The following is a 243,793-nucleotide window of genomic DNA, read 5'->3' on the forward strand; positions in this document are numbered from 1 at the left end:
ATAGTCAACTTTGAGCATGGAAATATCTTTTAAGTTCCTCTCACCTCTTCTTGACGATAACCAAAGATCCTCCCATATGAATGGGGGTCTCCTGGCAGTCTAGAGAAGAAGATAACATGTAAGTCAAAACAGAACATGCATGAGCAACAATATTGCAAACTCAAGTACACATCTTTACCCCCACCCGCCCATGCCCTTCTTTATTTAAATGATCGTTGCGAATATTTTGTACATTCACGTAAATTCTTTTCAAACTTGCAAGAAGAAACGACAAAGCAAAAGAAGAGAATCAGTTGAATAAGAACAAGCAAGAACTATGACTATAGAGTCATAGTTATTAAAGTATATGTTGTGCACTCACTGGCTTAGAGGTGTTAAACTGTTTTTTTTCAATTAGCACATTAGGCTAATCTTTTTTTATTATTAATTTCTAAGCATACCAAACATTGAACATGAAAAGTGCTATTGAAGCTTGCAGGCTTACTTACTTTCCCTTCACGAACGCAATGTAAAAGCTGCTGGAGTAGAAGTTGAAGAATGATACTAGATAGTACTTAAATATTAAGCTATCTTCATATTCCGTTTCAGTACGATGTAACTCTGCAAATAAGAGAGAAGATTTAATTACTGGCATGTTTGTAAGGTAAGGACAACAAGTATGCATTTTATGTAATGCACAGCCTGTTGCGACAATGGCTGTTTGTCGTCGTACGTGAACATAGTAAATAGTATTCTTACGACACACCGGATATTCTGAGCAAAGATCGTATTACAACAGTGTGTGATTCAACAATAAGTATTTAAAAATACCTTGGCCAAAAAATACTACAATGTTCAGAGGGAACATTCTTTTTCAATGAGCACGAAAAATGTAATACACCACAGTTGTCATATCAATATTTGTTCTTCAACTGCGTATACGTACCCAGTTTGGTTAGCAAGACAACGATTCGCTGATAGAACTACGAAAAATAGGAGAACAACAAGGATAAATGTGAGTTGCTTGATACAAACTTAACAAATTAAACCTTCCATGCCTTGGTATATGAGCTTGTGCACAATTTACATCATATGAAGGCATTAGCTTTTTCCGCGAATTTTCGTGATTTTTTGCTCTGCCTCCGCGATTTACACTTCTCCATTTGCGTATATTTCTAACAACAGAGTTACTGTATCATTTGATCCGTCGTTCGCATGTTTTTCATTACCAAAGGCATATCGAACCTGCAGGGGGACAAAAACTATTATCCTAACACACTATATCATACGAAAATTGGAGCCTATATGGCAATTTTTCCCGTTGATTTTCGTAAAGTTCCAAACATTATTGCAATTATATTTCCTTAAGTTTCCCATGATTTTCAAATATTTTAGTTTTATGATTTAAAGAATTAAGTTGTGTTATAACGACAGGCTAGTAATGTGGATTCAGTGATCACAAACTTTGTTTCTACTTTTTTAATAAATTAAAAATTCTTCATAATAAAAGGCATCAAAATGTTGTCTTATAACCTTTAATTTCGCAAAGCTTCCGGGGCTTCGACACCTGGACCCCAAACGGGGCGTTCCCCTCCATGGATCCCACCAGTGGCCCAAAGACGCGCCCGTGGACCCCACCCGTAACTGTGTCTCGCTGCGCGCTCTGACTGACGCCTTCCACGTTAGTAAAGTATCACCCACAAAGTTCAGTTTTTTACCCCAGGCTCATCCCTGCCTATATGTTTTCATATAAAATTTGAGAAAAAAAGCAATGAGCTTCTTGGCTTTTCTAGCTTTAAATGAGTTTTATGGATCAACCATCTATACAGTTCTGACAACTAGGATCCTAATACTGAATTGTTGAATGATTTGGTAGTTATATGTTTGCATCGCCAATTCCATTCTGGGAATCCCACGAAGAACTAGCAAACATATTTTCTGTCCTTTTCAATCACAAGATTAACAAATTTCGCGACACCTTCCCTGCCATTACTACCATCGGTCCTGTTCGTGGTTGCTGTTTGCATTAACAGCTCTAACCTGGTCCCTTCAAAACATCAAAAACTACAGAAATCCATAACATTATTTTTATGTCACCATCCATTATATGTGATCTCAATCCAATCCCAACTGTACTTACTTGAAATACCGTGCAAGTACATTTATTCCATGCAGAGCCAACGACAATATTCACACTAAATCATACTAAACATTACTTGAGACTGGAATACTACCATCATTGATGAAATATGCACTTGTTCGTCCTCTACTCAAGAAATATAATCTTGATACTGAAACTGAAAATTTATCTACCAGCTTCTAATCTCACTTTTCCGCCTAAGCAATCGGAGAGTGTTGTTTTAGCACCATTTGTTTTAACACCATTATCTTAATTTCTCCAACACTGCACGTTTGATACTTATACCAATTTGCCCACTGTGAAAACCAATGCCACGGATATTTTGGACTTGTCCGCTGAATTTGACACAGTCGATCGTCGTATTCTATTAAACAGAATAATTAACCTTCAAAAGTAGCAAAGTAGCACATACTAAAGTGTAAAAAATGGCAAAGGTCTTGTGATCGAAGGAGGTAAATGTCAAACTTGGCGAAACTTGTGAACGAACAAAAATGACCTAAAATCTGTGGAGAAGTTTTTTAAAGTTTCAAGTCAAGAATGTTCCGGTAGCTAAAGTTGCTTTTGACTTCTATGTAAATTCCAAACGATAAATTAGCTGAATGTGTTGTATTGTGCAAATATATGTTGATCATCGTTATCGCCGTCGTCGTCGTCATCATCATCTTATTATTATTATTATTACTAATATCTAAACATCCGAACACGGGTGACTACCAATGCACGGGAGACCTATGGCCTCGTGCATCGCTTGGGTTCATATCCCCGTTCGTGCAGGATCCCACCACGATAAACGCACCGTAGTTCGTTGAGTAACCATGCTCTTTTATACAAAAGAAAAAATAAATATCAATTTCATTTCAGACTGTTAGTCAAAGTTCAAAAGGAAAATAATCAACAATATTTTTTTTCGAAAAGGTCCTCCGTATTTCTTTACTTTTATTGTAGTTAGAAAACTTAAAACAATTTAAATGCATCAGTTAAATAACAAAAATGCCAGAATTACGCTATGTTATACAATGAAGCCAGAAGGATCTGACGCAAGACATATACTACACTTAAAGTTGTCATAGCAACATGAACCGACCCATTCATGTCACCAGAATGCACTGGCATAACGGTCTCTGACGTGTACTATTACTTTTATGTATTACTTACTACACCACAATGTATGTACTAAGCTACAGTTAATGTTGAACTATGTCGTTAACCAAATGTGATTAATTCCAACAAGAGAGTTCTCAAGCAAACAGTTAAATTTTGTACATTAATGGCTTTAACCTGCACGCAAATATATGTGAACCATGACATAATATGTTTACTTTCTTGAAAATGACGTTTACTGTTCCTTAAAACGTGCATTTCTTGAATACATTTGCTACTCTTTTCCCGATAATTGTGGATATCGTTGCTGTAACGCTAGGGGTTCTTGCATTGGCGTGTTTTCGATATTGGCGTGTATGTCTTTCGTTTGTTCAATCCATTGGACCGTTGCTCTCAGGACAATTGAAGATTGCCTTTGCGGATTTCAAACCTGTAATCTGATACTAACGTCATTGCGCCTATTTTCGTTTCAATGGCTGCTTAACGCCACAATTATTAATAACATTAACACTGTTTTCGATGGCAGCATTGCTAAATGAGGTTATTGTTGTTACTCGCAGCCCACGGTGAGTACACTTCAGGTTGAAAGTTTGCTTTCTCAGACATTTTGGGCATCATTTTGTTAAGTGCGTGTTTACACCAATGGGTTTGTGCAGATACCAAACTTCATCTGATTCGTTTGCTTTGACTTACCTTAGGCAGGTAACTGGAATTAAGCTTGCCGAACTAGGTACTTAATTTTGCAATTTACATTCATCCGCCGGTGAGTTTACCGTGCATTATATCCAAAAATGGTAAATGCGCTGTCAGCTGACGACAACCAGTCAGTTTTGAGAAGTATTAACGAGTATGAATGAAAATCTATTAATCGAATTCCTCCTATATGTATCGAAGAGCCTATACGTTTTCATAAAATGGCAGAATTGCTCTTATACCTTGAATCAGAAACGGGGAGCGAAAGAAAGATAAGCAAAATCATTTTCCTAACTGATAAGTGTTAGTGTGTTATTAACTTACCTCTTGGAGAATTAATATCGCAACAATGGAGAGAATAGAAGCAGTGATTGTAGTTATGAGTGAAGTGTTCGCGCCTTCATTCTTGGCATCCTTGTCAAGGGTCAAGGCTACGTTCACGGAGATGCGGTAAAGGATAATCGCAACAACTGCTATCAGCGACAGCATGATCTACGAAAAGAAAGACACAATTTATAAGTGATTTATTCGTTGATTATATTTTGTTGCAGATTAATTGATTGATTGATCAACATAACTAGTTGACTTACCAAGAACAATATCATAATGAAGGAAATGATGTATCTACGAAATCGCACCCAATAATGCACGTAAGGCTCTTCCGCCTACAATCACCATGAATTCCAACACCAATTTCGGTTTTCAGAGAAGACATCGACGAAGATCGGGGGATAAAAAAGAGAGATTAATTAAGATTTGTTAGGATATATAATATATATCCATATATAGGATATATATATATACATATATAGGATATATAAACACATATATACATACATGTATTAATATATATATGTATATATATATATATATATATACGTATATTTATATATATATACGTATATTTAAATATATAAGTCATAAAATTCTATTCGAAAGAAGGTAACACTTTAAATTACGTTTGGATGAGGATAGATTATTAATGCAATGCAATGCAGTTGGTACGGAATTCCATTAGGAAATAGCAGAGTATTTGACAAAATGTTGACTACTTGCAAGAGAATAATGGGGAACGGAAAGTAAACTTGCATTGCGGGTATTGTAAGCATGAAAACAATTATTTGATAAAAAAATTAGAAGGAGCTACTTGGAAGATTGTCGTGAAAAAAAGTTAAATACAAAGATTAAGGTGTAGTACTTGACTAATTCAAATATGGTTAAGAGTTTACTGTCACAGAAGAGGCTGTACGAGTGACTATTGTAAGGAACATCATAAATTGCACGCAACAATTTCTTTTGTAGAATATAGAGCTTATCAATATGACTAGGGTACGTATAACCCAACACAATACAACAGTACGATAAAATAGGCAAGATAAGAATATTGTATGTTCAACCATCTTGAATTCCAAAATGGCTGCTTGGCATTCAGAACTAACATGTGATGCAAGTACTTCTCTAGATTTACAGTTATCCTGATGTAACTTCCCACCTGTACTACAATTCACATTTTGGAATTCAAGATGGTTGAACATGTTACCAACAAAGGGGCCCAGCATTAATATCACTGAGCCTAGTGAAATACTTGACGATAAAAACATGGCAATGTTTTATTTTGTTTTATTTTTATAATGTTGTTGATCTAATTGGATTCCTGAACTCTGAAAACATGGGTTTGTGAAAGTGAAAATAGTTCCAAATGGCGGCCATTTTGAATTTCAGTATGGCTTCCTCAGCACAATGTCCCAGTGTTAATGTTGTTATTCTTATTGGATTCCTTGACCCTAAAAACATGGGTATAGACACCAGAATTATAACTCTATGTGCCTTAGAAGCTTAGTTATAGGTAAAAATAGTTCCGAATTGGCGGCCATTTTGAATTTCAAAATGGCCGCTGCAGCGCAATGATCCAATGGTTATGTCTTTGTTCTAACTGGATTCCTTGACCAAGAAAACATGGGTATTAACACCAGAATTATAACTCTATGAGCCTTAGACGCCGAGATATGAGTGAAAATAGTTCCAAATGGCGGCCATTTTGGAAAATGGCGGATATGCAGAGTCGATCCCAACATTTTCAATGGTAACATGCAAAATATTGTTCGGACGGGTCTCCTGAACAAAATGATACCACTCGTAGAGAGTCTTGGGGGGGGGGTGCTTGGTGGGTCCTGCTAGCCCATAGACTAAGCGGGCCCCCTTTTGGTTGGGCCCCCGGCTCAGCAAGGTCCGAACCAATAGGAGTTACGGTACTGGATAATACATAAGTATAACCTTTCCGTTACAGATATATAATTTTCGAACTGTGTAGCATGTAGAGAAAAGTCGCAAAACCAATGATTTCACCAAGTGTCGTTCACAATTAGATAAGGACAAAATCAAGTGGAAACATATACCCCGGTAACTGGACTTATCCTTGTCGTTTCGATGCTTCTCTCCAACTGTGGTCGACAGTTTTCCTAATTTATAGGATACAAGAAGGAAAAAAAGGAAAGATACATAAAAGTGAGGAAGTTTTTTTCTTGACAGCTTTTTAATATCCGTTTTCATTATACCTATGAAATATACAAGTTGTGACCAACGAATATGTTTACAACAACATGAAACATTCACTTTTACCAAAATCTTCAGAGTGAATTGTCCACGACTATAGGACCATTTTCTAGCTTTATATTCAAGTACTGAATAAAAGACTACACTGTGAATGCTTTAAACCTACAATGCAACTTAAGTAAAGGGTATACAGACACCGAAAATATGAATTCGCCATATTATGGCCTATGAAGTTATATCCACTTAAATCAGCTCTTGTTCGTAACATACCTCGGTCTCTTCATATCCAATAGCATCCCATTCACACGCAGTGGTTTTTTCATGCCGTTTCCAAAACTCACAGAAAACTGTAGCTGCATTTATAACAGAAATAATGGAAAGCGCAGATTCTTTTTTTTTAGGGTCTACAACCTCTCCCTCTAAGATTGCTAAATGAAAAACTTAAACCGCTTTAACAAGAATGGAAAATGAATTAATGTTTCGTCGTTGGGATACATGTTATGGTATGAAGCTTAATTTGTTAAATTAACGTAATATATTAACATATTGACGTTTTATAACGTTATATATTTATGACTCCTCTGAAGACGGTGAAGTTCATGTTCTGTTGCTGCAATAGCTGATTCGGCAGTGTACGAACATATTCCTCACTTTCTGTTGTTTTTAACCACCTCCTAAACGACTGAATTTTCTATAAACGTTTTTTTTTGTGCGTGTATGGGGGGAGGAGAGGAGAGGAGGTTCCGCCATGACGGGAAGTTGTGTCTCGCAGACCCTTAGAACCAGAGGTCAAAAGTTGAAATAAGTAAAAAGTGATCTTTTTGCTGTGACTTTTCAAGGAGAAATATTGAATCGACGTGCAACCTTCACAAGTATATTGGAATTGCGTTTTCTATATAAAAAAGTATGGCTCGTCCTTGTTTTCTGCAACTAGATTTCTTACAGCGCGGTGGTATACAATTAATGATAAAAAGAACAAGAGAGTGTTCACGCACGTATTGAATTTGGGGGATTTCTTTGCAGTATTTAGATATGCAACTCCATGGGTTGCCTTCTTTATTAATTTCTCAATCGTGACAAAAGAAAACTAGTTTCATTTCTGTCATTTATCACATATTAGAGAGTAACCAAAATGGTAATCATATTATACTGCCAAAGAACATGAATACATTTTAGAAAATTTAAAAGAAGGGAGTGAACGTACGCTGAGACTTACCCCATAGGGACATGAAACTTGCAAAAAATATTGTTGCACCATTATCAAACAGGTAGGTTAACTAAAAGTTGAAAGAACATGTGAACGGAGGAGTAAAAAAGAAAAAGTTCATGGCAGATAGTATAAACTGTGGCAGCATAACATTATACGATAATGGATATAAAGTCCTAAAACATTGAATTTCTCTTTTTCTACATTTTAGATCTGGGTTTCGTTGTTTTTCATAACGTTCTTTATAATTTGCATATGTTCACTATGAATTTAACTTAGCCAAAAAGTAACTGAAATTTTTGTTGACGAACACACATGTGGCTGCGTAAATTGGATACTTAGCTATATCCGAAGTGAAGTGTAAGCCAATCGGTGTTAGCTGATCTTAGATCTTTGTGATAGGAATTGAATACTAATATGTATCCTTGTATCCTATTTGGCAATTATTCTTTTGTTAGTTCATCTCATTCTCGCTTGTACTGTTATTTAATGCAAATAGGGGGTTTGTTTTACATCAACACAAGTTGAAAACTTCACAGATAAGTTTCGAAGGTACCGTTTACCTTTGCATACATACACCTCGATGAAAGATGCGAATAGTCACAATCTTGATCGCAGCTGGGGCACATGATTATGCTCCCAGTACCGTTTCTGTCGCAAATTTCGTTTCTATGTATAAAGAGTGGAAACACTAGAACGTCCTTCTTTTTTATAATAACCGATGAGTACCACATTAAATAAAATTTCACCCCCCAAAAATAAAAATAAATTAATAAATGAGAGAATAGTGACATCCATATTGGGCTTAATGGTGGGGTAATGTAATCGACACGTAATTTCTGAAACGGACAATTATTGAGCCAAGTAGTGTCAGGACTCTTTATTCCTTATATGGCTGATTTATTTGTAACACTAATAGGAAACATACGCTGTACTGTAAGAAGTTATACGGGGGGATGGGAATCTCAAAAGACTAACATTTATACGTAGATGTAATGACTGTAATTAAACTGAAAAGTGTGTTAGCTACGTATTGCTGTTTTGCCAGTCTTTGGCTTTAGCGAAGCAGATTGTATGGTTTTTGTGCATATTCCTATTAATCGTTGTGCAGGAGATGCTAACATTCCTAATGAAGTCATTCCTAGATCATGTTCTACGTTCGTGAGGATCTCCTTAATTTCATACCATTATCATACCATTATTTTAATGTGAGTGAAATGATCCATTTTCTGAAACTGCTTAAGAAATTGTCGATGAATTTTATATCAAATTAACCGTACCAGCAATTTTCCACTTAACTTTCAGATTTCCGCAAACTTTGAAAAAATCGACTATTACTCATATAGTTGTACAGTTGAAATAAGTCGATCCAACTTTCTACTATGGAGGACCTGTCAGCTGGTGACTGCTAAGTTGTTCCCTTTGTTATGACCTCTGGAAATATTTGTGCTACAGGGAGCCTTAACATGTCTCTGGACTCGCTATGCTGGCTTCCTACTTTTTGTTTTTCGTTGAAATCGTTTCCCCGAAATGAGAATATGATCCATAAGAACATTACCTTCTGTAATTCCCATAAAAATTTAACTTCCTCTTATTTTGGGTACTCTTTTTTAAATGCGTGTCCTGCATCAAGAACTATGAATATCTGCATTTGATAGCTTGTAAGCATCTTCATCTACCACCATGCGTGAATTGGGTTCTGGCTTTACAGCTTTATCGAGCTGTCTTGAATCAATACATTAGAATTAAAAAATATCTCTCTAACAGTTTTGTTATGCCTCTCAACTACAGTACAACCTGCTACTTATACTTGTACTCCTCCGCAGGTTCTACTTATTAACTAAATGTTATTCTTAAAATGCATAACGAATTTGTCTTCAAGGTTTTGTTGTTGTTGGTTTCATCTGTCTGAACAAATACAACGTAAAGAAGAGTCTTTGCTAGAACCCGTGTGCTTTGAGACGTTAGATTACTCGAGATCGTAAAGGTGTTAACATTTGGCCTGTTTGCCGACAAGATTTTTATTAGGGTTAATTATTATGACGGGGATAATTCAGACAACATGTAATGATACGTTATTGTTAACTCTCTGAAGAGAAATATTTGACCCGCCACTGCTGTTGACATTCCAAAGTGTTACTCTGCAATACTAGGCTACTACTGACCCACGTGTGTTATGCATCTCTATCATGTACTAAACTGAAAGGTTTCTTGCGTTAACCATATCTTTCCTGTACTACTGAATGGGTGTGCCTATATGCTTTGTTCATATAGCATGGTGGGCTCATAATTGACGCACTTAAGGATTGGATTGACGATGTCTGTCAACATAAAATAAAAATCACTCAACTGCATGCATTTTTCATCAGAAATGTAATGATCTCAAAATATTTATTGTTCTGTGCCTACGCAACGTACAATTGAGAAGAATTTTACCCTTAAAATGTCTGCTGTGTTAAGTTCTTTCATACCCCTAAATTGACACATTCGTCGATAAGCTAACTGTAGTGTAGGCATAAGTCATACATCCATTGACTTTGGATGCTGTTTGCTATGCTCTGAACCTCTAAGCTCAGACAGGTCAGGTCCCAGAGAGTAGTGTTATCATATTGAGATTAATGTTGGATATTTCTTGGGTGTAAGATTTCCAAATGCCCAAAAAACATGCAAACCTGGGGGAGGGTCTTTAAAGCTTTTGGTGAGCAAATAGCTGAAATAAATTCAAACTCATGAAAAATGTAATTCTGCTTGACTGCAAAAAGTTTAGGTTGCGTGCTGTATCGTTGCTAGTAATAATTGAAGGTGTGTCAATTACGGGGGTGCGTCAATTATGAAGCCTTTACTATACATGTTGTGCTACTATAAAGGGTGCGTGCTCCTGAAACTTAGAGTGCGCGTTATCCATATTGATGGCCTACGTCTACCATTGGAAGTGTGCATGTATTAATCATCTCACATCAGCAAGCTGTTACTGTTGATCCTCGCTCGACATATTTGAGTATTTTACAATATAATTATCAGGTAATAACATTGTTAATCCATTTATGACAAAGACAAAGCAATGCTTACACTTTGATATTGTATTCAAGAGTTATACAAGCCAAGAGGAAGGTGACTACTCCAAAGATGGCTGCGAAGGTCAGCATAATCGTGTAGTACCCCAACCAGGAGAAGTACAAAGCTACCCTCTCTCCAAAATAATTCCTACATCATGAAAAAGGAGGAGATAATGAAAAAACTTAACTTAATATGAAAGGTAAACCAAGAAAGAGTTCAGGATCTTTATTAAATGGTGGGAGGGGTGGCTGGCTGAAATGGTGCATCATAGATCAATTATTATTCGTATTTATAGATCAGGACTTTAACTCTTGTTGTGCAATGTATGGATAAACATTTGGCTATTTTAAAATTACCCTCTGATAGCATTGATATGACCGTTACCGGGTACCCATTGTTTTGAGAGAGAAAAAAAGGGCCGATTAATAATATCAGGGTATACCGTATGAAATTAAATGTATCACGACTGCAATGAGTTCACATTGGGACGCATTCCAAGTTCGAAGTGTAAATTGGAAAATATCATACATTTGGAAGTACGCATGTTTGATATCACAATTGGTCGCTTCTGGTTCACCTATAGTACAAAACGTATCGACTTCGGATATTGTTACTTTAAGAAGGAACGAAGGAATTGAAGGCAAACATCATACGGATGTTTAGCATATTTATCTCTGTTACCATTTCGGAAAGAAGAATGTCAAAACAGCTTTGAGAGAGTGACTTTGAATTTATAGGCATGCAGGTGATTGGTGAACTAAGCAACATGACCATTCACTTTTCCTTACCGCGAATAGGGAAGAAATCACACTTACCTGACTAAGTGCAAAGGCTGTTTTTTGTAGAAATTGTTAGGTCTGGCCCAGTCTTCATAGAGGACCTGTATATAGGAATTTGCAAAGAGAATGACAACACATTGACGTTAATGGGCTTGAATAAGGTACCTCTGGTCCCCCATTACCAAGACAAACTGGTAATAATATTATATTATAATTGCAGTTGGTATATATGGGTAATTGATACTATACCGAAACCATACTCTAACCACACTGTGGTGGTAATTAATGTTACACAGCTGCAATTGCGTTGTTTGTATCCGGTGATACTATTGTCGACCGTTAAATGACCCATAAGTTATAACCATAGTTTTATCTTTACTATATAAAATGATACGATTTTTTTTCGGACTTGCTTTAAACCAGCTAGAGTTACGATGATGATCCAGAAAAGTTGAACTTTTCTGATTTTCTTCGTTTTACTTCACTGCCATTGGCTCCTCCCTATATACATCTGCTCCTGACCCCCCCCCCCCCCACACACACACACACATTTAAGATGACTAACTTGGTCGACAAACTAGTTTTTCAGAATGCTATTTCCATATTAAAACAGTAGAATTGGTTACCTAAGATTTCACATGAAAATGTCTCTGTGCAAGAGGAGTAATGAAACTATGTTTGACACTTTGGTAAAGCAGGATAATAAAAAACTGTTAAATTAATAGTAAATCTTGCTCGCTTGAACCTAATTATGTTCGTATACTTAAGACATAGGAGTTAGGGACTCGTTAATAATATATATAGTTGCACCATTTACTTTTATTTTTCTACGAATAAGACAATTTTTGAAACATCAAGTGGACCTGACAACATATTCATGATACAGGATAGAACGCAACCATTGCACTCAGTGATAAAACATTATCTAGTTCTAATACGTAGTAATTTACTTCGCCTGTGACGTTGTAAGTTACTCAATCATCAGTTGTTCCGGAATAAAATATATCACTGTGAAAGATTCAATAACTTGATTCAACGTCCAGCCAAATCTTGAACCACTGATAAATTAGTCTACATGTGCATTCGTCTTTTAAGGTTTCACATTCGTCAAATATGGAATGGCGTGCACGAGACGAGTTTAGTATTGTCTCAAGCTAAATGCTAACGCTTTAAGGCCTTTGAAATGCGACTCGAATAAACTATATTGTTAAATTGCTACATCAAGTCCAGAACAAAAACTTGAAACCTGTTCAAACGGATTAATATCAAACGGAATAATACATTCATAGCAGATTCTATCAGACCTACAGCCCGGTTGTAATTGCAATGCTCATTGTCAGTTGTTATTTTTGAGGATGAATTGAGTTAATGTTGTTATATTGGGTACCTCACTAACTTGATCCAGCTCAATCATCGTATGGTGGCCATTAACTACAGATAGCTTCAAGGGGTTCCCCTTTTTTCTTGGGGGGATCTAGCTCAAGTTTTTCTTAGGGGAAGGGGACCATTGTAAGGCCCCGTTCAAACACCCACCATCCTCATAATGTATGTGCATTTATGCAGATGGGTATCAGTTATTCCGAAGTTTGAAAGGATATTCACTGTTAGTTGAGAAACGAAGTCTGCACATCTTCTTCCTGACGCTAGATATGGCTTTGTGAATGTAAATAATTTACCAGATAAACCTTCCTTTAGTCCAGGCAGTGGATCACAGCAGTCTGTAATGCCGGTGGTTGGTTGTCATAAGCTTTACTTTCCTACTATTTTGTTGTTGTTGATTTGTCCTTGAAATTTGATGTACATCTGTAATGTTTGCTTAGTTTTCAATATGTTCTCTGTATCAAGAATGACATCAATATGAAACTTGTTTGTCAGAATATTATGCTCCTAGGTAGATAAATTATGAGTTCTTATAAAGCAAAACTAAGACCTTTCCAGCTCAATCGCCATGTTGACATCAATGACAATGATGCTGCCAGATATACTGATGAAATTTCACAAATTTTCGAAAACACTCATGTCTTTGCCATACAAACTAGTAAGATGACCTGGTTCTTACCATGCATGGAAGCAGTCAATTCCCAAAAACATTTCAGGAAATCAATATTAGCCATCAGAAAAACCCTTTTCACTTTTCACATTGGAATCGTACAGGGATTTTGACATCAAATGATATTCTTCGACTTTCGAAATTAAGGTGCGTTTTGGAGAAATGCTTCTAAGTGTGATTCATTTTCTTCCAATGAGCTGAATGTGAAAAGTACATTTGAATGAGGCAGTGAAATAAACGTGCTTACCTGTCGGTCGTTTCGAGCGTAATAAGGTTTATCTACTTTCCAATCTCCATCATGAAGAGGGTAAGCTGGCACTTTTTTATTGTCTAGGATGTTAACTTTGTTTAAGAGGAGAAAATATTCAACGATATGACTTAGTAAAAAAGCACCATGGAGTCTGTTGATAAGACTCAGTGTGAATGTCACAAATGTAACCAATTAAAATAAGGGTTTCCCGTGGCAATTAAATAGTTGCTAATTGCATAAATAATCAATACATCTGTTATCTTTATAAAGAAAGGGACCGGTATCACATCCCTTGATAAAAACTAAAACTATATCAACTGCTCATTCTCATCAGACTCACTGTCATTTACAGACGGAGAAATTTTCTACGTATACGAATGCTTGTTATCCCAGTAATCAAACGTCCTTGTAAAAGAGAAGAAATTGAAAGGCCACAAATAGGTTCGCCGCTAGCAAAACAAACAGAATCAGTTTTGGCTACGAGATATGCAATAAACGACAAACTCGTGGAAGTCTCAAAAGAAGTGATTAACGGAAAGAATTTGTCAGTTTAAAACTATTAACCAGCGAAAGGTTGAACGAACATTTGGTACGTTATGAAGAAATAGTAAACTCCCAATTGAATATCGGCATAGTCTGTAAAATATTACTTTGTAAAATAAGGAGAATAACCCAGAACCGCTTCAATGTGGGTTTTATCATTAACTGTAACCTACTGTAAGCAAAGCGACACTTTACGGTATATCCCTTGCAAAATTATCATTATCATGATAAAAGGCACAATGCAAGGCTGCAAGGATTTCAACTGTTCCAAACGATGGAAGCATATTCTCAGCCAATATGAATGGAAACAGTTTACCAGTCTAACCATTGAGGCCATTCAGTACTATTACTGCAGCAATTACTGAGTATGAGTTCGCATGAGCAGAAATATAGCCTATAATGATAGCCTATAATGATCTTGACGATTATACGGTTCTATGGTACCCATACACTGCAGATGTGATATGAAAGAAGCTATATTTGATTTCGACCTAGTCAATTGCAGATGAGCCGGTCAGTCGGGCTACAAACTAAATGGCAGGCGGGCTGTATAGCTTCACTCACATCTTGCTTAGTGATCGGAGTGAACGTTGTGTATATATAAGATTGACATATTGATTATGCATACATTCATCACCATAATCTATTGCCTGTTGTTTATGCACTTAGCAAATGCTTCGAAGCAATCCGAGCAAACACTCCTACTGCTGCGGTAACCGCGAAGAGAAGAATGTTTGCCACTCATGTCATTCCTGAGACGATTGCTAGCGATAATGGTACAGTATTTGTTTTCCGCGAAGTATACACTAACATTGTGACCAATTAATACATAGGTCGTATAGCCTACAGAAAGCACCAATACATTCGGGTAGCATGGGAATCATTAAACAACATTTCAGTTAGTGGAAATTGCATGGTGTTACAAAAAATAATGATATTAATCTTGAGATAAAAATTCAACATTTTCCAATATTGTAAAGAATCAACCCATAATCAACCACTGGAAAAAGCCCCAATCTTGGTCAAAAGTTTGACAGAAAAGGATGACATAGAGTTAATTTCTAGCTTCTAGGGAACAAGCTTTAGAACCTGGTCTGAGCAAATAAGCGTATATTGGAATTGCATCTTAAAAGGTCATAGAAACCATCAATGTTTGTAAACTCTCCTATTAACTGAGTTCTCTCAAACTGTAATTCTCTCGAAATTGGAGATGCTCAGGTACTGACGGTGCAGACAATTTTTACCAGCGAGTTCAATTTGTTCCGTGGTTCATGATACAATGACTACGTAATTGAATGACCGTAACGCAGTTATCTTGTTTAGTTTACAAAGCCGTGTTTCTGACAATATGTAGTGTGTTCTGGGAAGCATATCTTCAGATAAAGCTAAGTAGTGACAAACAATCAGTTCAAAATGACTAGGGAAGAAATATCAAGTTTCATAATACATGTAGTTAGTTCCCCTAACTACATATCGCTCACTGTAATAGTCTTTAAAAACACATTGGTATTCGGCTACATTCAAACTTACCATTTTGGTCACGAGTCTGTTAGAATGGAAGTTCACAAACCAAACAATGCTAGTTAAGATGAGTAGAAAACCGTCAAGAAATGTAAACACATAGTTTGAAAAAGCAACTTCAAGGAAGTTTCTGATTTTTAATGACACAATAAAGTTCCAGATTTAACTTTAGTAACTTTTCATTCAGTTAACCATGATTACTGTAACAGAGATGTTAATATTATGGCACAATGAAAATAAAAATAAGTACTCACAATATTTCTTCCCGCTTGGATCGTATTGCGGATGTTCTTCAAAATTTCATTAACCTGTAATTATGGTAAGTCACGGAGGAAAGATTGCAGCTTACTGATAAGCAATAACGACAAGGAATGTAAACAATTTGTTTAACAAGAGCAAAGCATTTTCAAGATATTTAACGGCACAACTGTTCGAATCTATTCAACGACATTCTTACAGAATTTTCAGGAAATAACTGGAGAAAATACTAGCAACTTGTGACGATAAAGCAATTGACAGCACACTAGGACAAGGTCTTTCAATATCATAGATCTTTATACCACATCGAAAGAGATTTAATAGCATAGATATTGTCAATAACCAAATAATTCTTAGAATCACCCAATTTCATCCCAAAGTCTAAATTGCTTGGACCAAAGACTGGTTAATTTTTTTGACTGCAGAACAGTGCAAAACAGCTTTAAAAAAGGCCGATTTGACAAAACTTGAGAAATGCTGATTTTTTGTACCTAGTGTTTGTTTATAAACTGCTTTTGAATTATTATGTAAACTGCATGGTTTCAATCATCATCCTCTTATCTGTACATGTTTTAAGTTGTATGTTTGTACGCTAAGTGTTTAGAATGCTCCTATGCGACTTTCATACTATCAGCTCTGTTCTTTCAAACAGTTTCCTTGAATTTTTTAACTCTAATACTATCAACAACTTTTTTGTTGTAAGAGCTTTTCTTCGTGTAAACGTATTTTGAAGTCTTTAATGGTAATTCTCTAGATGAAGACTCAGTTCGATGTTAAGAATGCTTTTTATGATTTCACATCTGTAATCTTAGAGTTATTACATCTACATACACATGCGTCTTATGTGTAAGGAATTAAACAAAGTACTCAAGCATCAAGAGATCCATAAAGTTATTTTTCAGTACAGGTGATAATACCACCCTCCTTTAAGCTTGATAATGCTAACCAATTTCATAAATTGGAAACGATCAAATGGTTCCCAAATACTATGATATTAATGACTTTCAGAACCTAACAAATGAATAACTCAGCTTAATTCATCTCAATAGCTGTAGCCGATATAATAAATTGCACGACATATCCGGTTATCCCCAGCAACTGAACCACACTTATTGGTAATATGGCATTGAAACATGGTTTGACGGTGACATCTCCCCTTTTTTACAATTGGAATATGTTTGTTATGTTGATTTTTATCTTAAAAAAACAAGGGTGGTGGGTTTATCGAGGTGATTTTCACTTTCATATACTTTCATATATTTCTCACTTAAATGATAATATCGGAAGTATCTTTTGAGGTATGTGTACCTTGTTAAACCACAATGCTATTGTTGGGGTTGACTATTGAGCTGCATTTTCTTTGAAGTATTATGCCGGAGTAGTTATTTAGGTACCATACCACAATTAGAGTAGTGTACGTCCGCGTGAAAGGTTAACCTTTGGAAAATAGTTCTAAAGTGACCTACTCTAGTGGCTTTTGGCATACTTTGAATCATAATCATTATACATTTTGATACATGGATGTTGAAGTGGATGAACAAACTGATGGTGGTCTAAAAATCTGGAGGATTGAAGAAGATTAAAGGCATTATAGAAAATCCTGGGTGAAACATAGAGATAGCCACGAGAGACCTGGCAGATGGGTTGCAGAGCACCATGCTAACTTTGAGCTCTTGTAGCGCAAAATCTGAACCTTCATGGTGGCAAAAATCGAATGTTCTGTGATAGTTCAAGCCCTCAGATATCATATGGTGGGTAGGACATTTCAGTTGAAAACGTCAATCTATGCATAAGCAGCCTTGAAAAGTGACGAAATTTAGTGTGTAAGTTAATGGAGCACTTACTTGTGGCAGAACAACTTTGATGGGGGGGGGGGGGTTAATATCGACCTCGTGGATAATGCCTCATCTGACGTTATTTAATATTGTCTTGTCCTATGGTTTCATGCCTTCCACTACCAAACCAACTCTAGGTTGTGCTACTAGTGCTTCCCTTATATAATATCTTGATAACATTGTGACTAATAGTAGCACATTGGCATTGTGGACCGAAATGTAACGGTCGCATCATTTGCATATCTCGAAGACCAGTAGTACTTCTTTCGAAGCTATTCCAAAGCAAATCAGGCGACTTTCATGACTTGTATTTCTGTCACAAGATTAAAATAAGGCATAAGCTACTTTTGTCAGAGTATTCAATAGGATATAAAATACATCATTTCCTTCTGTATAGTCGCAAGAAAATGGAAATAGCAAGTTTGAATGAGAGTGACAACTCTCTCAAACACAAAACTAGGCAATACAAAAAGTTTCTGAGTTCTCGGTAAGACGCAAATAAGTTAATTTATACAACTTATCGCAACAAAGTAATCATAGTAATCGTATTGCTAAACAATACCTTACTTAAAGGATTTATTTACTGAGCAAAGCAGAATGATAATGAAATCCCCCCAAAAAAAATTAATGCAAGTTCTCCAGAGAAAAAACATTCACAGACCGCAGGTGGTTCGTAAGGATTTCAGTTACTTCGCTAGTGCATTCAATCACGTCCTTGTAAGTCTCAGGGTGTCGGCATACTTTGTTGATTGTAAAATGACCTATCGAGAGTAATTCGTCGAGCAATTTAAATTGGTCTTACTTTATCTTCCTTCTCATCGTTGTACTGTGTGGTCCACTACAAACAAGTCGCTAAACCGATACGTCATTCTCCAGAAAAAGCTTTTGTTATGTGTGTGCTGCTGGCCCACGTGATCACCCTAACAACTTAATTCATTTTTTTTTCAAATTTAGTGACATGTTAGTGACACTTTATTCACATCGTTTCCGAACTAATGCTTTACCAAATTCTTTTGTTAGCTTCTTTGTTCACTACCATCACATCAGAAACTCAATTCGTCCTCGTTCTGTACATGCAGTTACCAAGTTTTCTATATACAGCCTTCGTTGTCGTGCTGGTATGATTTGGAATAATCTTTACAGTTACTTTTGATCGATCCAACACGTCTTTAGTAGGGCATTTGCTAATAGACCTTTTTAGCTTATATTGACTTTCATCTACATTTTTCTTCTTGGGGGAGGGGAAGGTACTCAGTGATGCGATGTATCAGCAGTATTTCGTATTTTTGTTGGAATGTTTTTCTTCCTGCAACGTATGTTTACTTTACTTGAATTTTTCCTCGGGAAATGTGCTCATGCCAAGCCCACAAGGGTTTTAAGCATACTTCCTCTTCATAACACTTGTTTCTAGTGATTACACTGTACGTCCTTTACTTTGCATTGCTGAACTATAATGAATCAAATATAAGTCATTAAATATCTTACTTTTTTACTTTTTATCGGTATTTTCTCGCAAATTTTACTGTGAGTTTTCTTAAAGTCGATAACATCCTGAAACATTTCAAACTTTTACTAAACGATTAGCTAATGAATAACACTTATAAATTATTCCTTTCATAGTAACGATTTTAATACAAAAGGGTTAAAATATATTAAAATCGGCACTTACAATCATGCTTAGGACTTTATCTGTACAGCGATCATTCTCCAAAATTTGATGAGCCTGTTAGTATGAAAAGACATAAATGGAGCATGCAAGTAACTGATAAAGCAGGAAGCCGACAAGATATGAAATACATGATTTCAAATAGCAAAGGAGTTTCCTAATTTCTAATGACACAATGAAGTTTGGAACATCCCGAATCATCTTAGATATTTTTCTTTAATTAAACATGATTTCTGTACATAGTAAAACCATTTAACTATGGCACTCAACAATATTACAGGAAATGAAACTTATCCGGGTAGCCGATTTCACCTGAAACATTTCAGTCGTTTACTGAACGATTACCTATAGGGTATAATACTTATAAATTGCTTGTTTCATTTTAACAACTGTAAATGAAAAAAAATGTAAAATATAAATTAAAATAAGCCCTTACAATCTTGATTAGGATATCATCAGTGATTTTCCCACCCTCCAAACTGGCATGAACCTGTTAGATGAAAAGCCATAAAAGAAACATGGAAGTTAATGATAAACACGAAACCGACAAGAGATAAAAAATACACGACTTCAAAAAGCAAAGGAGTTTCCTAATTTTTATGACAGAATGAAGTTCGGAATATCCCGAATCATCTTCGTTAACTTTCTTTCAATTAAACAGGATTACTGTACAGAGTAAAACCATTTTACTATGGCACTCAACAATTTTACAGGAAATGAAACTTATCCGGGTAGCCGATTTCACCTGAAACATTTACGTCGTTTAATGAACAATTACCTCAGATACCATACTTATACATTATGTATTTAGTTTATTTTATTTATTTATTTGTTTTGCCACAAAATTACAGAGTGGAGGGAAGTCTTCCGTAAAGCTTAAATGCTTAACTATGTGGAAGATTCCCTGAAGAAAGAAAGGAAAAAAGAAAAAAAATATTTATGTGTATAAATACATATACATAAGTATAAGTACAATTTAAATGTTCAACATATATATAGTAATTACATACAGGTATAGTTTGGTTTTAGTCAGTAACTAGCTATTATTTCCTTACAAAACCACTTCTTAAAGGATGTGACTGACATTTTACTCTTTAAATCGTTCGTTAGAAGATTCCATGTTTTTGTTGCACGGTTTTGTAGGCTTAAAGTTCCAATGGTGGTATTGTAGAGATTATAGTAGGCATGATTAGCATGCCCCGTGTTATGATTATGTACATCTCTGTTACTGGCTTGAAAACTAGTCAAAGGCAGCTGGTAGTAATCCATTCCAGGTCTTGTAGGCAAATAATGCAAGCTTAACTTTAATGAGATCGTGCAATTTTAGTAAGTTGAGTTTCTTAAATAGGGGACTGGTGTGCTCACGTGTGGCTGAGTGTGTTATGTGGCGAATGTCTGCCTTTTGGAGTATTATAAGTTTGTTAAGGTTGGTGTTGTATGTACCAGACCAAATAATGGAACAATAAGTGAGATGCGGGACAATCAGGGTCTGGTATAGTGTTCTGAGTATGTTTTCCGATAGATAGTATTTCAACTTAGATAATATGCCAACATTCCGTGCAATTATACTGCATATAGTTGAAATATGGTTGCGCCAGCTAAGTTAACAATCAATATTTACACCTAAAAAGTTAGTAGTATAAACTTGCTTAATTATTTTATTGTAACAATTGTAAATGTAGAAAAGGTGAAATATACATTAAAATAAGCACTTACAATCCTGCTTAGGTCGTCATATGTGAAGTGGTTTCTCTCTAAACTTTCAAGATCCTGTTAGTATGAAAAGTCATAAAATAAACATAGAAAATGGTAAGCAGAAAACTGTTAAAAAATGTAAACGGTTGGTAATAAAAGCAACTTTAAGGAAATCTCTTAATGTTTAACGGCCTAAAATAAGTTCCGAGTATCTCAAGCCATCTTCGTTAACCTTTTTGTCTTCAATTAAACAGGATTTGCTAATGAAGAATATTTATATATATTATTCCTTTCATTTTGAAGGGGGGGGGGGGGTAGTTGGGTTGGATGGTATATTGATGGCGGGATAAAGACGTTTACTCCGAAAATTGTCTGAAATGTATTCGATTTTAGTTTAAATAGGAGAAGTATTTGTCGTTTTCAGGACTTCAGACAGTTTCCCCGATTTATAAACCTCACGTCTCAAGTGCAAAGTCGAAGCGTTTGCCAGCCGTCTTCGACTAAAGCTGCCTCATCTAACTCAACATCCAGATCTCGTACACGTTTCCAGCTTGTAGGCTCATTTACTATGGCACACAACAGAATGACAGGAATGAATTCTATCTGAGATATCGATTACACTTGAAACATTTCAGTATTTTACTGAACGATTAGCTAAATGAATAAAACTTTTAAATTATTCCTTTCATTGTAAAGTTTTTCATGCAAAAGGGTAAAAATAGATTAAAATAAGCACTTACAATCCTGCGTAAGTCTCCATCCGTACAGCGTTTATTGTCCAAAATTTGATGAAGCTGTTAGTATGAAAAGTCATAAAATAAACAAGCAAGTAAAAGATAAGCAGGAAACCGACAAGAAATGTAAACAGTTAATTTAAAAAAGCAGATTTCAGGCATTTTCTCACTTTTAATGACAGGTTAAAGTTCAGAGTATCTCGATTTATCTTTGATAACTGCACGATTACCTAAGGTATAATATACTTATGAATTATTTTTTCATTTAAACAACTGTAAATGCAAAAATGTAAAATATACATTAAAATAAACCCTTACAATCTTGCTTAGGTTGTCATAGGTGAAGTGTTTTTCTCCAAACTTCCATGAACTTGTTAGTTTTAAAAGTCATGCAAGTAAATGGTAAGCAGAAACTGTTAAGAAATGTAAGCCGTTAAAAAAAGCAACTTTAAGGAATCTCGTAATGTCTAACGGCCTAATAAAGTTCCAAGTGTATCTCGAGTCACCTTTGTTAACTTTTTATTCCATTAAACAGGATTTGCTAATGAATAACACTTATACATTATTCCTTCATTTTGGTGTGGTGGGGTGGGGGAGGGGGAGGTTATACTGATGGCGGGCTGAAAATGTATGCCCCTCGAAGTGTCTGAAAGTTATTTGTTTTGAGTTGAAAAAGGAAAAGCGTTTGTCGTTTTCAGGGCTTCAGACAGTTATCCCGTTTTATTAACCTCACGTCTCAAGTGAAGACTATAGCGTTTGCCAACCGTCAGCCGATACGCATAGCTGATACAGCAACTACTTTTCACGTCCCGCAACTGTGCATCAGTAATTACAACTTTGTGTTCGTATCACGGTAACATGTGTTACAAGTGGCACCAGTAGTTACTGTACTAGCTATGAGTATCTGTGGATATGAAATGAAATATATCTGGGTAGTCGATTACTCTTGAAACATGACAGTATTTTTTTTAACTGAACGATTAGCTAATGAATAATTCCTTTCGTTGTAAAATCATTAAATGCAAAAGTGGTAAACATTTGATGTTTATAGTAACTCACAGTCTTAATTTGTTCTTTGTCTAAAATTTCATGAACCTGTAAGTATACAAAAGTCATCACTGTCACATGTGTTACAAGACATGAACAATAGTTACTGTACCAGCTATGAGTATCGAGTGCATCCGTCATCGACTTAAGCTGCCTCTTCTACCTCAACATTCAGATCTCGTACACGTTTCCAGCTTGTAGGCTCATTTACTACGGCACTCAACAAAATGACAGGAATGAATTCTATTTGGAAAGTCGATTACGTCTGAACATTTCAATCTTTTACTGAACGATTAGCTAAATAAATAATACTTATAACTTATTCCTTTTGTAACGATTTTAAATGCCAAAGAGTAAAAATAGATTAAAATAAGCACTTACAATCCTGCGCAGGTCTTTATCTTTATGGGGTGTATTCTTCATAATTAGACAAACCTGTTAGTATGAAAAGTCATAAAAAACAAGCAAGTAAAAGATAAGCAGGAAACCGACAAGAGATGTAAACAGTTAGTTTGAAAAAGCAGATTTCAAGCATTTTCTCACTTTTAATGACAGGTGGAAGTTCAGAGTATCTCGATTTATCTTTGATAACTTTCTTTCAATTAAAGATAATTAGCATACAGAGTAAACCTAATTTCTTATGTCACCCGAACACATAACAGGAATAAAATTTATCTAAGTAGTCAATTTTACCTGACACATTTCAATCTTTTACTGAACGATAAGCTAATGAACAACACTTAAATCATGCGTAGTACTTTATCGGTAATATGTTTTATCTTGAAAATTTAATGAAACTGTTAGTATAAAAAACATTAGAAGAAAAATGCCAGAAGAGAATAAACAGAAAACGGAATTAAAATGTAAACAGTTTAATTGAAAAGCAACATTAAGTATTTTCGTGAATTTTCATGACACAAAAAGGTAAAAATAAGATAGTAATAAATACTTACAGTCGTACTTTGGTCTTCATCGGTATAGCCCTCATTCTCCAAAATTTCACAATTTACATTTTTTAAATTTAAAATATGCATTAGAATAAGCACTTACAATACTGCTTAGACCGCCATACGTGAAGCGTTTATTCTCCAAACTTTCACGAACCTGTGAGATGAAAAGTCATATCACAAACATGCAAGTAATGATAAGCAGTAAACCGACAAGAAGTTTAACACATGGTTTGAAAAAGCAACACAATTTCCTGCTTTTTCATGAAAAACTGAAAATATGATTACTGTAGAGAGGAAAACCATCTTACTATTGCACTAAACAGCATGGCGGGACAGCCGATATATAGCTGGTACAGCAACTACTGTTCATGTCCCTTAACTATGCATCAGTCACAACTACTTTGTGTTCGCAACACGGGTAACATGTGTTACAAGTGGCACCAGTAGTTACTGTACTAGCGATGAGTATCGGGTGGACAGGAATTGAAATATATCTGGGTAGTCGATTACACTTGAAAAATGCCAGTATTTAACTGAACGATTAGCTAATGAATAACACTTATAAATTATTTCTATCATTGCAACAATTTGAAATGGTAAAAGAGTAAAAAGAAGATTAAAATAAGCACTTAAAATCTTGCCTAAGACTTTAAAGGGTAATATGTTTTATCGTAAGCGTTTGACTAACCTGTTAGAATGAAGAGTCATAAAGGAAACAGTGCGAGTAAATAATAAACAGGAGGCGGACAGAAATGTAAACAGTTAGATTGAAAAAGCAACTTTAAGGAATTTAATGATTTTTTTTTTATGACACAAAAGGGTGTAAATTTGATTGTAATAAACACTAATAGTCGTACTTTGGTCTTCATCGGTATAGCGCTCATTCTCCAAATTTCCCAATTAAAATTTTTAAATTTTAAAATATGCATTTAAAAAAGCACTTACAATAATACTGCTTATGCCGTCATTTTTGAGGAGTTTCTTGTCCAAACTTTCATGAACCTGTGAGATGAAAAGTCATGTTTGAAACATGCAAGTAATAATAAGCAGTAAACCAACAAGAAGTTTAAACACACGGTTTGAGAAACAAACACAATTTCTTGCTTTTTAATGACAAAATGAAAATATGATTACTGTACAGAGTACAACTATCCTACTATTGCATTCAACAACATGACGGGACAGCCGATACTCATAGCTGTTACAGCAACTGCTATTCATGTCCCTTAACCACGCAACAGTCACAACTACTTTGTGTTCGTAACACGGTAACATGTGTTACAAGTGGCATCAGTAGTTACTGTACTAGCGATGAGTATCGGGTGGACAGGAGATGAGATCTATCTGGGTAGTAGATTACACTTGAAAAATGAAATTATGTAACTGAACGATTAGCTAATGAATAATACTCATACATTATTCCTTTCATTGTTACAACCTAAAATGCAAAAATTGTAGAAATTTGATGTTAATAAGCACTCACAGTGGTAATTTTTTCGTTGTCTAAAATTTCCTGAAACTGTATACAAAAGTCATCATAAAAAAAAAAACGTGCACAAATATAGCAGGAAACCGACAGAGAATGTAAACACATGATTTGATAATGAAAAGGAATTTCCTGATTTTCAATGACACGATGAAAATATGATTACTGTACAGAGGAAAACTATTTTATTATTGCACTCAACAACATGACGGGAATCGAGATCTATCTGGGTAGTCCATTACACCTAAAACATGGCAGTATTTTACTGAACGATTAGCCTAATGAATAATCCTTTTGAATAATTCCTTTCATTGTGACTATTTCAAATAACAAAATGGTAATTATCTGATGTTAATAAGAACTCACAGTCGTAAGATCTAGATCGATGAAATCATCGTTCTCTAAAATTCCATGTACCTGTTTGTATACAAAGTCATAAGAAAAAAACGTACAATAATAGAGCAGAAAACAGACAGAGAATGTAAACACATGATTTGATAATGAAAAGAAAGTTCGTGATTTTCAATGACACGATGAAAATATGATTACTGTACAGAGGTAACTATTTATTATTGCAATCAACAACATGACGGAAAATGAGATCTACCTGGGTAGTCAATTACACCTGAAACATGGCAGTATTTAACTGAACGATTAGCTAATGAATACGGTAATTCCTTTCATTTTGACAATTTCAAAAACAAAAAAAGTAAACATTTGATGTTATTAAAAACTCACAGTCGTAAGATCTTCATCGATCAAAGGATCGTTGTCTAAAATTTCATGAACCTGTAAGTATACAAAAGTTATCAGGAAAACAAAGTGCAAGATTAGCAGAAAACCGACAGGGAATGTAAACACTTGATTTGAAAATGCAAAAGAATTTCCTGATTTTCAATGACACGATGAGTTTCCGATTATCCCAGGCTAAAGATGAAGGCTCCGCGAAGTGTCTGATATGTATTCGTGTTTTAAAGTAAAGTGGAAAAGCGTTTCCAGACAGTTACCCCATTTTAATAAAATCACGTCTCAAGTGAAAACTCGAAGTGTTTGCAAACCGTCATCGACTAAAGCTGCTTCATCTACCTCAACATACAGATCTATGATCTATGATGAGCAGGAAACCGACAAGAAATGTAAACAGTTAGCTTGAAATAGCAAATTTAAGGAATTTGCTGATTTTCAATTACACGATGAAGTTTCGAGTATCTCAATTTTATCTTTGATAACATTTTCAATTAAAGATAATTCCTGTACAGAGCAAAACTTATTTTTTATGGCACCCGAACACATGACAGGAATGAAATATATCTAAGAAGTCGATTTTACCTGAAACATTTCAAGCTATTACTAAACGATAAGCTAAGGTGTAATACTTATAAATTATTCCTTTCATTGTAACGATTTTAAATGCAAAAGGGTTAAAATAGACTAAAATAGGCACTTACAATCCTGCGTAGGTCTTCATCTGAACAGCGTTTTTTCTTCATAATTTCACGAACCTGTTAGTACAAATAGTTATAAAAGAAACAAGCATGTATAAATGATAAGCATGAAAACGAACAAAAATGTAAAAAGTTAGTTTGAAAAAGCAGATTTAAGGAATTTGCTGATCTTCAATGACACAATGAGGTTCCAAACATCTCGATTTATCTTCATTAACTTTCTTTTATTTAAAAAATAATTAATAATAATTTTAAGGAATTTCATGATTTGTTTTATGTTACAAAGGGGTAAAAATTGGATAGTAATAAATACTCACAATCGTACTAATTTAGTCTTCATTGGTATAGCGCTCATTCTCCATAATTTCACAATTTACATTTTTAAAGTTTAAAATATGCATTAAAATAAGCACTTACAATATTTTTAACGCAGTCATATCTGAGAAGTTTTTCCTCGAAGTTTTCTGTAACCTGTCAGATAAAAAGTCACATCAGGAACATGCAAGTAATGATAAGCAGTAAACCGACAAAAAGTCTAAACACATGGTTATTACATGGTTACTGTTGCACTCAACAACATGAAAGGACAGCCGATACCCATGGCTGGTACAGCAACTACTGTTCATGTCCCTCAACCGTGCATCAGTAGGTATTACTACGTGTTCGTAACACGGTAACATGTGTTACAAGTGGCACAAGTAGTTACTGTACTAGGTATGAGTATCTGTGGACATGAAATGAAATATATCTGGGTAGTCGATTACACCTGAAACATTGCAGTATTTTACTGAACGATTAGCTAATGAATGATTCCTTTCATTGTAACATCATTAAATGCGAAAATGGTAAACATTTGATGTTTATAGTAACTCACAGTGGTAATTTGTTCTTTGTCTAAAATTTCATGAACCTGTAAGTATACAAAAGTCATCAGGAAAAAAAAAACGTGCAAGCTTAGCAGAAAACCGACAGAAAATGTAACACTTGATTTGAAAATGCAAAAGAATTTCCTGATTTTCAATGCTTCGATGAGTTTCCTATTATCCCGGGCTCCGCGAAGTGTCTGAAATGTATTTCTTTTTAAAGTAAAGAGGAGAAGCGTCTCCAGACAGTTACCCCATTTTAATAAAATCACGTCTCAAGTGAAAACTCGAAGTGTTTGCCAACCGTCATCGACTAAAGCTGCTTCATGTACCTCAACATACAGATCTATGATCTATGATGAGCAGGAAACCGACAAGAAATGTAAACAGTTAGTTTGAAAAAGCAGATGTTTTGAATTTGCTGATTTTCAATTACACGATGAGGTTCCGAGTATCTCGATTTTATCTTTGATAACTTTTTTTTTCAATTAAAAATAATTCCTGTACAGAGCAAAACTAATTTTCTATGGCACCCGAACACATGACAGGAATGAAATATATCTAAGTAGTCGATTTTACCTGAAACATTTCACGCTATTACAAAACGATAAGCTAAGGTGTAGGTGTAATACTTATAAATTATTCTTTCATTGTAGCGATTTTAAAATAGGACTTACAATCCTGCGTAGGTCTTCATCTGTACAGAGTTTTTTCTCCATAATTTGATGAACCTGTTAGTACAAATAGTCATAAAAGAAACACACATGTGTAATAGATAAGCAGGAAACCGACAAGAAATGTAAAAGTTAGTTTAAAAAGCAAATTAAAGGAATTTGCTGATCTTCAATGACACGATTAGATTTCGAATATCTCGATTTATTTTTAATAACCTTCTTGCAATTAAAGATAATTATTGTACAGGGTAAAACTAATTTTCTATGTCAGCCGAACCCATGACAGGAATGAATTTTATCTAAGTAGTCGATTTTACCTGAAACATTTCAAGTCATTACTGAACGATAAGCGTAGGTGTAACACGTATAACTTATTCCTTTCATTGTAACAACTTTAAATGCAAAAGGGTTAAAATAGACTAAAATAAGCACTTACACTCCTGCGTAGATCTTCAACTGTACAGCTTTTTTGCTTCATAATTTGATGAACCTGATAGTACAAATAGTCATAAAAGAAACATGCATGTACATGATAAGCAGGAAACCGACAAGAAATTTAAACAGTTAGTTTGTAAAAGCAAATTGAAGGAATTTGCTGATTTTCAATTACACGATGAGGTTCCAAATATCTCGATTGTATCTTTAATATCTTTCTTTCAATTAAAGATAATTCCTGTACAGAGCAAAACTAATTTTCTATGTCACCCGAACACATGACAGAAATGAAATATATCTAAGGAGTCGATTTTACCTGAAACATTTCACCCATTTAATAAACTATAAGCTTAGGTGTAGGTGTAACACTTATAAATTATTCCTTTCATTATAACGGTTTTAAATTCAAAAGGGTTAAAATAGACTAAAATAAGCACTTACAATCTTGCGTAGGTCTGCATCTGTACAGCGCTTTTTCTTCATGATTTGATGAACCTGTAAGTACAAATAGTCATAAAATAAACATGCATGTACATGATAAGCAGGAAACCGACAAGAAATTTAAACACTAAGTTGAAAAAGCAGATTTTAGGAATTTGCGGTTTCAATGACACGAGGTTCCGAATATGAGGTTCCGAATATCTCGATTGTATCTTTGAAAACCCTTCTTTCAATTTAAGATAATTATTGTACAGAGTAAAACTAATTTCCTAAGTCATCCGAAAATATAACAGGAATGAAATCTATCTAACTAGTCGATTTTACCTGAAACATTTTTATATTTTACTTTAAGATAAGCTAAGGTATAACATAAATTATTACTTTCAGTGTAACAATTTTATATCCAAACGGGTAAAAAGAAGTCCAAAATAAGCACTTAAAATTCTGCGAAGGAGTTTATCAGTAATGTGTTTTGTCTTCAAAATTTGATGAACCCATCAGTATCAAAAGTCACAACTTGTAAGATACAATGCGACTAAAGTATATACAGCAAAACAATGGACAAGGAAATGTAAACAGTTACTTTGAAAAGTAATTTTGAGGAATTTCATGATTTGTTTATGTCACAAAAGGGTAAAATTTAGATAGTAATAAATACTCACAGTCCTACTTTGGTCTTCGTCGGTATATAGCGTTTATTCTCCAAAATTCACAATTTACATATTCGAAGTTTAAAATATGCATTTAAGTAAGCACTTACAACACTGCGTACGCCGTCATATTCATTCTCTGAACTTCCAGGAAACTGTTAGATGAAAAGTCATATCAGAAACATGTAAGTAATGATAAGCTGTAAACCGACAAAAAGTTTAAACACATGGTTTGAAAAAAAAACACAATTTCTTGCTTTTTCATGACAAAATGAAGATATGATTACTGTACGGAGGCCAACTATCTTACTATTACACTCAAGATCATGACAGAAAATGAGCTCTAACCGGGTAGTCGATTGCACCTGAAACAGGCCAGTATTTTATTGAACGTTTAGGTAATGAATAATAACTATGAATAGTTCCTTCATTGTAACGATTTTTAAATAAATTGAAATAGTATTGATATTATTAAGAACTCACAGTCGTAATTTGATCGTTGTCTAAAATTTCATGAACCTGTTTGTATACAAAATTCATCAGAAAAAAAAACGTGCAAGGTTAGCTGTAAACATATGATTTGAAAAAGCCAAGGAATGTCCTGCTTTGCAGTGTAACGATGAAATTCAGATGATCCCGATTCATCTTCGTTAACTTTTCTTTCAATTAAATATGATTACTGTACAGAGTCAAAACTAATTTACTATGGCACTCAACAATATTAGAGGAATTTTACCTGAAACATTGCACATTTAGCTAACGTATAATTCGTATGAATTGTTCCTTTCATTGTTACAGGTTAAAGTTCGAATAAAGGTTTACAAGTTTGATTGCGATATATACTCACAATCCTACTCCGTGTAGCATTTGAGAAGTACTCTTCCTTGCATTTCTCACTTATCTCAGTAAAGCTGTAGCAAATATAAACCAGAACCAACGATAGAAAGCTTAGGAAATGAACTGAAAACATAAATTGATCAAAGTCAGGCTTTACTAACGAAGCTTGAGTTCACCGAGTAGTCAATGCACTTCGACTAAATGTAATCAGGTATTCAAAATGGCGTTAGTTAAGGTAAACAGAGGTTCAACATGCATGTCCGGTTATTGTTTCCAGGAAGGTATATAAGCACAATACAAGTGTTGGCAATTCTCCTGAAAGACAACAAATGACCATATAAGGAAGAGACTCGCATTTCGGAAGTTAAACATGTGACATTCTAAGACTGTGAGTTGTTTCCAGATAGCCTACTTGGAAATCTTCCGGAAACAATAATGAGTAAAGTCCACCATTAATATAAATAAAAGCGTATTAGTATTAAAATCCCAATAAGATCAGTTATGGTAGTCAGTTAGAGATAGTTTGTCTTGAAGTTAGAGAGACTTGGCTTGTTACAATTTGTTTAAGTCTCAGAAAAGTTGTTAAAGCTATGTGTATTTAAAGGTGAAAAATTCCTGGGTCTATCGTAAACCTCGTAATTTCTCGCTCCGTTCTTGTCTGAGTGTGCCTCGCACTGCACCCTCGTATTCCAAATATAAACAAATATTCCTTTCGGAGATTCGAGACGTAACAGAAGAGTAGTTTTACGGGCTCAATTTTACAAGTAACTAAAATAACTACATTGACTAACGATGAATGTATAGTTTAACTTACCTTTGCTGGATTTCCATATATTGCGCTAGACGCGCTTACTTTATATATTTTATGTTTTATAAAAAAGTTTTACAGCTAATTAAAAAACATAACGTGTATTACATTTCTAAAACCTATATATATATATATATATATATATATATATATATATATATATATATATATATATATATATATATATATTTATATATATATATATATATTTATATGTATATATATTTATATATATATATTTATATATATATATATATATATATATATATATCGAGTTCCCGCCAGTTCAATCCACTCACAATATTAATCAGACTAATTAATCCTGTCCGGCTTAAATCAATAATGTTTATCTTTTGTTTAATTTACCGATATCAACCAGCCCCTGACCTTTATCACTCTTATATATATAGATATAGACATAGACATAAATATATACATATATATAGATATAGACATAGATATAGATATAGATATATATATATACCAGACGATGCATTATCATACTGAAGAAGATGTAGTACATGCGTGGGTGCGTGCTTTGTGTGTTAATGGAAGTGATAAAGGTCAGGGGCTGGTTGATTAAATTAAACAAAAGATAAACCTTATTGATTTAAGCCAGACAGGAGCCAGACAGGATTAATTAGTCTGAATCAATTTTGTGAGTGGATTGAACTGGCTGAACTCAATTTCGTCGTCATCATACTTACAGTTTTTCTTTCTCCATTTCAAAAGCAAAATTATCATATTTGCTCTTTGGCTGGACGATGTCTTTGTTGAATGCAAATGGGTCTGGAATTTTTCTCCTAATCCAACTCGAGATAAGCGATGGCTGGGATAAACCAAATAAATAGTATTTATCACAATTAACGCATTAAAAGAGCATCGCAAAAAAATGTGTTATATGCATGGAGTCCGAGTTACAACAGACACTTTGCAAGTAGGACGAACGTTTACATGTCAATAGCCGTAACCTTTAGGAGGGAACAATCGCAACTCGTTCGCGAGTGGCTGCAATGTGAACACAAAATGAATGAGCAAAAGCCCAACGATATATATGGGTGCGTGTGTGTTGGTGTTGGTTTGTTGTGCTTTTACTGCGCTACGGCTATGTACCTCTTACTGTAATACCGTAGACTGTAGCTTTTGATTTTCACATTGTTCTAGTGGAATGTTTAAGTGTATATGCACTGTTTATATTACGTGATATTTAAAAAGGAAACAGACAACACCGTGTTCTGCAATTGCTCAAATGGATTTTAAGTAAATAATAGCCATAGGATGTTCTGGAAAGTGAAAACTCGGAAATATCTGTAGACATATGCTTAATTAAACAAATAATCGAAAACTTATTCACCACAAAAGAAAAGAAAAAGGAAGAAAAAACTTTATTTGGCCCTCATGATTGTTGACAGCAACTTGGACGGTTGTCCTGTGTTAGTTTGAAACGGCCATCTTTAAAATGCATAGCTGGTGGTTTTTCGACATCCTCTAATCCGTTCAAATTTATGTTACATTGAATATTCATATTGGTACCTTTACATCGATGCGTGCATGGCACATTGTATTATTTTCTTTTCGGACTCGGTAAAACTTGATCAAACTTAGCACTTTTGGACAAGGAATTTGCTCTTTTCGCAAAAATTCCTAAGCGCTCACGGTACTGCAGGTCACCCGGTGACGTACATGTGCGGAGTCCGTTGAGGAAAAATTTCGATCAAGCTATTCACTTCAGCACTAACACTACGCCAATAAGACACTCTGTCGTACTGTTAAAATCAAAATGGCAACGATTTGTGTAGTAGGAGGTTGCAAAACACTTTTGAAACCGAAATTTAAGTTTCTTTACGTTTCCCAGTCATCAAATCGACGATAAAGGTCGCAGGCCTTGGATTAATTTGGAAGTAGCACCCGCAAAGACTTTCTCGCTCCCGGGGTTTCCCACCGTCCATGGCAAGCCACATGTGTAATGATTCTATAAACCGAGTTTATCGCCGTTAAACTCTGTTTTTTGATCGATAAACTCACTTTATCGAATGGATAACCGTGTTTATCGATAAACTCACTTTATCACTCGATAAACAGAGTTTATCGAATTGGATCTATGTTTCTTGATCGAAAAGGATAGTTGCTCAAGAAAATCTGATAAATTGAGTTACTGATCGACTCGAGAAACTTAGATTGTCGATTTAGAGACATCGCTTTTTTAGCAACTCTGTTTTTTTCGCTGGATAAACTCAGTTTATCGCGAAAACACGGTTATCCAGTCGATAAACTCATTTTATCGATCGAAAAACGGAGTTTAACCGCGATAAACTAGGTGTATCGAATTATTGCACACGTGGCTTGCCATAACCGTCTGCAGACGTTTATATATGCTCAGCGCAGTTCGACACAAACACGTATTATAGGCAGTATTGTCTACGCAGAGGCCCTCTCAAGGTAAAGTCTCCCTAATGTTGATATATTCCTAAACTCATTAGCCGCGATTTCCCCGTTATTCTAATGTGCATCTTCAATTTTTTATCTTCAGCCGTGATTTACCTCATAGGTGCAGGAAAAAAATATCATATTTTAAAAGAGTACACTGTACAATAGGCCCTCTGTGTGACTTAGTTCTCTTTAGCAGAACCAATGACACGACACTACGCACGGAGCTAACTTTAATTTGTGATGCACACTAACACATACTGACGATATGTATTGTAGGCATGTTTATGTTGTACTGCGACGGTAAGTTTTCTCAATTGTTTACTTTTCAAACTCTCTTATGGAATATGAAATTTATCTATCTATTTTACCGTGGTGTTCCGTTCGCTTTGTGTATCTGCTTTTGTGGAGTTGTGACCTTCTGAAAGCCATACATTATGGCAGCGAGACTGAGACATACCCATAGCTTTATATTTCGTGGATTCGATTAATATTGCATCCACTAACTGGAAACTAACTGCAAACTGATTAATTGCAACAACAAATGAATGAATACCCGAGATGTCGACATATTTCACAAGGTAGGCATTTCAATTGTGGCAAGACCTCGATATCGTACGGCACAGTATTTATACTGGCCTATAATAGCAGCAAATCTTACAAAATATGACTAGACCTTTAGGCAGTTTTTTTTACCATAATCTACTTTTAGTTGAAGTATTGCTACCCAAAATGAGTGAACAAATGTGTGAACAATTCTAACAAGCATTTCTTTCTCTAGTAGCTGCATGTTTATTGGAATAGCGAAGTTAATAAATGGTTCACTTTCTTACGAGAAGTACATGGAACGTCCATTGTTATTGTTTCGCGTTCGCGGTAGACGTCGCAGAATTACGTCACCTAGTGACCCGTACGTTGATGAGATTTTAAGCATCACGTTTCTGGTCAGTGCGAATCTGCTAACTTTGACATCAAATTTCTCTAAATTACTGTCTCTTTCGACTAACGGGTAACTACAGTATTGTTTTTGTACTAAAATGCTTGTATATGAGCCCAAAAAAAGGTTTTTTTTTGGGGGGGGGGGCTGGTTGTCTCCAGTTATGCATTTTAAAGGGACATTCCATTGACTGACCGTAACTGTGAAACTTATATGGCAACAAATAATATTCCACACTGTTAGTTGATGATTTGACTGTCGCCAATTTAGGAAGTTGATATAATTAGTTTTGTGTCAGTAGCAGACATTTATACGTACTTGCCATATACGAAATAACATAATTTTCACTTCGGCAATCCTCGTTAAAGATACGTTATCCATTTGACAAATAGTACATAACGTCCAAAACATAAGCGTGAAATTGTGTGCCATGGTTCTGATTAACTTCAACCACAGAAAATCGAGCAAGTTCAAATGGAGAACTGTCTCAAATTTACAAAACAAAATCTAGCCAGCGACACTAATAGGCAATCCAATTTTCGCAGGAATCCTCTACCTCAAGTACAGGATTCCTCCGAAAATTGTGTTGTATGGCCTTTGATTATTGACGCTACTTTATAGGTCTCATGAACATTGACATTTATATCAACACATGCATGTTATTAACATGCAAACGTTAAGTTCTATTTCCAACATTTGTTTAACAGATTGAGAAACTTGCTAATTTGACATGTATACAACTCCCCCTACTCCCTCCCTCCCTCCCCCTCCTCCCTCCCCTCCCCTCCCCTCCCCCTCCCCTCCCCTCCCCTCCCCTCCCCCTCCCCCTCCAAAAAAAAACAGATTTTATTTACCTTTCAGTCTATACACTGACAATAATGATATGATAGCACGTGCCGATACATACAACCATCGAGTTTGAACTTCGACTATTTTACCTCTTCGCCTCATATATGATACTTATATTGTTATATTTACTTCAATATTCAGCTGAATCTACCAATGCTTGCATAAATTAGTGAAAACCTTTTACTAACATATGACATACATTGTGAGAGTTTGAAAAGGACACAAACAACCAATACTCGCATGGGCGGCGATCATGGGGGGGGGGGGGACGGGGGACACCCCCAATATTTTAGGTGGGGGATATAGTATCTAATATCCCCCCAATATTTGGTGGCATCGTTTTTTTTTTGTGGCTATAAGAGCATATTTTTTTTATGATATCGCTAATAATTTCAAAAATATGCTTAGATGCAACTTACATGACATGTAAGTTGACATGCAGCAGTTCTCACTTTATTACATTTATCCACAGTTGTTAAATTTTGGAAGGAAATCAAATTTGCCGCAGTCAATAATTGTTTTCTGGGAGAGGACCCAGACCCATCGTATACAAAAGGCTACTTGGATTATTTGTCCCCTGATTTGTTTTTCTGCAGACGCCCATGTGTTTCCCCCAACTTAAATTTTTAAGCCATGAGATCTCAAATTTAAGGAGGTTTTGGAGCATTATTGGGTCTAGGAAGTGTTATTTCCGGCGATCTGGGAGGTATATTTGCCCAAAAAAATTCTTGTACGCCACGATAATGGTAGATAGTATCAGAGAACAGATACGCGTCCCCACCATTATCCAAGACTGATCTGCGCCAATGAGACGGACCACATCCGTAATGAAATTTGGTATATATACAAAATATCACGAAGCGCGCGAACAATTTTGGGGATGCAGTTGCTACGCGCCTGCACCCAAGCAAATGTCCCCCCGGCCCCCCATATTTGAAACAAATCGCCGCCCCCTGAATACTCGTAAATATCATAACATCTCTTACCTCATTCCACAATGTCGGTTTACGTTTTTTCTGTTTATGTAGCCAACTCATGGGCATTTTTATTTTCATCAGTTCTGCATGACGAGCAAGAGTTTTCCAGGGAGCATGGATCTTTATGAAGACCACTTTACCGTCCTTTTGTGTAAGAGACAAAGAAACCACGTGAACTGATTATTCCTATACGGATAGTAGTGGATTGTCAAACACAATGACATGATCTACCTCAAGTTGTCTTAGGAATGTTCACGAAACGCACCGCATGCAGGGTTGATATGAGCATTAATTACAGGGATGCCAAATGATGGCAGATCCCACCGAACGGTCCCTACACAACCCCTTAACTCAGAATGCTCCGTATTTCATAATACTAGACCACAGGTTTGCATTGTTCTGGGGCCCAGGCTAGTCAATGCCACTATCGATAGCGTTTTGACATATAGTCATTCTTTCTTTCTTTCGTAGCCTTACATTCAGGGACGTAGCCAAGAGGGGGGGGGGGGGTGGGTGGGGAGCAGTACGGGTAACTGCTTCCCCCATTTCAGTGTCAAAAATATGTTAAAAACTGTCTTTTTTTCCATGGTATTATACATACATACCTATACATATACATACACACACATACATACATAACAAACGTTGCAAGAAATCCTGAGTAGAAATATTACCTTTGTTTGACCCCCTATCTGTTACCCGGATGACATCGAGACAGGAAAAAGAAAGATACGCATAAAAGACTGATTAAGGTATATAGCGGGGGAAAGAGCCATATGATGGCAAAATGGGTTAGGGTAACACATTGTACAACTTTAGTATGACGTATAAAATTAAAAAACATATGAAGTTAATATATTATTATAAATACGAAATAAGATATCTTTAAGGGATGCTACGTATCATGGTTAACAATAGGCGTTAGTGTTTGTTTTCATTACTTTTTTTAAGATTTCCTTTCAAATAATCCCACACCCGCAACATCAAATATATATATATATATATATATATATATATATATATATATATATATATATATATATATATATACGTACATACATACATACATACATACATACATACCTACATCTCCAATAACCATAATTATATGGCGTGATTGGGCGTACAGGGTTGCCACATCAGTAACATAGAGATCAACTTTCTTTTCGGTCATTAAGGGGGTCAGGGGCAGGAGTAGGGTAAGAGACGGTTTTACTTTCATTGCTATATGTACACGTGCAACTTTGTATACATGTGTCGCCTTCTCACCTATAATGCAAACGAATGGTCGGCTTCTTTTTGAAACGGTGAGAATTTTTTCCACTTACCTGCACCTCTGTTTCAAGTCCCTTGCCCTCGATAATCTTACAGTAATGTACCACTTTTGGCAGAGTTTCATAGTTTACATCGTTTTCCAATGGAAAAGCCACGACGTAATCAATTTTTTTGGTTCCACAACTGCATCTTATACTCTTGGCATTGCACTGAAAAGTATTAAAAACAATCACTTCAATTATACATACACGTAGTAACGCTTAGCCTGTATACGACTCGAATACTGATATAGTTTATTATAGTTTGGATGAATACATTGCTCAAGTATAACATCTTGTTGATTAGTCTTTAATTAAGTGACTTCACTTTGTCTTGAGCTGTAAATGATGTAACAGATAGTACATTAATTAACAATTGTTCAGTTTATCAAGTTGGCAATATTTGCATATGAAAATTGGAACAGATATGTTTTCCAAGTTGGATTCTGCAGGATGTTACTTTTCTGTTCAATGAAGTATTTATTACTTCTGCTATTTGCAGCAGTACGTTATACATTTAAACTGAGGAAAGCTTTAGTTTTTCTTGCCCCCATGCCCGCTCCCATCAACCCCCGTGCACAACCCAAATGCATACCATAACATGTTGACTATCTGGCCATAACACTCCTCATCAAATCATGACTGAAACAGGAATTGAGATTCGTAATTCCAAATGGCATGCCATTGTTCTGCCTCTATACTAATAATCTATCATAAACGCAAATCAAGCTATAGAGTAAAGACAACAAGACTCATCCTTTAATTTATGCACGGTCGGTTTTTTGTTCAAATTCATGTTTAACTGTGGTGTCAATACTTATTACTGAGAAGTGGTTCATTTATTGAGATTAGATAGTTACTCTTAATACTTGCTGGGTTTCTTTTAATATTCATGTTGAATGCATTTATTAGACAAAACTTTAAGTGCAGTACTAATATAGTTCTCCGAATATCAATATTGAACCAAATATAGCCAGTTGTGGCTTCATTGCGTCAAGTGTTTTTATTTTCAGTTCAAACTAAAAGGGAAGAAAAAGAAGAAGAATCAGTTGACCAATCCTCTCATATTTCTCACAACTTACCTTTCTGCTTTCCGGGTCACCCATGTTAATGTCTGTGGACAAAACATCAGACTTCAGTTTTAGTTTGTACAACCTCAGTACGGACATAAAATTAAATTTCATGTTTATTTTCTGTCTGCATGGTTTGAGACTTTGCACAAGGTCTTTCAGTGACTGCCTAGATGCTGTTATATCTAATTGGGATCTCACTTTACACATCCCTGTTCAAACTATAGGCAGCACCTCCGTTAGGGTGATCCAACGCTTGCGATACTTTAACCGTGAAATCTTCTGTCCTGTCATAAAACAGCTTTTCTTTGTAACGAGAAAAGGAACATGCGCTGTCAAGACCAGGGGTAAGCTAAACAAGAATTTGCTCTCTCCTCTCAGCATCCCCCTTTCACTCTCTTTAGTTGTGACATCATATTGTAATGTCTAATACAGGCAAATCCACACACTTTGAGGGAGGGGAGCGGTTGATGTTGATGATGTTCCTGAAAGCCGTATTTTAATGTCGAGTCGGAACAATGACATTTCGCCCATCTCAGTGAATTAAAGGCGTCTATTGAAAAATGGGTTCGTTTTAATCAAATGCTCACGAAGAGAGCTTGAAACCGCTGTTCCCACTTCCTCCGAACCTACTTATCAGGGTTACTTTGATACCAGTATACCAATACCAGTGGTACCGCCTCTTTGCTACACCAATCCCCAGCTCATAGAATGTGCAGGCTACCACATGACATCGAAGCAGGCCCGTATATATATAGGCTGGTGTACATGAGACGTCACACATGTAGACTACTTTGCCTCACCTCCGTCACCAACATGTGTGCACAAACTTCACAAGTTATAAGAAAAGATGATTGTGGCCCTCTTTATCAATTGCGAGTTATATGCAAGCTCATGATATCCCATGATGTTGTCCTGGCTATTACGAAATTATTTTGGAAATTCAAATGCATGATTTACTCATTTTGACGCAGAGTGGTGGATAAGTATTAACCTCAATTTACAGATATGTTAAAATTGTGTGCAGGCACAATGTTTCAGACCTTACACAGTTATCTCCATGATTATTGTGGAATGAATATTTCCATTGTATACATAGCTTTTTAGAATTTACAGAAATTCGTTTCCGCATGAGCGTTGTCTAGTCTTGCACAGCTATTGTCGGAAGTAAATGCATTCCTAAATTATTAAGACCAAAACTAGAGAAAATTTTCAGACAAATGGTAGAAATCTCCAGATAAAACAAATTAAAAAAAGTTTTAAATTTCGAAATGAGACTTTAGAATTTGAAGATAAATTTTTTTTGATATGGAATTTTTGATGCAAAACATTGCAATTTTGAGAGAAAAACAAAGTCTTGAGATAAAACTTCACAATTGCGAGATAATTTTGGAATAAAAAAATTGACACTTTTGATTTTGGAGACAAAACTACGAACTTTTGAGATGAAAATGGTTTGTGGTACATCTTCACAGTTTCGAGATTAAAAATCAAAATGAAAACGAAATTCTGAGGGAAAGGTAAAGATTTTCAGATGAAAAAGTTGCACTTTAAAACTATAGTCGTGTTTCCAATATCCATGCTGGGCCACCGTATCATATAATACAAAGTTATAAATTCTTCTGGGAAATGGCCTTAAACACAGGGGCATAGCTATAGACGTCTGTTTTCAGGGGACCTGATGCATTTCTATGGGGGCAGGCATTAACCTATTTTTTATGATATGTATAGGGTTTTTATACCTATCTCAGATGATTTGATTTGATTTGATTTATTTGATTTTCCACTGGATATATACATGTGGAGGGAAGTCCTCTAAAAAGCCAATTCAGGCTTAACAAGGTAAAGGACTCCCAAGAAAGAAAGAAAGAAAGAAAGAAAGAAAGAAAGAAAGAAAGAAAGAAAGAAAGAAAGAAAGAAAGAAAGAAAGAAAGAAAGAAAGAAAGAAAGAAAGAAAGAAAGAAAGAAAGAAAGAAAGAAAGAAAGAAAGAAAGAAAGAAAGAAAGAAAGAAAGAAAGAAAGAAAGAAAGAAAGAAAGAAAGAAAGAAAGAAAGAAAGAAAGAAAGAAAGAAAGAAAGAAAGAAAGAAAGAAGGGGAAAAAAAACCCAAAAAAAGCATATATACATAAATGAAAATATAACTAGTGTCTTAATAAAGAATAATTAATAACATACAATATAAACGATGTATCAATACTGAGAAATTACTTCTTTTTTTAGTGCTTTTCTAAATGTTTCTTTAGATGGTTTAGATTTTATAGTAGCAGTTAGATCATTCCATGTCCTCATAGCACGATTCTTTAAACTTAACGTACCAAATGTTGTATTACATAAGTTGTGGTGTGCTTGACCGGCACTTCTAGTGCGGTGACTATGTATGGCGCTGTTAATAGTAAATAAGTCATGAAAGGCTGCAGGAAGTAAGCCATTCCAAGCCTTTAATTTTGATAAAATTGTAATTATTTTCGTATTCATAGCATTCACTCAATAAAGAGTAATTCCATCCCATCCGACAAACAAGGCGATCATAAATCTACCCGAGAGCCTAGATCAGGGTTGTCCAACCTACGGCCCGCGGGCCACAGTCCGGCCCGCCGCAGGGTTGCGTCCGGCCCGCCAGAGATGCTCTACGGTGCGAAATTTAGTGAGCAGATTTATTGATAACAATTTGAAGCTATATAATCAATCATTCGAACCTTCTGGGTCAAAAAACTGCGTACAGGTCTCAGCGTAAGGGGCGGGGGCGGCTGGACTTTATTCATCTGTTTTATCAGGAAAGAAAATAAATCAGTGCGCACCGCGCGCAGTGCTCACATTTTGTTGCCTTGGGCTTCGCGCAAAAAAATGAAAAATCGTAGGGTTCATGCGGCCCCTCCTTCATCATAATCATTCCATGTGGCCCTCCTCTGCAAATGGTTGGACAACCCTGGCCTAGATGTATCATGTTCCTGAAAACTATCTGCCTATATGAACGTCATGCTTTTCTCCTAAAACCGAGCATTCCCGACAATCGTCTCTCTGAGTGGACGGGAAATTATTTTGGGTTCCTATACCCCCCCCCCCCCTCCTTCAGCCACACAACCACAGGCACCCCATATTGTAACTTGAGCCTATACACTCAATGAGTGTTAACAAGGGCTTTCAACCGGGCCCGAGAAAACTTGTGCGTTAGATCCATGTTACTAAAATGTGCTTAGGCGCTATGGCCCTCAGTTAGACTCCACGTCAATTACAATGCCCCCTCCCCCCTTACTACCCTTCCTCCACAAATCGACGACATATATCTGAACAGAGATTGCCCAAATGCACATTTTAATGTTTACTTACATAAATCTACAAAGCTTAAATCCAGAGCTAGAACTAGCAGAAGACATACTTACTGACATCACTGTAATCAGGATTATATGCCGCATTATACATGCTCATTGTGAGGTGGTCAAATATTCGAGCTGACATGAACCGCTACTAAAGTCAGAAGACCACTGCAGAAACATCATGGAGCGACAAATATATATCTATATATATGTATATCATGGAGATATACATCATGGAGCGACAAACATAGATACGTATGGCATAAGAGATTACAAACTTGTACAAAGATAAAGTATCTATATAAAAACAAATCTAAATATAGGATTGCACAAAGTACATCGACAATGTCGCTTGCATCGTCCCCCATATGCATATGTGGTAGGAAATCAGGCAATGATCAACTACAAACAAATTTCAACAAGCATTTACTGTTAGTCTAAACGTACAGCTATATTCACACTATCATTGTAGAAATAGTCAATGTCACGGAGTCATTTAGAGGATCAACGACCACAGGGAAGAACCATGAAAAGCTACCAGCATGCCAAAATATGGGACCAATAGCGATGACCTTTAAAGGTCAAGAATGATGGAAAGCCCCAAAATGAGTATTAAAGCAAAATTTGCGTTTGGTCGCCGATTTCCACCTTTTTGACATGTCCATCGATTTTTTGTTTACATATATCTATCTCAAAACAGCAATCTAAGATATTTAGCCAAGTTTTTCCCTACCAACATCGTTCATTGGGTGAGCAAGTAAGGACTTCTACAGATAATGAGAAAAGTGTCTTCCGACAATTTCCTACAGCACCCCCAACCCCACTTGTTTGAATTTAGCCAATCAGTGAGTAGCTAACATGTTGCCCCCAAGATTGCCGGAAATGACACTTCCCAGGCCATGTAAGTTGCATCTATACATTCTCAATTTTTAGGTATCATGGTTTAGAAATTAACAGTTGAAAAAAATGTAAATTAGAAAATTTTTAATCGGTAAAATCACTTTGTAGGGGAAATATAGAATTTTACGTAACTATATAAACTCTGCTGTATTCATTGTTTTACACAGGTAATTGAAGATATAGAAGCAGGTTAGGGCATTCTGATGGTAGCCGTAACCTACAAATGCTGAGGGGAAGCCATATGGGGAATGTAGGTGTAAATTAATTGTTAGGTTTGTGTTATCATTATTTGTTTTACATGCAATAAAGGACCTATTGGGGATGGGTGGCAAATGAGCTGAGTGGGTGGGCCGTTTAGGAACTATACTTCAATATTCTTAATTAAAACATCGTAGCACTGATCTTGTATGTGGGCTATACTGAAACTTATAGACTAATATTAAACATATAGACGTAATAAGTATATGTATGAACAGTAGTTTCGCATTAGCCTGCTACACTGTTCAAATAGGTTAAATCTTAGGAGCTCGGTTATTCTAACCAAACTTGTGAAAATCAAAACAACGCACGGTCATCGCATCCGTGATCGTACATATACATGATGAGCGGTTAAAGCAAAGTTTGTGTTCCTTTTGAACGCCATTCCTACAATACGTGCCTAGAATCTTGAGGTAACACACTACTGACTATAAAATCAGAAGAAACGATATGAACGTTTCGCTGAAATATAGCGTATATATACCATCCAGGCGTTCACATTATCGTAGGCCTATACTATCATTTAGGAAGTAGAAATCTAACGGGGACAGTTCCCCCTGCCGCCCCCCCCCCCCCGCCCGCAAGCTACGGCTCTGTACTTGGCATCAGTTAGCTTAATCACAAATAAAATATTTTGTGAACATACGTACATAACTACTAAACTAGAACTTGAGGTATAATGAGTAACATGGTTATAACAACAACATGACTAGCAGCTTAGCACCCAGGCACACAGTCTCAGCCCTGTTAAATGTAGACAACAGAGGCATGCCAATGTATGCATGGGTATATGATTGGAACAGTACCGTAGTACATGCCTTGTAAAGCTAAGGAAGTTTTATGAGTACGTTCAGCTTTACTACTGATTGTCATCATGTTACTTTATCTCTATGTATGTTCTGCCGCATTGCTCGTAATGCACATCTGAATCGCTAAAAGTCAAGTCCTGTAGATTTCAATGACTCTATGTATGTATGTATTCAGGAACTCGCGAAGAAGCATTATTGGCTTATCAAAGTCGCAAGCTGACCGAAGTCAGTCTCTTACATTCATATTTAACGTCCATGATTATGAATTGTCAACAACTCTGTAACTGGACGACACAGGCGCGGCGGAACGGAAAAATTATTGGGGGGGCTAATGTGTGGAGACTATCTAAGCGGAGCGCCACCATCGGTTGGCGCGGAGCGTACAAGAAAATTTTGGGTTTTTTTCAAACCCCCAGATGGCCGGAAACGGCACTTTCTGAGTGTTTTATGCTGAGAATACCTAGCCCTAAAATATGGGTCTTAAGCCTGCAATTTCTCAGATTGCACGTAAAAGTCTGTAAAAACATTGTAATTTGTATATTCGATGGTTTTGTAAGAGAGTAGCTATTACTCGTAGTGTACTCGCAAAGATGTTTTTGAGTGTAGTAAGGGCAGTGGCGGAGCTAGAGTATTGGTCAGGGAGGGCAAGAATGTTCTGTAGGGGCGCTTTCGACACTATCTAAGCGGAGCGCCACCACAGGTTGGCGCGGAGCGTACAGAAAATTTTTGAGTAAAGATACTCCCTAGATTGCAGGAAATGACCCTTTCCGGGGCCTTGCTAATTTGCAGATAAACGGAGAATAAATAGGTGTCGTCGCCATTTTGTCGGAAAATTACACCCACAGAATATGACAAATGTCAATAGGTATATGAGAGCACAATAAAATAGTCAAAAATCGCGAATAAGTAAAAAGTAGTGAAAAGCTGAAAAGGGCGCCAGCAGTCCATTTGAGTCCGTCAGGGGGGGGGGGGGGCATCCGCCCCCTGACTGTATATATGGACGCTCCGCCACTAAGTAAGGAGATGTTGGAGAACTGGCTGAAATGAGGCAAGTCATTGGCCTAAGACGAAGTTGTGTTACGCTTACCGGTACTCACACTCACTGCTTCCACTTTTCACGGGGTGTGAAGACGCGGTTGGGGTGACAATGTGGTCTATAGCCAGGGGAAGGGCCGAGGGTCCCCCAGCAATTACTAAAATTATTACACCTATAGAGTATACGTGTGCATCGGACAGATCGACAAGTATGCATTGAAAAATGGGCAGATGCACGTTTCGGAGCCTTGGTAAATATTGGGGGGGCTTATCATGCATTTGCCCCCTCAACTTTTTTATTGGGGGGGCAAGCCCCCCCGGTTCCGCCGCCACTGGGACGACATACATTACTCTTGGAGTGACTCGAACCGAGACCTTATGATTGGAAGGTACCTGCGTTAACCACTGAGCTAACACTCCCTAAACTCTAAACAAGAAGATTAACGGCGCTATACGTTACCGTTGATATCTGTGGCAGTTCTCGTGTCAATGTTTGCCCATGTCGAGCTTATGGAACGTCCGCATCGGCTTTTTGCGAAATGGAGAATGGCTACGCGTATGGTTGCCATAATGTTTTACTGTACTTTTAAACTGCTGCTTACTCACATACCATGTAACAATAGGCAGCTAGCGTCGAAAAAAGAAACGCATTTGCTTAGGAATGCCAGTTAAATTCCTGAGATGGAATTGTTTGGATACTAAAAGGAATGAAAACTTGGTCACAACCATTCTTCCGCCACCCCTGCAATTGCACTAGGTATGGGCGTCCGAAAGGGGTGGGGGCCTTTCCCCCTGGAAATCATAGCAGTAAAAGAAAAAGAAATATCTTAAAAAAGTACAGCTTCCGGCGGGGGCCCCACTGGGGATTTCAAATACGTTCCAGTGAAATTGAATTCCTCTCTGAAATGTATTTTTGTGTTTCAAAATCACTATCAGAAAACAATAACTATTTGAAAAGTGAACATGTCTCAGCTGGAGTTCCCGGGCTACCAGGGCTTAGAACAGTGGCGTTCGCAAAGGCGCGAGCGGGGCTCTGCCAAGGGACCACTCCCCCCATCTCCTATCGTCATTAGGGGTAAATGGTTCAGTCGGGGTATTTCGGCATTCAACAGGGGAAATTTTTTCTAACTCTACACAAAGTAACACAACCTTTTCTTTAGAGGTACTTAATTTATAGCCCAAATATGCCTCAAAACGAACCATTCCCCCCCCCCCTCCCACCCCACCCCATGTCAGAGAAGTTCAGGAGTTAGACTTAACAGAAGATTTTATAATAGTTTCAAACACCCCTTCCTGCTCCTCCTCTCAGATAAACTAAATTTTCAAGCTTAACCTTATGATATAGTGTTTCGGGCGCTCTACCCGAATAGGGCACATATCCCTTCCCTCCTTGAATCGTTAAACCACAAAAAAAGTGAACCAACTGATGGAAATTTGATTTTTCACTATTAAGTTTTTCTGTGTTATCCCGGAGTGCACTTGCTGGGGGATGTATAACTCAGTTTTGAAATGTTTCCAGTATTCTACCTCCCGTAACAATCGACTACTGGAAACTGTCCAAAGTTCTTCAAACGCGTTTAATATAGGTAAGGGGGAGGGGTTCACCGTAAAAGCTGTATGATAGTATACGGTTACCCCTGCATGGACACTCTCTTCCCCTCTCTCTCTGTATTGTATGGCACACGTAATCTTCCTCTTCCTTTTTGGGAGGGTTGGGGTGGGTTTGAACGAACTTAAACAAAACGGATCAGCAGAGAAACAGAATCGTTCATTATGCTGTTTAAAAACTGCAACCTGTTACCAATATAATTTTCAACGAAAGAGGTTCTCTTGAAATATCACAGTATAGGCCTACACCAGTTTGTCATGCCACTGAACAACAGATGTGTCATCATACTGGTTGGAATATGTACTGGCTGCCATTTTACTGTGCATCCATATAACAGCATTATGATTTGTGTATTCTATATATGTATATGTGGCTGTTAATTTAGGTAAATGATTTTTGGAGGTATTACACATGAACTATTTGAGACTATCGTTCCCTGACACTCTTGTGTTAGTATGTGTTAGTATGTGTTAGTATGAATTAAATAGCAAATTCTACCCGTTTGCACGTTTATCACATATGAGATCTATTGTAGGCTTGTATAAGTAAGTCTTAATTCCCCTGTTGACCCTTCAACCAGCGTCGAACGGTCACATGCATGCCCTGTACAGAGTATATAGGGGTTATATAAAAGGGATTACTTTATCCTGTAGGATGTTTTTACCAAAAGGGAGGATATTCAATGCTCTATGTTATCTCACACTAAATTAAAGTATCCCCTCGAAAACAAAGTACTCAGGGGGATTTTTTTTTGGGGTGGGGGGGGTGGTTTACACTGCCACGCTGGTTTTACGATAAGTCGATGATAGAGCTTTGCATAAACGGGTTTGTGCAGTGGCATAGGAAGGTACTTTTGAGTGGGGGGGGGCTGAAGACTGATGGCCGGCCTGGGGGATTTTTTGGCATATTCAGGTGGCCTCAGATGCAATTTGGTGCAATGTAGCACACTTCAACACCCACTCCATTTTGTAAATAATTTTGCATTTTCACCTGGCGTTTTGGTGCAATTTGGTGCTCCAAATGAGATTTTTTTCTCATTTGTAATTGAAAAAGGGGTTTTCTGACTGGCGAAGCGGGGGCGGAATGATACTTCCGAATGATACTTCCGCCCCTCCATATTTTTCACTGGGGGGGGGGGCTGGCGCCCCCATCCCCCGGTTCCTACGCCCTTGGGTTTGTGTGAGTGTGTGTGTGTGCATGGGTGCAAATGTCATGTGGATATGAGAACTATTTCAACATGAATTTAAATTCCCAAGTTCACGTTTCTCGTGCAATTGAATGCCCATCCTATCTGATATATAGCGAGGTTCGGTATCGTAACTTAGAGAAAATAGCTTCGAATGAAACCTTCTATTTCTGCAGAAGGTTGATCTTACTTTACCAAAGGAGCACAGAGCATGGCCCGAATTAATAATCGAGAGAGGCAAGGCAACTCTGTAAGGACAAGTTAGAAATTGCCCTGGGATTCTATAAAATAGCTCGACATCATGATTATTTTCAAAAATTTCAATGCACACCTATAAGCGAGAGAAAACACGTACATATGCCTACATGACAGACGAACGATCCGCTAGATCGCTTCCGGTAGCTGTTTAATAGTTGTTTTCAGGCAAAATATTGCTGAAACTGAAACATACTGAGCCCCTTCCAAGATAAATATTGATCTACCTATACGCAACCTACAGTGATGTGTTATAGAGACCACATTTCACAGAGGCAGGCACATCAGCTTTTATGCCTCTTGCAATGGATAGCTAAGCATTAGCTCAGCTGAAAGCTTTCAGCTGAGCTATATAGCGAGTATCTATCAGATACCCGTTATCGACTTATGATTATTAAGCTGGTAACAATGCTCATGTTTTGTAAACAAAACAGATTATCGCTTTACTGCGAAGATAAAATAGTAAACGATCCACAGAAAAGGGTTAAACAACAATCGGTTTCCGTTATCAATTTAATATGTGTTAATCACAAAGTTGTTTGGCATGATGCTCTGTTCATATTCCTTTATAATTAAATTGTTTTGCCTATACTATTGTTCAAGCGTATAAGTTTCTACCAGCTGTTGTATTCCTAGATAGTGGTTTCAATGTTCCATAGTTGTTTAACTGTTTAATAAATATAGAATCTGCGGTTACGAAAAGTTGTTCAACCTTCTTCTACTTTGATTGTGTTTTGTTCGAGGGAATTTGTTTTATGACAGTATAGTGCAGGTTATAATGAAACATGTCAAAATACAGGGTAACCTTCGTGGTTTCATAATTGCAATGGGGAAGGATTTCTTTGCCATGATCTTTTGTAGTGATTTGTTCTCATTTATTGTTTGTTTATTGTACACAGTAAATGAGAACATTTGATACAAGATTTATTGTAGTAATTTCGGTTTAACTAACCTTGGCACGACGTCGAGTCCCACAACATTAGTCACATTGGCAGATATTGCACAACGTTGGTAGTTATCAAACGTCCGTTTTGTTTGATCAAACTGGAAATTTTCAGATGACTGATGTTTTCCAAGAATAGCGCCAAGTGTACCAATTGGAGATGTTCACCATTTTGCAAGGTTTGATAATTTCGTGAAAATCGTATTTTTAGAATTGTTGATTTTTTTTCTGTTTCACACGAATAGAATTGTCCTCGACAAAACGTTAACCTTGATATTTTCACAGATTTAAGCATGTGTATTTCAAGGTTCAAGTCGTTAGGTCGATGCAAGTTACGTAACATTCCGTCCGTATACAGTGATAACTTACAGTGATAGCGGCATACTCCATCTACAGTCAATATCACTCCGCCCAATTTGTCTCTTTCAGTTAAGGAGTGTCAAAAAAGCAACATGATTTCGTTTACTGCTTGCGGGCATGTCAAACACACGAATGGAAGATCACGTGATGATAACATTTACCCAACTTCACATAGCTATAGGCCTTCATAGAGAAGTATAGGAAATGTGCAGTTGCGTAGCAAGAGGGGTGGGGCGGTGCGAGGAGGGGGGGGAGTGTCCTCACATATCTTTTCAGGGACGAAACGGGGACGAAAAACAATTCGCAAAAGAAATACAAATAATAGCCACGATAGAAAGTAACCTGATACTGGATAGGGTATAGGCCCCTACTTATTTCTTTTAGTAATGTGTGTAAGCACGTGATCTGCTTCTCAGCAAGTTTTCTTCGTCAGCCAGGATACTAAACTACTAAACGTAGAACGAGAATCCTCTAACCGCGTAACTTTGATCCATTGCTTGACAGATTTGAGTCCAGGTCCAGCTAACAAGGTATCACGTTTCATTAATGTCTGCATTTTGTAGCAACACGAACAAAACGTCACTTGCAAGCAACAGAAAGTTAACTTTTTTTCAGGTGGCCGCACGCGGTTTGGGGCCAATCTTCAATGGCTTTAACGGAGCTGATGCGGTGGTATCTGTGGTGGTAAATTGGCAAACGTCTTTTCCCCGACAAAAAAAATCAGATCACTTATTTCAAACGAGATACAGATTACTGTATATTGTTGCGCGTCGGCCAAACGAGGACGCCTTCAGGGGCGTAGCGAAGGGGTTTTTGTTGGGGGGGTGTGGAGAATTTGATTTGCCGACGGATCTGGAAGTGGTGACTGAAATGGGGGAGGGGTCTAAGGGGAGGGGGTGTCCCCCTCCCTGGGTGTCCCCCTCCCCTTTTGAAAATTTTTTGTTTTGAAACGTCCTTAGATGCAATCTGCTGTAAATTTTAAGTCAAATTTGATTTGCCGACGGATCTGGAAGTGGTGATTGAAATGGGGGAGAGGTCTAAGGGGAGGGGTGTCCCCCTCCCCTTTGGAAAATTCTTAGTTTGAAACTCCTTAGATGCAATCTGGTGCATATTTTAAGTCAAATTTGATTTGCCGACGGATCTGGAAGTGGTGACTGACCCCCCTCACCCCCCTCACCCCCGCTCGCTACGCCCCTGGACGCCTTGCAACAATTCTGCCTACAGTAGATGACGTGATTGGCGGAACTCGGAGCATGTAGCTGTCAAAAAGACATATAACTCGGAAGAGTATTTGCTTAATTAGCCTATATATGTATTGAATATTGGAACGATTTTCTCAGAACAGTTTCATTTTTTGTTTTGGTTGATAAAACAAAGAAAATCTTAACAAACAGGGTTTACAGACATTTTAATATGTAAGTGTGGTCCTGTCACATGACCAAGCTGATGCATTAACGTTAGAGTAAGATAGGCTACAGTGTAAAGAACACATGCCTTGCAACCACTTACAGCTGTTACAGGTATACTGTTTATGTATGTGTGTGGCTACTTATGAAGAGATGGTTCTTCTACTCAATTATAAATTAACATATAACATGTATGTATCAAGGATGACATAAAACTAACGTGTACTTTCTGAATTATTGAGTGACGTCAATACATAGCATACGCCTTACACACTCATACACACGCGCGAGCGCATGCACATACGCATTTATTAACCATCGCATACATTCCGTTATACCTACACTGAGTGAAATTGTTATTATTTACTGTTTGGGGCTGTAAATCATAAGCAACTCTATCAGACATTTTAATAATAGAGGTTGTGTTTCTTCATTCCTTAAAATGACCATCAATTCAAACTTTCCCATTCATGGTAACTGAAGCAATTCCATGTATTTATTAATAATTATTCCAGGAATTTACACAAAGAGGAGTCCCAGGGGTCGTTCAAGACACTTCCCATTGGAGTGGGTGTCTGGGTGTTCTCCCCCCCCCCCCTAAAAAAAGTTAAGCGTCACTTGGTGCTTTCTGATGCGTATTTAATTTGGACTATAAATTAGGTCTCTAAGTCGGTCTATTGAGTTGTGGTAGTAACTACTTTTCAATAATTGTGCGACGTTTAAGAGGAAGGGATCGAGAGATACGGACCTGTGAATCAATACAATTAACATTGGTACAAAAGTACCACAAACCTGTGTGAACGTGAAATTGAAAGCTATACATAAATCCTTTATAAGTGACTAGTCTGAAAAGCCAATCCTTACTGTTCATGGCATTAACCTTTTCTATAAAGGTCGGTGACGGAATCAGGATTTCTCGCATGAAGGGGCGCGGTCGATACTAAAATACTACCTGAATAGCGGTGCATTAGAGAACAAACGTTTTAAAGAATAAAACAAAATTGAAACAGTTTTTTTTATAATTTTTTATAAAGATTTCCCTAGCAAGAGGCGTGCGAAATTGTTCCTACTTCGTAATACCGTTCCGTATCTTGAGAAAAATAGTATTTGCAGTTAATTCTTAGAACCCAAAAATGTTCGGAGTTTGACTGCGTCCTCTCCATGCCTTTAAGTGTGTCATGATTTGGCCATTTCTTAGCTAGTACATGCCCATGTACTTTTACATACATATTAGACACTTATATAGCGCTGCTACATCGAGATCGTAGCGCTTTACAATCTTAGCCTTGGTCATTGGTAACTTGGCACACCTACACACCAAAGTGCGCGCAATTCAATCAATCTCTCCTGGGGCACCACAGTGCACCACAACCACGTGTCCCCGGGGACTTCCCATAGGGAGCAGCCACAAACCGGAGCACGCAACTATATTTACAAGTTACCTCGCAAGTCCCCATTTATACACCTGGGTGAAGTGCCTTGCCCAAGGACACAACGCAATGATCTGACCAGGGCTCGAACCTGTAATCCTTAGATCACCAGTCCACTGCCACCAGTCCACTTTTGATGATGTACATGTCACATGCTGGTCTGTTTATGAGGTTTGGTCACGACAGTTCAATGTGCAAGTGAAGAGTTCTCCCGAGGTTTGATGAAATCATTAGTTTCAGTACTGAGACAACAGTAATGTTGGCCTTCATATTATGCATGTGGTCTGCGAGGTTCTTTCAACTACCGTGTACTTGTTTACTACTGTGGACTTGTTTACCAAATATACTTTACCTATGAAATGTCCACAACGGTTTTCAGACTTGGTCACCTCATATGACCACCACAGTCCTATGGTTCTTACAATCGATATGTGTGATCTACACAGCAAATATGGTGTCCCAGTGCTGCACTTTCCAAGTTATATTTACAACGTTGTTAGACTTAAACTTCTGTTGACCTTTGACCCCCACCGATTTCAATATGGTTCTTGTACTCACTAAGTTGGATCTATATATACCAAAGTATGAGGTTTATCCAGGCGTAATAGCTTGGCGCAGTTACTGCTTACAAATTATTCAGACTTTGATCTACACAAAAAATACAAAATAAACTAAGATAAACCCACACTTTTACAAGCCAATGTACAACATACATGGACACACACAGGTACACCCACATTATTAGTCCTCACAGGCTCACACCTTCTACAAGAAATCACCCCAAAAATGAAAACAATTGAAATATTCCTTTCTGATATCTTTATTATTATATCCACCATTATGAATAACATAGAAAACAAATACCATATTAAAGACATGCAGGGATTACAAGATAACACTGACCAATAGAGGGCGCACTTTAAAAGTCTGCCCAGTATATGCGTCGTGTTGTCCAATTAGCCAATAAAAAATGAAATAAATGAAGTAACTTTACCAACAATCAGAAATTATTTCATCCTGTGAAAAAACTGACACACCAACGTTACAAGTAACAACTTGTGGACCTTCCACTGAAATGATATTAATTTAATTAATTCATTAATTCATTCATTAATTTAATGGCAGTGTCTCAATATTGCTGAAAACTATTGTGAATCAAGAGAACAGGACCATGTCCGTAAGTATAATTGCTATATTAGAGATATTACAATGTGTCACTAGCAATGACTATACATGACTTGCTGCTGGATCACACTGGCTCTCTGAGAGGCCACAATCATACGTAAAAGTGGTTGTCCAATTACACAACCTCTATTCACCTTATAACCATTATAACAAAGTTTACTTTCAGTATGAAAACAAGATGTGACCCTGTTTGCACTGTTGCACACTAGTTGTTACCCCCTCTCTCTATTAGGGTTCTCTATAAAGGAACCCTACTCTCTATTTCTCAACAGCGCCAATAAACAAATATCACATGACTGTTGGAAATGGCCAGCAATTGGTCAATGATGTTAATACAAAATCAATGTGAAGTACAACACTTGTACCATAAAGTTACATGACAAAAAACCCCAAATTTATTGAGATGATATGAAGATAAATTTTACCACCAGAAGAAAGGAATTTTTTGGACATTTCACTGTATTCCACGTAATCGACGATCGCGGTCAATCCCCGCCTGTCCTCAACTGGTCCTTATTACGATACTTGGTAAGAAAATAAAAGGAATATGAAATTTTATTTCTAGGTTTAACGCACAAACGAGACCTCTTCTTCACGAATCTGACTACAACCCTACAGTTTTATTGTAACGATAATAGAAATAGGATTAAATGTACAAGAATCGATCACAACCCCCAGACTCCACCCATATCATGTAAAAGAAATGACATTCTGGATGAAGTATTTAAAGATCTATCAAATGTGGGTTTCAAACCCCTTAATAGAAGTAAAAAGATTCTACCAACCCCTAGTCGAGTTAACGGTTAAAGTTTTAATAGGTCGTTTAACCAACAGGGTTCTAATTCTATGAACTAATTACATACGTACATATATGTGCCCGTGCTATTTCTGAATGTCTGTACAAAATTGATTTCAACATTGTGAATACACGTTAATAGTTAATAAGAAAAAGAGGTTACATTTATGTTAATAGATTTTACGAATATCAAACGAGGCTCCAGCAATCCATTCTTGTTTACAATCCTGTTAGGAACGAATTTGAAAAGCTGTAAGAAAAATCACCCTACTATTTGTGACAAAATCAAAAGTGTTATTAGCAACTCCTGTGGTTCTACCATGTGAAGTATGGAAGCGGTTGGTTGCCATTTCAGGTTTAATAAATACACACAACAGCGATGTTTCATAAAGTGGGTGGGTTGTATGTTGGATACCCATTCTGGGGGTAGTCAGCGACTTAAAAAGCATGACTTTATGTCAACATCTTTTCTCTTTATTTAGTTTTCCATCGAAAAAGATTCATGATGTAAAAACTAATCAAAGTGTGTTCCACTTCCAGCCGACCACAGAAAACGATTCAAAATGGCCTAAGAAGCCTAGGTGGCAACTTTTCGTCTAGATATTTTCCAAATGGCACCAACTTATCATATTGTTGATGGTTCTCGATACACGGAAATGCAGGCAATTGAAGTGTATCTGCTAGTTAACGAATAATGTCTGCAAATACCTATGACTTATCAATGCTTTCAAAATTGTAACCATATATCAACAGATTTAATCCAGTGTTTTTTTTTGTGATTTGATGCGAGGCTATTTAAAGATTCAACCTGCTGCTTCCAGTCAAGACCAGAAACTTGGTTTGAACCAAGAGCTTTGATATCTTACAAGAGTCCTGAGAAAAATGAATTTTTCGATTTCTTTTGTTCGTTTCATTCATATAACAATTTTTCATTTTTTCTTTTTTTTCTCCACCAAAAAAACAAAAACAACGCCTGTATCTTTCTGTTAACAATTACTGTTACACTCCTAACAGGAATATGATTTCAGCATGCAATACAGGTATATACAGATAAACACAATGTCATGCAAGGGAAAATAAAGAAATATGAAAAGAGATGTTGTTCTTATTTAAAGATAGACAACAGAAACTGGGAACAATTTCACTTTTGTTGATCTTATGCTTGAGATTAATCACACTTTTGTTTATAAATATTACGAACAAATCAACAGTTTGTAAAACTGATTGTATGAATCAAAGAATTTGTTATAATGACCATTCATGTGCAGTAACAAATTTGGCCAGAAAATCTGTGTTTTCTGCCAGTGATTCTAAGAACCAACTGAAAAACGAAACTAATTAATTTATACATCGACTTCCACCAAAACGACAATTCAACAATTTCGAAGAGAACCGTTAAAAGATGGTTCAGCTTTAAAAAACAAAATATTACAAATTTTTTTTAAAAGTGTATTTGTGAGGTGTTAAAAAGCAAATTTCCACAGGTTTAGATATTTAAATTTTTATTTTAAACAAACTCAGCATATATTTAAAAACTGCATTGCAAGGTTCTCGGATAAATGTGGTTGATCACCTTGGTAACATGGGGTGGTTGATGAAAACGAAAAAAAAAGAAAGAAACAACTACTTTGTGTGTTTGGAAAAGGAAGCACAGATTGTCGGTAAGTGAATTTACCTACCCTGTTACAAAAAAAATAGTGTGAAGAGTTGCACGCAGTATTGACATAAACAGCAGAAAGACCTCGTAATAATCAAAGACCGTTTGCCCCGTGGTTCACGTTTATAAAAATGGTAATTTCATTTCAAAATTGGCTGTTTATATTTTTGGAAAACTTTCAAACAGAAAGGAAAATCCTCACAAGATTTTGAATTATGGAGAATATTTACTGAGGGTGTGATGACTATAAAAATTTAAAAATTAGCATTTTTTTTTTTTTAAATCTCTGAGAATTTTGACCGAGGTTGTGTGATGACTATAAAAATTAGCGGAGTCTTGTTTCTTTTTTTTCGGTAGTTACTGCCATGTCAACGAAAACAAAACATGCGGTTGCCAAGAACGCAGAAATATTTGACACAAGTATATAGAAAAAAATACTTGCTTCATTTTAATTTCAATCATATGACAAATTTTCCTTGTCGTCAGTTTATAGAGCTACAATAATACTAAGGATGACAAACCTTGATACTACTGAGGGCAAAAAATGTCTTTGAATGAAGCAAAAAAGGTGGAGATATTTTCAACTTCCTATCATAAAATCATTTTCTTTTAGTTTGCTTGAAAGTGACAAGTTTCTGGGTGTAGTCACATGACCATGCTGAACCAATCAGGAAAAGGACCCAGTCACGACATGACATACAACTCCTTTTAACTGACAACGTCATCGAATACACGAAGGAGGAGAGTTGATCCGTTTTTTGCTGTAGTCAAGGCCCAAAAAATATATAAAATAGAAAAACACAAAAACTGAAGACAAAACGACAAAAACAGAACTAATGAAACTAGAGGAAAGAAATCAAAATATCAACACTGCCACCAAGCCATTCTTGCATAAATTGTCCTCACATAATTAGGCCGCTGTGTGTACCTCGAATCAGTATGTGACTTGTGGTACACATCTAGACCTACTTAACCCTTCTGACCACCCCTTCCTGTGATAATTATGCCCCCCCCTTCTAACTCCCCCTCCCTCCATCCTAAACATTCATCCGTGGAATCAAATGCATTTCTATTCCTACAGATATCATGACACCGACTGGTCAGCCCTTGTGTATAGTCACGACCACACCTTGCAGTGTTGGGTCCTAGACGTCCGCACTGGCTGCTGCCTCTTGTTCCTTGGCCTTCAAGAGAGTTGCTTCGTGGAGGGCCTGCTGGGCTAGATAGTTCTCCCGTCTAATCTGGTCACGGACAAAGTCGGGCACGTCTGGGATCATGTACGCCAGGGCCATCTTGATCAGGAAGATCACGTGCTGTTGACAGAAAAAAAACGATTATCTCGTCACTTGCCCACGTAGACTGTCACGTGACACACGGTTACAAACAGCATAGTGTGACACATACTGCGTCCACAGTTGAGCAGAGAAGATGCTTAAACTTAAGAAATTGACCGAAATGATCATCATCTGGCCAGTGAAAGCCTCTATTGGATATATCTAATATAATATATCTAATATAATATATCTAATATAATATATCTAATACAATATATCTAATACAATATATCTAATAAAATATATCTAATAAAATATATCTAATATAATATATCTAATACAATATATCTAATACAATATATCTAATACAATATATCTAATATAATATATCTAATAAAATATATCTAATATAATATATCTAATATAATATATCTAATACAATATATCTAATATGATATATCTAATATAATATATCTAATAAAATATATCTAATACAATATATCTTATACAATATATCTAATACAATATATCTTATACAATATATCTAATATAATATATCTAATATAATATATCTAATACAATATATCTAATATAATATATCTAATACAATATATCTTATACAATATATCTAATACAATATATCTTATACAATATATCTAATATAATATATCTAATATAATAAATCTAATATAACATATCTAATATAATATACGATAGGTGATATAAAATATATTCCTCCATCCCTCCCTCTGTCCGTAATATATAGAGGTTACCTCAATCTGTATATCAAATGTCCACGTATAGAATGTATGCTGGACGCAACTTTGGTATGAAAAAATTACATCTATATAAAGATATAACTATATATATGTATATTGATATCATGGAATATATCATCTGGATACAACCAAGTCTTTATAGGAACCATGCACGATATTTAAAACTAAATTATACCATTGATCGTACAGATGACGTTTCTACATTCAAATTATAGGAGATCGTGAACAAGGACCCTTCTTCAAGAACCAAAGCGGAGCTAATTACCTCGTACAGGAGAACAAAGACAAGCTTCATGGTCAAGATTATCCAGTTGTCTCTTGTGGGCTCGTAGGGGGGATTGGGTCCGGTGTAAAATCCTCGGTATCTACACGGGAAATAAAAAAAAACGTGTAAATTATGTGAAAATGATTGATCCTCTTTTATGAATTGTATATCATTAATTAATACTGGAATATATAGGAATTAAAATTGAATTGAAAAGTCTACTTTTCCTACACATTTACCAAGCACATAACTTTAAAATTTAAAAAAACCAAATCAAACAATAAAAACCAAACCCCCCCCCCCCCAGAAAAGCCAAAAGGCTTGTGATTCCTTGGCTTATAACTGTCTATGCAATCACCTGATTACAAGGGCCACTGAGAATGTATCTTAAAGTCACAAACCAGTACAACGGAAAAGAATTCAAGATAACTTGACAATTGCTTAGATATAATTACACTTTTAAAAGTTGATGGTAGTAGGGTCACATTTTAGTGAAAGTGAGTGGTGAACATTTTACTTGAAATTTGGCAATATTTTCCCAAAGCCCCAAATATTGAATGTGGAAGCCTCCCGAGCCCATGTAAGATATTGAATTGCAGAAGAATGTCCCACTCACAACCCCTCCTCCACACAAGTTTATAGGAACACAATTGTGACCCTGTGCAACCTTATGGAGGAAGGTACAACATCTGTCTGGCGTTTATACTCCAACTCGCCGTCTGCGCTCTAGCACCCAATCATTGCTTTCTATGCACCCTGTGTTCCACTAAATCTTATGGCGAGCGATCTTTCCAGTACTCCTCAACCCTCCTTTTGGAATAAACTCCCACTCAACATAAATAATGTGGTGTCTGTGGAGATGTTCAAACTGTTTTGAAGACACACCTGTTTTCATTGTTATAATTGTTTGTTTACTCTTATTGTATATTGTGTACATATCTTTCACTTTCTTTTGTACAGCGCGGCGAGACTTTATTGAAAGTTGGGCTATATTGAATGTTGCGCTATATAAGAACTGTTTATTATTATTATTATTATTATGACCCTCAAAACAACTACTATCAAGCTACAGTAGTGAACATTATAGAACAACAATCACCAACAACAGGTTTCATCTATTTCCAAGTTGAGTAAGTTTTTAACAAGGAATTTTTTTACATTTTGACCACTACAGACCTTTGACCTCAGCTATTGAAAATATCAACTGAGAATCCATCCAGAGGACACCTACAAACCAAGTTTGAGATTCATCAAAGCTGGACTTTTGATTAAGCCTGCTTTCAAGGTGTTCAGGCTTTGACCACTTTTGTCCTTTGACCTCTTTTGTCCTTTTGACAACTTGCACTTTTGACCTCATTTGTCCTTTGACCTGAGTTATCAAACCTAATAGACAGCTTATACACATCAAGGGACACCACTTTGAGGCTCAGGAAGGCTGTTCTTGCTGGGTAAGCTTCCCTACAAGAAATGAACATTTCTACCACTCCTGACCTCAAATGACCTTTGACCTCCACAACAAACCATCCCATGCTAAGTATGAGATTCAACAAAGTTATTATTATCGAGTTCATAAGTTCCTTAAGTTATCCGGGTTTTTTCACTATTGACGACCTCATATAACCTTTGACCTCCAACAGGAAATTTGGGAGAAGTAGCAATTATCACTGCCCACCAAATAGATGAGTTAGCTCGCTTGTAAGTGTTTCATGTCTTGTCCACTGTTGACCCCAAATGACCTTTGACTTCCAAAAAACAATACCAGCCGAGAATTCAATACCGGCATCTCTCTAGTAAATATTAAGTTTCATGCCTGCTACGCAGTGAGTTACCATGTTTACAAGGTGACACTACACACATATGCCATCACAGTCGCATTTATTTCCCTTTGCCTATGGCTATGAATGGAAATAAAAACATTAGAAATAGTTTCTTTATCAGGGATTGAACATGAGTAACAACAATAGAGTTCCCAACCTCTGGTGTATTGGAATACCCGGGCTCTAAGTTTTCTACAGCGGTAGGCTGGAAATCGGGATATATCTGAAAACACAAACATTACCAAGGGTTCTAAAGATCTAAGAGTTTAACTAAAGTGAAACAGCACCTAACCACCACCCCTCAACCCCCCCCCCCATCATGCCATATGCGTCACCTCACCTGCACTCTGTTGCATTGATATCTGAATCGACTGGTGCGGAATCCTTTTCGAAATTCGATGTATTGAACACCGACAGAGAGAATTCCATGTATCCTGCTAACCCTCCTTCACCATATCTGTGCTTGTAAACTGCTTGCGGAATGAACTCGGAAGTGAAAGCAAGGACCAAGGCCTAGAATGGGGAGAGAATGAATAAACATGAAATATGATATTAAATATTCAAATGACTACAAAGAGTTAATAACTTAATCCAGAAACAAAATTTCTTTGCCGGAAGCAATCAGTCCCCAACGAGCGAGTTAATGAGCTCAGAGAGCAGTTTTTGTAGCCCTGCCCCCAAAATTTGGTCAAATGTATGAAATTTCCGGAAACTGCTTGAGACCTACCCCTCTGGTATAAATATTTGAATAATGCAAAAGAAGGCTTCGCTGGCCATCATGACACGGTAAGTTTAATCTCACAACATTTATTTTTCGTAATAAAACAGTAAAAAAAATTATTTTTGTCGTACTTTCTGATAAATCTCCATTGCCTTTTTTCATGGCTCCAAAAAGTGCCTTTAAATGAATAAACATGAATCACGATATTGAATATTCATGTCACTTAGGAAGAGTGAATGGCTGAATGCAGAATCAAAATGTCTTTCCCGGAAGTCTACCGTTTGGGGACTCAAATTTCTTATCTTTGACGTTTGGATATAGCGAGTCACATTTTTGCCTTTTCATGAGATTTTCTTAAAATCACATTCTGCATTGACTAGACTCCGCGTGTCAGTGACAACTCTCACATACGAGTCATCATTGCCGGAAATCTTGCATCATTGCATATTGCATTGCATCTTGCATCATTGCATAAAGCCTGCTTTTCATCACTTACATTGACCGGGGAAAGAAGGTATCGTACTTACATTGGTTAGGACCGACAAGTTGCCAATCGCCAGGAGTATAGCATACCATGCTCCTGTGAAAAAGTTAAGAGGATGGAAGATGTCACAAGGTGAAAGGGGTGTAAATAGGTCCAACAGTTCCCTCTCCCTACACTCTCCGTGCATTTGGTATTTGGAGGGCACACTTTACTAATCATTGTCAGGTCAAATTTGTTTGGGATAAGAGCGAAAGAAGAATCTGCCCTTTATACAAACGGATAAGCAACGACTTTGAATCCTGTGATCTGTGAAGAATACGTTGAAAAATAATTTGGATGTTTCTCTGGTCGATCGCGTTACCGACGTGGAAGAGAAAAAAATATACGACGATGTGGTCGTAAGACACCCTTCTCATTTATACAGGTTCACTGATGCCTAAATATCTGATCTAAAGTTTCCTTTGCTAGTGACTACTGGAGCAGAGAAGCCTTAACCATTATGGAATTATTATCATAGTTTATGTAACTGGTGACCTCCGGGTGACCTGGGAACTAAGTAAAACCGCTCACCGATATCCTGAGCTCTGGCAGCGTACGGTCTGCGAAGCTGTGAGATGAACTTAAAGGCATCCAACCGGATCTCGATGAGATTGTTCAGGAGAGCGAAGAAAGGAGCCAATGGGAATGCGGCAACAAAGATGGTCGTGAAACCGAACTGAACGACTAGACAAAAGGATGAAATCGGAGAGAGAGCATGAAGCGGTGAATTGATTTCATTTGAAATATGTCTAGAGATACAACATCTTCCTTGAAAGTATATTCATATTAAGTAATACATGTTGTCTTGATATGTGTGATATGAGTGTATGTGTCCTGTCAGTCAGTCAGTCAGGTAGTGAGTTTGTTTGTCTGTCTGTCTTTCTCATATTTGAAGTTCCAATAGTTGTGGATTCACAGAAGACTCTGATGCCCTGTTTACTTGTCAGTTAGATATCTCTATATGCTGCACCAAACACAAACATTTCTACCCGTACCAGAGCTACAACGGGCTTGCATTTCCAACATGGTTGTAGAAACACTAACTACATGTTTTAAATTGTCATTCTGAAAATGATACAACGGGCAACAATCTTGTCGCAACTTTGGTGAGTAAGATCTGAGCGGATACTTCTTGACTTGAAATGTAAATTGCAAAGGTTTATTGTAAGTGCAGGATTGAATAGATCTCTTACTGCCTGTTTGGTTTGGTGGGTAATGCATTGAGGGGGATGGCTGCTGTTGAAGGGGGGGGGGTGCATTAATGTAGGTAATATATTAATAATTATAATAATAATAATAATTTACCCATCTCCAGGTACTCCTTGAATAGCCCTCGTGGTCCCAGGTCAGCCAGGTCCAGGTCTTTCTCCCATTGTTCGTACCTCCCCTTACTCTTCTTGGCCTCCTGACGCCCTCGGTAGGATCGGATGCAGTTCAGGATGACCCTGCAGAAAGAAATTATTACGGCCATTGTCTTTATTTCGGAAATATTAAAACATGTTATGTTAACCTTCCAAGCCTCGGCTTGGAATGTCAATCCCATCCCATCCATTCCCCTTCCTCCTCCAAAACAGATCCATCCCACTCCCCCTCCCCCCTCCTTCAAACACACACAGCCCCCCTTCACAGCTTCCACAGCCCCATTCACTGCTGTGTCTGGTTATCAGGTAAAAGTCTATTAAAGTTTCACACAAAACACCACCAAGTAAACTTAAAGCACTTATATGAAAACATCTTTAAATTCATATAATATCAGTTCTAACTGCAATCTGCATCTATCATTTGCATATATGCTACAAATCATATTTTATTTGATAAGATACATTGTGATAGAAGTAGGACCAATGTGTTTTAGCCTCTCTTTTGCCCCTTTTTTGGGGGGAGGGAGGTGGGGTGGGTTGCTCAGAGTTACATACTTCTTTTTAAATCTGAGAATATATTATACCTTTCATAAAGATGTTGAAAAGTGAATCAAATTATAGAAAATCAAATTCTAACTTCTAATAAATATAGTTTATGATTAGAATAAAATCACTCACGGGGTGCCAAGTTCCATGAAGTTATTGAAGAACTGTTTGCCGCACATAGTGATGGCGATGTTGATGAACAGTTCTTGCATGCAACCGGAAGCATCGCACTGCACAGAGAAATAACAGTTACGTCTCAGAATTTCAGGTTTTAATGGTAATAATATAATATTTGCTTTTTATATAGCGCTTTATACCAGCGATAGGTCTCAAAGCGCTTTACAGACGTTTATATTACCCCTGGTCAATGATAACCTGTCCCAGAGACAATCCCTCCAGTCGGCAGCAGTTATATACTGCGCCCAATGACAAGTTACCTCACAGGTACCCATTTAACCCCTGGATGGAGAGAGGCAAGTGAGATAAAGCATCTTGCCCAAGGACACAACGTAGTGAACTAGGCAGGAATCGAACCAGCAATCTTTGGATCATGAGTCCAACGCCTTAGCCAATTGGCCACCACGCTCTCACGTTTTACTTGCAGCATAAAATATGTTTGTTAAACTACACATTAAGGACCAGCTTACAACAAGACCAACTGCCTCCTGAAGACTGGAGGGGGGAGGGGGCGGACAAAACTTGAAAACTTCTTGTTTGTCCAAAGGTTTCTGCACACTAGAAAAACAACTCAATGAAGTTTCAAAGAGATCTGGAGTGCTCAGCAAAAAATAATTCTACCCATAGAGGGGGGGGGGGGGGATATCTAAGGCATATCATAAACATAATCCAAAAGAGTGTTGTCATCAAGCAAGGAAGCAGGGAGAAGCAAACTAAAATTATGATCGTTACTTTAATACCTACGTGACGTAGGTGTTTAAGATGAACAGATCCCAACTGAAAAGCAGTACTTTTATCATCGTCAAATCAAATATGATAAAGTAAAACAAAGTAGTAAGAGATATCAAATTCCTAGAGGCAAATTTTGAGTAAGGCCACCCCTAAAAATGGAAGAGAGTTTTTTTTCTCTCTCTTAGCCATGTGGGGCAAGATCCTGACGAGATGGGGAGTGAGGGGGTTACAGCCCGGGGGCCCAGGGTCAGGTAAGGAACCTGGCAAAAAATATGACATGAAAGGAAATTGATTTACATCTACAAACTGTAATTCAATAAGTAGAAAGAGGAAGGGTCAGAAGGGACACGGCCTATTTGGAATATCTGTCTTACCACACAACATGTCCGTCTGGGGGGGGGGGGAGATAAGATATTCCTACCAAGTTGTTTAGGTTCCTAATTCTCACCAAGAATTACTCAACAGCAGATCGAATCGAATCCGACTAAAGACACCTCCCGGATATTTTTTCACAGAATCTCATATAATTCTTTCGGAAATTTTGTTTTCATTACCTACCCTGAGACATTTTCATACAAGTGTATAAATCACATGCGAATGGAAATGAGTCGGGGGGGGGGAGGGGTTGGGTGATTATATATATTTGGGAGACTTCAACATGGCATGCTCTTGTTAACAGTTCCTCTCACCTCCTCCTGGCGAAGACCAAAGATCTTTCCGTAGTCACTTGGGTTACCGGGCAGTCTGAGCAAAAAGAAAAACAACAAGAAGGGGGGGGGGGAGAAAAGGTAAGTTTATTTAATATCTACAGTACTTTTAAGCCCACATTCTGTACATTGCAAAGATTTTAATAGAAACTTCTCAAAATGACAGACAAAATGAATACATTGTGAAATGGTTTGTAAAAACAATGCTGTTTCTGCAATGACCATGATTCACCTTCACCAAGAACAAAACCCTGCAAAGTTAGATGAAACAACTTGTGTAACATGTACTGTAGATGGGCAGACAAAACCACCCCCCACCTGCCCCCCCCCCAAAAAAAACAGGCCTTAAGGAGACCAAATCTTCCCTTAACTGTGCCCTAAATTGATCAAAGGTGTTTCTTTTGAGTTCCACACGGTAGAACTGCGGTAGTCAGTTACGGCCGCTATCCTCTCTCTATACATATGGCAGCTATGCGTACAATGCTAAAAGACACAATAGAAAACATCACAGAAAGAAACTTTTGCTATTCGAACCAATTTTACAACTAAAAGTCACATGTTTCTCACATGTCCCTGAAACATGTGCAAAGTATGTGCAAAGTATATGCAAAATATGTGCAAAACTCTGTGGGTTTGGCACCTGTGACAAAGTGTGAATGTGTGTTTTGTACCTGTGGCAAAAACCAGAGATCATCCAAGATACAAGATTTTACACAAGTGGTAGCAAAACTTGGATAATTCTCTGTATCAAGAATGACTATGTCACTTTTAGACATTGGGATTTCTTGCCACAGGTTGCCACAAGTTGCCACCATTTGCTGTGTCAACCCTGTGTTATAGGGTTACCACACGATACCCTTTGAAAACAAAACCTGTGGTTATTTTGTGACAAACACTTGAATATTCTGGCTCATCATGTGCACTGCATGTCAGAAACACACATTTTGAAATAAAAGATATCATTTTCGGTTTCCAGGGAGATAAATCACAGTTTTCTAACCTCATGAATTTGGGACCTGTGATAACCGGGTATTTTTCTATTGGCTTCTCTGTAAAGGGTGGGTTATATGCACAGGAGAAAAGATAGTAAGCGATACACGTGAAAAACAGGCAAGGAGCCTCAAAAACCATTTAACGGAAGAAAGAAAGAAAAAACTCACTTTCCCTTCAAGAATGCAATGTAGAAACTAGTGGAGTAGTAGTTCACAAACGCAAAGAGATACATCTTGAAGGTGAAACTGTCTTCGTACTCGGTCTCCGTACGATGCAACTCTGAAAGAGAAAGATGACAAGATTGGCTCAAAATCAAAATAAAATAAAACTGTTAGCAAACTGCTTATCCACTAGAGAGCCTGTGTAGGAGAATGTGTAAAAGTAAGTTGACATTTCAATCCTAGCAGGATCTTCTTCAGAGGCTAAATGACAAGTAACAGTGACAGAAGGGACAAAAACACGCACAGAATACAGACAGGTTAATGAGCATGGTGAACACAAAGAGATAGATGTAAGGGGATTAGTAGACAAGGGGATGGAGAAATTGGTTCAACTTAATGTTGTCTGCACCTCCATTGCCAATTTGTTAACGATGAAAGTGGTCACTCTAGTTCTAAATGATGGTCCCTTTTCTGACCTTCAAGATGCCATCAAATATTACCCCAAAAAACCTGAAAATTTGCATGTATGTTGACATACTTAGGGTTACCATACATCTGGGGATCAGGGGATCTGGGAAACAGGGGATCCCCATACATCTGGGGATCATCTGGGGATGTTGAAATACTTAGGGTTACCAAACATCTGGATTCCATGGATCATATTCTTGTTGTTTCTAACCTTACATAAATTTTGTTCAAAATATCCAGGATTTTTAGGTAGTTCAAAACAAACTGAACATTTTTATAAATATTTAAATATATAACCATTCCACCAACCATAGATATATAACCATACCACCAACCATTAATATAGAAACATACCAACCATAAATATATAACCGTACCACCAACCATATTGAGAGCAGGCATTACCGCTTCGGAGACAATACGCTCATTTTGCATATTATATAAAATCGTTTTGATCACAAATAACTTACCAAGATTGGTGAGCCAGACAGCGATTCGCTCATAAAGCTGCAAAGGACAGAACAGAAAAAAAAAATAATATTGCATCAAAGCTCCTGGAATGAGTCTCTCCTTTGTAAACTGATGTACATCATCAATGTCCTGCCCCTTCCCCCCCCCCCAGCACCTGTTTAGTCATACAGTATAACTTCTAAACTGAGGAAAGAGCATATTTCTACCATGAAAATTACTTGAGACTATAAAAGATTCCAATCCTTGATAAACTTTGTTGACAACTGTTCTTGTGAAAGAAATCTTCCTTTCTTAACCCACATAACAGAATCAGCCTCTGATATCCAACAAAGGTCCCTATTATGTACCAGTTCTACAACCACAGACTATTAATATTTAACGTAATGTCCCCAAATATACAAATGCGGTTAGAATTGCAACCACCATGAAAAGCACAGAAATATTCCGATGCGGTTCAAACTGGAACCACCTTAAATAGTACTGAAATGTATCGATGCAGTTTGAACTACAACCACCATAAATAGTACCGAAATGTACTAATGCAGTTTAAACCGCAACCACTTTAGCTAGTACTGGAAGTGAATTGTATTTGGAATATGATGACTTGACTAGATCAGTTACTTCTGATTTGAAGTGACTCGTTTCAAGTCTATCCTTCAGTACTTGATATCGAGGGGAATTTAAAGCCTAGATCGGTTACTTCTGATTTGAAGTGACTCGTTTCAAGTCTATCCTTCAGTACTTGATATCGAGGGGGGGTTTTAAAGCCTAGATCGGTTACTTCTGATTTGAAGTGACTCGTTTCAAGTCTATCCTTCAGTACTTGATATCGAGGGGAATTTAAAGCCTAGATCCGTTACTTCTGATTTGAAGTGACTCGTTCCAAGTCTATCCTTCAGTACTTGATATCTAGGGGAGTTTAAAGCCTAGATCGGTAACTTCTGATTTGAAGTGACTCGTTTCAAGTCTATCCTTCAGTACTTGATATCGAGGGGAGTTTTAAAGCCTAGATCCGTTACTTCTGATTTGAAGTGACTCGTTTCAAGTCTATCCTTCAGTACTTGATATCGAGGGGGGTTTTATAGCCTAGATCCGTTACTTCTGATATGAAGTGACTCGTTTCAAGTCTATCCTTCAGTACTTGATATCGAGGGGAGTTTATAGCCTAGATCCGTTACTTCTGATTTGAAGTGACTCGTTTCAAGTCTATCCTTCAGTACTTGATATCGTGGGGAGTTTATAGCCTAGATCCGTTACTTCTGATTTGAAGTGACTCGTTTCAAGTCTATCCTTCAGTACTTGATATCGTGGGGAGTTTATAGCCTAGATCCGTTACTTCTGATTTGAAGTGACTCGTTTCAAGTCTATCCTTCAATACTTGATATCGTGAGGAGTTTATAGCCTAGATCCGTTACTTCTGATTTGAAGTGACTCGTTTCAAGTCTATCCTTCAGTACTTGATATCGAGGGGAGTTTAAAGCCTAGATCCGTTACTTCTGATTTGAAGTGACTCGTTTCAAGTCTATCCTTCAGTACTTGATATCGAGGGGAGTTTATAGCCTAGATCCGTTACTTCTGATTTGAAGTGACTCCTTTCAAGTCTATCCTTCAGTACTTGATATCGTGGGGAGTTTATAGCCTAGATCCGTTACTTCTGATTTGAAGTGACTCGTTTCAAGTCTATCCTTCAGTACTTGATGTCGTGGGGAGTTTATAGCCTAGATCCGTTACTTCTGATATGAAGTGACTCGTTTCAAGTCTATCCTTCAGTACTTGATATCGAGGGGAGTTTAAAGCCTAGATCCGTTACTTCTGATATGAAGTGACTCGTTTCAAGTCTATCCTTCAGTACTTGATATCGTGGGGAGTTTATAGCCTAGATCCGTTACTTCTGATATGAAGTGACTCGTTTCAAGTCTATCCTTCAGTACTTGATATCGTGGGGAGTTTAAAGCCTAGATTTGTTACTTCTGATATGAAGTGACTCGTTTGACGTCTATCCTTCAGTACTTGATATTGAGGGGAGTTTATAGCCTAGATCCGTTACTTCTGATTTGAAGTGACTCGTTTCAATTTCTATCCTTCAGTACTTGATATTGAGGGAATTTTAAAGCCTAGATCCGTTACTTCTGATTTGAAGTGACTCGTTTCAAGTCTATCCTTCAGTACTTGATATCTAGGGGAGTTTAAAGCCTAGATCGGTAACTTCTGATTTGAAGTGACTCGTTTGACGTCTATCCTTCAGTACTTGATATCAAGGGGAGTTTTAAAGCCTAGATCCGTTACTTCTGATTTAAAGTGACTCGTTTCAAGTCTATCCTTCAGTACTTGATATCGAGGGGGGTTTTAAAGCCTAGTTCCGTTACTTCTGATATGAAGTGACTCGTTTCAAGTCTATCCTTCAGTACTTGATATCGTGGGGAGTTTATAGCCTAGATCCGTTACTTCTGATTTGAAGTGACTCGTTTCAAGTCTATCCTTCAGTACTTGATATCGAGGGGAGTTTAAAGCCTAGATTTGTTACTTCTGATATGAAGTGACTCGTTTGACGTCTATCCTTCAGTACTTGATATTGAGGGAATTTAAAGCCTAGATCCGTTACTTCTGATTTGAAGTGACTCGTTTCAAGTCTATCCTTCAGTACTTGATATCTAGGGGAGTTTAAAGCCTAGATCGGTAACTTCTGATTTGAAGTGACTCGTTTGACGTCTATCCTTCAGTACTTGATATCAAGGGGAGTTTTAAAGCCTAGATCCGTTACTTCTGATTTAAAGTGACTCGTTTCAAGTCTATCCTTCAGTACTTGATATCGAGGGGGGTTTTAAAGCCTAGATCCGTTACTTCTGATATGAAGTGACTCGTTTCAAGTCTATCCTTCAGTACTTGATATCGTGGGGAGTTTATAGCCTAGATCCGTTACTTCTGATTTGAAGTGACTCGTTTCAAGTCTATCTTCAGTACTTGATATTGAGGGGAGTTTAAAGCCTAGATTTGTTACTTCTGATATGAAGTGACTCGTTTCAAGTCTATCCTTCAGTACTTGATATCCAGGGGGGTTTTAAAGCCTAGATCGGTTACTTCTGATTTGAAGTGACTCGTTTCAAGTCTATCCTTCAGTACTTGATATCCAGGGGGGTTTTAAAGCCTAGATCGGTTACTTCTGATATGAAGTGACTCGTTTCAAGTCTATCCTTCAGTACTTGATATCGAGGGGAGTTCAAAGCCTAGATCCATTACTTCTGATTTGAAGTGACTCGTTTCAAGTCTATCCTTCAGTACTTGATATCGAGGGGAGTTTAAAGCCTAGATCAGCTACTTCTGATTTGAAGTGACTCGTTTCAAGTCTGTTGGTTGGTACTTGATATCGAGATATCAAGTTAAAAGCCTAGATCCGTTACTTACGTTCTGGAGGATCATGATGATGATGATAGAGATTAAGGAGGCCGTGCAAGATGTTACGATGGACGACATTGAACTGACAAACTCACTGTCTGTTCGGGCCAAGGCGACTTTGATAGCGATACGGTAAATGATGACGGCTACGACCGCGGCCACCACTAGGAGAATCTACCCATGGAGAAGAAGAAACACAAGCTTGTGATGAAATCTGATGACTAGAATATATTTCATATTTTCCCCAATTCCTTTTTCATTTCATATTCTTCTCTCTACTGTTTTCATAAGTTTAAAGAGTAAAATTCCAGTGCTCATAATAACCCACAATATTGGAGGGATATCTTTGGTCTTAAAAATTTGTCAAAACTTTTTCGGAGTGTTAACCAGAGGTTGTTGCTAAACCCAAATAATTATCAGCCAGTCTGAACCATTTCAGTGCTAATACCAGTCTAAATACTGTACTCTCATTTCATGCTTCAAAGCACTCGCACGGACAGTATGACCAGTTCCTACAAACCATTATCCAATAGGAAATAGGTAGATTCATACTCTCAATACAAGTGCTTTAAAGCATGATAAATATACCACATATCATGAATATTCAACTGCTTTGAAGCATGATAAATATACCACATATCATGAATATTCAACTGCTTTGAAGCATGATAAATATACCACATACCATGAATATTCAACTGCTTTGAAGCATGATAAATATACCACATATCATGAATATTCAACTGCTTTGAAGCATGATAAATATACCATGTATCATGAATATTCAACTGCTTTGAAGCGTAATAAATATACCACACATTCATGAATATTCAAGAAGCTAAGCCAATCTTAATCCCTTACAATCTCCTTTCTACCACCTCATCCCATCCAATTCTTTCAACAAACCCACTAGATTATTTCTTTCACAAAACTTCCGAGAATGATACCTATTCCCCCTTTAGTTATCTTTAATTCAGAAGTTGCATTTCTAATTCACAATCTGCTTGCCAAACAATATGCATGTAATGAAAGTGTCTCCCCAATCCCCCCCCCCCCCATCCACCCCTGAAACACAAAACTTCCATGATCAAATGTCATTATGATCTAAACAATGCATTTAGTAAACTCACTACTTTAAATCTTAATTATCTCATACACAGAGGTGTGAAATTCTCATTAGGCATGCAGCATATGCATATTTTTCAATCTACCAGCTTAGGTATTAATATTCCAAGAGCTAATCATAAGAGACTAGCCAATCAACAGTGAGAATTATGACTGAACATAACGATTGAAATGCTACCGAATCTCAAATTGTCAAATCAGAACATTTTCGAATCCATGCAAGTCCGTGCAGATTTAAGGAGGTTTAGGACTCAACTACTCCAGAATGGTAGCACAACTCTACATGCTTTGATCTCTTCCACACCTCTGTATTATGTTGACTGGTCTGAAAGAGGCTTGCTGTCTGACAAAATTTTTGGGGAAAAAGATATTAATACTCAACTACTTTGTTTTTCCTGAAATAACTGACATATTCTGTACATACAACTTCAGCTTTTTTGACCAAATCTTGTGCACTTTTAAGCATGAATATTAGGGTCAAATTATAATGCTCAAATTAGGCATTGTCGGGGGTAAATCTGTTATCGAATTGTCTGAGCATGTATTCCAAAGTTTAATGTCAGCCAGAAAACTTAGTAAACTAAAATATATGGAAGGAAAGATCTGTTGAAAACAGCAAACCCCTTTCAAACGTCAGACAAAGCTTTAATAATAACAATAATCATAATAATATAAAATTTATCAAATGTAACAATTTAAACTTTTAATATATCTGAACAAGAATAAATATGAAAAGGGCTAGGCTTTTTGCACTCACCAAGCAAAGCCTCTGAGCCCTCGAGGAAAAAAATTATAATAATGCATAACGTGCCGTAAAAAAAACGTGCAATGCGGGTTATAGGTGTTAGTATTACAAAAAGAGCCCATGATATCAAAATAATCATGCTAGAAATATATATATGCCAAAGAAAATGCATGGAAGGATGCCTACTAGGAATTAGATATACTTATTCCTCTGTGTAGATTTACATCTCATCCTGTTCCATTGTCTATACAGTATACCTTGCCAATTTGTATGAATGTAATATTTGACTTTATTTTATTTTTAATTTTTTTAAATCTTATTTATATATATATTTTTTTGGCCAATTCATATATATATTTTTTTTGCCAATTCACCTGAACAAAGAAATATCTTTTTTGGGGGGGTTCACTTCACAACTAATACATCAGAGAGGTGTTGTTGCCATAGAAATAAGGCAAGACAGATTCAAACTCGGAGAAAGCTTTCACAGTTTGCCCAAAAGGGCTTCACATACTGTAGCTCTGGTACCGAGTAAAATTGAGTAAGAGAGCTAATGTGAGCTATCTTTTCTAGAGTTATTGTGTTATTCCGAACTTTAAATATGAATTTTCACGCAAATAACCTTAATAACAACAATTTGATCACAAACACAGCAAAAGAATATTACATACATATCAAATTTTTGGGGGGTCACTTTTGTTTACTTAAAAAATTAATACATCAGAGCCTTTTGTTGCCACAGAAACACAACATAGATCCAAACTTTGAGAAAGGTTGCTATCGTAAAATCTCCATTTTTGTTCAACAGGAGCAAATTTTTTATATATACATGTATTATTTTCAAATATATTTTAATATTTGTGGGTGTGAATGTGTTTATACTGATACACCACAACAACACTAAATGACTAAAAGTATATAAACTAAATGAATCTGGGTTGAAAACGGCCAGTTGGGACAATTTCCAAATGCTCATACCTCTCAAAACTGTCCTCCCATATCGTTCTTCAAAGCACTCGTACTGACAGTACGAACAGTTCCGAACATTTATCTGATAGAATCATGAATATTCGTACTGCTCGTACTGACAGTACGAGTGCTCTGAAGCTGGGACATGACAGTACAGTATAGTGCAAAGAATTGTCCCAACTGGATGGTCGAGAGATATGTCTTACCATGAACGTAATGAAGACAAAGGAATTGATATATCTAGCGAAACGAACCCGATACGGTGCGTGGGGTTCATCTTCCTACGGGTGAGTACAGAGTGCAGCAGGAGGGAAGAAAATAGAGAGGAAAAAGGGAAGACCATCCACAGAGGAAGGAGAATGCGAGAAGGAGAGGAGGGTTAGTAAGACAAAGGAAGACAATAGAGGTTAGATATAGAAGACAAAAGAATAAATAAGAAGAGTTAATTAGCTGTCAGTGAAGAAAAGAATGAAGTGGGTGAGTCGGGGGTTAGGAGGCGGAACAGAAGGGAGAGGGGAGTACATGAGAGTGGCGAGAGGGGTGCGAAGAAGAGGATTTAATAACAATTTCTACCAAACGTCCTGGTTTTGACGTTTTTGAAGCCAGTTCTGGTATATAAATCTAAACACAATAACCGAGCACTGTTGCAAAATGCAAGCGAAGTCAAATATTCAAATAATTTTCGGTTAGAGGTTCGACAATGTGGTTTACATTGTCTACTCGGATGGTTTCTTACGGTACAAGGACTGCGACGGAAACACAACAGCTCATACCAAATTTGAACAACAACAATTTGAAAATGGAGGACAACAGAACAGTGAATGAAACTTGTATGGGAGTTCAGTGAGAATTCTGAAAAGCTTTTTTTGGCAAGCTCGTCTCAACTTTAGTAAGGTTGAGATAATAAAACTAAAAAAAAAAAGCCCCCAAAACAAGTGAGGTTTTAACAAACCTTTCAGGATCATTTTAATTTTGCGATTCGCGGGCAAAGATTTAGCCGCGACAAGATTTCGTTTAGGGACATACGGGTCAAATTTTCCTAGCAGAAATGTGTCAGTTTTTAACAGTGAAAAGAGAAATATTGTCATAGCTCGACATTAATCAATTCCTTTGTGCTTTCAATAAGAAAGTAAATATTTTTCAGCAGAAAAAAAGAAATATTCAAGAAACCAGGGCGGCAGATAGAAAGAAAGACCGTTGTTGTTAGAGGAAAATAAGAAGCAGTAGAGAGAGAGTGTACAAACAGAAACCATTTCGGTGCTAGTAAAAGAGTAAAAAAACCAAAGTACGAATATATTCAGATAAAAAACCCAACGGCAGAGTCGGTTACAAAATGGCGCAGCCCATATCTGCCCTACGAAACACCACCTATCGGTTCCTCCGACCCTTACCATGAACAGAATAGATGCGATTGAGGCTGCTAATCTTGGGAATTTGTTTCGCAGTGCCATGTACGGTTCGGTCAACTGATCATAGGTCGGGAGGTGGAAAAGTTTGACAATTTGACAAATATACATACATGATAAATGATTCGTTTTTTAATGACGAAAAAGGAAAAAGGGTAAAAAAAATTGAAGTGGTATAAGCGGTTACATTAAAAAGCATGCAAAATAATAATATGAGCAATATACATATCTATACAATGATATGAAACACTTCAACACACAGGGCCGGCTTACAAGGAAAGTTTGTTTCTAACACCAGACTATTCTGCAAAACTCTTGGGAAACAATATGTTTGAAATTACCCCAATGTGTTTGACATTACCCCAATGTGTTTGACATTACCTTAGGAGATTAGCAAGTCTTTTTCATATAGAATCATTGATAAAAAATCTACGATCCATACAAAATTTGAGAAACCATGGAAATTGTCCATAGCATCATTATATCATTTATCCCTCCCTAGGCTTGCAAAATATTCTGGAAAAACGAGAGAAACATTTCCTTGATGACATTTAACGATGAGCGGCTGAGATTGGATGAGTCCATGCCAGTGCGAGCGCACGTAGCACTGCACGGATCCAACCGGAAGATTTGATAGGGTGAGTAGTATACAGGTCGTTAGCGAATTAAAACAAAGGGTGAGCGTTAGTGACTGGTGCGAGTATGCAAATCACCACCCCACGACAGCGTTCTAACTTTTCATCTGTTACCTCCGATGAGCCTTACCATGAACAAAATTGTTACAACCGCCATTGCCAACCGAGGAAACCTTGTTACAAAACTGATATAAGGTTCTGCCAGCTGTATACCAAGGGGTGAATCAACGAGAAAAAATCACCGGGTAAAGAAAGGAATAAAATGTTTGAGTTTTTTTGTTAAGCACAGGTTAATTCCAACATGCTGAATTAATGTACCATGAGTTCTCCTGTGCCAGTTATTCCTAGAGAATTTTACATCAAAAGTCTTTACCCCTTCTATCATCATCAACAATTACTTTAACATTTTTTTACCTGAAAACTATGTACAACCTCATGATTTCAATACCATTCAAACTTCAATGAAATGGCCAGTTTAAATAATTTCATACATAAAAGTGTGTGCAATGCACAACATACATCATGAAAGGTCATTATTTCTGACCTAACTTTATTCAGTCTGGATAACTAAACTTCGTACAACGGCCTAGGAAAAACTGAACGATTATTTTTGCGTAAGAACCACAAGATGAACATGATAACTTTGGAATTAAAAGAAAGCAGCGTTATAAAATCATCCTCCCTAACTGCACGATTGCAAAATTGACACTATAATATAACTAATTGATAGATGTAATAGCAATAGAGTCGCATAAACAAGTGATTTTTTCAAAAGTGAAAGGACTCCGATGAGTCTAAAAGTTTTCACAGAGCGGGTAGACAGTGACCCATGTCGGGCGATGACTCATCAAGACTCATTATGATTCTCGTTAGGTTAAGCGTCCGTTGCAACTTACACCCACGTTTCAAGTCGATATATACTTCCGTGGATTTGGTGTTCAGAGGTATACAACGATGCTACAACATTTATATACCAACCTGCAAACTATTTGGCATCTTTTAATCTATGGAAGCTCATTGACATAAAACTACCATCAAAATGCTAGTCCAATTCCAACATAGTTACAGAATTTGAAAGAACACAAGTCATCTGCTACTCAAGTTGCCATTGAACATAAAAAAATATATAAAAAAATAAAAATAAAAATGTTACAAAGTGCAAACATGGACGCATGCTTATTCATTCATTGGCAATTTTCCATGCATCCAATAGCTTGTTAAGATTTTTTTTTTGTTTTTTCTTTTACGTTAGAACTCGATCAGTTATTCTACTGGTCCCGGCCATTGAGAGGAGCCAGATTAGTAGTCTGTTAACAGGTTTAGGCCTGTTTCTCATTCCCATGATGCATCTGTGGTTTTCCCATGATGCATCTGTGGTTTTACCATGAACACTAATGTCATAATCGATGCAATCAACCGGGGAAATTTTCTTCGCAAGTTCATGTACGGCTCTTCCAACTTTGAGTGAAACGAAATCGGGTTTTTCGGATTAATTACTTGAATTACTTTATAATCACCTCCTCCTCTTCGTACTGTTTCACATTCAAGACACAAAAGAGACGAGGGTCTATTGCTCTGCTTTCGTATTGTGAAAGCTATTTTCCCAACAAAGTTATTAGTTATATTTCAAGCTTGATATCCATGACGGTGAAATGTGGTCAAGTTGACAATTGAAGAACTGTTGTAAGTTAATATTAATAGCCACTGACTAACACTGCACAGCCACACGTCTGTGTGGATGCTAGCCTGCATCTATGCTACCACTGTTAATGTTTCAAAAGCTACTGATGTGACCAGAAATAAGTTAACTTTCGATGAGAATAACCACATTTATTTTCTTCCCTTCCATTATGTAAAACTCATTAGTATTAATTCCTTTTGAAGCTCATCCAGGTTTTCTGTGACAAAATTTCACACATTTTCTTTCAAAAAAACCTCTAAAAAAGTTCAAAAGCATTTTCATTTAGGTTGCATTCCAAGTGAAGTGCTTGAAAATAGCCAAATAAAAATAACAATGAGGTTTATGAATCATCAAGCTACGATCAAGACATACCAGACAGACATGACAAACATTGCCCACAAACCAAAAAGCACAAACTCTATTCACTGCTTGACTTGGCCAGTCAGAGGTACTTGAGGGTGCGGTGGAAAGGGAGGTGGGGGGAGGGGGAGAAGGAAGGGGCAAAAATGGTGGCTGTGTTGAAATTGTTACTGTTAATGTGAGAGTGGGATCATGATCATGACAAGAATCAGCCCATTAACCATAGGTTGCATTTTTCAGCTCTCTTGACCTCAACTTTAAACTGAAACTTTATCTCTCCTGCAATCTGACTGGGATCAGTGAGTTTAGTTTGGAAGAGTTGATTTGTTCACTCACACCTTGCCTTGAACTCCCTATCATTTTAGCCAGAACTACTTGTAAGAGATTGCTATTGTTTGATACTACCGTATAACTACACACACAACATGTACAGTGCGCGTAGAACCATCTCCATTATAGCTATTAATCTGCTGCAGGTTTTAGTTACACATATTTTGACGTGATGAGATTGTGGAGGTTCTAGATACTCTTTTTAGTTTAGGATTTTTTATAAATATTTTTGATATGAATTCTTTTCTCCTTCCCAAACATAGTTTTTAACTAATGCGGAATATTGATACATTTGCACCGTGCAAATCTCTAAAACATTCGCATCATCAAGTTTATTTGTTACACTACTATTGTAACCGTATAGTATGCCGACGAATAGGTGCACTGCACTGAAAACTGATAGTGACTTGGCTACCAGCTGTGTGATGAGTTGCGTTACCGATGGATAGGCAGCTCAACTAAAGTGCGAAAAGATGGGACCCATCACTCGGCTAACCAACTGGAAGAAACCTGCCGTTTGGCACCAAAAAAACGGCAGGTTTTTGGAATGCAACCTACAGCTAATGCATGATGGAGGTGTCAGCTGATCAAGTTTTCAAATAGTTTTGAGTCGAAATTGCTTGAAAATTGAGAAAATCCACTTTGTCATAAAACTTGTTTGTACTTAACGTCAACTTTTCAACTTTTCATGTCAACTTTTTATGTCAACTTCTTATGTCAACTTTTTATGTGACTTTTTATGTGACTTTTCATTTCCACTTTTCAATCCTTCGTTATCTTGAAACTGCAGGCTCGTTAGTAACGGATTTTAAATAATTTTTTTTTCTTTCTCTTATTGTTTTATGAACTCTACAGGTCACTCTATTATTGTCTCACCATATCACAGCAAATGCTAGACCAGAAGAGCATGTAATGGGATTATAAGGCAAGGGGTAGGTGAGGTGCTGGGGGGGGAGGGGTAAGTTGGAGGTATTAGGTGAAGGTGTAGCTGTGTTTTTTGGGTTTGTTGTTCAATTTGTGAACTTTATGAAAAGCAGTGCACATGGACAAGTAATCAGAACACAGATGAAACATAAAAACAAGACAAGACAAAACAAACAAAACAAAAACAAAAACAACATTACATGCAAGCAAAGAAAATTTGTAATAAGAAAACAGGATTTTTTTAATCTGCATATTTTTTAAATTGTAATGAAAGAAGATATCATTGCATAAAATCATAATTCTGACAAATATATATACACGTGCTCAAAATTTTATTGACAGGGAAGCGTTTCTATAATCCAGACAATATTCCTAACGATGATCTATTCACTAAAACAATGAGTCAATTCATTGTAATAGCATGAATGTCATTAAATCCTCGTTTTCATTTCTATGAATCTCATTTTATAATTAACTTCTGAGTCGAGAAAGGAAAGGTTGGTCACAGAAGTAACGTTTTCCAGGAAAGGATCATTTTCTTTTAGTGGCCTTTTGCCTCTTTTCTGGTTTTTTTCTTTCTTTTTTTGTAGATAGAAAAACTTGGGCTTTATTCAAAAAAACTATTCATTTAGGGTAAAAAAAAAAAACTTTTCATACCTTTTCCTGCATTACTATGTTAGATTGTATTACTCACACACATGCCGTCCAGTAAGCAAATAAACATGGCTACTCATTAGCTAGCCTATCCAACCAGACCTTAATTGCATTTCTCGGACACATAAAACATTTGCACTAAACACTGCTCATAGCAATAACGTGCCTCAGTCTGGCATGGGGAATTTCACACGGCCTAACCAACGTTAATGATTTCACATTTGTTTTTTGAACACATGTCGCCAAACGAACTTGTGTCCTCAGCAAGAAACATAGTCATAGAGTAAAGAAATATAACTAAAATTCACCCAGAAAACATAGCCAAACTATCTCACTATGTCCATATATTTCTGCTACAAACAAGTTAGCTTAAACAAGGCAGACATCAAATCCATCGAGTCTTATCGAATAGCTTATTAGAGTTTGGACAAAGCGATCTCATTCATAGCCACATAGATTTCACAAACATGTCCACATAACAGCAAGCTTAGACAAAGCTATCTCATAGAAAACATGTCCACCAAAACCCCCAGCATAGACAACATACACCTTTCTTATCCATGAAGAGTTTAAACCCATGTCCACTTAACAGCTAGCTTAGACAAAGAGACCTCATTCCCATTCAAACAAGTTCAAGTAGCAATTCATTCTCGTTCATAGAAATTCATTAAAATGTCCACCAAACCCCAGCATAGACAACATACACCTTTCTTATCAATGAAGATTTAAAACCATGTCCACTTAACAGCTAGCTTAGACAAAGAGATTTCATAGAAAACATGTCCACCAAACCCCAGCATAACAACATACACCTTTCTTATCCAAACTATGTCCACTTAACAGCTAGCTTAGGCAAAGAGAATTCCCTCTCTTCCACAAAGATTCATGAACATATGCTCATATAACAGCTAGCGTGGACAAAAGGACTCATTCTCAATGATTCAGATTCAGAATAACAAAAATACATCCCCTTAACAAGCTAGCTTTATGGACTTAGTAACCTCAGTCTTATCCACACAGAGCTCGGCAATACGTCCAACTTGACTACTACTTTAAACAGAGAGACCAAACTGATCCACATAGATATATGTCCACTTCAAAGCTAGTTTAGACAAAGCAACTTCAATCTCAACCAGTTTCATGAACACGTCCACCCAAATAGCTCGCTTAAAACAAAGCAACCTCATTCTCTTCCAAACAGATTAATGAACACGTCCACCCAAATAGCTCGCTTAAAGCAAAGCAACCTCATTCTTATCAACAGATACATGAACACGTCCACCCAAATAGCTCGCTTAAACAAAGTGGTTTCATTCATATCCACACATATTCGTGAACATGTCCACCCAAATAGCTTGCTTAAAACAAAGCGACCTCATTCCTATCCACACAGATAACAAGTCCAATCAACAGCTACCTTAAGAGACCTCATTCCCTATGTCATGAAAACGTCAACTTTAAAGCTACACACCTCATTTTCATCCACATGGCTTCATGACTGTATTCGATCGGCAGCTAGCAAAGACAAACAGACTTCACACACTGACACACACACATGTTTGTATTACATTCAGACCGAGGACCCCATTGTATTTTCCATTGTTCAAATCCACGTACCCTAACCTTTAACAATACCCCATACAATAGAAATTCTTCCGAGGACGTGGTGATTCTTTAGAAATCACAACGGAGGACCTGGAATTCTTTTGTTCAAGTCCTCGGTCAGATAGAAAAACAAACGCACATGTTTGTATTACATTCAGACCAAGGATCCCATTGTATTTTCCATTGTTCAAATCCACGTACCCTAACCTTAACAATACCCCATACAATAGAATTCTTCCGAGGATGTGGTGATTCTTTAGAAATCACAACCGAGAACCTGGAATTCTTTTGTTCAAGTCCTCGATCAGAATACAAAACAAACGCACACGCACATACATACCTCACACTCTGACACACTGACAAACACACTGACAAACATACCTCACACTGACACACTGACAAACACACTGACAAACATACCTTGGTAATGGGACTGATCCTCTTGTCTGGGGCTTTGGCTTCGAACTCTGGACGAATGTTTTCCTGATCAACGAAAGGATAAAAGTGAAACAAATTGAAGGTTATTAGGGTGAGACTGGTAACTGGATTGTCATCTGAAGTGAAGCAGTGCAACAAGCCATTCCGCTTCCCTCGTCAAACATATATTCACTGGTTACATTGTACAAAGAACTGCCTCCCAAACTAGTTATAGTAATAGGACTTTTGACAAGATTCTAAGCTGGTTATCATAGTAGGATATTTGACAAGACACCTTCTAACAGAAGAGGTAGAATAGGAATAATTCCTCAAGTTCTTTTTTTATTGTTCCTTTTTGAATACTACAAGTGAACCATAATCTTGGAAAAGATAACAGACCTCAAACTGAAGGTTACCACCCTGGGTCACCCCACCCCCCCTCCCCCTCACAAGCCACAAATGCTTAAATGAACAATTTGCAAAGAAGAAACAGGTCAACAATAACACTGCAATAATAGTCTATTTTGTGTTATGAAGAAACTATTACTTTACAAAGAAATGAAATAATGATTTATAAACAATGATAGGGATGTTATCATACAAAATCCTTATGATTTGTAATGGGCATTCGGTCGCTACGGTTACCTCATTCTCTTCGAAGCCAAAGAGATCCCAATCGTAGGCGATGGTGTTTTCACGCCGTTTCCAGAACTCACAGAACATCGTGGCTGGAGAGAGAGAAAATCGAGCGAGATGAGTGAATGTGTTACGATAGCTTCAATTCTAAACGAGATGTTTGGCAAAAAATATTCCCCATGATATGTAATTCTAACAAAATCAAAGAAACAAGAGAATATATTTGACAGTTGTAGGGTCTGACCATTTGTTGACCCTATAATAATGCTGCTGATGGTGATGACGGTAATGAAACACATGTAATCTTCTTTATGAACTTTATGAACCGTAGGATAAATGCTTATGAAAATCCTATTGGCTGACACAGTTTTAGCCCTGACACAATGCATTTGTTATGCAAAACGTATACAATATTGTACATATACCCCTCCCCCCCCCGCACCTTTTGCCCCTCCATATCTCTTGCCATGCCTCTGTGCCAATGGAAAAATAAAATAAAGTTGATAGATAACCACCTCTTTAGCTATTTCACATTATATGATTTTGAACAATGTTTTGACATTTGTTAAATGACGTGTTTCATACACCCCCATTGGTCTACTACTCCACGATCCCTTCCGACACCTCCCCCCTCCTCCCCCACCCCAGTAACCTTGTCAGATGGTTACAAGTCACTCACATGTATAGTAAAGTGTCACTACCACCTCTCCCCTTCAAGAAAGTAATTTTTCATACAAGGTTATAGAAGGTTTTTTTTTCTGCACTTACCCCATAGAGACATGAAACAAGCAAAGAAGACCGTTGCGCCATTATCAAACAGGTACGTTAGCTGGAAAGAGAGATGAAAAGATGTTAAAAGTGGCTAAACTTATCAGACAACATTGACTTTAGAGCAAATTGTAGTAATTGGTCCGAGTGTTGAAATAGTTTGAGGAATGAACTACACAGAGCAGACATAAAATCAGGGAATTTCGTTTACGCATCGGGATTTATTTCATGTTGTCATATACTGCAAAGCGTGGACTCATCAGACAACATTGACTTCAGTGAAAATTGTAGTAATTGACCTAGTGTTGGGAGACTTAGATGAATGTACTACACAGAGCGTACATGAAATATGGGAATTTCGTTTACGCATCGGGATTTATTTCACTTTGTCATAAACTACAAATCGTGGACTCATCAGACAACATTGACTTTAGTGAAAATTGTAGTAATTGACCTAGTGTTGGGAGACTTAGATGAATGTACTACACAGAGCGTATGTCACATTAGAATAGTATAATTTAGTTAATTTGTATTTGTATGACAGAAGAAGTCAATCTGTCAGCTGTTTATTTTAGAAAGTTTTTTTTTAGTAACTTTTACTTTAGTCAATGCTGGTTGTTGTTGATGTTGGAAAGTAGTATCCAAGGATGTAGGACAATTTACATAAACCCTAATCCCTCTATTCACTACAAAAATACAAGGTAGCATAATTGAGTATGTATACAAAAGAAACATCACCAGGTCAGGGCATAGTATAATAATACAAAGGTACAGGGTAGCATAGCATAGCTAGTGCACACAAAAGAAACCTACCAGGGCAGGACATAGTCAAGATGACAATGTATTGTATTGCCAAGTTATGCAAATTGATACACTATTAATTATGTGTGACATCACATCCAGCCAGTGAAGTGAGTGTTGGATAAGATTTTTATTCACTCTCCAAAATACCATCATCGGATTGAGTCCTGCTATATCTCTTAGCTGAAAAAGACGGAGCTACAATATTGTGATTTTCATATCATGGGGCACAGGATCCTATATATAGGATACCTGTATTGAAGCCTGGGCTGGCATACTTTAATTAATATCTGGCATTTAACTGTGAAAGCTTGAAACACAATTTTTCCCTGGAGATTCCAGTATCACACAATATTTAGTGTTCTGGATAGGGCAGCTTGTCGGCAGAGTTGGGATGGAAGTACATCACCTGACCGGATAAAGTAAAGCTGTATTGCAGAGCTCGTCTGACAGTTTAAGAACTGGAACCATTGTAAGTAGAAACTTGTTATATTAATCTGTTCTGTATATGTAATATTTGGGATGCAACCACTTTAAAGTTTGTATACTTTTGGAGGTGAATATGCATACAAAAGTCAGTTTAATTTTGTGTAGTAATTTTTCATTATGTTGGATAGTAAAAGTCACGCCTTAATTGACTTTCCTTAAGAAAGTGGATGTTTGCTATGATTGTAATAGTGATGGTAACTTTTATAGCATTACAAATTAATTCAAGTGATTTTGGCAGAGAGGGGTTATATGTTTAGTGGAGTGAACATGAGGTTAGTGTGCATAAAGGAGAGTTATGATGTGCTCACCATAGCTTTGGAGTAGGAATGTATATATGTTTGAGTTTAACCAATTTTTTGTTTGTATGTGGAACAAACTAAACTTTGTTCAAGATTCATATATGGCTTATTGTTACAAATTTTGTATTATAAATTTATGCAACATATTTAATATATTGTATTTGGACAAAGTATTATCAGAGAATCTGATTGTGTATTTTGTTCCGATACAGTGCCACTTTCCTCTCACATTGGGTCGAAGACCGGAAGCTTTTGAGGATAGTTTTATCACCGACTATAACACCTACCACAACCTGATATCAGCAACCACGTGTCAACAAGTATTGTCAACACCTTTAGGCAATATTCGTCATAGTGACAACTCAGAACTCATTTTTTTTTTAGATAAATGTTAAATCAGAATTTCATGATGTAAAGGGGGGAAAGCTCTTCAGACTAGAAGAGGTAATCTCATTCTTTTATAGAGAAAAGAATATCCAACTAATATATATTAAGACTAAATTTATCCGTGCCAGTTTGCTCTCTCGCAATTGAAAAAGATCCAGGGGTATCAAAACTTTGGAAAGTCTTAACCTTTTCAGTAGTTAAGCTAAATCTAGTATATGTTATCCTCTGGTAAAGATTGCGCCAAAGCAATCTGTTATCTCTAAGTATTCAGGAGTCCTACGTGTTCCTAAGCAGTATTACAGAACGCTGTAACCTTTATTTTGCATGTTCCTTTTTTTTATTATTTTAAGGAGAAAGTTCCTCCTCAATAAATACCTATTCACTTAAGAAGTTGAATTTATAAAACTTGTTCTGCATCATTAGTTGGTTGGAGTATTTCTTTTTTACATTGCATATTGATTTTGGATAGCCGCTAGGCGAATGTGTCGCATTGCCACTTGCATTCTTTTTGTGGGTGACAATTAAATGGGGGCCTGTCCGGGAATTCTATCCAAGATTTAAGCATAAGCATTTTCTTTGACAGAAGTGAAAAATACATAACTGGTTGGTGTCATAAAATTCAACCTGTGAATTATATGTATATTAATTGTTTGTATTTACTTGTATTCGCAGACGAATTCCGCAAGAGCAGCTCTTATTTGGTCGGTCTACCTGTGTACTTCCATTCTAGCGTCTTACTGGCGGTCCCGACAAGAACTGAAGCAACATCTAACGTAATGTTGGTTGGCAAGTAGTTAATTGTGTTTTGTATTTTACATGTTTTATGCCAGACGTGAAATCCACTTACACAATTAGTGTATCATTGTTGTTTAATCGTACAACTGTGTTACCTATGATATGAAATTACATTGTTGTCGGATGTAACTATAAATTGCGCGCACTCTAAACTAAACTGCAGGCATCAGTAATTGGTTTCAATACATTGTCATTGTTATACATTAGTCATGACTAGTCAACTAGAGTTAGAAAAACTTGTGTCAATCGGAGAAAAGTTAGGTCTCAAAGGTGTAGAACTAAAACAATTCTTAGATGATGAAAGGGACAAGCTTAAGCAAGAACGAGATGAAGAAAGAGATCGAAGAGCTAAGCAAAGGGCGATTGATGCACACGAACAAGAAGAAGATAGGCAGAGACAAGAAAAGATAGAAAGAGAAAAGGCAAAGCAGTTAGAAATACAACTCAAGATAGAAGAAGCAAAGCAAGCCCAAGCTGAGGCACAAGCACAGATAGGCAATGGAGGTTATCATGGTAATGGTAGTGCAGCAAGAAGTAGACCACCTAAACTGCCACCATTCAACCAAGAGAAAGACGACATTGATGCATATATCAATAGATTTGAACGTTATGCCACATTGCAAGGTTGGGATAGGGATACTGTATGGGCCACAAGTCTTTCAGCACTTATTCAAGGTTGTGGATTGTTTGAATATTCATCACTTTCACTTGAGGATTCCAAAGATTACGACAAGGTAAAGCAAGCCTTATTACGTGCATATCACCTTACAGCCGATGGTTTTAGGAAGAAATTTCGTGATATTAGACCTGCACATGAAGATACAGGAACCAAGTATGTCACAAAATTAAAGAATTATCTCCATAGATGGATGGAATTAGAGGAAGTAACTACTTATGAACAACTCCAAGACATAATATTGAGAGAGCAGTTCTTGAACTCATGTAGCAAAGATTTGGAAACATTTCTGAAAGAAAGAAAGCCGAAGAACATCACAACAATGGGTGAATTTACCGATCAATATGTAGAAGCACATGGAGGTTGGTATCCTGGTCACTCCAAGAATAGTAGAAGTACTCAAAACAGTAATTCCACGAGGAACCAGAATCGTAACAACGGAAGATTCCACAATCACAATCAGAAGTTCCAGCAACAAAATCAGAAAGGGAAAACGTATTCTGGGCAGAGAAGTGAACCCAGGAAATGCTATATTTGTGATAAACCAGGCCACTTTGCAAGAGACTGTAGGACAAAGCGAATGCAAACCATGGCTCTTATGACAGATGTATTTAGTGACATGATGGAGAAACGCGCCTCAACTTTGACCGAACAGAACCTTCTAGACAAAAAGGAAACTGGCGGTGCATGTACAGACATTGGGGCATTCATGATGGTAAAGCCAGATCCTCATCTATTCCAAGCAAGTAAGAAGGGATTCTTCACATTAGATTGTGGTCACAAGTTAACTGTATTGACTCAAGTTACAGCCGCATGTAAAGATCAGAATTTATCGTCGATGCCTGTTCAAATGGGTAAGATAGGGAATCAAAGTGTTAAAGTATTACGGGACAGTGGATGCAGTGGTGTAGTTGTAAGATCTCAGTACGTCAAGCCCAGCCAAATGACAGGTGACGTTAAAACTTGCATCCTGATTGACGGTACGGTACGACAATATCCCGTTGCCAACATACTCGTGGATACTCCATACTTCTCAGGTTCAGTTTCGGCCTTGTGTATGAATGATCCAGTCTATGATTTAATTCTAGGGAATGTCCCAGGTGTACGAGAACCTACCAATCCAGACCCGAATTGGGAAGAGTCACAGACACAGGATCAACCAGTACAACCACCACCAAATGTAACCAAGCCTATGGCAATAAGGAATGATGATGACCCAAATACAGTTGCCGCAGCACAGACAAGGAGTCAGAGCAAAGCAAAAGAGAAGCCCTTTAAAAAGTTAAAGGTATCGTCCCCGATTGGTGAAGAGGTTACTGCAGACATGCTACGTGAAAAGCAACAACAGGACCCCACCTTGGAAAAAATCAGACAGTTAGCCGAAACAGGAGATGATAAAGTGAGTAAAAATGGGAGTACTCATAAATATGTGAAGTCCAGTGGCATTCTCTACAGAGAATTTAGTTCTCCTCGAGTGGAATTTGGAAACAGATTTAGGCAGGTAGTAGTTCCAGTTGACTACAGAGATCATGTATTAAAGGTAGCACACGAATCGATTCTAGGGGTCATCAAGGATCCAAAAAGACGCGTGATAAAGTAATGAGTGACTTTACATGGCCTGGAATGCAAGCAGACGTTACCAGGTATTGTCAGTCGTGTGATGTATGCCAAAGAACCCTCCCTAAAGGTCGTGTTACTAAAGTACCATTAGGAAGTATGCCGCTGATTGAAGAACCATTTCAAAGGGTAGCAGTAGACTTAGTAGGACCGATCAAGCCAGCCACAGAGCGTGGACATCGATACATATTGGTTTTAGTTGACTACGCAACTAGATACCCAGAAGCAGTACCAATGAAAACCATTGAAGCTGAGTCAGTAGCTGAGGAACTCCTTGGAATTTATTCAAGATTAGGCTTCCCAAAAGAAGTATTAACTGACCAAGGATCTCAGTTTGTCTCTGGCGTCATGAAAGAAGTTAGCCGATTATTGTCAATTCGCCGATTAACCACGACTCCGTACCATGCCATGTGCAATGGGTTGGTAGAGAAATTTAATGGCACATTGAAAGCAATGTTAAAGAAGATGTGCGATGAAAGGCCTAAAGATTGGGACAGATATATAGATCCCCTACTGTTTGCGTACAGGGAAACGCCACAGGAAAGCACAGGCTTCTCGCCATTTGAACTGCTATATGGGCGGACCGTGCGTGGTCCTATGCGGATTCTTAAGGAATTATGGACCGGCGAATCAGAAGTAAGTGAGACGAAGACTGTGTACCAGTACGTGTTGGACTTACAGGAACGTTTGGAGCAAACATGTCAACTAGCACGTGAGGAGCTCAAGAAGTCTAGACAAAGGTACAAAACGTACTACAACAAGAAAGCAAGAGTAAGAAACATGAAAGTAGGAGAAGAAGTCCTCCTCCTTCTCCCCACTGATAAGAACAAGCTACTTATGCAGTGGAAGGGACCATTTCCAATAGTGGAGAAAGTTGGTACAATGAACTACAAAATAGACTTTGGCCATAGGGTCAAAACATTTCACGCCAACCTGCTAAAGAAATATAACAGACGTGAAGTGGCAGCCACTATGTTCGAGATGCCAATACAAAGTATGTATGAAGTTGTCTGCACATCGGTTCTAGAAGATGAACCACAAGAGGAATCTGGTATATCTGAACTCAAATCATTTTCCACAGATGATCTTATACATCTTCCACCTATGTTTCAGAAGGAGCGAAGTACTGATGTGAATATCAGCGGACAATTAGGAAAAACAAAAACTCAACAGGTACAACAAATATTGACAGAGTTTGAAGACAGTTTGACTGACCTACCGGGGAAGACAAAGCTCGGTGAACATGTCATCAAAGTCAGCGATACAACACCTATAAGGAGTAAACCTTATCCAATACCACATGCTCTTCGAGATGATATCCGCAAGGAGATCCAAAGTATGCTGAGGATGGGCGTAATATCGCACAGCAAAAGTCCATACGCTTGTCCGTTGGTAGCATTAAAGAAGCCGGATGGATCTTTGAGGGCCTGTTGCGACACCCGCAAAATTAACATGATCACAGAGTTTGATGCTGAGCCTGTTCCAGACCAGGAAGAGATTTTTGCAAAGTTATCCAAGGATTGCTACTTCAGTAAAATCGATCTGAGCAAAGGTTACTGGCAAATCCCAATGGCAAAAGAGTCGAAGCCATTAACAGCATTTGTGACTCATGATGGGTTATACGAGTTCAATATGATGCCATTTGGTCTTGTGAATTCTGGTGCTACATTCAACAGAGTGATGAGGAAGCTTCTTAAAGGAATTGAGAATGTCCATAGTTATGTAGATGATATCCTGATACACACTCAGACATGGGAGGAACATCTCCAGAGAGTAAAAGAAGTCTTCACAAGAATCAAGAAAGCCAACTTGACGGCTAGACCTACAAAATGTTTCATTGGGTACAATGAGGTGGAATTTTTAGGACATATTATAGGAGAAGGTAGAGTAAAGCCCAAACCTGACAAAATTAAAGCCATTCAGCAAGCAGAGAGACCAACTACAAAGACTCAAGTGAGATCATTCTTAGGGTTGGTAGGTTACTACAGGAAGTTTGTACCAAACTTCGCAGCCGTGGCAGTACCACTGACTAACTGTACGAAGAAAGGGGAACCAAACGTGATTAGATGGGGCGAGAGCCAGGAACAGGCGTTCCAAACACTGAAGAGTAAGCTTGCAAGCTCACCGATACTTCAGCTCCCCGACCTCCACAGAGAATTCACACTTCGGACAGACGCTTCGGATACAGGAGTTGGTGCGATCCTTCTTCAGGAGTTTGCAGGTGAAAAATTTCCAGTAGCCTATGCTAGCAAAAAGCTGAACAAGAGTCAAATGAGATACTCAGTGATGGAGAGAGAATGCTTGGCCGTAGTCTGGGCTGTACTCAAGTTTGAGCCATATCTCTATGGCAAGGAATTTGTAATAGAGACAGACCATCAACCATTGACATGCATTCGGAAGTCGAAAGTGGCAAATGGAAGGATAATGAGGTGGGCACTGGCATTACAGCCATATCGTTACCGCATCCAAGTGATAAAGGGAGCCGATAATGTAGGGGCTGACTACTTGAGTAGAAGTACAGAAATAATGCAAGCCAATTTCTTATCCTTCATCAGCAAAGAGCTGTAAGAAATTCATTTCCAATAGTGTATGGAAATGTGTGATTTCAGGAAGCTTAGGGAGAAGCAGAGGAAATTGAAGGAGATTTCAGTGCAGGATAGGCTGAAACAAATATCCTAATGTGAGATGTGTATAAATGTGTTAGACACATTTTATTAAAGGAGGGAGTTAATTGTCACATTAGAATAGTATAATTTAGTTAATTTGTATTTGTATGACAGAAGAAGTCAATCTGTCAGCTGTTTATTTTAGAAAGTTTTTTTTTAGTAACTTTTACTTTAGTCAATGCTGGTTGTTGTTGATGTTGGAAAGTAGTATCCAAGGATGTAGGACAATTTACATAAACCCTAATCCCTCTATTCACTACAAAAATACAAGGTAGCATAATTGAGTATGTATACAAAAGAAACATCACCAGGTCAGGGCATAGTATAATAATACAAAGGTACAGGGTAGCATAGCATAGCTAGTGCACACAAAAGAAACCTACCAGGGCAGGACATAGTCAAGATGACAATGTATTGTATTGCCAAGTTATGCAAATTGATACACTATTAATTATGTGTGACATCACATCCAGCCAGTGAAGTGAGTGTTGGATAAGATTTTTATTCACTCTCCAAAATACCATCATCGGATTGAGTCCTGCTATATCTCTTAGCTGAAAAAGACGGAGCTACAATATTGTGATTTTCATATCATGGGGCACAGGATCCTATATATAGGATACCTGTATTGAAGCCTGGGCTGGCATACTTTAATTAATATCTGGCATTTAACTGTGAAAGCTTGAAACACAATTTTTCCCTGGAGATTCCAGTATCACACAATATTTAGTGTTCTGGATAGGGCAGCTTGTCGGCAGAGTTGGGATGGAAGTACATCACCTGACCGGATAAAGTAAAGCTGTATTGCAGAGCTCGTCTGACAGTTTAAGAACTGGAACCATTGTAAGTAGAAACTTGTTATATTAATCTGTTCTGTATATGTAATATTTGGGATGCAACCACTTTAAAGTTTGTATACTTTTGGAGGTGAATATGCATACAAAAGTCAGTTTAATTTTGTGTAGTAATTTTTCATTATGTTGGATAGTAAAAGTCACGCCTTAATTGACTTTCCTTAAGAAAGTGGATGTTTGCTATGATTGTAATAGTGATGGTAACTTTTATAGCATTACAAATTAATTCAAGTGATTTTGGCAGAGAGGGGTTATATGTTTAGTGGAGTGAACATGAGGTTAGTGTGCATAAAGGAGAGTTATGATGTGCTCACCATAGCTTTGGAGTAGGAATGTATATATGTTTGAGTTTAACCAATTTTTTGTTTGTATGTGGAACAAACTAAACTTTGTTCAAGATTCATATATGGCTTATTGTTACAAATTTTGTATTATAAATTTATGCAACATATTTAATATATTGTATTTGGACAAAGTATTATCAGAGAATCTGATTGTGTATTTTGTTCCGATACAGTGCCACTTTCCTCTCACATTGGGTCGAAGACCGGAAGCTTTTGAGGATAGTTTTATCACCGACTATAACACCTACCACAACCTGATATCAGCAACCACGTGTCAACAAGTATTGTCAACACCTTTAGGCAATATTCGTCATAGTGACAACTCAGAACTCATTTTTTTTTTAGATAAATGTTAAATCAGAATTTCATGATGTAAAGGGGGGAAAGCTCTTCAGACTAGAAGAGGTAATCTCATTCTTTTATAGAGAAAAGAATATCCAACTAATATATATTAAGACTAAATTTATCCGTGCCAGTTTGCTCTCTCGCAATTGAAAAAGATCCAGGGGTATCAAAACTTTGGAAAGTCTTAACCTTTTCAGTAGTTAAGCTAAATCTAGTATATGTTATCCTCTGGTAAAGATTGCGCCAAAGCAATCTGTTATCTCTAAGTATTCAGGAGTCCTACGTGTTCCTAAGCAGTATTACAGAACGCTGTAACCTTTATTTTGCATGTTCCTTTTTTTTATTATTTTAAGGAGAAAGTTCCTCCTCAATAAATACCTATTCACTTAAGAAGTTGAATTTATAAAACTTGTTCTGCATCATTAGTTGGTTGGAGTATTTCTTTTTTACATTGCATATTGATTTTGGATAGCCGCTAGGCGAATGTGTCGCATTGCCACTTGCATTCTTTTTGTGGGTGACAGCGTACATGAAATATGGGAATTTCGTTTACGCATCGGGATTTATTTCACTTTGTCATAAACTACAAATCGTGGACTCATCAGACAACATTGACTTTAGTGAAAATTGTAGTAATTGACCTAGTGTTGGGAGACTTAGATGAATGTACTACACAGAGCGTACATGAAATATGGGAATTTCGTTTACGCATCGGGATTTATTTCACGTTGTCATAAACTACAAAGCGTGGACTCATCAGACAACATTGACTTTAGTGAAAATTGTAGTAATTGACCTAGTGTTGGGAGACTTAGATGAATGTACTACACAGAGCATACATGAAATATGGGAATTTCGTTTAAGCATCGGGATTTATTTCACGTTGTCATAAACTACAAAGCGTGGACTCATCAGACAACATTGACTTTAGTGAAAATTGTAGTAATTGACCTAGTGTTGGGAGACTTAGAGGAATGAACTACACAGAGCATACATGAAATATGGAAATTTCGTTTACGCATCCGGATTTATTTCACGTTGTCATAAACTACAAAGCGTGGACAGATATCTAGTAGCGGCTCGCTGCCGTGTGAACCATGCCTGGGAAACGGATGTTTACGGGGTGTGACTTCTCGCATCATCTAAACTCACATACCTTGGAGTAGAAGCAACTCGACGAGAGATGCCAATAGTCACAACGTTCGTTGCATAGAGGGCACATGAGGAGGCTGCCGACACCCTCCGTGTCGCAAATCTCAGCTCTGTGTAGACACACAAACAAAACAAAACAAAACAAAAAATATTGATTTTTATAACCATTTTCTTAATAGAATTGCAGAATTCTATTTTAAAGCTACTACTGTAAAACAACCTTAACAAGCTTAATTGCCTCCTGGCCCCAAAATACAACAAAAGTTATATATATAAGAGATTCTTGATACAACATTAAATTGAAAAACTGCACGTTTTTAATCACAGAAAATTTACTTGAGAGAGGGTCATGGGATAAAAATAGTATCACTTCCTATTACCAAAGATATGCTTGGTATAAACCTCAAAAAGCAATGGTAAGGAATTGAATTGTCTGTGAGAGACCAAAGCTTTTTGTTTCAAGTTATGCTATTGGGGCAGCTGGGGGAGGGTGGGGGGATAGTTGATTTTGTCCAGAGGACAACTTTGCTCGTAAGGTGATGTCAACAGTGATGTCGCACAGGCACAGACGAATCAACCACAAACTTCTGATGCGCGTAAAGTTTTGTTTGATATTTCACTAAGCCTAACAGGCAGTCATTTCACCCATAGCAACATACGAACAGAATGCTAAAACCTTCAAAAATACTGTACTTTTGAAAAGGTTGCATCCAGAACTCAACTTCATAAGGAGTAATGGTAAGAGTGGAGGGTGGTGAAGGGGTGATGGGAGATTACAGCTATATGTACTACACTTAAAGGATATTTCCTGTCAAAATGATTACCCACATGCATCATCAAGGGACATGAGGGTCCATCAGTACCAGTGGATGCTGGAATAAATGGTTGCAACCTAATCCAGCTATTGTTATATCATTATCAGGGGGCTTTATGATATCTTAAATCTATTACAAGTAAAGTTTTTCTAGCGAAACTATCGCACAGAGGGAAAACAATAGAAGAATGCTTACACTTTAACATTGGATCCGAGGGTGATGCAACCCCACAGGAAGGCGGCTATTCCAAAGATGGCCGCGTAGGTCAACATAACCGTGTAGTAGCCCAACCAGGAGAAGTAGATACCAATCTTCTCTCCAAAGTAGCTCCTAGATACAAATCGAAAGGAGAGAGGATGGAAACTGGTAGTATAAAAAAACGAGCAAAAAAATCCACGAGAGAATTTGGTAGTTTTCATTGATGACATGTGAGGATACCGAACATCTTGGCTGTAAGCTGAACCGGTTCCCGGTTCGAAAAAACCTCACCTAGAACCGGATTATGTTGACCTCTTCAATAAGTCTGCTGTGCAGCGGTTGTTATGCAGCCTCTTATGTGGATTTGTTCTTTCTCGTTAGCAACTTGGGAAATGGAGTTTTGAAACAACTCTTGTTTCACAAAGACTGCACTTGCAGTGGATGAAGATATGGGGGTGCCCTTCACCTTCCTCAGTTGTGGCTTCCCTTACACTTGGGATTCACTAGACTAAAACTTATTCAGTGGGATCAATTAATCAACTCACTTTTTCTTTTTAGGAATTTCACTGTAAATCTATATTGTTTTTTAAAAAAAAATTCCTTATAGATATATAGATTTTTTTTTATTAATATTCAAGCTGCGTCCATTTTATTTTTTCGTATTCATTATATTACGTATGTCATACTGTTTACTTAAATTTACTTAAAACTCACATTTTTCTTTTTTAGGAATTTCACTGTAAATCTATATTTTTTTAAAATTATTCCTATACAGTAATTTTATTGTCATTGTAAAGCGCTCTTGAACACGCTTAAACATGAAAAGAGCGCTAAATAAATTTGGTAAATAATAATCATAATAAATATAATAATGGTGGAATTGGGCTATGCAGAGCTTCTATGGTCATTTTGTACTTGCAGGGTCTGAAAACTAATATTAAGGTTCATGTCACAAAATAGCAAGGACAATCGACTTTCCTGAATAAGGCTAATCTGTCGTAACAATGACTTGGGCATGTCAAATATCGATTTGTTTTGAAAGGCAATGATGACATTGATCAGTTGGACACATCACAACAGTGCATAATTTACTGGAAATCTTACCAAAACTATAGACTATTACTAAAGATGGCTGTGATTAGACTAAAGATTTTCGCTGACTAATAACTTTTACCAGGTACGTAATATATTCACTAAAAAAAAAAAACGGGGTAAATTGTTAGCAAAACTAGTGTATCTGCTTAAAAAGCAAGTGCCAGCATTTGGCATCTGAGCACCTTCAAAAATCGAGGGGAGGGGGACACCCCCTCCTTCTTAGACCCCTCCTCCAGGATGGTGATCAGTATACCCGGCACATCCCTGAATACCTGTATGTTGGTGATCTAATTTTTAACTCTCTCACTCTCTCTGATAATAATAATGGAAGAGAAATCCCTCCTACCTGACCAAGTCCAAAGGCTGCTGTTTGTAGAACTTCTTGGGGCTTGCCCATTCTTCATAAAGCAGCTGTTTAAACAAGAAGTTTGTGAGAGACAAACGTGAGAAAACATTAGAGGTAAATCACCGTTTTGGGGAGGTAAGTTTGATTTAAATAATGTGAAACAAATCGAATCAATTTCGGCAAAAGTTTGGTGACCTTGCATATCATCACTGCATCAAACACTGAAAATAGCAAACCTTTTATGTACAAAATATGAAAACAATAAAATGCTTCTCCCATGCAAAACCATAATTTCAAATACAATCCAGGTTCCTAATGTTTCACAACGTTCACACTTGACGTTTAAAAATTCAGGTCAACCGAACCGCCAAGAAAATAAATTGCACAATTTTTAGTCTGTTTCAACAGGAGATATGACCAAGAGTATCCCTGTATTCAAAGTGTCCAGAAATGTCTGTATCAATTCCAAAGCAATCCTTAATTATTTACGGATAGCCGAAACTATGAGCACAGTGATGAATCTGTTCATCAAGCTGTGATCACACTTGGATCCAAATTGGTTCTTTCCTAAAAACAAAATTACTACAAACTAGCCACTAGTTTATAGAAAACAATTTCTCAAAAAAAAAAACCTCTGGATTTCTCCCCGAAACAGACTGAACATTGGGTGATGCTGATGCAATGTCTCTTGTTGCAATCAATATCAGACTCGGGGATTCCTACTAAGATTGTCACTTACGTGGCGATCGTTTAGCGGACCGTGGGTAAGCATAGAATGTTCGCTCTTCCAGTCACCGTCGTGGAGAGGGAAAGCTGCAACCAGGCTGCCATTGGCGACCATGTGAACGTGCCCTGAGCAGTATCAAAGAGAACAGAATTGTTAAATTAAAACTACACCACAAAATGCAATGCATACATGTATGGCATTAGGCTTGAAACAGAGACAAAATGTGCGAATCCCACCGCTGCCACCAGTGTACTACAGTAAGGGGGGTGGCGGGGAGGGGATTCAGAAGAAAAAATCCCACTACTGCCACCAGTGTAGTACAGTAAGGGGGCGGCAGGGAGGGGTTTCAGAAGAAAAAAATCCCACAAGACAGGAGAACAATCCAAAAGAGGAGAGAAATTAGTTTACCACAACTATAATAAACTGTAAACTTAAGGCCTGACGTTTCGATCTAAGTAGGATCTTGTTCAGAGGCTAAACGAAATGTAATTACTAAATGTATATTCACCTACGCAGGCCTTTGGCAGTAGATAAGCCCAGTTTGCCAACAAGTTTTCTTATTTTTCTCTCTCTCTTTCAAATATAAAAACACTGTTTACGATTTACTTAGTCACATCAGTACTGGACAACCACAGCTCAAAATAGACTTTTGAAATTCTCCTACTTGACCCCAAGAGTACTTCGAAGTACTTTGAAGACGTATTCAAAATATTGAGAAAGAAAATTATAATTAGCATGGGATGATGTCTTATGTAAGATAAATGACAGAGTCCACCGCTCTTGACACTCACCAAACTTGGTCTTGTCATCGGGGTCGTAGCGGCACTTCTCCAAGATTTCGTTGACCTGTCCATAAAACAGACAAGAGGATGGCTGAAGGATACTACTAAATCAATGACATGGTAGTAGGTTTTAGCAAGACCGATAAGGGAGAAGAGGAGAGGTAATACACACCATCTATTAAAAAATCAGCTAAATATTACTAGGTACAACAGGTGACGGCCTCCAGGTTTATGATCTTTTACGATTTTCCAAAAAGAGACCTCACATTTCTGTCCACTTCTCGTGAATCTCAGACCAGTTTTAAACGTGACGTTAGGTGACTGTGAGGGAAAAGGGAAGTGGGATGAGGGAAGACGAGAACCCAATGAGTACTTACGATCCTGCTCCGGGTAGCCGTGGGAAAGAAGGAATCCCTGCTATCCATGATGAACCTAGTGAGGAGAGAATAGGACGTGTTACCACATTTATAGCAGATTGTTGATGAATAATCACAATCCATCTGTTGTTCATGATTTGATTACATGACTTTACACTGGAGGAGAAAGGTGTTGGAACATCATATTATAAGATCCCCAGTTAGAGTCACTCTAAGATTAATGTATGTCGTCCAGTTACAGAGTTGTTGACAATTGACAATTCATAATCATGGACGTTAAATATGAATGTAAGAGACACTGATACGGTCAGCTTGCGGCTTTTGATAAGCCTATGAGGCTTGTTCCTGCTTGCAGGAGGATCTAAATACATACAAACATCATCAGCTCTATCATAATAATAACAAAATCTCTCATATAGAGAAACACATGAAACTAAAAATCTATAGTTATAGTATATTAGTTCTACATTATATTGAATATCAAAGATGTAAATAGTACAGTGCGGGGTGAGAGGGGGGGTGGGTGCCTGGAGTATGAAAACAAGAAATAGTAACAGAAAAATGAAATAACTACACATGACAAAGACCATGTATATCCCTGTGTTTAATTACAAAACTGTGGTAGGCTTTATTTATCAACTGCAAACAGGTTTGGCCATTCTTGATCAATTGATTTCATTATTTTCATAGCAAAAATTAAAACTCGGTACCATTCCATTTGAAAATACTCCTAGAGGGAAGATAAAATTCGGTTATCTGTTCGAGGGGTGGATGAAGGGTCGAACAAAATTTTTTCTTCTTTCACTCAAAACTACTTACTCCGATTCTCTCTCCCTGACGAAAGCCAGAGTAAAATAGTTGGATTCTGGCTTGATGTAATCCTCGCTGAGAGCAAACGGATTTGGTAGTTTTCTGAGGCAGCTCCAGATGCTTGTTGGTTCATCAATGTCATTTGGCTTTAAACAAATTTAAAAAAAACATACATTATCGTTGGTATAAAGGATGGATGAATGAGGGTAGCCTGATGACTGACTTTGACACCAGGACCAATTTATACAACCATCCACCCTCTCCCTACTTGTTGGCAGTTATTCCTGACAATTTACTAATTTCCATATATCCATTTATCTTCCAACCGACAGACCAGACCCACCCTCCATGAGAAATAACATTCCCCATCCTCTGTACCTTTCCTCCACTTCACATGTTAAGGTTATCTATTTTTTGGGGGGGTGGGGGGGATAGTTCTTTTATAGGTGTAATGGGACTACTCTATTCGATTAAGAACAAAAGGATTTCTTAGTTTACTTTCTTTCACAATTTGTACTTATTTGGACTTATATTGTCTTGTTCACCTTGTAATACTATGTAATACTATGAAACAAATCATAATGATAATTTACCCTTTTAAGAATTGAATTACAGACAAATTTATCCGCCGAGCATACAGCTGATTTTATAGATTTTTGAGAGCAAAAACATTTCATCATTTTTGCTGCGATCATGCTATGACAGCAAGATATACCCGTCTGCATTCCTCAAGCTGAAAATATTCTAATAATTTGTTGTTGAATGTTGTGTGCCAAATAGAAACCAATGTTGCTATCTTTTTGTTTTTATTCCCTACCCTGTTCCTTTAATCCTCCCTTTGTCCCTCCACTGTTTATCTCCTACCTCTCCTCTTCCCCTGTTGCTTTCTTCTCTCCATCCCTTGTTTACTTATCCCCTTACGTGTATCTCATTGTGTTCACCGTGCTCATTAACCTGTCTGTATTCTGTGCGTGTTTTTGTCCCTTCTGTTACTGTTACTTGTCATTCAGCCTCTGAAGAAGATCCTGCTAGGATCAAAATGTCAGGCCAACTTACTTTTACACATTCTATTACACAGGCTCTCTAGTGGATAAGCAGTTTGCTAACAGTTTTATTTTATTCTTGTTTTTTCCCTCTTAATATACCTTGATGGGCATCTTGATCTTCATCTCCTCAGCGTACCGGGCCAGGACATCCCAAGGAGCGTGGATCTTGATGAAGGTAATCTTTTCTTCCTCCTGAAGATATTCAGAAAAAAAAAAAAACCAATGTATCACCATCATTTTCTATGGACACAGGTCCTCCCCCTTGTGCAGATTCAGCCCTCCCCCTCCTCCTTGTGCAGATTCAGCCCCCTCCTCCTTGTGCAGATTCAGCCCTCCCCCTCCTTGTGCAGATTCAGCCCCCTCCTCCTTGTGCAGATTCAGCCCTCCCCCTCCTCCTTGTGCAGATTCAGCCCTCCCCTCCTCCTTGTGCAGATTCAGCCCTCCCCCTCCTTGTGCAGATTCATCCCCCTCCTCCTTGTGCAGATTCAGCCCTCCCCCTCCTCCTTGTGCAGATTCAGCCCTCCCCCTCCTCCTTGTGCAGATTCAGCCCTCCCTCTCCTCCTTGTGCAGATTCAGCCCACACTACTGAATTTGTTGTTGCCCCTCCTTAAATTGTCGGTGCCCTCAAGAGTTGGAATTCCTGGCTACGGGGGCCTCGTATGGACATCTAAACAACACAATATAAACTGCAATGTCATAAAGATTAATGCTACTGTTGGACGTTTGTCCGGCCGGTCTTCCTGAGAGAGGCATCGTGTCCAACAGACGTCTGTACAAACACCGTGTCTTATTGCAATTGCATCAAGGAGTGAATGCTGAGCACTACCCAAATGGTTGGTCCACCCTGTTACCCCCAGAGAGGTCTCATGTCCTATGGACGTCTTCGCAAGGACAATACCAATCAAATCTCATATAAATATTGTAAATTAAACTACCAAACATTTGCCAAAATATCTGCTCCTATCTCCCTGCCCCATCCCCTCCCCTGCCCCCATCCCCTCCCCTGCCCCATCCCCTCCCCTGCCCCCATCCCCTGCCCCCATCCCCTGCCCACATCCCTCCCCTCCCCTGCCCCATCCCCTCCCCTACCAGCAACCTCCCTCCTTCATCCTTCATTTCCACAAGAAACTCAAAACATTGCCAAAGAATCAAACGTCACCAACATTTGAAGCCTTTTTTGAGTTCTATTATCCAGAAGTGATATTGGTTTTTTTTCTTCCTGTTTTTTTTTTCCCCCATTGTACCAGACCTAGATGCAGTGATTCAAGCTAAGTGAAACCTTCCTTTCAAATGAGTAGCAAACAGTTTAAACAAGGAATTTTGAAAGGAAGATTGTCCATTCCAGGAACAGACAACAGATATAAAAATATATCTTCAAAAAAAGTGTTGATAATTTTACACAATGTTGTGATAGCGAAGACCGTCGATTCACTGACATATTACGGGACAATGTTACACACTGTTACACACAAGTTTTAACGCATAAATTATGAATGAATGCACAAGTTTTAACGCATAAATTATGAATGAACACCCGAAGGCATATATATACTGTACATATATGCTGTTATCCTGTACTGATTTTGGTCTGCGTGATACATTTCCATAAACTTTGTAATTATGATCATGTAAATAACACCTCGATCTGAATAAAAGCGTGAAAAGCAAAATGGGAGGCTGATCTTAAGAATAAAATGTGAAAGCCTTTGGATATATTTCGAAAATGTCATCATCAAAATGTTCCTTTTTTGTTTTCTTGTTTGCATTGTTTTTTGCATTGTTTGCATTGTTTTTTGTTTTCTTGTTCTTTTTTGTTTTCTTGTTTGAGTAAGTTGGTTAATTAATTAACGCAAGTCATTTTTGGAGTAATTTTTTTTTTGCTTCACATCTTGACGGAATACACAAGAGCTGTCGATGCTGTGAAAAGTGCACTTGAGAATTTGGCAGACATTATGCAAGATTGAACATGATTGGTTGATGACTAATCTGACGGTTTTCTCAGAAAAACCACTTTCAGATCTGTAAAAAGACATTAAAAATGAATTCCATCCAGCTCAAACATTGACAATCATTGCTATATGCCGCCTGCTTTCTATATCCCATAATAGTCAGTCAATGACATCATCAATTCAACATGAATGACTTTCCTTCCCCTCATACATTTGTAATCACCTCCCAGTACAATATGTCAAGCTGTGATTGAATAGTTCCTCGATTCTCAATGCCACACCCGATGGAAATTTTGAAAATTGTCAACTAATTATCAAGCATGAACCAAATGGGTCTTATTATCAAGTACACTAGTCTGTGCCTCAGTTATAGTCAACGACAACAATATCACGTAATGCGTCGTACCATACTTACGGTGCTTTATATGATGGAATACTTTTTGCGGGATTGACTATGCATTTGTTTAATTCATGTAATACGTAAAAATGATAAAATTGCTACACAAACGTACATATACAAAGCATGAGAGTGTTTGTACACATAAGCTTTACACTATTTTTCAAAGTGTTTGAGATACACAACACTGTCAAAACCCTGCTGTCGAAACTTGGCTGTGCAAAATTCAAAACACCAATATTCCAAGCAGTGCTGCTGCTGAATATTGCAAAATGAGGTTTTCCGATCGACTCGGCCTCCCAAATCTAGAAGGCAAACAGTTATGTTTGCATCAGTGCTTGAAGCACAAAGTCTAATTCATATGGCATGGGCGTCAAATTCCAGTCTCAGCTGAGGTCTAGGTGGGGTGGAGGTTAGGGGGAGTTTTGACAAAAATGTCTTTGGCATTGCTTAAATGCAACACACTGCCATTTTGTTTTTCTTTTCTTTGTTCCCACACAGGAAACAGTTGGCCTTCTTTTTCATCACAATATATATGGCTTGTGAATTTTGTATCACTGGTTTATATTTTAAAACAAACCAATTTTGGCAAACTGTTTGGTCACTACCTAAAACCTAAAAATCCCAGCAAAAGCATTTGACAGTTTAACTTTTCTTGCAAAATTGTCCAGTTGCTCAATGAATACATTGTTTTATTGAAAAAATCTTTTTTCTATATTGAAGATAGATATTATATATATATATATATTTTTTTTAAAACAAACAATTTTGGGCAAATTGTTTGGTCACTGGAGGGCCAGTCAAGTCCCTACCTAAAACCTAAAAATCCCAGCAAAGGCATTTGACAGTATTACTTTTCTTGAAAAATTGTCCAGTTGCACAATGAATACATTGTTTCATTGAAAAAATTTTTTTGGCTGGGTTAATTGCACTTCCCTTAAGCTGAATGAAGAGACAAGCATATTTGAACAGGCGCCAACAGACTTAGCCAACCCCCTTTTTTGACCTCTCATATCTGAGTCAAGTTCTGATGATAGTCATCAGGCGAGAAGAAAAGAGAGCCGTCGCTTTCCCTTCCTTTACCGTTCACTTCCCCCGCAGACAATCGGGGAAGATGGCGGTTTCGAAGATCAAGGGAGCGGCCAGCTCTAGGCAATCAGTGCTAGTAATAACATCTCAAGTGCTAAGACTATTCATGCATGTACACATTCAGTCTGAAGGAGGTACTCCTACGGTTAATAGATAAAGTCATGTGACCCACAGAGAGCGGCCAGCTCTTGGCAATAAGTCCTAGTAATAACTTCTCAAGTGCCAAGACTGCCATGAATGAACATAGTCAATCTGAATGAGGTACTCCATTATACTAGGTTAATAGGTAATGTTAACGTGACAAATTTCTTAATGTATTAATTCATCTCTGTATAGACCTGATAAGTTTTAAAGTTTTGCCCTTAAGGTACCCACCACGTAGTACAAACCTCAGTAGTGTTGTTAAAACCCTTAACTTTTTTTTTAATATATTAGTTTTCAAAGTTTCATTCGTTTCCATATTATGTTAATCATTAGAATGTTATTTCCAAGACTTTCTCGCAAACATGCTGCTGTCATTTACTGAACTTCTACAACGTTGCATCAAAAACAAACAGAAAATTGGTTGGCTGCAAACTTTGAGAGAGGGATATGCATTTCGTGGCAAAATTTGAGAAAGGGATATGACATTTTTAGGCTTCAAACATTTAATTAAGGGATAAAAATATTTGTGGCTTCAAACTTTCAAATAGGGATACAACATTTTGTGTAAAACAAATTCCTTGACTGAACAACTGATAACAAATACTAATTTCTTTCCAAACAAAGCTTTGCCTATTTCCGTTTTGCTAGCATGAGGGATTTGCACAAAGAAGCAAGAAGGTAATTCTGAATTCTTCTAATAAAAGTCCACTTCATTTTCCTGTGTATATCCCTTTCCCTGTGTATATCCCTATTCCCTGCACATATCCCCTTTCCCTGCATATATCCCTTTCCCTGTGTATATCCCCTTTTCTGTGCATATCCCTTTCGTGTGTATATCCCCTTTCCTGCTTATATCCCATAACATTTTTACAAGTTATACAGTTCAGTAGATGATGGTGTCACTTTGGAAAGAGAAAACCGTTTATACCTCATAATGCATACACCTGTTTAATCTGTCATTAGTTCATCTTTCGTACCTTTATAACCAAACGATAGATATGAGTGTGAGGGTTGGGGGGGGGGGACAGGCAGGGTAATGGGTGTTACGGATGCAGTTATAGGGAGGAGGAGGATGGCACTCCCTGCCATAGCCTTCGAGATGCTCATTTATGTTTGGCTATGGAGGTGTGTATTACGTAGTACCTGGGTACGCACAACCTTAAAATAAAATAATAATATTAATACTCGGCAGTTATGTATCACTTCTGTTCATACAGTAGTACCAGCTACACATTGTATTTTTAATTGTTATTAAAATACATAATTTATCATAAACAGCCCACAAAAAAACATATATACTTTGACCCTCCCTCCTCCTCTGAGCAGGGTTGCAGCCGACAAACTTTGGACTCTAGGTAGAAATTACCGACATTAAAAGAGGCACACCGTCTAAGTTATGAGTGTATACATTGGAGGTAGTGGGGGGGGGGGTGAGAAGGTTGAATCTCATTACCAATTGTAAACATTCCGGATGCCAAAAAACAAAATTAAATCAACCCCAATCATAAAAAAGTTTCAGAATCAAGTAGGGATGCCTCTCTCTCTTAGGTGCCATCTTAATAAATTCTCCTGGAGAGGATGTGTTGCCCTTCTAAAAGGTTTAAAAGCTTACAAAATTCTTCTATTTTAATGCTGCATCACTTAGAGAAGTAATTTCTTTGTAGGAACCTTACATACAAGAAAGACACCAAATACTAAATCACTACTGCCATCTTTATAGTCGCAAATTCATAGAGATTGCGTCACCGGTAAAGACGAAACTCGCACTTCAAACAGCGAAACTTACAAAATGTACGACCAGAAAGAGATTATAAGAAGGTACTAGTAGATCTATCACGGCAATGCACAGAATGTAACAAAGTGAGTTCAACAACCAAACCATGAGAAGATTTTGACAGATCTTAATAATAATATCTCTCAAATCATGGGCAAAACAAGACATTTTAAAATATCTTTTGTTTTTTAAGAAAGTAATTATTCTCAGACCATTTGCAGAAATAAGAATTTTTCAATACGTGGAAAATGTTTATTCTTTAACATGCGCTCAATAAAAATGGATGCTATCACATTGTTATGACAGCCGTAGTTGAATCACTATTACTAATTCTTCCACGAAAGTTTACACCACATTTCTGCATTGACTAGAAAAACTATATTTGGACAATACATCGAATGTCAAATTCTTTGGCTTGGCTGTCTGTATTTGGGCAACTAATTAATCCAATCTGATTGGTTTCCTTCCATTGGTTGTTTACATTGAAACTCACTTTGTACATGAAGTCCCTGACAATCCACACACATTTATAACACATAAACCAATCCACAACAACCCTTATTCCTATTGGTCATTCCAAAAGAAACCTCTGAAAAACCAAAATATTCTCTTTTTTACCGAACAGCATCCAAACACATTCTGTACAATTGCTGTAAAATTTTGCCATCGGGCCAGTGAAACCTCTAATGGGTGACATTTTCAGCCAAGTTGTTCCTTGCACTACAAATTCACAAAATTTTAAGGTAAGTGGTATCTATAAACAATATTAAGTATAAAATAAGCACAGCACATATAAACCCAATGTTTGTTAGGGTCAATGTGACAAACCAAAACTTAGGTATTTTTTAGGTATAGGAACAGATTATTACACTTTGCCATAACTGAATGTGAAGGCAAGGATTCTTACAGGTGCCAAATATGAAACCAAACAGTGTAGGAATATTTTTATGAATTTTTTCAGCATCTAAGTGAGACATGAGAAATTTTTGCGAGGGCCATTTTTCACAAGTTGCTTTATTATACCTGGAATGGGTACATTTTAGCAACAAAATAATTAGAAACACACAAGGCTTCTTCAGAGCTTCTGTTGGAATGACCATTTTAAAGTAAAACATCACATAAAACGTTTGTTTTTCGATTTAGGCTTTACTACACGGTTGTAACCTCCAACAGCCTGTACACATCGCCAGTTTACGATGGCTGAACACGTCAAAATTTGAGTTTTGGCGAGAAAATTTTTTTCTACTTTCTTCACGAGAAAAAAAAAACATCTCAAGAAAAAGTAAGTTTAAAATCACTGACACCGTCAAAAGTTTCATTTACTTTTTTTTCCATTAGGATCAATTTCAACTTCAAATTTTGTTTTAATAACGATACGTCTGAATTCTGACAAAGTGTCTTCTTCCTCTGTTAATGTTTCACATCATTTTTCAGGCTACTGACCGGTTTATAACTCAATCAATTAGATCAACTTGACATGGCTCTCTCGTCTCTACAAGGATATTAACCACAAAATACAGTCTTCTTTGTAAACTGATTTGGGAAGCGCACATTGAGACGGAATTAAAACAGCTTATGGTCGTGATTCAAAATTTCGTTCCACTTTTCAACAGTCGTTCATGACTATTTTTTGTAACGTTCCATCTCTGTATAGTTTCATTCTCGTCTCCATTGTGTGCAACTATAGAAGCTTTATGTCAAAAAGTAAGAAAAGTCTTATTTCAAACCAGATACATATCGGAAAGAACACCAAGCAAATCTGCTTTAGAAGGTGCACCAAACGGAGGCAAAGTTGACTAAATCGATATCCCGACTTGGTTGGTTTTCTCCTCAAAGAGACATAAAAAGCCTTGTTCAAACTGATGGATTTTACCAGAATATATCCCACCAGAACTCTAATACCAAAGAGCTAATAATATAAACATCAAAACGGTTACATATTAAAAGTTCACTCTAACTATAAATTAAGAACGGAAGTGAGAAAAGAATATGAAATGTTTCATCGAGGGTTCCATCGAAATTGGGGTTTGTGATATCGATAAATCGATGTGGCACGCAACTCTGCAACGACGCTAAATCCATCCTCTAAACTAATCCGGAGAGTGGTACCTAAATATCTCTTTGGGATGGGAAAACGATGGCTAACCCCCAATTTTGAGTATGCTTTGACTTAGTATGCAAGACAAAATTTACATGCGGGGGGGGGGCTGCTCCTGGTTGAAATGAAATCACATTTGACTCATGCCAGAGCACGGACCCCTTCACCTAGAAAATGCTACGGTTTTTCAGGCTTTTGTATTTCCACTGCCTTTAATCAAAACTGAATAATTGCACTATTTCATGTAACATTTTGGGTGGATTTTATTTCCCCGTTTATTCCAAAACCCCACCACCCTTCTGTCTGTAAAAAACACAACCAACGGAACTTCTTTTCCACATGATACAATTCCCAGCTCAGCAGTGAATGATCAGTAAAGACCATAAAAAAAGATACAGGCAGATGATACTATTTAATGAAAACTTTTGATATACTTTTTGAGATTCATCCTGAACTGACAAAGATATGTAGTAGTGCAATTTGGGTTGGGTGCTGTGATGAAAGATGTTACATATACTGTTTGTGTGGGTTGAACACATTGAACAGGTGGAAACATGATTGGGGGGGGGGGAAGCCACTAGAAACCTCCACACTATCCAGCCTTCATCCTGGTACCCTCCCCTCCCCCGCCCCTCCCCCGCCCCTTACCCCACCCCATCCACTGTCACTCTACCCGATCTGCCGAAACATGGTTGTACCACAAATGAGCCTAATTTTTTTTTATTCCACGCTTTGCAAAATGTGGGTAGTAATGTTAGTTGTGGATCAATTGTGCACAAGATTCGAGGGGAAAAAATGATAAAAAAAAAATAAAGTTTGGTTCGACAGTTAAGATAGTGAGATTAATTGATTAACGAAAAAAAGAAAAAACATTTTTTGATGCAATGAAATCTGGATGGATCTCTTCTAAATAGGGATGGAAGATGGATGGAAAGAGAGAGAAAACACAGTGAGACAAGAGACACAAGGATGGTACTTAGGGGCTACCTTACCTCTTCTTCATCATCTTCAGTCACTTCGGCTGTCTATTGATGAAGATGTCGAGAGAGCGATTCAGTCATATCATTTCAAAAACAATGCCCAAAACTAGGTCAGTGGCCAAAAAAATGAACCAACTTCACACCCAATTCAAGTTACCAATCTACACATGTAATTGTGACCCTTTGCATTCTGGGTATGACTCATGAGCCCGTCACGTTTTTAAGATCGAGAAATTCATATAAAATTTGCACGTCGCAACCTGGATTGGTTTGATCGTGATTTGGCTTTGATTTTAAATTTGATTTGAAAATTTTTTTTTTTTTTTTTTACGATCAACAGAAACGTTTCAAGATTCCAACATAGATAACTTAACCTTTTACTGACTACGATTTGAAAACGTTACAAATTTTAGTCAACTTTTTATTCTTCTTTTGATAATAAAAGAAGGAAAAAAAAAAAGAGCTGCAACAACGAGATAGATACATCCAATTGCCAGACCATTTGAATGTTCACTTCTATGAGGTTTTCACTGTTATCACTTTAGCTATCTGTCCAACCATGTCCTGGGTCTCTTTTTATTTCTGTTAAAACCTCTGAAAAAGCGCTTGCTATGATCAAAACATTGAGCCCTCTCTCTTTACATAATTACTATACAGGCTTTTTGCAACAGATAAGCACTTTGTTAACATTTTTAATTTCTTTTTGTTTTTTAGTCTTGTTTCGATATTCCTTATCAAGTTCAGAATGCATCCACATTGTCTCATTTTTCAAGACGACCATAAATACTTAACTGTCATTCAATTTAAATGCCAGATATATTAGAGAGGGTCCAACACTTTTTACCGGACGGATAAGCCGTGAAGTTACAAAGTTTTTAAAACCATTTTTATTGCCAGTGCTTTTGTTTCTTATACGTCCTATTGTCTTGGGCATTGCTTCATAAATGAATGGATTTCTACGGCGATGAAGAGAGAGCTAAGAATCTAACGCATCTTTGAAAATTAAAACTACGTACATGTCCTCGGGATGGTGTCTACCATTCGTGAGGATTCTCTTCTAACATTTGACCAAACAGCAAGAAAGTGAAATATGAGCTGAAATAACTATAGACTACATCTCAATTGTCTATCGATGTACATGGAAGAAGAAATGTCCTAAGAAATAAATCTAAGAGAAGGATGAAAACCAATCAAAATTGACCAATTCTTTCATTTAAAGCCCTCAACCTCTTCATTTCACACTTGGTGCTTTATCAGAAATGACAATTTGCACTCTTCTTTACAATACCATTCCATGATATTTATGAGGTCAATATCCCCCATTACAGAGCTAATTTCCATCAAATACCCCTCCCCCTTCCCTCCACCCTTCCCCGTGCATACCTTCCTGATGGCAACTATCCAGCCCCTCCACCCTTCCCCATGCATACCTCCCTGATGGCACCTATCCCCTCCCTCCACCCTTCCCTCCCCTCCCTGACCGCATGTACGCCCTCCCTCCACCCCTCCATCCTCCCTGGCATATATCTAACAGAAGAAAAGCTTTCTTGAGTACTGACTATACTTCTATACTGTACACACTACACAGTATGTTTATACACATTTACACAACACTTCTGAAAGAAAATTTATTTATTACAAAGTACAGATTATTTTAATACAAATTCCATGGGCAATACAAACAAAATCCTGATAGAACACTAACTCACTATCCTTCTCCAAAGCAGTACCCTGTGCTTTGAATTCCATCTTCCCAATCCTTCCCCCATGCCGCCCCCCATGCCACACCCCCCCTTTCCCCAAAGCAAAACTTCCTTTCGTCTGCTGCTTTGTTGAGGAAAATATATTCCTGCAAAATGTGTTCATATCAAACTGAATTAGATGTTCTGCAGTAGAGAACATAACATTTAAAAAAAAAAAATAGGTTATTTAGCTGCAAAGCAAAACAAGGATACATTATGAACATGATAGTCTGAAGTGATTTCATACAAAATCATAATAACATATTTTCTATTTATGTCACTTCCCTGTTTTCTTCCAATTTTTTCCTTATCACAATTATGATATATACCTAACACATACTGAAATAAATTGATAACATGAATCAGACTATATATCAGTGCTTTTGATAAAGTCATAAGAATAAAAACTTCCAATCTCTGTCCCTAAAAATTGGAATTCTTTCATCTTTTTGTAAAGTAAATGCACAAGCTCCATTCAGTTACAACTTTGAACCAACCGAGAGCAAGTTGTATATAAGTTACTCTAAAATGATAAAAAAAAATCCATAACCCATGCATTGTTAATATCCTTAAATAAATTGCAAAATTCAGTCTGGAAACTTTTTCAATTCATCCTCTGGATAAAATTTACCCTCCACAGTTATTTGTTAAAACAAATATCCAGGAGAAAACAATTATGAATAAATTAAGATTTTGAAGGCATAAATATTCAACACTTACACTGTCAGCATCAGCCTGCGGCCAGGAATATTTCAGCGAGGCAAGAAGTAGGGAGTAAAAGACATCAGCACAACAGGAAGAGAGAGAGAGAGGTACGCGAGGAACAAAAGAGGGGGAGAAAGAAAGGTGAGATAAATATTTAAGAAACTAAAAATATCTAGCATTTGGGACTATAGCTGAATTTCATTTTTTTCCAGAAATATTCACTTCTGAGGTCGTTTACATGCAGGAAACAATGAAAAAAACATTTTTTAATCCTTTCGATGAGGGAAAGATACTGTATTGCATGCTTCAAAGTAGAGGTGAAAGATAAAATATAAAGTTTGGACACCTCTGGGTCTTAGAATTAACTACAGGAGAAACAGTCACATTCTAGAAAATAGTTCCTAAAATTAAAAAAAAAAATTATTTCTTTCAATTAGGGAAAGATATTGCATGCTTCAAAGTAGAGATAAAAGATAAAATATAAAGTTTGGAAGCCTCTAAGTCTTAGAATTAACTACAGGAGAAACAGTCACATTCTAGAAAATAGTTCCTGCCTTCTAAAATGACAATATTAATAATAAATAGTTTAAGTGTGAAGGGTGACTGTAAATGTTATCTCTCACAATTTGCACCTTCAACACACCTATCTAAAATCTCATACTACAAGTATCTGCTCATGGAATCATTAACCAGACTTAAACATACAAACGAGAGACCATGTAGTCTTGACCACAAAATATTTAAAATGGAATCGTAAATCACTTTCCACCATTGGAACGTGAAAACATTCATCATCACCCCCCCCCCTCCCCCTTCACCATCATGTTGTGTTTTATATTAGTTTGATCTCATATTGAATTATCTGTATTATACATCATGAATTCATTTCTGCCGATAAGAGAGGGTAGCTGGGGTCAAACCGTTAATTAATTAACGAAAGCAGAACATGCCCAACTTCATTTCGGTTCATCAGAAAACCAATTTGAAATGAAAACCGCTTGCATGCAAGGACTGGCCTACGCTGTCTAGCCCCTCATTTTGGAATGTCAAGGCCCCTTTCCTAATCTTTCTGACACACAGGAAGATTAACGATTAACAAATTTCCTCTACCCCATTTTTTTTTTCTTTCTTTTTCTTTAGAATCTCTAATTTGATGAGAAAATAAACCTCTGCATCACTGAAGAGAAATTCCGGCTTCAATCCTTCAGGGTACACAAGACACTAGGGTGTCGATAGCTAGGCCTACGAATTAAAGAAACCCGGGCTATGGATAGCAGAAACTCTGTGAACGCTATGACGTCAAGTTTTCTTGATCCCAGAATCCATTAATGATCGATAGAGTAACTCAATTAACTGGTGCCATAATAATCATGTCTCCGTTCACACTAATGTGTACACTCTGCTATTTTCTCTCTCTATTTCTTTCATTTCTTTTTTTTTTCTTTTTTCTTTCTGGGTGACAAAACTGCCTTAAATGCTTGTCTGGTCTCCACGGCAGACACGTTCGATACATTTCCCTAAATAGACTAATAGACTCAAGCCAGCACCACATTATCAATTACTCATGTGAAACATTGCAAAGTTACATGCTATGTTCATTATTACTTGAAACAGTCCTATCATGGCCTGACTCATTAATAGCTAAAAGGGACCAGCTATGAAGTGAGAAAATATTCTAGATTTATAGCTAAATTGGTCACTGAGTAATAATCAATTCCTTTTATTACAAAGAGAAAGTTACATGCTTTGTTCATTATAACTTGAAACAGTCCTCTCGTGGCCTGACTCATTATTAGCTAAAAGGGACCAGATATGAAGTGAGAAAATATTCTAGATAAGCTAAATTGGCCACTGAGTAAATAATCGATTCGTTTTAGGACAAAGAGAAATCCCATAATAAGTGAAATACAGTTTTGAAAGGATACTCTGCTGTGTACAGAATCACGGCTCCCAATTGAACCGTCATGTTAACCTACAAATTGTACATTTCATATTATTCTATGACATCAAACCTTATTGCACACAATTCACTTTTTTGGTACAAAACATGTCGACTTCAAATGTTGTCATCTCCATGACGATACATAGAGATATGAATGCAAATTTCACCAAGACATTAAATAGAATATAAGTGCGAAACTGGATTACCCAAAAACAAAAATTCCCTATAAACTGATCTTCTAAGTGGTGTACCTAGTACACTTAGAAACCTGTTCCCACCAGCCACATAATTCCCCCTCTTCCCTTTCCCCCTCCACTCCCCATCCTCTGCCCTTCACCCACTACCACCCTCCCTCCACTCCCCCTCCCCTTCCATCAAGTGAGAGAGTCTTGCTTTGAACTGAAATAACTTTAAGGGGGTCAAAGATGTTCAAAGGAACCTACAAAAGAGACAAAGTGTCCCTTGAAGTAATTTTGTGATGTTGTTTTAGAAAACAGGAGCTGAACAATTTAAAAAACAAAAAGGAGAGCCATGATTCCATCTACAATTACAACTGGAAATATCTTGCAAAATTTTACAAAAAAAAACACTTCATTTCACCTCTTCCATATGAAGTCCTTCCTCCTTGAGGTTGCCAAAGTACTCTTTCCGCCTCTTGGCTCGCTTCTCTTCATCTTCGCCTTCCTTGGTGTCCTTACGGAAGGCCAGGACATAATCTATCTTCCTCACCCCGTCCTTGAAGAATTGGTCCTGTTCGGCGGCCTCCTTCTCTGTCCTCTTGGCAGGCGACTGCAGACAGAAAATCGCAACAAATAAATCAAAATTAAACTGAAACCCTATGGGTGGTGTTGAGGGTTGGGGATGGGGCAGGGGATGGAGAGGAAAGGGGAGGAAAGAGACTATATTTTATCAACATCCCACTAAAGCAATACAAAGGCAATTTTGAACAATAGGTAAGTGATCCAATAACAGCTGGGACATTTTTAAATGGTTTGTCCAGTCATCAGAGACGTCCTCACTTTCTGTTCTGACAACAAAAATAAGCTGTGGAGGTTGCCCGGGTTATTTTACATCAAATTTAGGATACACTGGCATAACTAAATAGCAGTGTACATATAGGTGTACTATTCATGCAAACCTATACATCTCTGCTACAGTGCACTTACTGTACTGGTAGTAATTCTACAGTGCACTTACTATACTGGTATGAATTCTTTGCTATTTGCTACATTTTATTCAGACTACCAAATGTTGTTGTATGGACAACTAAAAGTGAGACCTGCTTACAAGTCCTAGGGAAAACCTGAAAAAAAAAAGACTTAAAATTTGCCCTGAAAATTAAATACCAATGAGAGAAAATAGTTTATCTACCTATAGGGCAGCATCTTTTGCCATTTTTTTATTAATATTTTTCTAAACCACTTTGTGCTGTTCAACAGAAACTAGACAGGCATCAATGCAATATAAAGATTGTTCAGAAAAAACACTAAGGTTGGCTCAGTTGTTGACATGTTTTACTGATTGATTAAGGTCAATGCAAGTTAATCTCTTTAGACAAATTGAAAAGCAGGTAGCTCTGCCAGACCCCCCCCCCATCCATGCCCTCTCCTGAACCCCCCCCTGCCCCTCAACTGTCCCCCCATTTTCTTTGTACCTTCTATCAAGGGAATATATGTGTTCTTGTTTGATTTTTTTCTTTCATTAAGCACACTTAATTCCTTAATATTCTTTGAGAACGTGGTTCAAATAAGGACGGACAATTTTTCTACATTTCTTCACATTATACTTTAACACAAGTTAAAAGGCATTGGTAGGGTCACCGATTTTCGTTGTCATTTAAAAGTATCAAAATCCTGTGAGCAACCGTTGATGTCAAACTTCTGTGAAATTCTGTGTCACCGATTAGACTTTATCAATATCATTAACTAAGGCTAGGGCCTAACTATCATATCGAAATCCATTTGTCCATTCGGGATTTTTGCTCGCTAAATTTCCTTAAATTCTTCACAATGTTGACATAGTTTTTAAATTCCTTGTTTCTATCATTCATAATTTAGCTATTTTCCATACATCTACAGACGTTTACAGTAACTTAGCTATCAGACAGGGCAGAACTTTTGAGAATTTATCTCATTTCCACGTAAAATTTAAAGCAAAGTGATTTTCATGGCAATTTCTGTGATCATGGAAAATGGGCGGTAATTTCCAGAAAACCTACCCCAGCATGCAACGGCTGCTTCTCAATGTTGCTGGGAGCGTCGCTCAATTCAATATCACTCGGAGCAGCAGTTTTCTCTTGGCCTGTAGAAGAAACAGGAATGAGAAAAAGGAAAATTAAATGATCAACAAATTGCTGAGGTTGAATTGAAGATGGCTCTTACACTGTCTGTGTTGTGGTCATTGATAGAAAGCTAATGGTACAGTAGGAGTTTCATAACCTGTGGTGTTGCCACTAGAAGTTGATTAGGATCTTTTAAAATTAGATCTTTTGACAAGTTGTCAGTATATAGTCCCCATGGTAACAATGTATGATGTCCATGCACATTTTCTGTGATGTACACTTTGTACCTTCTTTCAGTTGTGCTGAGGAAAATGAATCTTACCCAATCTGTACAATTCCAACCTCGATAACCCCCTCAACTATCCTCACCCCCTACCTCTGTACCCCTACCAGTCATAAAATCATAACTCAAAATCATAATCATTTGAATGTGTCAGTTTTTGTAGCGGGCAATCACAAATAACACAAAGTTATGAATGAATGTTCACAGGCACTTCCAGTGAATGTAATGAATTAAAAAATGAGCCATACAAAAATATGCAGCCAGTTGGGACAATTTCCTAGTGCTAAATACCACTCTGTACTGTCCTCCCGTATTATGCTTCAAAGCACTGGTATTGACAGTTCAAACAGTTCCTAATCTTTATCTGATAGAAAGTTAGAAACATGATATTCATACTGCTCTTACTGACACTACGAGTGCTCTGAAGCTGGGACATGACAGTACAGTGTAGAAAAAATTGTCCCAACTGGGTGATAAATGACACTACATTGTGTAACGGCTGAACGAACCGCTGTAGATTACGAACACAAAATGAGTTCCGGTGTGAATGCTATAGGGAATGTGTTACTGTATTAAAACATACTGTGATCTATAGTAGTACAATTTACTGATGTTTGGAGGGGAACAAAGGGGTAGTAACGTAGAATGAAGAGGTATAAAATAATTGATGTATGAAGGGAATTAGAAATCAAACCATTTGGTGAATAAAGTGAACACCTAACAAACACACACAAGCCCACACAATCCCACACAACCTCAGCTGTCAGCAAAAGTAAAAAAAAATTGCACATCAACAAGGACAACCATTCTTTTTCAAATAATTTTTATTTGGCACACATGAAACTGAATAATTTTATAAGCAATAAAACAGACCTTGAATATCCAGCCAACATACATCAGAAAACTTGATACTACAGAGTTTGTTTTTATTGACGTAATTGGTGATTGAAACGGGTACTTCAAAGTTATCCATAACAACGAGGAAGTGTGAGAAAAACAACATGTGTTAGGTTTTGTATGGGCTGTACAATGTTCTATATCTAACGATTAAGTGTTGAGCTCTGATACAAAACATAATTTTCAATAATTAATAAGATAAAAAATAAAAATAATAAAAAAATAAGTTTTAGATAGATAAAATGAAATGAAATCAGGGTGGTTCATTCTTGACATATATACCCCTTACATTTATCTATAGCTTCATTCCCTAAAACTGACAGTGAATTTATTGTATGTGTTGTGTTGTGATGTATTGTGTTGTGATGTGATGTATTGTGTTGAATTGTATTGCATAGTATTGCATTGTATTGCATAGTATTGCATTGTATTGCATTGTATAGTATTGCATAGTATTGTATTGTATAGTATTGCATAGTATTGCATTGTATAGTATTGCATTGTATAGTATTGCATAGTATTGTATAGTATTGCATAGTATTGCATTGCATTGTATTGTATAGCATAGTATTGCATTGTATGGTATTGCATAGTATTGCATTGTATTGCATTGTATTGTGTTGTATTGTATTGTGTTGTTATTGTTGTATTTCAAACCAGTGATTTTATAGTAACACAAAATGAACACCTTAAACAGCCTCATATGAAACTAACAGATTTATGCTGAGCACATGTTCATATATATACCAGTCAAGCACTGCATCGACATGGTCGGTGATTCCATTCCACAAAAGTGCATCTATAATTTTGTGGCCTTTAAGGCAGTTTTTTTGAGGTGATTTCAATCATTTTTGTCATTGATGCTACAGTATCTATCCTATCAGTAAAAAAAAAAAATTCTCTCATGTTGTCTTACTGCATTTTGACCAAACGCCACTGTGTTATTTTTAACTAATACTGCCTGGTCTGCTGCTCAAAACTGTTGTTGACCAAATACAAAAAAAAAAAGAGTGCACTTCAACCCATTGCCAGAGAGTAGAAATACTGTAACACAGACAGTGCCCAATCCGTTCTGTTTATAGCTCCATGGTTTAATAGAGAGCAACACAGAAGTTGGCACACCTTCTCTTTTAATCCCTATTTTTTGGTTCTGTTTCCATAACAACTACACAGGTGTATAGCATGCACACAACAGACACTCACTCTATACACATGGTAATTTCAAACAGTATGGCTTTTGTAGTATTATTTGCCATCAATTGAATACAAAACAAGGTTCAAAGGAATTTTATTTCCATTCAAACTTGGCTGTACATGTAAGAAGTATATAGAGCTATATTATTATACAGTAGCAGCCATACTACTGCATGGGTGTGTATGACTGGGTTTAAAAGCTTCTCCTGAAGTTCTTCTACTGCTCAGTGCTATGAAATCAGTGCTGCGCAGTGTTTATCATAATTAATCTGACCAGACGGCGGTCAAAATGTCCAATCTGCTGGTCTTTTCTTCAATGCCACATCATTATAATTTTTACCAGACTAAATATGTAACATCCCACAAAATATGCTCAATTTAACACACTTGCAGGCTCTCAGCTTGTTTACCTTTAGTTTTGATAAATATTGTATGAATTCTGCTAGACAAAATTGAAACGGCAGTCCCATCAAGACCTAGTCAAATTTCTCTTTCAAAGAAGATATTTAAACGTTGGAAATATCCGACGAATTAAATCGATATTTTGGCATGTGAATGTTATTAATGTGGAAGAGCTTTGAGGTGAAAAAAAACAAATGGAAACATGGATAGCTCGTTAATCGTGCAAAAATCTTTGTGCAGCTTACTGTACTGTATGTTTAATGGATAATTCTCAATGTTATAAAAATGTAGAAATATGCTTGGTGCTTGCTGGTGAATTGACTGTGATTGGTTGGTTCAGTATCTCAGCAAATAATATAAACAGAAGGGGAGAGGTAGAACAGTACATATGTACATGTAACCATAATTCTCCCAATAATCCACATTTTAAACATTGATGACTAGATCCATGAAGAGGTTTTCATAACTTTTACAAAATACTTCAGAACATTTCGACTGCTAGGTTTAAATGCACCAAAGTGGAGGAGATCTCCCAAGTGGAATCAAGAGCTTTTACCGTTTCCACTTGAGAGAATAAGATGTGTTGAAAACCAATATTATTGCCACGAAACAGTGAAAGGACACACACAGTGAACAGTTAGACGGTTTACTCACTATGCTCACAACATTTTACCGCGAGTTCTACACAATTTATCTTGTGATAATTATAATATTGGGCAGTGAGCTGCACTTTCGCAATTAGACAACACATCAAGCAGTTAACTACGTGTCCATTGAGCAACCCACGATATGATGCTTATAAAGTTTTATTGACAAAATACACACACAGAGACATGTATACTGTACAGTGGTGCATGAAGTGCTAACCAGAATGCATGAATGCATGGCGGTTTCAATGATTTCAATACTGGCATGACTGCCTCGGTTTATACGATGATCATCGAAACAAAGCACACAGCTCTTTTTATGTTTGGCATTTGTTAGACACTCATTAAATAAACAGGTTTATGCTTCATCATGCGTCCTTTGCTATTTGTTTAGCTTGGAATCAGTCTTAACACACAGACATCCATCCACACATAAATACCATGCAAACTGGCCTTACTAGGCTCGTAGAAGCAGACTGGGTAGTGTACTGTACAGGGTATGTATACCACTGTATACAGTATATATGTCATAAGCACCCTAATACTACAGCCAAAATTTAAATTCAATTTAATTTCAATTTTAGCAACTGGTGAAAATACACGTTTTACCCACGAGTGAATGTTCTTCACGTATTAACATTTTTAAAACTTTACAGACAGTTTCCAGTGTATTTTTTTTGTACCCAAAAACCTAATTATAATATAATCATTTGGAAAGGTACTGTATGTAATTCTTGTTTTTCCTGTTTTCAGGAATGTTTGCAAAATCCTGAAACTGTATGTAATTCTTATCCCTGTGTAAAGGAATGTTTGCTTAATCCAGAAACTGTATGTAATTCTTGTCCCTGGTTTAAATAAATGTTTGCATAATCCTAAAACTGGACAGTATGTAATTCTTGTCCCTGTTTTAAATGAAAGTTTGCATAATCCTGAAGCTGTATGTAATTCTTATCCCTGTTTTAAATGAATCATGTTTGCATAATCCTTAAAATCAAAACTCATCACAACATTTTTGTTTTAACTTCAAGCTTAAATTAACAGTGAGATATGGAAATCATGCAGCATGTTTTTTTTTTACAATGTATACATTCAAACCATACAATTAATGAAACATTGCACATAAAGAGACATTAATTTGCACATTAATTTAGACATTAATTTACACATTAATTCATTAACAGTTAATACTGCACAAGATTAACCCTAGATATCCAACCAATCAGACAGATGATTGAATATGTGTGAAAACAAATAAATTATAACAATCAACTGCAAGGTACAGACTGTTAACAACATTTCCATTACAGAGGTTTTCATGAATGCTAAATATAGCAATGATGCTTTTCCATATTTCCCACAATCTGATTGGCTAAAGCTACACCACTAAAAGGCGTCACTAAAAGCTGCCAGGGTGAAAAGTACACTGGACCTTGAAATAGATTGTTTTCAGGTATCTTGAGATCATAACATTAGTCAAGTATTTTTTTTCAACAGATTGTAGCATTAGTAATTTAGTAAATCCAAAACTACAATTTAATGAACTCAAACTCATCATCGCCATTCAGACCATTCAGGATTGATGTTAAAGGATTGGTTCAGGTGTCTGACATGTCTATCTTGTATGAAAGAGCTCAAAAAGGCAAACAGAACAGTGAAGAAACTACCATCATAGCATGCTCTGTTTAGGAGATATCACGCTTTGAAGATATAAAAATTTCTTTGAAAATGACTGGTGTAGAAAGACTAACTGTGAGGGTGTGATGTCACATCCTCATACCATGTGAATATATTTCAATAAAAATTTATTTCATTGTTTTCACAAATCTAAAAAAATATAATCAAAAATTCTTCAGATGTTAAATCTCTGATACTTCCCTTGACAAATATGAGATCCACATGACATATCTTTTGGTTGTAAGTCATAAAATCTCACAAAACATTTTAACAAAATAACAAAGATGATTCAGAAATGTGAGGATGTGACATCACAGCTAGTCTGATTTCAGCAGTTTCTACACAATCAGATTAAACTTTACACTTGAATATCTCCATAACGGAATAAGATATTTGAACAGTTTCTTCACCATTGTGTTTCTTTTATTGTCTTCTTTCATAAGATAAACATGTATGACACCTGAACTAATCCTTTAAATGAACACCAGAGCAACTAAACAGGGATTAACAACCGGTTGTTAGTAGCAGCAGAGTGAAAGTTAAGGTAAGTAATGTGATTTACTCTCTACTGATGCGGTGGTACTAACCTGAAGAATTTTGTACATAAATTTGAATAAATTTGCATTTTAAGGTCATAATAATTTATATACTTCTACATTTTCAGCTCTATCATACATATTTAAGTACATGCATGCATTATCTATGTTCCACAAATTCCATGCCCAGAAACCAAGTAAGTAGATTTCTGTATTCTAGTTCAACAGTGAAAGTGCTAAGGCTTTTATGTAATTTACCTAATCGGAGCTGTTACAGGTGGGCATGTATAACGTGCAAGCATACATCTATTTAATTTGTTGATAGCTCAATTTGATAATTTTGCATTATTTAGCATTTTGCTACACACATTAATTAGCATTTTGCTACACACATGTAACAATATTGCATTAATTAGCATTTTGCTATACACATGTAACAATATTGCATTAATTAGCATTTTGCCACATACACACACACAATATATATGTTATATGTTTTATAGTTTTACAAAGTTAAGGGCACTGTGAGCAGCCCAGTAAATCTTTCCAAGTGGATACCCAATTTTGGTTTTGTGCTGTTTTAGCTTAAATTTGTTAATGATTCCTTCTCAATTGGATAAACTTGCATAACTTTGTATACATTATTTATATTCATAACATGAATTCTGCATGGAAAACAAAGCAAAATAAGCACTGCCAAATTAAAGCACAATCACACTTGTTAAGCAATTGCGTGAAATGAACGTGCGAGGGTTTACTGCGACACTTAAATGATAATTAAGGTTAAATACTGTCTACTGATCAGGGAATAAGTTACTGTTGAACACATTTTTTGAAAAAAGCTACGATTCAGTATACAGTACAAAACCTACTATACAATACATGTATTAGATTTGATTATTATTTGGTAATTTTGGGAATTTAGCAATTTCTTATGCATTGTTACACAATAAATCATCCCCTGCACAGTGTGGAATGTTACTGAATTCATGAATGTTAAACGAGTAAAAAGCTGTTATTTTTGATGGATTAATGTGCATGACGAAATCAAAATAAGTTACAGTACCGTCCTCCAGTTCCGGTTCTTCGTTGACCGAAACTCCTGTGAACAGAAAGCTTTTTGATGTAGTTATTGCGGCACAAATGTTATGCGACTGTCTATTGATGATGGCCAATGAAGTTATTGTTTCGATGCTACCCTTCTTGCAAACAGTGTACCTTCTCTTTACAGACATGTTACTAAATGGAAATCACAGGGCAGGGGGGAAGGGAAGGGGGCTGGGCAAGAATGTGGGTAAGGAGAGAAAAAAGGTAAATGGAAAAAAGTCGGCAGAACTGAGGAAGAGGGGATACAGAAGGATGAGGGGAGCGCAGGTGAGAGAGAGAGCGTGAGAGAGAGCAAGGGGGGGGCAGGGGGTGGAGGAGGATAACCTAGTTTATGTGCACTTTTTGAATCAGATTTTGGCTACAAATTCAGGTTGATGTCAGTAAATGGATCCAGACTTTTACAAGGTATAAACATTTCATGATCTGTCTCCTTTGTGTGTATATTAATATAGAACAGTTCCTAACCTTGATCTGATTCTAATGCTTATAAATACCACTCTATACTGTCCTCCCATACCGTGCTTTAAAGCACTCATACTGACAGTATAAACAGTTCCTTACCTTTCGTCTGTTCCTAAGTTGCTAATACCTTTCTAAACTCTCCTCCCATACCATGCTTCAAAGCACTCATCCCGACAGTATGAACAGTTCTAACCTTGATCTGATTGTAAAATGATATGTACTTCACATATTGGTTGGTACAGTATGAGAGCTTTCAAGTGGGACAGAGACAAGTACATGCACATAAGTACATACACACTGACACACAAGTACATACACACTGACACACAAGTACATAAGTACATTAATGTACATGTATACAAGGGTATGCAAGACAAGTGGGACATCTAGACAAGGACATAAGACAAGTACAGTATAGACAAACATTGTCTCAACTGGGTGCATGCTTAAATTATGTCTTAATAGATGAGAATGCAATTGGTAATTAGATACCTGCAGGTGAATCATTTCTAATTAATATTAACATAAATTAAACTAATTAACATTAATTAAAATAAGTAAGTAATTAATGATTTTCCTATTAGCAATAATTGTAAATTTATACTAAATATATGTATATTCTAAACTGATTCTATATTAATTATTTATTACTTTACTTTAAATATCGTACTGTACATATCTGTAAACAAAGTTCTTTAGCATGTATTGATAACCTATGCTGCAACATTACAGCTATATGAAATCTGGTGAATTTCACACAAGAGTAAACCGTAGCATTTCACACTTACAGAACAGTCAACATATATACCAGTTATATACACTGAACACTTAACGCCTACGTTACATCATAACAGTACCTCATAAATACAGTATCATAAAGTACACAGAAGCAAGCAACATGTAGAGTACATGTTTCAATTGGGGTGTTGGCTGCTAGGTACAAAGGTGTTTTTTTCTAGATATATGTGCAGATAATGCCATCCTTTTGAGGGCCATACTGAAACCATGGCAAGTATAAAGATCTTCATTTAAAGCTGTATTAACCAGGTTGTTATTTGAACCACTTTGTATCACTCTGTGCCAATCCACCCCAACCCCACCACTCCCCCCAAAATAGTTCTTTGGGTTTACCTCTCCCAAGTCATACCGTGGACTGTAGTCGTGAATCGGGGCTTAAAACCCCCCTTAATGAGATCCAATCAACTCTTATATGAGAACAATTTAAGTATGCAACGTTAAATCATCTGAAAGCATGAAATTCTTCTGAATGGCCTAAGGGGAGAACATTATTAAAATGTATATTTTGTGGATTTTGCAATTTAAAGGGTAGAGCTACCTGATGGGGTGATACCCAACATAACAGATGGACCAATGCGCACCTGTTGAACTGACATTGCCGATATAATGTAATATTTCCTATATAATGTAATATTTCCATCAGTGTCCATAATAATAGTTAGTAAAGCCATGCAGAACATGGCACTTTAGGGATTTTTAAGGTGTAAAGAACAGTTTCACAAACCATTATGGATGAACAATATCACAGCCCAAACAAATTTTAGAGAAATTCCTTGATTTTTAGCAGGTAGCAACCAAGTAACGTATTTACCTCAACTTCAGACAGTAGTCGCAGATTCTATTCAAGACATTTTAAAAGTAAACAGCTAAAAATCCAGAACACACAGTGAGTTTACAATTCACTTGTGTTCTTAGTACTTCACTTGGATTAATCATCAAACAATTCCAAACATTTACATAGCAATATAAAACTGAGACATAACAGTGAGGGGTGGAACAAGAACGCTCAGTGATTTAAAGCTGATAGACAGGATCTCATGTTTTATGTGTCCAGGGAAATAATTTACTGTTCAAAATTTTTGTGTAAAGGAGTCTTGAAGGCTCTGTTAAATTTTTTTCAATAATAAGATACTTTGGTTCCTAGCTGTTTGAAAAGTACTGCTATAAATCTTTGGACTTTTTATGGCAATTTGACCATTTAGCGTAGCACTTTGCGATGCGATACCGGATAAAATTATTCCTGGACAACAAGAACTTAGGTACCATCCAAGCGAGCCTTAATGCACTGTTACAGTACACACCATACCTGCAGATGATATGCAGGGCTGCAGCTGGTTGCACTTGTTTGGCTTTGTTTTACAAGTGGGGCAATGAGGGAGCTGCAGCATCCTGCAGCTATCCTGCAACCAGGCTGGGTAGGAAAATCTTTTCTACTGCATACATTGTGTAGTTCAACACAATAGGCTGCACTACTGGTCTGCAGAGCTATTAAATCTCTATTGTTTTGATACTGATTCAGCATTACTGAGATTTTTGCAGCTACTGCAGCCTTTCTTATTGACACAGTGCCTTCACAATGTTCACCAAATCTAGAACACTCATTTCTAAATAAAATTGGATTTTTGCTGTTCAAATGGATGTTGGAGTTGCATTTAATACTTGTAAGTAGGAAATGGGCCTTCTATCTGGGTGACTTGAAACAATTCATATTTAGTGGCCAAACGTTGGGTTCTGATATATAGCTAAACCTCTAAAGGTGGCATGCATGGCCAATCTGCCAGATGATATTCAGTGAGGTGTAAGTACTGGTGTACAGTAGGCATCTGGTAAAAACTTCTACAACTCGGTCTGACACATAAGTGCAATTGGATGCGATGGGTTACTTATATACGCTACATGCTACTGTACCATCGTGTACTGCAATAAAGAATCGCTAATGTAAGGGTCATGCGACGACAGGCCAAAAGCAATTTATGGAGGCGAGTTTAACTTTTAAAGCAAGCCAAGAAATTATGTAAATTTGGATGAAATTGCATCTCTTGCTTTCAGCAAGCAGTTCTTCTGAAATGTACAGCAAAGTTGTTCACAAGCTTGACCTACCCTTTATCAAGAAAAGGCAACAAATGAAAAAAATAGCCAAGTTTGTATCATTATCCCTAATTTGCGATATTGCCAATTTATACAACTGAAGAACTCAATTTGGATGACTGCAAACCTAAGGTGGTGAGGACTCGGCTGTTTAGGCAGCAGCAGGGACACTCAATATCTTAGTACCCCATCCCCACCCACCCCCCTCCCTCCCAAGAAAGTCCTCACTCCAAATAAAAACTGCAACCCTTGCCTTCACATATAAGACCAATTTAAACTGTTGATCATTTCCTGCAACTAGAATTTTAAACAAGTGTAAACACTGTAGACAGCCAATGGGCAACTGGTATATTAGGAACCTTTAATTCTGTTCCTATCAAACCCCTGCAAAGAATTGATGCAAAGAATTGATGCAAAGAATCCACAACAAGACTATTGTTTGACAAAAACTTTTGAAACACAAGCTGAAAATTGAGGGGGGTGTGGGGGAGGGGGAAGAGGAGGGTAAATTGATGGAAAAAATGTTGAGACTTTCTGTACTTACTGTAACTTTTGAGGACAATGTTGTCTTCATCGGTCGCTCCATAATTGACTTGCGAGACGTTAAATTGGCTCATACTGAACGAGTATTTAAAACGGACAGTTATTCAGACACGGAAATATCTGGGACGTTCCCACTAGATTCGGTACATCTCGACAAGTGAGCATACGACACAGTTCTGCTTTTGAATCTTTCGAAGAATTATATATAGAGGGAAATGTTCACGTGTAGTCCGAGTATCCTAACATGGAAGATGGTGGAAGACACTGATAAGAATTACTGTGTGTTGAAGAGACAAAGTTAACTATAAAGGACATTCACAAAAAGACAGTACAACTAGCTTCCAAGAAAATAACAATAAAAAGACTATCACCAGAGATGCTTCACCTTCTCAACAATTCTTTTCCTCAGCGGTGCAGAGAACCATGAAAAACTACGACAAAAATCACAGGAATCCTCTGAAGGTCCAAACATCACAGAGCTGGCTGAGCAGACTACTGACTTACAACGTGCAAGAGTCTGTCCAGATGTTCACGACAAGTTTCAGAAAAGGTACCGTAGAAAGAGTCGTAACAACCGGGACATGTAGCAGAAATGTTTCGCCTCCATAAACAACAAAAACTGCCCAGATTTAAATCAATTTCTTGCTCAGGCTTTAACCCAAGTCATATATAATTCAAGGTTCCGGTTTCATGTGGAAAAACGTATCCCAAAAGTCCTCGAAACAAATTTCTTTGACAAAATTAAATTCAATTAAAACTTGTTCTTTGCTAATTAGTACTTCCAGACCTGTTTCAGTTTCATGCAATTGGCGTGTTCCAAAACAATGTATGTAAATCCCTATTTGTCGTTACCAAGAAAGTGTCACCGATGTGTCTTCAATTCCGTATGGGCTTGTTTCGCATGTATACGTGTACTGTACGTGTGTGACACTGGATAAGCACATGTATACTGTTAAAATGGTGTTACCTTTGTTCATTAAGTTCATCAGGCAGTACATATCTATGTAATAACTGTACAAGTCTTTAATTGTAGGCAGTACAGTATGTATGGCTTAAAGTCCAAACTCATTGCACTCTGATTCTGTACCCTGCACTTTCAGAGCTAAAATAAACATAAAACAATTGAAACACGATAGAAGATAACACCTACTTGAGAATGTCAGAGACTGAAACATTTTGTAATTAATAATGCTATTTATCTAGATGGGAATTAATGTTCAATGTATTCAAGACGGGATATCTTCCCTATTTTATGTAACATACTTTAATGTGTCATTGTGTCTATAACATTAATGCGCCCGCCTCAACAGGTCGACATACTGACAGTATTAGTACATATACCATAAGGATCGAGCGATGTGTACGAGGAGGATACAAGTTCCGATTAATCATAAAAATATGCAAGATTCACAATACTACTCTTTTACTGTTCAGGTTCTCAAGTTTTCATTACGTGACAAAAAACCATTAGACTAGTTCATCAAGTAAATGAATAATCGAAAACTGACGGGGGTAATTTCAGACAATGAAAAAGATTTTAGACTTGAACCAAAAATCTTCAAAGTTCAGATTATACAGCTCAACTATTGAAGACATCACAGGTTTTCTAAGAGCTATATAATTGATGTACCGACCATTGAATAACAATTTATAATTAGAATGACTACTGTACATACTAAGAAAGAAAACAATACACAGGGATCTCCAGCCACACCCTAATTCAACTGAGGGTGCTGTCAATTCGGTCCTATCTACCTCCCCGAAATTTGCTGTCTCTGAAATCCCTGAGAATTCTTGCCAAGGAATCTTTGACGGCAGGCATTTCTGGGAAAGCTACCTGAAAATACCTAATTCACACATTCTGTACTAGTGTGACATCTTCCAGCAAACACATATCGTTATTACGGCTCGTAAGTAGCATATTTTAGTAACGACATTTTAGCCCAATATTCTTCACAGATGTCTAGTTGTTAATAAACCAATCAGAAAGCTTCTATAATCACATATATTGTATCACATCCACTAAACCTGAGTTTAAGAGCTTTGAGCGTCAGTACTTAAAGTTGTACCCCAGTCTCCAACATGGTACGGTACATACTGGACTTAGGCAACTGCATTTCTCCTTACAGTAGTTATTGAAGAAGAGACCTTTTGAAACATATTTTAACAATCATAGAGATTGAGATATATGTTATGTAATGCTTTATCCAAATCTTTGGAGATCTGTAAAATGCAGAGATCACAGGCATTTGTACCCAGAGCCATATCGACGTCTCTGTTAGGACCGATATGAGAGCACCCTCATTTATTTAGCAACATGTTAGATCCCTGTAGGTGATGAAAACCAAACAGCAATAAACCTAGAGATTCCATAATACATGAAACCCAAATAACATAACATCTGACAAACCACTCGATGACTTGCAGCTTAAACTGCTGGAAAATAGTACCTTGTGATAACCTAGATAAGTGAGACCTGCAGGTCTACGAAAGAACTGCACATGTTTAACCAGCTTTGCGAGGAAAAAAAAGTGATGTCCGAGACTATATATATATAACAACTTTGTAAAACTTTCAAACTTGCAACTGAGAACAAAGAATCGGGTAATTCACAACAAATGATCAAAATTCACAAACAAAATGAAAGTAAATCCTTTAAATCCGACACAACACCGATAGACAATCTCAGAAATGAGTGAATCCCTCGATCTTCTGCAGCCAGAGAGAGTCTTGCACCAAATGCAATACAGACTGCTTGCACACAGATAGCAGTACTGCAGTAGTTTATATGATACACACTGCACTATACTGTAGGACTTAAGTAAATTAAACAGGCTTTAACAATTCTTAATGTGATACCTTAAGGAATTTGTGATACCTTAAGGAATTTCTCAAGAGATAATGGATTAAAACGTTCCAAAATAAATGAATGACGAAAGTTGCAGAAGAGAAGACATTAACCCAATACAGACCCAGAATTAAGCCAGATTTAGATAACACTAGGCTCCGAAAAATGCATACAAATTTAACTCCTCCACCATGCAAGAGACTAAAGGTTGTTTACAGTAGTAGCTGGTCTTTCTGTAAGCTAAATAATCCACACTGACCGTAGCAACAGTCTTCATATCCTAACCATACAGTATCCTAACCGATCATTACACTACAATGAGCAGTTGTATGAAATTATCAAATCTCAACAAGGAGAACTACAGTATTTAGGGGCTGAACTGATTTGCTGTACCAAAGTACAAATATACACGACGATCAGAAATGCTAACGACGATATTTAAACACAACTTGAACTGTACAGCTAGTACACACACCCACATGAAATATTTAAGGTCATGGAAGCCATAAAACAACAGGACCGAATTCAAACAGAATATTAAAATAAGTGCAAGAGCCAGACTTGGTACACACACCTTCCAGAAGATACTTTCGTGAAATACAAAAGATAATTGCAAGCATTTACAGCATTTTATGGAATACAGGAATGTTGATAGCTCAGGTTAATGAATGCTGACTAAAAATCTGGATGATACAAGTTGACCAAAATTATCCTACTGTAGTTAAAATCTGCCGAAAGTGTTGCACCCGCAAAGACAAAACACATCATACATTTGTTGTAAATGTGTGAGTCTCGGTTGTCAGATGCTTCTCAAAAAGATTAATACCATCAGTGAAAAACTATCGAAAGACTAGCTGCTAAACACCACGCACACACAATCCGGATGGCTAACAAGAAACACACATCTATCCGTCAGTTAACAAAGTCTGTGAATTTCTTCCACTGTCCACTAGACACTTCCGCTCTCTACTGGAGCAAAATGCTGCACACTCCCCAAGTAATGACAGTAAATGTAACAGAACCTACAAAGACGACGCCAGCAATATTGCTTCCTCCACATTTGTGATTACCGAGTGAATCAACCCCGACCAATGAAAACTCATCCATACGGTGATATCCAAAGAGATTCAAAGACCGTGTCATGTAAATCATTAGATTAATGTTCCACAGAATGTACAGGTATTAAATGTAACACCACATTTAACATTGATATCCAATGTCAAATCACTTACTACTGTACCTTTGGAAAGTATCCTTCACAGTTTGGGTAAGAATTCCAAACAGAGTAAATCTATATGGAACCTTATCCTTGTATCAAATCAGAGACCTAACACATATACATACATGTTAACACTGATACACTGCAGTCTTTAACAACCTGTATGAAACACACACAGTCAGGAACAGGTTGAAATACCCATCGATATCCGAATCGGAGTCAGCCACTCCCCAAGTACTGTCTTCCAGTCTCTGCTCGAGTGTGACTAAAACAACCAGCATTTAATTCCTATATATTCTTATTATTCAAGTTTCTGCGTGATAGCTGATATCAAATTATTGCTCGTACCCTGATTCTTCTTCTGCCTGACTGAAGGGTTTGAAGGTGCCTTTTATAGATATACTTAAAGCTGTCTTTAATATGTATCGAGTTGTGACTCTCCATTAATAATATTCACACATGTATATTTTAATTGGTGGCCACCCCTCAATCTAGCTACAGTAATGTCCACCGAATGTCGCCACAGGCAATAGAATAGATCTACACATACATGGTTTATTTATTAGTCCAATTCAGAAACTTATATCCGTCCTACAAAGTTTGAAGCAATGTTTTCCATTGTCAGTCTATCCTGAAAATGGTAGATTTGGAAGGAGAAAGTGGGAGGTCACATCCCGGGAGTGGGATATATAGTGGGGGGGTGGAGGGGAGTGTGGTGCTACAATACATTGAGGGTGGGGGTGGGGAAGAGGAGAGTGGTGCTAAAACATAAATTTGTAGTAATGTTCTAAGGTAAGAGAGGAACAATAAAATTCTAATGTTTTATCTGCTTTTATCTGCTCGTTTGCAAGAAAAATGCAAAATAGGAGAGATACCTCATTGGCACAGACCTGTACAAACATTGCTTTCAGGTATTTCACATGCTGGGCAATATCAAAATTACCAAAAGAAACTTATGAATATATTCAGTTAGGGATAGGGACACATGGGACAACCTAGCTTTTAAAAATCTGTATGTTACAGAATCTTTGAATACTCTGGCTCTTATCTCTGGAACAGGTTAACAGATCATATTCGAACTTGCTCTAAACTTTCTACATTCAAAAGTCTACTTAAGACCCATCTTTTCACTTGTTCTTTTGTCAATGAATCTGCTTCCTCTCTAAAGCGCCTTGAGCAGTCACTTTACTGATTTGGCGCTATATATTCATTTATTATAATTATTATTATTATTAATATTATTATTATTATGCCAGACAAACTTGGCATGTTAAGATAGAGGGTGCTATTTTAGTGCTTAGCATTAAAATCTTCAATTTAATTGTTACTGTTTGTTGACCGTACTACAGTATAAATTTGGAAAATTGACCGTTGACCTTTTCCATTGTAACTACAGTATTGTACACATGACCAACAAATAAAGACTTTCTTTGAATGACACACAGTACTGCAAATATCTTCATAACTTGCTGTCCAGAACAAAGATATAGCTCTGCATATTCCGAAACGATGAATTGCACCGTCAAAATACTGTATTATAACTGCATCTACAGTATGCAGGGCTAAATCTGCACACAACTTCATTGTCTTATATACAAGTCAAAACAGTCACGCATACGGCAGCTATTATTAACCTCAAAATACATTCTACTACTGTACAACGATAAAATGAAGCAGTACCAGCAAATGCTACTTTTAAGGACCCCATGGAATACAGTTCAACGAACATTCTGAGCGATATCAGTACACGTATGTACTGTACATATATATACGAATGAGAGAACACAGCCTTTAGAAACCGCCAAATTTCATGGCAGAGCTGTAAAACTGAAAGGATCGATTTTTACAACAAACACAGGATGTTATAGAACCTGCTGAAAAACTAACAAAGTAGTGAACGGGGAAAAAAATGAAAGAGTGGTCTCCCATCGAGTAGCTATTAAAGTGACATCATCGATAATAAGGAGTCAATGTCATCAATTGTTGTTATCATTATTGATCCCTGTGATATCAACTGAACTGGAAATCATATTCTACACACCCTATCCATCGACACAATCTGAATGCTTCCTAGTACGAAATGATATGTGAATCTAGGAGACACTATATAAATGCAGTATCCACTGCACTGTACAATCAGCTCAATACACAGCTCATTAAACAGTACAATCAGCTGTGTATGTCTGTATAGGTGTATGAAAACACACACAATTTAGCCTACTGAACTGAATGCACTAAGTTCTATCTAGGTGTATATAGTTCTTTCCTCACAAACCTAGAATCACCCCTCATAACTGCATTTCAAGTCCAAATTTACTGCCACTGGGGTCCACTATGTCCGCTAAATAATCCATTCATGAGCCAATGTTACATTGTACAGTTAATGGTAGCCTATATATATTTGTTTCCATGGAAACCATTGTATGTATATAAAATGTGAGATGTGTTTTAATTCTATTTCAACTGTAAAAGGGAAAATCTATAACTTATTATTTGGGCTTAGGGATTCTTTGCAACATTGTGAATGGATTTGTTGGCTCCCTTTGAAGCCTAAGTTCAAGGCCAGCATAGACTATGCGGCCATCTCAGAGGTGACGAATGAGTATTGATTTGGTTTGGTTTGAGGGACATCCACAAGGAAACACTGTGTTGCCTTTCAGTGCGATTTCAAAACAAACTTGTCATGCAGTGCACAGTGTGAAGAAGAACAAGGATCCACTGACTGTCAGTGATGTTAGTTCCAAACTTTGAACCAAATATATCAATAAACACTTGTAAGGTTAGTGATAGCTTTCAGGAAACTTGCTCAGAGATGAGATAAATATTTATACAAAAGAAAAACAAACACACAAAAAGTCACTTCCAATGCCTAGCCAGCAATCAGACAATATTAGCAAAAATTCCATGCGAGATCATTAACAGGATTCAGTTAATAACTGGCTGAGATACACTTTTTTTCCAATAAAGACAACAATATTAAAAAAATAAAACACAAAACTTTGTTTCCAATGCCTTGCCAACATTCAGATTTAAAGCGAAAAAGACAGATCAAGCAAGAATTACTCCAAATGTGTACTGAATTTTCAACACAATTTAACAGCAAGAATCTATGAACGAGGCTTTGGATCTCCCACCATAAAACGGAGTTACACAAATCCTGCAGAAACATGGACAATAATTGCCATCTGTTGAAGGAATGTCATCAAATAAAACAAAACAATATCCATTAAGGAGATGCGAGATTTGACACGATTTCACAGATTTGCTCCAAAAATCTCAGTCCTTGCTGGACCATCATCATTATCATAAATATTCTATGAATAGTTCAGACATGGAAATTAATCAGGCAACAAAGTGAAAAGGCCAGCCAGAATATTAAATGAGATTTAGCTTTCTGACTGATCACCTCAGATCAAAAGCAAACAGAGTGAAGACATTGAAATACTGTAGGGCACAATGTATAAGTATTGCTAGCCTACTGTACACTGACAGTGGATAGGATAGGACAGTGGATAGGATAGGACAGTGGATAGGTTAGGATAGGATAGTGGATAGGATAGGATAGTGCCACTGTGGAGAGAAGATAGGTACTTGCATTGAAGTATCCAAGGATGATCTAGATATTTCTCTCCCTCAAAAATGGGCACAATTTCTTTCCACTTCTAATCTGTAAACTTTGACAGCATTTGCTCAAGTTTCCAAACAAAATTTCACAGCATCCCCAAAACTTAAAAAAGATTCCTGCAGTGAAAATTTAACAAAAAGTAGGCCTCACTGGTCTCACACTGGCAAAAAAATTGCACATGCTAACTTGCATCCAGAGAGCAAATAGCTTCAGTCGTAGGTCTCTTAGAGGGTTAACACAACTAGTACGCAAGAAGGTGCTGTGCACCCAACTTAAATACGAATAAAAAAACACTAAGAAAACAGTTTGTGTAACAACTTACCATCTATTTGATCAATCAGTGACAAATTTACTCTACTTTAATACCTTCAGATGTCAGATTACTCTTCCAGTTTAAAGGAGCACAGATCCCATTTAAATAGAGTCAAAGTACACATGTATACATGTAGTGCTATACATATGTATATAGCTTAAAGCTCATAGTTTGGTCAGCTCATTTAAATCACAGCAAAGATCAAAAGCTATGTACAGTATCCTCAAGTTTTGCAACAATTAGTTGTCATTTTACCCATTCAACCCATTCAACTATTTATATATAGCCAACAGATACAAACACAGTAAATTAAACCTGTTTGAATGATTCAAGTGTTATGTGGCTTAGTTAAAAACGACACACTAAGACTTGCTATGTACAAGGCATCAGTTTTGTATTGTGAAGGAACGTTAAACCTTAGGCCTAAATGATAAGATCTCCCAAATGGAAACAGACTTTTCTGAGCAGTTTGGAAAAGTCTTTCATCACAGACCTGTATATACTGTAGATCAACAAAGACCGATGATAATAAAAGGGTTGACTTCTCCTTTAAGCTACACCTTTAATGAGCAAAGGTCAATCCCACTGATTTTTACCCCCTTACATTCCAGACATGTTGACATTGGTTGGTTTATAACCCCACAGTGTATACTTTGAGAAAAAAAAAATTAAAGGAAATTACCTTAGTAGAAAATTCAATCTATTTTTGTTTTGCCCTAAAATACTTGAAGTATTGTCAATATTTAATCCCATGAGAAGGAGGAAGAAAGGCTAGTTTAGGGTTGGGGGTGGAGGGGGTGTCAATGGTATTCTATTCTATTATCAGTCTGTGAAATAAGGTATTATGGAAAAGTTTAAATGTGGGAAGGAATATGGTTAATAGGGTTGCAAGGTCAATAGCTCCATCTTTACAACTATAGTTTTTTCCATTGTTTTTTTTTTGGTCTGTTGTATGGCTCTTTCATATTTTCGACTCTGTTACTTTGTTTATAAAAGTAATGCATACAGACCCAAACTGTGATCCAGATACATGTGGCCTCCGGGGCACCATAACCTAGCCAGATGCCATTTACCTTGATCATGACATCTGACCAAGTAGCATCGAACGGGAGGGATTGGCCGCGCCAACCTCCCAATCGCAGCCCTTTGGTCTTGGACCTGTTCAGTCTGGCACCAGTAGCCTCTTGGAAGGTGGTCAAAACCTTCGATAAAGGCTTGAAGGTACCTCTAGCAATGACATATACTGTACATCTCTATCTCTATGTACATATATCTCGTGTATATCTCTAGCCATGTGTGGACAGCTATGACACGTAGGACACTAAACTATGGTCACATACAACCAGAAATCAATATTATTAATCATGGTGTGAATTTATGCATTATATTAAAATATTATTAAAATCAAGCAAGTGAAACTTACTAACTATTATGAGAAAATTTATTAATTTTTGTAAGTTATATGTAGTCTCAACCATCTTGGAAGTAGATGCTGGTCTGATTGGACATTTTTCTAATAATTCTTGGATAGCGATGTATTATCTCAACATGTATGGGGGTTGGGTCGGGGGGGGGAAGGGAGTAGAGGGGACTAAAATAGTGTTAGATATTTATTTTCCATCATAACTTGTATATCTAGTAAAGTACATGTAGTACATGTTAAGAGTGTTCACTTCCTCATTCTACCACTGTACCAAACATGTAGAGCTGTTTGTACATAGCATTGGTAATCTTCTAAACATCTTGTAATCACACAACTGTAAGGACATGTATGTGTGTGTACACACACACACAATATATAGTCCTAGAAGAAAAAAGTTCAAACTATGTAAACAAAGTTCACAAGCCAAACACAATTGATATGCAGCAATAACCAAAGAAAGTCTTTTTTGTCTAGTACCTCTATACTGAAAAACTGATTACGTCACGTCGTAATCTGAACGGGAAGTCTAGACGCATGATCTATATGTGGGAATGCATTAAATACAATTTATGTAGTACGTGTAGGATCCATTAGCCAATATTAACAGACTGATAGGATACTGTATCTCAACTACAGTATGACAAAGTTCTACAGTACTGTAAATGTTTCTTAAGTTATGTGATGTAATGTGATCTGTAATGTGTGTGATGTGATGGGATGTAATGTAATGTAACAAAGTTATGTAAGGCTAGTGTAGTACAAGGAAGTAGTACAGTAATGCAGTGCGGTAATGTAATGTGTTCTGCAATGTGTTCTGCAATGTGTTGTGATGTACTGTGATGTGATATGATGAAATGTAACCTAACGTTATGTAACGGTAGTGTAATGCAGTGAAGTTATGCAGTGTAGTGATATTTATAATGTGATATGTAATGTGTGTAATGTGATGGGATGTAATGTAATATAACACAGTTATGTAAGGCTAGTGTAGTACAAAGAAGTAATGCAGTAATACAGTGCAGTGATGTAATGTTATGTGTTCTGCAATGTGTTGTGATGTGTTGTGATGTACTGTGATGTGATATGATGAAATGTAACCTAACACGTTATGTAACGCTACAGTAGTGTAGTGCAGTTAAGTAATGGAGTACAGTGATATAATGCAATGTGTCTGTAATGTGTTTTGGTGTGATGTAATGTTATATAATGTTGTGTAATGCTAGTGTAATGCAGTGAAGTACAGTAATGCAGTGGGGCGATGTACTGTGATCTTTAATGTGTTGTGATGTGATGTAATGTAATTAACATAAATTTTGTGTAATGCTAGTGTAATGCAGTCAAGTAATGCAGTGCGGCGATGTACTGTGATCTGTAATGTGTTGTGATGTAATGTAACGTCATGTACCAATGATATGTAATGCTAGTGTAGTGCAGTGCACACCAATGCAATGCAATGTAATATTATGTACCATTTACATGTAAAAACTGGTTATGACATTTGTTTATCTAGTTAAAACGTGTCAAGACTTGGAAAGGGCACCAATACACTTTTAAAGAGGCATTTATTACTTTAAAAAGAACACAGTTGAGTAGATAGCTTTGAGGGCAACAGTAGTTGAGACAGGTCGGCTTATTATTTTGTTTAGCCTTCACAAAAAGAGTAGGCAGATTAGAATTGGCTCAGAAAAAGTGCAAAAGTTGAGAGAAGACAGGTAAGTAGCAGGGTGAATGAAGTAACTTCTTCATCTGATAAAAATATTCAACATGTAATGTACTGTACTGTATAGACCTTAAATGTGAAATGGAAATATCAGTTCTAATCCAAAAGTTTTTTTTTCTTTATCCCAATATAGTCATGTGATTCAAGTTTGTATCATAAAATACTCAAAAGATTTCTCTTTTGTTATAATTTTCTTTCTCATATAAATATTAAAGCAATGTTCACTGACACATAATTTTTTACAAATATCAATCGTAGAAGATACAACCCCTTTAACTTTTGATATAAACAGAGCCTTGAAAGTGTCATTATTTTGCTGATAGAACATGACCCTCTGAAGGATATTCAAGCTGATGAAGGAAGGTCAGAGCTTCTGATTCAAAAAATCATTCCAAATACTGCTTCTACTTGACTAGAATTTATATCCTGTTAACACTTATATCATAACCCATAACACACACACACACGCACGCAGGCTCCTTGCAATCTGGTACCGATTCCCATTAATTTGAGCATGATGAGCATTTCAAAACTAACTGTGTAATTGACTAATTATTTGCCTGGCTGACTCATAATATCAATATGCCAATCCCCTGTACATCATGGCTTCCATCAGTGTAGAAGTACTACTAAGCCAATAGATCTGTACTGTACATGTAGGTTAATACACATGTATAGCTCATAATTTTTCACACACCCAATAAAAATATCTACAACCTCACTAGGAAATACCAAAATTAAATGTTCTTGTTAAGATCATGTTAAAAGGGATTTTTTTTTTTCACAGGGTAAATTCTTGTGTGATCATAAGGTATCACACAACTAGTACAGCATATCCTGGGCGGTAACGCCCTGCACTATACTGTAGATATGCACTGAGCTATATAAAAGACTTACTATAGCCTGCATATGTATTTCAAAGAAATCAAACGCACCATTGCCACTATACAGTTCATGCAAACCACTCCATTCAAATAGTTCTAAGCTTGATAACACAATTTAAAGCTCATTACGTATAGAAGATCTATATATAATTTTGTGGTCAACAAACTTTCTTAGAAAGGAGTTTAAACTTTTCGAATAGCTCAATACGAGAGACCTTTGATTTAAAATTAGTCGTGTGGAACCTTTGCACTACCTATTTGAACTATTAGTACAGTATATATGTTCGATAGACCATGACCAAATCTTACCAAGAGCTACCAAATTTTCCACCCTTTTCGATGTTATCGTGAGACTGGTAATTCAACTATCCTTTTTTCAGTACAACAATCTTTGTTAACAAATTCCACAGTTAACTTGACTACACAGTACCTACAGTACTGTCCTTTTAATAAATTTACTGTACACATATATACTGTATGTGCAGTAAATGTCTGCATTTTGCTATAACTTTGTACAATATTCTATAAATACTTCAAACATTAAGTTTAAGCTGTCTTTGCAGTTTTGGAACTTGGTAACTGGAATATAAAAAATAAGCCAAAACTTCAGTTTGTTTACATTTTGTCTACCAATTCGATCACTTGAGGACTAATGTTTTCGACTTCATCTGAATAATGACATTTAATGCTAGACAATTCTTTGTACATAATCTGATATCTTTGCATTGTGTACAGTAGCTACTGTATAGCATATTTTGGCCACATAGCAATTTGCTATGATACAACACATCATCCAAAACATGTGCAGTAGATGTATGTACAATTCCCTGCACGTACAGTAGATATCAAGGTGGTAAAAGTGCTATTATAGCTTTATTTGTATCCTGTAATTTGGTCATCACATAAAGTGCAATATTTCCCTATGACCTGATAGCAAATGATTCATACCCACAAGCCAAATGGCTGTAGCCACCCACTTGACCTGATGTCAAAGCAGTCTGCTACAGTACATGGTAACCAACTAAAATTCAAGCCTTTCAACAGGCTGCAAAGTCTTACAGTGAAATTTACATTCTGCTGGAATAAAAACACCAGCTCTGTGGTTAAGCCATGGATATGTTGCAAACTTGAGAAAATCAAGGGGAAACATCCATACATGTGTCTAGCACACAATCCATTGATAATGAACACGAGCATGCTGTTGTAACGTTATAAGTATATATAGCAACACTCCATCATTGCAAATTGATATGTTTTGTACACTGTTTGCGTTCTGCACGTCCAAAGAGAATCATGTGACAAGGGGAGTGCCAATGAAATCTAAACAGGATATTGTCAGGATATACACACCTCCTGAAACTCCCTTACCTGACCATTCAAGCGATAGAGAATATTTAGTTACGACATACCTATGGGAAATGAATCATTACCCAGGAGTCATCACACTTTCTCTTTGAGCAGATCATGGATGAGATTTTTACGTGTGCACTGCCTTTCAATAATACTGATGAACGGAGAGTTCATACTGTAGCTTCACGGTTTTATATCCAGTGGAAAAACTGTGCAAGTAATTAGGACTCACTCACTGTACAGACATACTTGAAAGGCACTTTGAAGCCTTTCAAGTCTAAAATAAGAAGTCAGTTTAACAAAGACCAAAACAGATAAACCACCTTAAATCACTTGGTTCATCTCCTTCAGGAAATAAAAATACTGGGCAAGCTTACAGTAATAGACCCTGATCTCCCAAGCCCCTTTCTAAACCCTGTTCTCCCAACCCCCCTTTCTAAACCCTGTTCTCCCAACCCCCTTTCTAACCCCTGTTCTCCCAACCCCCTTTGTAAACCCTGTACTCCCAACCCCCCTTTCTAAACCCTGTTCTCCCAACCCCCCTTTGTAAACCCTGTACTCCCAAACCCCCTTTCTAAACCCTGTTCTCCCAACTCCCCTTTCTAAACCCTATTCTCCCAACCCCCTTTCTAAACCCTGTTCTCCCATTCTCCCTTTCTAAACCCTGTTCTCCCAACCCCCCTTTCTAAACCCTGTTCTCCCAACACCACTTTCTAAACCCTGTTCTCCCAACACCACTTTCTAAACCCTGTTCTCCCAACCCCCCTTTCTAAACCCTGTTCTCCCATTCCCCCTTTCTAAACCTTGTTCTCCCATTCCCCCTTTCTAAACCCTGTTCTCCGAACCCCCTTTTGTAAACCCTGTTCTCCCAACCCCCTTTGTAAACCCTGTTCTCCCAACCCCCTTTTTTAAACCATGTTCACCAAACACCACTTTCTAACCCCTGTTCTCCCAACCCCATTTTCCCAACCTTAATTCCTATAAGAGACCACCGGTCATTCGGATATACTGTACCTACAGTACTTGCTCAATACAAAATTTCATTCATTTCGTTCCAATTTAGCTTTACAAGGGGATTTGTGACAACAACTTGTCGCAAAAAGGAAACCAAAAATTCCCTAGATTGCATTTCCTGAGTATCCCATGACTCTTTCAAGGGCAGGCAGGATATTTTCCTACAAAAAAAGTTGTCACATATCGAAGTGTAATGTAACAATAGTACAGCACTGCTCAACCGATCTAGCAATGATAAACTATGGCAATATTAGTCTTTGGTACAGCAGAGATATATGTTAATGTATATGATGTATATAGAGTGATGTATTTCTGCCATGGAATGGGAGTTCTCATAAGCATTACATGCCTCTCTCTTGTTTGAATACAAAATGTTTGCATTAAAAGTTAAAAGAATAATAGGCAAGGAAACTTTGCTGATGTTTATGGACATATATGTAACTAAATATAAAGTGATGTGTAGATTTATAGAATTAACTACTGTATGTATGTTGCATAATATTGAAAAAGTTTATAATTTGTGGTGCAAGCAATGAGGACCTTAAAAATAAAAACAATGTTTGGCATACCTTGCTTGTAAATTTGGCAATGTACTGGTACCATTGCAAACATCAATAAATATGTATTAAATGCATATTTGACATGATGAAGGTTTGGGGAAATAATTCTACGATACACTGAACTAAACAATTTAGATTTTATCAGGTATATACAGCTTTTGTCACTCCCCTGACTACAATCTGAGAAATCCTGGTCACATTAGAAAAAACATTACAGTATGTTCCATTGACATAGAATTATAATTTTTTAAATAAAAGCATACCACATTCAATTGTTACAGTTAGCACACAAAGCTCAGCTTGCGCTAGTCTCTGACCGTACTGCTACTGTAGACATCTACTGTTACTACTCTGCACTGCTACACAAGTCTACCATGACAATCAACCCCCCTACCCTGCCCCTCTCCCCCTACCCTGCCCCTCTCCCCCTACCCTGCCCCTCTCCCCCTACCCCCCATCCTCAATATGTTAACAAATAAAATTTTAATAAATACAAATACATTTTGGCTATTGTTACCAGAATTAATTTCAACTTTCAGCATTAAAAAAAATATATTATTTTTTGATTGCATCTCAATACCACAGGGGATGAAATCCAATCGGCAAGTCGTTTCAACTGAAAATCCAATGAATTTATCTTTACTTATCAAAACTTTTGTCGAACGATCACGGCCTATAACTAGAAAAGTTTGGCCTAAAACAATTCCCTCCAAATTTTTGGCAAACTCCAGGAAAACTTCAGAACCTAAAATACTAGGCTTTATCATGCCTCAAAAAAATACTTAATCCATATGCTATGTAATTAATATGAAATTGTAGTTAGTGTATTAGTCCTATAGACACTACAGACACTATATATATCTACTGTACCTACTAGCCTTTATGCTTTTAAGTTGCTATTGGCAGAACTCAGAATCTCAAAAAATAGCAAACTGATATTAACAGCTGACAGAGATGGATGGAAATAAAATAAATTCTGCAAACAACTGTGGCTGCTTAACAAATAGACATGAGATTATTAGTATTGAAGTACAGTAGGCCTACTACACTAGCTGAAATCTCATTCTACAGAGACTCAGACTGTACTTCAAACGACGACCTTCCACGGTGCAACATTATTATTACCAGAACTTGATAATATGAAGTTATGATGTGTGTGCGATGTTGTACAGTATATACCTCAATTGATATACAGTTGACTGGAGTATTGAGGAATGAACATGTATTACTGTATGTCATTTGGCAAAGGGGATGAAGTTATAATCCCAAAGCCAATGAAGCGGTTTCATTTCTCTAGTTGGTACTCATAAGAGGGGGGGGGGGGGGGGTGGGAGCGGGAATACACACTGGGACAGAGTACTAATTAACTTCCACAATCTGTATTTAAGCTATTCTGCATTTTGTGTCTCTGCTCTTTTGTTTTAAAGTAATTAAGTTATTATAACTAATAAGGGTCAAAACATAAAGTGTGCTTTACGTCTTTGCAGAATACTGCAAAATCATATCGGATATCAAATTAATCACTCCTAGGGGAAGGAAGGAGGAGGAGGGGAAGGGAGAAGGCCTTCAAAGGGATTGGTCACCTTGTAATGTTAATGAAGCATTTTAAGAAGAATTTTCACCAAAGCAGCTACTATACTACATACTGAAGTCAGTTGGTCCCAGAAGCCAAAGAACCGGACAGATGGATGACGACCATGTTGAAGTGTAAAAGGATCAACCCTGAGGCTTTCAAAGAGCTCTATTTGCATTTAGGTTAGAACTGCAGTGCTTCCTGACAGAATCCTAAGTCAAACTTTGATGGAAGAATTTAGGCAGAGAACTTGAGAGATGTGATGTAAGATATGAGTTTTTGGTCGACCAATCAGAATGACTTACACCTCACCTGTCACAACATACAAGCTCCCGCTTGATCCTCGACTCAGATAATTTGGGTTCTCGATGCCCCCATCGAGATCTGACCTACCGTTCTGTAAGCCTGAGGGTTTAATTGACAAATTTTACACCAAAATTGTAACAAAAAAGGGCACAGGTACTGTACAGTAGCTGTGGCTAAGTTAACAATTTCACTTTGCGCAGGGTAGCAGTAGACCTATGAGAAGGTATAATATAGATAATAGGAGAGCTGTAGTAAACATATCTGCACTCAAAAAGTTTCTCACGAATGCGAGATGGCGGATTGTTTTAACTGCACATGTACATGTCTCTTCTGGATATTTTCATGCCTTGTGTTCAAGCTAGGAGATTTGCCTCGCAGTACATCAGACCTTTCACCAGATTTGTTAATTGAAAAAGAGATCTATGCAAATGTGCATATGATCTAGTAATGGGAGGGACAGGAAGTGGGAAATGGGAAGAACGTGGCGGAGTAGAGGATTGAAATGTTGCAAAGTGACATCTGAGGACAGAGAAATATGGTTTAATTGTAACCCCTCCCTCCCCCTCCCCCCATCAAACTGTCTCTAAATGCACAAAACATACACCAAAGAGTGACCAAATTTTTATGAACTTCAACTATCTGTTCATTTAACGATCATTTTCGCAAAACTCTTGATCCACTTTTGAATAGTCTCTTAAAATTGACCTTTGGGATGTACTTCTCCAAAAGAGTTTAAAAGTGCATGTCTCATGTCCCATATCTCCTTTTAGTGCCACACCCTCTTGTCTCATGCCCTGACTCATGTAACATCTCACATTTCATGTCTTATCCCATGTCTTGGCTCTTGTGACAGGTATCAGGTCACGACTGTCTCTGCTCATGCCCTATCCCAATTTCCTGTACTCATATCTAATGTCCTGCCTCATGTCCTGTCTTATGTCTCACATTGTGTCTCAGGCTTCCATGTCATGTCTTATTTATTATTATTATTATATTATTATCACTTGGCCTTTTTTTCACAGCAAAATGTACATTACTCTAACATGCACAGTATCCCTTGGGCCTGCAGTGATCATTGACACTCTTGGAGGTTAACAACAGATAATTACTTGCACATGTTATTACTATTTGTAGGTGAGAAAAGACACTTTTCTAGAGTTCATGTAACCAGTCAATTGTTGAAAGAATCTGCCAAATTAAGGAGAACTTTGCTCGTAAAATTTATCAACATTTTGGCAAGCATTTGTTCCGCATACAACCTGAAAAGATGAACACACAGCTCAACAAATAAGCGTACAAGTTGAGAGCCCTCAGAGCGTACACTTAAAAGTACATTTACACAGTTAATGTAGCCATGTTCTCTTCATGTGCCAAAACCGACAAAACAATTTAATTTTCCTAGAACTGCTAATGCCAACATCCTCAAAAGGACTACAATATTTGAAACACACCAACACAATCAAACATGATCCCCACTAAACATGTTAGCTCTACATAGTTTGTTAAAGTGCAGTTAAAATTGGCCTTTAATCCAAAAGTTTACCAAACCTACTCAGTATTACTCAAAACTAAGATCTTCTTCGTACAAAGCTACCTTCGAAACTTTTCATCAGGTGAAAGTCACTATCAGCGAGTACTTAGTGAATGTGATTCGCATCTCAACATTATCTTGCCCAGACACTATTCGTGTTATCGTGTACTAGCATTGATCACATCTACATGGAAAGCAAAACATTTTTAAAGTTTAAAACTATTTAACCTGCACTCAAAACATATAAGTTCAAAATGAAAACTTGACCAGTCAACCTTTTGAATTATATACAATCGGGTCAATATTAAAATTAGTCACCCATTTACTTCAAATCTGGTTAAAAAATATTTATTGATATCAATTCGTAAATTTGTCTGTGCTTAATTGATTCAATCAAATTACTTGGATTTCCACACATCAGAATTGACGACTTGTTAAAAATTTAATACAAGATTAATGATAGCTGTGCTGGCTTTATTATACTTCCTTGTTTACATTGCACTTTGCATAACCGTGTAGGTCATTTATGTGTGATCTATTATTAAACTAACTTGATCTTTGCTTCATCAACTTTTTGATAAATAATCCAATTCTTTTAACGATCATATAATATGTAAAAATCTTGATCCACTTTCAAATAGCCCCTTTTGATTTTGGGGGGCAATTCTCCTGAAGAGATTAAAAGCATCTCATAGTCCATGCTCTCATGTCAATGTTCCATCTCTGCTCATGTGCCCTGCCTTATGTCTCATGTCCTGTCTCATGTTAAGTACATCTCATACTTCATGTCCTATCTCATGTCTTGGCTCATGTGACGACAAGTTTCAGGTCACGACTGTCTCTGCTTATAATCCCATTATGTTCCATATCAAAATCTCACATAACAACATAACTAACCATTTTGGGAATTAACACACATGTACTTTATGTCTCTATGGCTATAATGGTTTACTGTTCACATTTGGCTGAACTAGCTTTTATGCAATATCTATTATGGTACATTTTCTTGATTTACACACATGTGCAGTCATTTGTATGTCAAAATGATTAAAGTGTGCTGGTACTATAGTGTTAAACATGTGGTGTACTCACTATACATGTGTGGGTATAGTTGTGTGTGATAAGCATGTATACAGAAAGTACGATGAAACTAGAATTTCACCACTACATTACGTACACATATATATATGACAGCCTCTGAGCAATTTGGGCTTAATTATTTATGTTAAATTCTTTGTTTACTGCAATGTTCAATTCCTGTAATGGAGATAGGGGGAGGGGGGTTGGTTCTGCAAATGCTGAATCTAAACTATTGACTCTCCTAAAATAAACTAATGACTTCAGTTTCGGTGTGAACACAATTTCAGTGTAAAAACTGTTCACATTCTACCGTGAAAGCAGAACAGAAAGTGAACTGGTTTCAGATCCTCGTGGCACTATGACTATAACATATTTTACAAAAATGACATCTCCTATCCACAACTTTTCAAAATAAGTTATCTCCCAATTGGAACATGATATTTCTTAGCTGTTTTGGGTACCCTCGTGAAATGTGATACCCCTACTATAAACCATGTAAATCAACTCTCAAAAAGTTACTGAACTCTTTTGCAAATATTTGTATTTACTGTAAGCCCAGGTTAAAACAAATACTTTTATACAGCATTGAAAATGTTCACTAGTTATACAAGGCTGGACATGTCACAAAGTTTCACTCCCAATTTACAATATACAATGTACGTAGGACAATGTGGACAACATGGTTGACTAGAAGGCTAAAATCCTACTTTCGAGGAATCAGAATTGATGTGGCTCTAGTAATTTTCTTTATGATATTAAAAGCCAAAATTTGGAAATGGAGACAAAGCTTCTGAGAGCTGCTATCTGAAGTTTTGAATAATGGAATTATAAATTGAATTATAGTATGCCAATTGGTCTGTGGTTGCCCTATATATTGGAAAAACAACCTCATTTAGGGGGACATGACAAGTTTAAAAACCTTCTCGTAAACAGGAACCTAATTTAGTTTACTGTAATAATCATGGGAAGTCCTACAATCCCATTCGGTTTCTTGCATTGGCTTTTAGTGATGTTCATTTATGATGTGTTACATATGAAGCTGTAACCTAAAGAAGGTTTTGCTACATTCTTGCTTAAGTGCTGTTGAAAGTTTGGGCCTAAACAACCTATGAAGTAAAACTCTTAGGCACATCTGCAAGGTATAGGCCTAATACATAACCTGTAGAGGCCTATACATTCACTCCTTGCTAAAGTTTCACATTCCATCCATACCGAGGCCTAACTGTTTATTGTCAGGCCTCCACACTTAATGTAGTTTTACGAAAATGAAGTGTCCTCAAATGTAAACAATGGCAGCAGCTTTTGGTCGAGCTAGGACTTAGGCTAGGCCTAACAAATAAAGATATATGTCTAACTTATACTGCTTTTTTATTCTACATAGGCCTACTTCTTCTTTCTGTTTGTAGTTATAAATACATGTAACTTAGTTTTCGTTTTGGGGCATTTATATTCTTCTATAGCTCCAAAGAAAACAATCCTTGATGATATTGATTTGGATTCTAAATAAACTAGACACTAGGGCTTAAGTCTTATTTAAATCAATATTACTTAGAATAAGGGTTTATATCTAACACGATATTACAAATACTGGTGTAATGTGTAGGCCTTCTTAAACTTAAGATTCTCTTAGTGCAGGCCTAACTCTCGAAGCAATTATTGGCATAACTTAGGCTACATCGTACAATTCGGGGTACGTGTATGGCACAACAATCAGTTAACGTTGACCTATTTAACGTTAACACTAACTTTGGCTATTCCGACGAGTGGGCGCGGTCAGTGTAAACTTGGGACGATGGAGACATTTTCGTAACATGCATCACTTACCATTTGCTGCAGGAGCCATGCCTTCGAAACCTATCGGATTTGACATCTTTGCGGATTAACGCAAAGAGCGTCTAACGACTTCTGTTCCCCGTTATTGATAGTCCTACTGTTACCAATAACAGTTACCTAGCGTACATATATGTTCTGTGTGATTATTATCCAGGCATGTACTGCATATATATACGATGTTATCAAAGTACAGTAGCGTAAATACGTACACTACTATACTACCTACACCAGTTGTCAACAGCAATCGACCATATCAGGAATCAACTGGGTATATTACGAAAAGTGGCGGTACAGTCAATTTTATTTGACCTATATGCTAATGGTAAATCCCAACTGGTGTTCAAGTGTCCCGCTATCTTGTAACAAATTTAATGAATTTGTCCACTAATAGCGTAAATTAATTAATTTCAATATATTGATGTTGGAGTTGGTTAATGTGTTTCAAGATTGTCAGATTAAGGTAGAGTTTTTGCCAATGCCATTTGTGATAAGGTTATTGTCAATTTGTCATGCTGTCACGGGTGTGCCATCTTTTGGGGATTGACTGGATTTTCGATTAGATGGTTTAAGTGCGTGGGGAGAACTGCGGAATTTCTGTCCTTGCATGTCAAAGTTGATCAAACCAGGGAACTTTTTTATTTCCAACTCAAACAATAGAAATATTACATCGGCTAGGATAAAGTTATAAAAAGTATAACTTAAACATCGCAACAATTCCATGTTCAAACAGCAATGCATTCAATCGTAGTGTTCGACAGAGGTTTCGGCCCCATTCGCAAATCTTCCCATAAGTCACAAAAAAAATATATTTAAATTAAATTTTGAATTGATATTAAATAATTGGCAGCATAACAGCAGCTTTTTTTCGTTGGCAACACTACAGCGCTCTGATTTAACTTGAAGCGTCCATAATGGTACAATGTATGAAATTTTGCAAGAAACTATGCAACTGGTCCCAGGGAACGCTGAAAACATGGCCCTGTTCTTGGGATTTGAACGACCCACCCCCCCCCCTTAAAAAAACCCATAATAATAACAATAATAGATAATAATTTAAACGTCAACTCACGTCCATATTTATACATCTTTATCGTGAAATTGACTTTCAATTTAACTCCGGTTAAATTCTTTCATGCTTTTGTACATATTTTTACATTGAAGATGAAAATATTATACAATAAAGTAACACAATTTTAGGCTTGGCCTTATAGGGTACACTGCTAAGTGTTGTTCAAATTATAAAGGGAATTAAAAATATGAACATCATTTACTTGTTGCAGATGTTGTTGACCAACAGAAGGCGCACTGTATAAATATATATCATTAATGAAACTTTTTAGAACTTACAAAGTCAGCTGTAAAATTCACAAAACTGAGGCTGAACCAAGTTTGGGAATTTATGAGCAATGCACTTACCAAGCTTCAGCCTCAAGATCATGTAGTATCTTCCGTGTGACCAGCATCTGGCAATATTTTTAACAGAAGGGTGCCCGCCCCCCCCCCTCCTTCCCCCACCCATACCTCATGCATGATGTAGCTTAGGCCTATAATGGTTTTGTTCTCGTAAATTAATATAGTGAGATGTGTAAAAGTCTTCTTAAAGTTGTTCATTTATCAACAACAAAAAGTAAGAAAATTGTCGTTGTCCTACTAACGTATTCAATCTATTTGAAAATAAATGTCCTTCGTAAATTGCAGAAGATCGCACTGTTTCTATTATTACTATACCCAGGTCGACAGTCCTTGTTCACAGGTACGGTATATACATACACATAGCCTATATATGTAGCCTATATACATTCATTTGAAGTTAACACCTTTCGTACCAAAAAGTGGAACTTGCAAGTAAGCAGGTGTAATGTCATATAGGTGTAAATGATACTAGGAAAATAGAAACGTGTTTTTTTTTTCGCTTGTCCTCCAGTCTTGTCCTGATATTCGATTAGGTACGGTTTCAACTTTCATCACATGTATAGTAAAGCTCATACAACACCAACGTTTATCAGTGTATTCCTATTCGAATGCTGGAATATAAAGATGCGTTCATATTTGAAGGAAAACGTTCATGCGGAGCTGTGCACCTATGACATCACAAATTGTTGAAACTCTCATCCTACACTGCTTTCAGCAGTGAAAATCGCAACGATAGCATATTAATAAATACCGTCGTATGCATAGCCTACGTACGATATTTGTAGCGTTAACATTCCGTCACTTACGGTACTGACTACTTTTAACGCTCTAGGTTAAATGTAAGTCACTATAATTACTACATGAACTGGTAATTTGAGGTGGGTATGATACGTCTTGTACTAATGCTACAGAGCCCTCCCTCCCGTTCCACCCCACCTCACGACACCAACTCACTCCCAACCACAATACACCATGTGAACAAAGCCAACTCCTATAAACCCACCCTACCCAACATTAACCCCGCCCCCTCGAAACAATTCCTAACAGAACCTACCCAAACAATATGCACCAACCCCTACACCCACCACTCACCCCGTTATACTGAAATCAGGAAAATTAGAAAGTATAGACTGTACGCCGTTACTATAAGAGAACGGCAGCTCCCTGTTGATATTGGCTTAATAGTTGCAATTTAGAGGGCGCTCATTCAAAGCTCTGTCTCTATATACGGCTCTGGCTCTGTCATATAAATATTTGGAATAGGAGAAACAAATCCTGGGATTTTACAGTAGAGATTAATATCCTAACAATTTCTGTGAAATAACTAGTCAAAAGTACGTTTCCCAAAATTTTCAGGATTTTACCAATTATTGTAGCACACCGCTATATGTAAGCGGACATTTAGTTACTCTCAAAAACGAGGGCGCTTCAAAAAGAGACGTCAGCGAGCCACACAGCGTAAGTGAAATGAAAAACGAAAGCTCATAAAAAATTCAAAAGAATTTAAGAAAAAAGAAAATGAAACGCATGTAGTAAACGTGAAGATAACAGGGGGAAAAACTTAAAGCAATTGAGAATACTATGGATATACGAAGCTGCAGAGTCTGCATGATAACTTAAGTAGATAGGCGGACTTTTCATTTCAGAGATCTATAGACGACTTCTTTTAAACACTATGGTTAGGCCTAATAAACAATTTAGTAGCCTAGCCTGCCTAGGACAACATTACTAGTCCTATTGTAGTACTTACTAAGCTAGCATATAGGCTACCTGCCTTGGTCTGGGAAAAAGACATAAAGAGTACTTCTGACCGAGAGGTCCTGATAGGACCTATTTGAAACAAAAGCCTAACAAATTGCAATCATGGTGATGTTAATTTAAAAAAAAAAGACAATTTTGAGGAAATAAGAAATCAATAAAAGCTTGATCACTCTCTGCAAGGTGTAAATGTTGCATTCTTTACAGGCTAACACAATTATTTCAAAATCCATGGGCCGTATATTCACTCGATATGTAAAAAAATTGTTTTCATGTTCTCATGATTTTTTTACACCTATGCATTCCCCCAAAAAGAACCACAGCCACAAAGTGCTAGACTACGTATAGTTGCATCATGAATACACTGTGGCAAATGCCATGTTCAATTGTATACCCTTCATTACTCTATACCAGGGTTTCCCTAACTTTATCCCCCCCCCCTAACCCCCATGAACCCCCTGTGGATGTCAGAGTTGTCCTCGAAGCCCCAACTTTTCGAGACACGATCTGAGTCATTATTACACTATACGCATAACAGTGCTTCGTAAAAGATCAAGTTCATGTAGTGTAATATTGTAATGAAAAAAAAACAAGAGATGGACAAATATTGCGGCCTGTGTCTGTTTCATAATTCAGTCATTTATCACATGCACGGTACGGTACTACCATGGCAACATATGCGTATGGAACGCGAAAAGAGTTTGTCGATAGGTACGACTTTCGTACATAACTAAATAATATGACATATCAGATGTTAGCTCAACAAAAAGGACTCTATAGTTTTGACGTTCAGAAACGTTTCACGAACCCCCTGGGATGGACTCACGCACCCCCTGGGGGTTCATGCACCCCAGTTAGTGAACCCCTGCTCTATACCCTCCAGAATAACTTAATAAGTAGTTTCATTTCTCCTTTCATTGATACACATGGTGTTCAGTAGCATAGTCCACATGAGCAGTGCTAACTGTCAACATTAGAGCATGGTAAGATGGGCTCTACATGGACTCTTTTACACCCTTTCGCTTTGGTGAAATGAAAGAAGAGTTGACTTCCTTCTGTACATATCATTGTTATATCTGATGCAATGTTAGGGTTGAAACAGACATTTATTAATTTTAGTGACAAGAATGTTGATTGTTTGACAGGAAGGTACCATCAAGTTGGGTATGGCTGGGTTCTTATGTGCATCTTACGTACACAGAGAGCATAACACACGGATGTGACCACGCCGGGCGGCTCTGGGCGGCCCCGCCCAGCACTAAAAATTACCGCCCAACACGGTCTTAAAAATCGTGCATCCCGCCCAGCAGTATTTTCATCTAAAATCCCGACATTCCTAAAAATACATTCAACATAAATTGGGCCTAGCCTATGCCAAAATCATACCGACTTATAATGCATCAGTTACGCATGCGAGAAACATTACCTACGGCTCTCAATCGGCCCCTTGTAAAATCTCTTTGAAACAGGTACCGTACGTAATATATTTCACTAAAAAAAAATTTAAATGTAAATTGTTACCAAAACTAGTACTTGTGCAGCATTCGGCATCTGAGCACATTCAAAAATCGCAAAATTTCTCAAAGGGGAGGGGGCACCCCTCCCCCAGGACGGCGATCAGTAAACCCGGCACTCAGGAAATCCTGGGCACATCCCTGATAACATCATCCAAACCACATGATTCAAGCTGCTACATGATTGACTGAATATCTTTTACTAAAACATGTGGACATTGGTCACAGTAATTGCAAAAATAGTTTCATGTTTTGAGTATAATTATTTAGGTCCTTGTGTTTGTTGCTTTTCTCTTCGGATGTAGCCAGCTTGTGGGAACGGTTTGCCAGCACCTCATCAAGTTCTACCACAGCACCACCGCCTTCTAAGGAGAAAGCTATCGAGCAGTCAGTGCTGAGTCGTGAATTGATCCCAGTGAGTAAACTAACAAACTGATTTTCAGATTTAGTGTCATTTTGTACTGCAGCTCCTCCCCCCCCCCCAACAGGTTGATAGTGCTACATAGGACTTAAAACTTCCCGGGAGTGGGGGTCCGCCACTCCCATAAAATGATATGACGTCACAGAAAAGAGAAACCCCCTCCCCGCCCACCTACATTACTGTTGACACTGGTGCCATAGAAACGGACCAAACATATGCCAGAGAACCAGGACAGACTGGTCCTTTTAGAACCATCTTCCCACCAGGACCCCTACCAGCCGTTCTACCACTACAGCTCCCCTCCCACTTCCCTCTATCTGATAGAACACCGGAGATATCTTCATCAGCTTTGGCTCATGAAGTTGGTGAGAGTGATGACTCTCAAAAGGACCCCACATCAGTGGCGGAGCTAGGGGTATTGGTCAGGGGGTCGAGAATGGTCTGTAGGGGCGCTTTCGATACTATCTAAGTGGAGCGCCACCACAGGTTGGCGTGGAGCGTACAGAATTTTGTGAGTAAAGATACTCCCTAGATCACCGGAAATTACCCTTTCCAGGCCTTGATAATTTGCAGATAAACGAAGAATAAATAGATGTCATCGTCAACAAAATGTGACAAATGTCAATAGGTAGATGAGAGTGGAATAAAAAAAGTCAATAATCGCAATTAAGTAAAAAGTGGAAAAAAGCTGAAAAGGGCGCCAGCAGTCCATTTGAGTCCGTCAGGGGAGGGGGGGGCATCCGCCCTTACTATATAGACGCTCCGCCACTGCCCCACATATGTCCCAGATGAAGAAGATTACCAGGTAGACGTCACAGATGAACTTCCTGCGCAAGGAGAGTCCTTTTCCAGAGAGAGTTGTTGAAGATTTATAAATATATAGTTTTTAGTTCTTGTCTAGACAATCTGTTGTACAAAATTAAATGTGATGAATTTTATTGTAATGTCGAAAGTATTAGTAGGGGGGTGGGTGGGGTGGGTGGGAAGTGGATTATTTTTAACGTTTACATGTTTTTCAGGTCATGAAGTTATGAAGTGCGCCCTCGCAACCTTTTGAAGGTCGGAAGCCATGATTATTATTATAGGGGGAAAAGTTCAGCACATACTACATATATAACACGTAACTTAAATGTGAAGTATATAAGGCCCATTTTGCATCTGAGCACCGTCCAGTTAACTACAAAAAATGCACAGGGAACGGAACACCTCTTCCGATCTTGTACATAATACTATAGTACCCCCCCCCCCCATAACAGTGTTGGTTGCGCTACGTGGCTGCTGTTGTTGTATCGCCAAGGCTGCCCCCCCCCCCCCAATCAAGACCTTCCTACATGTTGAAAAGTTGCCGCTGTTATTCGGGGGATATTGGCCTCTCCTTTTGTAATTAACCCCGGGAACTTCCAGTGGAGAGGAATTCCAGAAGAGTATTACTGTGACCGCGTATTGAGACAGATATTTCGCCTATATAATGAGATTAATTAGCAAAGTCTATAGTTCGTGATGTTTTTAAGTATCTTACAATATTTGTTTTCCGATTCAAACAGGATTGACGGATGTTTGTAAATTTACAGAGTCAACCTCAAGTCATGGCTAGACGGGCAGTTGAAAGCAAAGATTAAATCTGATAAAAAGGTTTGCGAATAATCATCAAGGACTGTAAACATTGTATAAACACCAAGCCAGTTGACTAACAATTGTGGGTGTGGGCTTGACGGAGTTGGGGTGGGTTCAAGGGGGGGGGGGGTTCAGCGGTGCTAGGAAAGTTATGTTTTGAAAACCTGAAAAAGAATTCGGGTCTGTACAGAGGCCTTTTAACATTGACATAATTTAATAATAAAACGTTACGCACCATACGATTCACCTGATGAATACACAGCTTAAGGTAACACTGTAGGATAGCCCAAACAGAAATATTTCTCACTAAATTAAGTTGCCATGATGTTGCCATGGCAACCTGAGTCATCAGGTAAAGCTCCTAACACTGATACTAATCAGAACACTGATGCTGTTTAACATATTGGTCTATGTAATACAGGCTAATGTCATGATTATTACTTTCCCAAACAGCTAAGCAAAAATGTTACTCCATTCGGAGATTTGATGCAGATTTAATGTAATGGCTGAAGACTTGAACAAGTATACAACTGACATCATCGAATCACCAGCGCTTCGAGTTTTTTATATTTTCCTTTATTAATTACCATGCATGTCTTTTAAGTTGTACTGGATGCGGGTTTTGTCAATGCTGAAGATAAAATAGTTGAAGCTCTTAACATGACCTAATGGTGGCATTGGTTTCAGTGTCGACACTATATAGTAACATTCTACCGTAAGAATATAAAATGAAAGCCAAAGCCAAAGCGAAAGTGACAGGTTTCATATATCCTTGTAGCAGTATGATAACAGGGAGTTTTCCTTCCTACAGTCCTCTGCCATATAAGAAAAACATTATTGTAATAAGGTTAGTGTCATCTTCAATCTCTCAGCCGTTCCAAGACTCTTATGTACTTCTGTAATACGACTTTCGCCTCTATGCGACCTTTCTATCAACTGGCGCTGTCCTTTGTAGGGTATCACTCTAACTATACCTCCCCGATCCCCCCACCCCGCACTCATCCCTCTCTACGTGTTAATTCATGCAACTGACGGCGAAAAAAAAGAGGTAACAAACATTTTTGAGGGGAGGGGCTGTATGCATCGTGGTATAAGTGTATGACCCGTACACAGGGGCATATCAAATTTCGCCGAGAGATATTTCTTTCAAAGTTTAGTCATGAGTGAGCTAGGGTTTCAAACTCCTATACAGCAAAACCTTGACTACAATCTGCAATCATTTGAATTACTGTACAAGTGTACAATTTAAAACGAGGAATTCCCTTTCATCAGTTCATCGATGCTCCTTGACCTCTTCACCACAGGTGGTCAAGAACACTCTTGTTTCAATTAAAGCGTCATTAACTGTATATTCGTCGATCCGACCTGTGTGAGGGTGTTACTAAAAACGAATGACAATTGCGTTACACATAACGAATGACAATATGTTGTACACACTAAGTAATTAAGTTGACTAAAACGAATGACAGTAATGACAGCACAGACATTTGCTTCAACCGGATATATTAAAGCCACACAAACCGAGTGGAAAAAGGAGAAATCTTGCGCCAGTTGGAGCTACTCTGTAACAGTGGCGTAGGGAAGGGGGGGGGGGGCAAGGGCGCCACCCTGGCGGAAATTTCCCCCAAAAAATCGGGGTTGAAATCGCAAATATCCGAGTTGACATTTTGCGAATGTGACCGGTGTTTTCGGAAATTCTTGAGCAAGAATTTTGACTTGCCCTGTGGGATTTTACCCTGTGAACTTAGGGGAATTGAAAAAATTTGTTGCTGTAAAAAATCATTGTTTTTGTTTTTATTACCCCACCCCCCCTCCCCCAGGGCAAGGCGACAGTCGTAACATGCGATTTTCCTCAAATCATTTTTGCGTAGAAAACCAATAACCGCGTTTACTCCACTTCGTTTATCGTTCTATCTTTTCTCACCACCGTCCTTCGTTGTCATTCGTTGTCATTCGCTGTCATTCGTTGTCATTCGGTGTTATTCGCGAATGATAATTAACTCTGTACAAAGTCAATTGTCATTCGTTGTCATTCGTTTTAGTTTGTCCTCTGTGTGAGACTGTACGTCCATAACAATGTCATCTGCGGAGAGTTGAGACTTACTTATGTAAAATAACCCTTTCAAGGTTGTTCATATAAAACTGGAGAGAACTTTGATACTAAACTAGGTCTTGACAAATAAAAGACAAAGCGACTCTAGTATTAAACACCGATCGGGATTCCCACCAGCCGAACACAGGTACCGGGAATATGCTTTCACTGCACGATCAGCCAGTACACCAAATTCATTCATAAACGTGTTGTATACACATGGCTTGCATTTTTAAATACTGTCTTCACTGCTATAGTACTTTTCCTAGCTTTACTGCATAAGGGGCAACCAGTGGTGATGTCGGGAGTCAGATGCGGTGGACGAGGGTTCAGGTTGGTGGGGAAAGGGGGCGTAAAAGGCTAAGGGTAGTGGGACTTTGATGTGACGGACATGTAAACAGCCACAAAAAAACTCATAACGTACCGAAAAAAATGGACCATGATTTCATTATGTGTATTTTTGGTGAAAAATTAATTCGAGGGAACCTCGATCCTAGGCTACGCACTGAGAAGGGCTTTGGGGAAAGGGATTGTGGTGAGAAATGCTGCAAATGAAAATTCGCGTTACAAACTGTTCAAGGAAGAAATCAGCCAGCCGTATTTCGAGAAATTGACGGCCGACTTTACAATGTGAATGTGTTAACGCATTATACATACGTGTGAACTTACGCAATAAAGCTATGTAGCATCCCAAACAAAGATCTCTTAAAAAAAGATTATTAAACCCTACATTTAAGTTCTCTTCTAAAAATTGAAGAATTTAAAGATAAATATGATCCTAAAAACAGCAGAACAAAAATTGTATTCGGTTCTCGAGATATTGTGATTTAAATATTACCAGATAAGAATTACTTGAAGCAATTCTATAATGTCCCATATAGGCCTATTACAGAGCCACAATAGTGCCAAGTAGGGCATATTTATTCTTTCAACTTTTGTCAGATATGACAGTTTCAATTTATGTAAAGTGGTATTGCACACCAGACCATGAAAATATCGTCTGTCTGTATTGCGATATATACTGTACATATACCAGAGAGTTGTTATGTAACAACTTCCTACATATACCGTGCATGGGTGACGCCTATATATGTGAACATGTCCAAAGACATCAGTCTCTATATAGGCTACATACGATCACAAAACAGCAACATTTGGTTTCAGTTGCTTTCATAGCTACCATAGGCCTATATGTAGCCTACTTTTGTGTAACAGCTTGACAGTCTTTATCCCCATATAGCCCGCTTAACACTGTCTTCCGGGTGTCACGTTGGTACACATTTTCATTGTGCTTAAGTAGGTTACTATACTCGACAAGAATTATTGAATCTAAGAATTATAAGAAAGAAAACAACTTTATTGTGTCCTACCGTCCCCGTCAGAATCCATTTTCTTGTAGTCTGTGGAAGACATCGTTGTTCAACGACGATTCCTCTAATATCTACGTATAGAAAGCGGCCTCAGTATTCCCTGTGCCTGTTGGTTATAACCCGTGTTTGTTCGCTTTTACAACTTACACACACAGTCCGTTATAAACATTATTTACCCAGTTAGTAACGTTATTATCCGTTCCAAGTGGGTTTGTCCAGGCATGCACAAGAACGTATATCAAGCCTATTGACAGATTACCACCGTTTTAGCATTCTTTTCATGACTCAACAGTTGTATTCAATATCTATCCAGCATTTGTATGGTCATTCACGTGCAAGTTAACTGTATTGTCCAGCTTCATGGTCTATATATTTACGGGTCTGTGTCGTCTATACAGGCAAAGTCTGTACAGAATAATCGTCTGCGGGCTAACTATAATCGATCTTAAGCCAAGGACAGCCAAATGCCATTGCTATACTTTTACAAAAAGTTAATCCCGAATGTACGCACAATTATATTGAAATGTAAACAAACTATTCCAGATGTTCATATTAATGTGGAATTCGCACACTTACGGATATACATGAGGAATACGGCCAATCATATTTTGGTGTGTGTGTGTGGGGGGGGGGGGGTTCTTGTTTTGTTTTTAATGTCGAGGTCTTTCGCATACAGTGATGCTGCAACTTGTTTATATCACGTTTGAATTGAACGTGCTTACACAATTTCTTTACGAAGTCGTTGTTATGTCAATTTCCTTATAAGTTGATACGCCTCAATGAAAACAAATTATCTTCAACCGGTTGGCTTCTCACCTGAGAAGATAAACATGATTAGAGTTAATCAAATGTTGTGCGGCTTAATGACTACAAATTTAATGTAAAGTTTCATTGCTTCATTTGAAATAAAAGTAGAGTTTGAGTCCTTTAATGTCATCGTTCTTATTATATGGACGTTTCGGCCTACCGGGACCGGTACGCCGTTTAGGTCTAAGGCGCAGAAAGCCTTTCATCGACTGGATGAGGTGTCTAGAAAGTTGCAAGTTTCACTCGAGGCCCGGGTACATGCACCGTTTATTTCAAGGTCCCGGCACCGCAAGTTGCATCACGTGAGCCGGTAGCAATTCATGATGCAGACCGGCCAATATATAGTTCGTTGTGAGATTTTGTTGTACCGATTTTTTTACAGATATCATTTCACATCTTCAAATTTTCATCTATCTTTCATAAGTGCGAGAATGTATAATACCAGCAGAGTGTACCGGATTCAACGCAATATAAGGGCAGGAAGGTCGTTGTTCCTCTGTAGTATTTGAAACCGGCTCATGCACAGTGGCTTGTGCAGCGGATAGTGGGGGAGGGGGAGGAGATGAACCCCACCTCTGATTGTCAGTCTGATGTGGGGGTGGGGTGGTTCAGTCGTGGGATTTTTGTTTCAGCCTGGTGTAGAATTAGACCACTACTACGGGTGTATTTATGAAAAATAGTAGATGAGGATTGTTAAAATTCCCTTAAAGAACATTTCCTGTTATTCAGTCCGACGTAAGGTTGCATATCTACATGAAAACTTTGGCAATTTTTGGACCACCGTTGTAACGAATTCTAAACCTTATTGTTCTTACCCATACGGCGTCAATTGTTAATTTAAAAAAAATAACAACAACAAAATGGCGATTTGGGCGTTTTTTATCCATGATCGTGTGACTGCTAGTTTGGCCGATTGCGTCACCGAAAAACTGGTAACCCTGACGCGCGGTAGATTCCAGTTTCATTCAGTCATATGACTTCAGAGACAACATCAACATGAGTTTACATAGATCAACTCACCAACTACTTCTTGTCAGTTAGCTGAAACCTATTAAAACGGAAACAATCAAAATAAGTGACGGAAGTATATATGCATGACACTGTTTAGTTCAGATACTATATAACTGGGACGACTTCTCTTTTACCTGACATAGATCTATTCACTCGTTGAACGTTTTCATTATTTTACAGTGGCGTAGGAAGGTACTTTTGAGTGGGGGGGGGGGGGGCTGAACACTGATGGCCGGCCTGGGGGAGGGGTTTAAGGGGAGGGGGTGTCCCCCTCCCCTTTGGATTTTTTTTTGCATTTCAAGGTGGCCTCAGATGCAATTTGGTGCAATATAGCACACTTCAACTCCCACTCCATTTTGTAAAGAATTTTGCATTTTCACCTGGCCTTAAATGTAATTTGGTGCTCCAAATGAGATTTTTTTCTCATTTGGAAATGAAAAAGGGGTTTTCTGACTTGCGGAGCGGGGGGCGGAATGATACTTCCGCCCCCCCCCATAGTTTTCACTGGGGGATGGCGCCCCCCCCCCCCAGCCCCCCCCCCGGTTCCTACGCCCTTGTTATTTTATGGCATCAGAAAAAAAATTCCAGAGGAAAATTTATTTTCGACCGATGCAATAATAGCGTGTGTTTTTGTATAGCATCAGTGGGTGCTTATTCTATATATATATCTGCTTTTTTGCTTTATTGTGGTGAGGGGGCCATTTTTTATTCGGGTGAGGTGGTGGCTCAAGATGGGTCATCAAAATGTGGCCAATTTAAATTCGCGTGATTTTCAGTCGCGTCAGTCCAACATGTTGCGTTGGCCATATTGGCAGTTGCTGAACGTAGGTAAACATGTGTGGCGAATAACAACTTACAATTATCAAATTTCACAGAATGTAACCATGCATGCAATCACGGGGAAATTATTTGGCACGTGACGATATGTATGGCAGGCGGAAACGGCCATAATAGCTGACGATAAAAATTAAAAAAGAACGTGTGATGTGTTACATATGTATGTGTAACTTGTGTTACTACTTATTTGAAACCTGAACGACCAATCGTACAGCAACCAGTGACGTCACTCAGGTCCGACGACTGGAGGGCCGGGCGGGATGCCGACATTTTATAGGCAATATCTATTTTTTAAACCTTTATTCGCCTCTTGCCCTCCCATAAGGTTTGTGTCCCTACCTAAATCAATCGGTAAAATCAAAAGAACCTCCCCCACCCCCCTTACATACCAGGGACGTCACTCAGATCCGGCGGCTGGTGGACCGGGGGGGGGGTGGTGCCGACATTTTATTTGATAGGCTATATCTATATTATAAAATCCTTTACTCGTCTCTTGCCCTCCCATAAGGTTTGTGTCCCTACCTAAATCATTCGGTAAAATTATAAGAACCTACCCCACCCCCCTTACATACCAGGGACGTCACTCAGATCCGGCGGCTGGTGGACCGGGGGGGGGGGTGGTGCCGACATTTTATTTGATAGGCTATATCTATATTATAAAATCCTTTACTCGTCTCTTGCCCTCCCATAATGTTTGTGTCCCTACCTAACTCAATCGGTAACTTTATAAGAACTTCCACCCCCCCCCCACACACACACATACCATGGACGCCATTCAGGTCCGACGACTGGTGGACCGTGGGATGCTGACATTTTGGTCAATCTATTCTATGATCCGTTATTCACCTCTTGCCCTCCCATAGGGTTTGTGTCCCGAACTAAATCAATCGGTAAATTTATTAGAACCTCCCCCAACCCCCTCCCCCCACTCCCCACCCCCACACATACCCTTGAAATCCTTTTTACACCACTGATTCCATTTGACGTGAAAATCACGCAATTAATTAGTATGGCATTGTTCCTTGCAAGTAACAAACATTGTAGCGTTTTTCATCACGTCCACGAATGTGTCGAAAAGTACTTTGCAGAGAGTTATATTCACCTCCCAGCTCTTCAGACATTGAGTAGTTCAAAATATTCGCGCGCATGACAGCTATAAAGGCATATGTTTGTATTCAAACTTGGACACCATGCAGTCAGCCCCCATTTTCTGACTACTTAGCATATTTTGAGGCATATTTGATGACCTTTGAGATAGACGTACGCACGGTTCAAACAGATATGATATGTACACTTATTAAAAATCTGTTATGAGAACGACAAAACAAACCTTACTCTCTATTATTTACATAACTAGTATTGTTACCGTGTAAAGTTCAAGTGCAAGAAACCACTCTATATACCATCGAGCCCTCCTGTTGTTCAAATAAACCATTTATTCATCATGCTTTGACGCCAGGGGTGCAGCTTTATATACTTCTAGGGATATTCATCCCCTAACTCCTCAAAACAGAAACATGGGATCACCTCCACCGTCCCCACTGACAGACAAAATATTACAAAGAAACATTCCTAGTGTTTATGCCTACAGTATTCAAATCTATAACATGTAATTACAGTACAACCTATCAGTTGACAATGCTGCAAGATAATAATCAATAGGTGCCAAATATAACACCATTTTGAATTTATACGTGCACCCTCCATCTGACCAAAATTTCTTTTAAATGGGAAAGGATAATCCCATACCCTAGACTCATGGGAAGGAATAACCCGATACTTTAGACCCCTCCCCAGGATGACATCATCACAAAACACATTATCGACCCCTTCCCCATAACAACAATACTGGTTGCGCCCCTGTTTGATGCTCTTCTGCGCAGTGGCGGAGCGTCCATACAGTCAGGGGGCGGATGCCCCCCCCCCCCTGACGGACTCAAATGGACTGCTGGCGCCTTTTCAGCTTTTTACCACTTTTTACTTATTCGCGATTATTGACTTTTTTATTCCACTCTCATCCACCCATTGCCATTTGTCACATTTTGTTGGCGATGACACCTATCTGCAAATTAGCAAGGCCAGGAAAGGGTCATTTCCGGCGATCTAGGAAGTATCTTTACTCAAAACATTTCTGTACGCTCCTCGCCAACCTGTGGTGGCGCTCAGCTTAGATAGTGTCGAAAGCGCCCCTACAGACCATTCTCGTCCCCCTTGACCAACACCCCTAGCTCCGCCACTGCTTCGGCGTCAATATATTGAGGACGGGGTAGACGGGTCAGTATTTCCACCAGATTTCAGACCATGGCAAGCCGTCCTGGACATTGGGAGGTGTGGCAGTTCCTTTCTTTGTTCAATGTATAGTTAAGATGAATGAATCTAAGTGAATCAACGTGATTGCAGAGACATTATTTGCTTGGCAAATTTCTTTTGTTACCCTGCGGTAAAAGCCCTTACCACTGCCAAGGTACATGCGTACTGCAGGGTCCACAGTTGGTTACCCTGCGGTAAGTGCCTTCACTAATGCGTACTTATGCGTACGCATGTCACGCATGTCAATGCGCACTGCAGGGTCCATGCCTACTGCAGGGTCCATGCGTACTGCAGGGTCCATGGTTGGTTACCGTGTGGTAAGTGCCTTCACTAATGCGCACTTATGCGTACGCATGTACATGCGTACTGCAGTATACATACGTACTGCAGGGTCCATGCGTTCTGTAGGGTCCATGCGTATTCGTCTTACGTAATTTTATTCGTTGCCATATTTCCTCTCACGTGCAATTGTACCAAACAAACCATTTGGCTGGGGTGAGTACCAATTTCCGACTTTGCTGTAATAATTCAATTCTGTTATTTGGGGCTGGGGAGCCTGCAGATAAACAAAACACGAGTGGGGTGGGGATAGTTCTCCAGCACGCTAGAATTTTATTTGGTGCCAATCTTTACGGTACCTCAAGCATGTTTGTTTTCTCAAGGATGATCGGTGGGGAGTGAACCGCTTTGTATACTTACTGTCACGAACGACTTTATTCATTGTACGTGTATTCAGTATATGCTGGTCAGGGTGATAAGTAGGTCACTCGTCGTGACTGACAACTTGTGCGTTTTTTCTGGAAGCGTCGAGAAATGATGGCGCTATTCGGTATTGACGAGTGCAAATTTCCAGAACATACGGGAAGTAATTTTTAGCAGGTGACCGGATATCGTCGACCAATGAACGATGCACTATCAGTCGTATCTTCGAGACATGGATGATTCTCGATGTTTTTCCGTCAGGATTCCTGGAAAAGAACTTTCGGGAGATTAAACCCGGCTATATAAGAAGAGATATTTTCGGTGAGGAGGAGTTTTTTTTCAGAGTTTTACGATCTATTGTATAAAGAAATTCATCTGAGATAAAAGATTAATCGAGGGGACGGACGGAGGAACCGGTGGACTGTTTGTTTATAAGATTGGTGCGTCGTTTAACCGGGACAGGCGTGACTTCGGCAGAGTTTTTCGGAGTTCACCCAGGAGGAAGCCATCCTTGGGATACAAACGTTGAGTCGAATTGGACCAGCGGGGAACGGTTTTGCTCCTGACCAAGTCACGGGATACCAGCCTACGAGGGAGAATCCCGACATCGTTGTTGGTGACGCAAGGAGGTCAGAACAGCTACGAAAGGAACCGAGAGCCGGCACGCGCCGCGTAAGATAAGTTAAGTAATCTTTTAAAAATTTAACGGCCGTATAATATTGTAAAATCTGTCTGAAATATTCCAAATTTCTAGTACCAATAATTCTTGTACAAATCAGTAGAGATCGTATCATTGTAAATATATCGTTTTTGTTAACTTTCAGAACCATCTCAGTAGTCTTTTGGTCCTTTGAGTTTACTTCCCTGAATCTATCTAAAATTTTATTTTTATCGGCTTTGAAGGCCAAGGAAAAACCCGGGGTCGCAACAGAGGGGGCGCTAGAGGGTGCCATATTGTATTATCCCACGGAAGTTGTGACAATTAATGGGGGCTTATACGGGAATTGTTTAAAAGATAGAAACAAAACGGGAATTGTTTAAAAGATAGAAACAATCCGGAAATTGTTTAAAAGATAGAAACAAACCGGGGAAGGGTTTAAAAAAATAGAAACAAAACGGGAAAAGTGTAAAACACCAGAAAGGAGTATATCCCGAAGTGACTTACAAACTGAGAAGTTTCTGAAACCATATATATTTGATATATTGTTATTGGTACATGTGTTTGCCTGACTGAATGATGGATATTAGAGAATTAACTGAGTTGGGGGCTAAAATGGGTCTTACGGGTGGCGAACTCTTAAACTTCGTCAAAGAACAGCAGCAGATCGCTCGTGACGAAAGGCAACAAGAAAGGGCTGAGGCGGAAAAAGAAAGGGCTGAGGCGGAAAAGCAAAGGGCTGAGGCGGAAAAACAAAGAATGTTTGAATTGGCTAAGCTTGAAAAGCAAGCTGAGTTGCAGCAAAATAGCAATGGCAATGCCGATTTGAATTCCTCCCGTAGCTCCACTTCAAGCCGCGAGCCAAATAGAATCCCAACGCCAAAAATGCCTCACTTTGATGAGAAGGAAGACCTCGACGCATACTTACTGCGCTTCGAGCGATTCGCAACAGCGCAAGAGTGGCCAGAGGAACAATGGGCATTAAATTTGAGTCTGTGTCTAAAGGGAGAAAGTCTCCGTGTTTACTCTAGGCTGCCACCCGATGACTCACAAGATTATCAAAAGCTAAAGAAAGCCCTGTTGAAACGATTTCAATTCACAGAGGAAGGCTTCCGTCAGAAATTCAGACGAGAAAGGCCCAAAAAGGGAGAAACATCAATTCAATACATGGCAAGGTTGGAAAATTATATGGCCAGATGGTTGGAAATGGGCGGAATTAACAAAACGTTCGAGGAATTTTCAGATCTCATGTTGCGGGAGCAGTTCCTAAATGTATGCAGCAAGGAATTGGCATTATTCCTGAGAGAACATGATTGCAAGACTTCTAAAGCGCTGTCAGAGCTGGCTGACAAATACTTAGAAGCGCATCACAGGGATCTTGAAAAATGTGTGAAATCCTTCCAAACAAATCAGGGAAATGGGAAAAAACCTGACGGTAACCCCAACAGTCAGGAGTACAAAACCAAAATTGTGGACGCGGGTGAAAACAGAAACACGCGTTCAGCCATAAAATGCTTTGTTTGCGGGAAATTGGGGCATAAGGCAAACGATTGCAGGCAGAGGTTTAAAGCGCAATCGGCGGTTGCGACTGAAAATGCCAATCCCGACAAGCTAGGATCGAGCGATGGGTCGCAAAAAGATCATCGTAGCGGACAAACCGCGAATCTGTGTTTGATGAAACAAATCAAGGAAAGTGACAGCTATTCAATTAATTTAGCGTGTGGTCACGAGATCCCAATAGTCAGTGCGGCGTGTGAGGAGCCTACCGACATTACTGAGAAAATTTTGTCAGATGTTAAGGAGCGCATGCCGGTGGTTGAGGGCCATCTTAAAGGGAGGAAGGTGTCAGTGTTACGCGATAGCGGGTGTTCTGGTGTCATCGTTAGGAGAGATTTGATCTCCAATGATCAGTTGACCGGTGTAGATCAACTGTGTGTACTGATTGACGGTACAGTGAGGAAGATTCCAGAAGCTATCGTGGCGGTGGACACGCCCTTTTTCACAGGATCCCTCAAGGCTCTCTGTATGAAGAGGCCAGTGTATGACTTAATAATTGGGAATGTTCCTGGTGTTCGAGGTCCTGAGAATCCCGACCCAGATTGGAGTGTAAAAGAAGTTCCAAGTGAGCAGTGTGAACCTCACAATGTGGAAGAAACAGCTAGTGTTGAAATAGGAACCAGTGTTGAGTCACGTGATGAACAGGAAGTCGCTGCGGATCAAATGATTCCAAGTGATGACGTAGGCGATGACTCAGATATTGGAGGTGCCGTAGAGACACGTGCACAAAAGCAAAAACGAAATGAAAATCTGAAACCCCTAAAAACGGCTAATGTTCCTATGGATGACGTAACACCTGAGCAATTGAGACAAGCTCAGAAGGAGGATTCAACCCTCAAAAATTGCTTCAAGCATGTTGGGAATCCCAGACCACTGAAAGGTAAAGAGGGGATCTCCGAATTCATTTTAAGGAATGATATTTTATATCGCAAAGTTTCGGGGAATGACAAGCCTAGTGACCAATTGGTTGTACCCGAAAAGTTCAGAAATCAAGTGATGAAACTGGCTCATGACAGTATTGTGGCGGGTCACCTAGGGATAGCCAAGACAACTGACAAAGTTCAGTCTCAATTTTACTGGCCAGGTATAGGATCCGACGTAATGCGTTATTGCAAGTCATGCGATATTTGCCAGAGAACATGTGATAAGGGAAGGGTCACCAAGGTCCCATTGGGTCACATGCCCTTGATTGACACACCATTCAAGAGGGTGGCGGTAGACATTGTCGGACCGATCAGTCCTACTTCCAAGCATGGGAATCGGTATATCCTAACACTTGTCGATTATGCAACAAGGTTTCCCGAGGCAGTTCCATTGCGTAACATAGATACTGAGAGAGTGGCAGAAGCTTTGGTGGACATATTTTCAAGAGTGGGAGTCCCATCTGAGATCCTGACTGACAGGGGGTCACAGTTTACCTCAGATGTGATGAAGGAGGTGAGTCGATTGCTGTCACTGCGACAACTCACCACTACCCCCTACCACCCGATCTGCAACGGTCGAGTTGAGAAATTCAATGGTACCTTGAAGAGGATGCTAAAGCGCATGTGTGAGGAGAGACCGTCAGACTGGGACCGCTATATAGGACCACTACTATTTGCGTATAGGGAGGCTCCGCAAGCCAGCACAGGTTTCGCACCGTTCGAGTTACTCTATGGTAGGACAGTGAGAGGTCCTATGGCCATTTTGAAGGAGATGTGGACATCTGAAGTGGACAACCCTGAAACTAGGTCAACATATCAGTATGTCCTAGATTTGAGAGAACGGCTAGAGGAAACTTGCGCTCTGGCTAGATCAGAGTTACAGGAATCGTCGGAGAGGTACAAGAAGTACTATAACCGGAAGGCTAAAAGTCGTAAGTTCAAACCAGGTGATTTGGTGTTGATACTCTTGCCTACTGATCAAAACAAGCTGTTGATGCAGTGGAAGGGGCCATTCACCGTATTGAGTGAAATTGGCGAAGCGAGCTATTCAATCGATGTCAATGGGAAGTCGAAAAGTTTTCATGCAAACCTGCTGAAAGAGTACATAAGTAGGGACAAGTCAAATGTGGTTGGGACTACAGTCATTTCAATGTCTGAGGATGAGGAGCAGGAAAGTTGTTTCGACCTACCTGCGCTGCAGACTAATCAGAGTGAATCGGCATCTGATGTTGTCGTAAATGACGAATTAGGTGTAGGCCAATCACACGAGGTTAAACGAGTGTTATCCAAGTTCGCTGATGTCCTAACTGATGTACCTGGCAAAACTGATGTTCTCAAATGTGACATCAAGTTAACTACTGATAAGCCAATCAAAGCAAAGCCTTACCCAGTACCACTCTCGATGCGAGATTCGTTACAAGAGGAAGTTAGGAAAATGATTGACATGGGAGTGATTGAACCTTCAAACTCACCTTATAGTTCACCTGTGGTGTTGGTACCTAAACCTGATGGTACGAAGAGATTCTGCGTGGATTATAGGAAGCTCAATAAAGTAACCACGTATGAAGCTGAACCTATGCAAACCATGACAGAGATATTCTCGGAATTGTCGAATGACAAGTACTTCAGTCGAATCGATCTAACGAAGGGATATTGGCAGGTTGAAATGACACAGTCAGCGAAAGAGAAGACTGCCTTTGTGACACCAGATGGGTTATGGCAATTTAAAACGATGCCCTTTGGATTGGTTGGGGCACCGGCAGTTTTCACTAGGTTGATGAGAACCATTTTGAGGGATGTGCCAAATGTTGTCAATTATCTGGATGATATTTTGATTCATACCGAGACATGGGATGAGCATGTAGAGTGTTTGGAGTTGTTGTTTCAGACGTTGAGAGAGAGCGGACTGACAGCTCGTCCGAGTAAGTGTGAAATAGGGTTCACTAAATTAGAGTTCTTGGGCCACACAGTTGGAAACGGGAAGTTGGGCCCGAAGCAGAGTACCCTTGATAAAATCAAAAACGCTCCAAAACCCGAGACGAAAACCCAAGTCAGGTCGTTTCTTGGTCTCACGGGGTATTACAGAGACTATATACCAAACTACTCTGCACTAGTTGCCCCACTGTCGGACCTGACGAGGAAGGGTTCACCGAATAGAGTGATTTGGGGAAGCGCCCAGGACAAGGCGTTCAATGATCTGAAGCGAGCGCTTATTAGTCCACCCCTTCTCAGGCTTCCTGATGTAAATAAGCAATTTGTTCTGAGGACCGATGCATCCGATGTAGGGATAGGTGCAGTCCTACTACAGGAACATGAAGGAGAATTATTTCCTGTAGCGTATGCTAGTAGAAAGTTATTGGAGAGGGAAAGAAATTATTCAGTGATTGAGAGAGAATGCCTAGGATTAGTTTGGGCAGTACAGAAATTCCATGTATATCTGTACGGAAGTGAGTTCGTCTTACAGACTGATCACGAACCACTCACTTATTTAAATAGAGCGAAGTTGCTGAACTCAAGAATTATGAGATGGGCATTAGTACTACAAGAGTATAGATTCAGACTAGAATCGATCAAAGGAAAGTACAATGTTGGTGCAGATTATATGAGCCGAATGTAAGCGGGTTATTCATTCATTTAATCAGATGTAGATGTGTTGATTGTAACACTATTGATTGTTGTTATGCTATCATACATTTATGATTGACATAGTTTTGTCGGATTATAGAATTGATTATAGTTTATAGAATTTGACATTTATGGAATTGTTAGTTTGAGTATTTTGAGATGGTTATCAATGTTCATTAGTTATGTTTAATTTAAAGTTGCATACACGTCCATTTATAGATGAAATATTTAAAATATTTATCTTAAAGGGGGAGTAATTGTCACGAACGACTTTATTCATTGTACGTGTATTCAGTATATGCTGGTCAGGGTGATAAGTAGGTCACTCGTCGTGACTGACAACTTGTGCGTTTTTTCTGGAAGCGTCGAGAAATGATGGCGCTATTCGGTATTGACGAGTGCAAATTTCCAGAACATACGGGAAGTAATTTTTAGCAGGTGACCGGATATCGTCGACCAATGAACGATGCACTATCAGTCGTATCTTCGAGACATGGATGATTCTCGATGTTTTTCCGTCAGGATTCCTGGAAAAGAACTTTCGGGAGATTAAACCCGGCTATATAAGAAGAGATATTTTCGGTGAGGAGGAGTTTTTTTCAGAGTTTTACGATCTATTGTATAAAGAAATTCATCTGAGATAAAAGATTAATCGAGGGGACGGACGGAGGAACCGGTGGACTGTTTGTTTATAAGATTGGTGCGTCGTTTAACCGGGACAGGCGTGACTTCGGCAGAGTTTTTCGGAGTTCACCCAGGAGGAAGCCATCCTTGGGATACAAACGTTGAGTCGAATTGGACCAGCGGGGAACGGTTTTGCTCCTGACCAAGTCACGGGATACCAGCCTACGAGGGAGAATCCCGACATCGTTGTTGGTGACGCAAGGAGGTCAGAACAGCTACGAAAGGAACCGAGAGCCGGCACGCGCCGCGTAAGATAAGTTAAGTAATCTTTTAAAAATTTAACGGCCGTATAATATTGTAAAATCTGTCTGAAATATTCCAAATTTCTAGTACCAATAATTCTTGTACAAATCAGTAGAGATCGTATCATTGTAAATATATCGTTTTTGTTAACTTTCAGAACCATCTCAGTAGTCTTTTGGTCCTTTGAGTTTACTTCCCTGAATCTATCTAAAATTTTATTTTTATCGGCTTTGAAGGCCAAGGAAAAACCCGGGGTCGCAACAGAGGGGGCGCTAGAGGGTGCCATATTGTATTATCCCACGGAAGTTGTGACACTTACCTACATATTGCTATTCTATAGTGTGTTGACTCCAAATGTGATCTGGTACTCTTCTTAGCGAATGCTAACTTCCATATAGTTACCGTCCGTCTTGGTCAACATCCTTTGTTGGACGGGCTTATAGCCATGGGATCGGTACATCCCACAGGGCCAGTCCTGCTTACAACCGTGGAGAGGCCAATTAAGCTTCTCCACGTATTCTCGTATTAAACGTAATTTATGTCATTGGAATATAGAATATGATCTACTTGATATACTGTTATGAGATCATGTTTCGTATCTCTGATACTTGCAAGTTGTCCCTGCTTCACCGAGAGGACATTACCGCAGAATCGCTCTTGAACATGTAAAATTGTCACATACCCCAAATTTAACCGTTTAGAGGGATAAAGAAGGGATAAAGGAAACGCTGTGCTCATAAATACTCTTGTTTGGGGGCGGGGGAGGTGGCGGAGGTTGAAAGGGGATGGTACAGCCGCAGCAGTGGTCTAATCCTTTCCCGACTTAATGTTATAAAACAGGGTTGTCCAACCTTTTGCAGAGGAGGTCCACATGGAATGAGTATGATGAATGAGGGGGCCGCATGAACCCTACGCTCGATTTTTTGCCCGAAGCCCAAGGCAACAAAATGTGAGAACTGCGCGCGGATCGCACTGATTTATTTTCCTTCCTGATAAAAAAAAATGAATAAAGTCCAGCCGCCCCCCCCCCCTCCGTTGAGAGCGTGTCACACAAACTGACCTGTATGCAGTTTTTTGGACCCAGAAGGATCAAATGATTGATTATATAGCTTCAAATTGTTATCAATAAATCTGCTCAGTAAAATTTCGCACCGTAGAGCATCTCTGGCGGGCCGGACACAACCCTGCGGCGGGCCGGACTGTAGGACAACCCTGTTATTAAACAATACCCTGATGAGACCATTTTACTCGACTGACATCCCTTTGCGCACAACATATTCAAATGCTCTGTGTTATACATATATATATATATATATATATATATATATATATATACAAAAAATATATATATATCTTCGTTATAGTGTCGATTGTATATGTATATAGGCCATTTTTGCACAAATACATCTCCAGTTCAACTCTGCTTGCTTTGAATGAAGTATTAGGTACGCGAATACGGTGGTATACGAGAAGTAAACACGAAAAATACGTCGAACTGAGGGTCACTCTCCATTTATTGCATTTCCGTATTGTGTGTCCGCTTCCAACCAGCGCCCCTCCCTCTCTACCCTCTTGTCTTTTAAACGGCACATACAAAACAGATACAAAAGATATATTTAAAGTACAACCAAGGGCGGCGGAACCGGGGGGCACGTGCCCCCCCCCACTTTTCCTCAGGTTAAAAATGTGCCCTTTTTCTACATAAAAATTGAGGTGTCTCAAGTTAGCAAGAGGCCAGGGAACCAGAATGAACACTCGGAAAGGGCCGTTTCCGGCCATCTGAGGGGTTTGTAAAACCAAAATTTTTCTTGTACGCTCCGCGCCAACCGATGGTGGCGCTCCGCTCAGATAGTCGTGCATACAACTTTGCAAATCCCGGCTACGCCCCTGACTTTTAATGAATTTCTGTGGGTCAAACTCAAAGCTATTTCGAATGGAAAAAATTTGTTAAGATATTAAACAGGAAATAAACTCTAATTCCGAAGATTCCTACATTAGCAAATAGCATGATGTCACCTCATTTTGTCTCAAAAGAAAACTTGTTCCTTGTTTCCCAATTTGCACATTGGATATTGCAGTGCTAGTATATGTTATATTTTCCTTGAGGGGGGGGGGGGGGCGCGTTGATGGAGTGATGTGTATACGCAAATAAGATAATACAATAAGAGTTATAAAGGGTACTAAATATAAGGCTGCATCAGTCCAATCGAATTTCTGCAAAGTGCCCTTTGATGTCGGTGCCCCCCCCCCCCGCCAGATTAAAAGTGCTTCCGCTGCCCTTGAGTACAACAGACACAAAACAGAATTTTAACGTATACATAAAATACAGCAGATAACAAAGATACAAAAGAGATATTTAAAGTATGCATAAACCACAACAGACACAAAAGAGACAATTAAAATACAAAGGTAAGCAGTCAGATTGCACGACAAGAGTTACAAACCATGGATGGCTGTATTTATATACAACCTGTAACCTGCTGTAACAGAAGTATACTGTACATTATGAGTCAATTCTTTGTACTGCAGGTGAGGTGTACGGTAAAGACCGTAACCGTGTGTAGTGCAGTGCACCATCCATACAATCAGTACATTGCATATATATACTACATGAGCCGGAAGAAGATGATGTCCCAGTCCGAAACTGATCTGCTCATGTGACGGTGTCATTTATGAACCATTATTAGTATTTTTATTATTATGTCTGCCCTCTCCGCATATATGCTCGTTTCTTTCGACGTGACTATATAGCGCGTATCCAGGATTTACTAACCCGGGGGTCGGGAATGTCTATCTAGGCGGAGCGCCACCAGCCCCCCGGTTCCTACGCCCTTGCTTACGGTACTAGGTTTAGCATTCAGGTCGGAGTGTATAACATTTTACCTCTGGATGGCAGTGTTGCATCGAAGGACACAGGTCTAGTGCAGTTTTCATATAGATCCTGGTCTAATACCGAAATGCGTCATGTTCCCCGACGACTCAGTCGAGTTCGAGAACAGCCACAGTTGGGTTCATAACACAATTGTACAATTGTTTAAGGCGTCCATACATACACACGTGTTATGATAGATCATATATAGTATATATATATATATATAAACATTAGTAAGTGAGGAAAAAATGGAAACGTCAAAATGGAGTTGTCGGTGCAAGGGTAGGGTGAGGCGCACGTCCCTTCCGAAATCCTCGATCCGTCACTGGCTACCCTGTGTATATAATAGGGATCAGCGCTGTAATTATGTCAATGTTCCTCTTTCTCTTCCCGGTGTCTTGGCGTTTTTATTCTACTCCCTCCTTTTTTCTCTCTTCTTTTTCTTTCCCCTTCGATCCTTCCTCTCCTCCCCCCACCCTCTTTTTTCTTCCTTTCTTTTTTTTCTTTTCTCTTTTTTCTCTCCTCGTTTTCTTACCCGGGGGATCACGCCCCCAACGCCCCTGGATATATGCGCCTGATAGTGGCACAAAACGAGAAGTTACAGAATCTTCATGTTCATGCAGAGTTTCTATTAATTTAGTAGTGATTTACGCCTAACGAATAGTCTCCAACAGGCTTATCTCTCCATGCACGTGCTGTGTTGTAGGGTGAGATCATGTACAAGATATATGGTAAACCACACACCCACACATGGGTTAGACATAAGTCGCTTACAAATAATGTTAGCGTGTGAACGGTTTTATATGTTAATCAAACAAAACCGAACCAAATATAATACAACAGAATACATTTCTGCTATGCAAGCACGTGGGCGTGTGTATCACGATCCGTTACCCGAATGTCACGTCGCAGTAGCCTATAGGCTTTGTGGGCGTTGCCAGCGTAATAAAATTGTCTGCCATGAGCCTATAAGTTATATAGGCCTATGTAGTTTAATTACGTGTCATTATTATATTAAGTACCGTTAAAGGGTAACCTTAAACCAGAATGTGTATAGGTGAAGTCCGTATACATTGATTGGTTGATTTTAACTTGATGATATCCCTGAAAACCAGGGGAGTTACATGCTCGCAAGTAAACATAGGCCTATAAACAGTGAACCGACCTTTAAGTAAAAATCTGGCTTAGCCTTAGCTTGGAGAATAACTTTCATGACTGGTCGAGCAACGTGTCGAAAATTAAAACCAACAAAAGCGATAATTTATTTTATGATTACAATTATACAGTGTGATTGGCTGGAAGCACAGTCAGTGCAGCCGAACTCATGGGAAACTGCAGCAATTTTTTATAAGGGGGGGTTACATGTTAGAAAGAGGATATATTCTATAATTCTATGGAATGGAATTCAGATCCCTAATTGGGATCCCATTGGCAAAGCCCCCGGAAGCTGCAGGGTGTTTAGATATAAGCTCTCGTAGCAAGTTTAAAGCACAAAACTACATTATTATTAGACAGAGGAATTCGATTTCTATGGAATGTATTAAAAACCCCGGCTATGTTTGGTCCAAGGTTTGAGTCATAGTAACGTTTCTAACTATTCCGGCTCAGTTCAAGAAATTCACCTTTAAATTATATTAAATGTCATGAATGTTTCTTAAATTTAAGGCTTATTTTGACGGTGACGTCAGTTTATCGGTGCAAGCCTAAATGTTAATGTTAATGTATTGTTTTACAAATAATATAACTCAACTAAAATATCTCTGCCAAACTCTAGGAGAGGGCGCAAATCAAAAATGGAAAAACAAAAAACAGAAATCGAGATTAGACCATATATGCCTCCTACACGGTAGTCTAATCTAGGATGTTGCACTAATACATATATAGGTGTAACGTTATATATGATCTGACGCGGAGGTTGGGTAGGTATGTGTCACAGAAATTTGGTATGTGTAGGTGAGGTAGACATATGTGAGGAAATGTTTTGTAGCTTTTAAAGGCATTGAAGACTCGCCCCAAACAGTGTGCCGCCATCTTTAGAAAGTTAACTTTCCGTTGCTTGCAAGTGAAGTTTTTCTCTTGTCGCTACAAAATGCAGACAGTAATGAAACGTGATACCTTGTTATCTTTAGCTGGACCTGAGATGTCCATCGCTGCTATGTACAGTGTGTTGTGGGTATTGACCGTAGCTGTATGTATTGACTGTACGTGTCTAATTAGCGACGGTAGCAAGCTCTGTGTGTATTTTGTGGGATCGATGGTGGTGTCTAACACTTCTGTTACACCTCATTCTAAACTAGGTCAGATTAACGGCATTAGACGTTTCTTTTTGCGCGAGTCTTCACACCCTTTAAGCATTATTTGAGTTATAAAGTTTTAAATGAGAAGCTAGGGAGCGGGGTGGGGGAGGAAAACTGTAATTGGGATGGGCTTAGGATTAGAGTGGGTATCAGCGTGTATCCACCAACTTTGTATTAACAACAAAAGAAATGCATGCATGTATATATGATCTAGCAAAGTTTTTCCAAGCTACTGACATGTACAATGACCTGTTTAATATATCAGTTAATATGAGCGCATAGTCTTTCTTAGTTGAGTTTACCGGCTAAAATTGCATGATAGTCACATAATTCACGTTCATAACTATTGCTAGCTTATTCAGCATCACACACTAAAACCCTGTGACAGATCCGAGTCGCAGTCTTATCACACGAAGATTGTCAAAAAACATATCACATAATCTACTTGTTTATTTGGAATTTCAAAATAACACTCAAACATCATACTTTTCTCTTGTGATCGATACTGAGGGATGCTTGCCAAAGCAACACCTCCGCACCTCCATAAAAAAATATAGACAGTTCATAAAATATATGCCTAGATCAGGATACGCCATGCGACAAGAAGGTGTTTCCCATCCGAACCTTCCAGCCCCACCCCGCCCCACTCTCTTTCGTCACTTTGCTCGTGTGTAAATTCTTACACAGAAGGCCGTAATGAATATTGTGCTTTCATTTATTGCATTGGCCCCGTTCCGCTTACTAAAACACTTGCCCGTTATAGGATACCTGGTGCTGGTTTGCGCCGCTGGTTCATAGTTCAAGCTAATCGTCAACCCTTGCCCCAGTATCATGTATCCACACCCTTCATCTTTCACTCACTTCGCATCGTGATGCAGGTACCGTACCGCAATTAGTATCCTAAAGCATTGACCTTATATATATAGTGATTTTTAGTTCTGACATTTTCTGACATTGTCGTTCTTTTTCATGCTTGGACGTTGAATAGGATGAAAGAAGCTACTGATAGTTAAAAAATCTGGAGGATTGAAGGTGATATAAGGCATTTTAGAAAATCCTGGGTGAAACAAGAAGATTCTGCAGCTAGACCTGACAGGTGGGTTGGGTTGGGTACACGACACCTACAGCTTCAGACCAACGAGTTTGTACCAGACAACAAAAAGGAACGACTGGGAACACTAGGCTAAGCCCGTGACGTCACTGTCACTATCCTCCCATTGGCTAACACAAAGGTTAACACAATAATTTAAATCGCAATTCTCATGCTATTGAAGATCGCTGTGCACAAACCAAAAACCATCGTTTACTCAGATTGTGGTAATTACTTCTTCTTTTGCTTATTAAAAATACGGATATTAGCAGAGCTTTTAGTATTCAATCACCGACTTTTATGTCTTAACTCTAGTTTACCATATCGTATATGATTACGAGAACATATCTGTCGCTAGTATCATTCATGTTCGTACACACTAAGCTGTTAACTTCTGTGACGTTAGTGTACAAACTACAACGATATGTTAACGTACCGTGTAGCCTAACGTTAATTTTGTATGGGTGAACAATTTGAGCTAGCTTCTATTATTAAATTAAGGCATAGGGCTACTGATCATTGGATCCTGCAGATGATACTTACTGTTAATCTATTAGAAATGAAATCGATTGTCTATCACTGTGCCTAATGTCAATGCCAGGCATAACTTTAAGTCTAACTGGCGATAAGGCAGTGATTACCTACTGTTCAGAAGTCACTGGAAATGAAATGGAGCAACACTTCAAGTTAGTGCTGACATATAATACTAGTTTCTTGGTATTTGCAATCCTCAGATAGGCTACCATTATTTCCTCCTTTGTCTCAAGACATTGTGCCATTTATTGAACCAATATTAATATTATTACCCCATTTAATTTACAGGCAACAACTAGGGAGTAGGACTAGGCCTAGGCTAGGAGGACCTATGACTTTTTATTCCAATTGATGTGACAGAAAAGTGTTGCAGAGGCATCCATATTCCAAGGTTGTTTCTAAATTTTCATTGTACTCATTTTATCATACTGAATAAAAGAAAATACTGTGAAAATGACAATTGTGGATATATATTGAAATTCACGGTGTGTAGTCACAGTGTGTTAGTAACTATTCATGCTTAACAGGTAAATGACTCCTTCAACTGACTTCTGTCATATTGCTATTTTGAAGACACAGATTGCTGAGGATCCAGAACTTTCACAATGTTAGCTGACAGTTATTTTACACCAGGGGAACCCCCAGGCTTCAAGCAACACTGCCTTGCGACGACCATGATAAAGAACTTTGAGAAAGAAGTAGAAGAGACCCACATGAAATGGCTGGAGGAAATCTTAATCGAAGCTAAGAAATGCTTTGGACGGTGAGTATTGCATCAAGGAGTAAAAAGTTCCTTGCAAAAATGTCTAACTACATACTGAAATGTACAAACTGAAATCATTTTCATTTCATTTGCAGTTTTCATTTGGTCTCACACTGTAGTTTTGCTAGTTACGTCCTTCTGAGTCCTGTTTTACTTTCATTGCAATTAATAACACTAGGCACATAGACCAAGATATTAATTGGCAGGGAATTAAAGGATTCCATTGGTTCTGAAAACAGTTGCTCTCATTTTTAAGACAAATTTACACAAGTTAGTATAAATTTATGATATGTATGTAATTTATGACATGCATGTATGCAAGAAGAGCAAATGCAGAAACAATAATCAAAAGTTGTGGCCTTAACAACTTTAATTGCAACTTGTGACTACTGACTATTACATAGTTGTGTTGCCGAGCTAATGAACTGCAATATTATTTTAATTTACTCGATAAAAACTTTACTTACATCTTATCATATTAAATGAAAGGAGGTAAATTTTATCAGACCTAGCAGAGACATAATTTGTTTCGGAAGTTTGAAGCTAGTAAAGTCCTACTGTACAATATGTTATGAGAGACATTTCTAGGCTAAAGCCCGGGTCACATCTGCGCGATTCAACACGCGATTCAACTCGCAATACAATTGAAGGTTGAATCGCGTAGTTAGACACGGGTATCAACTTGTTGCGCAATAAAAGTTGCGCCGTCGATTTGGGTTGATTTGTAATAGAGCAATGTCCTAATCAGCGCAACTTCTCAGAAGCAACTTTTAATATTAGCTGAGAATTTAAAGTTTAGTCCAAAATGCAGAAGATAATTTTCTCATATTAATATTAGCTGCCATTTCGCAATTGTTTTCACAATCGATTCTGTAGTTGTTTGAACAGTCACGCGTATGTGACCACAAAGTTGATTTCGAAGTTGAATCGAAAATCGCGTGATTTTAGTTGCGAGTTGAATCGCGTGTTGAATCGCGCAGATGTGACCCGGGCTTAAGGAGAACAAGAGCAATTTTTTGTTATACAGTAGAAATATTCTTCTTTGCATTACCACAGTGCTGGGTAAAGGATTGGACTTCACTAAGTTCACTGCTTATTATTTGCAGCAGTGCAGCAAATTTATACAGTATCTATAGTGCATAATATTTTTGATGAAATTTTGACATAGATAGCTTAATTTTGTAAGTTTATATAATGCTGAAAACACTGGTTTTGTCTGCAAAAAACTGCATATCATGAGATTTGTGTATATAGCAAATTCATATTTGCATTTATTTGGATGCGATATTGGATAAATAGTTCCCTGCAATGGGAAGTATTTTAGAAAGAAAGACAAGACTGTGTAGGGCAGGCCTACAGTACACTACAGTAGTACCGATCGTGGTGAAAAATGAGTGTAGTGTACGTAATGTTTGATTATCTGGTGAATTAAAAGTTTGGTATGAATTCATCTCATTCAATGAATTGAGAAGTTTCAATTTAAATTTCAAAACTTTTTAAGTAGTTTCCTAAACCCGTTTTTCAATATTTTCCCCATTCAGTGAGGATCACCATCTTCTACCAAAGACGACAGGAGAAAATAAGAGGAAGAGGGGACGAAGAAGAAAGAAGTCTTCTGAATCAGTTGATGGAGAGTCATCTTCAGGAAAAGAATCCCCGAAGGTTCCTTCTAAACGGTCAGTGAAATAAGTAATGACATCATTTGCACATGTTCTCCAAAGCGAAATTCATAAAAAAAAATTATATATAAATGGACAGCTTTTGTTGGAAACTGCCGCACGTAACTGCGGGATGGCTTGGACAAGAAAGTGCCACATGTCAAAAGCTTCTCCGACTGAAACTGACGCGACTTTGCGACAAAATCTTGATCAGTGGGGGTAGTCACTATCTTAAGTATTTAACACTGACCAACTGGTGAGTATCCACAATTGTTTCACATTCAGGCAATAACAAAATATACTCGAATTTTTGTTCAGCAGTTTTGAAGGTTCTGAACATTCCCTTACAAAGTACTACGGTACCTGTGTACAAAACACTGCTGTGTATAGTATACTGTACATCTTTTGCAGTTGTATAGCAATTTGCCTATTTTACATTGCATTTTACATTGCATTTTACATAGCATTTTGCAAGCGGTACCGGATAGATTATTCCATGATGTTACAGATGGTCCAGTTGAGTTTGGTCCAGTTCAGCAATGCGCAGCTACTGTACTGTACTGTAATTTCTAGAGCTTTTATTTAGTCATAAACTCAACTGTCATCCCTAACAGTCTTCAGCTTACCCCCTCCCTCACAGTCTCCCCACAACTACTATTTTGGCTGTTTTCAAAATCAATTTTTCCCATACCCTTCCAAATTATTGAGGAAGTGTTACATTGTAAAACAAATGAGTGAGTCTAAGATGCTGTGAAGCAAGAGGTTGGGTTTCTATATTTGCAGGCAGACTTTGGTCTTGTAGCAATTTAGATACTGTGCTGGGCATAATATATGAATAATACATACATTATTTATGAATATAAACTAAGTCACTATATAGTAAACCTCCAGTTTGTTGACATGGTTTTGCTGTGAATCGTACAGTAGCTCTCAGTGCAGGGAATAACTCACTGGTTACTGTATCAAATTCATATACATTATAGTATAGCTTTAAGGGTTTTGAAAATAGGTACAGTCAGAAAACACTTGAGGCTTGTAGGCTGCAATAATGCATTTGAATATATTTTGTGCAAAAACTCCTTACATGGCATTGCTTACACTATGTTGCACCAAAATTTATTTCCCTGCTCCAGCCCTCTTCAATTTATAATAAAGAAAGAAAAATCTTACTTACTGTATTTTAAGAAATAAGACTGCTTAAAAGGCCTGTCCTTTATAAATTCATGCAAGTTTGGGTGTCATTGTGACACCCATAACATTTTGTACATTAGGGTGTTGTCTCCTCTGCTTAGAAATTTCTGTTCATATGACAGCTTTATCTATGTGAAAGTAAAGATTGTTGATACCTTAACCTAAAGTTATAAAAATTAGTATGAATTAATTCAGAGAATGTTTAAGAATAGATTTCAAAGTGAGCTGTCAGTACAATGTATCATGTTTGTAAACCTTTTATTTTTTGGTTGTTATTGTAATAAAGAGGTGGCATAATTATTGTAAAAACAAAGGAAACATGATACAATATTACATTTATTAGCAAAACTGAGTGTTTCTGTGATATCATTGTGCGATAACCTACATGTCAAGATTTCATTATGACTTACATCTGAAGGATTATCAAAAAGTGCAAAATTTGGTACAGAAAGCTAAGAACTGTAGAGCCCTGTAAAACCTGCTGCACACTGCCCGACCGATAACGAACTGACTCGACTCAACGCTGCCGTAGTTACCTAGTTTTGGATTGTAGTGAAGAACCCATGCACAACTAATCCCTCCCCCCACCCCCCTCCTCACTGACTGACTGATCAGCGCATACAATGATGGTTTGCTGTAAACAATTGGAGCTAGCTGTTGATTACAGTAGCAACCTCTAGTTTAAAACTGTCGTTTTAGTCGTTAACCTCCTCGCACTTCAGACTGCCAGGGAAAAGTGAACATGTAGCATTTTGCCAGGCACACGTTGCCGAACTATCCAAGATTTTCCATGTTGACAATGGTTGAGTTGAGTCTGGCAGGTTTTAAGGGGAGCTTCAAACTTGTTCTCTTCTTTGTTAACACATATAGTTGTAATACTTTCGATATTGCTGTAATCTTCAACCACATGGAAGCCTAACACCACACAAAGTCAATGGGAAAATCTTGTCTAACCATCAGTTTGCAAAAGAAAAAAAATTACACTTTGCGTAGGATTAGGGTAATAAATTAGGAACGGGGTAGTATCGCGTCGGGCAGGTTCCCGGGTTCCCCGTGCAAACACTTATATACACACATACATACACACATATGTATCTACATACAAAGTGAGCAAACAAACAAAGACACCTAGAAACAGCAGAGAATGACTTAACAACAATAGAAATGAAATCCTAAGCAAAATACAGAAAACTGTAAGGTAAACGACAAATCAAGAATCGCAAAGTTCATTAATTGAGTGAAAAAAAGAAGTCCTTACTGCCATGCATTTTCTACGAGCAGAACTAGTAGAATGTTGCTTTGAAGCAATGTTCTTTTTCAACATTGAGTATAAATTTCATTTCATAGAAGTAATCATACCAATCAGGCTTAATATTGTTTTGCTTACAATTGGAAATGTAGTATTTTGAAATGAAGGATTAAAACAATCAGTGGGTCGTAACCTGATACTAGGATGCCGGAAGAAACAAAAAATGAATTACAGCCCGCTGTAAGTTTAGATTTTTGATCAAACTAGAATTACATCTTTAATTGCCCATGGATATACCTGGCTGCCGTCGTTACCTAGTTTTGGATTGTAGTGAAGAACCCATGCACAACTTATCCCCTCCCCCCACGGCCCCACCCCCCTCCTTCTGACTGACTGATCAGCGCATACAATGATGGTTTGCTGTTAACAATGAGAGCTTGCGGTTTATTGGTTACCTCTGGTTTTAAACTGTCGTTTTAGTCGTTAACCTGCTCGCACTGCGGACTGCCAGGGAAAAGTGAACATGTAGCAATTTGCCAGGCAGGCGCACACATTGCCGTCACTGTCGAACTATCCATGTTTTTCAATGTTGACAATGGTTGAGTTGAGTGTACAGTAGCAGGTTTTAAGGGGAGTTTCAAACTAATTATCTTCTTTGTTAACACATACATGTATGATATCCATGGAATACTTTCCTTATTGCTGTTATCTTCAACCACAGGGAAGCCTAACACCACACTAAGTCAATGGGAAAATCTTGCCTAACCATCAGTTTGCAAATGAAAAAAAAACACACTTTGCGAAGGATTAGGGTAATAAATTAGGAACGGAGTAGTATCGCGTCGGGCGGGTTCCCAGGTACCCTGTGCAAACACTAATATACACACATATATACACACATATGTATCTACATACAAAGTGAGCAAACAAACAAAGACACCTAGAAACAGCAGAGAATTACTGAAAATCAATGAAATGAAATCCTAAGAAAATACAGAAAACTGTAAGGTAGACGACAGGTATAGGATAAAATCAAGAATCGCAAAGATCATTACTTGAGTGAGAAAACAAGTCCTTACTGCCATGCATTTTCTAAGAGCAGAACTAGTAGAATTTTGCTTTGAAGCAATGTTCTTTTTCAACATTGAGTATAAATTTCATTTCATAGAAGAAATTATACCAATCAGGCTTAATATTGTTTTACTTACAATTGGAAATGTAGTATTTTGAAATGAAGGATTAAAACAATCAGTGGGTCGTAACCTGATACCAGGATGCCGGAAGAAACAAAAAATGAATTACAGCCCGCTGTAAGTTTAGATTTTTGATCAAACTAGAATTACATCTTTAATTGCCCATGGATATGCAACAGAATAAAGTATATCAAGGTTCAAGGCTGTTTAATTGTTGTTTTCCTATTGCCCGCATTTTTTAAAGTTTCACTTCAGGAAACCGCAACAGTACCAGAGTGCCTGATTAGACTTAGCAATGAGACTTTTGTGTTTGACATTTGGTTTTATTCTCTTTTCTTCTAGGTGCAAAGCGGATACAAACAAAGAGATCGCGGAGGTGGAGGAGGCTCCAGCCGAGAGCATCGAGGCTTCGGCCAAATCGGCTACATCTGGGACCGCATCTGAAGATGGCGAACCTCATCTGGGATCCGCGAGATGCGACCCCGATCCTGCAACAGTCGAGGAGGAGCAACCTGTCAGACGATCGACCCGTAAGAGATTAGCTCCGAGGAGCAGAGGGACTTTGAGGGGCACCCGCACTAGCAAACAGAACACCATCCAGTCACAGTCGTCCGACGATAGCGGCAAGAGCGTACGGCTGTCTCGGAATAAGAAAGCAAAGCTGGAGGTCCCGGAAGGAGAGACACCCGATGCAGCAGCAGGCACCAGTAAATCCGAGACGGCGACGAGCGTCATCGATCCGCCCCCGAGAAATTCACCGAGACAGGAAGTCGAATCCTATTATAAGGACAGAGTGAAACGTTTGATCAACCATCACGAGAAATTAATGGTCTCGAACTCGGAAGACGAGTTCACCCCGCCGAAACGCAAGAAAGTCGTCCGAGCCGCTCAAAAGAAAGCTGAGATCTCGAACGCTTCGACGGCACGCGCCACTCGGAGTAGGAGAGCGAAAGTTGGCAAGGGTGGAGAGAAGAGCGAAAATGAAGCGAGCAAGGAAGAAACGGAAACAGAGGAGGAGGAGAAGGAGGAGAAGGCAGGAGGTTGCAAAAATGCAGATGTCTTGAAGGATGAGAGAACTCAAGATAAGAATATGGTCCCAGATGAGAAGGAAAAAGAAGGCAAAGGGACGAGAGAAGGTGGAATTTCAGATACCAACCAGCTAGACGGACCTGCGGAAAAAGCAAAAGGGAACAAATCGGGGGGTACCGATGAGGTAGACTCCACAACACCCCAGAAGATCGCTTCACCGAAGGTGACAGCAACAAATGCCAGAGGTGTGGTGCACCGTGTCTTTGGAATAACGAGTCAGATGTCCGCGGTTAGTTGTACCCCTCCGAGAGCCGGCAAAGCCCCCACCCCAGTCACCCCCTCAGCTCCTGGCACCTCTACACGTGCCATGAGAAGCAGGATCGTGAAGCCGATTAAAGGAGGCGGTGGAGGAAGAACAAAGGAAATCCAACATGAAGATGTGGAAACGGTAGAAGAGCAACCTCCGATAAGAGAAGAAATATCGGAGAGTGTTTCCAAGAGCAAGACGGATCCGGAGGAGAAAGTGGAGACCACAGCAGACGTGAAAGAGACGGAAGCTAAAGTCTTGGAGGACGATAAGAGTATTGAAGAAGAGGAAACGGTGCAAGGGAAAGATAAGGGAGATGGAGTAACTACGGGAAACTCGGAGGATGAGAGGAACAGCAGCAGGTCGGAAGTTTCGGAAACTTCCGATGAGAAGGAATGTGAAGTGAATGAAGGAGAGAAGATCACCGAGGGAGAGGAGATGAGAGGCGATGAAGAAGAAGAAGATGAGGATGTTATACCGCCATCACCAAAGTCTGTGACCTCAGAGGGGCCGGAATCTTTAGACGCCACAGCCTCAGCAGACCAACGTGTCCTACGTCGGTCGTCCCGACAGTCGACCGCCACGAAGCGCCAACGGTCGTCGATAATGAAGTCTCGTTCGCAGAGACGCAGCTCCAATTATCACCGTTTCAAGACTCGTCAGTCTAGAGTGAGCACCGTGGGGGGACAGCAACTAGGACCAGCCATCAGTGAAGAACTTAACCAAGAGGAGAGAAGACTGACAAGGTTGGTTTCAATTTATTATTTCATAATTTTCAGTTTTACATTAATTTTTCATTGATTTCATTCTCAACAAATTAAACATTTAAGTCATTAATTGTATAGAAAATGATACTCACATTTGAACAATCTTTTTGTATTTATTTAAATTTATTTCTATTATGATTATTATTTTTTTTACTGTCTTTGAAAATATGGTGAGGAACTAAGAGACGGAAAGACCATCTAAGAAATTAGTATCTTTGCAATGAATATTGGATTATATTGCAATATCTACAATATAATCTACTTGTACTCTTTGGTTCTTATTCTTTCTGCATTTCTTAAAAAGTTGTTGGGAAATGTCTGCGTTTTTATCTGGGACACGATTTGCACCTCTGTACTCATATCATTCCTGTGTTCTATCAACTGAAATAACTAGGCTATGCAGCCTTAAAGTTGGAACAAAGACCTGGCAACCCTCCTTTGTTTTGTTTTGTGAGGTTGCTTGTGAAAAGCTTTGTAACTGTTTTTCGTCCGGGCATTATTTAACCAGTATACTATTGCTAGATACTATGTAAAATGGTCTAATTGCTGAGTCCAAGGATGTAGGTGTTTTACACAGGAAGTCAGGACATAATTGAACTAGTATGCTATTGCAAGTTGCTATGTAAAATGGTCTAATTGCTGAGTCCTAGGATGTAGGTGTTTTACACAGGAAGTCAGGACATAATTGAACCAGTATGCTATTGCAAGATGCTATGTAAAATGGTCTAATTGCTGAGTCCTAGGATGTAGGTGTTTTACACATGAAGTCAGGACATACTGTAATTGAACCAGTATGCTATTGCAAATTGCTATGTAAAATGGTCTAATTGCTGAGTCCAAGGATATAGGTGTTTTTACACAGAAAGTTCATAAACCAAAGTATTTTAAGAAAATTCAGGGCCTTCCAAACTGCTAAACAAGATGTGAATAATAAATTATTTCCCTGTATATTGTATGACCTAGAATTGACAAATTAGTCATGCAACTTAGGGAAGAAAGTATTCCAAGATCAAAACCACCGGACGAATCATGTGTGCTTTATGTCAAATCGTTTGCATATTATTTAAGGGAGGTCATCGTTGGCGAGGCACCGGACAAATTATCTGTAGAGTAGCTTAAGACTACTTGTGTCAACCGAGTTCTCTTTACTTTGGTGCAGAGTAGTCCTTCTCATGAAATTACAGGAAGGAAACTTTCCCAGCACTGCTTGAGTCTTAGACATCACAGTGCATATCAAAAGTAACAATGTCCTACATACTCTAGCAAAAGTACCACTGGCGCATGATAACCCAACAATAGAGTATAAGTACAGTCCGCCAAAAGTGAACAACTTTAATATTTTAACATTCATGTCATATCTATTATCTAGTGGTATTGGCTATTGCTGAGGTTGGTGGAAGGTTGCTTTTCTCCCTAAAATTTGACCATTCTTCTGATTCCATTTTTCCATCTTTTTATGATTTTTTTTTGCTTTCTAGGTCCAGGGCCAAGAGGATGTCTGAAGAGGGGGGAGATACTGTGATCAAAGAAAATGCCACTTTGAAAAGAAAATCTCAGGTATGAAGTAAAGTATGAATGTATAAGTGTGGAAGTGTCTGAAAAATCTGAAGAGCGCTTCAGGGATGTACCCACGCTGGACAGCACTGGGCGGCCCCGCCCAGTGCCGTGTACTAAAAATTACCGCCCAGCACTGCCTTAAAAATCGTGAATCCCGCCCAGCACTATTTTCATCTAAAATCCCGACATTCCAAACAATACATTCAACATAAATTAGGCCTAGCCTATGCCAAAATCATACAGACTAATAATGTATCAGTTACGCATGCGAGAAACATTACCTACGGCTCTCAATCGGTCCCTTGTAAAATCTCTTTCAAACAAACTAATAACTTTTACCTGGAACGTAATATATTTCACTAAAAAAAAAAAAAAAAAATGTAAATTGTTAGCAAAACTAGTACTTGTGTATGTGCTTACAAAGCTACACAAGTCCCAGCATTTGGCATCTGAGCACCTTCAAAAATCGAAATTTCTCAAAGGAGAGGGGGACACCCTCTCCCCCTTAGACCCCTCCCCCAGTACGGCGATCAGTCTACCCGGCACTCAGTAAAACCTGGGCACATCCCTAGCACTTTCAAGCTTTCATATAGCGTCTGAAATATTGTAAAAAAAATGAAAATTGAAGATACTAAATTTCTGTGAGTGCAAAGCTTTAGCCCTTTTTTAATTACATTCAAGAGACATTTCTGAAGGTATGCAGAGGGTTCTGTAGATGCTATTTGGATTCTCAAATTGACTTTGCAAATGTTAAGCCTGTTTAAAAAAATACACATGAAAAGATAAATTCATTATATCGAAAATTCCAGTCTGTCTTTTGTCTCTTATTAAGTTCTCACAAAACCTAAGGGGCCTACTGCATATTCAGTACCCAGCATTTGAGTTATGAATATGCATCACTCCAAAAAAAGTGAAAATTTTAAGTAGAAGTTGGAAACAAATGCAACAATGTTTTAAAGAAGCTGGTTCTGTTGACAAAATAAAATGTACACATTTGTGGTTAAAAAAAGTTCATATGTAGCATTAGGTTTATATAGTAACACTTACACAATTTTTGTTTTTTTGTTCAAATTTAGTCCTTACCTCTTTGGTAGCAATCTTTGTAAAATGGTTAAGTTATAAGCAATTTTGATGTTAATTTTCAGGTTTGGTTTATATAGAGTTCAAAAGTTGAAACAGAAATAAAATGATAGTTTAATATACAGTAGGGGATGAGAAACGTGTCATTGACTGCTGTTGAACAACCTATAGCAAACAAGACCCAGTTGATTTATTCGCTGCCAGCTAATTGCCTAAGGACAAAGAAAATTGCTACCCGTTGCCGGTTTTAGATTTCACTCCAATTAATTTCCGTCACCAAAGATGTTTATGAGCTTACCGACAGTTGCGTGTATGTGATTGTCTATTTTTTGGTTCTCTGATTCATTTGACTGTCCAGAAATGTAAATGTGAATATTATGTTGATCTTTAAATCTCACAGAGAGGCTTGTAAAATTTGTATTTCGCAACTTTGTCAGAAAACCAATTAAACCAAAAGAAAAAAACTCAAGAAGGCAGAGACATTTGTGAGATATGGAAGATTAAGTCCTGATAAGAGGGCCCCTGCTTGATCTTGTATTCAAAAACCAAATTATAAATAATAGTAACATAAAATCCATGGCAGACACAGACAGACTAGTAGTTTTCTTATTCTTTTGGGGGAATTGAGCATTTTCAGGGAGTAATTTCTCCAGTATCACATCGCAAAATAATATGTTAAATGGGCAAATTGCTACACAAGTGCAAAGATATTTAGCAGTTATTTTGTACCATAGTTTTATGTAAAGGGGAAGTGCTGTTTATACAGGGATGTGCCCACGCTGGGCGGCCCCGCCCAGCACTAAAAATTACCGCCCAGCACTGTCTTAAAAATCGTGAATCCCGCCCAGCAATATTATCATCTAAAATGCCGACATTCCGAACATTATATTCAACATAAATTGGGCCACATGTATTCTCGTTTACCCTATTTGTCAAATTCTGTAAACACAGCTGCAGAGAAATGGAGTAGGCGTGGCTTTAATCTGCAGCATGCAGTATCACACTACACTAGCTCTGTATATAACTTGCCCTTGTCAATGTCAGGCTGGCAGTTGTAGCGCGAGTACCCCACGTATGTAAAAAAGTCACCCCTCCCCCAGGGCGGTGATCAGTATACCCGGCACTCAGGAAATCCTGGGCACATCCCTGATATATATACAAAACTCAAGCACTAAATTATTTTCCTGCATAGGATTTTGATGATTGTTGGAGTTAAGTCCGCCTTTAACTCTGAATTTTTTTGTATTGGGTTTGTTACTTTTCTGCGATGTGATTTTCGCTAGACCGAAAAATCACTGAAGGTAACACTTGTAACACATAACACTCATGTGCTTGTTTTGGGTACCGGGTCTTGCCTTGAGTAGGGTGTTCCAAATTCTACAAAATAAATAGGCAGCCTGCTTGAAATGTTTTCGTGGACATTAAGGCATTGAAGACTCAACCCAAACCGTGTGTGGCCATCTGAAAAAGTTAACTTTCTGTTGCTTGCAAGTGACGTTTTGTTCGTGTCGCTCCAAAATGCAGACAGTAATGAAACGTGATACCTTGTTATCTTTAGCTGGACCTGAGATGTCCATCGCTGTATCGTTTATACACTGTGCTGTGGGTATTGACCGCAGCTGTATGTACTGTACACTAGTGTCTAATTACAGACGGTAGCAAGCTGTGTGTGTATTTTCTGGGATCGATGGTGGTGTCTTACACTTCTGTTACACCTCATTCGAAACTACAGTAGGTCAGATTACCGGCATTAGACGTTTCTTTTTGCGCGAGTCTTCACACCCTTTAATATGAGCGCATAGTCTTTCTTAGTTGAGTTTACCGGCTAAAATAATTTTTATGGCAGGGAATATACTGATCTGGCAGTTTTAATTTTTCTCTCAACATTCCTCCCTTCCTCTCCGGTCTGTAGGAATCTGATGATGGGACATGCCCTGGCAGAGCTAGTAAGGCAGCTGTAGCAGGTGGGTCTCACATTATATGAAAGTTGATCATATTTAATAAGTATGGAATATGAATATGAAAATATAGTTTGGACCCATCCAATGTATCCTGAGATGTCAAATTTAGCTAAGTTTAGCTTTGACTTCAACTTTTGTCCTGTTGATGATTGTGAGGGGGGTGGGGGGGTGGTGGGGGGCAACGGGGAAATGAGAGAGGGATGATAAAGCAAGCCTTTATGAACGTTTACTCCTTTGGCAACTCCTTTTCCACTTAAAAGCCAGGGTTAGTCTCAATTTATTTTTTTGTATTTGCAATTGCAATAGTTTCATCATTTTTATGTTATCATTATTTTAGGCCCTCTTACTTTTATGCATAGCATTATTTTAGGGATAAAGTATGTCAAACAAATTAATGCTTAGATACTTTTTGCCAGATTTACTGCCTGTTACCATCTATTTTAGTCTCCATTAGTAGACGGGTTTAATAGGTAGAATTTTCATTTACAAGTTTTTGAAGGCAAATGTGAAAGGTGGAATAAAGTAAAAAGTAAAGTAAAGTAAAATTTATTGATACTGAAAAAGTTATCTACAGTATGTATGATATGAAATGAAACTCTGCCTACCATTGATGGACAGAGGATAAGGCTGTGACACTCATGACTCATGTATGACTCTGTAATGTAATGTTCGTTAACCAACCACAATCTCAATCTACTACTCTGTACTCATTTTTGTCGCAGGTGGTAAGAAGTCCCCAGAAGAACAAAGGTAAGGTCCACCGTCTTGGTGTATCACTCCATTGTTTTGGAAGATACACACATTAAATATATTATAAGTAACATGTTGTTTTCTTTGTCTTCCGTGGTACCCAAACTTCAAATTCTTCAGAACAATTTATCTGTTCTTATTTCCTTTCCATATCAGTGAAGAAACTACTATCAATATACATAAGCAAATTGATATTGCTTTCACTGTTACAGATAGTATTTAGTTAGAACTGTATTTTTTTTTCCTTTGAGCTTTTTCTGTAAAATATCATATTTATTGTTCCAGATTGTGTACGTTGACCTTTGACAATTTAGAAATATTGTATTACATCTTGATTTAAACAGATCAGTAGCTTTGTGACACATTTCATCGTCTTTAACAATAATAATAATAATAATAGCGATTTATAATGCGCACATATCCGCCCTGTGGGGTGCTCAAGGCGCAAAATAGAGAAAACAAAAGTATGGTAAAAGAACAGAAAAACTTAAATTGCAGATTTTTGTTTGTGTCATTTGAGGGATAGCAGTACTAAGTACTAGGGTGTTACCTGGTATAAGAACATGTATTATCCAAATAATCCTGGAAATTTGTGAAATTGCTGTTTTTTACTAATTAAAATATTCATTTTAATTTCCTTTGTTTCTTGTATCTTTTTTTCGTTGCAGGTTTACTCCTGATAATTATGACAGAGTAAGTCACCACCTTCGATCTAGTCTCTCTTGTTTTATGTTAAACTAACGTGTTGTTGTCATCCAAAAATTTAGCATTTCATGCAAGTTGCAATGATGATATATGGATTGTCTTATTTGTCATATTATATTGTGGCAAATTAAGTTTGATATGTAGTAGACCATAAAAACAACCCACCCAATAAACACATTTATCCTCCAGATAAATATTTTCTATACCACTTTCATCCTTGAGAAATGACTTTTTTGATTAAATTGGCTGGTCTACTTAGTCTAACACACTGACCACTACTGTCGGTCAGTCCTTTAGATTCAGCACAACTTTAGATCACAGTGCTAGTACAGTAATTAAGAAACATGTTGGTCCAACTCGCATGATCGCATCTCGATAGCTTATAATTGCATTCCCTGAAATTTTAAAAATTTTGAAATTTGCTCGTTTAATTCAGATAAGAACCCTGTGCAGTAATTTGTGATGTCATGCACGCTACTACAATGTAATTTCAATCTATCTTTGTCACTGAGGCAATCAGGACCTCTACATAATTGAAATTACTGCTTTGAATACCTTGCAGACAGTACATACAATAACATACAGCCACACATGTGATTTATTTTCACAGGTCATTTTAATTTTTAAAAAAAAAGCAAAAATTGTTGTTGTTGGTGTATGCAGTTCATGAATGACATCACATATTACTGTGCAATGCACACATCCAAAATAAAATTTTTCCAAAAAAAAGAAAATGGAATTTTATTACAATTTATCTCAACAGATGGATAAGGTGGGAGACATGAGCAATTTTCTTTACTTCACAAGATCTTGAAAATATATTTTAATAAAATGAATCTCAATCTTCCTGTTTTCCCTTTCGGGGTAATTTGGTAGAAAAAAAGAAAAGCAAAAATTGTAAGGTGTCTTAGTCTCATCAATTAAAATAAATCTCAGTTTGAAAATGATTTCAATCAGTCACCATGGCAACATTGCTGAAAATTTGTGCCCATTTTTAAACAGATATTGTAAGACTATGTACATGTGCTTTTCAGTTGTGTAATTTTTTTGTTCTGGTATAATTTTGTACTACGTTCGTCGTTCCTCTGCAGTCGATGAACCCCAACGTAAAGTCGTTCTTGAATCCAGGCTACACGGCGACGAAGAAGAACTCCCTGCACGTGTACAAGACCGGACAAGTGGCGTCGTTTATCAAAAGGAACACGCCGCTGAAAAAGACTCAGAAGGTATGCTGTTGCTGAAACCGTTGACAGAAGTGTCAGAATTCATAAATTCCAAATACCCCCCGCTTAAACGGTCATGAAAATTCTCAACTGACGATAAAATATTTAGTTCATAGCTTATATTTCCTGATGCAATTTTGTTGAAAAGTAAAATGTTTTGAGACTGTACAGTCTTCTGTTTTTTTGTCTTAAAGTGCCACGTAGCGTTTTTGTCTAAAATTTTAGAAAACGTACATCCTGATTGGAAGTTAACGAGTGATTGATTGATGAGCAACTAATTCATTTGGTTCTTAACATTTTGTTGTCCATGTCACTTTTCATATAGCATTTAACACACTTGTGTGAAATGCAAAATTAATAAAAGAAATTTAGTAGAGTTTGAAAAAATTTTCCTCAGTTTATGAAATTTAACTTCATGAACTAGTCAAGAAGTAATATTGCACTCACAAAATTTTTGTTTTGGTCAAATAAGTGTCAAAAACATACATTTATAAAATTCTCCCCACCCCACCAAAAAAAATCTCCAAAAAACTCCCAAATCTTCTTCTTCTGTGGAGTATGGTAACACCAAATATTTGCAAAGTGAATAAAACAGGCGGTCAAACGTAAGTTGATGAGTCTATAAATTTTTCCAAAATTTGTACTGCGCTGACCGTACACTCTGTACAAATGCAATAAGCTGAACTAACCAAAGATTGTTCCGTTATCGTTATCGACTCTCTGCACAGGACCGGAAACAAGAAATTGTCGAAAAACAGAAACGAGAGGAGGAAGTGAGAAGGAAACTGGAGGATGAGAGGAAACAGAGGCTGGAAGAAATGAAACAGTAAGTAGAGAAGGCAAAAAACTCCATCAAGAAATAACAGGTTCAAAGATTTCAAAATATATAAATAGACTGCTACAGGCCTTGGAAATTCAGGCTACAGTATCTACTGGCCAGAGGATCTCGTCATTTTACCAGTAGAAGAAAGAAAAAAGGCACTTTACCAGAAGACAGATAAGAATTTATTATGAAACTATGTACTGAAATTAATGGTAATATCTGTTGAAAATGGCTGGGCAGAAGTAATTCCAAGTCTGAGATGATTACAACTACACATTTCTGAACAACAGCATTGTGGTCAGTTCATTGGCAACTCTGTTTTATATTGTATGTACATTAGATCCTCCTGCAAGCAGGAACTCGCAAAGAAGCCATCATTGGCTTATCAAAGCCGTAAGCTGACCGAAGTCAGTCTCTTAGATTCATATTTAACGTCCATGATTATGAATTGTCAATTGTCAACAACTCTGTAACTACATTAATCTTGGAGTGACTCGAACGGGATCTTATGATTGAAAGGCACCGGCGTTAACCACTGAGCTAACACTCATATACACTCTGTTTATATTACAAGTTTAAGCATGAGTCCATTTTGTTTTCACAAGGGAGACAAAATTCCCATGATTTTATATATATTACTCATCCTGTATTTTTCATAATATGAGAATCACATTTTTCTGCGATGCAATGAATCTCATAAATTTACTATATCTCAGGAAAAGAGAAGAGCGGTCTCGTAAAGTCGCAGAGGCCCGAGCCAGAAGAATACAGATGCAGTCAGAGAAGAAGAAAAAGCTGGAGGAGAAACAGGAGCAGAAAATGGTTGGTTTTTCATAAACTTTCAATAGAATTGAAAACTTTGTCAAATTCTTTAATGTGGCACAAACCCAACCATCACTTGTGGCTTGTGGCTTATTTGACATTTCTCCTTTCACGAGCAAACCCCCCCCCCCCCCAAAAGTTAAGATAATACTGTGCTTCATTTCTATGTTCACATTTCTAGAGAAGAAAAAAATTGGCAAATGCTGAGGTTCAAAAGACCTTTAGTTTGAATTTCAATGTCCAGAAAGGAAGTATGTGAGCTCTTGGTTGTCTTGCTATGTCCCCTAAAGCACTCATTGTCGGTTATTGAACCCACCAAGCTCTCAACAGCCACCCGAAGCACTCATCTATCTCCTTTCTGTACTGTACTGTTTGTCTGGTAAATGAATTGCTTGTGGCCGTTATGACCCATTCATGTAACTACTAACTAGACAAGCACAAAACATTGAAATGTCAAAGACGAAATGGGTACTTAGGAGAGGCGGAGAAGATGCAGGAATTTGGCCAATTCCTCGTAATTTTTCAGACACAAAAACTCTTAGAGACGTTTATGTGTCTGGACTGCCTCGTTAGAACAACCCGGTAACTTTATTTTGAACAAATCTCTCCCTCAGGCCCTGAGCAATAAACAGAAGGAAGATAAACGGAGAGAGGAACTGGAGAGGAGATTAAAATTAACAAAGAAGAAGGTGGAAGCCGAAGAAAGGAGACGGCAAGAGGAGGAGGCAAGACTGCAGAAACTTAGAGAACAGGTATGAACTTAGGGAACAGGTACAGACTTAGGGAACAGGTACGGACTTAGGGAACAGGTACGGACTTAGGGAACAGGTACGGACTTAGAGAACAATTACTGATGTAGGTAACAGGAACGGACTTAGAGAACAGGTAAGGACTTAGGGAACAGGTACGGACTTAGGGAACAGGTACGGACTTATGGAACAGGTACAAACTTAGAGAACAGGTACCGACTTAGAGAACAGGTACGGACTTAGGGAACAGGTACGGACTTAGGGAACAGGTACGGACTTAGGGAACAGGTACGGACTTAGAGAACAGGTACGGACTTAGAGTTCAGGTACAGATTTAGGGAACAGGTAGGACTTAGAGAAGAGGTACGGACTTAGGGAACAGGTACGAACTTAGGGAACAGGTACAAACTTAGGGAACAATTACTGATGTAGGGAACAGGAACGAACTTAGGGAACAGGTACGGACTAAGAAAGCAGGTACGGACTTAGAGTTCAGGTACGGACTTAGAGAACAGGTACGAACTTAGAGAACAGGTACGGACTTAGGGAACAGGTACGGACTTAGGGAACAGGTACGAACTTAGGCAACAGGTACGGACTTAGGGAACAGGTACAGACTTAGAGAACAGGTACGAACTTAGAGAACAGGTACGGACTTAGAGAACAGGTACGGACTTAGAGAACAGGTACGGACTTAGAGAACAGGTACGGACTTAGAGAACAGGTACGGACTTAGAGAACAGGTACGGACTGAGAGAACAGGTACAGACTTAGAGAACAGGTACAGACTTAGAGAACAGGTACAGACTTAGAGAACAGGTACCGACTTAGAGAACAGGTACGGACTTAGGGAACAGGTATGGACTTAGGGAACAGGTACCGACTTAGAGAACAGGTACGGACTTAGAGAACAGGTACGAACTTAGGGAACAGGTACGGACTTAGGGAACAGGTACGGACTTAGAGAACAGGTACGGACTTAGGGAACAGGTATAGACTTAGGCAACAGGTACGGACTTAGAGAACAATTACTGATGTAGGTAACAGGAACGGACTTAGAGAACAGGTAAGGACTTAGGGAACAGGTACGGACTTAGGGAACAGGTATGGACTTATGGAACAGGTACGAACTTAGAGAACAGGTACAAACTTAGAGAACAGGTACTAACTTAGAGAACAGGTACAGAATTAGACAACAGGTATGAACTTAAAGAACCTAAGGGGGCCTGGGACCCCTTCACCCTCGACCCGGGGCTTTCCCCTTGGAACCCCACTAAGGTAACACCAGACCCCGCTGCTGAGATGTTTTTCATATCAGCTGTACATAAACCCCCCCCCCCCCCACCCAATTAAAAGGGGAAACATAACAGAATTATATATACTCAAAGTGCCATTTAAAGTTATCACAATATTAATGTAAAATTTCAAACGGTATGAACATGGTTGTAAATTTGTGACATGACAGATTCGCTTTGAAACCACTCAAAACTTTATTTTTAATTGTATGCTTGCTAGAACACTGTGCAGATGCCTTGGAAGGTATTTGCTCTTCCATATACCTCAGACTGAATAAATCTCCCTTTGATTTACAATAACAGTAGGCACGTTGGGATCTTTGTGGCTAAGTATTTGGCAGAAAATTGCCTTTTTTAAATAAAAAAATTAAATAAATAAAAAAAATTATTGCTTTGTTTGACAAAGAACTCAAATTGTGTTAAAACTAGCTAACACTTGCATGCACCATATGAATAGTTTTTGAAAAATGTCCTGCATGGGCATTACCAGTGAAGTAAGTTCAACTTTTCAAGACATGAAGGAAAGAGAATCAACAGGAAAATATTGAAGACGTTAATATGTTAAATTAATGACTTCCTACGGGCAAGAAGACTAAGCTAACGGTTTATCAAATTTGACGTTTATCACCACCCAATCGATGAAATATGTTCATGAAATTTAATCTCCGAGACATGGAAAACTGTTTATGGATTATGGTTTAAACTTTTAATGGCAACATTTATCAAGCATTTATGTTCTTTCCATATTTAACTGCCACATAAAGGTTACAAAACTGTTCATCTTTTGAAATTTACTTGTCAGCATGTACGAAAAAACTTTTCTTCTTCTGACTCAAAGTGAATACTTAAAGTAAACTTTCCTCTTATTTTCCAAACACTTCAATTGTACTGTTTGTTGCAGTAGTGACCTTTTTTTTTGCTTGTCAGTTGAAGTTTATTATATATTAATGCCCTGACTTTAGATTCTGCCCATGTTCCATTTGCAGGGATGTGCCCAGGATTTCCTGAGTGCGGGAAATTTGTCGATTTTTGAAGGTGCTCAGATGCCAAATGTGTAGCTTTTTAAGCACATACACAAGTACTAGTTTTGCTAACAATTGACATTTTTTAATTTTGTGTAGTGAAATATATTACGTACCTGGTAAAAGTCATTAGTTCGTTCCAAATAGATTTTACAAGGGACAGATTGAGAGCCATAAGTAATATTTCTCGCATGCGTGTGTAACTGATGCATTATTAGTCTGTATGATTTTGACATAGGCTAGGCCCAATTTATGTTGGATATATTGTTAGGAATGTTGGGATTTTAGATGAAAATAGTGCTGGGCGGTATTCACGATTTTTAAGACAGTGCTGGGCGGTAATTTTTAGTGCTGGGCGGGCCCGCCCAGTGCCACCCAGCATAGGCACATCCCTGCATTTGTTATATGAATTTTTGCTTCTTTTTTTGCTCTCAAATATAATCTTTTCTCTTTGGCCAACAGGAAGAGCTCAAGAAACGCCAGGAAGAGTTCATACAGAGGAAGAAGGAATACGAAGAACAGGAGAGGACTCGCAAACTGGAAGAAGGTCGTCGCCTCGGGGAGCAGAGGAGATTAGAGGCCGAGAAACAGAGAGAGGAGACGGAGAAGAAGATACAACTTCAGAATAAGGCGCACGAGATGGAGATGTTGGAGAGAAAAGAAGAGAGGTAATATGAAATGTCTAAAAGGAAGTAAGAGAGGAAAAGGAAATACTCCTCTTTGTTTCGTTTTGTTTTGTCAAAAGTGGTAGAGACGTATATTTACCAGTTAGATATGGAAAGGGACAGGAAATTTTTGGTGGGGATTTTAAAGCAGCATTTTGCGTTGGGTCGCTTTTTTCCATCTTTTTAACATGTTCATCGATTTTTTTACATGTATCAATCATGAAACAGCAAACTAAGATACCATCCAAGTTTCACCCTGCCAAGAGCGTTAATTAGCGAGTAATTAACGATTTATGTCGATAACGAGTAAAAGTGTCCTCGACAAAGTTTTCATATCTCCAAATCCACTAGTTTGAATTCCACCAATGGGCCATTCTCTGGAAAATGAAACTGGCATGAAAAAATTAAAGTTTTCATCAGGACCAAATGCTATACTTTTTGTTTTAGAGGGATTTCTCAAGTTTTCTTTTTCATATTTTTTTCATTCAAATTACAACCATAACATACTAATTTGCATAAATTTGCATTATTGTAAGTTGTAGCCAAAATTTGTAGTTTATAACTGTATATTTGTTTTTTCTACATGAGTATCTAGAAATAATATTTCAGTGATCAACTATCACATGGAGGCAGTTATACATAGGTTCATTTATTTCATTCCTAAAGCAGAGGTTCCTGATCTTAAACTCTTTGTTAATAATGGGTGCTAATTAGCATAATTTTGATGTCACACACATGACCAAAATAACGCAAAAGTTTTCGTAAAAAGTAACTGATGTGCCTTATGATGTCCACACTTGATATGCAACCGTTCTTGGTACAGACTGTTAGTTCTGCAAAATATCCAGTCAAATAATTATTCCTACGATTAATTAATAGCCTCTTATTAGTTGTCACACACGTGACCGATGGTCACGTGTGTGACATTTATCCATTGAAATGCAGAATGTCACACATGTGACCAAAAAATGTCACACACGTGACCCTCCAAATCATGGCAGTAAAATTGTTTTAAAGTAACTCCTATGGAATATCAACATCAGTGCTGTTCTTTGGTCATTACTAGAGTCACATTTGCACTGCAAAAATTGCATACTATGGACTGAAAATTCAGAATGTCACACACGTGACCCAACAATGTCACACACGTGACCGCATGTTTTTAGCTTATGTAGTATTATGCTAATTTTAAGAAGTGAAATATTTAGGTGAAATGTCTTGTTAGAATGGAAACACATTAAGGTAGAACCATGAGAAATTAGGGTTATCCAGCCCTGTTAGAAACTGAGGAATTTGCCAATGTTTTTTTGTGCAAAAAAGCCAGTTTCATTTCATGTCACACACGTGACTGACCTTTATATGACCTCTGCCAGCACATGAATGTTCTGAATTTGGCTAAGCTATATGGTTTTGTGAAAGAGTCCCATAGTGCATACTTAAGTACTAAATTCAACCTAACTTTCTTTACCTAAAAGTAGTTACTTAGTGGTAAAGTGCAAATCTCCCCATTTTTCCGTCACACGTGACCGAGAATGGCCCCAATCAGTGAATAGTATGTTTATTCATGAGCATTTTACGTTTGGTCGCCGTTTTCTACTTTTTTGACATGTCCATCGAGTTTTTTACATACATCAAATCACAAAACAGCAAATTTAGATATTAGCCAAGTTTTTCCCTCTGACGTTAAGTGGCAAGTATTCCACTTACAAAATTAATCACATTCAGCTCCCAAACCCACTAGTTTGGATTCAACCAATCAGAGATGCAGGTTTAGTTATGAGCCGTTGCTAAAAATAGATTCAAGACATTGCGTTGGTACAACCAGGGAGTTGTTATGCAACTCTTTGGTACAACTGCCATATAGACTGTACACAAATCAAGCGTCGTGTTATATTACGTATCTGTCAATGACGTTCGTAGTGTTTAAATATTCATATTATGGGCGAGGTTTATTGGGTTCCCAAGGAAAATATCTTGGAGAACAACAAAGTTGAAAGTTGCAATTTTTTCGACTTTTATGCCACCATTTGAAGTAAAATATAAATAGATAAGCTAGTTATGTATGTCGTTATGGCATAGTGGAATCAGTGAGGTTGAAAAAAATCATAGTTGAGGATGCAAAATGCTGCTTTAATAAAGAACACCCTTTCTTTTGTAACACTCAGAAGTATGTTTGTCTGTTTGTTTTGTCTTGATTTATTTTATAGTAGTGAGTGGTTAGTTTTATGACTGGCTGCAAATGTGAAGATTCTTAATGATATGTTTGGGTTGGACAGGGTTGTCATCGGAAAGTGTTTTTATTACAAGGGCTAAAACAGGGGTTCCCTAACCAGGGTGCATGAACCCCCCACGGGTGCGTGATTCCATCCCAGGGGTTCGTGAGACATTTCTGAGAGTCAAAACTAGAGTACTTTTTGTTGAACTGTGATCTGATATGTCATATAATTTAGTAATGTACGAAAGTTGTACCTATCGACAAACTCTTTTCGCGTTCCATACGCATATGTTGCCATAGTAGTACCGTATCGTGCAATTTTCATTACATTTAAAGTTTTCATTAAAAAAAGACAACCCTTTTTGCTTTCCTTGCTCATCGACAGAGAACGAGAGCAGAAAGAGCTGGAGAGGAAGAGACTGGCGGAGGCGGAACAGAGAGAACGAGAGAGAAGAGAGAGAGAAGCAGCGGAGGCGGAGAGAGTCAAGGCTGCTCAGAGAGCTTTGAGAGACAAGGAGAGACAAGAGGTAGGAGGAGATGGAGGCTAATTTAACAACAGAATTTATCCTTTCTCTCACAACCCCCGTTTTTTCTTGTGCATTTCCTTTTGTTGGCCTGGGAAAGTCTTGCTTTCTTTTTAGTTTCCTGCAAGTGGGAAATACATTGGGCTAATCACTTTTTTTTTTATGGGGGGGGGTAGGGGTAGGAGGGGGCTCTAGTTTTTTTTTTTTTTTTGCTGTCTCAGATTGGATGTGTCATCGCAATGTAGGTTCAATTTAATATATCTTCAAAACATAACAACCTGATCAGATGACAACTGCAGTATAGGCAGTGAAGAGTAGCTATCTTTAAGCAGTGCAAGCACTGTATGTACAAATGTTGCCACATCATCATGAAACATAAAAAGAAAACATAAGAAAAGAATAAATGTGCAATTTTTGAACACAAATTGCTTCAGACAGGTAGGTAGCACATTCTACAAGATTGGTAAATTTCTTTATTTTTCAGAGATAAGGAAAAATACTACTGTTATCATTCACCTGTAGAGTTTGAACATTTTTGGGTCCCTCGCATTTACAGACCTCCAGTGGCTGTATTGGCACCATATTTAGCACTATATCATATGTCATTGTCAATGTCTATGTCATTAATATTACATAATACAATAAATGAATAAATGTGTCCAATATCCTAAATCCGGTTAGTCATATACAGTCCTACAGTAGTAGACTGCAGACCTAGTTGAAATGTAGACTTATTTACAGCATGGAATGGTTACAGTATGTACATGATTTGCAATAGATAGTTATAGTCAACCCAAGGATGACATAAACCTCGCTAAGTCGCCTAGATGATAGGAAGCAAATGAGACAAAAAAAAAAAAAAAAATTAACAGGAGAAGAGTAAACAAGGGAGGGAACCGCTCCCTCTAAGTGACAAACTAACAACTCATTCCTTGAAATTGTAGAAGTGAGTATAGGTACTAATCGACAGAAGGGAGGTAACATATTCCAGATAAAAAAACCTTATTGGTGGTGTGTTTTTTATTATATTTATGACTGGCAATTGTCTACCATGTTTGACAGGACAATTTCATTGAGCAGTCAGAAAGAAAAAAAACTCTTGGTTGATTGATAATCATGTGTAATTAAAATTGTGAGAACTGCTTTTGTTTCCATAAGATTTCTTTTTATGATCCATATATCAACATTTAGTGTCAGGCCAGTTTACCATTCACTCCAAGGTTTTAAACTTTGAGAAATGAGCCTTTGAACATTTGGACGGCATTTATCAAATAAGTTGGGCTGTCTGGTTCATCACACAGTCAAAAAGTCAAGTGTTCATGAGCAATGAAACCCATCGTTAAAACTGCAGGAAATGACCGGCATTTAAAAAAAATTCAGCAATCAATTTCAGCCACCAGACTATCTCAAACAGATCAGAACGGAATCGGCCGACCTTGCTACACTGCAAGATAAAAGATGAGTGTTTCATGATGGTTCGTGTAAAGATTTTGCTCTTTTAGGAAATGACACAACTTTTCTCTTGCGTTTGATTTTGTTTTCAGGAGCAGAGACATTTACTTGAAATCATGAAGAAGGAGAAGGAAAGGATAGAGACAGAGAAGCTTCGGGAAAAAGAGAAAGCCGAGCAGGATCGCTTAAAGGCATCCATACTAAAACATAACACCAGCGTCAACCAGCCGACCAGCAACGCTCTGAACACGACGCTGACCAAGGATAAGTCGCCGACGTCCTACGAAATGACCCCTCAAAGGTGAGGAGATGTTTGAGATTAATAATAAACAAAAAAACAAAAAACGTGATAGTTATTCACAGAATCTTCATTTAAATGAAAAACAAAAAAACGTTGCGTTGCCATGGTTTCAGATCAAAGAGAAGCGAACTGTAATTTTGATGTATGTGATGCCCATGGGGCCATGGTGTATTACATCCCCGTGGCTCGAGTGTTGGATAGTTTGCGTCTGCAGTCATTGACATGCCCAGGTAGTATCAAACTCCTACCTATGCCCCGGTTATCTAGGCTAGGTAGTACTTCCTTCCCGCTGTGGGAGATAATCTAATCTTATCTGTAAAAGTTTGATTTTGAAAAACAAAAACAACAGACTTTCTCATGACTGTAAAGCATCTGCTGTGAAAATGTAATAAATATCAGATTTTCTTGTTAATTTCATAACAAACTTTCTGAATTTGTTGGTTCAATTTAGGTAAATATATCATCCCCGTAGGATTTCGTTTGGTAAAAATTGTAAATTTGTAAACTTTGGTGTTATTTTTGTGAATGCATCTGGCAATAACAGATTGAATCATGGGTTGATATTTTTTTATTTTTTTTAATTTTTTTTAATCATTAATTCACAGAGGAGATCAATTATTATCTACCAAAAAACGTTGAATTCTTTTATGAAAATTTAAAATTCACTTAGAACAACTAAGGGCTCAACAATTCCAAATGTATCACATTTTTCAATGATAAATCGAAAAAGACGGTTTTAATAGGAAAGCATATAAAGCTATTGAAAAATATCTATTCATGATGACATCACAGACCAACTACTGTACCAACATCATCCACTTTCTGGAGTAGGTACAGGGTTAGCCATTCAAAGTAGTTTACATTCGCAGGACCGTGTCTCGAGTTAGAGACCAGATACTGAGATGTGGTTTGTAATGAACAGTGTGGAATATTTGCGTCTTAAAAGTACTACAGACACCAAGCAAATTTGCCCCATATTCAGTTCATTTGTTGTGTGTCATATATTCTCATACAAAATCTGTTGACATTTTTCGAAAAGCTCTTTTCATTGCCAAGATATACACATTTGAAGTTTTGACAAATTTGTAAACTCATGAAATATTTGGAGCGTTGTGCTCATCAAACATTCTTATTTTATCCCTGAATATGTTAACCCCTAATTACAAGCCCACATATATCATTTGTATAATGTGTTGTACCTCTTTCCAAAGAAGACAATAAAATATATCCAAAAAAATTGCCTTAGGCCAAAAACCTGTGTTCAGTGTCCTTGAAAACAAAGGTTGTGAAAACAAAGGAATAACATAACAGAAAATGTGCATAATTAGCGAATTAATGTTTATTCATAAATAAAACTAGAATTGAGAAAAGACTTGTCAAATGGTCAACCTTTGATGGATTTTGATGGGAGTTGCAGCTATTTTCATGATTTCTAATGGCTATTAGAGTGTGTAGGACAATCAATGTACATAGGTACCCATAGTCCTTTAAGATAATTGGCATTATTATTTGGAGTGTTAGCTCAGTGGGTTAACGCCGGTGCCTTTCAATCATAAGGTCCGGAGTTTGAGTCACTCCAAGATTAATGTATGTCGTCCAGCTACAGAGTTGTTGACAATTGACAATTAATAATCATGGACGTTAAATATGAATCTAAGTCACTGACTTCGGTCAGCTTGCAGCTTTGATAAGCCAATGATGGCTTCTTTGCGAATTCCTGCTTGCAGGAGGATCTAAAATACATACATTTGCTATCAAGGATGTCTCCTTAATGCAACAAACTAACCAATTATCAAAGTAGCTTCTGTTTGATGTTAATGGCTCAACCAGTCGCTGCAAACTAATATCATCTGAGGTCTACGCCAGTAAATGAATTCCTCTAAATGACAATGACAACATCTTTCATCCTCTACAGGATCTACGTTGCCGCCTCTGAAGAAAACTACGGCATCGACGATCTTCACAGCGGAGATTCGACGGACGACGAAGACGACCCTCGCAAAGTGATTCCTAAGTGGGCTCAAGGTAAACCGAGTTTCAGACACATTCAGACCATCAATTATTTGACTTTCCTCTAAGTTTGTCCTTTTTTTTGGCAATTATTTTTGCAATATTTAATTTGCAAATTTGCATTTTTTTATTTTTTTGTGCATAAATTTTGCAATATTTTTTTGGGGCAATTATGTTAAATGGAAGAGTTCCGAAGCTTTTTTTTTTGTGGTACTTTTTGAATTATCCTAAACTCTAAAAGATATTTGAAAATTTCGCTCTGTGAACTATTGGCAGACTATGGGAGAGATGAATGTCTGTAATAAATGCACAAACAATTGCACTGACAAAAGATCCTCAAGGCATGAGAGGAAGTCCAGTGTAGATTTATGCGAGAAAAAAATTGCCACTCGAAAAAGGTAGACAGTGGATAGTGACCAGAAGTGAAAAGTCTAGTTTGAGTTTTGAATGCAGGAGATAGTTGTCACACCACGGTAAAAGAATAGAAGGTAACACTTACAACACTGCGTCACCTCTCAGCGTGAAGAAAGATATTTTTCTGTCACTTTTTTCGTCATTTCCCCGTCAAGAAAGTGACTGTATGTAATCCCAGGACCAGCATATTCACGCTGATTAATAAATTATGTGACTGTCCGAACACCCTACCCGCACCTATGGGGGACCTCTGTGGAGGTGATGTCACAAGTTGATAACGGGAAGAATTTTATAAAATGGAAAATAAAAATGAGATAATCAACTAAAATTTAATGCAGAGGATGTGTCGTGGGAACGGCAGTGAGACTTTTCGTTATTAAGAGAGTTGTGTGATAAAGTAATTACCATGTCCTAGATTGGACATTACCAGTGTCTTCATTTTGAGGTTGAGCCGAAATTATTAGCAGTAAAGTCATCGAGTCGAACCATAAACTTAAAAATCCCTGTCGTTTTTGTTTTCTATGGGGAGAGGGGAGGGGGGACATTGATAATTTCATTTCAATTATTTCACATTGAAAGTTTAGTGACCAAAACTGGAAATAATTTAGTGTTCTAATTTCGTCTAGCAGTTCTGAAGGCAGTTAGACCTTCTCTTCATATTCTATGGGTCCCTGTGTACAGAAACTGCTATAAATCTATGCACTTGCGTAGCAATTCGCCAAATCTTCACAGCATTTCGTGATGCGATACCCGATAAATTATTGCCCGGACTTCAAGTCACGACTGGGTTACAAAACCCTGGGAGGCTGTTCTGAATTTTTCACTCCAGTTTGCTTGGAACTCAAAACAGGACTCCCTCTTGGCTCCCCCTCCCCCCACCTAAAATATTAACAATATTTTACGACACTGTATTGCCTCCACAGTATCATTTCTCAATTTTTGCACAATTCTTGTAACTGGATTGCAGAATCAATCTCTGATGCTCGCTCTTTACCGACTCGATTTTGTCGAGTTTGGTCGCCATCTTTATCAAGGCTAGCCAAGTATAACTCCATAGCACCACTCCATAGCACATTGAAATTCATCGAACTCATCTATCCAGTACTAGGATGTTTCTGTCAAGATTTACTTTGGAGTAATTTACTAGAGAATAAAACACTTGGAAATTATTTACTAGCTCATGTGATTATTACTATTCTTACCAGCGTTTAGCAATTATTCACTCAGACAGTTTTAGACCAACATCTGTATATGAAAAACATTGTAGAAGCAAATAGGGAATGTTGAAAAGTGACTCAATTGCCTACAAACCTTGAAAATAAAATACTATAAATTGAGTCGAAGACAAAAAATGATCTTCACTCTGATGGGATCTGAGTCTCTATGTCGCGTCAAAGAGTCAAGTCAAAGACTCAAATCGATTTAAAAAAAAAAAATCTCTATGAGAAAAATTAAAACATTGACAAAACTTGTTTGAGCCAATTCACTTTGATAATTTATTGACTCTCGAGAGTCAGTTATGACTCTTTAGACATCTGGGATACAGTGCTGATATATTTTCACATCAAGTAAAAAGGTGCTTTTTTTACTCAAGAAAGAGGTATATAGCTGCTTTCTGATGCCATATGTGATGAGAATAAGATGTTAGTTGCTACAGTTCTAAGGATTAAATTCATTTTTAAAGTAGATACAAATACAATCATCATTTATCCGTGTGATGGCGATTTCTGTGTCGAACAACTCACCCCAAACAGCTGAGAGAAATCCTATTTCACTGTGGGAGATATCAGAAGGTTTAATGTTCCTTCACAAACAAGCACAGAGGCTTGATCAAGTCATAAAATATGAAATCACTGAACCAATTGCGCTTCATTTTATGACAACGTTTATCTTCTTTGAAGGAGATTGGTGTTGCAAATTATGTTGAATCTAAGGAACCTGAATTGGTTAACATGACATGATGCTGAGCATTGGTTTCAGTGTCCGATGCTCATCACTGCTAGGAAAAGGAAAAATGCAAAGAGAAAGTAGACCATATCATGTCTGAGTGACATTATGACATATTTATATTATATTACATACATTTATAATAAGGCGTCCAGATAGGACTTTTAAACTAGGATAATTATCTCCTTAAATGCATCAAGATTTTTCTCAGCTGATAGGGGGAGTTGCAGTGGCGTAGACAGCATTCTATTGTTAGGCGGGGGGCAAGATTTTTCTTATGGGGGGGGTGGCAACCCTGTGATGGTTGATGGTAGGAATTACCAAGAAATATATGTATTAATGGTCACCTAATATGTAATAATAATGTAATATCTCGGTCTGATTACCAAGTTCTGACCTTATATGAAGTATGAACATGAGAACTGAGGTATGAATACTTGTGATTAGAACTCGAAAAATGTAAAAAAGAAGTATTTTGAATACATCACTGGATTTCATTTGGGGGGGGGCAAGACTGTAGGACAAAGCAAATTTGGGGGGCATTGCCCCCCTCTGGCTACGCCACTGGCCGGAGTTGGTCATCGCAAATATAAAACTAAAGATTGCAGTTGGCTTTGAAGTGTGTCTCCTTAAAAGAAAACCAAAGGAGGTGTTAGTATTTGCTGGAATTGGCTGAAACTGGACTTCTCAGCCTCATCTTATCACATGACCACTTCCAACATTTATACTTTTTGTGGTGTGAAAAGTTTGCTAAATTGACTTTTCATGATCAAATATCTTAAAATTGTGTTTTATTTCCTACAGGTGTAGCCTTGAGAGACCTCTGTGTTAAACAATACTTACATCAGAACTCGGACGATATTTTTGCTCCAGTCGCGGCACCGAATCTGGAACTTCTCTTCGCCAAGAAGAGAGCTCGTTTCTTCAAGAGAACCAGTTCAGCTGTTTGGAATTCTCCACCACTTGCTGCAAATCATCGCAGATGAGAAAGTCAGTCCGTGTGAATGTATTTCCCCGTGTGATGTTTACATAGGATAGTTTATCAAATAAAAAAACACTCACAACTTTTTGTTTTGTGCTAGAATCTGTAATTTCCTCTGCTTTTAGATCGGTGAAAGAGAGAATAGACATTTTAAATTATTCGAAAAATGTTCAGAGGATGAGAAACCTTTTTCTTTTCTGGATATTGAAAATGAATATTAAGAATATGAAGTATCTTTGTGAGAACTAAGCATGTAATATATGTAAAAAAATATAAAAATTTGTCAACAAATTGTAATATTCACATTTGTTAGTTTTTTGGGTCGAATATTTCATGTTACTCTAGCTGCAGTAACAGCTTGATGTAACAATCAGATTGGTTTCAAATTTTGAGGGTTTTTTTTTGGTTCGTGGATTGTAAAAATACTATAAAAACAAAGGAACTGTGTGTCCGGAATAGCTCTTCTTCACAATTGATGGAATTTTGAGAAAGCACTTTTAATGGCTTAATTAGTAGGCTAACCACAGAAGAAACTTAATCACTTGAGCCCCCCAAAAAAAAATTTAAAAAAAATTGCACTCTGCGTAGAAAATTTCTCGTTAAAGTCTCCATTAAATTAAAAAACTATTTGTGTAAGCGACTTATTGGAAATTCTGCTCTAAAAGAAAATTTTATTTTCCAAGTTTAATGGACGTAGTTAATAACTTGATCATCAAGATTAGATTTCCGATTTTGAAGATTTGTGGTTTTGTGCAAATCTGGATAACATTTCATAACAAGCTCTAGTTACTATAGCAACAGTAGCATTTGCACATGGAATTTTCGTGCACCCTTTCTTACCGTGATGGCTTAAGTGGTTGCAAGATTATTTGTAAAAAAATAATTATTCATGACTTGTAAATGACTTTCAGTTATACAGAGACAATTTGAAAGTGATATGAATTGTCCGATGGACAAGGAACATTCATGTAATAAATTCTCCTTGCTTAAATCTACTATTTAATGTAGTTTAAGTCATGTGCCTCAAAAGAAACGTTGCAACATTAGCATTGAAAGTAAAAGAAGCGTGTTTTCTTCCTTTACAATGATGTAAAAATTCTGAAATTTTATCAGCTCTGTTAACGCTAAAGGGCTGTCCTATTCGTAACCTTCTCTTCTGTTATATTTTGTTTGTAAACGAAGCCAAAAACTGTCATTTGTTTCCTTTATGTCTTACTACGTTCTGTAAATGATTAATTCAATTTTTTCCTGGGTTGTAGTTTATAACTACTTTGAGGTTTGGACGTTTTGGAAGAGCAAAATAAGATCAATGCTTGGAACTTTATTTATATTCAACCAGGATGGAACCCCATAGCAAACACAAGAAATGTTTGGAAGAAAGCGCCCTCAACTAAAGGGAAAGCGCCCTCAAATAAATGGAAAGCGCCCTCATTTAAAGGCTGTGTAACTGCTCTTCTGGTAGAACACACATCTTTTGTAATCATAAGGTCACACTGCTTTGATCTCCTTTTTCTAGCCAGTGACATTTTTGTTTTTTTGAAAAATTTTGTTTTTAATATTTCCCCCTTTTCTGTTCTTCTTTGTATATGTATACTTTCATATTCCAATTAGAATTGGCTGTATTCATATTTTTACCTACGAATAATAAACCAAAATAAGGAAGAGATATTCTAACATATCCCCAGTTTTCTTAATAATGTCGTTTGAAATAACGATAACAGTAAACTATGATACTTCCATTAAGGCAGTCTTTTGGTGCTGATGTGGTGTCATTATGTATAGTAGTGAGTATTCCAATAGGCTTGCATAAGAATTAATAGCTTATTTCCCCCACCCCCCCAATCCCCACCCCCCCCAAAAAATAATACACAGTAGGAACACAGCACAATGGGTGCAGCGTTACTGCAAAAGAAATATCTTTGGGATTAAATTGAACATTCATCCGTAAACCATCAAAGGTTTGTTAAAAGTAGTGGACACTTTTTATGATCACACTTATCAGTGGATGCATTGTGATGCAAATATTCAGCTAAAGATAAATTAATAGTCATATTTGTTAGTAAGGATACTGATAGGTTCAGTGGTTAGGCTTGTTACAGTAGATTGTTTATAGTTGACAAGGAAATTTGATGGTAAGATAAAAAGTGACCACGGAACTGCAGTTTTTTTTTCTATGTATTATTTGTGTTATGTTTACTTGAAAGACTGAGTTACTCGTGTATTTTCCCATCACATTTTTTGTGTTGTATGGAATTTAATTGATGGGAGGGCTAGTTGGAAAAAGGAGGTGGGGGGGGGGGGTGAAGGGATGGGTGATACCACTTTACGAGTTATGCAAGAGACTGCTGCAGTTAATTGTTCGTACACTGAATACACTGGAAAGAATTACGTTAGTACTTACTGTATAACCACGATGGATACTCAATATGCGAGTTTATGCGAAATTTATTTCTACACGCTCTTTTCTAAAATTTCGTAATGTGCAATCCATTACGTCACAGAAAATACTGCTAATATAACCTTCAACTGATTAAGAAAAGTGAACCAGGTGAAAGGTCTCTCTCTCAATCGCTTTCCCAGCTGCTCAGTTATTTCAAGTTCTTCACATTTTCAATGTCAGTCTCAAGTGACAGTAACGTCTCCCGTGTGACGTTCAACTCATTGAAAAACAAGTCTAATCTGGGGGGCACGAAAGAGTTGTATTTTTTAATTTTTTTATTAAGTCTTCGGATGGAAATGAAAACGGGGCAAATTCTAAGCTTAAAAATTAATTAGTATATATATATCACCTCCCTTTTGTTTTATTATTTTTTTTGGCGTATTCAATTACAGTTTTGCTAAGTTCCACTTGGAGCGATTAGGGATTTAGTAGAATAATACAAACGCTAGGTTTGCGTTTGTGCATGTATGCAATGTGCGTGTTTTAAGGGAAAGTAATATGGGACGGGTAGGTAGGGGTTAGAAAAGATACTAGTAAGATGGGAATTTCTTGCGTACGATCTTTTTTGTTGTTAATTTACACTGTGAAATATATTTTGAAATATTTAAACTGTAGTTTGATCTCATTTTTTGGGGGTTTAGGTCTAAATGGTTTCAGTGATATAATTGAAACTTAATTGGGCGATGAATTATTATTCGTCCGTGGCATCCTTCCTCGGAAGTAACAATAACATTTTTTTTCTTCGAATCTGCAGATTTGTTTCAAACAGCGGTTAATCACATTACAACGCAACTTGATGAGGCTTTTTTTGTTTTACTGCGGTTGTAGTTTCAAATTATGGCTACGCTAAACCTCTGTTTATAGCTCCATGGCTAAACAAAGTTTCTCCACGCGTGTCTGAGAAAGAAAAAAAAACCCTGGCATATAACCCTAGTGTCAGGCTTAAAGGCATTGAAGACTCGCCCCAAACCGCGTGCCGCGCTCTGAAAAAGTTAACTTTCCGTTGCTTGCAAGTGTAGTTTTCTGCTTGTCGCTAAAATATGCAGACAGTAATGAAACGTGATACCTTGTTATCTTTGGCTGAGATGTCTATCGCTGTATCGTTTGTATACTGTGATGAAGGTATTGACCGCAGCTGTATGTACTGGCTGTACACTAGTGTCTAATTACCGATGGTAGCAAGCTGTGTGCGTATTTTCTGGGATCGATGGTGGTGTCTAACACTACTGTTACACCTCATTCGAAACTAGGTCAGATTACCGGTATTAGACGTTTCTTTTTGCGCGAGTCTTCACACCCTTTAATCGAACGCAACCGTAAATTAATTACTTTCAAAACAGAATTGTTTTTAACGTGGGAGTTATACCAAAACTGTGCATGTAAGTCCGTATGTTAGTATAGTACTCGTGAGAAAACACACGATCGAATAACGTTGCTTGCTAACATCTCTTGTTTATCTTATAGGTGTTAGTTTCATTACATCTGTCTATACGCCTAGCTTTCTTCAATCATATAGGTCTCGCACCACAATTAATTGTTCCATTGACTTAACACACTAAACTCGTCACTTTCAAGACCTGCCAAAGCATAGATAGAAGTTTTCAACTGGTATATCCTACCCACCACATGATAGCTGAGATCTTGGCCTATCATGGCACTTGCAAACTTCCATATCATGACCGTTCAGATTTTGAGAAGAGGACCAATTTAGCTTACTGAAGCCCCACCTTCCATCTGCTCGCGCGGAGTAATATCAACATTTAACCAAAGATTTTCTAAAATGGTTTATATCACCTTCGATCCTCCCTATTTTCACACCATCTGTACTTAAAATTATGCTCTTTCATATAAAGGCAGAACAAACAATGACGGCAACTGATAACATGCTTAAACACTGAGCATTACATTAGGTACTTTTACCTCTTTTCTCTGACAATGGTTAACCCTTTGAGCGGATGAACACTATAGTCTAATTGTGGTGCGGTACCTATAGAGAACTGAATGACCGAAATAGGTGTACTGGTAGTTTTGCACGGTAAGGTGATTCTGTTATTACTCATTAACATACATGTATATATACATGCATACAGGTCAATCAAAACACACACGTACAGACACACAGACGGACAGATGTCTGAATACATGATACTGATACATTAGATCATCCGTAACTATATCGAAATAAATAGGTATAAAAAAAGCTCAAAATGAAGACCGATCGATAACAAACCGAATAAAAGAAATTATAAGTTGATACATTTGATACGTCCTGAACTTAATGGCTGAAAATTGCGTGAAACTATTTAATCCACATTATTCGTTATACTACTACTAGACAGATTCAAGCTATAGCCACATTCCTTAGAACACTTCCGTCGACCTCCCTCGTAATGTGAAGCTTGTTTACCAAGCCTGCATGCTTAAACTTCTCGTTGACATTTATCCATGACCCATGCTCATATACATACCGGATGACATAAATAACAGCTGTTCACAGTAATGTTATAGGTTTGGCTTTCCTTTCAGCGACACAAGGGTATTATTAACTTCTCGTTTGTGAAAAGCCACACGCTTCAACAAAAGTTTGTTGTAAGAAGCAGCGGCATTTGAAATATCATATGAAATAAACAAAGAGATCGTATTTACCATTTCACATTCATTGAAACGGCTCTCCCTTTGGTCGCGAAGGGTGGATGACACTAACATGAGCTGAATTCATCTCGCAAGACAATAACAACAGCGGATGGTTCTTTCGTAATGTCGCGTTTGTATTTTTGTGTTGTTGGTCTTACGCATATAGACCGGACTAAGCTAACATTGCCAGTCTTTTTAAGGCACTGAAGATTCGCCCAAGCCGCGTGCCGCGCTCTGAAAAAGTTAACTTTCCGTTGCTTGCAAGTGAAGTTTTCTTCTTGTCGCTACAAAGTGCATACAGTAACAAAACGTGATACCTTGTTATCTTTTATCTAGACCTGAGATGTCAATCGCTGCTATGTACACTGTGCTGTGGGTATTGACCGTGTATTGACTGTACACTAGTGTCTAATTACCGACGGTAGCAAGCTTTGTGTGTATTTTCTGGGATCGTTGGTGGTATCTAACACCTCTGTTACACCTCATTCGAAACTGGGTCAGATTACCGGCATGAGACGTTTCTTTGTGCGCGAGTCTTCACACCCTTTAAGTGTGTACGTTGAGCTTTGAGAGAACTAGGGCGTTGGTGGTCCAAGGACGTAGCCGGGGGGGGGGGCAATGGGAGCGATCACACCCCCCCCCCTCTGAGTACCCCGAAAAATAAAATTTAACTAAAAGCTGGAAATATCATGAAAGCCCTCTTTACAGGTTGAAGGAAGCTAAGCGACCTTTCTCAATTCCCCCCCTGAAAGTTCGTCTGCTACGTAATACAACACTCTTATTTTTGTTTGTTTCCTGCAACGTGGGAGGCATTTTGGGCAAACAATTCTTTGTACATCATGGCGCTCCGTTAAGTGTAATGCCCCCTTTGTGAGGAGTGTCCCTTTTAAAATGTTCTGCTCCCCCTTTCAAATTTCTGGCTACGTCCCTGGTAAGGTCACGCGCAAAATAAGTATTTGGGCCCGTGTTTGGGCATGTCTACGTTATGTTAATAACCAAATTTGATCAGATTCCAGTGACCAAGTGCTTGTAATACAATATCCACATTATCACACGATATGAGCTGAATTCCAGTACAGTCCTCACAAGTCAATTATACAGAGGAATGGAATGGATTATTGGTGGTTAGATCGGGGAGTGGGAGGTAGGGGGGGGGGGGGTCGGAGTGAGCGGCGAATGGGGTGAATCGGGGAGGTCAACATATATTCCTTTGGATACATTACACTCAGTGTGCGAGGACCAGTCCCTAGAAGTTTGTCATCTTTGCTCACCGTACGTACTATTTCATTGTCTTTTCATATCTTAAACCAGTCTAATGCGATAGGCCTATACGCTCTCTCAGTGAAATACGTGAGATTAGTTTTAATAGACCTACCCGTCTACTGCGAAGTACTATATATAACCCTATGCGGTCGGTTGATAAGTGTTTTCCCCTGAAGGTTCTATCTATTTAAAATATACGTCGCTATCGCCCGCTTTCAAAAATGTGACTTATCGGAAAGCGGTTTCTTTTTTTATCAAGTTGTATAGGCAGCTGATGTTCTCCCAAGAATTCTTAAAAGCGCGTTTCGGATTTGTAGCGTTTCCCTTAAGTTACAGGTTATCTCTAAATCAATGCTTTTAGAACTATATACTTCGTCTAGCGCCGTCGAGATTTGGCCAACTTAAAGAGGAAAAAATTGTAACCGATTTTAATCGTCCGCCCTGCTTTGCTGTTGTTTAGGTATAAACAGTTTTGTTACCCGTCGCTTGTAGCTATTAATTCCACTCCGAGATCGTGCAGTTATTGAGTTGTTTACTTATCATGTAAACTCTTGTCGGGAAAAGATGAAGAAAACACTAGAATTTAGAGAAAGACGAAAAGTACCAGAAGAAGAAAGAATTTAAAAGACGAAAAAGAGGAAATGAAGACTGCTATTGCTTCCTTATTAAGTATCATATCTCCCACGAAGGTCGATCGTTAATGTAAAGTGATCCCGTATCGTCTAAGCGAATGGTGCTAATCATTCAAGGCATGTACTTGACCCCCTCTCCAAGGTAGTATCACGATTCGAACAAACAACTGAAAGCAAGCTTATAACGTCGGTTGGCTTCAACTTTTGAAATTCAGCGTCGCTAATAAGATCAGTGAAATGGTGTTGTATAACCGGAACATCTGAGCCTGTCGACGTGATTTAATTAAAGGTGAATTCCAACCTTTTCGAATACGGGTATGGCTGTTGGGTTGTTGAATGCAGTTCTCTTGTAGGATAGGTGGTGAGGGGGGGGGGGGCGGAGGTCATTCCCCAGCAGTTTCGACGAGGCTATATATTATGCTATAATTAGGTTAAAAGATTTTGCTGAGAAATGCTTGCTGAATTTTGCCCCCCCCCTCCCAAAAAACACAAATTCCCCAACGGAACGCTTTCGGCACACAACTGACTATGGAGGTGGGCTATTGCTGGGTATAATGTAGAAAGTTTGCTCTAAGAGAGATATTTGATTGAATACAGCTAACACTCCTGAATATATCTTGAAATCATTCTTCATTGGATTGCCGAATTGTTCTTTCGAGTACTCTTTGGTGAATTTCACCCAAATGACGATGGGATGTGGATAGAAGGATGGTACTCCGGCCCCTCCCTTTGGGTACGCCACTGCGGCTGTAAAGTAAATGTGATTAATCCATGACAAATGAGGGGAGGGGGGGGGAGTGATACTTACATACCATTCACTAATCTATACTTACCTACACAGACTTGTTGCAGTAGATTAGCATTTGGTTACAAGTTTCATTTTCTTTGGCATGTCAACTAATCTATTCGGATATACGCTAACGATGGGTGTTTGTAATTACTGCACTGTGACAAGGTGAACATTGCATGTTTTACACATTGCGACATTATCAAGTAATCCACGCTAGGCGTTTAATCGGATTTGTCGTTTTATCACTTTGTTTACTAACTCTGTTTGCTACGGATGACATCACTTTAAATGGAGGGAAACACGGAAAAGAGGTTTCCATATCAAATAACAAGTGACATTTCGAAATCCTTTTTGAAGTCTGTTATTAACTTCTTTGAAGTATCACCATAGAGTAAGGATTCCTTGCCTCTTGATGAAATCGATCTGTCTGAGACTGAAATGAAAGAGTCGTCGATTTTAGAAACGTTCCTTGCTCAACTTCATAATTCCACTGTCCACGTCAGTAGGCTATAACGCACTATTATGTATCATTTATTAATACTCATGTTGACATTAGCTGCTACTGTAATTTTTGCTATTCATGATTTCGTAACCATGATATTAAATAGTAAAAAAATCAAAATAAATCGAAACTGTTAGCAAACTACTTATCCACTAAAGAGTCTGTGTAAGAGAATGTGTAAAAGTATAAGTGGGCTTGACGTTTCGATCCTAGCAGGATCATCTTCAGATCTCAGTTCAGCCTCTGTCTATGAATAGTATCTAACAAGGATAATTAGCTCGGACACAGCGAGCAGAGCAGAGGCAGATCCAGGATTTAAAAGGAAAAAGAGAAGGGTTGCGCTGAGCTCCGAGCAATTGCTCGCGCGGGGGAGGGGGCGGGGTGAGGGGTAGGGTGGAGGGGAGGAACCCATAACAGAACACATATGAAGACGTAAAATGGTGAATTCCGTGCCCCCTGAGGTAGATTTAGGTTATAAGTTGGCTCCAAAATTAGGAATACACGAACGGTTAATTTAATAAGTAAATGAATATCGTTGTATTTTTTTTGTGTGGGATTGTAAAATATAAAATTTTTATTTTGTTCTATTTTTGTCTCTTATGTAATTGGGATCGTATAATCTCAGACAAACCTTTGAAAAGTAATCAAAATTCAAAGAATTAAGAACAATTACGTTATTGCCATCGGCTTATTTCGTCTAATTAAAACCTTAACTAATTAACTAACTTATACATTGCGTGTAGGTCAGTCTGTTATAATACAAACACACATTATCGAAATTTGACTCACATTAAAAGAATCCCCAAAATAAACGCAGTGGAGAAAAAGCAAAATAGCAATTGCAAACTTATGTTTGTTTTGAAAACATGACTTTTTATTCACAAATATACAAGTTCTTTATACATATAATTTTTTTTCATAGTAGTTATTCATTTCGCCAAATGGTTCAATTCGTTGATTATGTTGATATTTTTGTTCCAAAGAGAAAACACAAGTATGGGTTTGACAGATAAGCACACCAGTAACATAATACAATGATAAAGGAATTTGAAAGAAATTTTCAGTTTCTTCCTGTCGAAATTTTATCTCGAGGAAATTGGCGTAAGATATTATTTAACGCTCTTATTTTAAGGCCGTGTTTTAGTCCACCAAAAGTGACGTCATTGATGTGAAGAAACATTGAAAGTTATTATGCAAGGAAGGCGGATCAATTGACCCGGATGTAGTTTCTTTGACCCAGGAAGTAGATTACTTGACGTAGTATCTCCATTTCACGAGATCGGCTGGAGGAATTCCTGACCGTCGCTTCTTCTGGTCCGTCAAGCGAGAAAAGAAGTAGCCACAGGTGGGTTTCGACAGGGTGGAGAAAGGGGCAACGGAGTTAGCGATGATACCACCTCTTAGTACAGTAGGTAGGGGGTCTTGATTGGACGGCTCTGGTTCGGAATAGGGTACAACTGGAGGTTCTGTAATGTTAATAAAAGAACACAAAATAAGGATAAAAATAAAATGTGAAACGATGAGGAAAAAGCACTTAATGGATACATATATCTAAAGACAACTGCCACTTCCCCTCCCCTTCCCCAACCCCTCCCCTTCCTCTACCCCCTCCCCCTTATAAATGAAAAGTAACACATAATCAAATGGCAAACGGATAACAAAGCCAAAGGTGGCTATGCAGTTGAAAACACTAACAATTTTCACATCTTACAATTTAAGTTCATTTCACCACTGGCAACTGATATTTCGAAATGCTGTCACATGTACACGCATAAGAAATGTTTGCATATGTTATGCATAAAGTCAAAATGAATTATTTCATAGTTCTCTTTGAAATGAAGTTACGGGTGAAACAATAGACAAGTGGAAGGAGGAGGAAGGTATCCTGATGAGACGAGAGGGAGGCAAAGGGTGGGGTTGGTGGGTAACAGGCTATCGGAAGAAGAGTACTTCAGGTTTTATAGGGCCAATTTGGTGATCAGCCATTCCAGATATTAATGTTCATTAATATTACTTACCATTAGTAATCAGGAATAATACACCGATAGATATTAAATGAAACGTATACCTAAAACATACAAACAATATGGTTTGACAGGATTGTCTCCCCCCCCCCCCCTCTTTCTCTCTTTGATGTGCCGTTTATACAGACTACAGACACTGTGGCAAGCAGAAATTTATAAAAAAAAAAAATGCAAATTCACATCATAGATAGGACATTATTTGGTGAATCTATTTGCACGTTTTACAAGTTATAGTCTACTCTTGGTTTCTGCAGTTGCTACACTGTAATCATTTCGTACGATTTACATACATGCATGCTAATTGTATCCATGCATGGAATGTAGAGAAATTAAACTCGAAACGTGATTGTCATTACCCTGAAGTGATGACGTCAGACTAAATCCACCAGTCGATCTGTTTTGCAAGCGTTGTGAGTGCATATGTCGAGAAAAGGTTCCAACGGGTTGCACGCCGACCCCAATGCCACTCCCATGGCACGCCGATTGTGCAGGCATGTTCCTCACGAAGATATTCCAAAACGCTGGGTTGGGTAGATTCTGGTTGGCGTCACGTGGACTTAGAGGAAAGATGTCCGTCTTGGATAATCCCTCAAAGTTGTTGTTGATTTGGCCTTGAAAACCCGAGTTAGGCATCTTGTCTTTTTTTGGGGATGTGGCATGTGGTGAAAGGATAAACTGTAAAATCAGAAATAAATCAAGGAAAAAAAGTAATAAATCTAAAGATTAAATTAAAATTTAAATACTGGTATAGGCAACCGACGACCGGAGGAAGCTCTTTTCGTTAACTCAAAGATCATATTAAAAATTCATTTGAAACTAAGGACTCCCGCACCTATACTCCACCCCCCCCCCCCCCTCGTTCCAATAAAATATTATATATACTGAATAGTTTCCCCCAAAAATTGACAGATGCATGTGTACCCAAGTTCAGCAAAGGAAGTGAGATCCCCCTATTCACCAATATATCAAAGTCAGTTTTAGTGGCTTGCCTACTGGCAGAAAGAGGAGGGTGATATTGGGAGCGTATACGCCCAAATGTGTTATAGCCCCCTAAATTTCAAACTTTGTAAATATGCCTTTCTAGCATAATATTATAAAAAATATGCCATTTGCATTACATATGTACGACTTATATACGTAATTGCGCCCCTGTGTACTGTTATACTCAATGTTGATCTTATTTCGCGCAAATGTACGCAATGAGTAATATATAGGACCTAAACAAATCAATATGGATAGGCCCTACCTTCCTCTTACCCCCCACCCCCCCCCCCCCCGCGCAAGAGTTTCAAAAGCCAGAAATTGTTAGAGAATAATAAATCAATCAGAGTCAACCACTTTGCTAGTAGTCTTTCAATGTCAGAATAATCTTTCATAGGCTAGACATGGTGAATATGATATTACACCTGTGACTTTTCAACTTAACCTTGAACCTCGTTGTCTGGTGTGTACATGGAAGAACGTGATGTAATATATGCCTTTCATAGTTATACAAGTTTGCATTAAGATAATACATTAGGATACGATAGATTTGTTGAAAAAAAACCCCCAACAAAACAAACGAAGCTAGTGCGGTACAAACATCAAACATGCTTTCCCGTCACATTTCTCAGCACCAAAGGAACAGGAGCAACAAAACACAAATTCTCTTAATGAACATATGAAAGCAAAAGCACATTCTGTAATCAACTTGATGGCTTACGAACAAACATACATGTATATATACACACACATGTACGTAGTGACAAAACCAAAAGAGAATATGAGGTCCTAAATTTTTTGATATAAATTCAGGACGTTGGGTGAAGGAAATAAGAAAGAAGGGGGAAATTACACAGTTAAGGAAAACGGTATAGCACAAGGACTTGTCCGAAACTTGAACGGCTGGATTTCGGGGGTGGGGGTGGGGGGGGGGGGGGGTGGGGAAGGGGGGTATGTGGATGAAAATACATACATCTTGCATGAATTTTACTGTAAGCTTCTATTATTTAACGTATCAGTGATATGAACGGGGTCTTGAGGGCGGGCAGTTTGAAAGTGTGTACAGAAAAATGTGTAAAATATTATATGTAGCCTATTCGATAATAAATAAATGGTACATATGTTACGTGGTGCATTATAACAGAACCTAGCATTGATCGAACAACCTTATAAGTTGGTTAGCATGTAGTGTTTATCAAGTACCGTGTTTTGAAGACACACAACATTAAAGTAGCAGTTTTATTATAGTACAAGGTGATTATATGGTTAGGCCCGCCGGCTTCCATCTTGAATACGCTAGCAGACAACGTCATTTTGTTGCTCTGAAAATAGCATTCCAATCTAATACTTCTCAAGTTTTACAATTAAAAGAGAGGTAATCCCTTCTCAACGTGATTAATTATAGCATATCAGGTTATGATAAAATTAACGCAGATTCGCCTTCAGCAATCCTATATATGATAATGGCTCTACTATAAGCAGGCACAACACAATGTGATTCTAAACCACCGACATGCGGTGATATATACATCTATATAGAGTAGTCTGTCTCTCAATAGGCCTACATGTCTTCTTCGATTTAATCTCAAGAGCATATTAACTACTTACCCTACTTTTTCTGTTTCTCTGAACTTGGATTATCACAGATTAACACTAGTCTTTTCGCTCTGTAATGTTCCCCTCTTTGCCAACGTTGAATGGGACAGCTATAGCAACCGTTCAAAGTCCGTCTTAATGTACACCACTTCTTCGACTTACGATGTCCTTAAAACCAGTTATTCGCGATTCTTTTTTGTTGTTAAGTGGCAGACTACTGTTGCAATGTGAGATAAACCTTTACTTCGACAGGGACTGTGTTTGTGTTGGCCGGGAGAGACGGGTAACATATATTGACTTTCCTATTGTCTGTTGCGTCACGGTACTTGATCAATGAAACGCTCTCAAAAGACCTCCCCCCACGCATATCGATCTGGACCACGTGAATAACAAAAGCCAAAAGCTACTGTATCATCTTAACAGGATATATTATGCTATCGCAAGTTCAGAATCTTTTAGGAAAAGTTAAAATTCAAAATCATGAAGTAAAACATCAAAATGGAGTTTAGGAGGTGATTAAAGCTTAGTTTAGGTGATACCACTCTTGTACAGTGAGAATAAGGTAGCCTATATGACATTTTCTCCTCGCGCTCTCAGTTCCGAAGAACACTCGCAAAATATGATACGCGCAAAGCTCCGAAAGCACTATAGCAGATCCCTGGGTACGCGCTAGATGCGCTAATAGCGATGGTCAATCGAGCGTGAATCGGACACACATTTGCTGTTATCATTAATATGCTACTGCGCTTTCTGCGCTAGACAACATCTTTGTTTAGTACCGTACTTAGGTATATATACCATTTCTCTTACGCTACTAAAGACGTAAATTGCCTGGTAACAACTACATAACAGTCGGAAAACAGTCGGAAGCCTGAATCTAGTCTGAAGGCGCATTGTGGCTCTGTCATATCATACGCATGCGTGTTGCTAAGCTGTGCGTGTTAGTACTGGTATTGGCGTGTGTAATACAATGTCAACGTTGATTCTACTATACAAAGGCTACTATGATGTCTAAGACGATGCATATTCATGTTTCAATAATACTCGAACCCATGTATGGTATACTTTAGTATGTATTTTCCCTCTTGTACAACAGATCCATACTCTTTCTGCAGACGTCTCTTTCACCGTACTTTTGAGTTTCGAAATATCTCTTTATCAAAATGTAGAAAAGGATGACGGTTTTATGCCACCGTACGCGCGCATCTCTATATGAATATCCATAGTTTAAGTCAAACGCGCGCAATCTTAGCAACAAACAAAACAACATACACGTAGCGATGACCACCGTAACGCATACGCCATAGCCTGCCTATACGTGTAATATATCAGCAGTACAGTGTAAACGTTAAGTACCTTTGTGTTAATTAACCAGTGTGTAGACTCGAGAAGAGAACTATTCTTAAATTGAGACGGTTTTAGTTTCTGCCGAAGGGATAAGCCAAGTCGGCTCTTTGAGCCCGAGTGAAACTCGCGGGAATGAAAGACCAAACATGCCGGGGACGAAACATACGACCGTGGAACAGCAGATATCACCCACTGTACTTTCCAGTGATCTGTTTACACCTCTAAGGGAACCGAGGGTTACTCTTCCTACCATTGGGTAAGGCTATAAACCTCTTGTCGCCGAATTTAAATAAACGTATCAATGAGCTTTCAAGATAAAGTTAAGTAAAGATACAGTACAGTCCTTCCATTGAGTAGCCTAAGTATAGCCTAACCTTCAGAGGGGTATCGTCGCATGACGCTGACGTCACATGCCCACCTAGGCTTAGTAATACCGTTTTGACCGAGAGACGGAGATATTCATGTCAGTTTCCGTTTACTCACCATATTATCACAAATGATTAGATTTAATTTAAGGATTAAAGGAAAATAATCCGAAGGAAAATGCCTTCCCATTTACAAAAGAACACAGTTTCCTTAGCATATATATATATATATACCCTCCACAAACAAGAACATATCCTATGATATTAATTAGCAAAGATATGGATAACTGGGTGCCTTACATGCCTGGTGTCCATATGTCATGTATTGCCTGCTATAGTGTCACCTGTCGACAAATATCTTGGTCCGAAACACCTTATAAGTATCATAAAACTACTTCCATGCATGGCAAACCAAGGCCTTGGGGCAATCCGCACGTCTTTTATAACTGGGATAAGCGAGGTTTGTATATATTAAAGATAAACTGGATGATACGGGGAATGCGGGTTGGGGGTAAGGTTCGGGGAGGGGGGGGGCAAAGAATGTGCGAGTGAGTGTGCCGTCTCTATATATTGCATAGGGGGGACATAAGTAAATGTGTTCATTGATGTACAGTTGGCGTGATACGGTTTGTTATAATTCTGTCGCTCTTTTTGCCAAACTGACTTCGCTTTTAGAATATGGTTTGTATTGATTCTCCTTCTGGCGTTGTTTCTTCTTCACGTCAACCATTTTACAACAGTTGACAGTTCCGGGTTTAAAACCTCCCTTTGAGATTTAAAAATAAAAGTTCATGTCCTCTGGGTTCTTTTTCGCGTTCCAAGCACTTAGTCAGTTTTCTTAACTCGCGACATTTGGTCTCTTAATCAATAAAGGTAAGAATGGCACTTGTTTTAACGAAATATTTCTTCCTTATTAGAACCTTTTAGCTCCCTATTGCCTGCAGCAACTGCGAAAAAGAAATGTTTTAACAACATTGGGAGGCCCACAAAAATAACACAGGTCCTTCAAACTTGAAGGTTAAAGAAATGGTCATATAGGCAAAAGAGAGTTTAATGGGTAACATTATAAATGTTGAAAATAATAGTTATCTATAAACAGCTGTACTAACATCATAAATATTCGACACTTTTCCGTTCACAGAAAAATCCTCGGTTAGAAAGTCTGAAAAAAGTTAGATTATGTATGAGTTTGACGAATTATCAAAAGTGCTTCTTTTCAGATAATTGTGTACATGCACAGTTGCTAATGAAAAAAAAGCTCAAGGTCTTGTTCTCTTTAATATGGCTTTTTAAAGTTAATGCAGTTTTGCTATAGGTACCATTTTGGTATAGTCCATCAGACCAGCTACAAACACATTATTCCAAAGGTGGGGGAGGGGGGGGGTACAAATTCCCGCGACTACTTTTGTTACGGGCATGAACATTTATGCACGCATGCTATAGGCGGATCAACAATTTTTGAATGAGGGATGTGACTGTAGGGTAGTTTAAATGCAGCTCCCCTATACGGGGTCTGGGTACCCCCCCCCCCAGAAAGAAAAATCAAAGTCTTAAGTTAGGTCTATTACTATTAGGTCTCAACGCTATCTTGTACTACTGAATACTTTTGAATTTTCAGAAAAACCCCGTCCGACAGACAATGGAGGTAGTTGGGGAGGGGAGGTGGGGGTGGTGGGGGGGGGGGGGCGGTGGGGCATTACATGACCTCCCCTATGCCAATGCCACTACATTAGCCAAAGAACACAGTGGATTTTTTTGTCAGTACTCCATTTGTGGTACCATCGTGCCACATGTACTTTCCAAACCCTACCATCCTTATATAATCATATTATTGATTCTGGGAAACGTGTTATTGCGTACATTAGAATGTTTGCTTAGCTGACAATGTTGTCTGAAATACGAGGCTTTTTATTAAAACACGGTATGTTACTCTGTATTCGATGAAAGGTTTCGCACATTAAATGGAAGAAAGAAAAGAAAAACCCAAATTTTCAGCTCAATTCCCATGGTGATGTCACTCACTCTGGTTTCGTAAAATGCTAAACCATTTACCCAACTCCGCCTTGCATCATGATAGATTCTCTAAGTAGAGAAACAAACATTTTAAAAGAGACACAAGTCCCTGGGAGATATCACAGCTTTAAAGGATGTGAAGACTCGCGCAAAAAGAAACGTCTCATGCGGGTTATTTGACCTAATTTCGAATGAGGTGTAACAGAAGTGTTAGACACCACCATCGATCCCAGAAAATACACACACAGCTTGCTACCGTCGGTAATTAGACACTAGTGTACAGTCAGTACATACAGCTGCGGTCAATACCCACAACACAGTATACAAGCGATACAGCGATGGACATCTCAGGTCAAGCTAAAGATAAAAAGGTATCACGTTTCATTACTGTACTGTCTGCATTTTGTAGCGATACGAACAAAACGTCACTTGCAAGCAACAGAAAGTTAACTTTTTCAGATGGCCGCACGCGGTTTGGGGCTAGTCTTCAATGCCTTTAATGTTCCTTGACACACGTGGTTGAAGACTTGATCTAAATATGGCCACATCAAGCCAGATGAGCCACTTTTCGCATTTGTGTTTTAATTTTCTTATTTATTAAATTGACAAATTTTCTTGATAATGAAGACGGATGTTTACAGATGCTGAATCTAAAATATTGAAGCTCTTAACATGATCTAATGAAGACAAATGGTCTCTTATCTCATCACTGTTTCATATTTTACATTGAAAGTATGAAATGAAACAACAGAATTAAGATCAAAACGGTTTCAGATCCTCATGGTATACTAAAGGATTTACAAAGTTACAGCTAACAGACACGACTTGAAACTGGAATATTTCTTACCAAACAAAGGAACGTTTTTTCTTTAGCTGTTTAGGTTGGAGCTTATCTTTCACAAAGATCCTTGTCGTATGAAGATGATGATTGAGTTTATAGTGCCTGCCTTAAGGCAAAATTTATCGCTCAATCAACACGTGGCATCAGCCATGCACGGTCCGTTTAGCTCAACTAGGGGCCTATACCCGTAAACCATATATATATATATGTATATATATATATATATATATATATATATATATATATATATATATATATATACATATAGTAATACATAATACTTTCGAGCTCTCTAAGGTCAATCTACATTTTTATGAAGATTTCCATTAGGAATGTAATATCATATCTTTTCATCCAGGGACCGCCGGTCATTTTACCATATAGATACCATGCATACCAATCAAAAAATGGTCTTGAATTTCATAATTTTAGTGTATCGATCGATCGTTCTTATAAATTAAGAAAGACAGTTTATTCATAGAACTGTCAGAATTTGTTAAAATTGATACATTGACGATATTGACTGATGTCGAGGAGATAACACAATCATTACCACCATTACTTCAAAGGCACGGTTCACATACTATATATTATGTGTACGTGTCATGGTTTTGGAATTTGCAGGAAGAGGGACAGGAAAAGGGAGAGAGAGAGGTACATGGGGTGGGCGTGGTGGGGGGGGGGTTGAGGTGGCGGTGTTCTTTTTATGCTTGTGGTTATTATAGTTACACACTGTAATTTTAAGTTAGTACGATTACTAATTTAGGCGGAATCTTTAACTATTGTTTGACAAATTTGGTTTATGTGTAACTATATGACAATATATCTGTTTGCTTCAAGTTCACTCTTTGGTACAAAACATGTCAATTTCAAAATCTCGAAAACTATACATGCGAATGAATAATTGAATGCAGATATTACCAGCTTGATTATTATATGTTCTTCTTTCGTTAGTCAAGCATATCCTGAACTATCGGTTTAACAAAAAAACAAGAAAAAAAGGGAAAAAATAGCTTTACGATTAGGATACTACTTTGCTGGAATCGTTGTAGCTAGGGTGAACAAGTGAGTTCTTATTTAAATTATGTAGCGCATCGTCAAGCGCTGGTTCAGAACGGCTGTGATCTTTGTTTGTTTCCAGCACGCATAGCTATGATTCCGCTATGCACGAACCCGACCCCTGGGGAGGTTCGCTGACAACCTACGGGGGGACAGGTTGCGAACCGATTCAAGGTACTTGCAGATTACGCCATCTGAACCAGGGAAGAAGTCATCGCCATTTTGGAAGCGGACTCAGTAATCAGTAAGAATATCAAAGTTATTGATTTATTGATTGATTTGTTTGTTTGTTTGTACGTTTATTTCAAGTCGGTGTTAATAAAATGAGATGAATACCACAATGCTACTGAGGAAAAAGTATGTAGTATTGAAATGAATTCGATGAAGTAGACAGGACAGGAATGACGTAACAGTTTATACTCTCTCTCATTATGGAACGCCAAATGGTTATCAGAAAAATACACGATGGTTTGAAAGGTATGTCTATATATATATATATTCTAAAGGATAAGATTCGTCCATATCTGTGTGAACGTGGTTGACGTCGACGTGTTTGTTGCTATATATTCAAAATCAAATGTACATGATGTTCATTCACATGGAACGCCAAAAAGGACTAAGACACCACAGGTGATGTTAAAAATGATAAAAGTTCACACGATGATAATATGAAAGAAAGGGCCTGAGAGGCAATTTTTTTGCAGAATCGAGTGAAATCAACAACTGAACTAGCTTATGAATGCTCATATTGGGATGTGGGTTTGATCATGGCGCTAAAAACAGATTTGATACGCTTAAGCAATTTCAAAAGAAGAAGAAGTAGATGAATAAGAAAAACACAGGTGGGCGGTGTAATTGCTCCGTGAGGAGCCTTTGATTTTTAAATATGGGTATATATCTGCGTCAGGTAGGTGGGCGGACTAAATTTCCCTGTAGGGAGCTCTTTGCCCAGTTTTGGAAATTGCAATAACAAATTGATAATATTTGTTTGCACAACCTTCTCAAAGACAAGAAAAAAGAAACAAATAGATAAAATGACGCAAGATCTCGTCTTTATTTTGACATTTTAAGAAAGATTGTAGGATAAGGTAAACTCAAGTTATTAAAATATGTTTACTCAAAGTTTGTAGGATTTGACCCACTCTTTTCTACAAGGGCCATATATACCTAAAACTCTTACCATGTTAATAGGCATGCGTCAATAAACTATTCTTTCTTTGTTTTGAAGGTGGTGCGTGTGCCCGCAGTTTGGTAAACATGGCGCAATTTGTAATAAAATGACGTATTTGTAGAAAAAAAGTTGCGGCATTTTGTGAAGACAAAATAAATAAATAAAAGAAGAGAGAAACAAATTAAGGAGAAGAATGAATGAAATTATATACAGTTGAAGCGATTTTATTTAAATTACCAAATTACATTGAAATGACGGTGTATTTTTGTCTTCAATCTGATTATGTTTTGATATACTATAGTCATATTTCAGTGCAACCCGTTACCTCAATGTAAAGGGTACGGTACCTTTCAAATAATCGGCATGTTTGTACTTATATCATTATTCCTTCTAGGCTTGCCTATAACATAGGATAGGCTTAGGATATGATTACATAGGATAGGCTTAGGATAGGATTATATAGGATAGGCTTAGGATATTACATAGGATAGGCTTAGGATATTACAGAGGATTGCAACACTAACATATCGACAGATAATTTAATTGCTTGCTGACCGGTACAAACTTTGAATGACAAAAGCTACAAGGGTGTATGCCTACGTCAGCAGATTTGTGGGTATGTGTATTTATGGAGGGGGGGGGGGGTTACTGGCCATTCGGAAATCTACGGTAGCCCGACTGAGTGCATTTGCTGTTAATAGTGGGTTGGTCACATTGAGCTAGTTTGTCAGAAAAAAAATGCCTTCTCAGATTTTTGTTAAGGTTCGGTAAAAGAAAGTACCATAAAAAAAACGCTGTATAATTATTTGTAATTATAGTTACAACTTATTATTATTACCCATTCGAAACGTATTATTATTCTTTCCACGAGCCGAGACGGCTATTTTCAAAAATGATGATAAAATCATAGCTGCATTTTTGTTTTTAATGACATGGACATAGGACAGTCACGTGTCAGTCATGTGATATTAAGCCAAGCAATACAATAAAGCATATGCATTCGCACTAGGACGGCCTTCCATCAAGGCTTTTTTTGTTGTTGAACCTAACACAATATTTCACTATTTGATTAATTCTGTCGTTGTTTTACAGCATAACTACAGCCCAGCCGTACCGTCTGACTGCCCTAAAACTGAGTGATTGCCGCATTAATGATCAGAGGTAAGAATAGCCGGCCAGGGGAAGGGGTGGAAGGGCAAAAGGGGTGGGGGAGGGCGGGAGGAGTGGTTATCATGAGGCAGAACATAGGGAAAGGAAACGGTACAAAGACGTCATATCAAAGAAAGAAAGAATATGTAGATAACTCCTTATTATATAACAGACTTGTGATATGAGTACAACAACATGAATACGAGTACAACATCATCAGTACGAGTACAACAGCATGAGTACGAGTACAACAACATGTGTACAACGGTACTTAAGAGTACAATAGATCAGTATGAGTACAACAGCATGAGTATGAGTACAACAGCATGAGAACGAGTACAACAGCATGAGTACGAGTACAACAACATGTGTACAACAGTACTTAAGAGTACAACAGCATGCATACGAGTACAACAGCATGAGTAAGTGTACCAGTAGAATTCCCTGCAGTAAGTGTATGGGGGCACAGAATATAGGTACTGCAAGATAGCGACAGAAGCGCAGAGCCACGTTGCCGTATAGGACCCCTATGGTTGCCCCTGGTGGGGGTATGGTTTGGGGCCCTTCTGGAGCGTTGCGGTTTGCCATCGTTTCCAAAACTGGTATCAGCTTCAAATCAGCAGATTCGTAGAATCGTACATGTTTTCTCTGGGGGGGTGGGGGGTGGGGGGTGGGGGGGCGAGAAGTATTGCCCCCCCAGGCGACAACACTGCCTTATTAAAATAACATGAAATATTAAGTTTTATTATTCCTGTTGAAGGGATATTCACATTCGTATTATATAGTAAACATTTCCACTCGCGTGGGCTTATCTATTTCTTAACCTTGGGCCACACGTACATTCCAAATTACCTTGCATTCTAACTACTGTAAAAGGTTAAACTGCAGTTAACTGTTAATGTTACTTGAGTGATTATAAAGTAAGGAGCAAAAGTAGGCCTATGTCAATTCATATAGACACATGCGAAGAGAGAATGCGTCGTGTTTTTTTGCCAGGAAAGCAAATATATATATTTTTTCAAGGCCACTTAAACCAATCTTCAGACAGATTTCACCTTTTCAATACTCCGTTCGCAGCCGAGCCTTTAAGCCCTAAAGATAGTTAGGCGGATGACGTGGTTTGTTTACTTCTTTATCAAAATGATATTTTCTTTATGTATGATGATTGCACGTTTTGATAAACATCATTCACGGTGAATTGAGTTCATATATTGATACCATGTAATGTGAGCTATATGTATCCTCTTGTTTAGCTAACACGCATGGGTGAATGTATGTATGAATATATGTATTTTTAGATCCTCATGCAAGCAGGAACTCGCGAAGAAGCCATTATTGGCTTATCAAAGCCGCAAGCTGACCGAAGTCAGTCTCTTAGATTCATATTTAACGTCCATGGTTATGAATTGTCAATTGTCAACAACTCTTTAAGGGTTTATTCAGTAACTTGATAGAATAAGGTAAATTTGCAGGCTAACATACGTCAGTTATGATCAAGGTTGATTTATATCATGTGAGATTTGTACTAACAGTAAGGAAAGGAATGGAAAGGGTATGGGGTTGGGAGGTTCATAAGACAGGGATGTGTAAACGTACTAGGAATCATTGTAAGTGTACACCCGTTTGAATTACAAACTGACAATAAATAACAAGATGAGGTATTAATTATCCGTCTTGTGGAATCAGGGTGAGACAGTATGAGTACGAGTACATCAACATGTGTATGAGTACAATAGTATGAGTACAATAGTATGAGTACCAGTACAGCAGTATGATTATGAGTACAACAGTATGAGTACGAGTAGAACAGTATGAGTATGAGTAGAACAGTATGAGTACGAGCACAACAGCATAAGTACTAGTACAACAGTATTTGTACGAGTACAACAGTATGAGTATAAGCACAACAGTATGAGTATGAGTACAACAGTACGAGTACAACTGTATGAGTACGAGTATAACAGCATTTGTACGAGTACAACAGTGTCAATATGAGTACAACTGTATGAGTAGGAGTACAAGTAGAATTCCTTAAGGTATGAGTAAGTACGAATACACAGCTCTAAGAGCGATTATGAGCACTAAACCTTGAACTAGATGTGTATGCTCCATTAGCCAAGTGTCTCGAGTACGAGGATACGAGTACAACTATATTACGACGAGTAAAAGGACATGCAGTTATGTAAGGATAGGAGTACAAGTATGGACTCATTACAAGTCTGCTAGTTAGACAGACTAAACTTATTGATGACAACCTTAACTTATAAGTATCCCTTCCAAGAACAAGTGCAAGAGTACACAAAACAGCAAAATAAACGAGAACATTAAGTATTACAAAGGGTACCATAACTTGACAAGGTTTATGCGGGAGAGACGCGTTCGTTAACATTTATTGCTATCACCGATCTCTTGGTAAATTTTTTATAGGCCTATATATATAATTTTTTGATTTTTCGGAAATAAGGTACAAATAATGTATCAGTGTACCTGTCGGTGATGGGCAGAAGATGGAACGGGAAGATGTGATGTTGGGGGAGGGAGGGGGGGGGGTGGATGCATTTGTTAAAATTGTTTATGCAAATAACATCAAATGCGCGAATTCATTATAATAAATAATACACAGTAATGGCTTTATAAAATTTCCGAAATTACATGATAATATATTTACTATATAACCTACTTTATTAATTATCGACATCAGTAACTTGTATTATTTATTATTTCATTTTGCAGACTAACCACTTCTTCTAAAACAGATCCAGTGTGGTAAGATATTTTAAATATTCAATTCATATATTTAGGACGTAACAAAAATATGCAAGGGTTCGACAATGGGCCAAGTGAGGGGGACAGGTAAGGAAAATAGTGCGTGCGTATGTGATGGGGAGGAGGATGGAGGGGGTGGATGGGGATGGATGGGGGGATGTACTATCTATCTATGTACGGAGGAATTGTCTGGGTGACGTAATCACTATCCCCAGGACAACCTCAGAATATTCACTGCTTTAAGTATTCTTATGTGCGTCCTTTTAAAATTCTAGTAACTTTACTAACTCTCCTAATAAATGTTTCACTTAATAAGACTAGGAGCAAACGGTTCGAATATGTTCACTTATTCAGCTACGTTCGTACAAACCCTACGTACAAACCACTTTTGTTTTGTGTCTATCGTCGCGTATGTATTCTTCCAATTTTTACATGTTCGGCGGGCCATATTTCAGCGTTAATTCAAGTGGTACACACATAGATAAGAACACATATCACATCTAAGCAGGTCGTGTCGAGTAGGATAGAGAATATTTTGTCTCTAGAATTTATCTTCATAGCTGATTGGCTTGTTTGAGTTCTTACTCGTTTTCATATTACCGAGGATAAGAATGAGATTAAAATTAAATGTTTTATTATTTAAATTTGATCATTTTTTTATGCAGTACTAAGTGGCAAAGGGAAGCTTGGCCGGGTCACCATCCTTACTACTCACACCGGTCTATATTCGATGTTTTCCCAAGCGGTGCGTTTTCGGAAGAAAAAGGTGAGATATAACAAGTTAAAAGTAAACAGTTCTGACGTCACTTGTATATGATGTGATTTATTGATATGCCAAAACGTCGTGCCGACTATTTGAATAACCACTCTATAATCCCGGTATATCAGTTATATACCTGGATTATCGGGCAATGAACCTGGTTACCAAATAAAAGCAGGATATCACACCGGGAAACCGGATTTATCGGTCTATAAACTTTACTTTCTTTTTGAAAACTTGGTGTATCGGTTCCAAATTTAGGTTTGTCAGTGAAAACCTTGTATTTTATTAAAGTGATAAACATGGCCGGTTATGACCGATAAACCCCGGTTTCTCGAGTGAATATTCATTTTACCGACCGATATGAAACCTGGGTAATCGTAATAACCCGGTATATCGTTCTATAAACAAAGGCTATCGGTCACCTAGCAATTCACGGAATTTCTTTCATAATTATTTTTTAACAGTAATGCCTATGTAAGTCTAGTATTTATGCATATCTGTAATCGTCACTATATCGAAATGCGACTATCCTATCGTAGAAAGTCCATGCAGGATATTTAAAGCTAGCCATATCGTAGGAAAGACAATTATTTTTAAGAGTGAATAAAGTATTTAGTGGTAGGCATTATTTGGTCCGGTCCAGTGGCGGCGGAACCGGGGGGGGGCTTGGGGGGGGGGGGGCTCAGCCCCCCCAATAAAAAAGTTGAGGGGGCAAAAGCTTGATTAGCCCCCCCAATATTTACCAAGGCTCCGAAACGTACATCTGCCCATTTTTCAATGCATACTTGTCGATCTGTCCGATGCACACGTATACTCTATAGGTGTAATAATTTTAGTAATTGCTGGGGGACCCTCGGCCCGTCCCTTGGCTATAGACCACATTGTCATCCCAACCGCGTCTTCACGCCCCGTGAAAAGTGGAAGCAGTGAGTGTGAGTACCGGTAAGCGTAACACAACTTCGTCTTAGGCCAATGACTTGCCTCATTTCAGCCAGTTCTCCAACATCCCCTTACTTAGTGGCGGATCGAGCGTCCATATATACAGTCAGGGGCGGATTCCCCCCCCCCCCCTGACGGACTCAAATGGACTGCTGGCGCCCTTTTCAGCTTTTCACTACTTTTTACTTCTTCGCGATTTTTGACTATTTTATTGCGCTGTCATATAACTATTGACATTTGTCATATTCTGTCGGTGTATTTTCCGACAAAATGGCGACGACACCTATTTTTTCTCCGTTTATCTGCAAATTAGCAAGGCCCCGGAAAGGGTCATTTCCTGCAATCTCGGGAGTATCTTTACTCAAAAATTTTCTGTACGCTCCGCGCCAACCTGTGGTGGCGCTCCGCTTAGATAGTGTCGAAAGCGCCCCTACAGACCATTCTTGCCCCCCCGACCAATACCCCTAGCCCCGCCACTGCCCTTACTACACTCAAAAACGTCTTTGCGAGTACACTACGAGTAATAGCTACTCTCTTAAAACACCATCGAATATACAAATTACAATGTTTTTACAGACCTTACGTGCAATCTGAGAAATTGCAGACTTGAGACCCATATTTTAGGGCCAGGTATTCGCAGCATAAAACACTCGGGAAGTGCCGTTTCCGGCCATCTGGGGGTTTGAAAAAACCCAAAATTTTCTTGTACGCTCCGCGCCAACCGATGGTGGCGCTCCGCTTAGATAGTCTCCACACATTAGCCCCCCCAATAATTTTTCCGTTCCGCCGCGCCTGGTCCGGTCCCAACTGAAACACGATCAAACATATTTCTTTCTCACATAAAGTGGACGACCTCGTCCATGAATGCAAAATATACTATTCCGCCCGCTTCACACGAAAGCATTAGGATGACTGGTTATTCTAAGTAAATTCAACCAGGTTTGTCGGTTGATAATCCAGATGTATCGCCGATAAAAGCTGGATAACCTAACACAAAGTTGACATAACGTGAGGCCTACCCTCAGCTTACACTGAATCGATATGAAGTCAAAACTAAATCAAAATGCGACTATCCTATCGTAGAAAGTCTATGCAGGATATAAAAGTCATATCGAAGGAAAGAAAATTAATTTAAAGAAGAATAAAGTATTTAGTGGTAGGCATTATTTGGTCCGGTCCCAACTGAAACACGATTATACAATTTTTTCTTCCACACTGGAGTGGTGATCTCGTCCATGAATGCAATATACTATTCCGCCCTCTTCACACGAAAGCATTAGAATGACTGGTTATTCAAAGTAAATGAAACCCGGCTTGTCGGTTGATACTCCAGATGTATCGCCGATAAAGCTGGATAACCTAACACAAAGTTGACATAACGGGAGGCCTACCCTCAGCTTATACTGAATCGATATGAAGTCAAACTGTGTCTCGAGTGGATATCTTGAATATTGTGTGTTTATATATAGTTTGGCGGGTCTTTATGAGGGTTTTACGACGAAGGATGGCTCAAACTTTGGCGGATTACACCGAATTTCATAGAAGCAGTGTGCAATCTACTGATGAAATTTGTTACCTTGTTAGGTCAATAAGATGTTGTACTTGGGGTGAGGGAAGTGGAAGTTAGGGGAAGTATGGAGTACGCTGGTTGGGGAGGGAGGGGGGACGGGGGGGGGTGTCTGGGTTGGGTGTCTTAATAGGCACCCATTATCCAAAAGTTTCCGTTAATAATTGCAATTATACGCTAATATAACTCTGGTTGACCCATTGTGTGTTTCCACCAACCATCAACTTGCACGGCATTCCCCTCGGGTATTAGTACGTTGAAACTGCATCGTTCAATTCGCCATTAAACAAAGGCCTAACGTATCATGTTACGAAGGGACATGGCTTTATTACAGGATATCGTAATAATGCAAATAATACACATTTTAGTGAAGCATTTATTCCTTTCAAACATCAATTTGTGCTATTTTTGGGGGTCATTCAGTCAAGCTACTGGAATTTCCTATGTTCCTCAAAAAATCGTGTTCTATGTGGGAGCTATTTGGACTATGGAGCAGTTCCCTTGTTAGAACACAATTTATTTTGAAAAGACTGAACTCTTACATTCATACCCTCACATGATTTATAGAAGTCTTTGCCGTTTATTAATTACAGTCGGTTAATATTTTATTCTTCAACAGCGCCATCGGAGCCCCGTACTGTGGTGGTGAGTATTAAAAAACACTACATGTGTCTTTTACACTTATTTCAATCTATATAACTTGAAATATGTCGAGGTTCTTAACGACCCCACTCCCCTCCCCTCTCCACCGTTGTTGTCCCCTACCTCGCAATCATATCTCCAAGCCCTTACTGGTTAACGACACTGATTGTATATGCCACATCCGATGGAATTCTCTGCATCATTTGATCTTATAGTGATAAGCCGGTTGATTGTTTCCCCTCTTGTTATGAAGTTCTTTCCCTCCCAGGCAAGTAACCAAGCTGTCAGGTGTAAGCATGATATGATCTATTAATAATCGCATCTTGTGCGTTAGATCGCGCTAAGGAGGCTGCTATTGACTGTCGATACCCTTTTAAAAGTTCACAGTATTTTGGGGGGGGGGGGGGAAATGAAAAATAAATACATTACAAATACAAGAAAAACATAACTACCTAGTGAGAGCTCCATCTTGTTTGATTATTTTGTAAACAAACTTTGCATTATATTTTAGACTGCTATGAAATATTCGTTCCTAAATAAATACCATGCCTCTGTCATTAAACCAACAGGGGTTTTCTGTTTTTGATTCAAAAAGATATATATTATAGCGCTATATACAAATAAATAGTCGTAGCATATATATATATATATATATATATATATATATATAAAATATATATATATATAAAATATATATATATATATATATATATATATATATATATATATATATATATATATATGCTACGACTTTTTATTTGTATATAGCGCTATAATATACATCTTTTTGAACCCAAAACAGAAAACCCCTGTTGGTTTAATGACATTATGTAACGTAAAATCTCTGAAAGTTATGCCATAATTTTTTTTATCGTTTGTGATACGATTTGTTGAGGGTAAAAAAATGTTGCCAGTCCATCCGTCTATATGTTTGTGGGTCTCGTGATGGTAAGTTCAGCCTGGAATTTAAATTGCAAAAATTTCAAGAAACGGGTAGTTTTTCTCTGAGACGAGTTTAAATCATATGAAGGTTTTTAAATAGGTCTAGAGCATGGATTATAAAAAAAATATATATACGAGGGTCACTGAATCACCGCCTTGGAATAAATTAGACTAGTGTATCGGCATGTTCAACATAACGACATTTTAGTTTGTCTGTTTACAACGTTTGCTTGTTCCGTTTAACGGAAATGGTAATGTTATCTACAGTAACACTGATTTGTGCCTCTCTTATGCATTACGGTCAAACTTTCAGATCAAACTATATAGACACCTGTGTACAAACGAGGCCAATTATTCAATGGTTTATTTTCTAGGCAACTTGGTGTCTGTCTGTGCACACATTTATGGAGATATAGGGGTGTGGGGGTGGGGGAATGGCGGAAGTTGATAATTAATCTTACATTTAGTTGTCGTTTGCCCGCGAAGAGAAGGGTTGGGATGGGGTGGGGGACGGGGGTAATGTGGTATTAAGGGCTTTGGTAGAATAACAGACGAGGTTGGTCTATCAAATTGGAAATTATTCACCAGAGAACCCGAAAAGTAAAAATTTAAATAGAATTAGAGGAACCATGAAATCTTGAATCACTGGTCATGCTCAAGCTATACGCTGCAATGCCTTTCGAGGAATCGTACATCATTTTGCATATTAATGTCAGTCCATCTTAAGGTGGAGCCTATGACCAGGTATTATCCCATAATATTCTCTTCATACTAACAGGGGCGTATCCAGGGGGGGGGGGGCGCAACAGGCGCGCGCCCCCCTATTGCCTATTGGCCGTCACCAAAAAAAAAAGTTTAGCCAAAAAAAAAAAAATTGATGACGACCTTTATGTGAGATGTCGGTGATCGCTCAACCCCCCCACCCCCCTCCCGTATGCTTTATTTTTTGTTTGCCAAAAAAAGGTTCTGGCGAAGTTCGGCGGCATAATAGTTTTAGAAACATAGATGGTAATTGTGTTTGTATTATCACTATAAACACTAAGTGACATGCCAGCCATACTAAATTGTGCATTTTGTGTCCATTTTTACTGGAAATGTTGCTTATTATTAAGGTCGAAAAATGGATCACATATGGCACCATTTTGCATTTCAGCCCTTCTTCGAAAGCAAAAATTGTCCACCCCTCCCCTTAGACCCATCCCCCAGGACGGCGATCATTCATGCCTGACGCCCCCCTCTAGTGGAAAATCCTGGATACGCCCCTGTACTAAGATATATACATCCACGAATACCTTGTCCATGTATATACATTTCATCACGTATAGTATTTATCGCTATCGGTTGTATTCTTGCGTGACTGGCATATTCATCACATTTTAACCCCAGATACAAAATATCTTGTTAGTAACCATACCGGTCATTTAGTAATTCATTCGAGCACAAATACGAGCAGAGAATATTTACGTCACGCTGAGCTTTTATATCCGAGAATATTCTATGCATGCATTATATTTAAAAAACTCATAATAAAATTAATGCTGTCCCTTTTGACTGTAGAATCCTGCATCTGAAACTACGTTGGCCACTTTGAGGGACGTTCGTCACAATCTTTACCAAACGACGTTATATCGCGATTATTTCCGTGCTCAAGATACCGATAGTTCTTCTTTACATGAGTCGACCGAGAAACCGGTAATCGCCTCTGACGATTGCAATACTGCCTTATATCTTGGTGATGACAATATGACGGAAAACCGGGAGAAAGAGCATGCGGAGGAGAAGAAGGAAGATTCGGAAGATGATCAAGAGATCAAATCTGGCGAAGAATACGGTAATAATTGTACATCGCCATGTCAAACCGGGGAAATCAAAACCGTCGGTGTTGACGATACCGTTCAAGATCTTCTTGATAAATTGCTCTTAGGAAAGACGAAAAGAGGGCATATGAAATTAATGTGCCAATCTCGACTCCAATCAGGGTCTAATCTTGCTAAACAGGCAAAGACATCTTCCGGGAGCGTGTCAAAACAAGCTCCGCCCACCCAATACGTACCAACGCCTCCGCCTCCTCGGCCCTTGTTACGAACTCTCGCACATCTAACTCATCTGCCGCCCTCAAGATCCGTAAAACGGCCCGTAACGAGTCTATCAATTCCAAATACACCGAACTTGCCAAATTTGAAAACTGTTAAAGATAGGTCGGCTGGAGTCAATGACTCCCAGCAGATGTTGCATAAGGACAACGGAACGAGCAATTATAAGTTGACCTTTGCCCTCGCAGACCCGCTGTCAGGGATTGGTCCATGTTGGCCCCCGAGTACGACCCAGATTATCGATAAGATCAGAGGAACGCAATTACTCGAGAGGCATGAACTGTCCGGTGTCCCAGAGGCTTACTATAGTACCCTACAATCGCGAACTAAAGAACCGCAGTCTTCATCGGTTTACGATACCTCAACTGGAGTCGATGAATTAAAGGAGAGAAACCCATTGGAGGCATCTTATTGGACGAACGGTTACCGGTTTATGAGCTGCAGAGACGGTGGTCCGTTTCTTCTACCCGATTCGTTCTCTACACTATCTTACAAAACACCGGGCGAATGCAAGGATCCCCAATTTATACAGAAAGCCGACGGCACCGCTCTTTATCTGCCACCTGTACCACTGGCCGAGTGTTTGGTACCTTCCGGGAACGATATTCCGCACAAGCTTGGACTACGTTACAAGACAGAAGCGCAGTGGAGGTGAGTACGCATGCGCGTTTCGTAAGTCTTGAAGTAACCAAAATCAAACAAACAAACAACAAAAGCACCAACGTCACACTTTTGGTTCTAGGCGAAACCTTGGAATTACATGAGGCAATATTCTATTGACCCCGATTTGAACCCGCTGGGTCCCGACGGAAGTGACGTCACATTTTACATTTGTTTTTGTAAGTCCAAACAATTACATCCTTTAGGGCTATAGACCTAAGTTAACGTTCGATCGTAGGTTGTCCTTTTAACGATGTTGTCAGTGTACATCGCAGGCGCAATGAGAGATAGTTTTGTTCTCTACATACCTGTCACAGTAGATACGATATATCATAGGTCAGTGTTTATAGGCTATAGGCTAGGTTTATCAACCTAGCTTTGATGAGTGTAACTAAAATTAGACGTGAGTGCGTATACCTTACATACTTATACTGTTGTTTGGGTGTTTGATGAACAAATTATGCTACTTGAATTTCCAAACCATCAACAACTCATAGCCTATTTCAATATTCGAAACGACTTTTATAGCCTGGAGGCGTGTTTTATTTTTCAGCTTACTCTTAATTGCATACCTTGACGAATATAGCATGTACCGACGTAAAAGGGGAGGTGTAATTTGTTGTAAATTCACTTGCTTTTTTACGACTGATTCGCGTGACTCATATCTTCTTTTAAGTTGTCAAATATAGTAGAAAGAAGCCCCTTTTCTACGACTGATTCGAGTGAATTCATATCTTCCTTTGAAATGTCAAATACAGAAGAACTCAACACTGACTGTTAAATAATTTACGCCCATAAATAATGTCACAAATTTTGGAGAGAAATAGTCAACCCACGTCACACTTAAAGGCATTGAAGACTCGCCCCAAACCGCGTGTCGCGCTCTGAAAAAGTTAACTTTCCGTTGCTTGCAAATGACGTTTTTTTCTTGTCGCTACAAAATGCAGACAGTAATGAAACGTGATAACTTGTTATCTTTAGCTGGACCTGAGATGTCCATCGCTGTTATGTACACTGTGTTGTGGGTATTGAACGTAGCTGTATGTATTGACTGTACACTGGTGTCTAATTACCGACGGTAGCAAGCTGTGTGTGTAGTGTTTAACATTTCTGTTACACCTCATTCGAAACTAGGTCAAATTACCGGCATGAGACGTTTCTTTGTGCGCGAGTCTTCACACCCTTTAAATTAAGTCTACTTGGTGAATTTTCTTACCCGGCGTGATGGTTTGATTCGTGAAACCAGCCATTGGCGTGATCTTGAAAAAAAGGTATAAGAATTGGAATAGGGTGGGGATTGGGGGTGGGGATTGGGGGTGGGGGGTTGGGTTGTGTGCATACGTGTGTGTTTTAGAGGGGGAGGGTGACGAGTAGAAAGGAAGTAAACTAAAGACCATCGAGAGCTTAACGATTCAGAATAATGTCATAATGTTGTAATGTCCTTGTTTTCGAAACATCTTGTGTAAACACGTCACCCTTGTGATAATGGATCAGTCCAGTTCCCTCCACGCCTACATTATTTCCCATTGGTGATCCTTCTAGGGACAGTTACCTTTCCTCCTCAAGTGAACGTATAATCAATCATTCATTAATGATCAGATTATCTTTCCGATAAACAAAATGCCACAAACGGAAAGTTTATGTGATGATTTCAATTATCAAAAGTGGTTTAGTGATGATGGATTACGATATTCCGTGGCTAACGTTTAAGTAAGACAGGACTTAACAAAATATTTAAAAGTCTACGAAAATATTTTTTTAATGGACAGGTTTTTAGCTTTTTTTTAATTTATATTTTTCATATGATAAAGCACAAACTCGTTAGAACCACACATAATTAATTATCATTGCTTAGGGAAGAAAAGAGGTGTAGCATATCTCAAACCGTATATTATGAATATATATATATCAATGGGTGGTACAGTGTTGCATTAAACCAAACTTATTCAACATTGTTAATGTGTAAATGCAATAATCACTTCTCGGCCTTTTGGCTAAGATCATGTGTAGTATCTGTTCCCTTTCGAGGGGAATGGTGATACACACCCGACGATGATCACACAGTCACAGTCCCGATGCAAGGGGACTGGGGTTGAGAGCGGATCAGTCGTTCGGTAGTTTGGTTTTCGTGCCCAGGTTCTTTCCCGGCGACTTTTTCTTAAAAAAAGTATAATTATAAACTAGGCTGTACTGTTTGGTCGAAGATGGAATAATGCACCATAAATATGGTGATATTTCGGGGGCTAAATTTACTTCTTATATTCACTTAATTAGTTTGTTTACATACATTTTGTGCTTGATATGTTTTATACTTAATTAAATTACATTTAGAAAAAGTAAAGAAATATATTCTGTGATCCTCTGCATGTGTTGTGCAAAGATATGACTGTTTAATAATTCGCTCAACTTTCATGAAGGCATCTGGCAACATATGAGTGAGTATTATGAAAAAGGCCACCTTAAGCTGTAAATGTATGTATGTCTGAAGGCGAGCTTAAATATTAATTCTTACTAAATGATAAAATAGAAGGTTTTTTTCTTTATGCAACGTTGAATTCAGGATTTGTTGACAGCGAATCAATTTTTTTCCTTCAGTTTTAGACCTATGTATTTTTTTTCATGTCATATCGACAGGTTTTATTATAAATAGAATGTTAAGATATTCAAGGACATGTTGCGATGTAATACCGATCACCACTGCTATCCATCCTCTGGAATAATACTAATAATAATTAACAGTTCTTATATAGCGCAAATTACAATCAAGTCTCGCCGCGCTGTACTTAACCCTGGTCATTGGTAACTTGTCACACCTATGCACACCATCTGTGCACAATTCAAACAATCTCTCCTGGGGCACCACAGTCCACTACAGCCACGTGTTCCCCGGGGACTTCCCATAGGTTGCAGCCACAAACTGGCGCACGCAACTATATTTACAAGTTACCTCACAAGTCCCCATTTATACACCTGGATGAAGAGAGGCAATGGAGATAAAGTGCCTTGCCCAAGGACACAACGCAATGATCTGACCAGGGCTTGAACCTGTAATCCTTGGATCACAAGTCCACTGCCTTAACCACTTGACAACAACGCCCTCTCACTAGCATCATAACAAGAACTGACTAGGTTATAAAGAATAACATATTGAAAAACGAGGGAATCCCCCTACCCCTAACCACCCCCCCCAACACACATATAGAATTGTTTTTTCTGTGTTACATGTGTCACATTATCTACGTCCACCGGAATTTCAAGGAGAGATGAAGATCTCTGAAATCATAAATGTTTACTTCCGAATCTTTCAGTATATTCCAAAGAAAGTGACCGCATATGGAAAGATTCACATTCGCCCCGGGAGAATCTCAAACTTTTTGTCGGATAATAATGTCAGCACCCCCCTCCTTCGCCATAGCCGTCTGATATTAGTGAACTTCAACTTCCCCAACTAATTCCAAATATCCCATTACCTCAGCCCAAACCTTCCCCCAATCCTAACTGTACAAAACAAAAGAGAGGATTGAACAGGAGTGAAATTAAGAGGGCAAAAACAAAACAAAAAACAAACAATATAACGGGAAAAAAAATTAACAAAATGTAGGTCACTTAGTGTCCTAACCTTTCATTTATTCACGTTAGTCATGTTTACGATATTTTTTTATTTTAACTTCAATACCAATGGGGAGGCTGCTTGGAGATTATTACAATTTCAAAGTCAATCTCACCAGCTAGACGAGAAATAAACATCTCCCAAACCATTTTCAACGTTTTTGTACTTTGTAATGTTCGAACCGTCACGTGTGATTGGATCCCCTATACATAATTTAGCACATAAGTGGTTGTAATGCAATGTTTATCATGAAAACTAGCCGCCGGTTCCGGCGAGAATGACACCTTGCATCGGTAAATTTAATGTTCGTATCATGAGAACATCGACTGCAAGGATATGTTTGTTTCACGGATGACGGGTCTATAACCGTCTACGTTCGTTGAGAAAAAAATGTCATTAATATAGTAATCTTTGATGTCTTCACTACTGAAGCAATAATTTCAAGTAAGACATCATCCATTCCATCTCTCGCGAAAAATGTCTTACGTTGTAAATGGCTACTGTATATATATATATATATATATATATATATATATATATATATTAACCATCTAATGGGGTTCATTGCCAGGAATTGATTAGGAACCACTTAGACACTGCAATTTGCCAACATATTGAAAATAGACTAATACATTGATTTAAGTTGATAAATAATTTTAAAGTTGCAACAGTTTTTGTTATGTCAAGTAAATACTTGCAGGGGTATAATGAAGGACTTCAAGAGGTTTTGTGTTTGGACTTGTCTATAATGAAAAGGAGACATAACCCCAAACATGATTATAAGTTTATTTAATAAAGATAATTGTCATGATGAACAACAAGAGGCAGGTAATACAACCCCCTTCCTGTTCAAGTATGCCCTGCATTGGGGTGGGGTGTGGGGGGGGGGGGGAGTACGTATGTGGGGTGAGTCGCCAGAATGAAAATAGGTTGGTAATATCACTAATCTACGCTTCTAGCACGGATCCTAACATTAAATGAGATATATATATATATATGGAAAGCCAAATGGTCACAATATCTACGGATCCTTCATTTAAATATAAATATATATGGAACGCCAAATGGGTCAAAATATACGATGATGAGGTAAAACCGTACGATGATGATTATTATGATGATGATTTAACAACTGATGGAAGGGGTAAGGGGGGAGGAGGAGGGAGCTGTAGTCTGCACGAGGGAGTAAGGGAGGGAAGGGATGGCCTTTTATTATCCGTGTTTGTCGTGTTAAGCTTGCATACATCTGTATGTTACTGGTGTATTCCACACGAAAGAAGATGAAGAAAAATAACAAAGCAATTAACGAACTGCTTTATAACTTACACCAGTTTATTGCTGTTTTGGAAAATGGATTACTGTCATAATTGCGAGTTAATTATCTCGTAAACTGTCAAGTAACCAAGCATGCGTAACTTAAATGTATAGTTTAATTTCAAGAATATGAACCATTAATAATATTAATTACAACGATAAGGTGAGAGAGAGAGAGAGAGATGTGGAGAGAGAGGTAGTGGAGAGAGGTGGAGATTGAGAAAAACAAAATATTTCCAATTCTTTTCACAGATTTCACACAATGCATCCGGAAGTTGTACCCGATTTGAGATCCACCAAAAATTTCGGCAAGAAATATTTCTTTTTCGACTATCATTCTTCTGCTCTACGAGGATAAAGAGGATAAAGAGAAATTATGTATAAAAATTCATTTGCACTTAAAAAAATTTGGTGACGTATAGTTATGGCTTTTAAATGTAACATTGAATATGAGCTTCTTTTCAGAAAGTACGATATTAATTATAATCGGTTTAACACATGTGTAATTCTAATGGTCTTGTTAATTAATAAACATCATGGCAAATTGTGAAGTTGCGTAGTCAATCAAGTCAGTTGTTATTTTACAGCGATGGAAGGTAACCACTCTTGTTTTTGCCAAGTCGGACAATTTGCCATTTAAGAAAAAAAAAAAATTGTGAGAGACACAAAAACGATAGCAAAAATTGAATCTTCATAAACTAATGATAATTTAAAGAATTAACTGAACTAAAATAATGTACTAATATATATTAGTTGTTCGAGGAATCTTGTTTTCAGATCCTTACTTCAAAATGGGTTCCGCCCCCCCCCCCCCCGGTGCCTGCGATACAGGCAATCTTGGCCCCACAGAATTATATGTCATCTCGAGTATCTTAAACTTGCGCAGAAAGGAACGCACAAGTCAACTTTCGCGCTGACCTACCTATGTATTTTTTGTTCTGTTTCGACGTAATTCAATGTTTTTGATCTCTCTAATGTCATAAAGATCAGAGATTAAATTGCGATTCCGGAAGAAGT

General features: G+C 38.0%; 7 protein-coding genes, 1 long non-coding RNA gene and 1 pseudogene across 18 annotated transcripts in view; 4 read left to right on the forward strand and 5 right to left on the reverse strand.

The window, feature by feature from the left end:
* Positions 1-27,454, reverse strand: part of LOC139968718 (anoctamin-4-like) — a 36,020-nt gene extending 8,566 nt beyond the window's left edge. Inside the window, exons 1-27 of one of the 2 annotated variants that reach the window (XM_071973031.1) lie at positions 27,407-27,454; positions 26,993-27,046; positions 26,283-26,333; positions 25,911-25,961; positions 25,542-25,577; positions 25,004-25,060; positions 24,159-24,212; positions 23,490-23,543; positions 23,121-23,156; positions 22,068-22,121; positions 21,349-21,402; positions 20,069-20,122; positions 19,636-19,689; positions 16,128-16,181; positions 15,883-15,898; positions 13,807-13,901; positions 11,546-11,610; positions 10,743-10,877; positions 8,237-8,342; positions 7,683-7,743; positions 6,737-6,819; positions 6,310-6,372; positions 4,504-4,578; positions 4,238-4,405; positions 926-962; positions 489-600; positions 45-99 (exon numbers count right to left, since the gene is read on the reverse strand). In XM_071973031.1, coding sequence (XP_071829132.1) covers positions 45-99; positions 489-600; positions 926-962; positions 4,238-4,405; positions 4,504-4,578; positions 6,310-6,372; positions 6,737-6,819; positions 7,683-7,743; positions 8,237-8,342; positions 10,743-10,877; positions 11,546-11,610; positions 13,807-13,901; positions 15,883-15,898; positions 16,128-16,181; positions 19,636-19,689; positions 20,069-20,122; positions 21,349-21,402; positions 22,068-22,121; positions 23,121-23,156; positions 23,490-23,543; positions 24,159-24,212; positions 25,004-25,060; positions 25,542-25,577; positions 25,911-25,961; positions 26,283-26,333; positions 26,993-27,034 — 1,722 coding nt within the window. In that variant the 5' untranslated portion in view covers positions 27,035-27,046; positions 27,407-27,454. The remainder of the gene's footprint in view (positions 1-44; positions 100-488; positions 601-925; positions 963-4,237; positions 4,406-4,503; positions 4,579-6,309; positions 6,373-6,736; positions 6,820-7,682; positions 7,744-8,236; positions 8,343-10,742; positions 10,878-11,545; positions 11,611-13,806; positions 13,902-15,882; positions 15,899-16,127; positions 16,182-19,635; positions 19,690-20,068; positions 20,123-21,348; positions 21,403-22,067; positions 22,122-23,120; positions 23,157-23,489; positions 23,544-24,158; positions 24,213-25,003; positions 25,061-25,541; positions 25,578-25,910; positions 25,962-26,282; positions 26,334-26,992; positions 27,047-27,406) is intronic. The other variant, XM_071973040.1, reaches the window with a different exon arrangement.
* A 334-nt stretch (positions 27,455-27,788) lies between these two features.
* LOC139972063 (uncharacterized) lies at positions 27,789-38,874 on the reverse strand. The gene is made up of 11 exons (XM_071978964.1): positions 38,216-38,874; positions 37,562-37,579; positions 36,897-37,031; positions 32,405-32,526; positions 30,900-30,963; positions 30,536-30,571; positions 30,163-30,207; positions 29,403-29,456; positions 28,963-29,016; positions 28,530-28,583; positions 27,789-27,899 (listed from the first exon to the last, which is right to left on the reverse strand). Exons 3-11 carry the CDS (start codon positions 36,963-36,965, stop codon positions 27,789-27,791), a joined length of 609 nt encoding a protein of 202 aa, XP_071835065.1. The 5' UTR covers positions 36,966-37,031; positions 37,562-37,579; positions 38,216-38,874.
* A 14,704-nt stretch (positions 38,875-53,578) lies between these two features.
* On the reverse strand, positions 53,579-157,218 carry LOC139968739 (anoctamin-4-like). 9 transcript variants are annotated; one of them, XM_071973113.1, is made up of 29 exons: positions 156,870-157,218; positions 121,477-121,512; positions 114,715-114,797; positions 113,097-113,285; positions 110,570-110,584; positions 108,120-108,152; positions 99,776-99,868; positions 98,640-98,776; positions 97,821-97,875; positions 97,453-97,507; positions 96,674-96,786; positions 95,935-95,999; positions 94,491-94,625; positions 93,485-93,590; positions 83,056-83,116; positions 82,297-82,379; positions 81,655-81,717; positions 75,031-75,105; positions 70,810-70,974; positions 67,407-67,443; positions 66,475-66,586; positions 65,297-65,351; positions 63,831-63,928; positions 63,097-63,236; positions 62,323-62,475; positions 61,796-61,848; positions 60,888-61,060; positions 58,731-58,830; positions 53,579-57,725 (listed from the first exon to the last, which is right to left on the reverse strand). In XM_071973113.1, the coding sequence occupies exons 1-29, from the start codon at positions 156,910-156,912 to the stop codon at positions 57,558-57,560; spliced, it is 2,694 nt and encodes an 897-aa protein (XP_071829214.1). In that variant the 5' UTR covers positions 156,913-157,218; the 3' UTR covers positions 53,579-57,557. The 9 variants fall into 9 exon arrangements, with proteins under 9 accessions (XP_071829214.1, XP_071829205.1, XP_071829197.1 ...); XM_071973104.1 differs by lacking the exon at positions 156,870-157,218 and adding an exon at positions 146,679-146,918; XM_071973096.1 differs by lacking the exons at positions 75,031-75,105; positions 156,870-157,218 and adding exons at positions 73,846-73,920; positions 125,410-125,821.
* On the reverse strand, positions 77,255-81,640 carry LOC139968811 (uncharacterized). The gene is made up of 2 exons (XR_011793541.1): positions 80,442-81,640; positions 77,255-80,178 (listed from the first exon to the last, which is right to left on the reverse strand). It is a non-coding gene; the product is annotated as an uncharacterized lncRNA (long non-coding RNA).
* Positions 157,219-162,880: 5,662 nt separating the features above from the next.
* Positions 162,881-169,546, forward strand: LOC139968605 (uncharacterized). Its single transcript, XM_071972769.1, has one exon. The coding sequence runs from the start codon at positions 163,771-163,773 to the stop codon at positions 168,289-168,291; it is 4,521 nt and encodes a 1,506-aa protein (XP_071828870.1). The 5' UTR covers positions 162,881-163,770; the 3' UTR covers positions 168,292-169,546.
* A 6,026-nt stretch (positions 169,547-175,572) lies between these two features.
* Positions 175,573-209,662, forward strand: LOC139968729 (uncharacterized). Of its 2 annotated transcripts, none has more exons than XM_071973054.1 (17): positions 175,573-175,712; positions 176,593-176,782; positions 178,324-178,458; positions 182,416-184,155; positions 185,655-185,733; positions 188,726-188,777; positions 189,497-189,524; positions 190,193-190,217; positions 191,321-191,455; positions 192,181-192,278; positions 192,992-193,097; positions 193,712-193,849; positions 196,626-196,831; positions 199,429-199,570; positions 201,112-201,320; positions 203,236-203,345; positions 206,496-209,662. In XM_071973054.1, exons 2-17 carry the CDS (start codon positions 176,625-176,627, stop codon positions 206,675-206,677), a joined length of 3,543 nt encoding a protein of 1,180 aa, XP_071829155.1. In that variant the 5' UTR covers positions 175,573-175,712; positions 176,593-176,624; the 3' UTR covers positions 206,678-209,662. The 2 variants fall into 2 exon arrangements, with proteins under 2 accessions (XP_071829155.1, XP_071829165.1); XM_071973064.1 differs by having other exon boundaries at positions 175,616-175,712; positions 176,599-176,782.
* A 6,178-nt stretch (positions 209,663-215,840) lies between these two features.
* Positions 215,841-219,833, reverse strand: LOC139964642 (uncharacterized). The gene is made up of 3 exons (XM_071966835.1): positions 219,548-219,833; positions 217,315-217,633; positions 215,841-216,400 (listed from the first exon to the last, which is right to left on the reverse strand). The coding sequence occupies exons 2-3, from the start codon at positions 217,589-217,591 to the stop codon at positions 216,183-216,185; spliced, it is 495 nt and encodes a 164-aa protein (XP_071822936.1). The 5' UTR covers positions 217,592-217,633; positions 219,548-219,833; the 3' UTR covers positions 215,841-216,182.
* A 1,038-nt stretch (positions 219,834-220,871) lies between these two features.
* LOC139968655 (uncharacterized) lies at positions 220,872-243,327 on the forward strand. The gene is made up of 8 exons (XM_071972910.1): positions 220,872-221,138; positions 225,243-225,404; positions 227,424-227,492; positions 230,214-230,246; positions 230,912-231,012; positions 234,135-234,160; positions 236,657-237,843; positions 243,029-243,327. The coding sequence occupies exons 1-8, from the start codon at positions 221,029-221,031 to the stop codon at positions 243,132-243,134; spliced, it is 1,794 nt and encodes a 597-aa protein (XP_071829011.1). The 5' UTR covers positions 220,872-221,028; the 3' UTR covers positions 243,135-243,327.
* Positions 239,827-239,903, forward strand: LOC139972438 (U2 spliceosomal RNA; annotated as a pseudogene).
* Positions 243,328-243,793: the final 466 nt, after the last annotated feature.

The sequence above is a fragment of the Apostichopus japonicus genome, chromosome 1 (genome assembly GCF_037975245.1).
Source record: "Apostichopus japonicus isolate 1M-3 chromosome 1, ASM3797524v1, whole genome shotgun sequence".
Classification (NCBI taxonomy): Eukaryota; Metazoa; Echinodermata; class Holothuroidea; order Aspidochirotida; family Stichopodidae; genus Apostichopus; species Apostichopus japonicus.

Bases quoted from the DNA above. Each gene is read 5' to 3' on its own strand.
- LOC139972063 (XM_071978964.1), bottom strand. From the start codon at position 36,965: ATGAAAATAAAAATGCCCATGAGTTGGCTACATAAACAGAAAAAACGT. The intron at 30,208-30,535 runs GTGAGTTCTTAA...TTCATCTAACAG, and splicing joins ACAACGATCAAATTACGACT to TTTCCTGGAAGTTCAGAGAA. The intron at 27,900-28,529 runs GTAAGTCCTATT...GTATACTTACAG, and splicing joins ATGAAGACCTACGCAGGATT to GTTCATGAAATTTTAGACAA.
- LOC139968739 (XM_071973096.1), bottom strand. From the start codon at position 125,482: ATGAGCCAATTTAACGTCTCGCAAGTCAATTATGGAGCGACCGATGAA. The intron at 114,798-121,476 runs GTACTGTAACTT...TTTCTTCTACAG, and splicing joins AGAACCGGAACTGGAGGACG to GCCAAGAGAAAACTGCTGCT. The intron at 66,587-67,406 runs GTAAGTTATTTG...TTTCTCTTTCAG, and splicing joins TGTCTGGCTCACCAATCTTG to AGTTGCATCGTACGGAGACC.
- LOC139968605 (XM_071972769.1), top strand. From the start codon at position 163,771: ATGATGGATATTAGAGAATTAACTGAGTTGGGGGCTAAAATGGGTCTT.
- LOC139968729 (XM_071973054.1), top strand. From the start codon at position 176,625: ATGTTAGCTGACAGTTATTTTACACCAGGGGAACCCCCAGGCTTCAAG. The intron at 190,218-191,320 runs GTAAGTCACCAC...GTTCCTCTGCAG, and splicing joins CTCCTGATAATTATGACAGA to TCGATGAACCCCAACGTAAA. The intron at 192,279-192,991 runs GTAAGTAGAGAA...ACTATATCTCAG, and splicing joins AGGCTGGAAGAAATGAAACA to GAAAAGAGAAGAGCGGTCTC.
- LOC139964642 (XM_071966835.1), bottom strand. From the start codon at position 217,591: ATGCCTAACTCGGGTTTTCAAGGCCAAATCAACAACAACTTTGAGGGA. The intron at 216,401-217,314 runs GTAATGACAATC...TTAACATTACAG, and splicing joins TCTGACGTCATCACTTCAGG to AACCTCCAGTTGTACCCTAT.
- LOC139968655 (XM_071972910.1), top strand. From the start codon at position 221,029: ATGCCGGGGACGAAACATACGACCGTGGAACAGCAGATATCACCCACT. The intron at 225,405-227,423 runs GTAAGAATATCA...GTTGTTTTACAG, and splicing joins GGAAGCGGACTCAGTAATCA to CATAACTACAGCCCAGCCGT. The intron at 230,247-230,911 runs GTAAGATATTTT...TTTTTTATGCAG, and splicing joins TCTAAAACAGATCCAGTGTG to TACTAAGTGGCAAAGGGAAG.